The sequence below is a fragment of the Paramormyrops kingsleyae genome, chromosome 5, assembly GCF_048594095.1.
Source record: "Paramormyrops kingsleyae isolate MSU_618 chromosome 5, PKINGS_0.4, whole genome shotgun sequence".
In the NCBI taxonomy this organism is placed as follows: Eukaryota; Metazoa; Chordata; class Actinopteri; order Osteoglossiformes; family Mormyridae; genus Paramormyrops; species Paramormyrops kingsleyae.
The window spans coordinates 10,510,359-10,745,056 of NC_132801.1; the positions used below are offsets into that span (position 1 = coordinate 10,510,359).

Consider the following 234,698-nt stretch of genomic DNA (forward strand, 5'->3'; position numbering starts at 1 on the left):
GACGTAATAATTGATGCTACTGCAGCCGTGTAGAACTTAGCCACGAGCTTCTGCGACAGCTTAAATTTCTTTAGCTTATGTAAGAAGTATAGGCACTGCTGAGCCTTCTTAGTGATGGAGGTGATATTTGTGTACCATTTGAAGTTTGGGGTTTGGATGGTGTTGTGCAGAAATTTGACGGTTTCAGATCTGCTCACAGTAGTGTTCCGTATGACCAAAGGAGGTGGTGCTGGGGTTTTTTTTTTGGAAGTCAGTGATCATTTCCACCGTTTTTTTGTGTGTTCAAGTCTAAATTGTTTACATCACACCATGACACCAGTCGACTTACTTCCTGTCTGTAGTTGGACTCATCCCCATTTTTTATGAGTCCAATCTGGGTGGTATCGTCTGCAAACTTAAGGAGATTTACAGATTGATATTGTGAGATACAGTCGTTTGTGTACAGGGAGTAAAGCAGGGGAAAGAGAACACATCCTTGTGGGGCACCAGTGCTGAGGAAGATGGGATCTGAAATGTGGTCACCTGTCTTCACGACCTGTTTCCTGCCAGTTAAGAAGTCATGGATGAAGTAGAAGAGAGATGGCCGAACATTGAGAGACAATAACCAACTAATAAAGAGATTTTAGTGGTAATTAAAACGATCTTTTTCATTAAAAATGCATATAAGTACATCAAAACCTTATTATGATTCCATAAATCAGGAATCAATAACTTCGTTAATTAATGTTTCTATAGCCTTACATACAGAACGGCATCACCATCACGCTACATCATATGACCTGCTGGCAGGGACTTTCCAACTCGGGATGTTTCTATGGTACTACAGCGAAGCCCTGGTCCTCCAACATCCCGACATGCCTCAGCCAATGCAACGCTCCCGTCGTCCGCTAGCGACGCTAGACGCAGTAGGCGCAGTACTCCATGGTCCGTAGTTTTTCAAGATGTCGTCGCTGGAACAGAGACTCTCCCGGATCGAGGAGAAACTGAAACAGGAGAATAAGGAGGCCCGCCGACGTATCGACCTTAACATCGACATGAGTCCTCAGCGTTCGCGCCCAAGGCCAAGTAAGTGTCCGTTACAGAGGAATGAAGCGAGTCCCCGAAGAAGATCGCGGATAGCCGAGGAAAGGACTTGCCGAGAGGGAGGGGAGGGAAGGGGACGGAGGGGGAGTGTAATTGAGACATCGTTGGCCAGCCAGCTACATATAAACAAACCTGAGCTCGGCTTCTTTATCGGCAGCCTTGTCCTCCAGAGCATCGCGGATGTTACCGAGCGCCCACGAAGGGCCGCTTGGGGGGCGCTTTGCTGTGATTCACCCATTACAGTGTGCTGTTCTGCTTAGGAAGGGCTCTGCTGTCGGGTTAGTTAGCCAGCATTAGCAGGCCCCATCTGTCCGGCGGTCAGTCAGCGGGGCGGTTTGTAGCTCATCGGGTCTCCGTTTGCCATAAGGAACAATATGCAGCCCGGTTATATATAGACCCGGCTGTGATCCCAATGCCTTGTGTCTCTTCCCCGATCGTGTGTGTTGCCCTGTTGGTAAGGAAGCAGCGGGGTGTTTGACAGGGGACACGCTTAGGCAGGGACTGCTTGGCTGGCGGCTCCGGCCCGGGGGTGATTCCCTGTGTCTGTGATCATGGGCGCCCGTCTCCGAGGCTTGTTCACCTGGGGCCCTGTCCTGTCATCTACCAAGTGACCGGTTTTTGAGCTGCCCGCTGTTGGACTTTGCGGATTAAATGTCCAACTTTGTTGGTCTTCTGCGTAAAGGAAAGAGAGTATTTGTCAGGCCGTGCAAAATCTGACGTCTTACGGTTGCCTTCAGTGTGATGTGTGAAGAGAGCGAAGCAATTAGACATGATCATGACTGTAACCATGTCTCGGATAACCTGATGACCAGAGCATTTCTCCTATATGATGCCCTTTTTCCTAATGCATGATAATCTTATACAATATTTTATCATTATAGCAATGTATGGCTTTTCATAGTCTATATATCGTTCATGGAATTGAACAATGTCTCTCTGATTGAGTTGGTGTGTATAAGTTGTCCCTGTATGTATACCTGTGATGAAGTACTTTGCTTGGCTGTGTGCTGAATGGATGTTGAACTGTGCCTTCTCAATATTTAAATTCCACCTTGGTTCTGTATGGCTTGTTGCCAGATGCCACTTGCCATTTGACTGCTTTGTGACAAATTTGTCAGACTGTAGTGCATTATTTTCCCATTTTGTTGTTGAAGGTGATTGTCGTCTTGAGTATAATAGTGTTTGTATAATGGTTTTATGTATTGGTCTAATTCTACCATTCAGTCTGCTGGTATTTTTCTGAAATTCTCCCTGTATAAATGATTTGCAGTATAATTATGAATAAATGGCATTTTCTTTTTGGGGAATAGTGCATTTTATATTCTAAATGAGTGTATAAGAATTTGACATTCCCATTTCACGTAGCACAAATTTCGCTGTAGTGTACGTTTTATCAATATGTTGAAGGAAAATCATAAGATAACACTGAAAGTCAATCAGTACCTCCACAGTGAATCTCTTCTAGTCCATAGTTAATGTACATCACTGGCTGAATGTCAAATCCATCCATCTTCTAACCTCGAATCTTGCACTTATCTGGCCCATGACTGTCAAAATTCATGGCTTCTTTAAAAACATGCTGCAGTTTAAGACTGTAGAAATTCATCCAGTGGTCGAGGTTTTATCCTTTCTAAGTAATCTTCAGCTTCCTCTTTGCGTATTTTCTGTATGTTTTGAAACATTCTCTGTGAGGTACTTTGAAGGCAGTTTGTGGGAACCTGGTGGCTGAAATGAGCCATGATAAAACCTCCATCCACGTTCAATTGATACAGATTTCAAGTGTGTTTAATGTCACACGCTGACCTTTGAGCTGCTGAGCCAGTGTGACATCAGGTGTGAGGAAATCCTGCAAGATGGACAGTTCACATTTCAGCCAGGCGGTCGGGCTGCAGACGGGTTTTATACCACATGGTGCTGGAACACTGCGGCATGTCATGTTCATGACAACTGTCATTTCTCTATTGGCTGAGGAATAGTTTGTTGAATGTATGTGTGTTTTGTATAAGCTAGTTTATTAGGTTTATTCTAAGACAACGTTCAGTAATGAGCATTCAGCAAGGAGCATACAGAAGCTAGCAAGTTTGGCCGTGCACAGTGTAGTTCGTGTGCGCATGCGTGTGTGTGTCAGGTGTCACGCACAGTGATGTACGTGCATATAGCTGTGATATGCGTGTGGTCGCGCCAAGCACTCTCCGCCATGTACAGTATAGTAATGTGCGTGTGTGTTTTCTCTCCCCTGTGTCCAGTCATCGTGATCCAGCTCAGTCCTGCTCCAGCCCCTTCCCAACGTGCAGGTATCATTCCAACCATCCTACCCCCCCCCCCCCCCCCCTGCCATTGCGCCCTCTTTGCCTGTCACACTCTCTCTCTCCCACGCTGGCTCCCTCCTCCTCCCTCTCATCTAAAGTTTGAAAGGTACTGGTGAACTTGCAAAGGCCCCCGGGTCAAATTATCTGCTAACCCCCATTGCTTCTCCTACCCTGAGCAGCCTTTGTAGCTGAGGTTCTGTGTAGTGGTAGAACCCTGTCATTTGTTTGCTTTAATTCTGTCCATCTATTTATAAAAAAATTAACTTTACTTACAGAAGTAAATTTATGCCTAGTAGTGCAGTTAAGTCAATAAATATAAATCGCAAGTTCAATTGCACCATATATATTTATTACTTATTTCACTTAAAATTAATATATACTCTGAATAAAGTTTATACTGCATATAGATGCCTTCCCCACTCGCCCGCTCATCTCATTCTCAGCAGTCTTGGCTTATTCCCCTCGTTTTTCTCTCTTTCTCCATTCCTCCTCTGCTCCCCCTGTATGGGTGTCAGTGGCAGGGCAGCCTCCTGGCATGCTCACGTGTGTGCGTGTGTGTGGAGGTCACGTGAGGTTATTAACCCTGAGCTGCTGTACTGAGACTCTGCATGGAGCTTCCTGCACGGCCCCATCCACTCGGGCTGTCACCGGGCCGCCCCCCGGGACGCCGTTCGACTCGGTCGCTTCTCCCAGACGCTCTGGGCCCCTTCAGGTTCCCGTTTCCACACGTTCGGGTGCCTCCGCTGATCCTCAGTCCCAGTCCGCCTCACAGGCGTTGTGTTCCTGGAGGCTGGTTCCTCTGTCTCAGGCACGACTCTCTCATCTTCACTTTGGATCTTCTCACCAATCTATAGCCCCCTCCCCCCCCACCCTTGGGGGTCGGCGGGCCGTTGGCTGGGACTGTGTATGGCCTTCACACACAGATCCGCTCTGCCTGTCCACCTGCCGTGTGCTTTTGCCTTTCTGTCTGTCTTGTGCACCTAGGTGTAGAGATGTTGCTGTGACTAACTTACTAATGGACTCTACGGCCAGCGGGTCTGCTGGAGGAGGAAAGGCCAGGCCTTACTGACCTGGGACTCTTCCCTGTGTCTTCATCGCTGTTCACTGGTGTTTTTTGTTTCTAGGCAGGTGTCATTACAACAAAATGCTGGTTATCGGAGAAGCTGTCAGGCTCTGTATATAGGCGTCGCCTGGCAGCCTGTATCAAACCCTTTATTCTCTCTCTAGCTGCATTGCTGAGGGCATCATGCCTGTATCAAGCCCTTTATTCTCTTTCTAGCTGCATTGCTGAGGGCATCATGCCTGTATCAAGCCCTTTATTCTCTCTCTAGCTGCATTGCTGAGGGCATCATGCCTGTATCAAGCCCTTTATTCTCTTTCTAGCTGCATTGCTGAGGGCATCATGCCTGTATCAAGCCCTTTATTCTCTCTCTAGCTGCATTGCTGAGGGCATCATGCCTGTATCAAACCCTTTATTCTCTCTCTAGCTGCATTGCTGAGGGCATCATGCCTGTATCAAGCCCTTTATTCTCTCTCTAGCTGCATTGCTGAGGGCATCATGCCTGTATCAAGCCCTTTATTCTCTCTCTAGCTGCATTGCTGAGGGCATCATGCCTGTATCAAGCCCTTTATTCTCTCTCTAGCTGCATTGCTGAGGGCATCATGCCTGTATCAAACCCTTTATTCTCTCTCTAGCTGCATTGCTGAGGGCATCATGCCTGTATCAAGCCCTTTATTCTCTCTCTAGCTGCATTGGTGAGGGCATCATGCCTGTATCAAGCCCTTTATTCTCTCTCTAGCTGCATTGCTGAGGGCATCATGCCTGTATCAAGCCCTTTATTCTCTCTCTAGCTGCATTGCTGAGGGCATCATGCCTGTATCAAGCCCTTTATTCTCTCTCTAGCTGCATTGCTGAGGGCATCATGCCTGTATCAAGCCCTTTATTCTCTCTCTAGCTGCATTGCTGAGGTAGACGTCTCAGTTTGTCCTGCCTGTAGGCAAGGGGGGCACTGAAAATCACAGCCCCAGTGTCACATGCAGCAAGACAGGGAAAGTAGCCAAAGTTCGAATGTCAGTCACAGTAAATTTGCAGGACACTGGAGCTCAGGACTTGGTTTCTGTCCTGTGAGGGAAGTTTATACTGGAAGGCGCCATGTTATGAACTGAAGGAGGGCAGCTATTCTTGCTCTGTGTCTGAATGCGGTCTCCCTAGTGCATGCTGGGACAAGCTAACACTAACTCTGAAGCTGGTTTGGCACGTTCTGTTTTAGTTATTTATTTAAACTGACTAAAATGGTTGATCTGCCTGTGCTGTCATGGTGTGTGTGTGTGTTTGTGTGCGCAACGCCACTAAGTTGGTTTACTGTGAAAAGGTGGGGTCAGTCCACTTACTGTAGGGGGGAAACTCGATCAGCTCACCCCTCTGGGTGCCACTTGGCATGCTCCTTTTGGGGGCGGGGCTTCCTGTCTGATTTCTGCTCCACTCAGCTAAGCAGTGCCTCAGTGCTCAAAGCCTGATTTGTCATTGGGACTGCCAGTCAAGACTCCTATTTGCTACCTTAGTTATGGATGACATGGAGCTCAAAAAGAATTTCTATAGTATTAATATATTGTTGTAAGTAAAAAATGGCATAGAAGCTGTGTAACAATAACATAAAATTATTAAAAATGAATCCTGTAAAATACCCCCCAGCTCAAACACAAACTGTCCCTTTGACTTTCAGTTTTGTGATGCTAATAATGTTGCTCAGTCCATTGTGATAAAATATTTTTTAAATGCTGATTTGACACTTAAAAACCTACTTTAAATCATTTAAATAGATTGTGACAACCTTATTCTTCTCAACTAGTTGTGCTTGGGTATGTTAAACTAGGTTATGATGCAAGTCACCATTAATAGACCGTATATATTTAAAGTCTCATTAAGTTTTTGAATTGACAGTGATGCCACATGTGGTCTGAAAATCTGAGATGAGTGCAGCGCTGAATTAAAGACCTAAATTTAACAGATCTTTCATTTTATAATCTGCTACCTGGAAATACAGAAGTTTGAAAGCTTGTTCACACCAGTTAGGCTTGTCTAATCGAGGATGGCCATACTGTTAAGGGTTCATTCCTCTCTCCTGCTCTGATTTTTTTTTTTTTCCCCTGGCCCCCGTGTCTTTTTCCTCTCTTTTTCCTCTCTTTCCCATTCTTCATCTTGTTCCTCATTCCTTGCGCTCAGCTCTACAGCTCCCCCTTGCAAACGACGGAGGGAGCCGCTCGTCATCATCGGAGAACTCGCCCCAGCACCACGCCTACCCCAGCCGGCCTCGGCACATGCTGACCCTGCCGACCCCGCCGTACAGCCTACAGAAGAGCCTGGAGAAGTATGATGCTAACATGCTAAGTGCTAGCTACATTTCAGCACAAAATGACCACCTCTACCACGTAGTCTGCTGCCCCCGCTGGCATGGTGTCGCATCGCGGCAACTTCGCCCACACACAGTTGGACAGATTCGACCTGCTGGATGATTCATGTGCAATACGGTCCTCTGTTTTTTTTTTACCCTCTTTAAATTTGCATTTAAAATGAATCATAAATGAATAAATGGCCGGCTCACTCAGTAGTCCAGACTAAGGGGCTTTGTATCCTTTTAAAGTGACATGTGAGTTTTATCTACCCCCCACCAGTGCTGAGATCGACCAGAAGCTCCAGGAGATCATGAAGCAGACAGGGTACCTGAAGATAGATGGGCAGGTGAGGCAGCAGGGGGTCCGTTTACATGGTATATCCTTCCACTCACGCGATCGCTTTGCACTGAAGGCACACTGTGTCACGCCCCCCAGCGGTACCCGGCGGAGGTGAGCGACCTGATCAGCGAGGGCGAGATCGGCAGTGGCACCTGTGGTCAGGTCTTCAAGGTGCGCTTTAAGAAGACGGGCCATGTGATCGCCGTCAAGGTGAGGGGGTGCCCACAGGGGCTGGAGGAGGTGGAGGTGGGGGGACTCTATCTCACCACATCACTATTTCTGTTGGTTATCTATCCTTGGCTGTAAGTCTATCGCGTTTGTTTGTTTTCTGTTCGAGCCCTTAATTACATAGTCGTGATTAAGCATTCAGCTGAGCAAAGTCCTAAATTACAGACCTCGTAGCAGTTAAATTATCATGTTAGCTATTTAGTTATTTGCGCAAAGTTAAAGGGCCGCAGGCAGAGATCGGCAGTTTTCTTGTCCCAGTGATCCATCCAATCAGGGCAACACCAGCTGTGTCCCAGTGGGGTGCCCAGTGCACTGCAGAGACACAGCTGTCCAGTAACTGCGCCCGTTATTCTCCAGATGGTGACACACATTCTTTGGGGGGGAAAAAAAAACCCCAAACCGTGATCCTTAAGTAGTATCAGTCTGTTTGGAACAACATTAGCTATTTAGATTTAGTTTCTTTTCCTCTTACTGATTTCCTTTTATAGATAATTCCTTTTTCATTGTAGTTTAAAGATTTAGCTTTGTGATTTTTTTTTTGTGAGTCTTAGGAAGTATAAAAGGCCCAGGTGCTTCAGGCTGTCCGTGGGACTTCAGAGGCCACTCAGGTGGCAGTGACGTCCCTCCTAGTGGCTACAATGACAGCAGTCTGTTCGCTCTCGTCTGTGTCCCCACAGCAAATGCGAAGGACGGGCAACAAGGACGAGAACAAGAGGATCCTGATGGATTTGGACGTTGTCCTGAAGAGTCATGATTGTCCATACATCATCCAGTGCTACGGCGCCATAGTGACCAACGTGAGGAGCGGAGATTGTCTAACATCTCATTGTTTGGGGACAAGAGCGACCGGGCCCACAGCCCAAGTCCAGACACACACAAACACAAAGACGCACACAGACGCATACGTGCTGTTTTTTTGTTGTGGGTTGTGACATCGGCGCCTTCCTTAAAAACAAAAGAGTCATGGGGTGCCATACGTGTGCCGGTCACCCCGGCAACAGGTTCTGACTTTCCCTTCCGCAGACCGACGTGTTCATCGCCATGGAGCTGATGGGCACGTGTGCCGAGAAGCTGAAGAAAAGGATCCAGGGTCCGATTCCTGAGCGCATCCTGGGCAAGATGACTGTTGCAGTGAGTCCCTCTCCCTTTATCACCCCCAGGGACCTATAAGAAGCACACGCTGGTTCCTCGGTAGATATCTCATGGCACCTGCCATCTCCCCGCCCCTCAGATTGTGAAGGCGCTGCTGTACCTCAAGGAGAAGCATGGCGTGATCCACAGAGACGTCAAGCCATCCAACATCCTGCTAGACGCTAAGGGTCAGATCAAGCTGTGCGACTTCGGCATCAGTGGGCGCCTGGTGGACTCCAAGGCCAAGACCCGCAGCGCTGGCTGTGCTGCCTACATGGCTGTGAGTCCTCGCCCCGTGCGGGGGCGGCGCCCCCTAGTGGCCTTTCTGCTGTTGGCTGATGGGCTTCCCCAACACTAGGGTCTTGTTAACTCTGTTCTGTTCACAGCCTGAGAGAATAGACCCTCCTGACCCCAGTAAGCCCGACTACGACATCAGGGCAGATGTCTGGAGCCTGGGGATCTCTTTGGTAAATGCCCCTCCATCATCAATCTGTCTGATACCCACCTCCACCACCCCACCTCCGCACTGCACCCATTCTGGTCCTTGCTATTTGTTTACTTTCCCCCTGGGATCAGTAACGTTAGCATTAATAATTAATAATTATTTCACAGCCTATTTGTTCAGTACTGGATAGTGATGGGCAATTGGTGCTTAATGAACCAGTTGCTGTATTTTCAGACACCACTAGATGGTGCTCTATTCATATCCCAAAGTAAAACAAGAGCGCCATCTAGTGGGTTAAAAAACAACAACAACAGAAAGTGGTTTACGAGGCTTTATTCAGCCATCACCAGTATTGGATGTTCATTTCTCTGGTTTTCTAAGCTGACCCCTGACCCCTCTGTGCCCCCCTCCACCCCCCTGCAGGTGGAGCTGGCCACGGGGCAGTTCCCCTACAAGAACTGTAAGACGGACTTCGAGGTGCTGACCAAAGTGCTGCAGGAGGACCCGCCGCTGCTCCCACTCAGCATGGGGTTTTCCCTCGACTTCCAGTCCTTCGTCAAAGACTGGTAAGGCTGGCCAGGGCCGTTCCCGCTCCAGGTGCGAGAAGCACCCGCGTGTGACTCGACTTCTCAGGCGTGACATTGTGACAGTGGGGGATGTGCATTAGCAGCGTCGGCTCCAGAGCTTCAGTATTTCTGGGGGGAAGATGTAAATTTAACCATAAACTGTTCTTGGTAGCTTGGTAGAGGTCCAAACGGGCTGCAGCCATTGTGGTTGAGGCCTTATGTTCTGGCCATGTGACTCTTGTGAGTCAGTGGCGTTTAGAAGGATTTGCATCATTCTGATTTTGTTTCCCCTCCCTCTGTAGCCTCACGAAGGATCACAGAAAAAGGCCAAAATATCACAAGCTGCTTGTAAGTAATCTGCTTCTGCTCAATACCCCCCAACCCCAAAAATTCCCTCAAAAGGCCAGTACACATTGGTACACACGCGTTAATGGCCCGCCCCCCCCTCCCCCGGCAGGAGCACAGCTTCATCCGACGCTACGAGGTCCAGGAAGTGGACGTAGCAGGCTGGTTCCAGGGGGTGATGGAGCGCACCGAGTCTCCACGCAGCAGCCAGTGTTACAGCCCGCATCAGCTGCAGTCGCTCTTCAGCAGGTAGCTGGAGAAGCCAGGCGGGGAAGCAGGCGAGCAAGCAAGCTGGAGGACTGGAGGACCGAGGCCCAGAGGGGGAGGGGTGGGGAAGGAGGTGTGGGGGGGGTGGCCCTGGTGTCTCCCGAATGACAGACAGACAAACAGATGCTGGTCTCCAGTCGGTGCTGGAACAGATGGGCAGACAGGTGAAGCTCTAGAATGCTAGCGGCTTCCTGATTGGCTGGTGAAGCTCTCGACTGCTAGCGGCTTCCTGATTGGCTGGTGAAGCTCTCTAATGCTAGCGGCTTCCTGATTGGCTGACGAAGCTTTCGCTCCGTGGTGCTTACCTGCTAGTGTAGCCTAACCCTAACACACACGGGGGGGCCTGTAGATTTCCCATGTACATACCGTCACAGGTAGGTTTTAATGAGCTCACAGACACACAGACATAATCAGTAATGCCTGGTTTGACCCGGTTTTATTACAGCCCCGTCTCATTCTGTAAAAAGTCAGACTCACTGTAAGGCGCTCGAGCCGCACCGCAGTGACGCCGTGCCTCAGATGGGTCACTGCGGAGAAAAAGCCACCTATATACTGTCCAGAAGGCACATTCACTTGGCCGCTCTTGCAGGATCATGGCACACCGTAGCTATCGGTGGAGCTCAGCTACTGTAAACGCAGCATGCATGGCTGTAGGGGCCTGTTCAAATGAGGGTGATCGCCAATGTGCAATACTCGTGGTGGGGGGGGGGGGTGCTTGTAGGACGCACAATACGCAGGCAGTCTGCTGAAGATGTGCAGTGTTGGACTAAGTCGCTCTGTAGATCAGATTTCAGTGTATTTTTCTGGGGGGAAGAATTTTGTTCCACTAGTATGGCCCAAGTCAGTTTGTGGGTAAAGGTATCTCAGCACTGAAGGCTTTAACCTGACTCAGGCTAGTCTTTTAGCCTTCATCAAGCTATCAAAGGAAGAAAAGGGAGGTTTCGAAAGGTGTGGAGTCGTTTGGGGAGCTGCTCGGTGGACGGGAAGAGGGATGGGGGGGTGTACATGGAGAGAGAGGACAGTGTAGGACCCGCGGCCCCCCCCTCGCGAGAGACGAGGAAACGGGACGTTGTGAGAAGAGCGTAGCCTCCTGCTCACTGCGGGAGCAGGGGTTTCGGAGGGCGATGCGAAGTGGTGTGAATGCAGTGTCTAACCGTCCTGTGGCAAAGGACTGTGGGAAAGGTGAAGAAGGAGTGCCAACCAGGACCTTCTCCTGGTCTCCTCATCCTGGCCACGGCGTCAAAGAGCGGCAACACTACACACCACATCCGCCTATGTTCAGTCAGGCCATGACACGAGCTGAGGCGAAGCCGCCTCTGATAGCTGTGCGCCAAACCGCCAGTGCGGAGGTGGGGGGGGGGGGGGTCGTCTTAAAGAGGATCAAGCAAGTCGTTCAGATGGACACCTTCAGATGGTAGAAGGTGGGAGTGAGGACCTTACAGTGGGCAGAGACTTAGTGAGCTTGGTGGATGAAGCGGCAGAAGGTGTAGCACCAAGGAGGACAATAGCAAGTGAGATGACGATACCAGGAAGCGCAGGAGGAGGTGGGCTGAGATCTGGCAAGGGGCTGATGGGTTTGGGGATGAGCTGGGTGAGGGGATGTAGGGCCAGAGTGGAGGCGTGTCCTGAGACGTCAGACTGGGAGACCTCAGACTCAGCCTGAAGCGGGAGTGTTTTTATCGTGTTTTACTGAATTGGCTGGTAGAGTGGAGCAGAATAAACTGCTGCCGTTATTATTGTTGATGATGTTCTTATTATTTATCTTGTCAACGCTGCTGCTATTGCTTTAGACGCTGCTGTCTTGTGTTTGTCCCCAAAGGATGATTTTAATTTATTATTTTTTTTAAAAGCCAAATAAGTGACGTAATGCAAAGTGAACACAAAGACCAAATATGGACAAATACACTTCATACTGCAATGATGACTCAAAGGGTGGGATTAAAGGCGGGGCGAAGGGGGTGTGCGGCCTCGGTGATCTCTATACCCATGATTACTGTAAGATTATGCTCGACTTAATGTTTAAACACTCCACTTTTAGTGAGCCTACCTGCCTGTTGCCTGTGATGAAATTGAACAGGGTGTGTTCTGCACTTTGCTTTCATTCGCTCCGGTGCAGTAGGCCAGCGATCTGTTGGAAAGCTTAAAACCACAAGCCATGATCATAACTGCAGCCTTGGGGTGATCAAACATTTTACCTGCACTGCTAGTCCGTCAGGTTCACGACGTCTGCTCAGAGCTCGCTTTAATTCAAGCCCACATACATTTTGGCCGCGCAGCTGTTGACGTGAGCTGATCCACAGATGTCAGCCGCACATCTTTAACTGTCAAACAGCGCCCTCTTGTGTCAGACTGCTAAATGGCATTTAGCGCTGGTGCTGCAGGCTTTGCCCTGGGACGAGCGCTGCACAGAGGTTGTTCAGGCTCACAGAATGTCTGTTAACCATTTTATGCCTCGCATAAATTCAGCTATGAACCGGAAACTTGCTGCTCTCTTGTTATGTACTGCAGTCTTCACTACAGCGTTTGGGCGAAATGAAACGACAGTTGTAGCAGTAGCGTGACACTAGCCGGGCTCGCTGCGGTGCTCAAACTTACTGGCCAGCCGAGGCTTCTGCTCGCTGCCATGGCGCAACTCGCACCCGGGTCTCCTGTGGGCTTATTGCCCGTGAATGACCAGGATGCTGGACAGTCAGCCAGTCTTTTTGCCTGCCCGCCTGTCTGTCTGTCTGTTACCTTCTGTCTGAATGGGCCTCCTGAAATAGCACTCTAGATGCGGGAGAAGATGGTGACGTGCACACCAAAGGTGTCAACAAAAACAGATACAAAAAAAAATTGTTATAACTACAATGATTATATATACAGATATATATATATAGATATATAATCTATAGCTAGTGATGAGGGAGGGGCTGTGTAAGCGAGACCAGCTGTGTTGAGGACGCCGCGAGAGGCCGGAGTCCATCGCGCTGACACGGCTGAGCCCTGCCGTCTCGAAACATGCAGAACCCCAAATACAGATTCTGTCCATATTTTAAAGAGCATTAAAGTCAGGCGGAGACTTTCTGCGGTTTAGCCAATCGGATTGTGACGCTTGTCCCCGGCCACCGGCAGCAGCTCCGCGCGGTCGCGCTCACGTCCGGCCTCTCGCTGCGCGCCTTCTCTCACTGCTTGCACCCTGGGCGACTCGCACACGCGTGTGCACACGCTCCAGGTCGATCCTCATTTAAAACAAAGCTGCTTTCTCTTCTCCCGAAAAAAAAAAAGGTATTTTGTGGGTGTTTTCATTCATTCGCAGATGGAGTCATACCTGACAAATAGGAGTGTGTGTGTGTGCGTGTGTGTGTGTGTGCGTGTCTGCTGTCCTCAGCTGATCCCCGAGTGTCGCTGCACACGTGTGTCTTTTATGTGTGTCGGGGGGGTGTCGGGCACAATGATGGAAATGGCTTTGGTGTGAACACGGGGCAGAGAGCACGCCCCCCTAGCTGCAGCGGCCTCCCCATGCCCCGTTTGGAGTCGTGCAGCCCAGGGCTCGTGCTGTCCCCCATCCCCCCCCCCCGCCCCACACCTGACACCGAGCTGATTTTCATGACCCCATCTGTAAGTAAACCAAATATCATTTTCACTATGCAGTTACTCAAATTGGTCAGCTTGCTTTATGGAAGCCTCTTGTATATATTCATGCACAGTGAAACTGGAGTTAGACACAACAGTATTTAAATTTATTATTATTATTATTATTGTTTTATTTTCCCCTCTTATTGCCCCCCCCTCCCCCCCTTATGGTTGATATCTTGCCTTCAACTAGTCCACAGAGTGTGGCTGGGGGGGGGGGCATTGTGTTTTGGATGAGCTGACAAATATTTAAGGATTGTACTGGGGGGGGGGGGGTTAAGGGCAGTAGACTGGGTTAGTTTTGGGTAGCTAGTCCAATGCTGTAAGTATATCAATTGCATGTTATTGTCACTGATGAAACTGCCATTGATTTTTAGATTATGACTGGGGGGGGGGGGGGCACACAAAACTCTATTTATAATTTTTACGTATTATATATTCTTTTTTTTTTTGAAAACGAGTTGAAATGTGTAAACAGAAAAGGCACACTTTTATCTCTGTATGTTGCTGAGGTTTTAATCTATTTGCAATATAAAGTTTAATTTTTACTGTAAGTTGGTGGCATAGTCTTTTGTTATTATTATTATTTGTACCTTCTGCCCCCCCCCGTTTTTCTTTAGTTTTTCCCCCCCCTTCACCGCTTTTGGCGATGTGATGATTTATGTCCTCTACTGCTGCAGCAGTTAATCCTCCAACATCCCACTCAAACCTTTTATTTATAATCAGGGCGAAGTTTACGCCAAAACAATGTTAATAAAGGTTGTCCGTTTGGGGAGCATGCCCAGTGGAAGGCGTGTTTCTCTCTTTGGGGGATTTTCTCTCTCTCTCGGCTCCTGTTTGTTTTTCCTTGCGCCGCGTCTCCATTACTGTCGTTGTCATTTCTGCTTTTGCTCCCATCCCCCCCCCCCCCGCTGTTTTTTCTGGGCTCCCATGAGCCGTTCACCTAATTGCCCCCCTTGCGAGCAGCCCACCCCCTTCCCCCTCCCCCCGTACTGAAAAGATCTGTCTTATGATTGTTGTTGGCATTGTCACACAGTAAAAAAAAAAAAAAAGAATCTTTCCACTCCGCACACGACATGCCGATTCGTGGTGCCCTGGTTGGACACACACGGTTGCTGCCCTCCTCTACACTTTCCCCTGACCTGTTGGGTCTGGTTTCATCCCGTTCATTTTCCGAGCCAGTCATTTCTAGTCTAGTCAGCCTTCAAGTTTTTTTCTTACTTTAAAAAAAAACTCTTCTTCTTCCTGCCAGTCGCACATGCGGTGTCAGCTGAGAATGTGCGTGTGTCAGATATTTCTTGCTTTTACACGCATTTCTCTCAAAGTCTAATGGCATGTTTGCTCATCCATCTGTCTCCCTTAGTTCCTATTTAGGACCCAGCTGTGTCATTGTTTAGTGCGTCACATGATCTGCTATAGTAATTATACCTTGTGGGAGTCACATCGCTCCGTCACTGGAAAACATGCAGTGTGGGCTGTTGTCTATTTTCGGCCTCTTAATGCCTTGAAGGGGATGTTGCTCCCTGTCTACACAAACTAAACTCTGCACAATGCCAATAACAGCAAAAGTCATAGCATCTCGTCAAGCCATAATCATATACGAAGGTCCAGGTAAAACCTTTCCCATATTTTTGAGAGAGATGATTGGCTAGGCTGGTATTTGTAATCACCCAATAGCCAACAGGATGGAGTCATGTTTTGTTTTGGATATAAAAGTTTAAATGGTGATGTCGCTAATGTTGGGTGGGCGTGTGGAGGGGGGCTGCATTAAAAGCATTTGATCGCATGAATTATGTTTAACATGGGTAAAATTTTGTTTTTAACATCTACATGTGAGGATCTTGTTTGTCTTGATGGTTCTTATTCATCTTTTGTTCAATTGTTTTTTTTGTTTTTTTTTTGCTCTTATTTCCCCTGGTAAATTTCAGAGTAAATGCCATTATATTGTGAATACCTCAGGTTTTTTTGGAAATAAAAAAACAAAAACATTTAAAAACTAAAAAATAAAATTTAAAAACTTCCAAAACAGATTCCTGGTTGTGTTTTCATCTCTCTGTCTCCCGGCGGTGCTCTCTGGGTTGGGGTTCTGATCAGTCTTAGTCGGTCATTTTATTTTGATGGCAGAGGGGTGACCTTGTGTCTTTTTTTTCTTTTTCTTTTTTGCAGTTGCACTTTCCTCTTACTGGATTCTCTCCTGGGTGATTTTTGCATGTTCAGCCTTTCTGATGGCTGGCTGGTATTCAGCAGAGGTGGAAAGTTCAGGTCCAGAAAGGCAAGATTCAGACCCAGATTTTGTTTCAACCAGTTGAGTGCTCTGTGACTCTGTTGGTTGAAACAAAATCATGGTCTGTATTTTTACTTTCTGGACCTGAAATTTCCACCTCAGGTATTCAGTAGTGTTCATATAGCATTCCCCCCCCCCACACTGGCACCAGGATCTGGTCAGCCCTCAGCTCTTGCACTTCGCTGGCTTCTTGACACCTGCATGCTCGTGATGCATCAGCCACCTCTCTGGTACATGACTTCGGACCACATCTGCCACATGAATAAAAGTGTATCAGCAGTTCTAGATGCTCTCCTACGTCGCTTGTTCTGATTCGTCCAGGCAGCTGCGTTATAAAGTGTGAGGTGACTGAGACTGCAGTACTGACTGCTGTAAGGAAGACCGACATGCAACGTAACACGACGCAGTGCTATAGAGTATTACTGCCGTCCATGTTGCCTCTATCCAGAGGTGGACATTTCAGGTCCAGAAAGTAAAAATCCAAACCAGGATTTCATTTCAACCAACCTACTGAGTATAAAGATTCACAGCCATATAGTACTCAACTGGTTGGTTGAAACAAAATCCTGGTTTGGATTTTTACTTTCTGGACCTGAAATGTCCACCTCTGCCTCTATCTGTTACTTTGTTTTAAGGCTCACTGCTTGCAGAGATACTATTCTGCCTGCCTGACCACAGGGTCACGCAAAGTCCCGGAGCCAGTCCCAGGAGAGGATTAGCATCACTCAGTATGTGCTGGCAGTTTATAAGTTTGTGTGCATGTGTTGCTTGATTACACGTTTCCCTGCCTTGTGTCCCCTGCTGCCTGGGAATATCTACAGGACTTTCTGCGACCCTCTACTCGATAAGCAGCCCAGCACGATCCATGCTTCTCTCTCCTGTCGGAGATTCTGCACCACCCTGAAAAGTGTTCTGTGTTCTTGGAACGTGTATATTGCATGCAGCCATTATGTGTGAAGCCCTGATTGACATAGATCTCTCAATGTGCTGCTGTTGAAAGCTAGTTATCTGTAATAATCAGAGGCAGGTTGAATGTATACTGCGATGCATGTTTTTCCTTTAATGCAGCTTGTGTGTGTTCTCTCTCGTACTTCCTTTCGTAGGCTGAAACTTCCTTTTGTCTTGTTGCTATGGTGTTTGCAGTGTTCAGTTTCACTTTGCTCTTCATTCTGATTAGATTCGGCTGCTGAATGATCTCTGCAGTGGGTACATTTATCTGTCTTCGGGACCTGGGGGTGTCAGAATGGCGACACCGATACTCAGGCAGACAGCCAATCTGAGGCTTGGGCGAACCGCTTACGTTCTGGATAGGGCTTAATCTCCTCGATCTCCCTCTGCCCTTCATTCCCCAGTCCTGCATTTCATTTCTCTTATTCTATAAAATACTATTGAATTAAATTGAATCTGCTGGCCTTAGAAAGGAGAATGAAGTGATAGGATATTGTGGTGTCAGAGCAGAAAGAGTCTTGTCCAAACATAACTGCTTCCCTGGCACATTCGTTAAAATGCAGTTTGAGTCTAATAAACCGAATAGGCAAATAGGGGACTTTCCTGAAGCTGCTGTAGTTTTCTGAGGAACAGTTTTAATTTAACCAAGTAACTGCAGCTCGAATGCATTCTGCTGATCCATGATAATGTATATTTTTAAAGCACCTTTCCGCACCGAGTTAAGCTGTGGGAACAATGGGACTTTACTGGCCAATGCATACAGGTTAATCACAGGAAGCCAGCTTTACGATTCATTCTACGCCTGCAGAAATCTCACCACCAAAGTGGAAATCCTGCAGAGATACATACAGTAAGAACTAACCAGGGCTGTTCCTTTGAAATGCCGTTAGCGTTTTATTGATACCCAGAAGCTCAGAAAAAAGTAAAAGTAAGCACCACGTGAGAGATTCCAGAGATGACGGCCGCCTGGGGGGGGGGGGGGTGGGGGGGGCATTCTGGTGTACGGTCCTCGCTGAAACGGTGTCGTCATGTATAGAGGGCTTTCTGTTTCAGCCTGTGTGTGGGCCGCATCGTCATAACAGAATGGCAAAGGTCGTGGCCCTTTAATCACAGAGATTGCGTGACTGGCGATGGGAAATAAAATTTGTGAATGTACAGAGTCAGAGCCATGATGTGTGGGCTGAGCAATGGAGGTGAGTGGTTTGTTTAATGCCACAGGTTGTTGTGTGTGTGTGTGTGTGTGTGTGTGTGTGTGTTTCCCAGCCAGTCCTCAGCTCTCCGCGAACACGCCGTTGTATCCACAGTGCAATTCCTGGTGGCGCCGCATGTCCACCTTGCGCTGGAAGCCCCGGTGGCAGGCGGGGCAGGAGAAGGGACGGTATCCGTCGTGCTTGCGGCTGTGCGTGATGAGGTTCGAGCTCTGGCTGAAGGCCTTGCCGCACACCTGGCAGACGTGGGGCTTCTCGCCTGCAGGACAATCAGAGATGGACGACCGGTGTTAAGGTATCAGCAGTATTTCCTACTGAAAGCTGATTGGCCCTTGGAGTGCCCCTTCCCTGTCAATCACTGATTCAAAACATATGATTGGCTAATGATAACCCTTGCCCCTCTGTATGAATTATGGCCCTCTTATGCCCGCCACCTTAAAAATCCTAGATATGTCCCTGGATATACTGCTCTTAAGTTGACACCAATGAGCTAAGAACAAATGCTTTAGTATTAAGCTGTTCTGATGTAAGTACGACTCCAAGGTCAGCTCCCTGTGCTTGGATATCAGGGAATGTGAATATAGCCAGTTCACCCAATAGACGGCCCAAATCCTACAACACATATGGTGCGGAAACCATATCAAAAAGACAGAAATCCCCTAAGACCCATAAGCGCTCCTGTGTCGATCACATCGCCTGCCCGCACTGACCCGTGTGGATGAAGGTGTGTTTCTTCATGTCGGACTTCTGGTGGAAGCGCTTGCTGCAGTACTGGCAGGGGTAGGGCCGCGTGTTCGAGTGGATGAGCAGGTGCGTGGACAGGGTGGACGAGCGCTTGAACACCTTGCCGCACACCTTGCAGGTGAAATTCCTCTCCTGGAACAGAACCAATCTGTGTGCTAAAGAGGTTCTGTGCTGTTGACTGGTGCTGTCACCGAGAACAGTCACCTAAAGACTGTCCAGTATCAGGAATGGTTCAAGTTGCTTTGATTAGAAGAAAGACAAATGTAATGCTGAAAAATAATACAATTTTAAAAATCAACTAATAAAATGAATGTTGATATATCCCTTTAATAAAATCAATGTCTATCCCTTTAATTATCCATAAACCGATCAAGGGATCAGGGACCAAACTCACCTTTATTCTGCCATTTACTCCTGCGTCCGGCCTGATGTTATATGACTGGCCGCTCTCCTTGCTGTAAGCGGCCAATGGGACAGTCAGCCTCGTGCCATGTGACCAGAGCATATGAGTAGTATCCAAACTCGAGGCGGAGGGAAACATCTGCAGGGCAGTCAGATCATTCAGACGAGATAGGAATATATTGCGCTCCTCTGGCTGGTGAAGGAGGCCGCAGCTCCCCCTGCTGGTTGGCTGTGCCCTGGGAGGTCGTAACGGCATCCGAGTGCAGAATGAGCTTACCTTGCTACACGTGAGACACCTGCATACAGAGCAATGGAGGTTGCCAAGCTGTCCTTGTTCTGGCGCCCCCTGCTGGTGGTTCATTATGGTATTCAGCAGTTTCTCGAAATGTAACTCTTTCTGCAGAGCCTCAGAACACAGTGGGGTCCACGGCAATGATGGAGAGGGCAACATAGTCGGCACTGCTATGCGGTCTGAGTGCTCTGTGAGGGTGCAGAGTAGGAGTTTAGAATAAGTATTTTGAAGCAGAGAGGAGTATGGTGTGTGCTTGTGTGTCTGTACCTGGGGACCAAGCAGGGTGCGGGTCGCCGTCCGTCACAGAGCCTGGAGGCTGGACGGTGTGACGAGGGCACGGGGAGGGGGTGTCCCGACACTGAGGCTCCACAGCACGTGACGCGGCATGCGCGGGGGGAGGCCCCGGCGACGCCGGCTCCACCGAGAGTCCGCAGGGCTGCCCAGTTCGGAGAGTGGAGGTGGTCGACCCGGGACTGGCATCTAGAGGACGCAGGGAGTACGATCCTGCCCTCTTACTTTTGACCAGGAATGAGCGAGGCATGGCAGGAGAGAGGGGGCTGGGTTTGAGGTCAGCTACAAAGACAGAGAGACGGGGAACTCGTGAAAAAGGACACTGAGGCTTGGAGCCCCTGTATGCACTTATCATTGTATATAGTACTTTGTATGCACAATCAGTGTAAACTGTACACTGCATACACCGATCCCTGTATAAGTAGGCTATGTATACTTAGTAGAATATTCCATACACGGTGTACACCGATCCCTGTATAAGTAGGCTATGTATACTTAGTAGAATATTCCATACACGGTGTACACCGATCCCTGTATTCAGTACTCCTGCACGCTTATTTGCCTATACTGTACGCAGTATCACCTACTGGTGCATAGCACATTGACTTGTGTTGTTTTGGTGTAGCTTAGTTGAGGTGCTTATTGGTGTTATGTGATATTTTTAGTTAAATTATAAAATAACAGGCATTAAATTATCTTTATAATCTACTAGTTAAGCTGTTCAGGACTTTGATTAAACATATTGCATTTAACCGAAAATGTAGTGGAGAAATAAACCTGACTTATTTTGACTATTCACCAGTCCCTGTTTACAGTACGCCATATACACTTACTAGCACATAGCGTACGGTGCATACACCAATCGCTCTATATGATACACGGCATGCGCTAGTATACCACACACTCATCACTATATGTTGATTAGTGTATAGCGTCTCTAAGCTCCGTATGAGTCAGCTTTGATGTAGATGTCGATTGAATTTCGGTCATGGTTTGACACGTTAAAATTTGAAAACTGGGGTTCTCTTAATGCCTATTAATATTTGCATACTGAAATTAAAATACGTTTTAAAACGTGTCTAATTAATTTGTGTAATTATCACAAAATTATCTAACATTGAAATAATAAAACATGATTAATTCGATTTAGATTAATTAGATTTTATCAGGTGGTTTCAGGGGCATAACATCAATGGCATTCAGTTGATATTAGATCAGTATTGTGTGATCGTGTCAAACGAACTTCAGAGATGAAAGCAAAATGCCAGCACACACGTTTGCACACACTGGGGCAGGTCTCAGAAACCATGGCGTGTGAGAGACGTACTTTGAAATGAAAACGCTAAACCGAGTCAAAAAGGAAAACAGCAGTGATTCTCTAAAAAACCTCAAACACCTACTGACTCTACGGGGAAACATCGCATTTAAGCAGAGTTGAACAATCGGCCTCTATGTTTGTGTGTTTATATGTATGTATTTTTTATATATTTAAATACAGTAAAACTTTTTAGATGGCTGCATACCGTTCTCATCAGTAATGTAATTCGTCTGTCACACTCGTGCAAGCATCCTCAAGGCACAGTATTTCAAACTTAAAAACAACTTAGTCACCACCAGGACCATGAAATCACAATAAAAATTGTTCCTCATTTCTACAAGGGATAACCAACACCCGTGAATGATGACACAAATCACCCCCCACCCTGCACGTTCGAAGAGCTCAGAAATCCTGAGGCCATAGAAAAGCCACGAAGGGCTGTGAACATCAAGCAGCAGCAACGCCTCAGTATGACCGGATGACTGGGCGGGCGAGACCGTCAGGTCAATGTGTAACGGCACCGTTATTACCGTCAGGGTCAGAGCGTAACGGCACCGTTAAGACTCCGCAGCATCACGCGCTACGCTGGGTGACCAAGTAACTTTCCAGCTAAGAGGACAGAAAAAGGTGACAAGGAACAACACAGAAAAATCTCTGCTGTAAGTCTTCCTTGAGTTAGCGGTCGCGATAACCGCATCTGAAGCTGACCGTTAGGAATCGGTCTGACACCGGGGAAAGGTTTGATTCTATTTAAAGAGGAAAGTTAAACACAATTATAATAATAACAACAAAATGACAGATTCTTATGGTGAAATTACAGATTATAATTGAACACAAATAAACCGAATTCTGTCGCACCATTCTGTTAAACCTTAAACATATAGAACCTTTAAATTTAATTTTAAAACAAAATATTTAGATTCAGTCACTGTTTCCCTAGACTAGCTCGGTTCACTTTTAAGATCACGTATAATTTTAGTGTATTTATACAAGTTTTGATTAAATGTTAATGTATGAATTTCATGTCACCTAACTCTTCTCAACTCAATTTTTTAGCCGTTACATATTTTAGATAACTGATTTTTAAACAGCCGGAAGTGTGCAAGTCAAAAATAGTTTGGCAGATTGTACCAATTATCAAAATAACTAATTCACTGAAAAATAAATACCAGCCTACCAAGTCAAATGTTAAAAAGAAAAACATGAAACATGCAAATAAATTTCTATAATTAGTTTCAGGGACTGATAGTAAATAGACTCCAGTAGGATACAACAACGGCCCACAAATCCATAGTAGACCAGGTCAGTAAAACCTTTTTTACAACACGACCAGTTTTTAGGCCTATTGCAATGTTACACCTTCTCTTGATGGATTCGGTGCATTTTATTAATAGCCTACCAGAAACTGTAAGTCACGAAGACTCATTCCATAAAGATCATTTCATCTATTTCCATTTAGTTTTATTTAAAGATTTGTTGCTCGGGTGAGGATTGACAATAATTAAAATTGATAGGTGAATGCAGGGGCGTTGCTAGAGATTTTGGGCCCCATGAAAGCATATCATATTAGGCCCCCCAGTCCAAACCAATACAGTTATTTTCCTAATTTTTTAGGGCCCCTGTCACTCAGGGGCCCTTGGAATCGTCCTAGCTTTCCTCCCCCTTACGGCGCCCCTGGGTGAATGTTATAATTGAATAAAAATAATTAACGAGCAGGGGAGCTATTGTAAAGATCAGGGGCCAAGTTAAGTTTCCCTGGGGCTTGATTTATTTATTTCTTTATTTAAAAAAATAGAGATCAGACCTAACGACGCGCATGATAACCAGCAGACGAGGCTATGCAGTAAAGCGCATACTGCACTTAGGAAAAAGCTCCGTGCTGTAGTGGTCCCCCCCCCTCAACCATGCACAGCTGTCTCCATGGCAGTTTAACTCCACGGTGCACCTGCGTCTAACCCCCCCCAGCTGAGGTTTTAGTGCCCAACTGCAGAAACAGAAGCGGGTGGAATGGGACTCCAAATCCTTTGCCTCAGATTGTAGTGAAGCATATACCCGCTTTAATCCCGCCCAAGGCAAAACAAAAAAAAAAAACCTAATTTTTAACAAAAACATGCATAATTTTTTCCCCTCCCGTGTTTGGCGCAGACGAACAGCTGCGATCAACACGCCGGGCGTAAAAACACGCAGACCTGCCACCTGCAGACACCCCCGAAGCCCGTCGGCCGCAAGTTACTTGCTTCTCAACCGTTTATATGCAGCTTGCATTAACTGGGCTGCAGCCGCAAATCGCCGCAGCTCAGTTACAGTAAACGACTTTAAAATGCAACAGGAGCCGCTGCTCCGCGATGCCGCCTGCAGCATCTCTGCTAAGATGCACAAACATATTCACTAAAGGAATGAACAACCCGCACTGGCCAAAGACCGGCCGTGTTAAAATATTACTTTAATGCTAAGGAGAAACTTTATTTCTAAATGAAATAAAATAGTTTCCTGCATAACGCGTGTGTATATATTTTTTTAACTATGTAGGATTAAAACTCATTTGCATTATTCAATAAAAATTGCAAATGATAAAAAAAAATCCATATAGCTACAATGATAGTTTAATGTAAGCCTATATTTTAATGTATTATCACTGAAGCAACAATTAAATTATGCCTTCAATATGTTTCATATTGAAGGCTTACAGAAGGACACTTTGATTTCATTGTATTTCTGTAGGAGATGTAACAAGGACAAACGGTTCATGGAGCAATATCTACAACTGCAACATGTGTTTTAAAATTTGTGTAGTGAAGTTAGTCTGCTACCAACAGGTTTCCCACTTGAAAGAGTCCCTGTCCCACCAGGAGACATTCTAGGGTGACAAACGAAAGACCTTCTGATTTTATGACACTTATCGGCTTGATCGCTTGCTTAGGCTGCAAAATCTAAATAAATACAAATGCAACAAGACAAAACAACAGCTGGAAGATGAACACAGCAGTTTGAAAAGATATTCTGTAGGTCTTTTTGGAGGTGGGAGGAAACATTAACGATATTATCCGCTTACAGGGCCAAACCCATCAAGAGGAGCAAGGACATTTTTAAAGTGAGAAGAATCCTGAAACTTACCAGAATTATCAGATTATTACTGATATTAAAACCAAATTGTGTGAAGTTGCTGTGTTGAGAAGGGAGGATGAGTATGGAGCTGGAAAAAAATCCACTCTCAGCTGTTAATCACCACTATCCGCTTGATAGTTAATAAAAACATTTTCCTCTGCAGAGAGCAAGAGTCATTTTAAAAAGCCAGTATTTTCTTCCCCCCTCTTCCTCTTCACCTTTCTCCTACTCCTCCGTTCCACCAAGGGCAGTCTGGCTTGAGAGCAGCGTGGAAAAGTCCAACGGTGATAAATCAGAGGGATGGCGGGTCGGCCCAGGGTGCGGGACCGAGCGACACTGAGCCGGGGAGGTGCGCGGTGGGTACCTTTGAGTCACTCGGCAGAGGAGACCGCAGACAGCTTCCTCTCCCTGGCTGACAGGCAGCCTGGGGCTCGATCAGGGCGCCTCCTGTGCGCCGCGGCCGTTGGTGCGGCACACGAAGCAGGTCAGAACAAAAAAAAAAAAAGAAAAATGAAACTTTACACTGTGACGTGGGTGACGGCAGGAAGAAAAGGAGAAAGTCCCACCCCAAATTTGTAAAAGATTCAGACAGCAGCTGACTGATTGTTAAACAACTTTTCTGTCTGTCTTTTGTCCTGCACCACTGTCAGATAGTGCTCCCTCACAGCAGGGGACACAGAGGGTAACGGTGATGCATTCGCTTGCCGGACGGGTGACATCCTCTTATGAGATGGCATCTCACGTTGACTTATACACATCAACTTGTTGCTCTCCTGACAGGTCACATGGGTTCCTGTGTCCTCTCACTCAAAAGCCAGAGTGAGTCTGAGGCTTCACAGCTTCATATCTGTCAAACGGCATCAACCGCATAGAAAAAGGCCCCCGACCAGCGTGGAGGAGAGCAGGGGAGCAGAGGAGATGCATGGGCCGGAGGCTGGGCGGGGACTTCGCCACAACCACAGGCTTTAAGGAACCCAGTATCTGACCTGCAAGCTGCAGACATGGCGCTCAGGAGTCATGGTGACGCTATCCAGCATGGCCTGGAGACGCCTTTAAGGTGGCTGCTCGAGAAAATGCCAGTGGAATGAAAATGCAGAAAATGCAGTTCTGCAGGGCTTTGTGGGACAAAAAATAACCTTCACAGCTAGTAAAATAATGAAGGGAGGTCAGATCAGGGTCACCGTGTCTCAAAAAGATGGACAGATTTAAACTATGCTACTGAATAGGACAGAGGAAAAGAAAAACTGAACAAGAAAGGGAGACACTGCTGGTAATTGCGGTGTAACTGGGAAGGCTGGCCTGAGTCAGCAGTCAAGTGGCTGGCCTGTAGAGGAACACACACACACACACACACACACACACACACACATACACACCCCAAGTCACATCCAAGGTCTCATGATACATGTGCATTAAACACTCGTGCAAGTCAGAAAAATCCCAGGCCAAAATCTCCTTTCTGCGAATGTACAGTGTAAATATTTATTTTTACCATCCACTGAACACTGAATCCATTAATAATTTCAACATCATCTTCATCAATAGTATCATCATTATAGTAGTCATCCTTAGAGTGGGTTTGGAACATCACGTGGTTAAACTGCAGGACAGGGTGGTGGGGTACCGTTGTTAATGGAAGGGGAACAGGGGAACGGGTAGCTGGGAGCAGCTTCTCTGCAGGAGAAATCCGCTTCAGCTAGGAGCACCTTCATGTCTGACAAAACAATTTTCTGTTTAATGAAAGACAACAAATATACGAACGGAACACCACTGACCTTCAGGCGTACCCATGACGATGCCAACTAGAGGCTCAAATATTATGCCAAAATCTACAGTCATCGTTACTGTTTCTTCAGTCCTAATAATGACAGTGCCAACTGCCATAGCTTCACAGCAACATGAGGATTTTATGGTATACAGACTGTCCCACAAACGAAACCCACCGTGCTACGTTAATTCAAGGCTAAAAGACGTCCTTTCCAGGGCATCTCCGTTTAACCATGGGATGAAGAGTTTGAGAATTTCAGTCTAGAAGACCTGCGTGAGCCTTCTGTAGCGACCGACGGGCGTTTGGCTGTAATAACCAGGGTGCCTCCCAGCCAAACAGCAGGCGACCCGCCACCACTGTCCCTTTCAGGGTCAAATACTAACTTCAAACAGTGTGAATCAGTTAGTCACTTTCCCTACCTGGTGTAGGAGGAAAGTCAACCTACTTTCAAAAGTCATGGAAAGCAGATGCATTACAAAAAGAAAAGAACAAAAACAAATCTTAAGATTATTATATATTCTATATATTTTTTTTCCTGTGGCTGGCCTGGATACCATCACAAGTTCATTTGCATCAGTTCTTGTGAGTCACTGGCTGTTCATAGAAATATCTCACGGCAGGGGGGACAGGGTTCCACTTCAAGAACGTGAACTTCTCTGTCAACTACGAGATGATGGAATCAACATCATGAGCACGGAGGTAACCTTCTCAAAAATGATCCGAGGGCCCCACTGTAACGGAGAGCTAAACTGCGAACTAAAACACTTACCAGTCTACCATCTCTAATGTAGCACTTGGTCCAGGGTACTTCTGTAAACAGCAAAACAAACTCTTTGATGTTAATGTCACAAAACACTTCGAATTCCTTCCTAAAGGTCTACACTGGTTACCCCAGACCCCAGGACAGTCTAAACCAGTTACCAGACAGTTTTCACTCGTTGGAGCTCAGGAACACGCAGTAGTGAGCCGAAAGACCAGGCCAGGCTGGAGGCTAAAACAGGTTAGCTGATAAAAAGAACCAACAAGTTCTGCCAAATAATCAGAATTATAATAGTAATAATACTGTAACGTCTCATAACACTGCATCAAAACCTCCACAGCCCCGTAAAAAGTCCCCTTGATGGGTGTTTATACTTTAACACATGAAAAAAATATGTGCTTCATCATACAGTGCATATTTTAACATCATATCTGTATCCATGAATAGTACATGATCTATGTATATTAGAGGGCTATATTACCAATAAAGACTCTCCAGTAAGGCCAGTCTCCAAATCCAGGCGCCAGTGCTTCACTGGGCCACATGTGAACAACCATAGCAGCTCTCCTGACCCTCATTCTGCTCACAAACCTCACACTAACATTATTTAAATCACGTTTAACACTCTGGGCCATTAAAACCTCCTGCAACACAGCACCTCGACAGACACACACAGACACAAAGCTAACAGGACGTGGGTTTTCCTTGGGGGCAGCGCTGTAAGGCCTCGTGTCGGGACAGCAAACCGGTGAGGTATCGTCAGGTCGTTATACAGTACTGAAGTCAACACGGAGACGATACTCTGAGCGCCGCGCCGAACCACACAGAGGCTGACCCAGCAGGAGGCGTGAGCTGTGAGCGCCGTGTGAGCTAAAGGGTTTGAAACGAAAGCCGGCGTAACTGCGATTTTTTTCTGCCGTGGTTCCAGAGATGGAAGGGCGCCGCTGAACGCACTCACTGCTCCCACCCGTCCTGACAGCTGCTGGACAGTGCGGGGAGACTGGGGATTGCCAGCATGTTCACAGTATGGCTGGCCAACTGACAGGGAGAGCATTTATGTCTGGGGGGGGGGGGGGTACATTGTAATTTAAACGCAACACAATAAATAACAGAAGGACAGGTAGCAGCACGGTGTTTCCCATCCCGCGTCGCCTCTGCGGCCTGGCCAGCCCCGGGGTGGCAATTGGCACAGAAGAGCAAGAAAACAAACAAAAAAAATGGCCGCCGTCGCCATGAGCTATTTATGTATATTTTGTGTCGATTTATAAAAAAATATCAAAATAAATAAACACATAACTTATAACATTAAAAAAACAAGATTTGGCAACGTTGAGTTCCTTGAAGTTCTGACGCATTCTGACTTTACAGGTAAGAAATTATGATGAATCGGCCTCCCTTTGTCCGCAAGGCATAGACACACAGAAACACATAAACAGTCAGATATATTATTAATCTTTCATCTCTATCGCCTAAATGAACCCCTATTATAGTAAAAGTGACCATGCTTCACCTCCTGCTCTTCCTGACCCCGCCCCTTTCCCCTCTATTCTTCAGGGATGCCCCGCCTCCTCAGCCATGCTCATTTGTCATTGGCTGTAGTGTGTATACGTTAGGTGAGTTGAGCCAGTAGTGGGCAGAGCTTCGTGAGGGGGTGACGGAGCATACGATTGAGGACAGAGAGAGGAGCAGCCATCCAAAAGGCAAAGGGGGGAGGGCCGGGCACCACAGGAAGTGGGAGCACGCAGCCGCGACCCCCGCGGCAAGGTTAAAGTGGATCAGGCTGGGGATACACAGTGAGAACGTCACCGTTTAGAACGTCCACATGGTGGCAAATACTTAGCAGCCGACATAAAATCGGAGAGAAGTTTGCCGGCCTAGCTGACATATCTGAAGGTGTACCATCGGAGTGGAGGGTCCAGGAGACTCACTCGGATCTCCTGGACAGAATCCGGAGCTTCTCTTACTGGGGCGGCAGGTTTGCAAAACGGAGTTTTAGTTCTCAGTGACCATGTCCACAACACTCGCAGCTCCCAGAGGGTCAAAAGGTTTGGCACAGCTCGTGATGGGGGGTAGGTGTGTGTGTCTGTGTGTCTGTGTGTGTGTGTGGGGGGGGGGTAGGACGTGACCCTGTACCACCCCCTCAGTGATCCAGGGTCTCCGGACATGCCATGTCGACCTCGCCGGCCCTCTCCTCGCCCTCGCTGTCGGTGCCTCCTTCGCTGTCCAGCCGTGGCGAGGGATGGCAAGGCGTGGAGGAGAGGGTCGCGTACAGCGTCTTGGCTGGCAGGAGCTCCTCCTCCCAGCTCAAAAAGTCACCCTCCACTGAGGCGGGGCTTGCTAGAGACAGGTCCTGAAGGCATCCTCCTCCTGGGTTCTGGAATCGGTGTGGCTGGCCACGCAACTGCCTGACCTGGGGTTGAAAGAAAAATATAGGAATATAGTTTTAGTGGTGGTGGGGAGGGGCTCTGGAAAATGTGCAAATCAAATCAATCCATCCATCCACTTCTAACTGCTTTTCCTGCTCAAGGCTGCAGGGGGCCTACAGTCTATTGCGTCTTAAACATGTATAAAGTAAAACACTTCATGTGTTTAGAAAAGATTTGAGCCAATCACACATCTGCGGTCTACTGAAAGAGCTCCAAATCTGGTTTAAAAAAAAAATTTAAAAATGGCGCTCGCACACATTCGTCTCTGCAGTACTGCAGGCTATTTTTACAGCCTCAGCTCCATGACCTATTTCCACACAGACGGTGCAGTGGTCGGACCCCTCAGCAAAGCAGAACAGAGAAGGTGGGGGGCAGGCTGGGGGGGGGGATGTGTGTGTCACTGTGTGTTAGTGCGTGTGTGTGGGAAAGCGTGATGGAGGGCAGCCGGGGAAGCTGCCAGGCCGGATCAGTCTATGGGGAAGATGTGATGGGCAGATAAACTGCAGTAGAAAAATCAGAGACACTGTGGTTGTGGTTTCTGCTCGCCGACTGCAGTTCAGATTTTGTCTGTACGAGTCTGAGGGGCTTTTCCAGCACGATGCAGTGAAGAAGAAAAAACAAAAAACTAAAAACACGCCCCGTTCCAGTTAGTCTGGGTAAGCGGAGGGCAAGGGCTACCAACGGAAGCGGCTGTCTCTCCAGGCACATGTGGATCTGCTGCTTCCGTAGGTCGCCCCGCTGCCCCGTCCCAGCATGCACCTGGGCCCTGCCCCGTGCAGCCTCCTCCCTGCCTTCGCGTGACAGCGCCACTCCGCAGTTTCCCCCGGTACGTCAGCTGCGGATTCCACCATGACTCAGGCCGTAAATCTCAGACTGCCTGGGAGGTCAGGTCACCGATTTTTCCCTTCAGCACCATTCGGGGGGGGGGGGGGGGGGGGGGTTGGGGGGGGTGGAGAGGACTGGGTTGGGGGGGGTGAGGGGTGGGAGGGCACACCTGTGGTTAACCAGAGGAACACTCACTATGACTGAGATCCACTGCGCTCACGCCCACACTTTCCTGGTTCTGCTGCCCCGAGTGTCAACTGAATATTACCGCATGCAAGCGAAAAACAAACACCTTCAAATGCAAAATCAAAATACTATAAATCACTACAGCACCAGGCTTTGGGGGATTGGCTTTTGGGGAGTAAAAATTAACATTAAACTTAACATCCCTGTCAGCCAGGCTGTTCGTGAACATGGAGACTTTCTCCAAAGCTGAAATCGCTTATCCCCAGTTCAACCGGAGATAAAAATCATAGAAGACCCCAGGACATCATGGGATAGGGGTCAGGACCATACACGTCTTTTCTGCTGTGACTGATGCGCTTTTTGAGCGAAATGTCAGCGAATTTCTTGGCTTTAAGGACACCAATGACAACATCTTAATCTGTGCACTCGAGCAGAGGAGATGGTTTCCATAACAAGAAGTCTTTCGAATGACGAGATGAATCAAAACGAAAACACTCAAATCGTAACAATTTCAGATTTCAGTACTTTAAAATAAACTAAACAAGACGGAGAGAGCAAGAGAGAGAGAGAGAAAGACTGAATCAAGTGACAGAGTCACGCTCTGCTTTTCTTGGGATGAGTAATCAGTGACCTTAGCCATCACTACCTGCATCACAGTGGGCACAGATTTTCTCCGTGGTGTGCGTTTGCGTGCGAGACCTCGCAATATATTAAAACAGCCTCTCGCGCACACACACACACACACACACGACCACATCTTACATGTGCATAAAGGTTTTGGCTTTTCAGCATGATTGGGGGAAGGGTGCTCGATTACAAGAATGATCTTTCCACTGAAGCGATTCTGGGACGTCAAACCTTTGCATGACACCCTCATGGTGTTCTCCGTTTGCGTGAGAGCGATGGATGACAGAAACAGCTCACGCAGTGCAGGAGGCTCGTCATGCAGTGTGAAGGGGGGGTACACTGGGCTGCATGCAAAGGTCAAAGGGCTCCCGTGCCGCATCGCTCCACACGCAGTCAGAGGTGGCGGTGTCCTGGCGTGGTTCTGACCTCATTTTTCAGCTCGGCGACCTGCTCCCGTAGCTGCGTGATGTACTGGCTGGAGTCCGTGTGGTTCAGCTGGCCCTGAATCCGGCCCTCCTCCTTCTGCAGCAAGCAGACAGGGAAACACCCAGTCAGAAATGCTGGTAAGACCCTAATGGAGACTATACTGGCAAGCCTCAACCACACACACACACACACAGTCGTGTAATCATATCTTTTTGGGGACCGCTCATTCATTTCTATGGGAAAAATGCTAATGCTAACTATGACAACCTTAATCCCTACCCATCCCTAACCATAACCATAAGTAACCAAACAAAATACAACAGTTTTTGCATTTTTAGTTTAGGAAACTGGTCCCCATAAGGTAAAAAAAAAAAAAAAAAAACGGGTATTCATCACGTTGTGGGGACATTTGGTCCCCACAACGTAAGGTATACCTGGACCACACACACACACACTCTCTCTATGGGAGAAGTCCTCGATGCTTAGCCTTTAAGATAATTGTTCTCCACCACAGACACTAACCCTTCACAATAATACTCCACCATGAATGCTTATTTTCTATGATAATAATCCTCCACCATAGATACAGTGTCTCTATAATGGCTCATTCCATTTTAATCCAACAAATGGCTTATGTGTGACCATTTTTGCTTTTGATGTAATTTGGCATACAAATTATTCATATGAAACTTGGCATGAGAATTAAACAAAAAGCTTTTTTGTTTCTTTTTAATTGTTTCCTTTGAGATATACCCCCTTTTTTACACCATGGGTAGCAAATAATTCAGAGTGTTTTCTTATGAGCTGTGACTTATTTACTATTACAGTTCAGTATTTTATTACTACTTGGCTCAGACAGCCTGCTTCTTAATAATATGCACCAAATTTAAGTAAACTGCATTTTTTGGGTTATGAAAAATTATCTGAAAACTCCCCTGAAATACTCTGCACACTTTGGCAGAACATTGGGTACAGAACCACTTCAGGCTATTTCTACGAAAAAGTAAGATTAAGAGAGAGAGAACTTCACACGCTTTAGAAATATTTTTAGCGTGAAAGTAAGTAAACAGTACTCTCCTGAAAATTAAGTGAAAAAAAAAGTTACCCATGGCCCTACCTGCTTTTTTGAGACTCCAAAAGAGCATTTTTTTTTATTTGGGGTGCTTGACTCATGAAGGAGACCGAGTAACAGGTCAATGTTTTAAATACACGTACAGATGTCCTTTATCATGAAAAAGTACCCCTCCCTAAGAAGCTATACCTGAGGCATGCAGCTATAACAGTAAAGAAACTTGCAGTTCATAAGAAAACACCCCGAATTACCATTTTTTTTTCTACATGTGGTGTGGAAAATGCACTCTCTCTCTTGAAGGGACAATTTAAAAAACAAAACATTTCTGAGCTTTGGAAGGTAATTCACCTGTCAAATTTAATCGAAATCAAAAATGGAGATGTGAAAACTTTCAGAAACTTGTTGAATTAAATACCTCCCGCACACAAACAGCACAGACACGCGAGCCCCACGCTAACACACCTCCAGCACAGACACGCGAACCCCACGCTAACACACCTCCAGCACAGACACGCGATCCCCACGCTAACACACCTCCAGCACAGACACGCGAGCCCCACGCTAACACACCTCCAGCACAGAGCCCCATGCTCTGCCACGCTGTTGTCCTAGCATCCCTCGTTGACATACCTGGATCTCCAGTTCAGCGATCCTTAAGCGTAGCTCAGCCATGGCCGCCATACTGTCTACCTCACGCAAGCGCACGGCCATCACCTCCTCCTTGCTCTGTTGGATGCAGCCCAATGGAGCACAGAATAAGAAACCAAAACAGGCAAAATAGTAAGCACTTACCACACCCGTAGACACACAACTGGGCAGAGATTTCACCTTGCAGTCAGATACAGCCTGCTTTCTCTTCACCTCACTGAGCTGGCCCTGTAGGCCCTTATTCTGTGCAGTGAGGTATTGCACTTTCTCCTGCAGGGCGGCGCTCTCCTGCCCCTGCCGGCTCACCAGCTTGCTGTGAATCTGGTTCTGAAAGGCACACAGTGGCAACCACATTTGTTTTTCTAAAGCAAAGGTATGATATGGGAGAGATATGGGGAAATAGGCTTAACAGGTAACACTTTAGTCTCATAATTACAGGTTTGACTCCCCCCCCCCCCCCGTTTCCTCTGGATACTCAAGGTTGCTCTTACAGCTTAAATTAAATGACCTGTGGGTATCCTGTGATGGACTGGGACACTGTCCTGAGTCACCCCTGCTTTATGCCCATCAGAGGTAGAAAGTTCAAGTTCAGAAAGTATAAATCCAGACCAAGATTTTGTTTGCCCTTGAACCCAAGTTCTTTCCATCACTGGGCAAATGTTACCATGTTGACAGAATAAAGCACATTCCTGTACACCTCAGGGGTGTGGACTACGAGTTTCATTTTGATTTAGCATGCTGTACCGGAACTAGCTGCACTAACACCTCCACAGCTGCAGGTGGTGCCCTTTCCTCCCTCAGCACCCGGCACGGTAGCCGAGTCGCAGCTCACCTGACTCTCCAGCTCCAAGACCTTCAGTCTGGCTTCCCGCAGCTCTGCCAGGGCCTGGGCCTCACGCAGGCGTGCCGCCATCAGCTTGTCCTGCAGCTCGTTCATGGCGTTCTTCTTGGGGGACTCCTTCCAGTGGCCACCCCCGCCCCCGCCGCTCCGTAACACCTGAACGGTTTCAGCAGAAAATGGTCAGAACACACAAAAAACCTACTGAGAAAATTAAGATTCTGTTGACAACTTGAGCTAATAAACAGTCGGTTTGATGGAAGCGGTGCAGATCTCTCAGTGTCTAGATTGTATAAATCGGTTTATACCCTTTTCTACATTCCTACATTGAGTAATTATTTCTCATGCTCGCTACTCATCTTCTAATCATCCCTTTTGTGGCCTCAGCTGTGCTGTTGATAAAAAAATCAGTTAAATTACAGCAAAAGCCTTTGGCAGTCAAAAGAAATGCTTATAGCTGTTTATCTGGGTGGCAAGTGCACTTTTGCTCAGAGCAAAAAACACAGTTTAGTATTAGAGCATATGCAATTAAAAACTATTCACTGCTTCATTGATTTTTACAAGACCCCCTACCCCTGCAGCAGAGAGAGAGATGACAGCATGAAAACCACCCGGGCAAACGATAGAGGACCCAGCTCAAACTGCTTTCTTAATGTGATCAGCAATGTGATTTGTCAAATGGGAGACGCACAGGAGCTGAGGCGGGTGAGACAGAGGGGATCGTGTCCTCCCTGGCCCGGGGGTCCCCGCGGTGACCAGCACCCCCAGTAACCGCCCTCGCCTTCTCAGTTCCCGGCCGTCAAGCCCTTCGCTTCTGCACCTCATCAGCCCCCCACCAGCCGCCCTCACCGGCCAACGCTGGTTGAGCTCGGTCACCGTCTCCTGCATCTCCCTGAAGCAGCGTAGAGTCTCCAGTTCCCTCAGCTTCACCAGCTTCAGCTCCTCCTGCAGCTGCGCCACATTACTCTCGTCCGGCAGGGAGCTGTTCCTCTGGAATGCGATGCACAGCCACAGCAGTCAGCGATGCATGCTCGCATTGTTTTGGTTTCATACAGCACAAAAAAAAGCTGGTAAATGTGATGAAAACAAGCAGTACTAGTAACACATAAAAGCACAGCATGTGCAAGAGGGTTTAAGTTGTTATATATTTGGAAGAGAGTGGCTCAGCAGGCTTGGATACTGCGCCCATGACTGGAAGGTCGTCGGTTCGAATCCCATGGCCAGCAGAATGATTTTACCACTGGGCACTTGAGCAAGGACCTTAACGCCGAGGGACTTAACGCTGCCTGACCCTGCTCTCTAAACCTTATAGGGCTTTAGATAAATTGATCTCCTAGATAAATAAATTGGAAAGTATCTAAAAAGTCCTGAAATGCACCAACATCTTTGATAAGCACAGGACCAAACATGTAAGAATTAGGGATGGTAAAATTCACCAATTCGCATCAGTCCACCAGCATAAAACTTCTGTGTACTGGATTTAATTTGGGATAAACTCAGGATGCGTCGTTTCTTATAACTTCGCATCAGTAAAATCAGATTTATTAATGTTCACAGCCGTAGCCAAAAGTTTTGAGAATGACACAAATATTAATTTTCGCGAAGTCTGCTGCCTCAGTTTTTATGATGGCAATTTGCATACCAGAATGCTGACATCATTTCAGTGATTCTCTTGTTAACACAGATTAGTGTGTTGATGAGGACATGGCTGGAGATCACTCTGTCATGCTGATTGAGTTTGAATAGCAGACTGGGTGTTTTAAAAGGAGGATGGTGCTTGAAATCATTGTTCTTCCTCTGGTAACCATGGTTACCTGCAAGGAAACATGTGCAGCCATCATTGTTTTGCACAAAAAGAGCTTCACAGGCAAGGATATTGCTGCTAGTAAGATTGTACCTAAATCAACCATTTATTGGATCATCAAGAACTTCAAGGAGAAAGGTTCAGTAGTTTTGAAGGTGGCTTCAGGGTGCCCAAGAAAGTCCAGCGAGCGCCTGGACCTTCTCCAAAAGTTGATTCAGCTGCAGGATCGGGGCACCACCAGTGCAGAGCTGGAATGGCAGCAGGCAGGTGTGAGTGCATCTGCATGCACAGTGAGGTGAAGACTGTTGGAGGATGGCCTGGTGTCAAGAAGGGCAGCAAAGAAGCCACTTATCTCCAAGAAAAACATCAGAGGCAGACTGATATTCTGCAGAAGGTACAGGGATTGGACTGCTGAGGACTGGGGTAAAGTCATTTTCTCTAATGAATCTCCTTTCTGATTGCTTGGGCCATCCGGAAAAAAGATTGTATGGAGAAGAAAAGGTGAGCGCCACCATTAGTCCTGTGTCATGCCAACAGTAAAGCATCCTGAGACCATTCATGTGTGGGGCTGCTTCTCAGCCAAGGGAGTGGGCTCATGCACAATTTTTCCTAAGAACACAGCCATGAATAAAGAATGGTATCAAAACATCCTCCGAGAGCAACTGCTCCCAACCATCCAAGAACACTTTGGTGCCGAACAATGCCTTTTCCAGCATGATGGAGCTCCGTCCCATAAGACAAAAGTGATAACTAAGTGGCTCGGGGAACAAAACATTGACGTTTTGGGTCCATGGCCAGGAAACTCCCCAGAACTTAATCCCATTGAGAACTTTTGGTCAATCTTCATGAGGCGGGTGGAAACAAAACCCCACAAATTCTGACAATCTCCAAGCATTGCTTATCCAAGAATGGGCTACCATCAGTCAGGATTTGGCTCAGAAGATGAATGACATCATGCCAATTCCAGAGGTTTTGAAAAGCCAAATATTAACGCTTTGCATAAACTTAATGTAATTGTCAATAAAAGGCTTTGACACTTATGAAAGGCTTGTAATTATACTTCAATGCCATAGAAACAGCTGACAAAAAGATCCACAAACACTGAAACAGCAAACTTTGAAAACCAATACTTGTGTCTTTCTCAAAACGTTTGGACACGACTGAACTAAGTAGAGGGCCTCTGCATTTATCATATATTAACCATTTCTGTATGTGCACCATACTGAACTGCACAGCATCATATTCTTTTGCATCGCATGGTATCGCGTTGAATCGAATCATATTGAATTGCACAAAATCGCAATAGGAGTGAACCATATTGTCTCACATTAGGAGTTTCTTCATATGCATCTTTAACGTATCGCATCATTAGCAATGCATCAAGATATGCATCTCATTGGCTGCCTTGATGGAGATACACATCCCTAGCGCAGAGCACGCAAAAAGTGCATGCAAACATGCACACACGGAGCTGAATCCAAGAAAGAACACGGGTCAGCTACATGCCTGTGGTCCTGGGAAGCATGTGTTTAAGATAGAGGCACAACATGGCTGCATGCATGTGGCCCAAGATGTCTGTCAGCAGCTAACGACGCCGCTATCTGCATGTGACATCGGCAGTGTGGCAGCTCACTCCCCAGCGCCTCGTAGCCTGCGGTTTGTGTGGCGGGGGGTGGGGACAGGCATCTACCCTGGAGGTTTGGAAGCGGGGGCGGCTGTCTGGGCTGGGGGGCGGGGGGCTGAGGTGCAGTGGTGGGCTCAGTGGGGTCTCTTCCCCGCTGCTCCCTCGCTGCAGGTACGGGGAGGTGAAGCCTGTCTTTCTAGGAACCCTGAACCCCGGGGAGGGTCTGAGGGTTTGAGGATTCATGTGGGGGGAGGGCGAGACATAGAGGGTGGCATTTCATTGCGACGCACAGTCGTTTCCCACCTGCTTCTTCTCGTTCTGGCACCAGGTGTGCCCCCCCCCCCCCCACCCCCCACTCAAACAACAGCTTCATGTTTTTTGGCTGCTGCACCAGTGTGAAAACCGTTTAGGCAGGCCAGAACCCCCCCCCTTCCTCAGGGGGAGGAGGCGTGAGCCTCTCTGGCCAGATTTTAAATCAGAAGGATCCATCCATCCTCACGTCACCTTCGCTGTGTACGGCCCCCTGCTCTCCTGTCCAGTCCCCAGTGTTTCTGCGATTTCAAAATTGTGAAATCTCATCCCTTGTTACTTGAATGTGTATGTTGCACCGTGGTCCTGGGGAATGTTATTTCAGGCTACTGTATACCTGAATAGTCATGGTATTGCAATGAAGCCCACTTGAGTTGACTGCAACACTGCTGAGGGTTGATGAATGCAGAGGGACCGTGGGGACAGTGTTTCTGGTCCTGATGGGCCAAACTCTGTACGCTAACTTTGGTTCCAGTAGTTCAGTTTGTCTTTGCTTATTTGTTAGTTGATTCAAACACATTAATCAGAAACAATGTGAACACTTGCTGCATCTGTTACTGGGGCTTTGTGCCAGGTAAGGATGTTTTATTTCTCCTGTCTATTTCTTCATTATTTAGAAGTCAGGGATTTGGGGCCAGTGTTGGAAAGCATCAGTGACTCCTCATACAGATTAATTTCTGATAATGAATTCTCTCTGCTGATGTCGCTTAAAAGCAGTTTTAATGGGCATCAGGTTCACACAGCTGTGTCACACACTGGCATCACACACACATGGCCGGGCGGTGAGCTGACCTTCTCCAGCTCCAGCACCTTGTCCTGCATCTCCTTCATGGCGCCAAGCAGATCCGCCTCCTGCAGTTTCGACTGCTCCAGCTGCGTCTGCAGGCTGCTCACGAACTGCTCGGTGTACTGCGGAGGACAGGGGGAGGGACGGCGCTCATCGTGCGTCTACTGGCACAGGCTCGGCGTCTCAGAGGTCTGTTTAGTGCCGCGCCGGCTGAATTTCACGGCATGAGCCAACGCCACTGACAGCTTTGTTCCGATTTTCTTAAAGATACGTTATCTTTGCTCACATCTTAAACGGTGCCTGATTAGATGTTTCACTTGAGTGAGAAATGGCAACACGAGACTGAGCAGGGTAACCTTGCCGGCCCTCTTTAACATTCTGCATCAGGCTTTCACCTCCCCTGGGACTGAAGAGATTTGTCATATAACAACCAACTCTGATTCTATCCCTGCACAGTTTTCTGGACAACGTTCCATGAGCACTACCTCAGTGCTGTAATAAAACCATGTACTTAGGCCTCTTGGCTGGTCATGGTGGCCAGTTTCCCCAAAATCAGCATAGCACCCTGCCTCCACCCCCCCGCCCCCGGTCTGAGAGTCCACCATTCTCATAGGATGCTACTGGCTGTCTGGGAGGGAAGGTGAACCTCTACATAAACCTTCACATCGGCAGACCTTCTGTGCTAAAAAGACTTAATGAAGCAGCATCTGTCATCCCCAAACCAGCGCAGACAATTCCTTTCCTGGAAACAATGGGAGTATTGTAAAACACCTAAACACAAGCATATATTTCTTTAAATTACATCTCAAAAATCTCAAAATCACCCAGATGCACTGCTTTTATTTTATCGACAAGGGAAATCGAGAGAAGATGCTGCCAGAATGACAACATTTAACAACACTTTTCGCATCTCATTATTCGGTTATTAATTAATAGTGGTTAGAAAACTAAAGCCTACGATTAACAACCCATAAACAGCTATTGCCTAGAAAACTGTTTGCTTAATATTAGCTAAACCACTTTCCACGTCAGCTTCACACATCCCCAGAAGAGGAGGGAGGAATTTACACTCATCTTCACCGACAACGAAAAACCAATGAACCTCTTAACGACTTCTTCAGCAATATCCATTTCCCCTTTCTGCTTTTCTCATTCTCTGTTTTTGTTCAGCTCGACATACAGGAGGGTGTTCGCCTCATCACAGACATCGGGGATAAAACTGAAGCAGCCGCTTGCTGCACAGACATTTACCCACGTGTCTCTTTATTAAATAGTATGGTGGGTTTTACTCAATTATAAAACAACGCAATATACCCACAAGCATATATTTCTTTAAATTACATGGCACATAACACAAAAAACACAAAATCACCCAGATGCACTGCTTTTATTTTATCAACGAGGGAAATCTAGAGAAGATGCTGTCGGAATGGCAACAACATTTCTGCAGGCAGCCCGTCACTCTCTATCACCATCTTATCCATAACCCTCCTAACCCCCTCAACTACAGTACAATTTCTAGAATTACTGGATGGATCAACAGGAAATGTCAAAGCCAATAAATGTGTTTTTACCCGAATGCTCATGAGTCCCACTCATGACACGCAACTGTGAAACTACACCCATTCATTTATTGCACATTCCACTTATATGGCGATTTGCACAATAGTTCCCTGCAGTAAGGTGGTTAACCATATTTCTTTGAAAATGCCTTAATGACCATGACTCATAATGCAGGTTTATGTGTAACACTGACCTTTCACAGCGTCCAGTAGGGATGCTTCCGGTCAACATACCACATTGCCGGGACACAGCCTCCTGCTAATTTTCAGAGCGTCTGGATGTTGGTGTTTTCGCAGAGATGTACAGCAAAGACTGCTTTGGACGGCGTGACAGTACATTTCTTTATTGTACTTGTTTTTTAATCACTTAGCTGTGTGTGTGTAAGTCGGCAAATCAAATCTCAATACTGCCAAAGCATCAAGGTACAGTTTTTCATGTTAAAGCCCCCGCCCCCCCCCCCCGGATTTTCTCTCTTAGACTTCTGACTCCACAAAATGTTCTGTGACTTGTGAATGTGTTTCGATGGACAGGTCCATAAACAGTATCCATCTATAATATCTATGGAATTGTATTCAATTAACTGCGTTCAAACTGACTTTTCTAGCAAGTGTTACAATCAACCCCGCCCATGGGCTAAGTTGTAACATTTCACTTCCCCCCACTTTCAGTGCAATTGTACAAGAACGGTATGTCCCAGTAACAAATTTTGAGTGTTTATTGGAAGCAGAAATATGTATGGTGCTTGTATAAAAATATGATTAAATCTAATTTTTTAAATGTTTTAGCCAAAACCAAAATGGTAGGCTGGCCCCGTGCTCCTCAACATTCTTTATATGTATAAATATTCATATTCTGCTTATTTCTCATTTGCACCATAACCTTTTCTTTGACATAACAGTAAGAACTGAAACAGACACACCAGTGGTATAACTCAGTAACTGCCGTATAATATCATACAGACACACCAGTGGTATAACTCAGTAACTGCCGTAGAATATCATACAGACACACCAATGGTATAACTCAGTAACTGCCGTAGAATATCATACAGACACACCAATGGTATAACTCAGTAACTGCCGTAGAATATCATACAGACACACCAATGGTATAACTAAGTAACTACTGTATAATATCATACAGACACACCAATGGTATAACTAAGTAACTACTGTATAATATCATACAGACACACCAATGGTATAACTAAGTAACTACTGTATAATATCATACAGACACACCAATGGTATAACTAAGTAACTACTGTATAATATCATACAGACACACCAATGGTATAACTAAGTAACTGCCGTAGAATATCATACAGACACACCAATGGTATAACTAAGTAACTGCCGTAGAATATCATACAGACACACAAATGGTATAACTCAGTAACTGCCGTAGAATATCATACAGACACACCAATGGTATAACTCAGTAACTACTGTATAATATCATACAGACACACAAATGGTATAACTCAGTAACTACTGTATAATATCATACAGACACACCAATGGTATAACTCAGTAACTACTGTATAATATCATACAGACACACCAATGGTATAACTCAGTAACTGCCGTAGAATATCATACAGACACACCAATGGTATAACTCAGTAACTACTGTATAATATCATACAGACACACCAATGGTATAACTCAGTAACTACTGTATAATATCATACAGACACACCAATGGTATAACTCAGTAACTACTGTATAATATCATACAGACACACCAATGGTATAACTCAGTAACTGCCGTAGAATATCATACAGACACACCAATGGTATAACTCAGTAACTGCCGTAGAATATCATACAGACACACCAATGGTATAACTCAGTAACTACTGTATAATATCATACAGACACACCAATGGTATAACTCAGTAACTACTGTATAATATCATACAGACACACCAATGGTATAACCAAGTAACTACTGTATAATATCATACAGACACACCAATGGTATAACCAAGTAACTACTGTATAATATCATACAGACACACCAATGGTATAACTCAGTAACTAGCGTATAATATCATACAGACACACCAGTGGTATAACTCAGTAACTACTGTATAATATCATACAGACACACCAATGGTATAACTCAGTAACTACTGTATAATATCATACAGACACACCAATGGTATAACTCAGTAACTACTGTATAATATCATACAGACACACCAATGGTATAACTCAGTAACTACTGTATAATATCATACAGACACACCAATGGTATAACTCAGTAACTACTGTATAATATCATACAGACACACCAATGGTATAACCAAGTAACTACTGTATAATATCATACAGACACACCAATGGTATAACCAAGTAACTACTGTATAATATCATACAGACACACCAATGGTATAACCAAGTAACTACTGTATAATATCATACAGACACACCAATGGTATAACTATTAACTACCATATGTCATACAGACCAGTGCTTGAAGTGGGAAAAAATAAGTGCAGGAACTCTAATTTTCCGACATTTGACATTTGTGCGGTGGAAAAAAAAATCAAGTCTTTAGGATGTGTTGGTTCAAAAACTATTTTAATTTAATCATTCTTCCAAGCAATAACCTATAGGCATAGGCTACTTTTTTCTAATTCACAAATGGAATACTGAAAAACCATTAAAACAACATGTAGTCTTTTATCGGTCTTGTGATATTGTCTATTCTCGGGCCACTGCCGCTGCGTCGGATCAGTTTCAGTAAGTACCGGAACGCAGAAAAAAGTGGCGGAACCCAAAAGACGAAAATAACTGTGTTCCGCTGCGTTCCGGCCCACTTCAAGCACTGATACAGACACATACAGACAATGCTGTGATTTTCGTCCGAGATCAAATGTTACTGCTACCTAGATCATTTGTGACTGCACAGAAAGTATAGTGTACGTAAAATCTGTATATACCAGATCCCAAACTTGTGATAACTAAGTACTAGCAATCCACCAAACATTTGCTATATTAGCATTTTAATTTTGGAAATAAGCATATATTTATTAAAACCGCTGGACTAGTTAAGATGATCATGCATACAAATTGCAGACAATGACAAAAAATTACAATGATACGTTTCCTCCACCCCCTCTCCCCTATTTAATCATTTCTCTTCCCACACCCCCAAGCTCCATCTCAAGCCCCCCTACAGTAGGCTTGGGTGATATATAATTTTTCATACCATCATATTATTCATATGGGTGGGCACAATATTTTCACAGCATAAAAATTCTGTGGAAAATGGAAAAAATGACTTTAATACCACCCAAGCTTAACTTACACTAACCCCACCTCTCCAAAAAATGAAATTTAAAATGAAATGATCTTTTATTAACAATTTGTATACAAGTGTGTTCTACAGCTGGCCTTGACTTCCTTAGCTGCCACATAGAAGTGTTGCTTCATTTTATGGGCAATTTGAGAGCAAGGGTCTCATTTATCAAAGTGTTCATAGAATAATTCTTAAATATGTGTGTGCACAAACTACCGGGATTTATCATTAATGCATACAAACAGCCGTATGAAGTGAGCGTTAATAAATCTCACGCATTCTAAATATGACTGTGTGTGCATAGCAAGACTAATTTAAATAAACCCCCTCAATGAACCATGTACGGAGACATATAACGTCCAAATAACACACATCGAACCGCACATTGGAGAATGTGTTGCAGAAAAGAAAACCGTGAACAGATATAGAGTTGTATCCTTATTCACCTCTGCCATCATTCTCATTACATGTGACACTGCATTAACTGCATATGTCACCTGTCCCCATGTTAGGTCATTCTCTTTCTTTGACAGGCCACTGGTAAAGTTTCCAAACTGTACCTATTTGTTTTTTTCTATTATTTCCAGAAGAACTTAAACCTTATTTTCTGTGAAGTTCAGTTCCCTCCTTCACAGTTTGCTTTTAACTTTAATTTTTTTTACCTTAATTTCTTAATTAATAAAAGTTACAAAATAATACAAGCTTACAGTGCAAAATATATCATACCAATTCCAGTTCATTATTAGTAACAAGTGTCTGCAAAGTTTGAAAAAGACCCATTAAATACTTTATTAAGTAATAGTGTTAACAAGATCAAGTGTCTGAAACGGCCCTTTTCATTGCTAACACTATGCGAAACTGCTTCAAATCTGGTGTGATCTGTATAAAAATTTGATCAGTTCTAGGTCGTCACCTAGATAAAGTTTGAAAAAGATCTGTGAAAGATTTTTTAAGTTATCACATTAACGAAGTGTCTGTAGGGGTGGACCAGTCCAAAAGCCATAGGCCTATATATGTCTCATCCAGGGAATACAATTACATTACAAAACATAGGAAACTTGATATACGTGCATTCCTAGAATGAACCACAGTGAGAGACCTCTGTACCAGTTTTTGTGCTTGGAATTTCTTCATCTAATACCAGTATTCAGATTTGATTACATTCATTAGTGAACATGCAAAAACTGAAAATCAAAAATTAGGGGCACATACTCATTCACTACCCCTCAATTAAAAGTACCGCAACTGCAGTAAGGCTGTTGTCTGTTCCCATACAATAATCATACGGCCAGTAACTGTTACTATTATTATTATTCAGGAAATGACCTTAATCTAAAGTTCTTCAAACAGAACCCAGTCCTCTGGGGGGCAGCAGTGAGCGTGGCTTCCAAGAGACCACAGTTTTCCCAGAGAGGCTCGGGTGGCTCGCTGGGTGTCGGTGAGTCAGTCCATGGCGCATAAAGCGTAAATAAACAGAAGGAGAAGTGTGGTTCTGAGTACACAGCGGCGCTGTGGTCAGGGCAGGGTTGTGCTTTGTGTCATGGGCCACAGGAACGGCACAGCGGCTCGTTCTCACGGCCAACGTCTCTCTGTTTTGCTCTCACACACCCCCAAAGCAACCGGCTCTCTCTCTCTCTCTCTCTCTCTCTGCTGGGCACAGGGTGAAAAGGTCACCCAGCGGGCGGTGCACTTCCTGACAAGCAGCAGCATTTCTGTCTTTTTCACCTTTCGATAGAGAAATGAGAAGGGAAAGCAGGAGCCGCGGGAGGACCTGGGAGCCTGACCCAGTCCGGCCCAGCCCAAGGATGGGGGCCACGTCCACCTGCCGGCAAGGACCTGGCTGCGTTCAGCGTAAGGGTGGAGACGGGTGGGAGCGAGGTGTAAGTCACATGGTGTAAATGGTGTTGCACCACTATTTATTTACACTTTTCAGTTTAAGTGGAAATATTGTTTTCTGGGAGAAGCTCCTTTGACGAATAAGCCAAGATGGGCGGAGACAATGAGGATGTCCTGCCACCCCCCCCCCACCCCCACCAATGCACTGGTGGACTATGGCAGGTGGGAAAGCACAGTGGAACCCCCCCCCCCCCCCCCCAGCTGGTCTCACAGCAGCAGTGGAAGTGACTGGGCAAGGGTGTAGGAGGCAGGGTGTATGAGAACCCCGAGGTACTACTGTCCCCACGGCTACCGTGACTTCCCCTCCCTCGCTGACACACAGAGACACACACACAGAAAAGTTGGGGTTCCGTTCCCAAGGTGGATTCCGACACATTCAGATCGATTAGAATTATAACGACCATGTTCTGTCTAACGCTGCATCCGGATTCTGAGAAGCCAGAACTGGAGTTAGAGTCTCAATAAAAAAGCTAGAAGAAAAACAAAAGAAAAAAATAAGGGCAGAATCGGCAGATGAAAAGATGTGAAAGATGACTGGAAGCCTTCCACCGTTCCCAGACAGCAGGCCCCTTCTGATAACCCTGCTCTCACGAGCAAAAGAAACAGAAAACAAACGAATAGCAGCCAGCAAATCTGGCACAGAGCAGGAGAGCTGAGCCGACTCAACACTGAAGACACAAACACGTCGTCTCTCACTCTTTCAAAGAGTCTGTTTGTAAAATAACTGATCTGTTCAGATCTATTCAAGTTACACTTAACTGCTAGATATTTTTTTCTGGAAATATCTCACAATAATTGCCATCGCATCCATTTCCTCACTTTCCTTAAAGCAGTACTTCGAAATTCTTGGCTTCTCATGGGACACAAACATAAGGGCTACACCACAAGGTGTTTAGACAGATTCTGGGTCTGTAAGAGATTCTTTGGGACCTACACTGACACCACAGCAGAGGCAGTGAGATGCCAGAATTGACTCAAGGTCGCAGCAACTGTGCAGATAATGGGATCTAACTCGCCATCAGTCCCTCCCGGCCTCAGCGTGACGCAAACTCCAGCTAAACTGCCCTCGGCAGAACAGATTAATCAAAAATTCAGTCATAGATTTAATCCTACTAAACAATTTATGTAAAATTGCATAAAATATCCATAAAATGTACAGTACCATCACATGACCTGGTCACCTGACCTAAGCACAGTACATTTGGTTTTGGAGGAGTTTGACCAAAGTGAAGGAAAAGCATCCAATGAGAGCTCAGCATATGTGGGAGCTCCTTCAGGACAGCTGGGAGAGCATCCCAGGAGGTCACCTCAGGGAACTGGCATAGAGGAGACCGTAGGGTCAGCCAGTCCCTGGAGCAATTGGGGTTAAGTTAAAAATTTGAATACAACTTTAGGTTATTTGCTTACAGGAAAATCCATTTCAGAGAAATAGGTGGGGGGGGGTGCAGATTCCTGTGCTTCTAGGAAAAACACAGACACCTGATCACAGAGCCTCACTATATTCATTTTTTTGTTATAAAGGTGCAAGAGAATCATAAATAAAGAATGTTGGACAATTCACTCCACTTTTTACATCCATTACTGAGGGAGTGATTAGAAACATAGAAAAAGAAAAAATAGAATATGAAGTTTCTGTGTAGCACTGAGGGAAAATGAGAATTTAATTAATTAGGTGAAAAATTAGGTTTAGAATTTGATAACGTGTGACCAAATGGTGAAGCAGCTGGAAGCCTAAAGTCTCGTGTTAATTTTTATTAATGCGGATAGAGGCGGATAGAGGCTGATAGAGGCAGATAGAGGTGGATAGAGGCTGCCTGAAAGCACACACTGACTGAATCTGTAAGCAGCAGATACTTCAGGTGTCTCATAAAGAAAAGGAGCCTCGTCATTTCTGGCGTCTCAGAGAAACCAGCAGCGAAAAACAGGAGAGGAAACTCCATCAGTCAGCATGTGAAGCCAGAAGCTCAAGGCTGCCCAGGGCTACATTAGATGCTTTTATCTCCAGGAGAGCTTAGGACCTCTCAGGAGGACGCAGCTCTGTAACACGATCCGATACTTTGTGTCAAGTCTGCTCTGAACATCCCACCTTTGGGATCGAGACCAAGGAACGGCAGACAAGCTGTTTAACTCCTTCACCTTTGACCAGCAGATTTCTAAAAGATATCTACTCTCAGGGCCTACACTATATGGACAAAAGTATCGGGACACACCTCTTAATCAGTGAATTCAGGTGTTTCATTCAGACCCATTGCCACAGGTGTATAAAATCAAACACCCAACCATCCAGTCAGGTTTACAAGCGTTTGTGGAAGAATGGGTCCTTCTGAAGCGCTAAGTGAATTCAAGTGTGATACATCGAACACCTTTGGGATGAATTAGAACGACAGAGATTGCGAGCCAGTACTTCATGTACAACATCAGTGCCTGACTTCACAAATGATCTTCTGGATGAATGGGCATAAATTCCCACAGACACACTCCATAATCTTGTGGAAAGCCTCCCCAGAAGAGTGGCAGCTGTTGTAGCTGCAAAAGGGGGGAACCAACTCCATATTGCTGCCTATGGATTTAGAATGGGATCTTCCTGTAGATGTAATGGCCAGGTGTCCCAATACTTGTCTTATAGAGAATATTACTTTTCCCCCACATGACTGCTGTTTTTCTGGGGATCAGGGAATCTTTTTCAGTTTTCCACAGTAATAGTTTTGGGGAAGGAAAAAAAAAAACAAACAAAAAACCACAAGTCTAGACTTTGTGGACATTTGAAAGCCTGCAAGGTCTTTGCTGTACAATCAAAGGGCAAAGCGGGGTCAACGAGTCTGAGCAGACGGGGGGGGTAGAACATGGAAAACCCTTTTCGCACGTAGACGCCCCACCCTTTACACCATGAGTGACACTGTACATTTCAGAGCGAGTGTCAAACCACAGACTCTTTCTGACCGAAGTTACGCACGGCCTTACCCCTGGCGCTCTAACACCGTGCGTAACCCACAGCTGCGTACATCGTACATACGTACTAAATTTATACTTATTTTTTCATTTCTGCTTAACCTCCTTCGCGCAGCTGTAAGCAAATCAATTTCCCTCCCCGGGTCAATTGAGTATACAAATCTGTATGTCTTTCTCTAAATCAGTGTTTCTCAAACCAGTCCCCCCCCCCCACCACGACAGTCTCTCCCAAATCCCTGAAAGTTGGGAGGGAGCAAAAACAAGGACCGTCTTAGGATCCCTGAGGACTAGTCTGAGTAACACTGCTCTATATTTTAGCAAACACACACAAGCATACACGGGCAGGAACTGTGGATACGGCTGTACTTTTCCAGCATTAAGCTCTAGAAAGTAATAGGGAGGAAAATAATGACATAAATAAAGCTGGTTAAAGCTCATTAACTAAAACAAATGCCATTTAAGGATTATTAATTCATAATCACTAACCATCCGAGCTTCTGTCCCACTCCCTTGGTGGTTCATTGCTTTTAAAGCCTGGAGGATCAAAGTTCTGGTCTGAGCAAAACAGACCTAAAATCAGGCAATCAAGCGAACAGTAAAAAGAAAGAAAGAGCCGCAGGGACGCGTGACAGTGGCAGAGCGACAGCGGCGTGTGGAGCTGAAAGGGGGGCGGGGGGCGGGGGGCAAGGCCCGCCGGAGCACACAGATCTACATGCATGTTTCCTGCCACCCCGACAGCGAAGGCAGACCCAGATCCTGGGTGTCTCACAGCTGTGCTCCAGTCCAACTCCCCTATAGCACTCACTGCTGCTGCCGCCTCCGCTCCCACTCTCTGGCGCACTGGGAAAACATGACCGGGAATATCGGCCCAGGAGCGGAACGGCGAGGCTGGGGGGGGGGGGGGGTCCAGGCCGTAATCCACTGGTACTATGGGGAAGGCCCCAGTGACCCAAATAAGAGCAGAAACACACCTGCCAGTCTGCCCGTTATTACCACAGAGCCACAGGGCTCCGCTTCAGGCAGACACACACAGCGCACACACACACAGGGCACGCGGGCACACACACACACGGCACACACACAGGGCACGGGCACACACACACACGGCACACACACAGGGCACAGGCACACACACACAGGACACACACACACACATGGGCACACACACACACAGGACACACACACACATGGGCACACACACACACAGGACACACACACACAGGGCACGTGCACACACATGGGCACACACACACATGGGCACACACACACACAGGACACACACAGGGCACACACACACACACGGGCACACACACACACACACAGGGCACACACACGGGCACACACACACGGACACACACACACACACACACACACACAGGGCACACACACACACACACAGGGCACACACACACACAGGGCACACACACACAGGGCACACACACACACGGGCACACACACACACAGGGCACACACACACAGGGCACACACACACACAGGGCACACACACACACAGGGCACACACACACACGGGCACACAGGGCACACACACACGGGCACACACACACGGCCACAGGGCACACACACACGGGCACACACACACACACACGGGCACACACACACACATGGCACGCGCACAAAATTAAATTAAATTAAATTTAACTTGACCTTCAAGCGGGGGCAGGGTGCCCCCTTAATATAATGGTAGGGGAAACGCTGTACACACACACACACACACACACACACAAATATCCATCCTTCACCTCCAGAGGGTGCAAAATGCTGCCGCTCGTCTTTTAACTGGCACTCGGAAGTTTGAGCACATTTCCCCCATTTTAGCTTCACTCCACTGGCTGCCCATTTCTTTTAGGATTCATTTTTAAATTCTTATTTGCTTTTAAAGCCCCATCCTACCTCTCTGAGCTGCTACTGCCTTACACACCCACCCGCTCTCTCAGGTCAGCCGATCAGCTGCTCCTGAATGTACTCAGGATTAAGCGTAAGCTTACAGGAGACCGTGCCTTTGCTGAAGCGGCTCCCAGACTGTGGGACGATTCGCCTTTAGAGGTCAGACAGGCCTCTTCTCTGCCTGTTTTTGAATCACTTCTGAAAACCCATCTCCTTACCCTGGCCTTTGACACCTTGTGAGATGTTTGTTTTAGTTAATTATATGTTGTTTTATATTGTTTTAATATAGGGCTGTTATGTATTAAGCGTTTTATTTTGTTCTTATTTGTATGATGCTGTTTCGTTTTATCTATTTCTCTTAAGTTATTTCCTGTACAGCAGTTTGGCCCTGTACTGGCCGTTTAAAGTGCTTTATAAATAAAGTTGGATTGGATTGGATTGGAATATACATAAACACTGACAGGAAGTTGAAATATTTGCAGAAAACCTTACAAAAATATAACTGAAGTGTTTGCTAAAGGTAGAAACGTACCCACACACAACCTACACAGACCCAGTGATGCGCAGACGCCGATTCTGCTGTTCTGCGTTTCTCCAAAATGCATAACTGAAGATGTGGGCTAACTGGCACAGTTAGAGTGGGGTCCCGCTCTGCTGGATTTCAGTCCAGGGCTCAGCAGCGGATTTAATAAAAAGTCAGCTAATTCGGTCTCCGCTCGTACCTTTCTCACACTAAGTCTATCCCGGGCCATTCAGCCCCTGCCTCTTACATACTGTCCCAGCAAGTAAACACCCTTACAATCAACACCACCAGTTCTGTTTTGTTTTTTTTGCTCCACGATCACGGTTTCCCAGAACACGCATCACGGACGGCTCTCAGAAGGCTGCCGGCAGGGTATTAATACATTTCCCTGTATGAGTCCTCAACGCTTAGACCACATGCGAAAGACAACAAAAAAACACAGGATTTTCAAGAGTGCTAAGGGGGCTTTTTTGCTGTGGCCATCTTACATGTGTGTATATATATATATATATATACATACACACACACACACACACACACACACACACACACACACACACACACACACACACACAGAGGTGTAGTTAACATATATAAATATATATCTATTTTTAGATGTGCACTGGGTTAAGAGTTTGCTGAGTGACACGGGACCTGGCAACATGCCCAGCACACTGACTAGAGGAGCTGAAGGTGTGATGTCACGCCCCCCCCCAGTTCGGTCCGCATGACGGCATGACGGCTGCCCTTTACCTGCTGCTGCTGCAGCTGCCGGATGGTGCCCTGCGCCCGCTCCAGGCTCTCGCTGGCCGTGCTGCACTGCTGCCGCACCACAGCCAGCTCACGCTTGATCACGTAGTTCTCCTCAGCCTCCTGGGCACGTGTCACCTGACCCTGTGGGGGGGGGGGGGGGGGGGCGGGGAGGCAAGACAGAGGGAAGAGTCAGGAGCCAGACAGAGGAGGACGTGCCCGTGTGGGCCTTCGGGGCTGGGTTGGCTGCAGGCGCTTTTCGATCATCAGAGGTCCCCTCACTGCCCCAGTACAGGTTTACAGGACTGGGAAGTCTCCAGATTTAAAGCCCAGTGCGGTCTGAGGCCAGGCTTTGGGACCAGTCCGTCCCAGGGGACATGGGCCTATGCAGCGTGAGCACATCGGAGCAAACCGGCACTGAGCAGAGGAGGATTTCTAACACACAGCAGGACATGCAGAGTAACGTGATACGACGTGAGGTATTGCACCATGCGGAGCCACGAGGGCCGAGCAGGACAGTCACGGGAGGGAGCCCATCTTCCTGTCCTGATGTGGTTCAGCAATCTGGCACATGGGTAACCAACTGCGACTTGCATTTCTTATGTTGTTCATTTTACTACATCATTGAACTACATTACTGATTATATGTAATAATGTGCCAATGTTTACATTGTGCTGTGGCTACAAGCACCCTGTTGGCCTTAATCGTGCGTTAAAGTCTTCCGGTTTATAGGAAGCCTTCAAGCTGAAGCATAAACTGCCAGCTGGCACAGCGATGTTCCGCTGCCCAGCTGGATTGCAACACCCCAGTAGGAAGCTGCCCTCTATAGGAAGATGGGAGGGGGGTTGGGGTTGGGCTGCCCTCCGCAGAGCCAACTCCTGCAACAAGTTATCAGGATGAGCTGGACTGATGGACAGACAGGTGGTCTGGACAAGCAGACGGACATTCTCTCATGCAGGGTGTGACGAGGAAAGTGATTCTTTGGGGGGGGAGGGGTGCAGTAGGTGTTCACAGTACCTGAATCAGCCTGTCTGCCAGAGCAGCACTCTCCTACAGCAACACAAGGAGGAAAGGGGGGGGGGGGCGAGGGAAAGCGAGAGAGACAGAAGAGAGAAGGTATCGGAGAAAAAGACATGATTTACAGAACAAGGAGAGGAAAAGAGGAAAATAGATCCACAGCTAGACTTTCTAGAAAAGGCAGGGAAAAGACCCACTGCATCGCACGTCTTCATCACAGTCAATCACATTATTCACCTCATAAGATCACACACACACGGCGACGAGGGGGAAGCCGACTGCATTTCTGACTGCAATGCTGAGCGAGAAATAAAGCTGAGGCTGCGCGACAGGAGCAGCGGCGTAGAAGCCGCAATTCACAATGCGATGGTATCAGCCAGCGGGTGCCGTCCTGCAGCCAGTCACGGCAGGCTCACTGGTCGCATGAGACACGCACAGAGAACCACTCCAGCATCAGCGCATTTCATAAGCCGGATGGTTCCATCTTTAAAAAGTAAAATAAAATACCAGAACTCTGCAAGCCCTGTATGAAAACTTGGGTGAAAGTTCTTTACGGGCATCTGATCTAACTGGCCGGTTAAATGGCTATGCAGTGAATGCAGGCTGAGGGATCCAGTTTTTTTAAATAATACAATAAATAAATTAAATCAGGTGAATGGTGTATTAATGAGCAGCAGACTTACAGCTAAGGCATCAATTAACCCAAGACATAAGACTTAAGGGGGTCTGCATCAGATGGACCGACATGTAAACGATGCTTATTGTGTTTTACAGCAAAGGGGGTAGGAGAGAGTTTTATACTTGGTAGAGGGGGGGGGGCACAACTTAATAATTTAATTGCAAAGGTCTATTTATTGTTGGGGGCGAATGAACTGAAATTAAATATTGCAGGGTAGAGGTCTGCCCCCCCCCGCGAATACGACCCTGTATATAGCTGCATTTGATGCGGCGAGCCTTGTCAGACCCCACCCCGCTCCCCCTCACCTTCTCCAGGGTCTCGATCCTCTGCTTCAGCAGCCTGTTCTCCGTGCGCAGCCTCTACACACGAGACGAAGAGGGGGGGGGGACGCACAGTGAGAGAGGCCCCCCCAAGCCTGGTCCCATTTCTCCTATAAACGTCACCCTTTAACTTCACTTCAGTTAGTCTTCTAACGTAGCGTGTCACCCACAAACACAGCGGTTACTGGCCCCGTATTTATGCCTAAAAGCACCAGGTCAGATTCCCGGAGCCTGGACTCCTTCCAGTATCTCCCACCTTCTACTTCCATGTCCCTATTTGTCAAACACTTATTTGGTCTTATTCAGACTGGCCCAGCATTTCCCATTTAGCCCCTTAGCTGCGGACAGACACCGTCGCCCCACCTTGATCTCAATCTGCTCCTCCATCTCCTTGTTCTTGATAGTGGTGTACTCTTTTTCCAGCCTGTGGCGGGACAGAGACGCGGTAAGCGTTCGGCAGGGTGGGGGCCGAGGCCTCGTCCCTCTTAAAAACCCGGGTGGGAGAGTGCGCTCTTACTTCTTCATCCTCTTGGGGTTGTATTTGACCTGGTAGGCCCTGTGGATCAGCTTGTCGGGGCAGCTCTCAAACTGGTGCGGGATCACCCTCTGGAAGTGCTGCCGGGAGAAACGCGCGTGACACGGGATGATCACCCGGGAAGTCAGACACTCACACGCAGCCCACACACTGCTCATCACACAAGGTGGCTCTCATCCAAAACGCCATCCATGGCCATTGTGGGAAAAAGTCTGACAGCCAACACTGGCAATGCAACAGAAAAGCATTCATGCTGAATTACACTGTATTACAGCTAGAGCTGTTAAGCAAGCTGCCAGCTCTTAAAATCTGTTATTCATTTTCTATTTGCATAGATAAAAACACAGAATTTTTCATTCCTGATGTACTACAGTACGGAGAAAAAACGTAGCAAGAGCAGAATAATAATTTCTAAACTTTGATATAAAATTACTCTTTGGAATTGTAGTTTTTCCTATATCCCTCCCCTAAAAACTTAAACCAGTGTTTTCTGAAAATGCAGTGTAATGTTCGGCAGCAGGGCGCCATCTGGTGTTTGAGTGTAGCAGTGCACCCAAAAGGAAGTTTATTCCAGGTAATGGTGGCTGAGGATCCTGGGGTCTCATTTTCCTTGCATATGAACCATTTTGTGCATAAACTGTATGCATACACACATTTTCATGCATACGATGGTACACATCTTTTTTTTTTTCCTGTCCATAGAAATGTGCCTTTATTTAGAAACACTCCCGATCATGCCGATCATGTGCGCACACAGACCCCTAGTGGCAGAGAAGCGTAACTGAAGCAAACCGATTGGCTAAAAGGATACGCACAGACTCGCACTTAATTATCAAACTTGACAGACAGACAGAATGATCTAGTTATGTTCACACACAGTGCAGGCAGTTCATGCTAATGACAAGGAATCATTCCAGAGTCATACAAGGTCGCTACCCTAAGAAGCCACATATCACTGTCACTAAACATATGCTTTACATGACAAGTGATGTGTCTGCAACAATTAATTTTCGACAACAGTCACTTGTTGGCATATGACACACAGATTATTTGGTGCAGCCAGTTAAACGCCACCATAAAAGTATCGTGCCTATTTCTGATTGGCCGGCCTCATCCATGGGTGATAGAGCTGCACTGTCAATGTCACCATCCGGAATGATTCCTGTTAGGGATGTTGTGCCTATGATGGCAGCTATTTGACCATGCAGAGGTGACACTGACATGGTACTTGGGCAGCGCCCACTGTGGCACAGACATGGAAACTCTGGGCTGCGATCTCTTTTTTGGTGGCCATTTTCAGGTCGAATCACATCCTCACCTCAGCCCTCATTCTCATCACAGGTGACACTGCATTAACTGCATATGTCACCTGTCCCCATCTTAGGTCATTCTCTTTCTTTGACAAGCCACTGGTAAAAAGTTTCCAAACTGTACCCATTTGTTTTTTGATTGTTTATTACACCCGACAAAACTTCCACCTCATCCTCTGTGAATTTCTGTACCAACATGTTCTACAGTCTGCGGTTTGACGTGCATTATGCATAATTTATAAGCCGATATACGATTCCTCGAGGGCGTTCATTCATTTAAATTAGCCGTGAACATGCAGTCACATTTAGAATGCGTCAGATTTAGTTAACATTCTACAACAGTTCATGCGCGTGAGTGATAAATGCTTCCCTGTGCGTACTGGCGATTCGTGCACACGCATTTAGGAACGGTTCTTGATAACTGAGACCCCTGAATCCCGGTTGCTCCTGAACACAGCAGGGGCATCACTCAGCCCAAGGTTCACACTGATTCAGTAAAATCATTTTCCAAAAGCAGAAAAAAAAAAACACTGATTTGACTGCAGCAAATTTCATCATTGTTTTAATGTACTGTAATGTAATGTACTCCTCCAGTCCAGAGGGAGCTGTTTTTAGGTGACTCTGCAACTCTCCAATAATGTCATCTTTCCTCATTTTCTCGCCAAATGACCTGATTGCAAACGAATACCCAAGGAGATGGGAGAGGACCACCAGGGAATATCGAGGGCGGGTACCTGGGACATTCCCTCCATGTCCAGCTGGATGAGGTCCGTCTGATTGTACTGCAGGATGGCCACACCCACACGGAAGATGATTTCCAGGCCCTGTGGGAGATCCCGCACATGAGCATACAGCAGTCGAGGTACCACTACAGCACCCCCTACAGGCACCACAATGACACACCGCAGTACTGCTGCTTTCAGTACAACTATCTCACCAGAACAACTCTACTTTAGCTGCAGGTTTGATTCACAATTTAATATTTATCACACCAAATCTGACTGCAGCAAATTTCATCATTGTTTTCCTTTTAACAATATTAAGTATCTATTAAATATACACTCACCTAAAGGATTATTAGGAACACTATACTAATACGGTGTTTGACCCCCTTTCGCCTTCAGAACTGCCTTAATTCTACGTGGCATTGATTCAACAAGGTGCTGAAAGCATTCTTTAGAAATGTTGGCCCATATTGATAGGATAGCATCTTGCAGTTGATGGAGATTTGTGGGATGCACATCCAGGGCACGAAGCTCCCGTTCCACCACATCCCAAAGATGCTCTATTGGGTTGAGATCTGGTGACTGTGGGGGCCATTGTAGTACAGTGAACTCATTGTCATGTTCAAGAAACCAATTTGAAATGATTCGAGCTTTGTGACATGGTGCATTATCCTGCTGGAAGTAGCCATCAGAGGATGGGTACATGGTGGTCATAAAGGGATGGACATGGTCAGAAACAATGCTCAGGTAGGCCGTGGCATTTAAACGATGCCCAGTTGGCACTAAGGGGCCTAAAGTGTGCCAAGAAAACATCCCCCACACCATTACACCACCACCACCAGCCTGCACAGTAGTAACAAGGCATGATGGATCCATGTTCTCATTCTGTTTACGCCAAATTCTGACTCTACCATTTGAATGTCTCAACAGAAGTCGAGACTCATCAGACCAGGCAACATTTTTCCAGTCTTCAACTGTCCAATTTTGATGAGCTCATGCAAATTGTAGCCTCTTTTTCCTATTTGTAGTGGAGATGAGTGGTACCCGGTGGGGTCTTCTGCTGTTGTAGCCCATCCGCCTCAAGGTTGTGCGTGTTGTGGCTTCACAAATGCTTTGCTGCATACCTCGGTTGTAACGAGTGGTTATTTCAGTCAAAGTTGCTCTTCTATCAGCTTGAATCAGTCGGCCCATTCTCCTCTGACTTCTAGCATCAACAAGGCATTTTCGCCCACAGGACTGCCGCATAATGGATGTTTTTCCCTTTGCACACCATTCTTTGTAAACCCTAGAAATGGTCGTGCGTGAAAATCCCAGTAACTGAGCAGATTGTGAAATACTCAGACCGGCCCGTCTGGCACCAACAACCATGCCACGCTCAAAATTGCTTAAATCACCTTTCTTTCCCATTCTGACATTCAGTTTGGAGTTCAGGAGATTGTCTTGACCAGGACCACACCCCTAAATGCATTGAAGCAACTGCCATGTGATTGGTTGATTAGATAATTGCATTAATGAGAAATTGAACAGGTGTTCCTAATAATCCTTTAGGTGAGTGTATGTCTTGTGTAGAGATGCTGATCGTCATTGTCATTATTATAATCCTAGACAGACAGACAGGTGAGCTTGGGATCTCCGACCTCGTACATGAAGATGTCGAAGATGCGCGTGGCCACGGGCAGCGGCAGGAAGGTGAGGAAGAGCGTCAGGAACCAGGAGGAGGCGTACATGGAGGTGTGGAAGCTCTGAGAGCGGAAGTGCACGTTCAGCTCAGGCAGCTGCTCCTGGGGAGGAAAGGGGTCGAAGGTCAAAGGTCAAAGGTCAAACGCTACTTGAAGATGGATGGATGGATGGATTTCAATTCCAGGAGCAGCTGCTATGCAAGGACAGATTTGCTTGTCATCAAAGACAAATGAGCAAAAATGATCCTTGATGAGAGCAGTACTAACTCAGTTATATTTGGAAACCAGAAGGGAGGTCGGGAATATCAGACCACAGAAAACACTTATGCAAAAAAGTAGATGAGAGAGTTTGGAAAATGTTTTCCATACAGGGCATCTCTTAGCAACAGAGGGAGCCTGTAATTTAGTAGAGGCACAATCCGCAAATTCATTCAGCACTATATACTTGGCATACAATCTGCACTCTATACAATCATCTGATTATGCAAATGCACAAAGGGAATTTGAACAGCCTGCTCTCGTTTGCAAAATTAATTTGTTCATCACAGGGGCGGTCAATCTACTAGGACTAGGGGTTCAGGCAGCGGCAATGCACCCCCAGAGACCACGGAACAAGACATACGGGAAGCAGGGGTGGTGCCCCCCCTAGTGGCAGAAGGCTGCGACGGGCAGCTCCTACCTGCAGGAGGTACTCAAACTGGTAGATGCAGAGGCCCAGCTCAGCCATGCTGGGCTTGAAGAGCTCCCTCAGGCGATACTCCTGCATGAGACGCACGAAGACGCAGAACGCCTCCTCCTCCGGCATCTTGGAGGGCCGGGGGGGGCGGGGGGGGGGCAATAGTCAGTGTTATCTGTGCCACAGAGCTACACCACAGCATGTGTTTAAAATGCATTTAGAGGAACAGCGTCTGCACAGGTTTTCAGTGTATATATTACTGTGTAATTAAAAGTTTATGGCCATTTACAGGAGTGATCGAGTGAGGTATGGGGGGGGTGGGGGGTGAGAGGCTCACCTGCATGAGCAACAATCCCACGATGAAGGCGCTGCCCTGGCAGTAGCCCACCTCCCGGTCCACCAGCGAATACGCCTGAGGTACACAGACAAGGGGTCCTCGGTGCCGCGAGTCGTCCGAGCAGATGCCAGCGGTAAAGTGCGGCCCCCTTGGGGCGGACCTCACCTTCATGACGTTGAAGAGCACCTCCTGGCCCAGGCTGTCCTGGCCCTTGAAGAAGTCGTGCTCCGGGTAGGTGCGGGCGATGTCGCGGCGGATCAGCTTCTCGCACGGGGACGACATCTTCAGCAGTTCAGAGTACTGGTTCTTCACCGGCATGTCCGTGGCGTTCCCCAGCAGCTGCCAGACGATGGCCCGGAAGTGGTGCGGGATGCCCTTCCGGATCAGCTCCTGCGCGCAGGGGGGGGCGTGAAAAAGCATCCATGGGAAAGCATGACACACGAGGGGGGCGGGGGGGCGGGGACACTCAGGGTCAGATTAAGAGTATCAAGTGTCCCTGGGCAAAAGCACATATGATATCACAAAAGAAACAGCCGATTGGCGGCTCACGGAATTCACAGGGAAAACATCACACAGGCTTTTCAGTGAGTGCTATATTAAAATAACATGCCGTCATATATTAGATATAAAATCACATGAACTTATTAAAAGACCGTTATGAATTGGATGGGGGGAGGCTTATGGGGGAGGGGGGTGCTTTGCTTGGTGCCCTCCCCCCCGTCGAGGATGTGGTGCCCAATTGAACATATGGTTTATCTGGGCCAGCCCTCACTTTAACCCCCCCCCTTGATGAATGTAAATGATGAATTACACATCGTTTTCAACACCACAAATTTTCCAAATGGAAATACATTCGTCATAATCTTCACTGTCAAACAACTGGACAGTTACTCTTAAGATTTGACCTCAGGATCCCTTCCAGGGTTTAAAGAAGATCCTCTCTGCTTGAGCTTGATTCCAGGACTTGGAAGCCCCTCATGCTGAGCCGTGGATCACATATCAAAACACACACATCCGCCGGAGCCTCGCTCGCCGCTCCCGCCGCTCCCTCACCTTGAGGAGCTTGTCCTTCTTGCGTCTCCACACCTCCCACTCATTGACAATGCGGCCCCACAGGATCCAGGTGTCCTCCTCCAGGTGGCTCAGGTTGGAGGAGGCCGAGGAGCTGGACACCAGTGAGGAGCCAGAATTCCTGCGGGAGCCGCTCATCGACCGCATCGACTTGGAGTCAGCTTCCAGGAGCCTGTGTGTGTGTGTGTGTGTGTGTGAGTGTGTGTGTGAGAGAGAGAGAGAGAAAGAGTGAGTGCAAGAAGGGACAAAAAGCATTGGACAGATCAGATACATTTAGAACATTTGACTGCGATTTCCATAAACTGACAAATACCAATTGCTGTCCCTGTGCCAGGAAACACAGAAATGCTAATTTAATTACTAACAAAGACAAAATAAGCCTTATTTGATGCAGCCTTGCACTAACGTGAATGCAACTGACAACATATGGAGCCGCCGGTATCCAAAGCGATTCCCGGCAAAGGGACTAAATGTTCCGGAACTGGAATACGGGGCCCATTGTGCGGATGTGCCGCAGGAACAGAGTGGCGCGTCTGTGGCAGCCGGGCAGGTGCCCGAGCTGGAGAGCAGGCTGGGGGGGGGCGCGGCATGAACCGTGGAGGACGCTGGAGGGGCTCTCACAGCTCGGCCATTCCGATTTCAAAAACTGGGGGGCCCGTGTGAGATGGAAGAACACGCCACTGCTCATCCACTGGTGCGCGTTACCAGCAAAACCAGCACACCGGTGTGGCCAGGACATGATGTGACGACGAACCGAATCACCTGTTCTGCTCCTCCAGCTTGGCGAGCAGCTCCAGCTCGTCGGGACTCAGGCTCTCGGAGTCGGCAGGAGAGACGGCGGGAACGGACAGTGCGCCGCAATGGGAAGAGGAATCGGGACTGAGGACGGGGCTGCCCATAGACGGCGGCGTCAGGCCGGCAGGCGAGGCGGGGCACTCGGCCTGTTCGCCGGCGCCCTCCCGCTCGGGGCTGCTGCTCGGGCTGGACATGCCGACGGGGCCCCCTAGCTTCGCCGTCTGGTACTGCGGCTGCAGGGATCAGGGCGTCTCACAGCTGCTGCGCATGCTAGAGGGGGGCCGGAAGATGTGGTCAGCAAAACACGGGGCCTTGGCGCCCAGAACTAGCACCTCCTAACTCACACACACACACACACACACACACACAGACTGACACACAAGCACGACGGAGCCGAAGATAGCCAGTGTTGGAGAGAACAAACTATAGATGGCAGCATTGTGATTTTCCCTTAGCAGGATATAGAACCGTTCAATAGCAGATTCCCCACTCCTGCCAGCCAGTTGGCCAGTGTGAGTGCACTGTATCCAGCAAGCAGCATAGGGGTTAATGAACTGGATGCATTTGCTGAGAAAGGAATCCTCTCATTGATTATTTTAATGACATGAATTAGCTTAGCATGTTTAGTCTGCTTGTCCTCCCTGTATGTTGAGGATTTCATCTGACTACGATCGTTTCCTCGTAGTCCAGGGTGCACCCCCATGCTACCTAGGATAGGCTCCAGGTCCCCCATGTTAGCCAAATTAGCCAAGCTTATACCTCACGGCACTTCATGGCTATTACGCATCCATGAGTAGTGCTTACCTTGTCTTAGTTTCCACCGCCTGGCAGTCTGCTCACTCATGCAGCCCCAGACAAAAAAAAAACTGCCAGGCCCCACGGCCGTCTGTATGAATTTCCCTATGATTCCGCCTACTTGCGCACCCCCACCACCAGTCAACGCTCACCGTGTTTACTCAGCTACGTAACGGTTTGGATAAGGAATCGCGCCGACACAATCACGGCACGCGACGCGGCACGGCAGCCGGCTCACGGGCATACCCTGGTCACGAGCCCTCGGCTTTGTACGATGCGCCGGCAGCCACAATAATGAAGACGCCAGACATGCCGATTCAAAACTCCATTCTCACAACTACTGAAATCCCTGCCGAAAGCTAAAGGTCAGAGTAAAAGTGATTAATGGTCAATCCGCTGTATTGCCACCATTACCAACCACTGACTAAATCCCACCCCAACATGGCTGCTACACATATACAACACTGTTTACAATGGATGTTTGCAGTCCAGAAATACAAGGTGAAAATACTAGCGTGCAGGTAACTGAAAAGGACATTCCTCATGGGGCTGGTGAGGTCAGTGCTAATGCAAAGTCCCCATTAAGGCTGGACCACTCTTTCTGAGATGAAAAGGGTTCAAAAAGGATGGGGGGGGGGGGGTGCTGGGGGATTAAGTATCTCAAACAAGGGCTGTGTTTACAGGAAATTGTTTTGTCATGGTGTTTTATCTCATTATAGGTCCTGTTTTGCCAGATCAATGCGGTTCAAACCCCCCGCCCAAAGTGCATTTAAGCTGAAGTTGCTTAGGACATTGTTTTATTATTCGGTTGTTTTGATAAGATAAAACAGCCTTTGACAAACGGTTCAAAATTGTTTGCGGGGTGTTCCTAAGTATATAGATAGCTGGAAGCTGGAATCTAAAGGACATCGAATGTGTGGGTAAATCAGCCTTTCTGATGCTCTCCTCCTGCAACGAAACCGCCGTAGAAAACAAGCTGCGCGTCTGGCGAAAGAGGAAGTGCTGTACGACGAGCCAGAATGCAAGCGGACGCGCGGCCGAATGACACCACTGCAACCACAGTGTGTGTCAGCAGCGAGGAGATGGTGAGGCGGCGGTACCGTCACAGAACAAACACCCAGGAAAGCATGCAGCCCGCTCCAATGCCAGGAACGGTGCAGAAATGGACTGAATGCGCATGTCCTCCTGGAATGCCGTAGCCCCAGTTTTTAAAATCACTGTTGCTATGGCGACACATCTGACACAGGTACATGACTGGACGCATAATATATAAGGAGGTGATGAAGTCATTTTTTTCCCCCTGGTGTGCCTTTCAAAACAGGATGATCACATAACGGAGCACAACGCATCTCTGTTTTTGTTTTGCTTCTTAATGCACAAGGAGAAAGGCAGAAATGCGACTGGACTGTGTTAAATATACACCAAAGGCATATTTTTGCATCAACACAAAGCCACATACACGTTTCCCTAAAAAATGACCCCGCAACTTCTATATGCCTGAGCACAAGGGTAGTAGTTTGTATCTATGCTGTTACTAGCTGTTAGTTATGGAGTTTAGTGGGCAACATCACTTACAAGGAGTCACTCGGTGGAGACAGAACATGCAGACATTTGGTCCATTGTGCTCTCCTGGATGCTCAGAGGGAGACTGAGCGATACACAGAAACAAGGAGAGACAGAGAGAGACTGTGGTGTGGGTTTTACGTGAGGCCATCCCAAACGGCAGAGAATTGCTTCATGCAGGAGTACTATGATGTTTACACGACACATCCTATTAAAAAGTTCAAAGGAACAGAAAAGTGCAGCATCAGCAAGACTTAATCAATGTTAATGCCTTTGCCATCAGAAAGAGCAAAGCGCACTCAGAAAAGCGGAGACAGAGAAGCACAATGAATGGGCCACACAGCCCTGGGTCTGTACAGCTGAGGCTTCCTCAAACCGAGCCAGCAAAGAAGGTCGCGCAGACCATCAGAGCTACAAGCAGGGACCCTGGCCGGGTCTGCAGAGAGCAGCACCGAGGGCCGTGTCACACGGGACACCCCAGACATGCTCAAACGATCCCCATAACACGAGAAATGCCACAAGCGCCACAGCACACCTGAGGCGGAACAGGCACGTTTGGTGTGAACTTACATGCACTGCACAGACAAGGGAGGAATTCACACATTCAAGGTCTAATCAAAGAGCCCACTGTACTCACGACCACATGAGACGGATTCACAATCAGACCCGGAGCCTAAACGTCAGCCTGGCTTCTCTGGCTGCCCTGCGTTTTACACAGTACAATGCTAACCTACAGACTGGACTGAACTCGCCAGTTGTTCCGCATACACCGAGCTACTTCAGCCGCAAGCAAAGAGCGTTCTGATTTTATCAACTGGCTGTCACTGCAACAGGCTATTTTTTGCATTGCATTACGAGGAAGCTGTTTGTGATAAAGAGCACAAGAGGAATCATTAACGGCGAAAACTGTTTGAACAGTATATCTGGTTGAATACAAATGCAATTGGAAAGGCGGAGCTAGGGGAGGAAAGGCAGAGCTAGGTGAGGAAAGGCGGAGCTAGGGGGGGTCTCGCTCCGTGTGTCCTTGAGGGCCAAACTCCAGTGGCTGGTTTTACGTCTCCGACCGGACAGAGCGGCACCACCACACTTAAGCGAACTTGGGGGCGGGGGGCATGAGTAATGGCGGACCTCAGAGTCGTCAGATTAAGTCACCATTAGCAGCATTTTGCAAGGATGGGGGGGGGGGGGGGTGCAGGAAACGGACCTTGGACAGATGTGCTTAGTAGTGCTTGCCATGTGCAGGGGGAGGGAGGCCGCCATGGGCGAGTACAACCACTGAGAGCTGTAGGCTGCAACCTAACACACAGGGACTCTGCTGTCACAGCCCCCCTCCCCGCACGAGTCCCAGCCTGGGGACAATAATGCCATTGTCAAAGCGTTGGCCCTTACTGTCTCCCAGAACAGACAGCAGTACTGTTACCTCATTACCCCCCCCCCCACCCCACACAAACACACACACACACACACACACACTCCAACAATCACCAGCTAAAAGCCTACAGCATTGTACCTACACTAACCCTTTCCCGAGCAAAACCGCCCAGTTCGGGGGAGATTAAAGCATCCAAAATCTGAAAGGCAGGAACACCTGACCTCACAGCCTGTAACATACAAGAGAAGCGCTACACATTCCTCATAATTGATATGAAACCACATTCATTTGTGCCTCAAGCAAGGATATGATGCTTCTGGTGACAAAAATGATTATCAATCTGCACCCCTAGATTTTTAAAGTAATTTTTATGGTGACAGAGGACTCAGGTTATTTCTGTGTACCGCTGTAAAAATATAAACAACGCAAAGCATTCTGCAGCAGCATTGAATTAATTATCCTCCGAAAAAAAACCTTACTCTTGCCATCCACACCACTACAGGCTTAAAACTGTTTTAATAATCACAGTACAAATAAACAAGGCCAGCCTTTCCATAGAGTTATATTATCCAGATTCTCAAACCTGCCTATAGTTCTGACCTTGGTGTAATTTTTTTGGGCATTCATGTTAAATACATTTGCATCCATAAATATTTGCTTGTAGATATGCAACTTCCTGACTGAAGCTTCTAAGACAGTTGCTCTGAGGTACGCAACCCAACCGTCCTGGATGCGAACCAGGCAGTGACCCGCTGGAGCACTCGCAGTAACACCCATTTTGAGCACCTCTGAAATTCCACATCTGCTGGCCTCCAAGCCTAGAGAGTCTACCGCCCACTAAAACTACCCTCCAGTGAAAACCTGTAGGAAACGTCCTATTGACCCAAGCAATAATAAGGGCAATTTCATTTGTATTGTTCATTTTCTCTGGCAGACAACAGCAGTAGCAAATTGCATTTAAAAAGCAAAGTTTCTATTCCTATTGTAAGCAGAAAGTTTATGCTATTAAAGCACAAGGAATGGTATGTTCTTTATAATATAGTTAGGCGTATAACAGTTCATAATGGTCTGAGTTGGATATTAGTTGGTAGACTGGAACAGGAGGATCCTGATGAAGATGAGGGCTGTTTTTGTCAGGAAACTCTACCATTATAAAGGATAACATCACTTTCACCCTTAAACCTTTAAAATGTGACCAAATCCAAGACTTGGGTTATTGCCCTCATATTAAATAGCTTGACGCATCAGGCCTTTGGTTGTCTACTCCATAATTTAATATTAATATGCCATTTGTTCTCCACTGGATTTAAACAAGGCCACCAAGCATGGGTGCAAAACACTGAATAACTGGAGAAGAACAGCAAAACCCATCTAATTTTGATTGTATACTCATAAATCAATGAGCCTGACCACAACATGGCCCCAAAACTTATAGATATCCTCATACACAATATCTGTTCCTGTAAGCTGTATTCTTTAAGAGTGAGAAGTACAGTTTTTAATAAGTTAAAAAGGTAACTAAATTAACTGCAGGCTTAGTAAATACTGTACTTACCAGAGGAAGGCGTCTACAAAGAGGGTCTGTTGCATACCAAATTAAAAATTAACTAACGAAACTAGGATATAATGCTAAGTCGTGTTGGTTATGTTGCTGTGGCCCCCGGCAACACATTCAGAAGTTCTCACCTTGCCTTTGGCCACTGACACAACCGGGAGGAAGACTGACAGCCATTTATTTCTGCTACAGTCTTCCATGCTCATCGGTCTCACTGGCCAGCTGACTACCTTTTTAATACCGTAAACCGAATCCACTGAGTGAATACTAAAGACCGTTTAACGTGCGCCACCTTATGCTGTTAAAACATGATTTTCATCATTACCATGGATCACTAGCGATATGGATTGTTAAACACCCCAGACTGCTTCTCACGTTTGCTGGATACTGAGGCCGTTTAAAGATAAGCAATCCTGTTATCCCGTTTCGATGCGCTCTCCCATGTTCCTCCATAAAACATGATTAGACGGATTAAAAACGCGACGGCTGCGTTATTTACCCCCGTTTTCTGTAAATGGGAGAAATTTGCAGTGCACAGACGCAGAAAGAGAGAGAGATCATAGCTGTCGCGGAACGTGGAGATGATGATGATGATGATGATGATGATGTAGCTTAAAAATACACAGGCATTTCTCTGCTTTGTTCAGAATAGAGCCTTTCTTGTCCCCCTACCATCTCGGCTCAGAATTACAATTGTAAAGAAATCACACAAAGGACCAATCAATTATTTAGCACCAAGCAAGAAATAAAGTACAATCGATGATAAATAAATAAAAAGCACTGCTCACCTCAATTCAGAATCCATTCTTGTAGCGGTTCATTGAAACGTGCGAAGGACGATTTCTTTTGTGGATGCGGATGCGACAAAAAATCTTTTACAATAAGAGATTAAGGGATTTTTAATAGGCGAGCGGAATTGAAGCGCTGTGCTCCGGCACTGGGGGAGCGGCTGAGCCATTCAATTAAAAACCTCTTAGCTGTCAGTCGGCGCGAGCTTCCTCAAGGAGACCTCGAGGCGACGCCCACGCGCGGCCGCGAGGCCCGTCGGACCCGCCTCCCGCGCGCCCGCAGCACCGCTTCAAAGACGAAAAACCGGCAAACTCCGAACCGAGCTACCCGCAAGAGTGCCAGTGACACTACGCTGTCTGGCTGGCCTGTCCGACCGCGGCCCGGGGACTTCTTATCCGGCTCGTTTGTTTTCCATCCTTGCACTGGATCACACAGTATCATGCAAAACAGTTGTTCTCTGATTGACAGCTAGTTAACCAATAAGAAAAATCATTCAACGACTTCTGGAAAATGACAACAAATACCGCGTTCCCTTTTAAAATTTAAGACAAACCTATTTACGTGACAATCTTACCCGCTACATTTATATAATTTAATATAAAAGCAATCAAAAATAGCAGTATCATAAAATGCTGTTTAAATTCTTTTCGTCATACCAGCGTAGATAATGCCAGCTTGTGCCAATTGGTAAGGTGTGGACGACACATGTTGGCAGCCTACTATGCTATTCCGTACAAATCAAATTTTTGAAAACTCATTTTTTTGTATTACCAAGCAAGTATTTTGAATCTTATCATGATATTAGTCGCAGTATTGCCTGAATCGTAGTATTTGGAAAGAGAATCATTTGCATTCGTTTCTTACAAACAGAATGACATCCTTTCAAAGGATTTGCTTTAGGTGCGATAATGTTTTGCAACACACAAATGTCATGTCTGGTACAGTTTGCAATCAACTGTTGCGGTTTCTTTTGTTACCTGCAACTTATGTAAATGCCTATCCAGTAGGCTGTACTTACGCACATAGTTGCCAGAGGATGCTTGATAGGATGTTTATTGACCACTGTCTGGGCAAATGTGCATCACATGTTAGGAGTGTCTCAACTTTTTGAACAACTTTGTGAATTTACTTACTCTATGATAAGGTGCATGTATCAGTTTGTCAACAATGGGCAGGTATTTGTCTGATCTATTAGCAGGTAAAGGTCAGAGTGGTGGTCAGATCCATGTAGTACAGATTACCGCTGCTGGCAGTAAGGAAGATGTCAATATTTACATCTCTTGCTTTCTCATAATTTAATAAAAGTGGAATATGAAATGTATGCGTTTGCCAGGATCTCATCAACCTTGGAATGTCCCAGACATTGTGAACACTTACCTTTCTAATATCTTTATGTTATTTCAGGCAAATAATCCAACGAGCTCTGGAAGGGCAAATTGCGTTGAAATGAAGCCAGATTAAACAGATCCAGCCCAAAAGCTGGGCTGACACTAAGCGTCTGGTGAGCCCTCTGCCAACAGTCAGTAAGTATTAAAAAACTTAGAATAAAGTCATGCGCCACCCCCCATCCTTATTGCCACCGTGCTTGAATACTTTCCTGCTGTTTTAGCACGTGTAACAATATTGACACAAATTACAGTGATGAAGGAAATGAAGCTATAAAACAATGACAAACAGAATCAATACATTTTACAGTGCAATGTTTTTATATGAGTAAAGCATAACAGAATTAATAAATAACATATAATCTTCCAAATTCTCTAAGTCTCACATCCCTCATAGCAAACAATTTATACAGTGATTTTAAATGCATCTGTTTTTTTTAATGTAGCAATTATTGCTAAAAGCACATTTCCCCTCCTTGTAGCTAATAATGCTTGTTGTTTATTGCTTGCTGACTTTCCAGGATACATGTGGGGCAACTGGAGCCTGTTTTGGTATCTAGAGGCACGTGGCACAAGAGCCCTGGATGTGATCCCAGTCTATCACGGTGCACAAGCACAATGACAAATGATCACACATTGCAAGCGGTTTAGAGACACCAGTTTGCATAACCACATGTTTTTCGGTTGCAGGAGGACACCCATCCAGACAAGGGTGTAGGAGAGAGTGTAATATTCCTAACCATAGCCCCCTGAATTTTTTCTTACCAATCAGACATGTAGCCAATTAGAATGTGCTTCAGCCGCCGACTGGTGAGATCCATGGAGGGGGAGCGCCCCCCCCCCGACGAACTATTCACCACATAAATACCCTTTAGACACAGTATATACTCATTAAACCAGATGTGACAAATGTCCGTGATCCCCATCATTACTACTTATGCTACATTCCACAAATGTTCTGTCTCATTTTTTTGTTTGTGGCATAGGTCTCTTAGAAGCAGGACCAGCTGCAAATTGAGACCTGTCATGAAACACGGTGTGAATGCTTGAGTGCTTCGGGTCAAACAGGACCTCGAATTTGCCAGATGGTCACGAGGAACTGACTTGGAGGAGATGTCATCCTTGAAGGGAAGCAGCAGTGGACAAGGACACATGGGTCATTGCATGTGCATTCGTCAACATGGCAAGAAGAACCAGCAGAGGGAGCAAAGGGTCAAAATACACAGAACGCTTCACACTATATAGACTGAAGGGAATTTTTCAGTAGACCAGTGTTTCCCAATCCGGTCCTCAGAGACCCACAGCAGTCAAAATTTTTGCTCCCTCCCAGGTCCCAGTAAGAGGTAGGAGAGAGCAAAAACGTGGACGGTCTGGCAGGGAGCTCGGAGGGAGCAAAAACATGGACAGTCTGGCAGGGAGCTCGGAGGGAGCAAAAACGTGGACGGTCTGGCAGGGAGCTCGGAGGGAGCAAAAACGTGGACGGTCTGGCAGGGAGCTCGGAGGGAGCAAAAACATGGACAGTCTGGCAGGGAGCTCGGAGGGAGCAAAAACGTGGACTGACTGTGGATCTCTGAGGACCGTATCGGGAAATACTGCAATAAACTATGGTGGCCAGGTTTCTACAAATAAATTACTATTAACACCTATTGCTCAAGGTCAATGAACTGTGTGACAGTGAGGGTGGAGTGTTATGATTTAGTGGGTTGTCTGCACACCAGTTTACAACAAATACAAGTATGTGCAATAACCAGCTGCCGTGAGTCTTCCCAGTGGGTGTTACCTCAACTCCCTGGGATCCATTATGGTTTTATCTGGAACAAATCTATTTACTTTGCCCCAGGGTGCAGCAAGAGAGTTCCACCAAGCGCTTGAATTTACAGCATTCTGAGTACAAAAAAAAAAATCATTTTTGGTTTTCACCAGAAGTTTTCAGGTTCATAGCTAGGATAGTCCTCTGTTCTACTGTCTGTCCTCTGTTCTTTTTACAGAGCAAGAGGGCTTTAGAGGGATACTTGTCAAAGCTGTAGTGTGAGACTTGTATAGTGCTGTGAAAGCTAGTTTGCATAGAGGAAAACCCATGAATTTGATCCATGGGAGAAGATATGTGGATGTCTAGGAGATGGACACAGCTGCTGTCTTTGCTTGTAAGCGAGTTCACCTGCACACCAGGTGCTGAGTTTGGAATCTTGGAGAGTAACACAAACACACATATGGTTGCAGTCTGTGGCTCCATGCCAGGCGGCGGTGACCTGGATTTGTGGTTTAAAACTTGTGTCAATGACACAATGACGGAAGAGAGCCAGCTTGGTGGTTAAGGTTCTGTTTTTACTTTCTGTGTTTTGTGTCTCCCGTTCTGTATACGTTTTTCACGCCTCCTTGTCGCTTTTACCCAACACACGTGTCTTCTGTTATAAACATCCACCAGTGCAGCATGATGGAAAACAGACTATGTGAGTACTTGACCAGCACCCTTTCTCTCCCATGCATGTTACGTAAGCCCCCTCCCTTTTGGACGCCTTGAGCCCTATGGAGGTGGCCCTGTTGGGGCTTGTTGAGCCTGGGGATCCTTCGAGGTTCTGCCCGCCTCCTAGCTCCCTGCCAAATCAGCACAGGCACATGCAGAGCCACCTGAACCACAAAAATTCAGCCTGTATGATGTGGGCCAATCAGCCACATAGGTAGGATCTAACTTAGTTTAAACAATGGTAAATACCTACACCTGTGTCCTCACTCCAGGTATGCAATGACGAGCAATAACTTGAAGGTGTAAGCTCAGTGTTAAATTATGAACCATAATTTATTTGTTAATAATGCAATATAGTAACACGGTGAGTGTTGTAGGCCTTTGTTAGGGTGATGATTGTATAAAATTGTATGTTAATATTATTACATTTCCTGTCATGTCTCTTTACGGTAATTTACAGCATGTGGCTCAGTGGGCTAAGCCTGTGTGCCTGTAATCAGAAGGTTGCCGGTTCAAACCCAGCCTCAGCACATTTGCGGGTTCTTGAGTGAGGCCCTTAACCCCCAGATTCCTGGGCACCGCAACAGGTGGCTGCCCTTTGCTGACAACTTACTCTAAAAAGAGCAAGTTGAGGGAGGCGTAAAAGACTGTTTCCCCATGGGGATTAATAAAGTATTATTAATGTAGTTTCCCTACTCCTTGATATTACTTGTTGACAGGAATTGCTTTACAGCACGTCCCATGCAGTGCGTCCCTTTACAGCACGTCCCATGCAGTGCGTCCCTTTACAGCACATCCCATGCAGTGCGTCCCTTTACAGCACGTCCCATACAGTGCGTCTTCATGAAGCCAGACCATATGTGTAAAGGTTACATCAATAGCCAGATGTGGTACGTTCACCTTTCAGGCATCCTGATGTGGGGTTTTGATTAATGACTTTGACAACGGAACAATACACAAGAGCTGCAAACGAATAATTATTCCTCAGAAACTGAACGGTAGTTTGAAATATCGTGAATATGTCGTTACATGTTTGAAATGCCATAAGGGTCATGGGAAAGTTAAAGATGCGGGTGGGGTGTGCTTTAGCCTCGCATTGCATGCATGTGCGTGTGTTCTGCATCACGCATTTACAGTGGTGTGGAGTGAGCATTTAAAGGCTTTGCAGATGGGACCAGACAGGCATCAGGTGGATTACATCCTGACAGCACAAAGTCAGGTAAGATTACACTAGTGTATTTTTTTGCCTGGAGTTGTGTATCTTAGTATTAGTGACAACACAATTGATATTTGTTAATTAAACTGCCAGCATGTATTACACTACATGATTTTCAGTTAAACTGTTCACTGTGAGCCTTACATATGTTTGAATATAAAAAGCACTAAAAAGATTCTGGCACTAGTGGTTACATCTTTTTCCACCCTTTTGTCTTCGAACCTCAAATCCAGTGCAGGGTCGTGCTTGGGAGGGGGTGCTGGAGCCAGTGTGGGGCTCCAGCATGGGTACCTTGGACGGGCCAGTATCCACTTCTTCATCTATTAATTTGGGATGATGTGAGTGAGGGTTCAAAGGTCCAATACTGTTATTATAACGTGGCGTTTCTTTACTGATATTAAACATAACCCAGACTAATTCAGGTTTTGTTTTTGCTTTCTAAATACAGGATGATGGCCGGGTTGCGGGAGGCAGCCTCTGCTCAGCAGAACCGGCTGGAAAGCTTGTGCTCTGTAGTGATTTCCTGCAGCCCTCAGGCAACAAAAAGTGACATGCAGGAACTTCAGGTTGGACTCGTTATGCTTCTCATACCCTGGCCTTCGTTTCCCTCCTCGGTGAGAGTACACCTGTCACACACCCCATCTGTTTCCACTCCTTGCATGACCATCCCTCTAGATTTTACATTTAATTCATCATAGGTTCAGTACAATGGCAGCAGTGATCCTTGTGATTATAAATATTTATTGTTATGAATAATGGTTCAAGAAAGCCAACCTAAACTTGCAAATCACTAGGTTACAATTGATCTTAGGACATAAATACAAAGGGTGTAATAACAACAGACCTTTATGATCTCTTCTTTGTTCACGCACAATGACAGACTGAGCTATACTCCCTGTTCTTTAAACCTTGTTTCTTTTCCATTTTCTTATCGAATGTGGGTCCTCACACATTAGCCACCCTCCCTGGGGTCCAGCTGCACTCCTCTTTCAAAGCGGAGTCTGTCCCTCCTCCCTCAGCAACTCCCCAACCCCAGGATGTTCAGTGCTCCTAAAATGGCATGATTTTACTCTCAGAATATATCCATCTATGTACCTTCTGTACCATCAGCCTGTTTCAGGCTCCCCATCCGGTGGCTACCAGCCATTGTTCAGAAACAAGGCAGATGCTTCCAGTCTTGTGACCTCTTCCTTGTCTGAAGCACACGCTGCACTTAGGGCTGTCAGTCACCAAACTGGTTTCCTTGGGCGCCATCTTCAGGCTGGAGGACAGTTAGCTGGGTCAGAGGTAAATTCATGCAACATCTCCAGATATATTAAGGCTAGACTGTTGCTTCATGTGCAACCTATTGCAGTGAACCATTAAATTTGATTCTCAGCTGTGTAACTGCTATTCTCCGGTTCAATTATTTCAGATATTTTCAAAACTGGGTTTATCAGAAATTACTTATTGAATCTACTGAGGGTGCTGATTCTTGTTTATCTACTGAGCACTCTGACTCCATTATGTTCATCAAACTTTCAGTCACCTATGTTGAGTCCTGGCACAGGGGGCCAGAAGCCGATCCCATCAATACATCCATGGATAGAATTCCAGTCCAATACAGGGCATAAGCTACATGTCGCCGAACTATTCTTCAGATGTTCGATGAAATTCTGTGATACAGAGAATTTCCCTGTGAATAAATACTCACATAGACCTCATTCTAAATGTACAAGATTCATTACCTAAACAGAAATGACAAATATTAAAATCAAAGAAGAAACATGCCCTCACTGTTATATAACAATACAGAAATATGGCAAACTCAGCTTTGACAGAATTGTTGGCATTTTTTCATCTGCAATTAAACAGATTCAAATCACAGACCCCATAGTTTTACCAGTGAAATAATATTTTTACGTGCAACATCTTTACACAGCCAAACATAAAGTCCTGCTGAATCTGTGAAATATTTTGAGAATCATTTGGCTTCAAATTCAGAAGCTGATTAAATACAGGGTGATTGTCAAATCAGTACACCATACACTCCATTACTATAAACTGCTGAAAAATGTCTCAAGTGCTTCAAAACAGTTGCAACTGCATAATTATAATAATGGATATCAGTAAGAAAACTGTCCATCTCACAATACAACGTGGCTGGTTCACATTTTATCTCAAGCCGAACATGCCCGGAAGAAAAAAATGCTAGTTCAGTGGGGCACTGAGATCTTCATTTGTGGTTTTTATTATATTTTAAATGGTAACCTTACAAAGTATGTACCGCATATTAGTATCACATTAATAGTTTACCGTGGGAATACATAGCAGTGTGGCGGAGCGAACAACCAAAAAAAACAGCGTTAGATAATTAAGTTGACCTCCTTAATGACATTTATATCTAGCTTTCAACTTTATGAGAAAGAAATTAATTTTAACGTTTTAATTAATTCAAGGAACCTGTAATTTTACAACTGAAGCAAGCTTGCTAAAACAGTGCCAAATCGTTTACTGTAATGTGTAAATTAATGTTATGAATTTTGTGTGGGACAGCATCTAATGTGCCGTACGCATCTATGAAATATATTTCTTGTTTTCTCTCTGTTGATAGATGCATGACAGTAAGATAATCCTATACCGTACTATACTCCACCGTTTCATTTAATAAGTAAAGCTATGTCGTCAGTTCTACTTCCGAGCGGGTAAGGTAAGGCCCACCTACTTTTTCGACGTTGTTCTTTTGATTGGCATGTCAAAGGACCATTCACAATAAGGATAATGAAACTTCGTGAAGATTGGCTTCCAAATTAGCCAATGGAAGCAGTAGATATTTCGAGGCGGCAGCCCCGGAAACTAGTATAAACTTGAGGCCTGCCCATGTGGGTTGTAGCATTGTCGGAGCGGATTTGAATCGTCAGTGGAAGGTAAGGGCAATCAAATGAAAGATATGTGCTGGACTGAGGCAAAGTTACTATTTAGTTACAGACTTATTACAAATGATATACTTATTCGTTCTAAAGTGAAGATTTTTATTGTGTCGATTGCGTGCAATTTAGGAAATCGTGCGTTTTAAACGGAAAGCGGGGTTTGGCTAATATGCTAAGTGCTATGTTCATAGAATGGTTATCCGGGTCTTATTCGATCCAATCCTTAAACCTACAAATTATAGTTTAGCAGTATGTTCTTTCTACTGCCAAAAGGTTTGAATTGCTGCACTGAAAATGTAGATTCGTGTGATCGATTGTAATATTTAACATTATAATGCGGAGCCGAACTTTGAATTAACTGACGCAGGATCTTTTGTTTGTATGGGTAAGCTAACGCTTATGCCAGCCAGCATGGTCACAAGTGTCACAGCTTGAACCTTGGAGGGTAGTCTATTTTCCATTATCTGGTCAAATTGACTGTCATATTAACATGGAAGTTGTGGAAACGTTGTCGAAATTTTTCACAGAATAGCCCGGCTACTAATGTGTGAAGCTGCCTTTTCCGCCAAGACAGACTGTGGCCGGATTATGGCCTAGTTTCCTTGCCTACCGGTGCCTGGAGTCCTCTTCTCGTGACGATCTAACCCGGAATGGCACATCCTTACAAAGCCTTTCCTCGAGGCGATAGGGGTCTTTACAGTTCAATTCTAATTTTGGCGATTGAGTTATTTTAATCTACATTTAATATTTCTGCCCTAACAGCATCATTTAATTAATGTCATTAGCTATACTGCGTTCGTTTTGCCTGTGCTCAACTAGCACGTAATACTCTATCCTGCCGAGGCATTTTGCTATCAGTAGCCTATTAGACGCTTCATTAAAGCATTCGTAAATCATAATAATAAAGATGTGCCGGTTTGGGAGTGGAATTCCACGTAAGCCGTCCGACATGTTTACGCACACAATGAATATCTGCCTACGTATACCTGCAATTCGTGACTCAACCATTGTGTGTTTTTATAGTGCTGACATTTGAAATATTGGAACTAATTCTTCCGATAATTATATGCCATGTAAAGGGAAAGTTGATTAACGACAGCGTTGTCCTCAATAGCATGGCCGAGAACGATGTTGACAACGAGCTGTTGGACTATGAGGAGGACGAGGAGCCGCAGGCAGCCCCGGAGAGCGCAGCCCCCGCAGGGAAGAAGGAGGTGAAAGGCTCCTATGTCTCCATCCACAGCTCTGGCTTCCGAGACTTCCTGCTTAAGCCTGAACTGCTGCGTGCCATCGTGGACTGTGGCTTTGAGCATCCATCTGAAGGTATTGCTCCTGCAGCTCGACAAATACAACATTGTGCCAACAAAGAAAGGACGTGGGTTCCAATTCCAGACAGAACATAAAAAAGAACCTGTAACCCATCCCTCTACTATAAATTTGTTAGGAAAACAAATGTCAAACAAAATGTAAAGGTGGAAGGCATGAGGATGGAGCGGCACAGTGCTTGTTATACAGGTTTCAGTGTCTGCTGCCCTTTCCCTGGCTCTGACTGGGTGTAGGGGGTGTGGTCTCTTGCTGAATGTAGCAGCCTCCTAACCTTTTGCACTGATTAATTTTTCAGTCCAGCACGAGTGCATCCCTCAGGCCATCCTGGGCATGGACATCCTGTGCCAGGCCAAGTCTGGCATGGGCAAGACGGCCGTGTTTGTGCTCGCCACCCTGCAGCAGATCGAGCCCGTGGATGGCCAGGTGAGTGAGTGTCGCTCAGTGTCTGTGAAACGTCTGTGTTGCATGGTACCAGTGTGGAGAGTGTGCTGTGTAATGACTGATTATTGGTTTCTCGTGTTCCCTGCTGGCCGTGCAACCTTGTGATTCCGTCTCACTCTAGCCGTCCAGGCATGTTAAATAGCAGCTCTTTGTATGCGGTCGGAACCGCCCGATGGTAACAAGGGAGGCAGATGTAGTGAGGGAATCAGTCATGGCAAAATGAGTGTAGTTTTTGTGAGGCCTGATTGTTGAGATTTATGATGTGCTGACTTGATGTATGATGATGCGAGGGCCTTTGGATGGGTGGCGTGTCTTTAGGTCCCTCGATCTGGAGCGTGTGACTTAAGGCTGCTTTAAACTTGTGGGTGGATTGTACACTGAGGCCTGATACCTGTAGTGGTGTGTGTGGCTACAATGTAGGGTATATGGCTACCTGCGGAATAGAGTCTATGCAGAAGAATGAATCGGTCTTCATGTTCCACTTGTGATCTGTAAAGTACACATGTTGTGATATGAGGAGAGAAGTCACGGTTTGTCTTATGGGAGAGCAGGGCTTTGGAAAATGTATATATTAATCCTTGTCAGTGCACCTGCTGTTTCTCCTTCATACTGCATTTGACTACTCAATTAATGCACTAAAAATGACTGAGTCAAGTAAGTGTCTTGAGTTACATAATTATAATTGAATAGTTTGACCAAACAGGGTTGATCTTTCTTGTCTTTGGGAACATGCACCTTAGGGTGGTCCAGAAGAAATTAAACTCGCCAAACATAACCATGAAGTCTTTTGTTCTGTGTCTGGCCACTGTTAATCGTGTCAAATTATAAGCCTTTTGGAGAACCTTTAGAGGTCACTGAAAGATCAATCATTTAATACACAAAATGAAAGTACAGAATTAAAATGAATTTTCCACCAAACTTTGAACTGTGAACAAAGGCACTTGGAAAGAAGTTGCAATGCATACTTACTTGTTTACAGCTAAAAATAGGCCTGTTGGCTTTGCATATGCATCATAAAGCTTCATCAGTATGTATCTATTTGCTGATGTCGTATTCTTGCACAAGAATTGTCTAACTGGAAATTTGGCATGGCCAGTTGAGCTGCCTCTTTCAAAGCAGCCTTTTTGTCAATGTGCAAATTCATCAAAGAGCATCACCATTGGTTGTTTGGGTTCTTCTGTCTTCCTGAGATGTGGTCTCCCTCCCTAAACATCTCCAAGTGATCGTGATGCCATGGCTTCCCGCAGGTCTCTGTGCTGGTGATGTGCCATACGCGAGAGCTGGCCTTCCAGATCAGCAAGGAGTACGAGCGCTTCTCCAAGTACATGCCCACGGTGAAGGTGGCCGTGTTTTTTGGTGGGCTGTCTATCAAAAAGGACGAAGAGGTCCTAAAGAAGAACTGCCCCCATATCGTGGTGGGCACCCCAGGCCGCATCCTCGCCCTTATCCGAAACAAGACCCTCAACCTCAAGAACGTCAAGCACTTTGTCCTGGATGAGTGCGACAAGATGCTGGAGCAGCTGGGTGCGTTTGTCTTTCTTTGTGATGGAGTGAAGTTCTTTTTTTTCTTGGTAGCTCCGGTGATCCATTTCTGTGCCACCGGACCTCATTCTAATCCCTTTCCACCTGTCAGATATGAGGCGTGATGTTCAGGACATCTTCAGGCTGACGCCCCACGAGAAACAGTGCATGATGTTCAGCGCCACCCTCAGCAAGGAGATCCGACCGGTCTGCCGCAAGTTTATGCAGGATGTAAGTCTTCCGATTTGACTCGATGTGGTAACACGGCTTGTTCAAAAGAAAGAATTGCCAGTAACACTCTTGATGTCAAAAAGTGAACGAGTTTTGGTGTGGTGGCTGTGCACCTCTTGGTCTTGTGGATAATGCTCGACTCATCTTCCCTAAAGCCCATGGAGGTGTTTGTGGATGATGAGACCAAGCTGACCCTCCACGGTCTACAGCAGTACTATTGCAAGCTGAAGGACAGTGAGAAGAACCGCAAGCTCTTCGACCTGCTCGATGTGCTGGAGTTCAACCAGGTACCCGATTGATCTGCCCCGTGGTTGACTGGGAGGCGGTGAGACACAAATGTCACAGATGGGCTAAAATAGCGTGTAGCGTGTTTACGAGGTGACCGTTTGGGATTTAATATGGCATAATTTGTGGGAGTAAAACTCTGTCTATTTCTGTGGCTGCCATATTTAGTCATCGTTATAAATAGTGCAGTTAGTGTAATTGGTAGTTAAGGGTAGGGAATGAGCTGGCTTCTAGAAATGGCCTGAGATCCCTGTTCTGATGAAATGAGAAGTATCATGGGTGGGCGCGAGGCCTGGCGGCTCAGTCTTCGTCTGTAATTCGAGAGGCAGGATGCTGTGTTGGCACTCTGTGCTGCCCGTGCTTAGATCGTCCTTCACCGTGGTGTTAAATAAACATAGCAGGCATGTGGAGGTGCGCCTAGTTCCCACTGTGAGAACTTCTGCTCCTGACTGAGTTGGACGGGAGAGTTGACGTGCAGTCCAAGGTGTTAATTACACGGTCCTGGTATGGTGTCATTAAGGAAATGGTTTTGCTTGTCTGTAGAGGGGATGCCAATAGATGAGTATCCAGTGACTTCCAGTCAGTCATTATCATAAAACAGGCATCCCTGGGAACCATTTGTCGCTATTTTGATATATCTGCCGCATCCTTGAATTAATAGAGTAATATTCTAAAGGAATGTCTGTGATTTCCTGAAAGGAGGTTTTGGGAGCTTGTGTTAGCTTTGCCTGGATGTCTTTTTTTAATAGTATGGATTGAATAAATTGTTGGAGGAATCGAGAGGCCAGTGTTGGGCGTAGCTTTAACTACTCTGTAATGGCGGCCGCCCGTCCCCAGGTGGTGATCTTTGTGAAGTCGGTGCAGCGGTGTGTGGCGCTGTCCCAGCTGCTTGTGGAGCAGAACTTCCCCGCCATCGCGATCCACAGGGGCATGGCCCAGGAGGAGAGGTGAGTTGGCACTGTATTTAGGGCGGCTGTTCCCCTGCTGAGTGAGCGTCAGCCTCCAAGAATGTGTTGACCTTAAGCGTCCCGCAGATGTGGAACATAACGTTCTGCTTTGTTTTCTACCTTTCTGGAAAGGTTATCCCGATACCAGCAGTTCAAGGACTTTCAGAGGCGGATCCTGGTGGCGACCAATTTGTTTGGTAGAGGGATGGACATCGAACGAGTCAACATTGTCTTCAACTACGACATGCCCGAAGACTCCGACACCTACTTGCACAGGGTGAGGTGGTCACAGACACCCAGAGCTGCATTTTTCGTTGGCCGAACTTGAACAGCGGTTGACCAGGTATATCTCCTCTGCCAAATAGGTAGCCCGTGCCGGCAGGTTCGGGACAAAGGGTCTGGCCGTGACCTTCGTCTCTGACGAGAATGACGCCAAGACCCTTAATGAAGTGCAGGATCGGTTTGAGGTCAACGTGGCAGAATTGCCAGAAGAGATCGACATCTCCACCTACAGTAAGACCGGCTAAATATTCATTTTCAGTCTAAATTCCATAGTTTCTTTGGGGGCTATAGGTTAGGAACCAAACTGAAACACTGGGGTGGTTGTGCTTCATTCCAGTTTTAATCCTTTTGAACAAGTCAGGCTTATAGTTTTCTCCTGATGCTTTTGTATGATACAATTGCATGGATGGGTGTATTCATTGGGTGTGGTTCAGATTTGATGATGCAGCAACCCTAATACAGCTTTTCTTTCCGTTCTCCTTGCAGTCGAACAGTCCAGATAAATTCTCCGGACCAGCAGAGTCCCCCTCCCCCACCCTACTTTTTATTTTGTGTTTCGTTTTAATATGGAGGGTAGGTGGTGGTGTTGAAGGTGCTAAACCTTTATTTTAATGCCCCCCCAAACCCCTGATCATTACTCTGGCAAATGTAACTTGTTTATTGTATTGCTGGGGGTGTCCAGCTTTTAATTTTCTTTAATTGTGGTTTTTTTGTTTTTGTTTTGTTTTTTTGGTTAAAGAAATTAAAACTTTTTATACAATGTCAGTATTTTGTTGCAAGAGCTTCTTCACGCGGTGGGGTGGGGTGGGGCCGGGGGGGGGACCCTCGTGTATTAACATGTCACAGTTTTAATTTGCTCCCTAATTGATGTGTGGTGACTATGCTTTGGGTTCCCAAGGGAGTTTCCAATATTCTCAGTTTAAACCGTAAGAAACGTGCCTTTAAATCCACGGTGAATAGTGAAGCTCAGGTCGGACGTTTGGCGTCGGACCTGGACAGGAGATGACTTGAGTAAAATGAGGTGCTGGAAAAGCTTGTCAGAACTAGTGGGATCTTCACTTGAAATGGGAGTCGGTGCCGGCTGTCAGCAGAGGGCATTGAGGTACCGTCGGCTGGGTTTTCCCTTGGGACCAGAGCCCAGTTCTGTCAGTGTGAATTATGGCATGGTGGGGGGGCTGTTAGGGTGACATTTGAAACCCCCCTCTGTCATGCCCCTGCTTAAACTTGAGTATGATTTCCATACCTAAACTTATGCTGAGAGGAGGCACCATTTTGTATGTAATCCCTCTGCCGTACATTACAGTAGCAGATGTGATGCTGGGCTCATTTTGGACAATGGCCCTGATACCATTAATGCACAAGACAAGGGTTTAACCAGCTTGTATATAAATTGCTTTTCAGGAAGGTCATTTTAAACTCGATGCTATGTTGATAGACTTAAGAAAACATTGCACAGTCTTTGAGCAGTTTTTCATTTATGCAGTGTGACCTTTATAGTGAATGACTGGCTGTGATAAGCTACAAAATGGTTGAAGTACAGATGGGGAATTGCATGTAGCTGTTTTAAATAATACACACAAAGCGTAGCTGCCCAAAAAGTTGCAGGAACGCACCTAATTGCACATGGATTGTGTATTAGTGCAAAGGTCACATTGTGTAAATGGCTTCTGCCTGCAATGAAGACGACAATATAAACAAGGAAAAGCATTTGTTACAGAAGCCAGTTAAATGTGCTGGGAAGTGCCTCTGAACAAAGCAGTTTTATTTGCTGCATCAGGGCAGCAACTTTTCCTAAAACTTTTAAGGATCGATAAAATCATATCAAGACACTTTACGGAACCAAAAATCAATGGCCTTAGGGTGAAATTTTAAAGATGCAGCTACTTAAAAGAATGCATGTGGAACTGTAATAACATGTGTCCCCACACCCCAGAATAAACCAAACACTGATCAGGATCCCTCAGGGTCAATTCCATGTACAGAGGAACTTCTGCATCCAGAGAATCTGGGTCTGGACCCTACACCCCTCCCCTCATTACACAATACTAAGAATGGTCCGACCCACCCAGCAGGATCAGGCTATGCCCCTCCCCCCCAGTTTGGCTTGGCTTTTATAGCTCAGTGGAATCTTGGCTCTCCCAGAACAGAAACTATTGAGGCCTGACTGGCGAATTGGCCGAGGGGTAACGATCCAACCTTGGCTTCAAGCTTACTGCCCCGTAATTGGTAAACGTTTCTCAGCTTGTATCCAGCAGGCCAAAGGCTGGACCATATGGAGAGCACCAATGTGCCACTAGAGATTCACATACCATTAGGCCTGATTCCTGTCCTGGGTACCAGCAATGGTTCCTCTCCAAAACCATCTCTGACACTATGGGAATACAAACTAGTTCTTTTGTGGCCTGTCGTCCATCTTTTCTTGATTTCAAGTTGATGCCAAGCGTAAATAGTGCAAGAACAACCATTTCAGTCGGTGACTGGCAGGGTTTCCCTCCTCGATTTTTCTGATTTTTCAGCCTGTTCAGGCTTGTCAGTTTGTGCTTTCAATCAATGTTAACTTTTTTTCCTAGTCTATTAACGGTGGAAGGCCCTGATATCCAGGTCGGTCTTCGGTTCACCTCATTCATACAGATCAAGTTCAGCCATGTGAGCTGTTGTCAGCCTTACGAACTCCCAGGAAATGTTCCAGGAAGTCTGACCATCAACGTCTGGACCAAGATGGCCCAATCCGACAATCAATACATCTGCTAATCCAGTTGACTTTGGGATAATCGTGACGAGCCGATTTCTGTCAGACGTGGCTGACATATGGGTCTTGCCCGTCTTCTGTCAAACAACTTGCCATTTCCACCGACGATTCATGGTGGACCTACAGAAATGTTTTCTACAACAGAGTCAACCGTCTGTCATGAGACGGTTCTAATGGGTGAGGGACCTCCACGCCTTGGCCCCACTGTGCAGAAATGGTCCGACTATAGCTACTGTACCCTGTGGGTAGCGCTAGTCGGCGAAATTGTGCATGTCCCCGTGGAGCCAGCGCCGTGGCACCATGGCGGCCTCGTTCAGGGGCTCGCACGGCACGCCGCACTTGCAGGAGCGCACGAACATGACCGCCTTCCGGAAGCGCTCTCCGTCGGAGCACACGAAGAGCACGGTGACGGTGCGCGAGCGCCGTGGGGAGCAGCAGTGGCCCTCCACGCACGTGCCGCAATAGTTGGGTTGGTAGAGGTGGGCACTACGGCAGCCGGCGTACGACAGACGCAGCGGCTCCGGCGGCTTGTGCGTGCGGGAACACTTCCTCCCTTTCTGCAAATAGAGGAGGAGGAGGAAGAAAAGGGAGAAAGGTCATTCAGGCACTGAGGAAGGGCACTCAGGATGTAAACACAGTCACAATGCCCGTAGTAGGTTGGCCTTACTGTACCAAAAAGGGCAACAAGTTTACCCAGCAGACTAGTATCTCACCACTGTGCACATGTCACACAGCACACTCATTAAACTTACACTGAGAATGGACAATCCCATAATCCATTGGGGCCTGATACCCCCTATCCCACCCGTGCAGGTGTGCCTGAAGTGAGGGAAGGAAAGGGTCCGTGTCATACATACCTTTAGGGGTCCAGGCACGGAGCCGCAGGGCCGGATGTTGCACAGACGCGTCTCCTTCACCAGTTTGCACTTCCTGTTGTTGTTGGTGACGCGCGAGGACACGCCCATCCCACAGCTACGTGAACAAGGGGACCACTTTGTGGTCTGAATGATGCACTCCCTCGCTACCTGCAGCCACGACGCTGGGGGGGGGGGGGGGGTGTCAGTGAGAAAACAAGGTTTAGGGATGTTGTTTAGCGACCTGAGGCAACATTTCATAATTAAAACTGAACAGCCTGATTTATTAATGGAATTCAGCGACGGCACCTGTTACCGGCCAGATGCTTGTGCTCCCGTTTCTTGTCCCATTTCTTTCCAGTTGCCAACAGCTCGTTCTCGACACTGTTTTCTGGTTTGTATGGGTGCTGGTGCATCAAGGACTGGTCTGGCTTCCCCTTGTGGCAGTCCAGCCTGGGGCAACACTGGCCTGGCACTCTGATGAGGCGTGGGGTGGGGCAGGAGGGCGTGGCAAGGAGCAGGTGGGCGGGGCAGAGCGGGGCACAACCCACCGCCCCATCCACACAAGTGCACTGGTGCTGGCAGCCGGCGTGGAAACTCTCCCCGCTCTGGTATATCCTACCGCTGTACTCGCACGTGCGGCCCTCCTGCTTTGCTGCAGGGGGACAACAGGGGGCGCCGGTGAGAGGCAAAAACATTGCAACCATAAACCGAAAGCTGCCGCTAGCTCAATCTTCTGTTTAACAGACGAGCTCGCTATTCCACTAACACCAAGGCTTGTACAAGTAAAACTGAAGGCAAAGCAGGAGTGAGAGAAAAAAATAATAATAATAGCACATAGCAGTTTTAAGAAGGAGGCTCTCTGCCCAGAGCCTATAGAGTAGGTCTGAATTGTTGAAAATGAGGCTCCATTCCAGCTGCTTTGCGAGACTAAAATCCTTGTCCTAACACCTGCCTCTGTATTTAGTAACAACTTTCTGTATGCAAACACCTTCTGAACATAGAAACACTTTTCTAGCCATATTAAGTCACAAGGTGGCTGCCCTTCGTCTCAAAGTACAGGTTTGCTGTGATGGAGATTCATCTCGGGAACGGTATTACAGGCTCGGAGCGAGGCCACCTGAAGCAAACCAGCTAGACAATGCCCACTGGGCACAGACCCATTTTTATCTCTCCCTGAAATTAACCCCCCAGAGTAAACCCTCGGGGTGACCTCATCCCTCTCTCCAGAGCCCTACTCCACCCTCACACTCCCCTCGTACCCCTGCAGATGCCTCGGTCGTGAGCGATGTCGTTCCCATAGTTGCACTCCAGGCCCTTGTGGTGGTCGCACGGCTGCGTGGCATGGCAGTCCTCGTTCAGCTGCGCGGCGCACACCTTACAGCAGCCGCAGCCATCCGGCACCGTGCTCACGCCCGGCAGGCAAACGGGGGCCCCCGCAGGACAGTCACATACTGCGGGACATCCTGCGCACACCTACGTAGTCAGGGGGCACAAGCCACACATCCACACGTCAATGAACATAAAAGAAATCTTAATGCCCAGGTATGCTTAGGTTAAAGATGACGATAATGCGAGTGATTTTTAATGGGGCCCTTCAAAATGGCATCGCCGTTGAGCACACAGAACCGTCACGTAGTGTTTGTGTAATTTGGGAGTCCTACATCTGCTCATTACACCCCATCGAATGAAATCACACAAACTAGATTCAACTTCTTCCTCACGGTGTGGAGAAACATTATCCTGTTACTGAACTTCAGCTAATTTCACTTCCCTGTGTTGGAAACACCACCTCTCAGCATGCGGTCCACACATACACCTTATATGTTTAGGAAAAAAAAGTATACACACACACCCAGCGATTAAACTCTACCCTTTACAACTAAAATACCCATGGGGTTTATGATGGATCACTTATCACATATATTAAACACTCCTGATCATTTGCGGAGCATAAAAATAGGGGAAATGTGCAGCTGATGGCCTGAACGGTGCCTGTGGACCATATGGAGGGATGAGTCAAAGAAAACGACCTTTCATCAAACAACAATTCCGCCACAAATGCTTTATGCAGTCACCTGGCGTAAAGCTGAACTTGTTAAACACTAACATAAATGGGTAGCAGTCGGGCCACTGCAAAATGTCACATGGCACAATTACGGCCATCTGCGAGCCGTCGGTCGCGTCCCACCCTTCGCCATCTTGCGATCAAAGCAGCACCGCAGCTGGGCTTGTCGCTGTCTCACACGACCGCCACCACATCATACCCACGTCACTGCATGAGCGCACACTGGCGTCTCGGGCCACTAGCTATTATATCAACGAGGAGTGAATTCATACTCTCACATCCAGTTGTCGGATTCTCATTCCTTAACGCACCCTGATATTTTTTTAATCAAAATGGCATCAAAGGTATGAAATCACGGCTAAATATCGACGATCAGTAAATTGTGGGGCATTCAAATAAAATTACACACGACTATAGACACAAATTTGGCGGCGACATTTTAGAACGACTTACAAAAAAACTATACCGAGGGGTTTGAAACTACATCATCTCTTAACCAATCGCCATCGGCGTGCACTTAATAAAACCCACAGGCATATATAGGCAGTTAAATTACCTAATGAAACTCAATCATACACTTACCTCATTTTACCTGTTTTAAATTAGAAAGTATGCAGATAACTTCACATACAGTAAATGCTATGGATGATCCACATGGGGTGCGTATTTAGTTTGACGTCTGGACGACCAGTAGACAGTAGCACGTGAGCTCAAATGTCGCCAAATTGTTTACATAATCTGAGTCGCGACAGAAACAATTACATATGTACAACTTACCAAACTGACAGTCCCCACTGCAGAAACAACGAAGTAAAAAAAGTTCTTCATCCTGTGTGGTGATGTCTATAAAAATAGATTTGACGACTGTCTGCGTTCTAGTTAATTTCTAACTATTTTTATGACTGTTATAGATGGGCCGTCAGTTAAGCCGTCCGCTGTGAAATTTAAAGAATTACATAAGAAATAGATATATGGTGAAAACGTCACGACGATTTTTGAGTTCGTTTATAGATACTTTGCTGTCCTTTGCTCCGTGCACCAAAAAGTAACCAACCTGCGACCATTCAACAATTATTTTGCTACTTCTATTTATACTTCCCTCGTACTGTTCATTGCAGCCCCGCCTCCTGCAAAGCGTTCAGCCAATAAACATACGGGCAGCTAGCCAAGAAATTCCGAAGGGTTGGGGAGGGGCGGGGCTAAGATTGGTGCAAGTTAACCTGGACTGCGAATGGTGATTAACTATGAATGCAGTCATTCATAAAATCTAGAATTACTACATTCCGAAAATCCAATCTTTGGTGTTTATTTATTTATGTTTGAACATAAATATTGTCCCTTCTTTAAAGTCGGCCCGACACGCATTCCTTTTTTTAACTGCTACTCTATGAAGACCAATATAAATATACTCAGCCGGCTTGTGTGCCACATCAATACAGGCACTGCCGGGAAAAAACCTATCGAATATTCTCATTTCTTAATGAAAATGCTGGAGGGGTAGCAAATTAAATATTTGTAGAGAGAGCTGGTCGGCAGTACAGAATCCTTGTTGAAGAAATTTATAATCACCACTTTCGTATTTTAATCAATATCTTCATCTGTTCTGTCTCTTCGTATCTGTTTCCTCCTTGCTTTTATTTCCATAAGGGATGCTTTTCCTTCTTTGTTACACTTTTATTCATGTCATTCAGCTCCCATAATACCCACTTTTGTCTCCATCCTCTTCCTAATCCAGTTTGACTTCAACTTCGATCCTCTGACTCCCCCCCCCCCGTCTTTCTCTCTCTCTCTCCCCACCATTTCCTGTGTCCACCACACCTCTCCTGGACAGACCTCCATTGATGGAGGAATGCGTGGAATGAGCAGTGAGGGTGTAGGTGAGAACAGCTTCAGCTGCCAGTACACACACACTCACAAGATATACTGTCCAACTGAACACTTTCCCACACACTGATACTCATTGTCTGACATCCAGAACGAGCCTGATTGCCTGAAGCAGGCTTTCTTTGATACACTGATGCAATTCGAGTCTACCGCACACATTTTGACATACGCAGGTACGCACAAATTCACCTTCCTTATTTTCCATTTGAGGATAGCTTTTCTTTTATCTTGTTTTTGTAAAGCAAAACAAATGGCGCGTGTGTTTGAAGATGTGTTATACAAATAAACTTGCATTGCCTTGACTAATACAAATTCAAAGGTGCTTGATTTAAATGAATGCCGAATTATTGTATTATAATTGGGATGTTTTTCATTCAAATAAGGTGCATATTTGTAGTAAATACAATCTGTTTAAATTCTAACACGGTGTTAAATCGTGGACCGGTAAATGTGTTTGTTGTTAATTTTGCGATCAGAAAGTCTAACCCCCACCCACCTTCACCAACAGGGACTTTGACCTCAGTTGTTTTGGAAAGTCAAATTGGTAAAATATTCATGTAATGAAACCTTGCGAATTATTTTGAGATGGAGAAATCTCGGAGAACATTTATATACAGGCCTACAAATATAGAGGTACATATGCATATATCTATGCAACGAAATATGCAGCCGTTTGTCACACTACGGTTTTAGTAAGCTTGCGGTAATTCATTAAACAAAGTTGGTTCACAGCTGGATCCGATCCCCGTAAGTTAGAACCAGCAACTCAAACAGACATATGCAGACACCCGAAAACACCCGCAAATGATCACAAACACACCCCGGAGGAAACAGAACAGGCTTAAGTGCCCAGCCCCTCCCCAACCCCGGTTTCACGTACATTTCAACCAAACATCAACTCGCAATTATCCATGTCGCTGCAGTTTATTTTTGGCATTTTATCCACTTCAAAGATCACCATTTCCAGAGTTACCCGATGTAAACAGCAAACAGCGAGTGGGAAAAAAACTGATGGGAGAACGAGGGCAGAGGCAGCAGTTACTACAGATTACAAGAGAGGCTTTCTAGGGCAAACCTTTGGAGATGGTGAGAAATGTTGGGAGCCGGTAAGAGTTAACGCAAGTGAAGAGGAACACATATGTGTCATCTATCTCAGTGCTTTTACAGAGGGAGCGAAAGAAAGACCCGTGTATTTGTGTTAAGAGAAGTGTTGCCTACACCAGACTCAGCAAGAACCCCGCCCCCTCCCCATCTGACAGTCTCCCTGCCAGACTGACTACTGTCTTTATACATAACAGGTCACACGCTGCAGAATGGGAGTACTTTATCGCTGCTGGAGGTAAGCAGAAACGGTAACAACAGAAATGACTATAAGGCTGTCATGATTACTCGATTAAACTCGATTACTCGATTATTAAAGCATCGATTATTGACGATTACTAGGGAATATGTCGGAAGGAAGACGGTGCATATCGGATGAGGATCTAAGTAAATAGCGAAAGCATAATTTTCATGGAAGCACTTAACATTAAAAGTGAATGGATGTCAATATTGCAAAGCAAAACTTGCAAAGCATAACTTAAATATTATCACAGAACAACTGCAATGTAAATACATGTTAAAACAGGACACTCAGGTTTGACGGACTCACCGAATAATGCGAGGTTTGCCATAGATACACCATAAGGACAAAAATATTGGGACACCTGGTCAACACACCCACAAGAACTTTTATGACATCACATTCTAAATCAATCCATCCATCCATCCAATCCATCCATTATCTGCCGCTTATCCAGGGTCAGGTTGTGAGGGCAGCAGTCTAATTCATTCCCAGGCCAGCCGAGAGATATAATCTCTCTAGCATGTCCTGAGTCTGCCCCAGGTCCTCCTTCTGGTTGGACTTGTCCGAAACACCACCCTAGGGAGCCGTCCAGGAAGCATTCTAGATAGATGCCCGAACCACCTCAACTGACTCCTTTCGATGCGGAAGAGCAGCGGCTCTACTTTGAGTCCCTCCCGAATGTCCGAGCTCCTCACCCTATCTCTAAAGCTGAGCTCAGAAACCCTGCAGAGGAAACTCATTTTCGCTGCTTGTATCCGCGATCTTATTCTTTTGGCTGCTACCCAGACCTCATGACCATGGGTGAGGGTAGGAACGTAGATTGACTGGCAAATCGAAAGCTTCGCCTTTCAGCTCCGCTCCCCCTTTACCATGACAGAATGGTTTAGCCTTTAGCGTCTGCATTACTGTCGACACCAATCTGCCTGTCCATCTCCTGCTCCTTTCTTCCCTCACTTGTGAACAGATTCTAAATCCATAGCATCAATATGTAGATGGTTCCTAGACAGTTCCCCCTTTGTAGGTCTAATAGCTGCCACTCTTTTGGGAAGGCTTTCCACAAGATTGTGGAGTATCATTCATGCATAAGACCATTTGTCAGGTCAGGGACTGATGTTGTAAGTGAAGGCCTGGCTCGCAGTCTCTATTCTACTTCATCCCAAAGGTCTTCAATGAGGTTGAAGTCAGGGCAATGCGTGGGCCAGTCAAGTTCCTCCGAACCAAACTCACTTAACCATGTCTTTATGGACCTTGCTTTGTGCACTGGGGTACAGTTATGCTGGAACAGAAAAGGGCCTTCCCTAAACTGTTCCCACAAAGTTGGAAGCACAGAATTGTCCAAAACGTCTTGGTTGGCATAACAGCAGACATATAACTATGCCGACAAATCACTTGCTTCTGCTCAATATCTTATCTCCATAGAATACAAAATATTTCCATGCAGTGAAAGACAGATGTCTTTCCATGATCAGTTCTTGTTCACTTTTCCCCTCTTCATTTAATTCTGTTTAATTTTTCAGAAACGTGCCACAAGACCTATGGGTGAGTCCAAACTCAAGGATGTGAATGGTTATGTTTGCCTCGGAGAGCGCATGAAGAGTTCATGTAAAAGCAGTGGCGCTAAACTTTAGTGTGTGTGTTTTTTAACATATACTAGATAATGTTGAAAAGGAACCATCATTAAAATTGCAACACTTTAAGTGTGGTTTCATATGACTGAGTACAAATGTTATTGATGGTCTGAACGCAGCAGACTTTCACGATCTTTGCGATGTGCTAATTGCATGTGCTTGAAATGCCACGTCGATATTAACATTGCGCATCTTGCAAGTCTGTTAGGGTGGTTCAGTGGTGCAGCCGGTATTGCTGTCGCCGCACGCTGCCCCTTTGTGTTTGTGGAGTTTGCATGTTAATCCCGTGTGTGTGTGTGTGTGTGTGTGCGCGCTTTTTCAGCGCGTCCTCGGATTTCCCTCTACCGTCCAAAAAAAAGCAACTTAATTAAGTAAATTGGAGTGCCTGCATTTTCCGTATGTGTGACTGATTGCGCACCGATTGCAATGCATATGTATATTATGTATACAGGGACGGATTATGGGTTGTGTGGGCCCCTGGGCAAAACGTTTGCGAGGGCCCCCCCCCCCCCCACCACCACCACCACCACCACCACAATTCAAGGGCCCTTGGCAGCCAAACGCCCTCCCTCCATGTTTCCATCAGAGGCCCTATAGGGTCAGGGGCCCTTGTAGGCAGAGGATCAAAGAATGTAGGCCCTCTAAAATAGACAAACGAAAATACATTGTTGATAAGCGTTGCAAATTGTTTTGGGCTAGGGGCCCCACGGGCCCCCTGCACCCCAAGGGCCCCTGGGCAGCAGCCCCGCTGGCCCGGTCCGTAATCCGTCCCTGTATGTATATTATATTAAAAACGGTTATTGAATTAATTGTTAGATTGATCGCTAGGTTTCTTGATTATTGATATAATTGATAATGACAGCCCTACAAATGTCCTAAGGGATTTATGACGAAATGTTGAATTGTGAACTTTTTATTCCCAGAACTTTACAGTGGAATTTCTTTAAAACATTTCCCAGCCCCTTCTAAATAAAATTAAATTCCTCCACAGGTCTTGTATCTCCCTTAAGCTCTGACTGCACATATACTGAAACAGTGAGCAATGAAGGGAAGCCCCACTCCCATCTCATGTTATCGATGGCTTTTACTTACTACCCTTTAATCCACCTGTTAATAATTCCATGTTTTCCGCACAGATGATTATGCATGCTAACTCTTTTCGTAATTTAATGAAATGTTTTTGAACAAACCCAAATAACATAACAGGAGAATGTCGGGACATTGTTTTCTGAAGCAGGATCTAACCTGTTACTGTTGCTTAATGTATGATACTTGTTGCCAGGAATATTGTTTTGCCAGGAGCCGTGGCAATCTGTCCATAGTAATGGATTGTAAGAGATCTGCACATATATTTGGTTTTGAAGATCACTTTTGGCCCTTTCAGGTGGATTGCAATTATCATACTTTGATTGGCTTTTTGGGAAACACCCAAGATTTTCATGAAGCATTATTAATGATTTGGCATAGTACTTAAAAAACTGGAATGAAAAAAAAACACAAGAAGGAGAAGTAGAGACAGAAATGCTAAGTGGTTAAGCATTTCTTTGTTTAATGGTGTGGAAGGGTTTCCAGATCTTTGTGAGGGTGTCACTGACTCCCCACTCATCCATACTGCCTCAGTATCACACACATACAATGCAGTGCCAGTCTACACAAGGCAAATCTACAGATCTACAGACATAAACACTATGACACGTACACTGCCTTATACACAGATGTTCTCAGGTGGATTGCCATCATGCATGCACACGTACGCACGCATGCACACACACACACACACACACACACACACACACACACAGAGGTTTGTAATTATATATTTGTGGGGACTCTCCATGTATTTCTGTGGGCAAAATTTTGGCATCTTTACTTTTTTGATTGCATACACATTTTTGCTTTGTGCACTGGGGTACAGTTATGCTGGAACAGAAAAGGGCCTTCCCTAAACTGTTCCCACAAAGTTGGAAGCACAGAATTGTCCAAAACGTCTTGGTTGGAAAAACAGTCCCCGCAAATCAAAATGGGGGACATTTGGTCCCCACAGTGTAATATAAGCATAATCCACACACACACACACACACACACACACACACACACACAGATATTCTGGTACTATTAAATTGATGAAGGATCTCTCCCCAATCTGGCACACCTACAAAACTGGTACTTTTAGCCTTAGAGATGGAAGGGGCAGGAGTTAGTGGGGGGGGGGGGGCAGTGGGGTGTACACCCCCTTCTTGAATGGAGGGGGAAAAAGAGGAATTGGTCATGGAGTGAGGGAGACATTGGTAGGATGGTAGAGAGGAAATGGAATTTGAGTCCGGTGGTTATTTTTAAACCAGAACAGGAACTCTGGTATTGACTTCCCAAACACAGAGGTACATGCTGAGTGAGAGCTGGGGTGGGGGGGGGGGGGCTGAAGGGCTTGCACTATACTGGATGATTATAGCATTAAGGTGGGAAGGGGAGTACAGCAAGCCCATATCATGAAGACGCTGGCAGGCAGACCGCCACTCGCCTGGAATCATCTCCTGTTCTGAGAAGTTCCATTTCAATGGGATGATAAAGGCTGGGAGGGGAAATCAAAGGAAAACATGCAAGGAGATGCTGTGAAGTATACAAAGGAGGCCCAGGTATACGGGTAAAGAGAGAGAGCTGCTGATGGCTTGGGAAGGAGCTCACACTCTATATCACCTGTGTTCCTCCTTGGTGGGGGGGGTCATTATTTTGGGTTCAATTGACACCTCCATTCCCACCCTACTTGCTTCCTCTGCTCCTCTCCTGCTACTCTAGTGGCTTAGGACAGGGTGTACCTTGGGAAACAGAGCCCCGTTGTTCTCCACTACCACCCCCCCCCTCCTGACCACAGGGACCCCACAAAAATCCCAAATATTTAAGCAATTTGTGGTATCGTATTTTTTTTGGGGTGCGACTGAGGCGGGGAGGGAGGGGGTGTTGGTTGGGCAAAGCAGACACAAATTCAATGGGAGGGACAACCGAAATAGCACGCGGATCTGAACCAAGCAGTGGAACATGATGTAAGTGGGGCTCTGCCACACGCTGGCCTCCCCACACACTGGTATCTCTACACGCCGGCCTCCCCACATACCGATATCTCTACACGCCGGCCTCCCCACATACCGATATCTCTACACGCCGGCCTCCCCACACACTGGTATCTCTACACGCCGGCCTCCCCACACACTGGTATCTCTACACGCCGGCCTCCCCACACACTGGTATCTCTACACGCCGGCCTCCCCACACACTGGTATCTCTACATGCCGGCCTCCCCACACACTTGTATCTCTACACGCCGGCCTCCCCACACTCCAGCCTCCCCACATACCGGAATCTCTACACGCCGGCCTCCCCACACACCGGTATCTCTCCACGCCGGCCTCCCCACACACCGGTATCTCTCCACGCCGGCCTCCCCACACACCGGTATCTCTCCATGCCAGCCTCCCCACATACCGGTATCTCTCCACGCCGGCCTCCCCACATACCGGTATCTCTCCACGCCGGCCTCCCCACACGCTGGTATCTCTACACGCCGGCCTCCCCACACGCTGGTATCTCTACACGCCGGCCTCCCCACACGCTGGTATCTCTACACGCCGGCCTCCCCACACGCTGGTATCTCTACACGCCGGCCTCCCCACACTCCAGCCTCCCCATATATATATATATATATATATATATATATATATATACACACACACACACACAATCCCATCCCATAGGCAATCTATAACACTAGGTCAATTACCCGCAGGGTAAATCCTGCAAATATAGTGAAAATAGCGCCACCCAGGGAATCAGTATTCCTCAAAACAAATACTTTGGATGCAACAGAAAAGTGATATTTCTGGCATTTTTAGGTAGTTAGTTTAATAATTACTGATTCTGATTAGGCACAGAGGCGCGACACCTGGCTCACAGGAAAATAAGGCTGGAAAATCAGCAGGAAATAACCCTGTTGTGAAGACTGTTTCCTCAGCGCTCTGTGCATCCATATAGATTTACAGCACTTTTAGTCAAATCTGGAGCTGTCACATCATTTTCCGAAACCCGGGAAAGCCGCGTATGCTGTACTGAAAGTATGGATTTAACCTGATTGTATTACACGTCCCCACCCTGTCAGGCGTCGTTTTTGCATACTGGTCACCTTTGATATGACAGATTGACCACCCCGCTTTAAATTCAGAGGGGTCTTACATAAAACAATATCAGCATGCCTATATAATAATGCATTCAAAATACACTTCCCACTCTTTAATTTGACAAACGAAAGCTCAGCTATGAATTGCAGTGCAATTCCACGACGTGCCGCAGAGCGGCGCTGAAGACACGGTACCAGGAGAACAAGAAAAGTCACGGCGATTTCTACGGTGCGTCCTGTTGTATAATTCGCTGACGGAAGTGGGCCGCTGTTAGCGGCGCTGGCGATAGCGCGACCCGGCAGTCTGCGTGCGGCATGGTAAGGGACAGGCGTCCGTCAGCGTCTAACGAGGCGGGCCCGTAGGTAACACCTGCGACCGCGGCTCGTCCACGTCTGTTAACTGCACCTTACTTGCGCTGTTATTACGAGCGATCGTGGCGCTCCCTCCGGGACAGGGACTGACAAAGTCAAACGGAGGTTATGGCTACCTGTTATTAAAGTGCATAGAACGGTTAGTTAGTTATTTAACTGTCCCTGCGTGACAATTACTATGTTGGCAGCATATAAAAATATCTAAATCATCAATTACCATCATGAATTTACGATCATTTTAATAAGGTGTTTTGCGTGGTTATAAAATATGACGTATCATTTTAAAATGTAGTGTCACATTGTTTCATTAGGATTATAGTAACCTAATGCATTGTCGAAATAGTACGTATAGGAGCCTTAAGATACGAGTATTACATTTGTAATACTTAAGTATGTCTATTACATTTGTTTGTTTATGTATAAACCTGTCAAATAAGATAAAGATCTTACCTATTTATTATGATTTCATTCATGTAATAAATTAAGTGCTCGTCATGGCGCAATGGAAGCACAGCACTTATGATCATTTTATAAACATTTCAGAATCATTGTCTTATACACTGTGATATCTTATGTCTCCATGTGAAAGTGCTGGATGTGTCAGTATTGAAATGCCAAGCTCATCGCTGGGCTTACGCCGCCATCGTTAATCCCTGTTCTCCTCAGATGGCTTACAGGATAATAGCCCGCAGAATCTGCGCCACCAGCCTCGGGGATCTTAGGCGTCGTCCAGCGTCTGCCTTACGGCCGTGCTCTGGCTTCATGATTCCTACCGCCTGCCCTCCGTCGTACACACCGATCTCCCTGGGTCCCTCGCTCCTCCTCTCCCGGTCCCTGTCTCTCACGTGCCGCAGACAGGAGTCCTTCAGCGTGCAAGACGCCGACGACTTCACGGAAAGGGTCATCAACAGCAGCCTCCCTGTGCTGGTGGACTTCCATGCGCAGTGAGTGTGCAGTATATCGCAGTGCAGCATGCAGCTGTGCCGTTGAGAACCTTATGCACAGTGTTGCTAATGCTAAGGCAGGGGACACCCTTCACAGGATTTGAGGGCAGACACACTATGGGTGATTTAGAAACAGTTACAGAACCCTTCACCGTGAAGCTGTGAGGCTACAGTACTACCCACAGAACCACGGTACCATCCCTACAACATATTCTTCCAGTAACACTGATAAAAAAATGTGTGCTTTCAGTAACCATTGGGTTTGTTGTTCTGTATAACGCTATATTAGCTGTGTAGGAGTGACCTTGCTAAAGATTGAGTGTACTCGCATAACCACTCCATGTTCAAATGCTGAAGGTGGTGTGGTCCTTGTAAAATTTTGGGACCCAGACTGGAGAAGGCCATCGCGAAGCAGCAGGGCCGTGTCACCATGGCAAAGGTGGACATTGACGACCACACTGACTTGGCCATCGAATATGGGGTGAGAGATACTGCTGCCATTTTTGCGTTGGTTAAAAGTGAGACGCTTCAGCCATTGTGCTCGTGTTTCAAAGACACAGTAAAATGTTATTATGAGCAAATGGGATGATTCTATGTCTGAAAAAAAGACTCTTGTGCCCTTCAGGTTTCAGCAGTTCCAACAGTCATCGCCATTAGAGGAGGTAATGTTGTCGACCAGTTTGTTGGGATCAAAGATGAAGCTCAACTGGACTCCTTTGTTGGCAAGCTCATTGGACAGTAAAAGTTGGATTACCCTTGATTTTCCTGCAGTAAATCCCAACACCCCCCTAAACCCCAGTCTGTTTCCTTTGCTTCTAACTGATCCCTTTTGACACTCAGTGGAGATTGTGCTCTTACTTCCCTCTTTAGTATGGACATGCTGCAGTTCACCTGAGTCCTGTGTTTTATGTCCTGTTCAGTTTGCCTGCTCAGCACAAGTGTTTGTATGGTTAAGAAAAACAACTTTTTTTGGCTTTGGACAAAACCGATGATTTAAAAATGCACAGCCAGAAATCAGTCTGTACTGTACTCTTATTACAGGTGGGACCCCACTCAGCTGTTAATTGGCTGGTTAAAGGTACTACTGTTCAGTAATATTCAGTTGTGAAGTTTTTCTGCAAGTACTGATATTGGCCACTAGGGGGCACCCCTTTAGTAATGTTTGGTAACGAGCTCAGCTGGTGTGCTGTTTGGCAAAGCATTTCTTTCATACAACATTATCAGGTGACCAAAGCGATGTGTGTGGGAAGTCAGTTTTTTTCATCACAGTTTTCTGTCTGTTACCAGAATATGTCTTATTTAGGATTTATTTCAGGTTCGTTTAGAAATCCTTCAATAAATGGAAAATATTTCAAATTGATAAACCTTTAGTGGTCTTCTACGTGTGTTTTTAGTGTTCAGTGCATGTGTGTGTGTGTAAGTGGCAAGAGGACAGAAGAGAAAATATTTGTGTGTGGAGAGGTATTTTCATTTGTATATGAAGAGGAACAGTTTACATTCTTCTCCATGGCTTCTGCAAAGCATTCAACATGTCCTGACACCTGTGAAATCTGAGCTGGGGACACTGTCCACCCCATCTGCCTGGGATGCCTGTGCACTACTCAGATGCGCAATCTCACCGCCTCGTTGGATCTGTGTGCTGGACTTGCCAGAACAAGCCAGGCTTTGCCACAATAAAGGCTCCACAGCCCCCCTGTGTGGGCCTTAAAGAGCCATCATCCTACTTTCCCTGTAGTCATTCTGTCAGCTGGTTTAAATTTTTTTAACCCAAATTACTCTAAACATCGCTGACTTCTGGTATTTTTGGAAGTTATGTAATGGCTTTTCTTTTATAAGCATGAGACCCAAAACCTTCACAATTCTAATGTTGTCTTTTATTCATTAATATAACTTAAACTTAAATGTTACTCTAGTTCCTTCAGCTATCTGTGTAAAAGCATTTGGGGAAAGGGGCATTTATGACAGACCCTCTCTTTTGTTTGACACATTCATGTATTCATCCTTCATGTCACAACTTAAACCACACAACCAGTTTCATAGAGAGGCTGTCTGTAGAATTTTATACCTTTGGGCTACTGTCAAAGTACAATACTGCCCTCAAACACGCTGCTACCATATAAGGAATCATGCAGTTGATCACTGCCAAGCTTGAAAACTGTAGAAATCCTCACACCACGATACCCATTATACAAGTTAATTAAACCTGTTTCTGAAAGCATTCCTCAGTAGTCTGTCCACCTTAAATGGTACAGCAGTGGTAGAAGAATCTATTATGTATTGAAACATCCTTTATTTGTTATTAAATTAAATGCTTCCATCCATATTCAACCCCTGTTATATAATACAAGATTGGATTTGGAGAGCTACCTTGAAATCCCTGGATGGAAGTTTAGTTACCTTTGCTAATCCACCTCAAAAAAGTGAGAGCGATTCGGTGAAATCCTTTTATAAAAATTATGCTTTTCATGTTTATTGTTTTGGCTGTTTACAGTAGTTAATAATATGTAGACTTGGCATTTTGGACACCATCTTTTGGATTGGCCTACTAACTAGGGCAGTGGTAGGCAGCCCTAACCCTGGAGTGCTGGTACTCAGCAGGTTTTCTATCCTACCTGATGAGTTACTATCTGCCTGAGATCAGGTGTGGCTCATCAAAGACCAGGTAGGATGGAAAAGCTGCTGAGTACTGGCCCTCCAGGATCGGGATTGCCTAGCGTTGACCTAGCGCGTTCCCTTGTCTTGTGCCCAGTGGTGTCTGGGTTAAGCTTCAGGCCTTCTCCCACAGACTTCTACTAGATAAGCATTTAGAAGACGGATAGAAGTTCACTCAGTCTGGTTACTGAATGTAAAACAGGACGTTTCAGCAATCTATTGGTATATTTCACCATATTATAAATTAAACTCATTGAGCAATTGAAAAGGAAACACATGTCTATGTATATGTTGAAGTTCATCTTTTTATCTTGACCCAGCAACTGGTACCAGAGACTGGTGGGTTCTGTTTGACTCTTAACCCATTAATATTCCATAAGTACCTTGAAAATTAAGCAATGCTTTCCATTGAAAACTACAAAAAAAATCCAGCCTAGACAGAGGTCATTGACAGAGAGAAAGTTCTGTTCTTCCAGGTGTCTCCCTGGTTGGACTACCTTCCTTCTTCCACACCCAGCCAATGCCCCACAGCTCTCCTTAGCTCGTGTTTTTTTTCCTGCAGTCTTCCATCCATTGGCTTTTCTCAGTATCCCATGCATACCTGATTGCCTCTCTCTCCATGAACCCCACCTCTGCCCTCCCACCGTCTGCCTGCTTCTGTGGAAAATCACTAATCAGTAATTTTACAGGTACAGACACAGTCCTGAATTCCTTTGCACATCCTCCCTCATCACCAATAAGCATCCTTTTTTTCAGTCTGCAGCATGGGCGTGGTAGACCCCTTTTATTGGGCCACGTGCTGCAGTATTTATGTGCCGTGCCCCAGTAAAATCTCACGTTCAAATCATATGGGTAATGGGGGGTGGGGGGCCTGTGCCCCAGCAGAGCTTTATGTCTAGCAACGCCCATGATCCACACACTATTCAACCGCGATTTTTCCCTGTGCTATTCTACATTGTTCCCCGAACCCAGAAGCAAATTTACATGGATTGTACAGAGAGCAGTCTGATATCCGTTACGATTGTGACAACTTTGTTAGGCCAAAGAGAAGTATCGTTCCCAATGTAAACAGCGCTGTCCCTACCATATTATGGAAATTATGTACTCAGATTTTATTGGCCATAGCACTCACCTCTCCTAGCTCCTATTGGTCAACACATAAGACCGTAATTAATGTAGGCCACGCCCCATCGGCCGCACCCGGACAGAGCCGAAATTGGCGGAACGGTTCCGAGAGGAAGAGTAGAAAAGACGGGAGCGAGAGCCTGTCGGGGAGCTAGAGAGGGAGGTGCAGGCAGGAAGCAGACTAGTTTATTCAAGCCAGGAGGGGATTCGCTGTAGCGCAGGCAGCCGTCGATTATACCCCACAGCGTCTGCGATTTAACTGCAGGTGAGTTTGTACTTGCCGCATGTCCCTCTCGCACCTTCCACTGCTGCTTCGTGTATCTACCTGAACCTGGTCCCTCATGGAGAAATATTACCTTAAGGACAACCAATCTGAATGTCGAAGTCTGCGCCCTATGATTGTGTAATTTTATGTCCATTGATTTAAGTGTCTGTTTGCCGGCAGGTACACCTGATTAAGCCCGTTAAACCAGGGTTCGGAGTTATTAATGGTGTTAAATGCAACTCAAATAATACTTAAAAAAAAAAAAAACTGGAAGCAGTAGGTTGGTGCATGTCGGTGCGGGAACAGAAGAGCGGCCAGCTTGGGTGCATGTAATGGTACTTGTGCTTTAAGGGGATATTCTGATTATGTACTGTTAATATTAACGAAATAAATATCCATTCACGTCTGTTTTTCATTTAGTATATTGTAGGTGACTTCCTCAAACTCCTTTGGGGATTTCCCACAGGTAAAGCGGTGGCCGTCATTTATTGTGCCTCACTGTGTGTTTGTATGTAACACACTAAAATGGGTTAAGTTAAGGTTAGTTTATTAATTAATAACCTTGCGTTAACCAAGAAAACCCTCTGAGGATGTATTGCATATCCTGCTTGTGTGGGGTAGCCTACCCTTTGTGTGCCCGGCTGTTGTACAAACCTACTAAGTGTTGGTGTCTCTAAGGAATACACATTTTTAACTCCAAAGGTTTTGGGACACTTGAACCAGCAGTTTGCGCAATGCATATGGCCTCAATAGCTCATTCGATCTAGGATAGGGAAAAAAAGTGTAATAAAAGACCGAAGTTTTTACGTAACTATGGACGGGGATACTGAAAGGGGTTTTTAAACCGGTAATGCTATACATGTGTTATTCCAAAACCAGGGTTGCCATCTCACGCGTCAGGCTTTCTGACTCTCATGACAAACCTATATTATTCTATTATAAACCTACAGACAAGGTAATAAAACTTACATACATGCGTGTGCAGATTTGTCTCGAATTTTATATCTTACTCCAGATAGCTGACCCCTGCAAAACGTCCACCGACAATCAGCACTGTTTGTTGGAACAGAGCTAGTGCATAAAAACGTGTGTTATGGCATTAAAGAGAAGAGCCTCGGTTTCTAATGCAGTTGTGTGGCGCCTAACCACACAGTATAGGCCCGCTAAGCGGTTTACTGAGTCATCGCGTAATGAACCGTTGTTCATATAACCGAGGCGATGCCCGTTATCATCGTGTTTCTAAACGCGATCCTTTAGCGGCATCAATGCAAATGAGTTCAGTCCAGTTTTAAATGGGTCTGATTCTGCCTGCTCTGCAAGCACCTAGAAACACGCTCTCTGCACATCTGTGGAAGTATGGCCAACCATGTCTTTAAAAACTGTTTGCTCCTGCCGTATGGATTCATCTCGTTTGTAACTAAGTTTCGTAAGTTTAAGTTATGTTAGGCAGCGTTTTAAACCTGTTCGCTTAACCAAGTTGGGCAGTCGATCTCTTGGTAGTGAGACTGCCTTTGCACCGAGTTGCACCGATCATGCTGCCAGTAGTTTTTTTCTTACTTTCTCCACCACATCTTCCTTTTCTTTGAGACGGATGATCGCGGTCGCTAATCAGTAGTCGCAGAAAAAAACACACTTGACCTCTGTTGAAACAGGCAGGAAGTTGCCAAACTGGATAACCACATTCTCGCGTGCTCTTCATGGGAGATTATGCGCATATGTGTGACAGATGATTTGGATACAGTGTAAATGCGAGCGTTTTTAGGAAGAAGCATCTCGATTTTTAGTTCCCTTCATGCCGTTATCAAACTTCGTGATCACTTATTGTTCTTTAAGATGAAATTGGTGGAAGCTGTTGTCTGGATGTTCTCCTGCCATAGTAACCTATTGAACATTTTCTTCTCAAATTCAAATCCAATAGTGATGTGAAATGGCAATTTTAATTTTTTTTTTAATCCTTTTTTTTTTCTCCCCCCCCCCCCCCATCGTTTTCTCCCCCTCTGCTTTCCTTTGATCAGAGTAGAGGTGTCTAAGCCCATAATCAATTTACAGAGGAAGCAGATGACATCCCTTCGGGATGCTTTTGCCCCTAACCCTCTCCCTTCCTCTGAGTGTATCTGATGCCTCTAGACCAGGGGTGTCAAACTCATTTTAGGGTGAGGGCCGGATGAGAAGAAAATGTGACCATGTGCGGGCCGAATTTATTATTATTTTTTTTTAATCATAGTGCATCAAATTACAACAAATGCACTATATTCTGTAAAACTGCATTTAACAAGTCCTCAGGAACTGTTCATTAACACTCATTCCTTTTTAATACTACTACTACTAATAATAATGAGGATAATAAAAAAGATTTGATATTTAATACTATTGTTCAAATCATCCCGCGGGCCGTATTGGACACCATAGTGGGCCGTATTCGGCCCGCGGGCCGTATGTTTGACACCCCTGCTCTAGACCCAACGTCCTACACAAGGTTGAAGGCCGTGGGAGGGGCTGGCCTGTACCCTGAGACCCCCCCTGGTCGCAATCCTGATGGTGCACGCTGCTCTGTAAATAACCCCTCCCCACTGACAGACGTTTACAGCTGTGTGTACGGGCTCTTTGGCGTGCCCGCTTCCGCCCCGGGTGTCTGATAGGGGCCTCCTTCCGTGGGCTGTGATGAAAGCACCATAAAAGGAGAAGTGCAGGCTTATTTTGACGCTTCTGCTGTCAGCGACTGTTCTGTGTGCTTGGATGTGCATCTGGTCCGTTTGCCTGAATCAGGTAAAGTAGTAGAGGTTACAGGAGGGAGTTGGAGGGAAGGCAGTGGGCTTCACATCATGTCGGTCCCTGGGGGGGAGAGTGCAGGGGGTGTTATTATTATTTTCAAATAAGCTTTTTTTTTTTTGAAGTGCTGAGGGATGAGATCAGTCTTGCTGGTTAAATTCCGTTAAGACAGCGATTTCCTGCTGTGATGACATTTCTTGTGCGTGTTTGTATTTTTTTTTTTAACACTAGCTGTTTAAACAGATTCATATATTAATAGTCCAGCAGGTCGTTAAGCATGTTTGAATTCATTGATATTTATAGCTAGATTGAAAGCTGGGTTTTCTTGCTGTGGTAAATGTACTGTGCCATAAATTTGGAATCCTGTTGCGCAACAAGATTTTATTTTACCTGTTTTACTGAAATGGGAAAATAGTTGTACAGTTTGAAAATATTTGATTTTGCATGCCAGTTTCCTCAAACGGCAGAGTTTGGGGATTTTCTGAGAGGAGGAATGCTGGTCTTCAGGGTGTGGTGTGTAACGCATTCTGCCGGCACGCGTGTCTGTTTGGACATGTTCAAAGAGCAGCTTATTACTCCAGTCTGACCTTTTTCACACATTTCAGTGCGAAATGTGCACATACTTGATGCAGTAGTTTATCTTGCTATTCTCCCCTTGTACTAATATGCACATGCAGTGTGAGCCTTTAGGTGTGGCTCTTCCCCTGAGATTGAGGAAACCGTGATAGTTGAGAGCCATGCTAGAGGGTGCCTTTTCTATCGGGGCGGGCTGGAGGTGGGGAGGGAGATCCTGATTTGAATCCTGTACATCTGCATGCGCTGGTTTTCTCCCACAGTCCAAAGGCATGTCATTGGCTTAACTGGCATCTCATTATCTGTGTATGTGAGCGTTTCCTGATGATGGACTAATGCTGATGTACATCCTGTCCAGAGTGGACACCAGTCTTGTCCTGTCCTGCTTGGGATTGGCCCTACTCAAATCGTTACCAGGAAACTTTAGAAAATAATGGAAATGTGTAATAGCAATTTTGTTGAAACAACTTTTAAAATGTTTTTTTACTTTTTATTTTTGGTGTTTAAACATGTTTTGCTAGGGGAAAAAAACCCTCCTGATCTATTAATGTCCACTCTGATGTTGGATGCAGTGTAGAATCCAATTGCAAAATGGTGACTAATGAGAAGGAAGTAATGTCAGGCGGTGTAGAAAAGGCTTTTAAACATTCATGACTACGCCGTGCTGCTACCACATGGGCTTTAAAGGCGAATTCACTTGAGCAGCATCTGCGCTCTGATCTTTAAGAGGGTCAGACACGCGCATGACGCAGCATCATGGATGTGGCTGTGGTGCTGAGCAAACGGCCCCTAACGCCACCCAAATAACTTGGCATTGTTTAATTTAAGGGAGCTCATGCTTTGTAAGAGAAACTGCTTTGTTGCATTTTTGTCATCTTGAAACATGCCAAAGGACCTCTTTTGAAAAGATTATGTGATAGGAATTACGTGTGTGTTGAACAAAGCTGAAATTAAAATAAATAAATTTATTTTGGTAATACTCATTTGATTTCCTAAATTGTCTTTTTTTTTTGAGCGTTTATTGAATATTGTCAAACACTCTGCAGCAACCATGACAGACGCAGACAAGTTCCTCTACGTGGACCGCAACCTGATCAACAATCCCTTGGCGCAAGCTGATTGGGCCTCCAAGAAGCTGATATGGGTCCCCTCCGAGCGTTTGGGCTTCGAGGCGGGCTCCCTGAAGGAGGAGAGCGGCGACGAGTGCCTGGTCGAGCTGGTCGACTCCGGGAAGAAGATCAAGGTCAACAAGGACGACATCCAGAAGATGAACCCACCCAAGTTCAGCAAGGTGGAGGACATGGCGGAGCTGACCTGCCTGAACGAGGCCTCCGTGCTTCACAACCTGAAGGAGAGATACTACTCCGGCCTTATCTATGTGAGTCCCAGTACTGCCTGTTTAACAGGCATTTCAATTCACAGGATTGAGAGGGAAAATGACATGATAGTGTCTCTAAGCGGCTAGAACTGTGGCCATTATTTTGCATCTTTAAAACTCACTAGGGGACTGACTGTTGAACTTTAAATTACTTCACTAAATCCATAAGGAAAATCAGGTAGAATTGTATGGTGTGACTATATTGAAGTATCTTGAAAATGGTATAGATGGTAATTCAATACTGTACATATTTTATATAGTGTTTAAATTCTCTAATCATTTTGGAGAACTTGGAACAAATAGATCATGGGGAATAATGTATGAATGACTGGGTAATTACCTGAACTGCTTAGCCAGCTGAAGTTTGTCCAGATCATGTAAACGCAGCTGGCTGCCATTGTTGAGTTGGATGGTTGGTTTAGAAGGTTAAGTGTGGATATGGGAAAGTGACTGGTAGTAGATGGAGCGCAAGACAAAGTACAATGGGAGGAAATGGGGACTGATTGGGACGGAAAAGGAAGCATTTTGGAGATGGGAAGGAGATCGTGTTACTCCAGATCTTTCCATCAGGCTCGGGGGAGGGGGGGACACAGCTGTAGGTGGTAGGCGGTAAACATAGCTAATGGTTTGTGCCAGAAATGAATACCATTTTTTTTCCTGTTACGTCCAAGTTGGGCACGGCTCCTTGGCTTTTGGTCATCACCAGGCAGGAAGTTCCTGGGAGATTCTGCTGTTTGAGTCCATGTTACGTTATCTCTAGTAAACGTGGATGGCACGCGTCGGACTGAAGGGTCTTCAGCACAAACTTCTCACCAGGGCTCTGAGAAATTCTGGAGAAGTTGAATGGTTTCTAATCGATGGCTTTTGTTCTCTTTTGGTTGAGTACCCAGGCAGAAAAACTTCAGCCTAATTAATGATTACCTCCCCCCCAACCACTGGTCTGTGAGTAGCTCTTAATGTTGAATGTCTACGCAAGCGATCCATGCCAGTACCCTGCTCTTGCAGACCTACTCTGGACTCTTTTGTGTGGTGATCAACCCCTACAAGAACCTGCCCATCTACTCTGAGGAGATAGTCGAGATGTACAAGGGCAAGAAAAGGCATGAGATACCCCCCCACATCTACGCCATCACCGACTCGGCCTATCGCAGCATGATGCAGGGTAAGGCTCCTGTCATGACATGTTCAGACCTGTAGCAGACCTCCATAAGGGATTTCTCATTCTTTCTCCCTCTGCCAGACACTGGGAAGTGCAGCTTGTGAAATACCCCTATTGGGTCATGTCCAGATGCCATTGTTATCTTGATGTAGGTCCATATGTTCATAGAAGACATTCATTTAATCTAGATACAACTAACCTCCTCATTATTTACCTATTACACTAGATCTTGATAATGCATACATTGTAACCCGTAATTCCTGCTGGGACAGTAAAGCATTATAAAAATACTTTTCTGAAAGCCACACGATCTTGTGTGCTTAAGCTATTTACTGAAAAAATGTTTCACGGGTCATCTTTACTGTAGATACTGCCGTGCAGTTAAGGTTTCTCTGTGGGATTACTGTGTAAACAGTTTCCTGTACTGTGCATGGTTTCCTGTACCCACATTGATACGGTGACCTGTTTATTGGGTACCCCTGCTTGCTGAAGCACAGTCTTCTGCGTCATGTTGCTTCAACTGATCTTGTACCTCATGCTGATGGGGTCGAGAGGTTCGCTTACCGATAAACTAACCATTAGAGTAGCTAATATTTGCGATTTTACACTATTAACTTTACTGTTGGTGTCAGGTGGTGGTTCATGCATCTCAGAAATGGCTAACCACTTTTCATTCATAAGTGTCTAGAGTTTATAGAGAATTATGTGATGAACAAAACATTCAGGCCCTGGCATTTCTGAGACCAAAACGCCATATTAATCAGAGGAGAATGAGCAAACTAACAGCTCTGTAAAACTGATGGCTTCTCTGAACATGGCTTCTTACCTTTCTGAAGTGGTTTTGGAGGCAAAAAGTGACTTCAGCTCTATTAGCTAGGTGTAGCTAATAGTGACTCTCTGCTCAGTGCCCAGTATGAATCCTGTTACCTCCTTTTTCTTTCTACTAGACCGTGAGGACCAGTCCATTCTGTGCACGTGAGTAGTCGGCCCCCAGCAGGACTTGGCATGTTAGGCTGACTGAGCTTATAGAAATGAGACTGAGTTTCTGTTGGACGGCTTTCTTGCATCTAGTACTGTAGTGTGTGTGTGTTGGTAATTAAAAAAATAAATAAAAAAAAATATTTTGCATTTTCATCTAAGAGGGGAATCTGGAGCAGGGAAGACTGAAAACACGAAGAAGGTGATTCAGTATCTGGCTCATGTGGCCTCGTCCTTCAAGACCAAAAAGGACCCGGTGAGTCTCACCGTCTTAATCTGCAACCTCTTCCTACTTCACATTTACTTTCGCTTTCTCAGGTTTTACTTCTCTCCTGCACTCTTTTTTTTTTTTTTTTTAATCTTTTTTTTTTTTGTGAAACATTTTCTGTTGCATTTTCCTTCCGTTTTTGTGCTGTGAATATTCAGTTGCTGTCCCACCTCTGAGTTAGTCTCTTCCGCTTAAAAGCCGAATCCTCTTTTCTAATTCTTCCCTCAATGATGACACTCAGACCGAAGCTGTGTAGGGGGAGGTTGGAGCATATTTGTGGGGACAAAGATCTGAAAAGTTCTTGTTGAAAACCTTTTTTTTTTTTTTTTTTTTTTTTTTGCTTCAAAAACACCACAGATTTATCAGATTCCCTCTAGAATTGAGAGAATGCGTCTTAAGTCAAAAGGAAGTCCCCACTAAAATGCATATGCAAGGGTGCGTGTGTGTGCGTGCATGCATCTACATTTACATATAAGTCAGTTGATGCATCTTGGTTTTGGTCTGTCATACCGTGCTGTTGAGGTTGTAAGTGTTCCCATTTCCTCTCATTTTTAGAGCAGCACAGTCCTGTCACATGTGAGTTACCGACGATCCCCGGACTTCCTCTTGTGCAGCTGAGACTCGCTCCGTGCATCTGTCCTTCCTCCCCCTCTCTGCTGCCCTCTACTGCTGGTGTGGGCTTAGAGTGATGCATTGGGTTATGTGACAGGGTGGTGCTGTAGCAGAAGTGTTACTACATTTACATGGCAAACGACTGGTGTGGCAATTATGGACGAGAACAAGATCTTATCAGATGTACAGAATTCTCTGTAGTTTGTGTGATTTTAATGTAAATTCATTCAGTATTTGAAGTCTAGTGTGTGAATACCTGTTCTATTACTTCACCTGACCGGCTCTTGTGTGAAAAGTGCGTGGTCTTCAGCTTGCTTTTGTGTTGAGGCTCCTGGGGTATGTTTGCTGTGCATGTACGCGTGTGTAAGGTTGCCTTTAGTCCTTCCCCTGTATGGAGAAAAGTGGACACTTCTGCTTGCAATGCGTCCGTCTACTTGGTCTTAGGCCATTTAGTGTATATACTATAAAATAAGTTGCATCTCCTTTGCAACTTTTAATCTGTATATTGATTTCTGTTGACATGCTTGAACTGATTAAGAGCATGGTCAGGACCAAAACTACTGTAGTCTGCGTGCTCATTGGCTCCTTTTTAATTGTCTGTGTTGCGTGCTGATTTTAACAGGGCGAGCTGGAGAGGCAGCTGCTGCAGGCCAATCCAATCCTGGAGGCCTTTGGCAATGCCAAGACGGTCAAGAATGACAACTCGTCCCGATTCGTAAGAACGATTTAAGTCAAATGTGTGGAAGATGCATTCTCTCATGCTGGAAAATCCATCTCAATGTCTGTGTCCGTCACAGGGGAAGTTCATCAGAATCAACTTTGATGTCAACGGATATATTGTGGGTGCCAACATAGAGACCTGTATCCTTCGGTAAATCATTGTGAAAACAATGTACATTGCTGTCAGCTTTTATACAATAGCATCCTCTTTTCAGTTCAGCATTTGGCCCTATACACAATCGCTGGCTTGTAGGAACCTGATGGATTGTTTTGACTATCAGTATCTTTCCTTAACTTGCTGCTTGTCAGACCTTCTTGAAAAGTCTCGTGCCGTTCGTCAGGCCAAGAATGAGCGCGCGTTTCACATCTTCTACTACATGTTGACAGGGGCTGGAGACAAACTGCGCTGTAAGTCTCAAGTACAAATGTAAACAGTTTTTAGTGTTTGAAATTGTTGGATACTGAAGTCGGACCAAAGTGGCCTAGACTTTTTAAGGTGATGCCAATATCTTAAGTCCTTATCGACAAATCTGGATGCCACTTTGTATTTTCTGATACCTGGCTTAACTGACTGCGGTCGACAGGTAACTAATTGTCTTGACGAGGTATTTTACGAGTGCTGTTAAACCAGTTGTATGCTGACTTTCAGATATTAATGTTCCGTATATCATCTGAGTTGGTTGTGTAATAGACTTGTAAGGTCTTGCTCTGTGCTGTATGTCAAATATCTGTATCTGACTATCAAATGTTCGATCAGCGGAACTGTGTCTGGAGAACTATAGCAACTACCGCTTCCTGTCAAACGGCAATGTGACCATTCCTGGGCAGCAGGACAAGGACCTCTTCTTGGAAACCATGGAGGCCATGAAAATCATGAGCATTCCTGAAGACGAGCAGATTGGTAATGATGCTGTTCCCGTTGATCTGATTCTGGTGTAAAGGCATGCAGTGTGACCCCCAAGCCTCTATCCTTGTGTATATAAAGGTGAAATGTAATGCATGTCCTGTTACCGCCAATCCTAGGTCTGTTGAAGGTGGTGTCTGCAGTTCTCCAGCTGGGGAACATGACTTTCAAGAAGGAGCGCCAGTCGGACCAGGCCTCCCTGCCTGACAACACGGGTATGGCAAACCTGATGCTCTATGATCTCAGAATACCTATGAAGAGAGCGTTCACCTGCATGTGTCACCACAGCCTAAGGCGTACGGATTCCCCCCCAGGACACTGTTTTGCTCTGACTTGCCTTTCCTGTCTTCTCAGCTGCGCAGAAAGTGTGTCACCTGATGGGTATAAATGTGACTGACTTCACACGAGCCATCCTGTCCCCGCGAATCAAAGTGGGCCGGGACTATGTGCAGAAGGCGCAGACCCAGGAGCAGGCCGAGTTCGCCGTGGAGGCTCTGGCCAAAGCCACGTACGAGCGCATGTTTCGCTGGTTGGTTCTGCGCATTAACAAGGCTCTGGATAAGACCAAGCGCCAGGGAGCCTCCTTCATTGGCATTCTGGACATCGCCGGCTTTGAGATATTTGAGGTAAAGGGAGGATCAGTTAGTTTGCATGTGTATTGTGCTTAAATTCATGAATGGTGCAGCCCAAGTGTCCATCTCATCTGTCGGCATAATACAACTGATCTATGTTCTTCTCTGCAGCTGAACTCCTTCGAGCAGCTGTGCATCAACTACACCAACGAGAAGCTGCAGCAGCTGTTCAACCACACCATGTTCATCTTGGAGCAGGAGGAGTACCAGAGGGAAGGCATCGAGTGGAGCTTCATCGACTTCGGCCTGGACCTGCAGCCCTGCATCGACCTCATCGAGAAGCCGGTGTGCATTTGTTTTTTTTTGTTTTTTTGTTTAGTTGCTCTGACAAAATACTGACACTTTCCCCTGCTTATTTAATCTCCTCCAGGCAAATCCACCAGGTATCTTGGCCCTGCTAGATGAGGAGTGTTGGTTCCCCAAAGCGACAGACAAGAGCTTTGTAGATAAGCTGGTGCAGGAACAGGGCACCCATCCGAAATTTCAGAAGCCCAAGAAGCTGAAAGATGATGCCGATTTCTGCGTCATGCACTATGCTGGGAAGGTGAGCCTTTGCCTGGTGGTTTTACATACTAAGAACCTGACGTTGGTTCGATACAAACATGTTAGTTAGATTCTAAATGTGACTCTTCCCTTGTAGGTGGATTATAAGGCTGATGCTTGGCTGATGAAGAATATGGATCCTCTGAATGACAACGTGGCCACGCTTCTCAACCAGTCCTCTGACAAGTTTGTCTCTGAGCTGTGGAGAGACGGTGAGGATGGAGCAGATGCAGTTTGCTGTGACCTCCTCAGACGGGCTGCGCTTTATATCATGTCCTGCCTATGAAATGCGACTCCTGAGTGGGCTGGTAGAAAACGGTACTCTCATCCATCTTGGGGGGTGGTGGCGAGTCACTAGTGGTGGAGAATAGCTATTGGAGGAGAGCACATTTAGCTGTGAGGGGGAACTGGGTCAGGACATGAGAGTGCAGAAGGATATTGTGTACTTGGGGAAATGTTAGATATACTGAATTATTTATACTTTTTTTTTTTTTTTTTTTTTTTCCTGCTTTTTAATTTTATTTTTTTGGCCCCTATGCTCCTCCCCCTCCCCTCACTGGCCCCTCCCCCTTTGTCTCCATCTTTGTCTGTTCCTCGCACGCCCCTGGTTCTCTAAGGGACAGCCTATTCTCATCACTAGCTTCTAGGTAGACCCAGGCGACGTTTTCTGCACCTCACTCCTTTAGTGATTCATCAGTCTGACTGCTTACTGTGCATCCTCCGGGTCATTCGTTGACCTCTCCCCGTTCATTGCACACCTTGACTCATTGCCCTGTCTTTCTTTGGCACATTGTGATGTTTATCGCAACTGAACGCTGCACGACACGTTACACGCCGAAATGCGTTCATCCTGACACGCACCGTTGACATCCTCGTGGCAGAAGTGCAGACTGCCTTTTAAGGAAAAAAAATCAGGCTATACGATGCCACAGAGCACGCATAAACTTGAAACTGCAAACCGCGACGCTGGCAAAATGAAAATCCCTCCCAGTCATGACCTGCTAGTACAGATCACCTGCAAGAACGTGTGTAGCCTAGACAGACACCAGCTGCATTTGGAACGAATCTAGCTATTTTATATTGCTCCACAGGAGACTTTAATTTTTGTCCTTTTTTCAGCATACATGCATAATTAACCAGTACTAGCACTGCTAAGAATTGAAAGTAATTAAGACTTTCACTGCAAACAAAATGACTCCATGTTTAAGATGCTGGCTTGTGGTGCAGACACTTGCTCTTTCGTTCTCCATTTTGTCATCTTGTCAAGTTATGGAGAAATGCATGCTGGGAATCCACTCCCTAATTCTACTTGTTAGGATTGAGGCAGTAGCCGTGAGTCGCTGTAGTTCTTGTTGAAGATTAAGGGACTGGTCATGTGGTTTATACTCCACACCCCCCATGATGTCATAAATCCGGTGTCTCCTCAGTGGATCGTATCGTGGGTCTGGACAAAGTGGCCGGGATGTCCGACTCGACACCGGGGGCCATGAAGACGCGTAAAGGCATGTTCCGCACGGTGGGCCAGCTGTACAAGGAGTCCCTCACCAAGCTGATGACAACACTGAGGAACACCAACCCCAACTTCGTCCGCTGCATCATTCCTAACCATGAGAAGAAGGTACAGATCCTACAGTTACTATAGATCCTACACATTAGCTGCTGTGAAGGGTAGAAACATGAAATATTTTTCTAATTTCCAAGTAATGTGTAGTTTAGTCCTAAGTCGTCTTAGTCTTTCAGAGGTTTGGAATTACGACTACAGATGTGTATTTTTTGGCTTGTTTGAGTAGGTAGTTTTTGATTTAGAAGAGCTCTCTAGTTTAGGCTGGGAAGTACTATATCTGCTGTTATGTTCCCTGTTCAGGCAGGTAAACTGGAGCCCCACCTGGTTCTGGACCAGCTAAGATGCAATGGTGTTCTGGAGGGAATCCGTATCTGCCGACAGGGCTTCCCCAATAGGATAGTCTTCCAGGAGTTCAGGCAGAGGTGCGCCGACTTCTCTCTTCTCTGCTGTGTGCACTTGTTGTGGTGCATTCCCCCCCCCCCCATCTCACTTTAGTCCTCCTGACAGTGAAAATGATCCCCTCCTTCCACAGGTATGAGATCTTGACTCCCAATGCTATCCCTAAGGGTTTCATGGATGGCAAGCAAGCCTGTGTGCTCATGGTAAGACTTCGCGCCTTTTTAAACACGCGCTGCTTTATGAAATCGCTGCTACTCTAAACCACCAGTCATCTAAAACACGAAAGATGTTTTATTTCTTGTTGCATTTGAAATTTACCAGCTTGAATTTTTTTTAACATTGTACTAGGCATACTTATTTATAAAACCTATATTAGCTTAATATGTTGACTTCAATAGCTTTTTTTTTTTTTGGAATTACATTAAAATGACAGCCATTTTAAGCAAATTGTACAAAATTTTGGGAACCTTTTTTTGTATTCCGCTCGCCCATCCCCAGATCAAAGCCCTGGAGCTGGACTCCAACCTGTACCGGATTGGCCAGAGCAAAGTGTTCTTCAGGGCCGGAGTGCTGGCTCATCTGGAGGAGGAGAGGGATATGAAGATCACCGACGTCATCATCGGCTTCCAGGCCTGCTGCCGAGGTTTCATCGCTCGCAAGTACGCCGTGCGCTTCCGCTATCGTGCACCAGTAAGTGGGAAATCGCTTCTGTAAAACTCTGCTCACTTCTCTGTCCTTGGTTGAATCCCCCCCCCCCTGCAGAGCATTTGCCAAGAGACAGCAGCAGCTGACTGCCATGAAGGTGATCCAGAGAAACTGTGCTGCGTACCTGAAGCTCAGAAACTGGCAGTGGTGGAGGCTCTTCACAAAGGTAGAACCCAATGAGGATTGTCCTAAACCGTACAGTGGGTCTCGCGACCTGGGTCCTCCCGTGTACCTGCGCACTGGCAAGGTCGGGAGTACCTGTGTGCGCACTGCAGACTGTACTTCAGTGCGTGAGCTTCACTGGGTTCACGTTCCCTTGCCCAGGTGAAACCACTGCTGCAGGTGAGCCGGCAGGAGGAGGAGATGCAGGCCAAGGATGATGAGCTGGTCAAGGTGAAGGAGAGACAGCAGCAGGTGGAGGAGCAGCTGCAGGAGTCTGAAGTCAAAAATTCACAGGTATGACCAGAATGGAGCCCCATCGACATTTTATATTTTATTTACTTATACAATCACTTTGAATAAGTGTCTAAGTGCATATCGGAGATGGTTAGCGGGGTCCCTGAAGCAATTGGGGGTTAAGGGCCAATGCTGATACGAGTACCCTGCCGGCCGTGGGATTCAAACCCATGACCTTCTGGTGATTCTGACATTTTGAATAGGTTTACGTAGTCCCTAAATTTATTTTCTTTGGCCCTCCTTGCCTGCCCCCCCCACAGTTGAATGCGGAGAAGGTGGCCCTGCAGGAGCAGCTGCAGGCGGAGATTGAGCTTTTCGCCGAGGCTGAGGAGATGCGAGCGCGCTTGGCCACCAAGAAGCAGGAGCTGGAGGAGATCCTGCATGACCTGGAGGCCCGAGTGGAGGAGGAGGAGGAACGGGCCGCTCATCTGCAGAATGAGAAGAGGAAGATGCAGCAAAACATCACGGTAAAACATCTCTCAAGGATGATTGATTATTGGAGGAAGTGATCAGGCCCTTAAAGCATACAGGCTGTCTGTATTTTGTCCATTTGAATGTGTAGAAGCTGAATACAGCTCCGTGTGTTTTTCCCGTGAGGTGTAACGTTTCGGGGAGATGAACATGCGCACTTCTCTCCGCAGGACCTGGAACAGCAGCTGGATGAGGAGGAGGCAGCCAGACAGAAGCTGCAGGTGGAGAAGGTCACTGTGGAGGCCAAGGTCAAGAAGCTGGAGGAAGATGTCATGGTGCTGGATGATCATAACAATAAACTCGGCAAGGTCTGTACGCGGCGCGGGGATTTGCAGTTCTCTTCACATGAACCGTGAAGTGCTTCAAATTTTAGTTATTTGCTGATTATGGCTGTATAAGTAGTGGGAATAAATCTTAAATCCTTTTCCCTGGCGATTGCTGTCAGTTACATCAGACCCAGTTAGCAGATTTACCATTTACCAGTACTGTCCATTCCAGTGCTACACAGCATAATCCCACCCGTCGCGTGCAAGGAAAAGCAGCCAGTGTTGATCTGAATTGTTCCCTTTGCAGGAGAAAAAACTACTAGAGGATAGAATCTCTGAGTTCACCATAAATCTGGCTGAAGAAGAGGAGAAGTCCAAGAGCCTACAGAAACTCAAGAACAAGCACGAGGCCATGATCACAGACCTTGAAGGTACCTCCGTACCCCTGTGTTCTGTGCTCTAAACCTCCAGCTGTCTCCTCCATGTGCTACTCGTCACATCCTTGCTGCTCCCTCCAAACACTGTCTCGCCTGATGTCCACCCTCTCAGACCGCCTGCGCAGGGAGGAGAAGCTGCGGCAGGAGCTGGAGAAGAACAGACGCAAGCTGGAGGGTGATAGCACTGAGCTGCATGACCAGATCGCTGACCTGCAGGCTCAGATTGCTGAGCTTCGTGCTCAACTGGCGAAGAAGGAAGAGGAGTTGCAGGCAGCACTGAGCCGGTGAGGTGGCCATGCTTGTCCACACCAGAGATCCCATTTTGGCCAGAATGAGACCTTCCTGCAATAGTGACATACCTGTTTTCCGGTTGCACCAGGATGGAAGAGGAGGCGGCCCTAAAAAATCAGGCCCAGAAGAAGATCCGAGAGCTGGAAGCTCAGCTCTCTGAGCTCCAAGAGGACCTGGAATTGGAGAGGGTGGCCCGCAGCAAAGCTGAGAAGAACCGCAGGGACCTGAGCGAGGAGCTAGAAGCCCTCAAGACGGAGCTGGAGGACACTCTGGACTCCACAGCTGCCCAGCAGGAGCTCCGGTAACAGACTACCTAGTCACATACCAGGAAGGAGAAAAAAACAATGCTTGTTAGCCAGCTGTGACATCACACTGTAGACCCAGTGCTACAGATGCTGCACAATTTGCAATTGGGTTACATTCCAATTCAATCCAACATAAATTGAAAACATCGTTAATGGAATATGAATATGATAATACCATATGACAAATCACAGGAGGGGAAAAACACAGTACAATATGTGAAACGCTGTATGAGATGTTTAAGCTTGCGATCGCTACGGCGACTGGAAGCATGACTGCATGGATGCTAGGATCACCCAGCATTAGTAGAAACGATCATATGGCACATTACCTGCCCAGGAGCAGAGCAAAATTTCAAGGTTCGACTACTGCATTGCTATCGAAACATCGTAATGTTGAAATATCGCAAGTCAAACAATTGTAAAGTGAGGAGCATCTGTACTTTCTATTTAATCATGCTATAGTCTAACACTTCTGATATTAACTAAAGGGTACTAATCTGACTTAAAGACCATGCATGACAGCTCCTCATCTGACATTTGGTTATGATGTTTTCTGTGAATTCTCACTCGCCTGTGTTTATTTCTATTTCACAGAGCTAAGCGTGAGTCGGAGGTCACGCATCTGAAGAAGACCCTGGAGGACGAGGCCAAAGTGCACGAGCAACAGGTGGCTGAGATGCGGCAGAAGCACGGTCAGGCGTTCGACGAGCTGAATGAGCAATTGGAGCAAGCCAAGAGGGTAACTTCACCGGGGGCATGATCGGGGACAGATGGATTTTGATGGAGCCGTCGTGGTTAGATATACAGGACCACTGACACCAAACGTACGACCTTTGACGTTGTCTACTTGTACTACACGAGTTTAGACGTTGGCTTAAGTGACCAAAGAGCACCTCTGCATCAGCCAAGACCCTAGGTGAAGCCAGTCTTACGGGTGCATTGATGGACATGGGAATCATTGCACGTTTTCCACAGAACAAGGTGTCTGTGGAGAAGGCCAAGCAGGCTCTGGACAGCGAGCGCAACGAGCTGGCAATCGAGCTGAAGACCCTGATGCAGGGCAAGACCGACTCGGAGCACCGCAGGAAGAAGGTGGAGACCCAGCTGCAGGAGCTACAGGTGAAGCACGCGGAGAGTGAGAAACACCGGGTGGAGCTTTCAGAGAAGGTCACCAAGGTCCAGGTACGACTTCGTGGGGTGTAATGTGGGAAAGCCTCTGCGTGGCTTATGGCGGGGGGGGAGGTTACAATGTAACGTTTATAAACCCTATTGTTCCACAGGCAGAGCTGGACAACGTGAACAGCCTGCTCAGCAATGCTGAGAGCAAGTCGATCAAAGCATCCAAGGATTGCTCGGCTGTCGAGTCCCAGCTGCAGGACACGCAGGTAATGATCTGAGCAGGTCTGACCGCGCTAAGGCAGCGCTGCGTTCACTTCAGCCCCAGCACTAACAGCTGCATCGGGGTCGGTTATTTTGAGCGGCGTTCAGGCAGAAAGTCCTAACTATGCTTTATTGACCCCCCCCCCTTGTAGGAGCTGCTCCAGGAGGAAACGCGGCAGAAGCTTGCCGTGTCCACGCGTCTTCGGCAGATGGAGGATGAGCAGAATAGCTTGAAAGAGCAGATGGAGGAAGAAGAGGAGAGCAAGAAAAATCTGGAGAAACAGCTTCTCACCTTGCAGACACAGGTATCCCTCATTGCCTTCTTCCTAATTCCTCTTGGCTAGTTTCTGTCATTTTTATTTGAATATAGTGTGCCTCGTGTTTCTATCTGCTATTGTCCTGTTTCAGAAGCTTCGGATATGTTTAAATAACTTTAAGCATTTGTCCCCCGGTGTTTGGGTACAAGTCTACTGTTCATGTGAATACTAATGTTAAATACGACTTGTAGGTGCTCCATCACCACACCTGCAGATATCCATTGACATTGTTTCCCATCTCAACACGTCCTGCAGATGGCAGAGATGAAGAAAAAGGTGGAGCAGGAAGCATCGTCCCTGGAGAGTGCGGAGGAGGGTAAGCGGAGGTTCCAGAGGGACTTGGAGGCCGTGAACCAGCAGCTAGAGGAGAAGTGTGCCACCTTCGACAAGCTAGACAAGACGAAGACCCGGCTGCAGCAGGAGCTGGATGATCTGATGGTAGACCAGGATCACCTGAGGCAGACTGTGCAGAACCTGGAGAAAAAGCAGAAGAAATTTGACCAGGTAAACGAAACTGGGTGGGGATGCACTGCTGTAACCATGGAAACAAATTTAATGGCAATGTCATAATGATGGTCAAAGTTAAAATTGTCCCATAAACTTGGTTGCATTAGTCAAAGGTACTTTCAGGAAAATGCATGCAACAGTAAAACTGGATGTATGGCTGTAAATAAAGCAATAGAAACTCTACCGGATCTGTGCCTTGAGCTGCTTTATTTCTTTGTAGATGCTGGCCGAGGAGAAGTCTGTCTCCAGTCGGTACGCAGAGGAACGAGATCGGGCTGAAGCGGAGGCGAGGGAAAAAGAGACCAAGGCACTGGCACTGAACCGAGAGCTTGAGACTATGGTGGAATTCAAAAACGAGCTGGAACGGGCCAACAAACAGCTCAAAGTGGAGATGGAGGATCTGGTGTCATCTAAAGATGACGTCGGCAAGAGTGTAAGAACACGTTTTCAGTTTGTCCGTGGCCTCTGAATTACATCTAGGAGATTCACACTCCAGTATTCATGTTTGTAGTCCGTTCTTGTTGGATTTGGTCACATGACTCTGACCCCTTTTCGGTCCTGTTTGTAGGTCCACGAACTGGAGAAATCAAAGCGAGGCATGGAACAGCAGCTGGAGGAGATGAAAACCCAACTGGAAGAACTGGAGGATGAGCTGCAGGCCACTGAGGATGCCAAGCTGAGGCTGGAGGTCAACATGCAGGCCATGAAAGCCCAGTTTGAGAGAGACCTGCAGGGTAGGGATGAGATGGGCGAGGAGAAGAAGAGACAGCTGCTTAAACAGGTACGCTAAGATCGTGCTCCGTCTGACGTCACTTCCCGACGGATGGCGGAATTTCGTGACGTGCGTCGACGTTTCGCTTTGACTTCCAGGTGCGGGAGATGGAGGTGGAGCTAGAAGATGAGAAGAAGCAGCGCACTGTGGCAATGGCTGCCCGCAAGAAGCTGGAGGCTGACCTGAGAGACCTTGAGTCTCAGATTGACATGGCCAACAAAGGTCGGGAAGATGCCCTCAAACAGCTGAAGAAGCTGCAGGTACAAATTCTTGCCTTCATCCTATGAACGCCCTTTGTCTGTTGGCACAGCGTTCTGGTGAAAGCCGTTCACCTGAAACCTGTAGCAAAAAAATCGCAAATGCAAATGATTTAAAGGCAACCCCCCCCCCACCCCCCTTGACCTGTCATACCCCAGGCCCAGATGAAAGACGTGCTGAGGGAGCTGGATGAGTCCCGCCTGTCCCGCGAAGACATTTTGGCCCAGGCCAAGGAAAACGAGAGCAAAATCAAGTCTTTGGAAACCAATGCAATTCACCTCCAGGAGGTTTGTTGGCCCCCTCCTCTCAGTTGCCCCCCCCCCCCTTTTAGTAGCCCCTCCCTCATCAGCTTTTTTTTTTTTTTCCCTTGCTCCATATCCTTACTTGATTAGACTTGCCCTGATGACACGCTACCTTGTTCTCTCCCTTCCATCTCCAGGAGCTTGCTGCCGCAGAGAGGATGAAAAAGCAAGCCCAGCAGGAGAGGGACGAGCTGCAGGACGAGCTGGCCAACCTTTCCTCCAAGAGGTACAACGGTCCAGACAGCCGCCGCCGTGTGACTGCTGGTGTGAAAGTGTGCTGCGGACTGGTTGAGCTTTTCGAGGTTTGGTATTCTGACGCCGCCCCTCCCGCCTGCCCCACTCTCTCAGCTCCCTTACGTCGGATGAGCGACGCCGACTGGAAGCTCGCATCACCCAGTTAGAGGAGGAGCTGGAGGAGGAGCAGAGCAACATGGAGATGCTGAATGACCGCCTCAAACGTGCCATGCTGCAGGTGCTTGGGGGGGGGGGGGTGTGCAAGACACTTCTCAGGAAGTCTATAGTCAGATGGTTGACAGACCATCAGAAGGCAAAGTAACAAGGGGACTAAAGCGGAGAGGCATGGAGTCCCACCAGACGGCTCCACTGATTTTCCCAGACTGTATATGACTGTATATCCTTGATCATCATGTCCAATATGTGCCATCATACGCCCAACCAGTTACATTAACCACCCAAAAGACACGCACAATAGATGTTTGCAGATGCAAGTAACCTTAACTGGAACAGAGTACTTGCATGATACTCTAACACCATGCTCCAGTTAGTTCTAAATATTAGCCAATCAAGGTAGCAGAACCATAAACTAGGATCAGGAGTGAAATGGAACAGGAAGGCTTTGACCCCTCACACTCTTTGGTGATCTGGGCCCAAGAAGAGCTCCCTCTACAGACCAGTAACCTATAGCGCACTTGTAATGAATCAGTCAAACTAATAAATAATTAATCACAACCAATCAGTTTGCACAATAATACAGTAAATCCTCAAATCATAGTTAGTCGGAGATCATTGTTACAAAATGTATGATTCTACAAGGGAACACTGACAAGGTCAGAATCTGTTTCTCATTACTATGAGATGTGGTTTTTACATCATAATTTGGGTTGTCAAGCACATCTTACCATGTACAAAACTAGCATCATCCAGTGACATGAGACCTAGTGTTTAAGTCCCACCTCCCTGCTCTTTCAGGCTGACCAGCTCACCATAGAGCTGACGGCTGAACGCAGTGCTAGTCAGCAGCTGGAAGGGGCTCGCTCACAGCTGGATCGGCAGAACAAGGACCTGAAACAGAAGCTACAGGACCTGGAGGGGACCGTCAAGAGCAAATACAAGGCCAGCGTCACTGCCCTGGAGGCCAAGATCGCTCAGCTGGAGGAGCAGCTGGACGTCGAGACCCGGTGGGTGTCGGTCTCCTCCTCCTCCTCCGCCCTTTGACGCATTCTCATGTGAATCTCACGGTGAACTCTCATGGCTGCGGCTAACTCCCTGTTCTCCGCTCCTGCAGGGAGAGACAGCAGGCCTCCAAGATGGTGCGACGTGTCGAGAAGAAGATGAAGGAGGTGACCATGCAGGTCGAGGATGAGAGACGCAACACGGAGCAGTACAAAGACCAGGTTGGCTTCCACGTCCAGTGGTGCTGCAGATGGGTGACTTCATAACGCGCTTAGTACGGCAGGACTGGAGCTTAAAGGCCTGGTCAGAGTCCAACTAGAATTTAAACTTCAGTGAGCAGAACGACGCAATATTAGCTGGTCAGTTTTTAGGCATTAAAGTCTCACGAGTAGCAATTTTTTAAACTTGGTACAGATGGCTGTGTTTCTTCCCTTTTTGGTAGAAATCTTGACTTTTAAGAGCATTAAAACTGGGATGGTAGAATTTCCACCTGCATCGCATGCATTAGCTTGTAGCATGACCAGTTTCACGAGCGGTAACATAAGCTCCGCCTCCGCAGGCGGAGAAGCTCAACGTCCGGATGAAGCAGCTGAAGAGGCAGCTGGAGGAGGCGGAGGAGGAGACCTCCCGCGCCAACGTCTCCCGCCGGAAACTGCAGCGGGAGCTGGAGGACGCCACAGAGTCCGCCGACGCCATGAACCGCGAAGTCAGCTCGCTGAAGAGCAAACTGAGGTGAGCGTGCTGCTTCAGGGTGGCCAAGGAGTCGGCGCCATTTAATCTCTCTTCATGTAGCACTTTTCATACATGAAATGCAACTCAATGCTCAAAGCTGTAGAAAATACACAAATAAGGTACAGATCAAAAAAGCGTCGAAGGAATGAGTCTACAAATCTATTTTTAATCAAATGTCAAACAAAATAGGATAGGAATACAATATGTAGCAATAGGGTCAAAAGAAAGTTTGTTAAAAGAAAAATACTGTGTAATATGGACTGATCTGCGTAACAATGAAGCTAAGAGTTAACTTGCAAGTAGTTACAAACACAACAGATTTTAAAAGGGTTTTTTAATTTTTTACATATGTGCAGTTTTTTTTTTCCTTCCCTGGTTGCTGTTAGATCAGCTGTTGCTCCTTATAAAGAAGGAATGGCCGCAGCTGTACAACCTGAATGACAATGACCCACGTGACTTGTTAATCCGCAGATGTGGTAATGTCCCCTTCTCTACGCGTCGTAACGTCAACCGCCCAGGGATGGAGAGCGATGAAGACGGAGACGCTAAGGGTGACGCCTCCGAACACAAGCTGGAGTGACCCGACTGCAGCGTCCAATGGCGCACAAGTGCGCCCCCCCCCCATATGCATATCCATATGTGCACAGGAATGGAATGGGAGGTGGTCGTAGCAAGTATTAATCATGTCAAACTTTATTAATGTTATGGTAAACACCTGCACTTGAGTGCATTACATACTCACACAAATGCTTACATGGAGAAATTATGCCACATGGTCACGTGATAGATGTGTAAAGAGGGTCTTGTCTGCCTTGTTTAAATTAAGGACACATCACAAATGCAAAAATATGGGCCAAACTTCTTTCCCTTCTCAAACTTGAATATCTTCTTGAATGTGAATTATTTTTGTAACAACGCATAAACTGGAATATACTTGCCACTTATCTATTTTTCTACTGGATTTTTTGAAAAGGCAAATTGTCGACTGAAATAGCCAAAGCAGTACTGTAGTATGCAGTGGAGGTATTGGTTTGCTGTGCTTAACGGCATGAAAAGGGCAATGTCACTAATTTTACTAAGCAGTTAATCTATACTAGGTTGTAATGTTTATCAATGGTGTTGCATTTAAGATATCTGCCTTTTACAATGCACACAACTGCACTGAAGGTTGCAGTGTGGTGGTTTGAGGAATTTTGGTGACGTTTGTCTGGGTGCATCATTCTGTGCAGTCCGATTACCTTATGGTTAGGAATGCTCTTATGCCAACTTTCCACTTGTACACCAGTTTTGTTAACTAGGATAAGTTATTTTAGCCTATTGTGCTGAGAAGGCTAAATATTTCACTCTTCCCTTCACGTGCATCTAGGTATGTTCCGGGTGTTTGGGTTCTCCTGTGAAAGCTACAAATCGAGCTAACACTGTGACCTATACTTTGTAGAGGAGCATATGAAAGACCTCCAACTTGGCCTTTTTGAGATTTTTATACTCTAGTTTCTTAATGTTACAGCATCTCATCCTTGTACTTTTTTTCCCCCCCCCCCTTTATGCGAATGGAGGAATTGGAACTTATCTGCTTTGGGCTACTCATTTTATCTTGTGATGTTTTGTATTGGGATGAATTGCTTTATCAAAGTAAGATTTGTACCACTACAAGCACCACAACTCTCTTGTAACGCAAACTTTGTCTTCCCTGTCACCACAAAGTCACTTCAATTAAATAAAACTTTCTTTGTACATTGTCTCGCACTCTATGCTTATTCCAAGTTGTATCCATTATATTGTAACACCACTGGAATAACGATACCTACACTTCCCATTTTAAAATACCTTTCCAGACTGTACAGGGGTGGAGATGGCAAAGGTAGTCAACTGGGGGTTGACACTGGCAGTTTTAAGTTGGTGCACCCCCAGAAGATGCTGCCCTGGGCCGTGGCCCATCTTGTCTATGCTAGGATCCACAAGGTGATCTGAAAGGCAAAAACTTGCACTTCCCACTTGAGTGTTGATACAGGGCGACCAGGAACTATCCAATACTTCTTGCTGGAGATAATAGCACACCCCACTCCTTGGTTTGAGATGTTGCTCTTGAATGTATGCTTTTTGCACATTCTGGAGCTGACAGCTAATTCATGTTCATGGAAAAATGTTAAATTTGTGTTTTTTTTTTTTTTTTTTTTTTTTTTTTAAACACAGGCCAATTTGTTGTAATCTAGATATATTTAAAATATTTCCAAAATTTTTCCACACTTATCCAGGCTTGGGGAAAACGCAAATCAAATTCCATACTGCGTAAGAATCATGCATATTCATGGAATTTTTAATAAGCTATAGATTACGCAAAGTCATCCAGGTAACATTTTACTAGGCTCGAGGCTAAACCAGAGTTAATTTGGTGCGGCGTGCAGTAACCGTACTCCACCACTAGATGGAACCATGGGCACAAAAAGGTAGTTACTCCACCTTCTACGATAACTGCAGTGGGAACAGGCTAGAACCGGTTAACGACCGGCTGGTAGGATGGCTGGTGCACCCGGGGACGGAGGAGGAGTTTCTGCGCAGTGAGCCTGACAGCCAGGTTCCTCTCCGCCGCGGATTTTACGTAACACAGAGGTTACCGGAGGGCGGTGAAGGCGACGCTGAGGGACAGTGAACGTCCGACACGTTACCGAAACACGGCTGAAGACGTGGAATGATTTGCGGCCTTTTACTCTAATAAAAATAAGTTTCTTAGGCCTATGGTTAGATTGAGATCCGAAACGCTGAAGCAGCTTTATATCTGAGTCGGGAGGAGGCGCCGGTCTCTGGAAGCAGTGCGCTTTATACAGAATACGGCGTTTTTTGTGCATTGATGTGCCTAAATAAGTTGCAGTCTGAGGCGGTTTACTTTGTTGCTGGTAAGGTCTGAAGATAGCTACGGCTTCCCTCACGACACCATCGAACTAAGAAACAACCAGGAGCGCAGACAGCCTGTGAACGAAGACGCGTCGCTGGGCATTTACAGTAAATACACTGCAGCCTTCCCCGAAGTCGGCGGCGCGGTGGTCCCCAGTGCTGGCACGTGACACCATGCTCGCCCCCCGGCGCACTCACGCGGTCGGACCGTAGCCTGTGGCACTCCGGTAAGGGAAGGTACCTGACAGCACGCCTTATAACCGCTTTAGTTTTATCCGCCAGTCCAATTAAATCAAGTTGTCTAATGCGCTGAGGCCGGTTTCCCCAGTCGAACGATTTCGACCGGCATGTAAACCCGAACCGCAGCCGTTTTCGCAGAGGTGTGTTTTTTTTATGTTTGTACGTCATAGCTGATGGTCGAAATGTTTTTTCTGCACAAAGTTTAAATGTTTGGAGAAGCGGTCAAATGCCCAGATACAGAACAACGTGGCCTAATAAGTAACCGATTGGTTAACAGTAGCGTAAGATTGTAAGATTTCAGCCCTGCATCCGGTGGTGCTGGATGGGGTCGGTCAGTGACTCCCACTGGCATCTGTGCTTATAGAGATAGGATCTCCGAGGAGAGACTACATGATACACCGGAGTACGCCGGCTTTGAAGGACACCGAAACCTCTTTCCTGGGCAACATGGAGCTGATGTTGGTGAGTAAGCTTCAGGTCCCATTTCCTCGGTTTAACCCGCAGTCTCAAAGCAGAGCTGCGCACAGTGCAATGTAATTTGACCTTTAAAAGTGCTGTTTTTAGTCATTGTGTAGTTCTCGTGTAGTCATTGTGCAGTTTCATATACAGACCCTGCTAGTGTTCAAGTGTCCTGTACAGTGCATTTTATAGTGTTTTTATTGGAATAACAGAGCAGCTGGGTGCCTTGCCTGACTTCTGCCAGTGGTCGCTGCTCTGGTTTGTACTTTGACTCTCAAGGGCAAGTGTTGACCCACCAGAAACGAGCCCTCTGGATCATTCCAGTGGGTGATAAGTACTGCAGGTCGTCTTTGCCAGTGATGATAGATTTTGATGAGTGTGTGTGAGGAAGCTTTGTCTGATTCTCCCCGGCCCCGAGAAGTCAGAGGCCACATCAGCAGTTGTCTGCCAAGGGAACCACAGGATGCATCTGGACAGCACTGAGTAAAAGTTGGTTCTGTCTGAGTACCGTAGCTTTGCCGGTCATTGGCTTGTCTGAGGCCGGAAGCCGCCGGTCATTGGCTGCTGCTTTGGCATCAAGTGAAAGGTCAGGGTGGAGGTGGGTTGAAAAGATGGGCTGAGAGTGACAGAGGAGCTTGCGGACAGTACTGGAAAGGCAGCCACGTCTTGCACAACACTGCAGGAAAGAGATATGAAACCTATCAACATCGCACAGTTTGAGGAGTTGTTGCAATTACAGTATGTTATTGTTCTTATAGTGTATATTATATTGTAGTATCCTTTTCACTACAAATTACATATGTGTGGTTACTGAATTACCCAAACTAATTAGTTGTTTAATTCCTTATCTTTTGGTGGGCATAATTATGTGTGACCTTAGTGCGGAAAGGCTTGCTTCAAAGAGGGAGAAAAATATTTTTTTAACTGATTAATGTTGTCATATGAATTGTAGTACGTTTTCCGTGACGTTCCTTAAGGTTCGTGGCGAATTGCCTTGCACAGGGACACGCAGACACCGCATGACTCGCGGCATTTTAAAAAGGAGAGTTGTCATGGGCGGGGGGGATGCAAGGGGGAGAACTGGGGCAAGTCTGTGTGTGTGTGTGAGAGAGAGAGAGAGAGAACCAGAAGTACATGGATTAAGTAGCCATGGGTAGGGAGAGAGGGTTGAGAGAGAGAGCCATTGTGTGTGAATGGGAGAGAGGGGGGAAGAGAGATTTAGAAGGAGGGAGAATGAGCGAGAGAGAGCTGGGAAAAGATGGAGGCTTACTCTTTAGTAGGCTGTTGATTCAGCGTGTAGGGAAGAGAATAAAATGGGAGAACTGCGAGAGAAGCGGGACTCAAAAGGCAAATCGGCAAGCGTTGCAGGGAAGGTGGGGCAGAATGGGCGTAGGTCTGCGCATTTCATGATGGAGTCTGATGGCCTTAGACGTGGTCTCTTGCACTGTGATGTGTACGCTTGTTACCCAGTTCACAGCTTTTCACAAAGCGGGGCATCAGTCCCTTTCTGGGTCCCGTCCCAGTGCATCTGGCTGTGTCTGGCTCCTACCCATTTCGGCATGTTTGTGACGCGCGCCGCGATCGAGTTTTAGTGGAGGATGTAAGCAGCGGTGATAGGAACGTAAACCCGACGCTGCCCTCATGACGTCTCTGTAGACTGTCTGTATGCATCACCGTCGTGTTCAGGGTTGTCGTGGTCTTGTGAGAAAGTGAATGCCTGTAAATAGCTTGCATTTGTCTTTTTGTGTTACTGGAGTTTTATTGTTACATGTCTGTATATTCATTGGCAGGTGCTGTACATCCAGAGTGAGCAGTTGCTCTTTGCTTTCGTTCCATGCGAATTAACCATCTCATGTCCCCGTATGTTATCTTCCACGGTGTAGCCCGTTGAACACACACGACCGCCACCTGCTTGGAGATACCATGCACAAATAGTGTGAGGTCCTAACCCTGCCTCGGCCTCTCCTCCAGGCCCACCCAGCGCTCAAAGCCTTCATGTGCGGCTCTCTGAGCGGCACCTGCTCCACCCTGCTGTTCCAGCCTCTGGACCTAGTGAAGACCCGGCTGCAGACCCTGCAGAACAACATGCTCCCGGGGTGAGGTTCCTCCGGATCTCGTGTGACATGTGGACCTAGAACTTTGCGCTGGACTATGCATTGACTTCTCCGGGGTCAGCAAACAGGGGCACAGTGCAAGCCAAAATGGCTGATGCACTACTGTCCGTCACATACGCCGGTGTGATCTGAGCCTTGATGTCTGTGTGTGTAACGTGTCCCTTCTCTCTGGCCCTCAGCTCACCGAAGGTGGGGATGGTGACGGTGTTTCTGAATGTCGTTCGTACAGAGAAACTGCTGGGGCTCTGGAAGGGGGTCTCGCCGGTGAGAGCAGACAATGATCTATTATGAGAGTGCTGTTAATGTCCTCTTCACTTCCAAATACTATGTATTGTTGTTACGGAATGCACACACTAAGGCACACAACTGCTAAAATATATTTAAAAGTTGCTCAACCCTTTACCCACGTAAGTAAAAATGTTTGGAGCAGTTTCAGAGCTGATTAAGGTCAGAGCTGGACTAACTAAGCACACAGTTTCTCCAGATCGATCTTTGCTTCCAGCTTAATTGGTTTTGCAAACATTCCTGTTTAGTTTGCTGCCACTGTGACGTTAATCCCAAATCTTGATGAAAGGAGCTGTCTTGTTTGGGGTGGGGGGTCTGTCCCGGAAACCCCGTCGGTACCTTTTGGATCTCTCACGCTGTCTTTTTGTGTCTCCCCTCCCGCTCGCAGTCATTTGTGCGCTGCATACCCGGAGTGGGCATCTACTTTAGCACCTTCTACTCACTGAAGCAGCACTTCTTCCCGGAGCGCGCCCCTAACGCCGGCGAAGCAGTGCTGCTGGGCGCCAGCGCCAGGGCCGTGGCGGGAGTCTGCATGCTGCCCGTCACCGTCATAAAGGCGCGCTTCGAGGTGAGGACTGCCTGGCATACTGCCGTTGGCATCAGGGGAAGGTCGGTGGGAGAGTGGGGGAAGAGACTGCCGGGCGCAGGGCCATCAGCACATGTATGCAAAGTGACACTGCAAAAATGTCTTCTCAGTGGTCGACCAAAGTTATGGGGATCCTGATACAAATCAAATCACTTTATCATTTCAATATGTGGAACGAAATTTATTCTCATTTCATACAACTGGACAATAAACACTGAACAATAAGTACTGGATATTGCACAGTAATGACTCTGCAGGTAAACAGTGGATAAACGGTATAGTGCGATTATCTCTGAGTGATTGTGCTGGAATTTCCAAAGCTTCTGTTGGTCTGCCATGATGAAATCACCCTGTGCAGAGACTGTTTCCTTACCTGAGGAAATGGGCCCTCAGCTCAGCTTGTACCTCCTACCTGGGGGGGTCAGTGGATGTTGCATCGTGTCTGAGAACCATTATTTGACCTTGCAGAGTGGCCAGTACAACTACGCGAGTGTGTTTGGGGCCCTGCGCAGCGTGTGTGAGGTGGAGGGGCCCAGGGCCCTATTTTCCGGTCTGACTGCCACCCTGCTCAGAGACGCCCCCTTTTCTGGCATCTATGTCATGTTCTACAGCCAAGCCAAGAAGTCTCTGCCCCAGGGTGAGTGCGCTGGTCTGTCTCATGGGCTGTACAGGTCAACAAGGTGGTATTGATTAAAGAAAAGTGTGATTCCAATAATACTAGCTATATTTATCATGATGAGACATTTAGTTAATAAATGGTGTGGCTTGTGCTGTCATGGTGTGTTTTACAGCCTGTTCATTCCACTTTGACCGATCATATCTTGTCTCGGGTTTTGTCAGAGGTCAGCTCCTCACCCTACGTGCCCCTGGTCAACTTCGGCTGCGGGGTGCTAGCGGGCATCATGGCCTCCCTGGTGACGCAGCCCGCGGACGTGGTCAAGACGCACCTCCAAGTGAGTCCTCACCTGTACAAGAAGACCAGGGACGCTGTGCACTTCATTTACACAGTAAGTCTGCCCGCCACACGCTGTCACTGCTGTGAATGGCTCTGTGACTGCCCGCCACACGCTGTCACTGCTGTGAATGGCTCTGTGACTGCCCACCACACGCTGTCACTGCTGTGAATGGCTCTGTGACTGCCCGCCACACGCTGTCACTGCTGTGAATGGCTCTGTGACTGCCCGCCACACGCTGTCACTGCTGTGAATGGCTCTGTGACTGCCCGCCACACGCTGTCACTGCTGTGAATGGCTCTGTGACTGCCCGCCACACGCTGTCACTGCTGTGAATGGCTCTGTGACTGCCCGCCACACGCTGTCACTGCTGTGAATGGCTCTGTGACTGCCCGCCACACGCTGTCACTGCGGTGAATGGCTCTGTGACTGCCCGCCACACGCTGTCACTGCTGTGAATGGCTCTGTGACTGCCCGCCACACGCTGTCACTGCTGTGAATGGCTCTGTGACTGCCCGCCACACGCTGTCACTGCTGTGAATGGCTCTGTGACTGCCCGCCACACGCTGTCACTGCTGTGAATGGCTCTGTGACTGCCCGCCACACGCTGTCACTGCTGTGAATGGCTCTGTGACTGCCCGCCACACGCTGTCACTGCGGTGAATGGCTCTGTGACTGCCCGCCACACGCTGTCACTGCGGTGAATGGCTCTGTGACTGCCCGCCACACGCTGTCACTGCTGTGAATGGCTCTGTGACTGCCCGCCACACGCTGTCACTGCTGTGAATGGCTCTGTGACTGCCCGCCACACGCTGTCACTGCTGTGAATGGCTCTGTGCTAAAACCTGATTCTTCACGACTCTGTTACAGCCTCGCCGACATAGCTGTGTGTTCCTTCAAAGCTGCTAATCCATAATCCATTTTATTCCATTTCCTCCCTTGTGCCCCCACCTCTTAGGAGCAGGGGCTTGGTGGGTTTTTCCGGGGGGCCGTGCCCCGGTCCCTGAGAAGAACACTGATGGCTGCCATGGCCTGGACTGTGTATGAGCAGCTGATGGCCCGGATGGGTCTGAAATCCTGAAGGAGAGGGCTGCATGGGCGTCGGTGCGTGGCGGGAATTAAACGTGTAACTGTATGCAGTGCAGTGGCAGAAGTGAGCAGCAGTGTGCGCGTATCCAAGGAAATGTGGGGTGCATTGTAAAACATAGTAGTAATAATAATAATATTTTATAATTAAGAGAACACCGAGAGTTGTGTGATTGTGGAGAGTGGTAGGAGCAGAAGAGGTATGTTTGTGTGCTTCCTTGTGACCAACTTCTTGTAAAGCTATTTAACACGGCTCACATTCCCAAACTGATATAAAACCTCTGTTACGTGAGACTAGCAAAGCTGCTGACTGACACTCTGAAGTACTCATGCTAAGGACTCAACCGGCCCCTGTAAACGTAAATGACCTACTTGCCAAGTAATATGGTGTCTTTGCCATGAGCGAGGCTTGAAGCTGCAGGAACTACAACGTGATGAGCCCTTGGACTGCTGGGTTATAGCAGTTACACGGCGATGGACGGACTGACTCAAGCGCAGACAATCAAAGTCCACTGCTTTGTGCTGGACTGCAGTGAGGGGTGATGGTATGGTACTTCTTAAAGTGAAGAATTCCCTGCAAGATCAAAAATAGCAATTATTGTTCTTTAAATGGGAGTGACTGCAGTGTTATGTTGCACTATAGCTAAAGACTGATTTATGAGACTAGTTCTTCTCACTGACATGGTGACGTCACTCCTGTTTACACGCCCTGCCTGTAGCCCTACCGGCAGTCATTTCATACAATGTAGCACTGTGGTATATGGTCTAATGTGTACTGCAGGCTTTGCATAGTACATACCTGGAGTTCTGCTCTGTAAATCCATGCAGTCTGAAGTCACAAGAAAGACAACTAGCAGGAAACTGTCTGCAGATGCACTTTAAAAGCGAATTCACTGCATTACAACCAGAGACGGCTGAAGTTCCATTGCATGGGAAGCTGGGAAGTCGTGCCGTACTAGACTTTGCCCCAGATGCATTTCTGTGCGTTAGGACTGTCTGTTTGCCCGTTTACCTTATTGAGAGGGTATAGTAAGGATTCTTATTTTCTTAGTAGGTACTGTTTATAGTTTTCTGTATGTTTGTGCCTGCACATCTTCCCTCGGACAGGTGATGTGCCTGTTTTAACTGAATAAACGATCCTTTTATAAAATCGTGTACAGCATTGTTTTTTTTTAATATCGTGTACTATTAGCATTATATGTATATTCTAAATCCAGGGGGTGAGTTTCTCATTTATATCTGACAGAGGAAAACAATAATACACAGGGGTAGATGTAGCAGAAACATCAGCGGTCATTTTTGGGGGTAAACAAAACGTTTGCATTTTTGCATACCCGTCCATTGTGGTACGACTTAGTTACGTGTGTCAGTTTATGGTAATTTCACAAAATACCCAGAATTAGTATTCTCAGATGGTAATTTTCATTTTTATGAAAATCGTCTGGGAGGAATGAATTTGTAGGTCAATGCTCCGCTAACTTTAATCCTCGACGCGCTAGACTCGTGATCTTCGCGAGCCGCGTGACACGCAGGCTTTATCGTCTGTGAGCTGAAGCTGCGTGACAGAGATAAAGCAGCTGTTCAGAAACACGCAGAAATGTAAAATAGAACAAAACTCAGACACAGAGGCAATTCTAGGGATTCTAGAATAAAAAAAACCCCGCATGGTTAGAATCGGGCAACGAGCGAGTAACGAAGGTCACCACTTCCTTAGTTATTTTAAGTTAAGAGCAATAGAAAATAAAAGGGATTTTTAATCAGAATTCCAAGGCATCTCATTTTTCAGTTACAGCACAACGCAAAACTCATAGGCAGATTGAATTAAAAGTAATGTACATCTCATAAATTTAGACCTGTTTGCTCCTTTTGTCAAGCTGTGAAAAACCTATTAGAGCTGAATTAATTTAAAATAATTTCAAAGTAAGACTTTCAAGTTGTTTGTCACGAAATAGGAGTGTTGTTCAAGCACCCTTTTTTAATTCGCGTCAAAACGACAGGTTGTGGCGACATCTGGCGATTGTAAGTGGGTCAGCTAGTTGTGTAAATATGCTTCGCACCGTGACTCAACATGAAGGTGGAACTGTCCGATCGCCCAAGCCAATGTGGGGCTGCATGTATATGCTGAGCGGGCCTAAATTTTAACAATTTGTTTGCATTTGTATATTTCTTTATACAGTTTATTTAGCGTCTTGCACTCTGGTAGTGTAGTGTGAAGGAAAGCAAGGTATATGTTCATTGTAAATATAAAACATTATACTTTAAAGTTAATTAGTGAATAAATCGCTTTGAATAAAAAGCTTGTCATTTAATTCAAACATAATTTAAAAATGTCTGTTTCCCCTTTTCTGAGATCTGTAAAATTAGACCTGTATTCTGTATCACGTTTATAACAATCTGCAATCGGTAACGACTTTTGATTTAATTTAAGCCGGTAATAATTTAAAATAAAGTGTTGCCTGCTAACATCCAAGTAGCCCACACACCATTTTATGGTGCGTTCGTTTTTCTCTCGGAACTCGGAAATTCCGAGTTGAGTGACATCACGTCCGACAATCTCCCGTTCGAGCTACCCACATCTCGGAACAAACATGGCTGCCTCCATGAACACGTTGCTGTGTATTGTTGCTTTATATTTTAGCAGATTTGGAGTTTTACAAATGAAGAAAATGGAGAAATTTAGATTTTTCCGAGAGACAAACAAGAAACACGAACTAGTCAAACCACATTAAAAGCTTTATAAAATATTTTAGTACATTCATAGCGATATTCTTTTTTCGAACAGTAAATAAACTACAAACAAACCAAGTCGCCATGTTGAAATTACGTCACAAGGGCAACTCGGGCAACAAAATCTTATCCGACTTCAACGTCATAAAAGGGGCGTGTTTCCGACGGGAAGTGATGTTTTTCGTGACGTATCGTGACGTTTTCATCCGAGTTCCGACTTGGAGAGAAATAATCGAACGCACCATTACTCCAGTCAAGAGTATGGACGGACGTAGGAGGGAGCACTTCCTTCTTGCAGCCGAAACAAGGCGAATGGCGATTGGTGGAACCTGCAGTATAAAACAACGTCACTTCCTGTGCTCGGCCTCTTGTTCGTTCCCGTGTGGTACTGATCTCCATACGGCGTTGTCTCGTGGTGAGTTTAGTATTTTATATTTAAGTATTTTGGACTTAGAGCGTAACAGTTCGAACTAGGTCCAGTCTCCAGGGGCATATTATGTGTTAGTTTTGCGTTCTCCCACCAAAGTAACTTCTACCCACCCTAATTAACTGCTTTTAAACTAGCGGGAAATGAGGCCCTTAGCCATTTTGGCTAAAAGGAGACCGCGCATGTGGCGATCTAATGTGAAATATCCGTACACGTCTTCGGCTAACTGGACAGTGAATCATACACATGCCTAATTAGAAACGATGAACTTACAATTCATTTGGTATGTCCATTTTATTAGATTTTTTGTGTCTTTGTAGGTTAATAACGGATGCACCATTAGTCCTTATTTAAGTCACAGTACTCATGTGTAGTGATTGCCATGGCGAAATGCACACTTTTAAAGCCTGTCGCCAAGCTTGACGTGCAGGCGTCGGAGGTGTGCTAGAGCGAACAGGCCGGGTTTTCGCTAACACCGTGAGGGCCAAGTCCCTATGACTGGGGTTTGATAGTGACCTGAGCCACAAGTACTAAGCATATTTTATTTCTCTCGTGTTACGTATTGAGTAATATCAGATTGTAACGGACCACTGCGGCTCTCTCTCCCTCCAGCTCTCCCGTTTTACTCGTTGCGCAGGGAAAGTGGTCGCGATGTCCGGAGGTCTAGATGTACTGCAGATGAGGGAGGAGGATGTGCTGAAGTTCCTGGCAGCAGGAACCCATCTTGGAGGGACCAACTTGGACTTCCAGGTGGAGCAGTATGTCTACAAAAGGAAAAGTGATGGTATGGGCTGTGCAGTTTGAAATATTTCTCAATACACACTTTTGGCCAATTATCGATGAATGTCCTAAGTATATCGCAGGTATGCTTTAATTTGGGATTCATAGGTCACATGTTTTGCCAGCTTGTATGTATTGTATTGTCAAGGATTCACATTAAGTAATTTTGTAGTGTGAGGTTAGGCTGACCTCAGTCCATCAGAGCCTTGTACCCATGATTTCAGGTGTGTACATTATCAATCTGAAGAAGACCTGGGAGAAGCTGCTGCTGGCTGCGCGTGCCATCGTTGCCATCGAGAACCCGGCTGATGTGTGCGTCATCTCCTCCAGGAATACTGGACAGGTGACTCTCCTGGCTGCGGGTCGGCTTTGAAGTTTTGTGGCGATGCACACGGATAAGCAAAACAATAACCAAGTCACAGTTAAGGGTGAAGATGTCCTAGTAGTCATGGATTTCCGTGTGTGTGTGTGTGTGTGTGGGGGGGGGGGGGTTCTCAAACCTATATGTATCCTCATCTTTAGACATCTCATGCTTGACTGCTTTATTGGGTAAATACTAAGGTATTAAGTCAGATTTTCTTGCATTTCTCATGTAAGAAGTTATAAATTCAGAGTGTTTGTTAAACAGTATAGGTTTGTATAAAATTAAGTGGTCCGCCATATTGCACACTATTAAACCCTGGCGTTGTGGTTGGCGTTCAGGTGTCGGACGTGTGCTAGAGTGAGCAGGCTGGGTTTTCGCTAACACCATGAGGGCCCTGTCCCTATGACTGGGGTTTGATAGTCACCTGAGCCACATTGGGCTCCATCCATGCTCTTGTGCTGAATTCATTATATCATCGCTGGAGTTTTGTGTGTTTCCAGGCCTGTTATGTTTGTGTATATTCAGCTGTTTCTTGCACTACCTGTCTGTTACTTGTAACCTAACCCCTAGACCTCTTTCCCAGAGAGCCGTGCTGAAGTTCGCCTCTGCCACCGGCGCTACCACCTTTGCCGGCCGCTTCACCCCTGGCACCTTCACCAATCAGATCCAGGCTGCCTTCAGGGAGCCCCGCCTCCTGGTTGTCACCGACCCCCGGGCTGACCACCAGCCCTTGACGGAGGCGTCCTACGTCAACATCCCCACCATTGCCCTGTGCAACACGGACTCTCCTCTGAGATACGTGGACATTGCTATCCCTTGCAACAACAAGGTATGAGTTTCATGTGTCTGTGAAATGTCTGAAAAAGAATTTGGTTGACATGTTTTTCCTCATAGATGGTTCGGCTTGTTTCTATAATTCATTTAAGCTGAGCTGTCAATGAGTTTCATTCAAGTTTTACTGCACGGTATGTTAATTGCACACTGTTAGAGCCCGGCACTGATCTGTCCATGGCGTGCCGGGTGTAGGTCGTGTGCTAAAGTCATGCTGGGTATCTCTTCCCCCTCACCAATCTCTGTTGGCTTCAGGGGGAGCAGTATATGGACCCTGCTACATGTACTGCACAGCATTTTTGGTTGCACCCGTTGCTTGTGCCATGTTTGATGGATCCAGATTGGATATGTTGTATTAACCGTCAAAATGTCGTAGGGTCATCACTCTGTGGGTCTCATGTGGTGGATGCTGGCTCGGGAGGTGCTGAGGATGAGGGGCACCATCTCCAGGGAGCATCCGTGGGAGGTCATGCCGGATCTGTACTTCTACAGAGACCCTGAGGAGGTGTGCTGCCTGCATTATCACAGACTGCATGTTAAGCACTCGTGCATTTTTACCTGCATGTGCAAGCGAACCACTTGCCCGGTTTGTTGCAGATTGAGAAGGAAGAGCAGGCCGCAGCAGAGAAGGCGGTGGGTAAGGAGGAGTTCCAGGGAGAGTGGACCGCCCCCGTGGCAGATTTCGCTCAGCCCGAGGTTGCTGATTGGTCTGAGGGGGTGCCAGTCCCCTCTGTCCCCATCCAGCAGTTCCCTGCAGGTATGGATGACATGCTGTGTTAATGTCAGGGGTATGTGGTATGTTGCTTGAACTTAAAGTACTTTCATGGCTTAGAAAATATGAAGCATGAAAAATCAATTCCTAAGATTTGAGCTAATTCAGATGTACTGACTTATAGTGAATCTTTTCAAAATTTAGTGCTTTCATAGACTTGCTTGTCATGTATCGTTTCTTATTCCAGCTGCCCCTGCCAAGGCCAACCCAACGACCACTGAAGTTTTCCCAGGTATGTTCTAGATTCCTCTGACTGGAAACGATTGAACACAGTGCTATCACCCTGAGCGTACTGAAATGACACTAAATGATAAAACGTGTATTTCAAGGTTCTGCCAAATCGTGATCTCATGTGACCTGCTCTTTTTGTCTAGCGGAGGATTGGAGTGCCCAGCCTGCCACTGAGGATTGGTCAGCTGCTCCCACTGCCCAGGCTTCTGATTGGGGCGGCACTACTGCTGATTGGTCCTAAGTGATGCCTCTCAAATGCAGGATTAAACTTTGAAAAGTCAATAAATTTGACTCTTTGTTTAATTCTTGAATTGAATGCTTTTGTCATTGTACTGGTAGCAAGTACAATGAAGTTCAGAATCGGCATGTCCCATCTTGCTCTTCTCTGGTGTGTGATACTGCAGGTTATGATACTGTGCCTGTGACAGGAAGGTTGCAGGTTTGCATCCCAGAATCAGCAGAGTGGTTTCTCCTGAATGAGCCCACTTTCTGCTAAACACAAATGTTAATGTGGATGACAGTGCAGGCTCAACCATCTAGTCAGCTACCCTGGAGAGTTCTTTAGGGTTATGGACCTTGCTGAAGAGCCCAACATTGATGATTACTCTGCTGAACACAGGAGTCAAACTGGTGATTTCAATTGAATCACTTGGGTACATTTCATTACTTTTGGAAGCTTAATTCTTTATACCTGTGATATGTCAGTGTTTAGATGCCTCCTATTACTGAATGCGGAACCATCTTTAAAACTATCCCTGGATATGATTGATGACTACTTATGACAAGTTTTTTATAGACTTTACTGGGCTATTGAGTCATTGGTTGAAAAGCAAAAAGGTTATTCATGCATTTAGTGTGCAATTAGGAAAGTCTACAACCTTTTCCAGGAAATGCAGAGCAAAGAGTTTGTCTGGGACTGGATGTCAGCCCATCAAAAGATGCTCACGAATGGTGTTTTATTAAGGGGGTTCTGTTATTTAAGGGGTGGCGGTAAGGAATGGTTATATATATGGTTTACCACTGTTCAGAAATAGAGCAGTGTGTTGCTGGTATGACAAATGGCCAATTTCTCTGTATAACAAGATCCTGTTCAGGTGTTTGTGGAAATAGTGTTAAGAAAAGCTGTTGTCTTATGTGATGAATCTCAGTGAGGATCTAAATAATTTTAACATTCCCGTCACATAAACATTTATGTTGGAAGGAGAAATAGGTTAAAGCCAAATCGATAACTTATTTTAATGAGTTTTACTTTATCCAGGGGATGAGAAGTGAAATTTTGTTGTGGAGCTCAGTTGATGGTCTTGTCTTAAGTATGAATACACTAAAGAATTTTGAGAAGTTAGGGGCTGTACTGAGGAAGAAATCAGTCAGACCTTTCAGAGGTAGCATAATTTCTGACCAGTTCAAGGCCAGTCCTGGGTGGTCTCGCACCCCAGGTGAGATTCTGAGGATTGCCACCCCCAGAGCAGCAGAAAAAAAGAGATTGTTAGTTGACTCATTGAAAACATCTAAGTAGTGCAGGGTGTCTGGCTGCTAATGAACCAGGAAGTGTCTTTAACAGGAAAAGTAATGAAATATCAGCACTAGTGTAAATATAAAACTTTATTAAATGCAACCACAGGTATTCTGATTTTTTCTCGCTTGCTGTTCTGTGTGCCCTAATCAAATAATGCCCTAAACCAGTGGTGGGGAACCTGATCCATGGAGGGCCGGTATGGGTTTTTGGGATGGCCTCTCAATCAGCCAATAATAAAGCAGTGGTTCTCAACTCCAGTCCTGGGGGACCCGCTGTTATTGGCTGATTGAGAGGTCTTCCCAAAAACCCGTACCGGCTCTCCATGGATCAGGTTCCCCATCCCTGCCCTACAGTCGCCTACAGGGTGAGCTGGCCTCAGGTGTGGGTGCAGAAACCTGGAAGGTTTTATGGATACTAGCCCATGAATTCTTAGCTCCCTTTCTTGTTTTGACATGAAAATTTTTATTCTTGTCATGGAGGCAGGGACTTAAACAGGTACCTATAATGCAAAAGCAAATTAAATTATAGCTGGGTCAAGCAAGCCATCTCAGAATTTAGTGATTGTCATTGTTGACACACCACAACAAAATGCATTCAACCCATATGTGACACAGCAGGGGGCAGCTAATTCAGCACCCGGGGAGCAGTGCTTGGGGGCGGTACCTTGCTCAGGGTACCTCAGTGGTGTTTTGCTGGTCTGGGATTTGAACCTGCAATCTTTAAATTAAAAGTGCACTTCCCTAACCATTAAGCTACCATTGCCCACAGTGACCTAATGACAATTTTGGGATAGGTACTTCACAAAGCATACCTGTTAATTTCAAGCCATGTAATGTGTGTGTAAATTTACTTATCAATTTAAGTTGTTGGCTTAAATATTTCTTTTCTTTTTAGATTTTGGTTGCTCAGTTAGACTGACATACTGTACGTATAGACAGGGCATTCTGAAGAAAGCAAGCTGTATGTTAGCCAGGACTCCACTGCAACTGAAAAAGAGTGCATGTCATTCTCTGCATGTCCATCACTGTTTGGTTTGGCCACCAAGCAGGACAAGAAGAGATTACAACAGTCAGGACTGCAGAAAAAGCCATTGATGCTGACCTGCCCTCCATTCAGGACTTACACATGTCCAGAGTCAGGGAACGGGCAGGTAGAATCACTGCAGACCCATCAGACCCTGGTCACAACCTGTTTGAACTCCTCCCCTCCAAGCATCCGCTGTACCTCATGTAAATATAGCAGCCAGCATCTTGCACTATGCACCTTTGCACTATGTCCTTCTGACTTAAGTGTCTTCTGTACATACTAGATTTAATAGATTTTTTTGTATGTCCGTCGTGAAGAACACTGAGAGCGACGACAAACCGGAGACAAATTCCTTTTATGCGTAAAGGTACTTGGCCAATAAAACTGATTCTGATAATGAAGTTACTGAGATTGAAACAAGCCGAAAAACTGACCGATGCTGGGTGTCCTAGAGCTAGCGAATATCATCGCTTCCATCACTTGCGAATTGTCTGTTAAATATATTGTACTTTAAAATACGAACCACCCCAGATGGGACTCGAACCCACAATCCCTGGCTTAGGAGGCCAGTGCCTTATCCATTAGGCCACTGGGGCGTCCCTTAGTTCCTGTTTTCAGGACATCCTCACGTAACATCCTCAAAAGACTAGTTTTCACGTTATATTTAATGAATTTACATACATTACATATTTATAATACAGAACAACGAAATGCAGACGGTAAGTTTAATAAGAAAATCTTAAAATACGTGCAAATATTAGTCAAACGGATCACTACTTCTTCCTTGTTTGTCCCGCTGAGCTACCGTTTCCGGTGCAGTGAGTCGCTACGTTGCTTGGAGACGGGATCGATAGTTTAGATGCCAGACACTGAACTGGTTAGCTAGCTGTGGAGTGCAAGCCACCGTTCTAGGCTATTTAAGTTTTCTCAATATTACGTTTTTAATTACTAATTGCTTTGCATTCATACCCATGAATTTATTGCGATCGTAGCACATGTTTTTTTCAGGCTCCGCTTCTCCTGAGCAATCCGGGTGGTATCAAAATGGTGAGTGCAGTAAGCTGTCTAGCTAATGATCAAACTGGAAAGATATGTAGGCAGGGATTAGCTGGTTAGCGAATGTTTTCTTCATTTTTTTTCCCAGGGTAAAGAATGTGTTTTTCTTTCCGGTAGATTGTTTGATGGGCTTATCAAACCTAGTCAGTAAGGTGGATAGCGATACCAGTAGGGTAATTTTCGCTAGATGGCATTGCATTGCATAATGTTGTTCTATATCATTTTTCCTTTCACTAAGAAATACATTACTCTCACTAAGAAACAGAAAATGAGATGAGATCATATGTACTGCAGTTTGTTAATTTCCGTTTTTAAATTATTCGTGTTTTGTAATGTAAAAGTTTGTTCACTTTGGCAAAGTGTTTCCAGTACACATATTGCGATTCTTAGAGTTTCTGTCTAGACGAATTGGCGTTTTTCATTGGCCATTGTGTGTGTGTGTGTGTATGTGTGTGTGTGTGTGTGTGTATGGGTGGATTTGCATAGATCACTTTTGAGGACCAAATTGTCCCCAAAGTGTAGTAAAACATGAAATTTCCCTACTTTTTGGGACATCTTTTGAGGATAACATCAGTTTTATAAAAAATCTGTGAATGCAATCAAAAGTAAAAATGCCAAAAATCTTGTATTTGGGTTGGTTACTTATGGTTAAGGTTAGGGATGGGTAGAGGTTAAGGGTGTCGTGACTGGGATTAGGGTTTTTCCATAGAAATGAATGAATGGACGGTCCTCATTTAGATAGGTGGCATTGGCATCCTGTCCTCACCCCCATCCAAGATGCCCTCAGTTTTGTTTCCTACTGCCTGGGACAGGTTTCTGGACTCCACACAAACGTGTGATGTGTAAGCTATGAGACGTTACAATCCAACTGTAATAATAATAATAAAAATAATAACAATAATAATAATAATAATATGGTTATAAGCATAAGTAAATTATTGATTTAACTCAAAATAATTTGGATGCACACCTCAGGCAAAAACATTAGTCTGTTTCATCTCAGAATATGCCAAACACCCCCTTAAACAGCCCCCCCCCCCCCCCTTGGTAGTGCCAGCCCCAAGGTTCAGGGTCTTACAGTCCTCCAATAATCAAACATTCTTCCCCTGACAGCAGCAAAAACAACAGAGAGCTATTTACAGTAAAGCTGTATCCGCATGTAATATGTTTTGTCTTTTTGTGCATCTAGATCCTGTCCAGGGTAAAGCCAGCAGTTGGCGGAGAGGCTCCAGCCAGTGAGAAGAAGAAGAACAAGGGGAAGAAGACCCCCCGAGTGGAGGATTACCTAACCCAGAGGGACTACCTGGGAGCCGTCACGCAGCTGGAGGTACTGCTGGCCGGCGTGCTGCTGGAAACGCAGCCTGGATTGTAGGAGAGCTGCCATGTGTTTGTTGGGTCCTCTCCTCTGTTGTCATCTGGCGTTGGTTCTTTCATTTCTGTACCTTCCCTTTACCCTGTTTTTGAGTTACTCTGTATAAATGATGCAGGAATGTATTACAGCACACCCATGTAAAGAACCTCAGTGCAAGTGAAAGGCGCTATATAAAAATAAATCAAACTGAGCTGAATATCCCTTAAAGGCACCTGTGTATCGACTGCTAAATCTCAGGTTATAGGGACGGTATAGACCTTGGGAAAGGTTCATGGAAGCAGTTGACTGTGGAATTACTCAGGAATATTGACTGAAAGTTGAAGACTTTGGTGGTGGATGGTAGGTTGTCACCATGCCTGGATTGTAGCAGCAAAATTTTTGTAATTAATTTGTTTCAAAACATGGGGTCACCTGCAGCAGGTGATGTACCACTCACAGATCACCGGTTCCTCCTTCCCCACGTCACGCTGGGTACCTGTACCTTTCCTATCTCCGTTGCCTTAGTTAACCTATGTTACTTAGACATAAACTGAGCTCTCCAATTAGTTCCAGCGAAGTGTTGGAGAGCGAGAAGAGAGTACCAGCTTATGGCTTGGCTATTGCGCCTTTCACCTGGGGGACTACAGGAGAGCCATGGAGGTCAGGATTACCTCATTTTTATCTCGAAACTCTATTTATCTCTGATATTTTGATACAGAGTTTCTGAAATGCGTGTGAAATACTGCTGCTTGATACAGGAGTACAAAGCTCTGAGCCAGAGACCAGGCTGCTCCGCTGACGTCTGGGTCTACCTGGCCTGCACGCTCTTCTTCCTGGGCCTGTACAAGGAGGCAGAAGAGGCTGCCCTCAAGGGTGACTCCATCCTCTGCCTCCACCGATAACCCTCTGCTTCCTGGAGCCGCACCTCAGAGACGCTGTAACCTGTCTCCTCCTTTCCATTGTCCGGTTGTGTTTCAGCTCCAAAGAGTCAACTGCAGAATCGCTTACTCTTCCACCTGGCACACAAGGTCAGGGTAACATATTAATCATCATCACTTTATTCGTGAAGCCAAATCTCCTATCCATACTAGCACCTCCTATCCATACTAGCACCTCCTATCCATACTAGCACCTCTAATAATAGCATGTATGTCAATTTACTTATAGTGTAATATTTAATAATAATGTTTTCTGATTTACATTTTATAGATTCTTAGCCACTGCTTTAGAAGTTACATAATTTTAAATGTTCACACTTTATATATGGATATGCAGAGCATTTCATTTTCTATTCTATTTTATTCATTTTTCTATGGTACTACAGCATGACCCGGCACTATGTACCTGGTACTTGATCTGGCAGTCTTTTAGCCCTAAGTACCTTCCTCTATATGCAGTCCATTACTTCTAGCACTAGCGTAGATGCAGCAGGGTGTATAGAGTTGCAATTAATGAAGTAAACAATTCCATTTGTAAAAGATCATCAGATAAAAGACTGCTAGTAGGGGAAATGGGTAAATGTCTTTTTTGAGGTATAGAGTTACAGAGTGAAGTGGTACTTTTTTGTTTGTGATGTTCAGGACTAATTGTAATTGTATTTTAAGTGTATTTGTGTTACTTAATATGAAATGGCCAAAGCTTTACAGAGTTTTACTTCTGTTTCTTCCTCTTATTCTCTCTCTCACACACAAACACTCACAATTTGGTACCGTCCTGCTCAGTTTAATGATGAGAAGAAGCTGATGGGCTTCCACCAGAATCTGGAGGACGTGACCGAGGACCAGCTGAGCTTGGCTTCCATCCACTACATGCGCTCGCATTACCAGGAGGCCATCGACATCTACAAGCGCATCCTGCTGCAGAACAGGTGCTGAGCGCCGGGCCGCCTGCATGTTGCCATGCGGCGTTGCATATTTTGCTGTGATACATTCCTGCGCCTTGCAAAATTTAAGCTGACCGTTAATGGGTGCTCCTGCGCCTTATGTCAGACTTGAGAGGATTAGATATGGAGGTGTTGGTCTTGGTGGAGTTACTAAGCTAACATAACTAGCCACGAAATGTTGCTATCAGAGGCTACGTAAAGGTAGCTTGTCCCTGTCGTGGTGGACGTAGCTGTAGCTGTTATCAGGCTGCTGTGACCTCTGGAAGATACTTTGCAGAAGCTGTGAAAGTTACACATGGAGCAGTAGCTGTGTGTTAGCTTTCACGCTTGGGGAGCAGAATATACAATGTGCAGAAAAACAGCAGAACTCTCAGCATCTGATTTTGATGCCAAGTGATGCGTTTGGCTTGTGTGCCGACGGGAACTGAATTATTTTATGTGTCGGGGCAGAAAGAATGAACGAGAAATAGTCCGAGGATTGGGAGCATTTGCAAGTGAGAAACATTCCCTGTGTAAAGTAAAAAGATGGAGGAGTGGCAAAGAATTATGGATCGAGCCACAACAGTAGTAGATGCAGTGGGAAGGTGGTCAGATGATCAGGCTGAATCTCCCGTTTATGGCTGCATTTCTGAGAGGCCTGCCTTTGATGTACTGGCGGTTTGTCCTGCAGGGATTTCCTGGCCCTCAATGTGTACGTAGCCCTGTGCTACTACAAACTGGATTACTATGACGTGTCCCAGGAGGTCTTGGCGGTGTACTTACAGAGCATCCCCGACTCAACCATTGCCCTCAACCTCAAGGCCTGTAACCACTTCAGGCTGTACAATGGGAAGGCTGCTGAGGTAACCCCGCCACTGCAACAGAGTCTCCACACTCTTAACACACTGCAGAACTGTGCTAATTCATATTGCGTATGGCTTTTCTGCCCTCTCACTACAGAGTATCAGGCATGTAGCTTTCTGTCTTAGTCACTTTCTTCTCTATCGCTTTCAGGCGGAGCTGAAGAACCTGATAGATATCTCCTCCAGCTCCTTCGAGTTCGCTAAAGAGCTCATCCGACACAACCTGGTGAGGAGCCTCTCCCGCATCCCCCAGGTGGCCTCCACAGTGTTTCCTTGTGGCAGTGCAGCGTGTAAATGCTCGCTCCCGCTGTGAGATCAGGTCGTGTTTCGCGGTGGAGAGGGAGCCCTGCAGGTCCTGCCGCCGCTTGTCGACGTCATCCCTGAGGCCCGGCTCAACCTGGTCATCTACTACCTCAGGCAAGGTGTGTCGCGATATCCACTGCTTAATGTCGCGTCTTACCCCTAAATTCTTTTGCTGTAGGTAACCTTCCAGAACACGTGGAGTTGAACTGAAGTCTCAGTTTGAAAGCTCAGAGTTCAAAGACTGACCTCAATAGTGTTGTACTGTTCAGTGTCACTCATATCAAATAATTTCCAACGGTCATTATTCGCAACTCATTAGTCTGCTTTGTTGTGTCCACATTAAGCTGCTACTGTTGCTGTTGTTTTCCCTTGTTACCTCTATTTATTTTTCTCTGCTAAATAATGCTTCTGTTATACAAACAAACCCTGCTTACAGTCAGTGTTACAGTCAGTGTCAAAGACTGGTGTTTATTGTACTAATGCTGCTTATGTGCCTGGTCCTGGTCTGTAGACGATGTCCAAGAAGCTTACAATCTCATCAAAGACCTGGAACCCACCACACCACAGGTAGGTCACGCTTTCCATTGCCTCTGTAGTCTTCCTTTCATGTTTTTCTTCTCTTTTTTAATTTTCTTTACAGTTCTTTCAGCTTCTTTTTTTTCCTTTCTCAAGCCTTCCAATAGGCTGCCACTCTCTCTCGTTAAGATATGATAAGATCAGTGTTCAGTACAGCAGTATAAAAGCAGAAGTGTATATTAACGTCGCCCCCAACCTGTCAACCTCTACCCTCTTTTTCCCTCTCAAATTATTGTACAGCAATGTTTACTAAGCTTTTTAGGGTACTTGACTGTCTCTCTGCTTTTTTCCATAGGGCTGATACACAATTGTTGTTAAGAGTGATAATGGTCAATTCTTGAAAGCAGTGACCTTTTGCCTTTGTGTCCACCAGGAGTATATTTTAAAAGGCGTGGTGAATGCTGCCTTAGGGCAAGAAATCGGATCGGTGAGTTACACACTTGGGGGAGACGGAAGGAGGGTGGAAGAGTGGAGTGGGGAGTTTTGTTTATTTGAGATATTTAGCATCACAGACGGTGCAGTGGAAGCTCCTGGTGGTGTACTGTAAAACCACGATAGACATCCTGTGTGGGTGTAAATAGTAATAATAGGCGTGAAGAAACTGTAGTTTCCTGTTTCACACAGAAATGCGAAATGATCAGTTATTATAAGGGAATATTTTGTGACTTTAACATATGATTGATCCGTTACTTTTTGTACCTGCTGAAGAGAATAGGGAGCACTGATGTGGAAAAGAATATAGTTGTTCTCCATGTATGTCTAACTCTCCTATGGGGTAAACAATGATTTAAAATTAAAAATTAATGCCCGCTTTCAGATCTGTCTGCTCTGTTCTCCTCCTATAGAGGGATCACTTGAAGATCGCTCAGCAGTTTTTCCAGCTAGTTGGTGGCTCAGCTAGTGAATGTGGTAAGTATACACATATATAATGGAAAAATTAGCACCGGACCACTGACCAAATGAAGCTTGATGACTATGCGATTAATGTCAAAGTAGAGACTGATGAAAGCTCTCAGAAAGAGTCCACACCTTAAAGATGGCGCATAGCCTGATGGAATATCAACAACTGAGCACGAATTATGCTGAAGGACATACAGAGACACGCAGAACCAACACACGATGTTGATGTCGTTCAATCACAGTCTGCCATCTACATCCGCCCAGGGCTCCGCCCAGATATGACAGGTGTTTGGACCATCTGGTATGCTTCCAGCGTACTTTGTTTACACGTTGCAGTGCAGGTAACTTGAGGTAGAGTGCTGCAATACTGCTGAGTATGGGAAATATACAGATCTGCACTACAAGGTGATTCTAGGGGACTTTGGCCCACACTGTGTACCACCCATTGCGATGGCTGGCTGCAGACTGGCAGAGGTTAGACTGAAATGTATAAAGAAATATATTTAGGTATTGGGGGTGGTACGGTGGCACAGTGGTTCGTACTGTTACCTCACAAGTTCAAGTCTCCACCATGGCCCTGTGTGTGTAGAGTTTGTATGTTCTAGCTGTGTCGTCATTGGGTTTCCTCCAGGTACTCCAGTCCCCCCCCCCCCCCCAGTCCAAAGACATGCTACAGTGAATTGGACTTACCACATTGTCTATAGGTGTGAATGGTGATGTGATGTGATGGGTTGGTGCCCCATCCTAGGTTATCCGCTACCTTCCCAGGATGGGCTCCAGACCCACACAAACCCAAGTAGGACAAGCAGGCCCATAAAATGGATGGATATGCAGATGTTAGCACAATACAATTTGTTTTCCTTGGTAAAGATCTTTCTGCACCTGCCTTTCTTGTTTGTGGTGTTAAACCACAAGAGCTTGAAATGAAGTTTTCAACTAACGTTATCTTCCAGTACTGACTTATCTTTGTGTTCACGTCGTTGTTTCCCACGCGGAAGAAAAGAGGACTGCGACAGGTGCACGTCAGCAATAAAAACAGTCGACCAGTGACAAAGCGAAAGACATGGTTGTGTCTAAACAGAATGTATAAGTTAGAATGGGGTTTCCAGGTTTAATCACCAGACTTTATTGTGCAGTGCCATTCTTACTGTTGACCCAGAAATAATACACTGGAATTCAATACCCACTTGATCAGCAAATTAAGCTTCTGTTTAATGCATCTCCGCCTCTATCCAACTCGCTTAGACACCATCCCTGGCAGACAGTGCATGGCTTCTTGTTTCTTCCTGCTGAGGCAGTTTGAAGACGTTCTCATTTACCTGAACTCGGTGAAGGTCAGTGCAGCCCGGCCGTGCATGGACCCCCTCGCGGGCACGTGTTGCGTTGCATTGCGAGCTGCTTACGGCCAGTGCACGGATCTTAATTCGTGTTTTACAGAGCTACTTCTACAATGAGGATACTTTTTACTTCAACTATGCCCAAGCCAAGGCAGCTGTCGGCAACTACAGGGAGGCAGAGGAGGTAACGGGTCTTTTTTCCAAATTATTGGCCTTTAAACAAAATATAGTCATCATACCGTCAGGCTTTCACTCTGTGGAGCAACACTGACAGATCTTGTGATTCTTTAAGAAGATACCGTGGGGGTTGCATAGATTTCTTTTAAAGCTTATTTGATACAATATAGATGTCTGTTTCAGAGGAACTTGTTGAATGTTAGTGTACTCGCTTGGAAGGTTTCTCGGTCCAAAAATAGTTATGTTCCAAGTGTTAAGACTAAAGCCTTTGAAAGTAAGGTTTGTGATATTCTGTCGCGTACAGGTGTTCCTGTTGATTCAGAGTGAGAAGATCAAGAATGATTATGTATATCTCAGCTGGCTGGCGCGCTGCTGTATGTATTAACACCCTTTTTTCTTTATCATTACAGTGCTTGTTTTTTCCCTCTTATCATTATTCCGGCATCTGTTGTGTCACTCTTCACGCAGACATCATGAACAAGAAGGCCCACTTAGCCTGGCAGCTGTACTTAAAGTTGGAGACGTCGGCAGAGTCCTTCAGCCTCCTGCAACTCATCGCTAATGACTGCTATAAGGTATGTTCTCGTTCTGCAGGTTCTTAAATCTCGCTTTAACCGCTGCCGTTGCCTGTTGTCAGGTACCAGCTCTGCCTCCTTTCCAGATGGGACAGTTCTATTATGCTGCCAAGGCGTTTGATGTGCTGGAGAGGCTGGACCCAAACCCCGAATACTGGGAGGGCAAGAGGGGAGCCTGTGTGGGCATCTTTCAGCTCATACTTGCCGGCAGGGAGCCCAGGTATGTAGAACTGCAGCATAGTCACCTGCTCTCTCTCCAGCACTTTTCACACGTGGGTTTTGTTGCTTTGCTGTCTGCCTCTGTAAAGCACAGTGTCCAGCTAAAATAATTCATCTATTTTTTATCCTTTAATATGTCCTGTGTAGGTTTTACAAGCTTTTAATATTATCTACAGATTCACTGAACTCAAACCATGAAGTGTGTAACCCTGGAAGGGCAGACAAGGAGATATATGTGTGTGTGTTTGTGTGTATAAAATGCCTTACTAGTGCACTTCACTGTTCATGTGGCAGAGAGACGCTGAGGGAGGTCCTTCCTCTGCTGAGGAACACTGGCAACTCGCAGGTGGAATATATCATCAGAGCCCTGAGAAAGTGGGCCAAGGACAACCGGGTCTCCCTGTGATGATGGGCACACCATAAAGCACTTGGTACACAAAACAGGGAACCGGGACAGAAATGGAAAAAGGGACAAGAATGGGACGTGAACAGGCAGCCCCTGGGAAATTAGTAATTCTAGGAATGACTGCAAGTGTTAAAGACATGGTTACATTCTGCATCAGCACCCAATTCCCAGTTTAGAAACATTTTTATATGGAGAAGCAGACCTGTATGTTTGACTTGGCCTCATGCAACAACGTTATGTAATGAGATTCCCATCTATCGTGAATAACTGCATCTCAAAGGACCGTAATGTGATGTAAAGGTATTGATATAGAAATGAAGAGAAGCAGATCTGCACGCAGCTAATTCATATGCATTATTTACCGAACATTGTTAGTGTTTTCTGAATCACTGTATATCGTTGATAGCCTATAAATAAAACACTTGCCTAGATTATTTGCATTAATTGTACGTATCACAGTTTTTGTAGTATTTTTTTACTTAATGTTTTTTGTAGTGTTATGTTGTTGAAGTGTATTATTAAAATTGTATATTTTTATTCAAAACATATTGTGTATATTTTGTGCTTCTGTAGTTATTGTTTTCCAGTATTAGATAACATTTGCGACTAATTACATAAATGGTTGCTTATGGATGTGCAAATTAAAAATACAGATTTTTTTCATGACAGACATAGTGTTAACGTGCGTAAACAGCTTATTACTGCCCGACCGAACGGTACTGAGGATCTTCATTAATGGTTGGAGCGTTAATAGCATACACGTTAATGTTCGCACACAATCTACAATATGCAGGTCACATATAATAAAATCAGCCAGTCAGCATTTCAGCCCCAGAAAGGGGAAAGAGGCAGTTTTAAAGAAAAAAACCTTCATCCTTGAACCGAAACAGCTCCCCTTTGTTCACCATGTCGGTCCTTAAACTACGACCGGGGTTGCATTTCGCAGGCAGACCTGCGCCTCGAGCCAAGATGGCACGCGGCTGAGCGCGATCCCGCAGCGGGATGAGGGCAGGACTGGGACGCGGCGGCGGATGTGGCCGCCATTGGTCGCAGCTCCCCCCTCGTTCCCGCCTCCGCGGAGCGCGCAGGCCCAGCGACCTCCGTAATTTTATTTACTCCCGAAATCGAAGATGGCTACCCCGAACGTCTCAGTATCTTAGCAATTGAGGATGCAACTATTGAAAAAAACAACTTTCCCCCGACAATCTCGTCCCCCGAGACTCAGTTAGTACGGTGCGGAGGAGTGATCTGCCGATCGTCCGCCGCTGGACCTCTCTCTCGCCCAGGCTGAATCGCCCCCCGAGCGCACCGCCTGTAAAGTACTTTTCGCGGAGTAGCTAAAGCGGCTCGCCCTCGCATTCAGCCCGGAGGAAGCGAAGGTTCCGCTGCTCCGCGTCCAGATGGCCGAACCGAGGAAAGTACCGTTTGTCACCCTGTCGGCGTTCGCCCCCGGACAGCCGTCGGAACAGCGAAAACGTCGGAGGGAGGACGATACCGACATAAGCGTGGGGGATGCGGGGCTTGGCACGGCCGCCACGGGGGCAGCGGGTGGCGGTATGTTCGCTAAAGCCGGCGACGGAGACGCCGCGGAGCCCAGAGGCATCACGGTGCGGCTCGATCTGCGCCTGTCGGAGCCGAGCGACCAGGCTTCGGCCGAGTTTAACTACAGCGAGCTGCTCCAGTCCGTTCAGGTAGAGCCCGACCCCTGCGCTGCTCAGGCCTGCTCTGGGGGTCCGGAAGGGGGGGATGGCTCTGAAATGGCCAGTGCTGCGCTTTCCAAACCATCCCGAGGCGTTTAGCTAGCATTTCAGCCAGCTAGCTAGCCCGCACCATGCAGCGCCTTACTAACTTTTCTCGACAAAAAACTTTATCCCTACCGGCAGCCTGAGTACTTACTGCTATGTAGTTGGAAAATTTGGAAAGTTTTTTTTTTTTTATCAGATCGATCGGGCAAGTTAACACTCAGTTCATTCATAGGATGTGGCTGCTTTTAGCTCGATTGCGCTTCTGCCGCTGTTTCGATAGCTGTCCTGCCCAGTCGGTGGAGTTATTGGACTTATTATTATATATATATTTTTTGGAAATTGGGAAATTGTCTGCAAAAACAGCCGGACCGTATTCGTCCAGCTAATGCTAGGCGGCTGCCAAGAATGAATAAAAAACTTCACTGTCCAGATTCGGCAGATGCACCACGAAACGCGAAATGGTGGATCGTTTGCACTTTGACGGCTGTGGACGTGTTCAGGCGGCTGTGTGTCATGCATGGATGCAAAGTGTTAGCTGGTAGCTAGCGAAACCGTTGTTATCTTAGTATTAAAAGCCACAGTATGACATTTTAACACGCCTTTACGACTCTAATTACAATGCGTGTCTTTTTTTTTCTCTTTTTTTGTTGAAAGTATACATAATGTATGCATATTTGACCTATATTGATTTGACGATGAATTTACTGTATAAGGTTAAAAAGCCCGCAGCAGGACTACCTCCTGTCCTCGACCCCTCGGATCCCTTCGGTGACGATGAGCGCGAGCGGCAGGAAGTGGAAGCCCTGGCCAAGAAGTTCGAGAGCAAATACGTGAGTATATTCCATCACCATGGTTACAGACCGGGGGCTTCAAGGGGGTTCTGTCCTATTAGACCACCCGTGAAGGGAGGTCTGTGTCAGGCCGGGATGCCAGGTGGAAATGTGCCTGGATCTGGGTTTGTTATGCATTTGTATTCCGGCTTCATTTCCTTATAAACAGTTCTGTGCTTGTGATGCCGATGATCCTGGGTTTGCTGAATGGTCAGGTTCTAGACACGGCCAGATTAACACTTGTTCAGTTTAGTTTCTAGGTGCCCATATTGTCTCATGATGTTGTAGAAATTTTGTTCATATTCAAATATTCAAGGCTGCCAGAATTAGTCAGAGCATGTTTTTTTAGTATGACTTGATCTAATTTTATATTTGTCCCTGTCACAGGGGAATCAAGGAAAGAAGAAGAGGAAAGACCGGATGCAGGATCTGATCGATATTGGCTTTGGGTATGACGAGAGTGACCCATTCATAGACAACTCTGAGGCCGTGAGTATTGCTGGGTTTATCTGCCAATCTGGCCCCCATTTGGGTCATTTAGCTGTTAAATGTACGCCCTTCATCTGGCTCATGTTAAGCAAGACTACGGGTCATACATGCCCGTTGTCGTGGTTGTATTTCTCATCGTGTAGTTGTCTTGCTTTTTTGCTGTGTAGCACGCGTTTCAGGACATAGTACGTTTTCTCCTATCTTGTACCTGGTATTAAACATCGCATGGAGCGGCAGATAGTTTTACAGTGTCCAGTGTGTCGTACTGGAGAAGCAGATGGTATATTACAAGCATATAGCTGTCAAGGAGCCAACTAGGTAGATGTGCAGATTGGCTATAGATTGTGCTTCTAATGATTGACTATTAGCTCCTGCGCCGATGCAGTGCTTTACAGAAACATCGCATGAATACAGTGTGAGCCATTCGAATTCCAGTGCAAAAATACAAGAGCGTGCAGTATAGACAAGAGGCCAAGCAAGGAACAGCAGAGTGAAGACCGGACAGGAATAGCAAGTTAAGGCATTCAAAGAAAAGATGGTTCTTAAGGTATTTTTTGGATATTAAGTGCGACCCTTACCTCGTTTCCACCAACACGGAGCCTGTGCTGGTGCTGGGCTGGTTCTCTTTTTCAAAAAAAAGAACGGAACGGAAATGTTACGTAGGCAGAAGTGAGAGTAAGGTAAAGGTTCATTTGAATTCGTTTTATTTACTTATTTATTTTGATCTGTTTCCGAGTTTGTTTTTATAAGTTGCCGAGCCTTTAAGTCTCCTATTCGTGCTTCGTCTGTATTGTCTGTATCCACCTGTCTCCTGATAGGCTGTATTCCTCCCCAGTCTGTGTGTGAGTGTGAGTGAGTTTATTCTGGCTTGCTGCTTTGCCTGTGCCCTTTTAAGGAAGTCTGCTAAAAATGTAACTTTGTCATCCGCCCCATGATCTCTTCGCCACATAAGCATCACGATATTTAATATATTCGACCTGCGACATGTTTACAATTAAAATCTGGGGAACATTTTGTTTTCCACAAAAAAAAAAACCGATGTAGCGTTTTTCTGCTTGTAATGCTGGCAAGTATTTTCACTGGCAGCAGCGGTGATATTAGACTGAACTGTATCGGTTACGGATTGCGTTTTCTGGGAAGGTTTGGAAGGTGTGGAAGGTTTGGACGCTTTTGCTGAGGTTACGGTGCCAAATCCTGAGACTGGCTTTTCTGTGGTGCCGGGCCGGAGCCATCTTTGCTGGTGTAAACGAGGCTTCTGATGACCGGATACCTAGGGTTGATGCCCTTCACTTCACACGAACCCATCTACTTCTGACTCTTGCAGTACGACGAGCTTGTCCCTGCCTCTCTGACCACCAAACTCGGGGGCTTCTACATCAACACGGGCACTCTGCAGTTCCGGGCGGCGTCTGAGTCGGAAGGGGAAGAAATGTTCAAAGATGGCAAACCTCACAAGGTGAGCACGCATCTCGGCGAACGAGGCGATCGATGGGCAACGCAGGATGGCTTGTCCGCTCCGGCTCGGGACTGACTGTGCGTAACTTACCTGCAGAAGTTGAAGGATGGCGAGGATCAAGTGATTAAGAAACGCAAGAAAAAGGAGGGCAACAGCATGGAGGAGAAGAAACCAAGGAAGAACAGAGTGTCCAAGCAAGGGTGAGGTTTAGCGTGAATTCCCCTGTGTTAATAAAAGCAGAGTAAAGTACCTGTAAGTATGTCATGTCATAATCACTATTAGAACTGTTTGTTATATAAGTGTTATGTATTTAATTAATAACCAGTGTCTGGTGTGTTAGGAATGAAGTGTTGCATGATCAAACATGCATGTTCAGAATAAGAATATTTCTAAAGTAAGCAAATATTTAATGTTTAGCACCGCTGGTTTACGTCTCTCACAGCAAATTCTTAAAAATCAAATTATAACGTGATTGGAATGAAGAAATATATAAAAAAATGTTTTTGAATCTATTTTTATTCATGGGCATGTTTATAATGTTGGAATTGATATACACATGCTCACTTTAATGTATTTAATGCATTGCAGCTTATCCCTATTATATAAATATTTTTCTGGTTAGTTTTGTTAAAAAACATCAGTTAAGTTTAATCGAATACTAAGTTTAGAGTCATTTGCAGCAGTAATATAATTTTATATCTGTATTGTAATGACATTCTAATCATCCACCTTTTGTTGATGTTACTGTCAGCTTCCTGCATGATTGGCTGTGTGTAGCTCGGTCTTCCTGCGTGATTGGCTGTGTGTAGCTCGGTCTTCCTGCGTGATTGGCTGTGTGTAGCTCGGTCTTCCTGCGTGATTGGCTGTGTGTAGCTCGGTCTTCCTGCGTGATTGGCTGTGTGTAGCTTGGTCTTCCTGCGTGATTGGCTGTGTGTAGCTTGGTCTTCCTGCGTGATTGGCTGTGTGTAGCTCGGTCTTCCTGCGTGATTGGCTGTGTGTAGCTCGGTCTTCCTGCGTGATTGGCTGTGTGTAGCTCGGTCTTCCTGCGTGATTGGCTGTGTGTAGCTCGGTCTTCCTGCGTGATTGGCTGTGTGTAGCTCGGTCTTCCTGCGTGATTGGCTGTGTGTAGCTCGGTCTTCCTGCGTGATTGGCTGTGTGTAGATCGCTGTGTTGCTGTATTTATATGCATCTCACAGTGCCCCTCCACCTCCCCCCAGAGTGTCTAGTCTGAATCGGCCCGAGAAGAAGAAGAGAAAGAAGCTGATGAAGGACTCCCTCTGCCTGGCTGCCATGATCCGGCGCTTTAACCGCGAGAAGGAGGAGATGCGCAAGAAGAACTCCAGTGCCAACACTGTGCACCACGGCAGCAACGCCGGCCCCCCCCCCACCGCCAGTGCCGGACAGCACAGCACGCCGGCCGGCGCCGTCAGCAGCGACCTCTCCATCGCGGACCTGCCCGTGGACCCGGCCGTGATGTCACTGCTGGGCTCGGCCAATGAGAGCGAGTTGCAGGAGCTCCTCGGTGACCTCGACTTCAGCCTCCTGGACTCCTCCCCCCAGTCCTCCAGCCCGGCGCAGAGGGAGAACGGCCTGCACGGCTCCGGGGCCCCGGTGGGCCACAAGGTCGTAGTGGGGCCACTGGGCAGGGGCCAGGGGGTGGCCGGGGCCAGCGGGGACCTGCTGACACCCCCTCCGCTGCCAGACGGGCTCCCTGCCCCACTCGCGAAGCGCATCGAGGACCTGCGGGCGGTGAGTTTGTGCCCCTGCCTGATTCTGCACATCTCTGTTCTGGAGGGGAGCAGGAGGAGCAGGAGCAGGAGGAGCAGGAGGAGGATGAGGGCCAGCATGGTGCAGAGGGAGCGGCCCAGAGTCTGTAAAGGACTTTGATGCATTTTGTTCGGGGTCTGCTTATAGCCCTCCCACTAGTTTCCTGTCTGTGACCTTTCTTCCCCCCCCCATAGGATGCTTTTAAAAGTGAAAAGAGAGAAAGGAGGAGCAGAGGACAGGGAGGTGAGGTTGCAGAGGTCCGGCAGAAGGGAAGGCGCTGTGTTAGGGAGCCAGGAAAGGGGGCAGGGGAGCGGCCAGGGAGCGGCCAGCGCCTGCCTGCTCTCAGGAGGTCTCCAGCGTGTGACGTGTTATAGGTGTCATGTTTAGTAAAGTCAGAATGTTAGATAACATGGTAAAATCAAAGGTATTTTATACAATTAGGGACAGTTGACAGTTATATCTTGATTGGAGTGGATGTTTCTCTTCCGTTGCCGATGCAAGCTTAAGGATAACTGTCCTCTAGGTCTTTGTTGCTGGGTGTCTGGTTAGATTAACTCCTCCCTCCCCCCCCACCCCTACTCCCCAGGCATCTCGTCAGTTTGATCAAGAAGGCAGGAAGAAGTTCTTCACTCTGGATATGAACAACATCTTGCTTGAGTGAGTGCCCCCTACTGTCTGGCAAGGAGCTGGGGGGGGGGGGGCGGTCTGGGGGTCTCCGAGGACTGGATTGGGAAACGCTGCCCTAGATCATGCACAGCCTTCCGGGGAGATGAGCGTCTCCCAGCCGCTGCAGGTCCGTTACCGTTTCCCTGGTGAGCCGCCGCTAACCCTGCTGGTCCCCCTCCCCCCAGCATCGAGCTGCAGGTGCAGGAACAGCCGGCTTCCGTGCGCGCCGCCGTCTACTCCCACCTGGAGGCCTTCGTGCCGTGCAACAAGGAGGCGCTGCTCAAACGTCTCAAGAAGCTCAGTCTCAACATTCAGGTGGGGGTCGTGCCACTGGCTTCCCCCGTGGGTGGCTGACCTAAAGAATGTTCACTCAGCTGTTTTTCTGCCTATGTAGGCAATATTGCAACATTGCGTTAAATTTAAACGTCATTCTAACCAATGCGTCCATCTGGACTGGATTTATCACCAGGAGATTGGAAGTGTTAACAATATTGTCATGAGATTCGGGGATTTTCTTTAATACACTTTTGATTAAAATTTTGATTTGACACGAAGAGGAAATTGGCAAGGTCACAGCCGCACACAAGTGATTGCATCTTAAAGCCCTAACTGCCTTTTAAAGAACTGCAGGACTCTTAGAGTGACGTACAGAAAGAGAGAGTAGATTGCTGGATCTCAGGGTGGTTGGTCACACGTTTGTTCCATACATTTCTCGTAGCGTTGTGCCACACAGTACAATTACCTGGCAGCTTGCTTTAATTTCCCCTTAAATCTCTCAGGCACATATTGGCTTCCTGCTGGGCCCGTCGGCACATCAAGCCTTCCTACGGGTACTGGATGTATTTTCACAGAGCCAGCTAGTCTGCATTTAGCCCCCATTATTGGCCCCCCTGTGTCTGAATGTTGTGTACAATGCTTGTTAATGGACACATCTAGTCATTACAGGCCCTAAATGTGACCTTTTTCACATCGTTTTGTACCTGTGATGAGTTGTAGACTTGAGGATTTATATTTTATAAAACCCAATTTAATTTTGTTGTCTAGCCCTCAGCAGAGACCAGTGCAGAGTGTGTGATGTTCTGGCTGGTTTAGGTTTGGAAATCTGCTCTTAAAGTCATTAGTATGAATTGCTGTCTGGACTGATGTCTGTGGCCTTGCCCTGACCCCGCCCCCCTCACTGACGTTATCAGGACGACCGGCTGCGAGCCCCACTGCTGAAGCTGAAGCTGGCCGTGTGCAGCGTCATGCCGGAGCAGATCGCCCAGTACAACATGGACTGCATGGCCAAGGCCGCCAAGTATGTCGGCCCCCCCCCGATTGGCCTTGCCCGTGTGCCGTGGATCGTGACGTGACTGATGCCGTCTGGCGCCGCTTGGACCGTAACTCCGCTTCCCGTCCTCCCCTTTCTGCAGGCAGCAGTCCGAGGAGGGGGAGAAGAACGGCTCAGAGGAGGAAGACGAGGAAAAGCCGGGAAAGAGGGTGATGGGGCCGCGCAAGAAATTTGTGTGGAACGACAAACTCAGGTACGCGGGCCTGGGGCGAACTGCCAGGTCTGACTGCCCACTTTTCCTCGTCACGTGATTGGCTCACTGTTGTTGTTTTGCAATGATCTGGGCCCCTTTGAGAGAGTCTTACCCCGGTGGACGGCGTCTGTGCCCCGGTGGTGCCGCTGGCCCTGTTTGCGCATCCTCACCATCTCGCCGTGTCCCGGCACCCTTGGCCGCAGGTCCCTGCTGTGCAACCTGGTACGGGTGAAGCTGGGCTGCTATGAACTGGAGTCTCAGTGCTCGGTCTCCGTGGAGGACTACCTGAAGGCCTTCATGGAGAACGAGGTCAAGCCACTGTGGCCCAAAGGCTGGATGCAGACCAGGTAAGGAGGCCGGTGCCATGGAGACCAGTGCCATGGAGACCAGTGCCATGGAGACCAGTGCCATGGAGACCAGTGCCATGGAGACCAGTGCCATGGAGACCAGTGCCATGGAGATCATCTGTCTGCCCCCCGCCTCTCTCTGATGCCGTATAAACATGCCGCTTTGTCTCTCTCGTTTTCCCAGGATGCTCTTCAAGGAGAGTCGCTCCGTTCACAGCCATCTCACGGGAAACCTGTGAGTCACCTCGCCACTCGGGGCGGCCGTGCACGTCACCACACGGCACAGGGACTACGGTCCGGGTGTCTGCTGCACGAGGCTGCAGCCTTTTACTCTTAAACCTCTAGCTTAAGAAATCTGTGGATACCTGCTTAACTAACTCTTATGGCAAACAGATTTTGTTAAAGAACTATAGGGTAAATATCCATCTGTCACAATCCCAGCCATTCATCCTGGACAGGGTTACTTAGGGGCTCAGAAGCACAGGGTACGAGACCAGGGGTGACCAGTCCATCTCTGGGCATGCGGACACATAGATACCTAATGTAAAGTAATGTAAATTAAACCGTTTTCTGCCCTGTGCGTGAGACATTGAGCTTGTGTCCCATTTTCCCCTGTTCAGAGCCAAGAAGAAGATTGTTCCGACCCCAAAAGCCAAACCCAAGGTGAGTCCTGGCCTAACCGAAGGCTACGATCACCCCTCTGTCATTTTGCTGGTGTTTTCTGCATCCTTACTCTTTGTAACTGTGTGTGGTTGATGTTCACTGCCATAGAGGCCTATGCTTTGTCAATCTGGTCCTGCCTGTTTTGCCCCATTTCCGTGTAATCGTAGAGCTTTTACCGTAAGGGGGCGTGGTGTAGTTACAGCATTTAGGGTTCAAACTTGACATCAGTAAAGTAAGGGGTCAAAAATTCAGTATATTTAGATGGGGATTCATATTAAGGAAGTGTTTTTGAAACATTGCAGTGCCACTATGTGCGTGTGATAGCATTAGCAGAATGACACGGGACCTGTAGTCATCTGTGCTCTGAGATACCAGAAATATTTGCCCTGGTTGGTAATGCAGTGTGAGCTGATTGCACTCGGCTGCGGTCACACTCAGGCAGTCCTGCTCCAGTGTGTCCTGTCATAAAATTCAAAAATATGCCCCTTTGCATTTAGCTCGTTAGTTTATTTACGTATGACTGGTTTGTGCTGTCTTATGTTTTTATTTTTTGATAGTTTAAATCGTCAGTGTACCTAAATAGCTTTGGCAGCCATATGCGTTTGTGTCGGAGCGGGAGGGAGGTCCCTGTGAGGTCGGCGTCGCAGCGAACGCCATGCTTAGGGCTGACTCACCCGGCCGTCAGCTGGCAGTGCCCTCTGGCTGTGCCCGCTCACTCAGCATAGATGCTGACGAGCCGTTTGGATGAGCTGGGCCATGAGGCCTCTTGTGCTGATCCGGTGCGATCCGGTGTGATCCATGCCTGTTTACAGTCTGCTTCACAGGGCTTCTCTTGATTTTTCACGGTTCCTCATTATCTCTCACGCAGGAGGGGATGTGGCCCCAGCGCCCCCTCGCTTCAGCTGCCCCTGCCCCGTCTCCCGCCCCCATCCCTGCCATACGCAGACCCCCCTCATCCCCCTCAGAGACCATCTGTCTATCGGACTCGCTGGATGAGGACCTGACGGCCCCCTCCCTGGACTCCATCTCCCACGCGCTGGCCCTCCTCAGCAACGCCGCCAAAGGGCTGGCTCAGAGCGACAGCCCACCCTCCCCCCCAGCTCCTAAGATGCTGACCTCCACCCCGGGGCCCCCTGTCGCTCCGTACGCCTCCCTGGTTTCTCAGTCGACCCTCTTGGTGAAGAAGGAGGCTTCGGGCCTCCCCCTGGCAAACATGAACACTCCCTCCACCTCCCCCTCCTCCTCCTCCTCCTCCTCCTCCCCCTGTCTTCCTCGGCCGCCCTCCGTCTCCTCGTCTCCTTCCTCCTCCGTGGCGGCGTCTGTGGTGCACGCCGAAGCCTATGGGATCCTGAAGGGTGGGGGCTCTCTGCCGCAGAGCCAGAGGCACCCGATGCCCCCGATGCCCCCCACCCACCGGCCCGGGGTGACTGGCGTGAGTAAACTCAGCCAGACGGGATCCCCCTCCCCGCCGAAGCCCCGGCCACCCCCCACTGCCTCTCCGCTCCTACCTCCCCAGAAGGCTTTTTGCCCCACTGGGGTAAAAGCTGCAGGGGCTCTGGCCCACTCCGGCCTTGTGAAAAGCGGCACCAAGGCTAACGCTAATAGCAGCAGTGGTGGGGTGCCCATCTCCCCCCAGTCCCGCATGAACTCCCACACCCCCCAGCTGAACCCGAAGAGTCTGCAGGCCCCGCGCCTCCCCCATGGCCCCTCCCCGGTCCAGGCTCCCTCGCACCCCCAATCGAAGGCTCACCCGCATCACCAGTCCAACTTCATTACCCCCATGCAGGCCACCCTCACCAAGTCCCCCCACAGCAGCAGCTCTCCCATCATCAAGCTGACGCCCCGGCCCCCTGCCCCGACTCTGCCCCCCTCCTCCTCCCCTTCGCCATCCCCCTCCCTCACGGCGCACTCCCGCCCTCAGCCCATCCCTCAGGTGCATCAGTATTCTCCCAAAAACCCAGGATTCCGGCCGCCGTTCTCCGTGCCGTCAGCGGGGGGGGCGGCGAAACCCGGGCAGGGCACCTACAGCCTGGTGGGGGGACACAAAGCCGCCCCCCACACCGGCGGCGCCACAACCAATGCCACCCCCGCAAGCTCGCCCTCCAATTCCAGTCGGCCTACGTCAAGCCCCTCCCCCACCGTCTCGGCCAATCACGGGCAGAGACAGAGGAGCGTGAGTGGGGCCAGCCAGGGGCCTAAGCCAGTGGCGAGTCGGGCTCCTGTCACCCCCCTACCAGCATCACCGGCTACCTCTCAGCTGTCCCAGGTGAGCCGGCGAAAGGCGGCGCTTCTGATTTTTATAACCTTGGTGTTACATTGCTAGCTGGGTCCTGCAGCTCAGATCTGAGCGGGTGCTGAGATGGAGAAGAGAATCTGGACTGTATGACAGTGTGACTTCCCAGCACTGTCCTTGGCTTTATTCTGGGGATACTGGTGATTGTGGGAGGGCAGTGTGCCTGGGTACGGTCCTTGTTGTTGGGTGTTCATGTGAAATCTGAAATGCATTCCTTTTTGTTTTTTTTGCACCGTGTGTAGCAGGGTGGAGGACTGAGTCAGCGGCTTGTGCTGCTGGGGCTGTGGCTTTGGGTTCAGGCCCGTGTGTGTGCGTGCGTGTGTGTGCGTGCGTGTGTGTGTGTGCGCGTGTGTGTGTGTGTGTGTGTGTGGTCGGTCTTTCTGCTTGCGTAGGCTACTTTGGAATCTATAATCCAAGACGAGGTGTCCGAATCCCTTGCTGACTCAGAGTTAGTCAGGGTGTGTGTCTCCGTGCTCTGAGCCCCCCCCCCCCAGGGCTGTCTCCAAGCACTTGCAGACTTCACTGTCCGAATGCTTCTTTGGAGATAAACGAGTGGTGATGCAGTGTGTGATGATGGTGGTCATGTGGCTCCATGGGGGTCACGCCACTCCCCATCTGTCACTTCCTGTGTGTACCATCTCTCGTCTTCCACACAGTCGTTCTCCATTGGTGGGGTCTGACGCCTCCCTCCCCCCCTCCCTCCCTCCCCAGGTCTCCTCAGCCAGCGGCAACCTCCTGGGCACCCCGCCCCCCTCCCTCCCGCTGGGGTTCGGCATGCTGGGTGGGCTGGTCCCAGTCTCTCTGCCCTTCCAGTTCCCTCCGCTGCTGAATTTCACGCCACCCGGGGCTGCCAGCGGAGTTGGTGCCCCTGGGGCCAACAGCTCAGGATACAGCCTGGCGCAAAGTGAGTGCTGGGCCTGACTGTGTGGGGGGGGGAGTGTCACACAAATTATTCAATCAGTGTTTTCCTGGCATTTCTGCACTGCATAGTCCTCCTACACAGCCCAGTACTTCACAAGCTGAGTTACTGCATGTACAGCAGTCCACATACAGTGTGCAAGCCAGTGAAAATCCACGTGTCACTGTCTGCCAGAGGGGTCCCTCCCAACCTGCCTGCCTGCAACGCTCAGTGACTTTGAAGCACAGATCTAGTCATGAGGCCCTGCTGATGGTCACTATAATGCCACCGTATGATTCCTAATGGGAGAATTAATATAATAATAATGCACTTCCGCAGAGCCTGTTCACCAGCATAACCATGAAGCAAAACGCAGCGTGTTTCTGTTCAGTATACATCTCAGAACACATGCGAGTCTTTATCCGAGTGGAGCAGCGGAAACATGGCTGTCTTACCAGCCCGGAACGGAATGAAGCTGCCTTTACGAGTCGCAATAAACCTGCAGAATGTTACTACCCCTGTTCGTACGTCCCTGGTTCCCAGTCTTTGGAAAGAATTGCTCAAATCGGCCCTTTCTAGCCCAAAAGGGACACCGTCCCTCCAAATTTAATTGCTCCCCACTAACGGATTTATAAAAACTAATGGTTCTGCCTCTCGGATGTTTAAATTTAATTTTGATTGTCTGAAAAAAATATGTGGATAATTTTGGCTTCTGATCATTTTCCCTGGTAAGAAAACCAGGGAACTTCTCCTGCTACGCCGAGTCCCTGTCGTAGCCTTGTAAGTTTTAACGTGGTGCCGCTTCGTATGGCTGGCTATAGCTTCTGCTCGGGGGGGCACAGGGTGACCACCTGTCAGGAGAGACGCTACGAGCTACGGCAGGGATAGTAAGCTACCATTCAACCGTTCCAATTAAAAGGACCCGGATTTCACTTCAGCGCCAAGTTCGTGCTCGTGCTGATTGGTCAGTCTCCTGTAATCAGGCATGTGTCACTAATCTTAACGTGGAACAGTTGGATGAGTCTGAATAAACAAATCAAAGTGCAAGAGGACCTGAGCTATTTCGCCAAGCACGAGAGCCTTTTAGTTTTAAAGTACTGTACTTTGTAAAACCTGAAGTGTCCGATAGTGTCCCCCCCCCGACGCGTGGTTACCCTAGGCGAGCATCACACTCATGCTGTCTGCCCCCTTTGGGTCTGCTGCCCTTCAGCTCATAGGGCTTCTTTAACTGGCATAGAAAACGTGACACTTTTTCATAACCTGTCACACCAAGTATCGATACTGAGCAGTTTCCCTGAGATCACATGACACCAACATGACATTGACCCATCCCGTAGGGACAGTGTTTCTGCTGGATTTAGCTTATGCAGACGTCATACCGCTTACCATACTATCATCTAACAATGGGCTGAATGCTGTAGATTCTTCCAGAGTGTGTGCAGTGCGGCGCCCCCTAGCGTTGGAGGCAGTAATGGCGTTCACTCCCCTGCCCTGTGGAGTGGTTTCTGCCCCCTGGCAGGCTGGCGCCCGGACTGGGCGCCCTGTCTAAGCCGTTAGCGGCTCAGACGCTAGCTTTCCCACGCTAGCAGCCGGCTAATAGGGGAATCCCGTGTCCTGCTTGTCCCGTCCAGGGCCACACTGGATGCCGAGACGCATTGGAACGCCAGGTTTATGCTAGATGTAGTGCTCGTCTGTGTCTCCCGCCCTTCCTCCATTGGTCCTGTGCCGTCTGTCCTTGTGGCCTGAATACCGTGTCCCATCGCCATCCGTCCCCATCGCACTGTTTTTGCCTGTGGGGTTTTTCTATGTGATGTTCTTACTCTCACGTTTTGTTCATCAAATTCATTTCTTCTCCCACCTGCCCCCTTTTTACCATCCGCCTCTTCTCCTCCTCCTCCCTGTCGTCTCCTCTGTGGGCGTCTCTCCCTCTGTCTGTCTCTCCTCAGATCTGTTAAAGAGTCTCCAATCAGGTTCTCAGGCTGCGCTACCTCCTCACTTGCAGCTTGCCTTCTCAGGTAAACCCTGCCCCCCGCGTCGCTGTGACTTCTGTTGTTTGCTTTGCTTGTCCTTCTCCACATTGGTCTGCACACTCTGGCTCCGCCCTCCCCCCCCCCCCCACCTGTCCGCCAGTGCCGGTCCGCATGCGTGTCTTGCTTCCCGTAGCGTAGAAGCATGGTTTTGTCTTTCGTTGGGCCATGACTTCCTCAGTGTGTTTGTCCGCCCACGTGAGTCTGACATTCATCGTCGTCCCTCCCTCCCTTCTCCCCAGACGCGAACCAAAGCCAGGGCGCGGACATGACGAGGAAGTCTCACTGACCTGTAGGATCTGGGACGCGTCGGCATGGTGCCGACCATGTGGCCACTGAGATCCACGAATACAACCATGACAGGAGGGGCGCACTCACCGGAACTCTCCTCTTGAATTCTTCTTACCATAATATTGTTATGTTTGGATGGATGATTGATTGGATGATTTTTTTTTTCCATTTTTATTTTTGTCAACATGTTTACATGACAGACCTTAATCACTGTGGAGAGAGGGAAGGGAGAGCAGGAAAGAATACTACATAATTTAATTTGTATTTAATAACTCATCCCGCCTGTTGTTCCCAGTGATTTGTGTGAAACTATTTAATAATGAACATGAATTGTGACTTAAATGTATATTTTTACTGAGCTCCCTGTTAGTGGTACAGTCCCCCCCCCCTGCATGGACAGTGGGCTCCTGTCCCCACCACAGACTGTTAAAGAAGTAGCTATGATTAATACTGATAAATTATTTGTAAGTGGTTTACACACCGAGAGAAGTGTGTGCGTGCGTGTGTACTGTTCTTTTTCCAGGTCACTGTGTACAGTGTGTGTGTGTGTGTGAACGCGTTCCCCTCTCGGTCTAGCGCAGTGTATCCCCTTGGTGCTGCATTTCACACTGGACCTTTTGAAGAAGAGAAAACTCAGACTTGAAAAGCAGAGGAGCTCCTCGTGCTTAAACGGAGACTCAAGGCTGCCGGGGAAGCGTAAGATTGTAGCCTACTTGAACTTTGGTTCTGATTTTATTTTTTATTTTCTTTTTAAGAACTCAGACTCTATAACAAGCCTTAGTTTGTAAGTGAAACTATGCAGGTCGATAAATGCTTCAAGCAAATTTCATGTTGGATTTCTTACCGCCGTTGTTTTCGTCTCTTGTCTTTCGTTTAAAATAGCTTGGTGCAGTATCCACCCACGTGCTCCTCACCTTCCTTAAAATGTTCCCCCTCCATTACCTTAACCCCCCTCCCCCCACTCCCCCTGCCTGGCCGACTGACAGAATTGCAGCCAAAGATGAGCCTGTAAGGTAGACTGGACCCTAGGCAGTCAGTCAGGGCATATGTGTGTGTGTGTGTGTGGAGGGGGGCGTTTAAGCATCTGCTTATTCTGTATGTCTGCGTGTGGTCTGGTTGTGCGTTTGTAGCCTGAATTTAGGGGGAGGGGGAGGGGGGTGTTATTGGGTTTGTTTGGGGAAATTGTCTCGTCTTGGTTACTTTCTCTATTGTAGATTATTTTTGTGTGTCAAATAAATGCTGTTGGTTTTCAGTACCACTTGTCCTTGTGTGCCAATTGGCTCTGGATTTTTTTGGTCAAGACACAAACTCAGGTGCATATGGTGTATACAGTGTGCCTCCATGTGTGCAAAATATTTAGCATTACATTACCCTTTGAACATTTGTGTACAAGCAGATGGGAATCAGTAACGCAGCCCTCGTTGTTCTGTTTAATGGGCAATAAACATCAGTTTCAATCTAAATTTGCTTCAATCTAAGCATGCATGTAGAAGCGTCGAAACAGTAGGATGGGCATTTATGATCTGTAGTTCTTAAAACACGGTTTCTATAATGAATATGTTTATTTTCTTTTACAAAAATCATTGTCTAGAAATACAGGTATCCAAGAAATGAGATATTTGCAGTTTATCTGGTTGTCAACAGCCAGTCCAATAGTAACTACGTCATGGATGTTAAAGCTTTTAACCAAATGACACCATAACACTTCCCGCCCAGAGGCAGAAGGCCCAACATTTCATACAGTTAATAACACTGATTCATATTCACATACTATCTATCCGATCAATAGAGGGAGGTACATACTGTATATAATATGAAGCACAGCAAAAAAAAACACAAAAGGGGGGTTATGTAGATCCTGCCAGTTTTGCTTAATGTTAGTTGACATACACGTAGTGTTTAAATTTGCATGTGAGAGCATATAAATATATGCGCGCACACACACACGCATGCTTCTCCCCATAGATGCTTTCTTATATAGTGTCTAAGGCACTAAATAGGAGTTTCAATTTCATACATTATCCTTTTTTTTTAATACTGGAAAAAAGTATAATAGTACGGATGGATATTAACTCTGGCGTAACACTGTGGCGGCTGCAGTGTGTTCATACTGCACTTCGAGGTGTAACTCAAAAGCCTCGTGAGCTAAACAGGAAAACCCCGTTTCTCCGAGACCGGTTTGCGTGTGACGGACCAGGACGCTGTGGACCCTTGGTCCCCAGTGGCAGGATGCTTCACTAGGCACAAACGCAAACGGCTGAGTAGACTCTATTCTGCGCCCGCACCTACCCCCGACTTTCCACTTATCAGCCAGGAGCCGATAATTCTACTTGGAGATTTTGCGTCATGATTTTGAGATGACTCGTAACGTGAAGGGGACCCATTCCATCCACAGGACACATTTCCAGTTTCTAACCAGATTCATGTCAGCCTATAGAACGTGCAGTTCAGAGCTAATGACCATGACATTTTCACTGTTCCTCCCTACCGATTCCAGTAAACTAGACCTCCTCCCAGAACCCTGCAAAAAATAGCTTCTCGTCAAAACCAAAGTGGACTTAAGCCGTTTAGAAATATACCGTCGCTTGAGCAATTTCACTTTAATTGAATTTATGGAAAAAAAATCCAATGGGTTCACAGTTTGAATTTTCCAGTCCATTTCAGAAACACAACTCAGATTTTTTTGTTGTATCTTAAAAGTTAAATTCTGTACACGAGAAGAAATGTTTGAGATGAAAACAGCTGAGAATGCAGCTGTAAGTTGGTCTTTGAGTAGGACTATCGTTCAGCTTAAGGACAGCATCCATCAGGCTTTGATAGCCAGGAAATGGCTTTATATTATCTGAGGGGAACAAAATCATTCCTCATATTGGGTGTCTGAGTGAATGTGCACAGGATTTAAGCTCCCATATATAAACACACGCTCATATGTAAAAATGCACTTGTACCTATCATTTTCTTAAGCAGAATACATTACGTCAAGGCTACAGCTATATTAAGACGCAAGAGATGAATGATGTGCTCAGCCTTGCAGCTTGCCAGGGTAGAGTAAGGCAGAGTTATGGCCCCCCCGCCCACTTTGGGGTTTGAGGGCTCCCTGCGGTGCTGGCGTCTTGGACGAAGGGGGAGGGGTAGGGGCACGACTGAGGCGCTGTTGCATGCTGGCTGACTGGGACGACACCACTACTCGGGCTGGCCGGCTTGTGTTTCGTTGAGGTCACCGGCCTTGCCGTCCACGTCGTCGTCCGAGAGTTCCATTGAGGCGCCCTCTAGCTGGAGCTGCCGACGTCCAGAACGACCGGTGGAGAAGGTGATGGGGCCTCGTCTAGGAAGGAGCACAGGGACGAGCAGTCAAAGAACTAGCTTCAAGCATGAACTTCACAAGAGGATCATCGAATCTACAAAAGTTGAGTGGTTCTGCCAAGATCTAGAGCAGGACTACTTGGAAGAACTGAAAACAAGGCCTAGATTTTGAATCAAGGGTCCAATTTGAAGAGCCATGCACTGGAGTGTGGGTCTGGGGGGAAAATGCAGAAGTTATGGAAAATCATACAGGATGAGTAAAAACGGAGAACGCACTGCTAGCCGTGTATCCACGGTTCCCGTGTGACTGCACATTACCTCAAGCGGTTCTTCAGGGTGTTGACTTCACGGGTCAGGGCCTCAATGGCCTCCACGGCGTCCTCCAGCTCCCGCTGCAGTTTCCGGCGGGAGGCGTTGGCGCGGGTGGCCTCCTCCTCCGCCTCCTCCAGCTGCCTCTTCAGCTGCTTTATCCGGACGTTGGCTTTTTCCATCTGGCGAATACGGCGGGAGTTCAGCCAACTTTGAAGGTTATGTTTAGCGCATGGCTGCAGCTGGGGTTGACGTCTCTGTCCTCAGCGCATTCCTCACCTGCTCCTTGTACTGGTCAGCGTGGCGACGCTCGTCCTCCACCTGCATGAACACCTCCTTCAGTTTCTTCTCTGTGCGACGCACGATCTTGTTGGCTGCAGCTCTCTCCCTGGGGAAATTGAAGCAAGAGGGGCCTCTTATTAAAGTCTGTGTGTGTGTGTGTGTGTGTGTGTGTGTGTGTGTGTGTGTGTGTCTACTGAATTGACTACTGCAAATTTCCACACGTTTCCAAACAGGGATTCCTGCAGGGATTATACATATCTATTGCCAATGTACATTTCCCTTAATGAAAAAGTCAAGTCCTAGAAAAGTCATTACATGAAGGGAAGATCCTTACTTAGCCTCTTGTTCTAACTGCTCTTCCAGCTGTGCGATCTTGGCTTCCAGGGCAGTGATGGTGGCCTTAAACTTGGACTTCACGGAGCCCTCCAGCTCCTGCAGTTTGGCCTTGAGCTCCTTGTTCTGGCGCTCCAGCTGCTGTCGGGCATTCTCGCTTTTCTGGGCAGCACTACGTTCTCCTGCTAGCTCTGTGTTCAGGGTATCCACCTGGGAGGATGAGTAAGCACCTTTCGGTTATTGAGCCAAATGTTCATTTTAACTGAGGTCCGGCCTGTTGCCAGAGCTCACATGAGCAATCGCATGAGCAGACCTGCATGGTGGTCTTGCGGAAGCGGTCATTGAGTAGCTCCATGTTGCTCTGCTCCTCCTCCAGCTCCTCCTCCAGCTGCGCGATTCGTGCCTCGAGTCGTCGCTTCTCATCCAGCAAGGCTGACCTGGGATAGAAGTAACAGGGAATCAGTTGGGGCTGGGAAGGCAGGGAAATACCAGACTTTAGCTTTAACTTGATATGTAGCAAACCCAGCATCATCTGGAAGTCACGTACTTTCCAGAAGCGCTGTTGGAGATCTCATCAGCCAGCTCGTCCCGTTCCTGCTCTGCATGGCGCCGACCCCTCTCTGATGCCGCTAGGTCCTGGAGACAATCAGCAAAAGGTTAGTTAGCGAGCCTGTTAGCTAACGCCAGTATTGACAGCACTACGGCACATGTGGATATACCTCTTGAAGCTGCAGTATCTCAGCTTCCAAACTCTTGAGCTTCTTCTCATTCTCCTTAGACTGGGCAAAGATCTCATCGCGTGAGGTTCGGGCCTCCTCCAGCTCTCGCTGGTAGTCCTTCATCTGGGCCTAAGGTGAACATAAAATAACCAGAATGATATTCATCCAATGTCGTTCATGGGATCTAGGAACCATTTCTTCAGTTCTCCACGACTGAGGTGAACACCCAGCCGACGTTAAGTCCTATCAAAGAGAATGGGTTACCTGGAGTTTGCGTAGCTGCTTAATGGCTTCGTCACGAGACTTGTTAGCTGCCTCGATTTGGGCTTCCAGGTCCTTCAGGTCCATCTCCATCTTCTTCTTGGCAGCCACAGCCAGGGCTCTCTGCTTACGCTCATCCTCCAGTTCGGCCTCCATCTCCCGTACCTGAAGATGATCATATGGTCAACCCAGGGAGCTTTACTGGGCAAGGGATACATTTATAGTTGGTAGATAGCTTGGCTGGCACCATATGCTGCTGCATTGGAGTTCAGACCCCTGGATTCAATCATCCTAAGATACCTGTTTGACCAGCATCCTCTTCTTTTCTTCATTTTGCTCATCTCTGGCTTGCAGGTCTCTCTCAAACTGGGCTTTCATGGCCTGCATGTTGACCTCCAGCCTCAGCTTGGCATCCTCAGTGGCCTGCAGCTCATCCTCCAGCTCCTCTAGCTGGGTGCGCATCTCTTCCACCTGCTGCTCTAGGGTTCGCTTGGACTTCTCCAGTTCGTGGACCTGTGAACATGACAACCGAAAGCAGGCGGTCAATCGCCAACATCTCACCCATTAACAAGGTCGAACAGAAATATGTTTTTGTCCCGATATGCAAGGACACACTGTCTAGAAAGTGGTCCTCATGGTCTTTGCCATACCAACACAGGCCCCAGTTTCAACACAAAAGTCAAGTACCACCGCTTACATTCTTCCCCACATCATCTTTGGAGCTCATGAGGTCTTCCATCTCTGTGCGCAGCTGCTTGTTCAGTCTCTCAAACTCCTCCTTGGACTCCAGGGCCTCGTCCAGCGCACGGGCCAGTGACAGAGCCTTGGTCTCCTTCTCCCGGGCTTCTGCCTCGGCCCGGTCCCGCTCCTCTGCATAGCGTGCAGAGATGTTCTTTTCTTCGGCCAGCATCTAAACCACAGCAGTGAAGGAAGGCACTTGGCATGTCACCAAGCTCTGATTCTCACCAGAAACCACCCAGCAATAAAAGCTCCACCTTCACACCATACTCAATAACTTACAATCAAAGACATAGGAAGCTCATAGATATCAATACCTGGTCAAACTTTTTCTGCTTCTTCTCTAGGTTCTGGACTATCTGCCTCTGGTGGTCCAGGTCCACCAGAAGGTCATCCAGCTCCTGCTGCAGCCTATTTTTGGTCTTCTCCATCTTGTCAAAGGCAATGGCCTTCTCCTCCAGCCGCTGGTTAGTAAACTCCATATCTTTTTGAAGCTTCTTTTTCAATTCTTCCAGTCCCTCCATGGTCCCAACATCATCCTCCAGTTTCTTCTTGGACTCAGTCAGCTGGAGACGGAATGATGACAACTCTGACTTAAATTAAATGCTATGACGATGCAAGGTAAATTTTTCCAGAATTAGCAATGAATTTGCAGTCCTTTGTCATTGTCACAGAACAACGTTCCACTGCTTTTTGTTCAAATTGATGATTAATTTCTGCTCCCTTTTTCTGTTCTACAGAAAAGTAAAACATGGTTCCTCGTTTTGAGATGACTGCTTCAATCCAAGAGCACTTTTAACCCCTTATCCCAGCCACTACCCATCCACCCCCAGAGCTGAGGAGCACTGCCTCGCCAGTTTGCCTAACCTGAGCCTGCAGAGTGGCCAGCTGCTTCTCCAGGTTCCTGCGTGCCTCCTCCTCCTCTTCCTGCTGCTCCTGCAGGTTGCTCTTCTCCTCCTCCAACTGTCTGATGCGGCTGCTGAGGTTCAGCTTCTGACGAGTCTCCTCCTGAAGCAACTCCTGCAAGCACATCCCCGAGAGGCCTGAGTGTTCGAGGCCATCAGATCAGGCGGTTTGTCCCTCTGCCAGCAGCAGTATGACGCTTAATGTGCAGCATGTTCAAATAAGGTCTCACGCCCAATCAAACTATTGGGTCGAGTGCCTTCTTTGTAAAACAATGAGCTCTCATCTAGTGTCATTTTACAGACATAAAGGGCGCCTTTATTCCTATATATACAATTTTACCTCAATTCTTAAAGCCTTAATTTATTATTTACATCAACTCAGCATCAGAGGTGTAAATTATAATAGATCCATATAAAATCTGAGAACCAAGGTTGTTCATTCCTGATGCACAAAGCACAGACACCTGGGACAATGCAGACACTCCTGGCGTCACCCACCTGGTTGTCCTGCAGCTGGCTTTCCAGACTGGCCACATCCTTGGCCATTTTGATCCCCTTCTTTTCTGCATCCTCAAGCAGTGCTGACACGTTGTCCAACTCCATCTGCATGGAGCCAGATGAACAGAGACATTACGGCCATGACCTTATCTGCCCATCAGACATTTAAAGGTCTTAAATGAATGATGCAAGTCAAATTATATCACATGGGTGACTCCCGGGCAATCAGCACATTGGTCTCAAAGTTAATCAACCTCCCTGAATAATTTGCGGTACCATTATGTCGGCAGACTTTCAAATAAACAAATCATCATGCAGGACTAATCTGCTGATCTACACTGATGACATCTGCCCGCTATATCAGTGCAGCTATTGCCTCTGAAGTGTGCCTTGTTATTGTGATGGAAGAGAGGCAGTTGGAGGCAGACCTGCAGCTTGAGAGAGCGCTCTCCCAGCTCGCTCTTGGCCCGCTCGCCTTCGGTGACCCGGGCCACAAACTCCTGCAGCTGGGCCTCCAGTTTCTTCCTCTTGTGCTCCGACTCGGCCTTGGCCTGCTGCAGCCCCTTCACCTCATTCCCCAGCTCCTTGTTGTCGCTCTCCAAGGTCTGCTTGGTCTTCTCCAGGTTACCTTTGAACTGCACACAGAGTCGATGGGTTTACACATCCTATCATTTTGCCTGCTGTGTTAATGTTACAAATGGCAGAGCAGATGTTCAGCTGAACAGGGCCCGGCTCTTGGACGCACCCTCTTGGCCTGCTCCAGCTGCTCTGACAGCTCCTCCAGAGCAGTTGAGTGCCTCTGCCTCATGTCCTGGATCTGGGACTCGTGGTTCTTGGTTTCCTCATCGATGGCTTTCTTCAGCTCTGCTACCTCCTGCTCTCGCTTGGTCCTAAAGTGGCAATAGGGATGGAAAGTTTGACCCAGCCCCATCACACAGTCAAATTAACAAAAGGATACAGAACACCAGATTGTGCTAAATTACAATATTCCATTGCATAGATCCCCTGCTGTTCATTGTGTAATTGCTACAACAGAGGAAACCTGACCTACAGTTTTCGAATGCATCTGATGACATTTTTTTCTGGTTGTTTTGAATAAATGCTCTCCTGACGGCTCTTACTTGACTCATCTACTCAAAACCAGGCCAGCTGTGACATTAGGTCAGGAGGACACTACATACGCAGCGAGCCTTCCAGAATGGACACATTCACAATGCAGGACAGCATATGGGCCTTCAGGTTAGCGCCCGCAAACTGACCTCGCCAGCCTACCTGAGTTCCTGCTGGGCAGCGGTGGTGTCCAGCGTGTCCTCCAGCTCCGTCTTCAAGGCCTCCAACTCCTCGCTGAGGTCCCTCTTAAGCTTCTCGGCCTTGTTCCTGGCCATCTTCTCGGTCTCCAGGTCCTCCTGCAGCTCAGCGAGCTGGGCCTGCAGCTCACGCACCTGCTTCAGGGCATTGTTCTTCTGGGCGACCTCCTCGTCACCTCTAATGCGCACACACACACACACACACACACACACACACACACACACACACACACACACACACACACACACACACACACACACACACACACACACACACACACACACACACACACACACACACACAGAGTCAATTATCCTTATAAAAACTGCTGCATTAACTAAGCATTAAGCACATTATCACACAACCCCCTAAATGGCTTTAACAACACACTTTGTACTTTATAATTTGTTGCAATTATCTCTATGGTAAAAGTATATAATAATGTTTTGCATCTGCCTAAATAACTGGTGAACCTCCCATTAATAATCACTACTGACCACAAGGTGGCAGTGCAGTGAACATAAGGTGACACCACACAGAGGACACAGGGGTGAAACAAGATGGAAATCACCATGATGATATGGCATGTTTGTTGTGGAGAGCAATTGCATTATAGAGACCTTCTAGGACAGGAGTAAAATAAAATAAAAATCAGTAAAAAATCTGTAAAAAATCTCCAAGGCCTCACAGTACAGATAATACTAGCTTCTAACAGTAAAACCAATCAGTTCAGCTCCTGTCAAACGGTAGGTAAAATAGAAAAGAGAGGAGCCTAAAGAAAAGATGCCCATAGAAAATGAGGAAGTGGGAACATGAGACAAGCTCTAATTCACTCATTTTCTCAGCCTGATAACTAATTAGTTGACCTTCATTAAGTAGATCTGCAGAACCTAAATCTGTAGGCAGGCTGCTTCCTCCTAATGATCTTGATAAAAATGTTGCTCATGAGCATTAAAGATGATGATCAGACCAGGAGAAGCTCATATTGCCAACATGAACTCAGTCCTTAATAAATCACTTTAAATTCAACCACTAACACGAATAAAATAGTGGTCACTTTGTGTTCCCAAACAAATTCGGTACCTTTGAAAACAAAGAATATGAATACATAAATGTGTGTCATCCTAGTTGCTTGGCGCTATTCTAGCAGAGAGGAGTAGCATCACTAGACAGTCACGTGGCTCTCAGGACAATTGAGGGAGCAGATGTTTCATAAGAACATAAGAAATTTATAAACGAGAGGAGGCAGTTCGGCCCATGAAGCTTGTTTGGGGAGAACTTAACTAATAGCTCAGAGTTGTTATAATCTTATCTAGCTCTGATTTAAAGGAACCCAGGGTTTTAGCTTGTGTTACACTAGCAGAAAGACTATTCCATACTCTAACTACATGCTGTGTAAGAAAGTGCTTTCTCAGTTCAGTTCTAATAAGTATATAAAATTACAGAAAGAGCATAATTTGTAGGCTTGAATGTGACCCACCTGGCCAGTGCGGCCTGTAGCTCCTCCTCCTTCTTGGCCAGCTGGATCTTCAGCTCCTCTATTTGGGCCTGCAGCTCAGCAATCTGGTCCTGGAGATCAGTGGTCTCTGCATCCAGTTTCCTCTTAGCCTTCTCCAGCTCCTGGCGCGTCTTCTCCTCCTTCTTGAGGCGCTCTGAGTTGCACAGACATTGTGTTCATAACACAAGGTGATAACAAGCTTCTGTTTCATTTGCAGCAGCTTCAAGTATGAAAGCAATTTGAAGGGTTAACATTTGTACAGGCCCACCTTCCAAATCTACCATCATCATCTCCTGCTTGTTCTTTAACTTGCTGAGGTTCTTGGCTTTCTCTTCCTCCTCAGTCAGCTGGGAAGTCATCTCATTGACGCGATCGTCTAGAAGTTTCTTCTCCTGCAGAGACAGAAGTAGTGTGGCTGAGCCCCATGTTGCAGTGAACCAGAAATGTTGCCTCGCCACTAGTGCTGCCCGCCTGTACACATACCTTTGTGTACTTGGAGTTCTGGTCCTCCAAAAGCAGGATGTCCTCCTCCATCTTCTTGATCTTGGCTTCAGCAGTCACTTTCTCCAGCTGCAGCTTCTGCCTGGCAGCTTCCTCCTCATCCAGCTGTTCTTCCAGATCCTGTAGGCAGTCATACAAAAACAGACACCTCACTTTTAGCTGTTTAAAACAGTACTGTCTGCAAAACGGTCACTAAACATAATTCTTCAAGTTGTCTTCAGATGACTGAATTTAATTTGGACTGGGACACAACACACCATCACGACCGTGCAGCACAACCATGCATGCGAGGAAGTACGCTCTGGGACCCACCTGGATGTGCGCCTGCATCTTCTTCTTCTCATTCTGCATGCTCTGGTTGCGTTCCTCCTCCTCCTCCACACGGGCCTCCAGGTCATGCAGGATCTCCTCCAGCTCCTGCTTCTTGGCAGCTAGCCGCGCTCGCATCTCCTCAGCCTCTGCAAACAGCTCAGTCTCTGCCTGCAGCTGCTCTGCCAGGATGTTCTTCTCCTCCACAACCTGTGGTTATATGTGCAGAGCATTGACACACTGACCATTTTTGTCAATTTCAGCGAGAGTTAGCATTTCTTGGACCACATTGGAATGATAAATCCATCTTGCTCACAGATTTGAACGACTGATTTACTAATAATTTTCATGGTTAAATAAACTTACTTTGCCAAGACAACTAACCTGTTGATGTTTTCTCTCCATATCTAGCAGCTCGTTCTCCACCTTCATCTGCTTCTCCTTCACCTTGACCAATTCCTCATCCTTGGCCTGCATCTCCTCCTCCTGCCTGGTCACTTGGAGCAGAGGTTTCACCTACAGAGCAAGAGCACCATGTCAGTGAGGGCATTCCAGTATTCCAGTAGGCAGCTACCACGGGCCAGCCAACTATGAGAAGCAGAAGAGCGCCCACCTTGGTGAAGAGGCGCCACCACTGCCAGTGTCTCAGCTTCAGGTAGGCTGCGCAGTTCCTCTGCAGGACCTTCAGGGCACTGAGCTGCTGCTGCTTTTTAGCGAAGGCTCTGGGAAAGTAAACATGGTGGAACACTTAGGTCTGTGGGAGCTACGCAGCGGAATTTAGCAGCATGGTAATTAAATAGCTGATGCCCTTAACCAGAATGACTACTGCGGCCATTGCATCGAGATTCAATATTTTAAGGCAGTGTTGCTCAACCCAACCCTCGGGGACCCTCCAAAATGCCCACGTTTTTGCTCCCTCCCAGCTCCCAGCCAATCAAGAATATCAAATACTTAGCACAGGGATGTTGGGAGATGAGGGGGAGCAAAACTGTGCACTGCCTGGGGGTCCCAAAGAAAAAACAACTGTGCTGAGGGAAATAACCACTGTACAGTCCGCAGTAGAGTGGTGGTGAACAGCCTGGGGAAGAGACCCCAGATGCCACTGCATCTCTGATGTATTTGCGAGTCTTTGTGCAGTGGCAAACTGGATATCACTCACTTTCGGGCCAGGAAGCCACGACAGACAGACTGGAAGTAGATGATAATGTCTGTAATCTTTAGGTCCCGCTCCTCCTCCAGGTGGGCCAGAACTCCAGCCCGGAAGAAGATCTTGCTCTGTCCGATCCTGAAGAGGTTTGGGTCCAGCTCCAGAGCTCGGATCTTGGGTAGCGAGGGAATGCCGGCAAGAGGTTAGAGAACGTAGCTCCAAGGCAGATGCAGAACGTAGCTCATTAAACATGCTTCAAAACAAGAGGTCAAGGAATTTTGAGTCATATTAAACTGTGCAGGGCAAAATAGACCATTACCATCCTCTCACAAGCTTGTTTACCATCCATGAATCCTTTTGGGATGGCATTAGGGGTGAGTATCTCATATCTGTGGAAAAAGTAATACATAGTCAGGTAACAGGCTTTGTCTAGAACATTAATGTTACAACAGCTGAGAGGCAAACTTAGGAAGTGTGAAGATCCTCCCATGACATCAGCTGACCACACTGTGCTGAGTGTTAACAGCAGATGACGACACAAACCGAACATAGTGCTTTCCATAGACATAAGGTGAAGGAGGCCGGGGGTACCTCTGTCTGAACTCCTGGAAGACTATCCGATTGGGGAAGCCCTGTCGGCAGATACGGATTCCCTCCAGAACACCATTGCATCTTAGCTGGTCCAGAACCAGGTGGGGGTCCAGTTTACCTGCCTGGGGGCAGGAAGAGATTGTGTTCAGTAGTTGTTAGGGTTGATTAAAGACCTGCAATATTTTTTAAAGAAAATTTAGCGTGTTCATAGAGGTAAGTAAATGGTGGTTTCTAATTGGTGTAGTAAGATACAGAATGGCCAATTAGGGTTGAGGAGTCTGATTATAAGTGATAGGAAATGAGAGAGAAGTTGTACCCTCTTCTCATGGTTAGGAATGATGCAGCGGACGAAGTTGGGGTTGGTGTTCCTCAGTGTGGCCATCAGCTTGGTGAGGGACTCCTTGTACAGCTGGCCCACCGTGCGGAACATGCCCTTCTTGGTCTTGTAGGTGGCGCCAAAGGTGGTCTCATTCATCCCAGCTACCTGATCCAGGCCGACTATACGGTCCACTGCCGGTGACAAGGGTTGGGGGGCGGAGGGGGGGACAGGGAGAGGAGGCAGTTTAGGGGAGGCCTAGACAAGCTTGTGGGGAGCACAGATGAATGTGGGGAGAAGGATGGATGACTGACAGCACAGCAGAGGAGCGATTGTGAAGGTGCAGGAGCTTCAGGACGTAACGCACAGATGGCACATGAATTTGGCAATGTAGTTGAAAGATACAAGCATAAGCGTCAGTGTAGATCAGGACTGTCCCTCTGACCGAACCAGGTTCAAAGTTAAAAAGCTAGAAGTTTGCCATAAAGGCATCTTGCTATGTAAAAATGATTAAGGTTCTAACTGAGGGGAAATATGACTCATCCAGGTCAAACCTGTTTACCTGAGAACTAATTTATAATGTCCTTTAAAGACTTAGAGCATTTATAATTCTGAGTGGACAGCAGGAATCAAATCTGATGTGAAGCAGAAAAATACCAATATGGACATTTGGAATAGCCAAGTTAAGTATCACCTTTTGCCAGATAGCAAACAAAATTAGTGGGGCACAGTGCAACACAACTGCCCTTTTAACCAATGACACGCCTCTGGTTTAACAGGTAGGCTTATAGAAAATTCCCTCTACTAACTTGGTTTGCAAAACTGTTTAATCATGGTCAGGCACATAGATTTCATTCCTTGAACAAAACTAGAAAAACCGGCAGAATTATCCCCGTATTTAGAGTAGATGTTTTATTATCCACCGACTGCTCCGAGACTGAATGTGCCGTTTTTGGGAAATCGGAAGGCTGCCGCAATGCTGGAATGCGGGTGGGAGCAGACGGACTTACCCTCCGGACTGTGTGGGAGGGGCCTGCACTGTACAAAGAATTCTGCCCCCTACAAAGTAAACAATACTGCTATGTTTCCGTTTCAAGTTTTATGTCAAATTTAACATGCTTCTTTAGGAAATTGGCAAACAGACACAAAATTAAGCCTTTCCCAATGTCCCCCTGCCATCTATAGGAGCTTTAAAGGGACATTATAGGGATGCGATAAACCATCTTAACCCTGCACTTGGAGGCCTGAGAGACCAAGGTTGGCAAATGTGGGCCAGGACCTGATGGTAGCAGCTTCCATAGCAGGCCTGGGGGCAGGACCTGATGGTAGCAGCTTCCTAAGCAGGCCTGGGGGCAGGACCTGATGGCAGCAGCTTCCTAAGCAGGCCTGGGGGCAGGACCTGATGGTAGCAGCTTCCATAGCAGGCCTGGGGGCAGGACCTGATGGCAGCAGCTTCCTAAGCAGGCCTGGGGGCAGGACCTGAAGGTAGCAGCTTCCATAGCAGGCCTGGGGGCAGGACCTGATGGCAGCAGCTTCCTAAGCAGGCCTGGGGGCAGGACCTGAAGGTAGCAGCTTCCTAAGCAGGCCTGGGGGCAGGACCTGATGGCAGCAGCTTCCTAAGCAGGCCTGGGGGCAGGACCTGATGGCAGCAGCTTCCTAAGCAGGCCAGGGGGCAGGACCTGATGGCAGCAGCTTCCTAAGCAGGCCTGGGGGCAGGACCTGATGGCAGCAGCTTCCTAAGCAGGCCTGGGGGCAGGACCTGATGGCAGCAGCTTCCTAAGCAGGCCTGGGGGCAGGACCTGATGGTAGCAGCGTCCTAAGCAGGCCTGGGGGCAGGACCTGATGGTAGCAGCTTCCTAAGCAGGCCTGGGGGCAGGACCTGATGGTAGCAGCTTCCTAAGCAGGCCTGGGGGCAGGACCTGATGGCAGCAGCTTCCTAAGCAGGCCTGGGGGCAGGACCTGATGGTAGCAGCTTCCTAAGCAGGCCTGGGGGCAGGACCTGATGGTAGCAGCTTCCTAAGCAGGCCTGGGGGCAGGACCTGATGGCAGCAGCTTCCTAAGCAGGCCTGGGGGCAGGACCTGAAGGTAGCAGCTTCCTAAGCAGGCCTGGGGGCAGGACCTGATGGTAGCAGCTTCCTAAGCAGGCCTGGGGGCAGGACCTGAAGGTAGCAGCTTCCTAAGCAGGCCTGGGGGCAGGACCTGAAGGTAGCAGCTTCCTAAGCAGGCCTGGGGGCAGGACCTGATGGCAGCAGCTTCCTAAGCATGAATATCCTTTCAGCAATTCTTCCTCTTAGCTGGCTCTCCCACTGGAAAGTTCAACTACGTTTTTTTTTCTATTGCCTCATTAAGCAAATGCTGCCCTATGATTTCATCTTTAATTCTGGTTTTCATTCCACATAAAAAGAATCCGTAATTTACAGCAAAAAACGATTACATGAGAACGTGCTTTCCTTTTATTTTATAGATATTGGCAAATTGAAAGCAAGGCTAGTGAACAGAGCTTCGGACTGGCCCTGTATGAAGGAGAGAGCAGCTGGGAAGGGTCCTCATGCTCTTTTTAGACCCTACACTTTGAATCAGGGGGAATTACTGGTATATAAAATACTTCAAAGCTCTATCTGCAATGCTATTTTAATTCAAATCAGTCCAGTGTGCCAGGTTAATTTCACTGCAGTTTCAGCAGTTTGGAGACATACAAGACGACCTCTTTGACACACATCACTCCTCAAGACCAAAGTGTCAGATATGAACAGTGTCTAAGTCTTAAGCCTCGTGCTTGAAGACTTAAAACTAACGCTAAAGTCTGAGATCTTACCCAATTTATTGACTAAACCAGATTAACCAAAGAATATCTAGCAAGCATAGCATAGTTTCTGGATAAAATGGAGACTAAAACATACACTTAGAGAAAGAACAGCCCGTTATGTCAACCCAAGCACCTATGACTAAAATATTAACGTTGGCCTGCAACCCAGAAAAGTATTAAAAGGAAGCGGCTGGAATGTCTATCAGGGCCAATTCCATAAGAAAAAAAAGTGACAATCTTTCACACTCTGCTGGAGCTCCTCCACACCAACCTCATCTGCTCTGATCAGCGCCACATGTGGTTCTGATTCTAAACCTGCAGCACTGGAGGAGCCCAACACAAATTCCATTATTATTTTCCCTGTCAGTCACGCTGCTCAGCGGCGAAGCTGGAGAATTACGCAGTTCTTGTTCCATCCAAATGACAGCAGTAAAGGATACATCACACTGTCAAAATTCTTGTGCCCCGTTGAAAAAATTCTAGCATAACTTTAGACTCAGAAGTTCTGCATAAAAGTTCTTTTTCGCTATCATTTTCTTGTCCTTTTTTTTTTAATCCTTTGTTTTTAAAAAACCTTGTGTGATGCATAGCTAGAAAAGTGACACATAAACAATGCTACTATTACTACCAGGACATGGAATAAAATGTGAGGGACATGCAGGTAGTGTATTTGAACTACAAAATTAGGACAGATTTTTTTAGTTTAAAAGATGCATCTTAATAAATGCAGTATTAATATTAGCAAAAAATACAGGGCCAAAGTTTTGAACCATAAGAACACCAATAAAGTAAATGTTCAGCTATAAAAATACTAGCAGCTATGTGTAGCCAAGTCACCTTTTTGACCAATATTTTTGTCTGTGGCACACCTTGGCAGACAGCTGACCAAGTCACCTTTCTGAGCAGCACAAAAAGATTCTTGGGCACAAGGTCAAATATATTTACCAATGCTGCTCAAAAAAACTGGAATCTAAAGAGCTGCTTAGAGTGGACGTGAAGTGACAGCAGGATCAATTATGAATTACAGGAAATTGCCAGATGTAAATTTTAAATGTTTCAAGATGTGATTTTTCTACTGTAGCATCATCAGAAGACATTGATCAAAATTCTCAATCGAGGTAAGCCAATCTGGAATGCAGGTGAAGACATTTGTTGAAAGGTACCACTGTGGCCCATTGACAATAGATAATATCAATGCTGCACCATGCAAGCCCAGCTGCGGGGGCGTCAGAGCGCGACGTGTCCTTCAAGCAGATCCACAGCATTACATTCATTCACCTGGAGGGTCATGGAGATTAGATATATTGTCATAGAATGAGGCTCTTAGAATATTCTGAATCTCTAAATCAGAGAAACAGAGAGGGGGGAGGGGACAAAACTAGGAAATAACAGAGGAACAATGTGGCAAAGACAGGTGTCCATACTCAACGTTTACTAATGGAAATCATATGTATACATTTTTACTTTTTTTGTTCCCCAGGACAGATTCAGGCACACTAAACAAACCCAGATTCCGTTAACCTGTAATCACAGAAAACCTTGATCTCAATTACAAGAGTAAAAAGATTTGATTAAATTAACATTTCCCTTCTACAAGCAAGACCAGCACAACAGATGAGTAGAAGTTTGCCAAAACCAGTAGGCCTTCATTTTTAATTGCAATTTATGTAGCTGGTGTAACGATTACATATGGTGTAACGATTACTTGACTTGACATATTTCTACGCTCTCATACGAATGTCGACATTGGCTACTACTAGAGTTTGGAAATTAAACAAATACTAGTTTGACATTTAACCTCAGTAGCCATGTGGAGAGTGGTGCAGCGCTGACTAACCATGTTAATTAAAGCTGATCAAACCAAGGCCATAAAGCAGACTGGGCCCAAGAATTTTCTCATGGTCCATAATACCACAGGAACTATTTGAATGTTTCAATTACTCAGTTTAGAAACATGATCGATCACCTCCATCCCCAAATCCGTCTCTCTCTCACCAAGCACACCCTTGTCGATTGTAATTATGATCCACCAATTATTCATGGAAGGTAATGAATAATTTATGGTTTGTTACCTGCAATTATCACTGACTCGCTTTGCTGAGTATAATGTAGAACCGCCACAGCTATTAATAACTTCAGGGAATTTTAATGAATACCTGTCAGTTTCTGCAGCCTATTTTATTTAAAAGGTCCACTTGAACACACAGTTTTGATTGAGCGTTAAAGCTAAAGCTTCCGGCTATCTCCAAGAGAGAAGGCACACAGAGGCACTTGGGCTACATTCACACTGCAGGGCTTAATGCTCAATTCTGATTTCCTGCTCAGATCGGATTTTTTATTTGCCTGTTCACATTACTCTTTTTAATGTGGGAAATATCAGATTTCAATGTGAACGGTTAACTATACTGAACTGGCCCGCGTGCGCACAAAACAAAGACGCCACTTTATTGATTCGGAGACTCCCCAGTTACGATCTTCCAGATTTATCTCCCCAAATACTTATTAAATCCAGGACCTCGCTGTCCCTCCACTGGGCAGCTTCTGTGCTCTCCTCCATGTTTGGCACTCTGACGGAGACATATGGTGACTTCCGCCTGCGCAGAATTGTGACGAACGTTGATCGAGAGTGACATAAAAGTCGCATGAATTCCAATTTTGCTGTTCAGACTAAGGTCCCATTGCAAAAAATCAGACCTGCATCCGATTTATGACCACATACTGAAATGGCCCGAATCGGAATTGGAAAAATAAAACCGGATTCCATGTGGCTTGTGCTGTTCACATTGTTATGAAAAAATGCGATGAGTCACATATGAGCAAAAAATTGGATTTGGGCCACATTTGTCCCGCAATATGAACGTAACCTTGGAAACATCCTGATGTCCCCAGCTAAACTCGACGACACTCCTATGCAGACCAACATCTTCACATCACCTTCCACTAACAGCATGAAGGGGGCTCTCAACCGGACTGCGAAACCAGGAACAGAAACTCACCGTCCTTCCAGAGCTCTGCCACAAACTTGTCCGTCGACTGGTGCAGGAGTGTGGCCACGTTGTCATTGAGGGGGTCCATGTTCTTCATCAGCCACTCATCTGCCTTGTAGTCCACCTGGGCATAGTTTGCCAAAGGGTCACCTCATATCTCAGCCAGCTTTTGCAGCCCCTCTTAGTCTGCAGTGACTGTCCTATAGCATTCCTCGTCACACTTTGGATTTGATTTTGGACCGTAAAAGCAAATGCGAGTCCCTGACATAAATGACCAGGGCTGCAGTGTGTACATAATCTTCACAAATGTGCGTCAATAAGGGGGAAAAAGTTTGATTTACGCAACAGTACAAGTCGTGCACATCCCAAATGGGAAACAGATGTGGATAAAGCGCCTTTCTGCACACAGGGATAGTGTCAAAGCTCCGGCCAATATCTCTTTCCCAACAACATTTATCTAATCAATAAAAACAAAGTCAAACACTAGACAGACATAATGTATACTGTTCAAGAAATCCGAACAGATAAAGAGCATTTTTCCAGTGCACACAAAAAATGAGCTGTACTGGAACTGGTTCAGTGCTCCTCTGGGATGTGAGGGATGTCACAAGGAATCGGAGCTCAAACTCCTCCAAGACACACCATGTAAGCTGTTCATTAGGTTTCCATCAATATCTACTTGCAATGTATGGCAGGAAAATACCCTTAAACTTCATCTTTTCTGAATCTATTACTCCTTTCATTCAAAACCTATTCAACCCGGCAGTTGTGACCTCTGCCCTTAGAACGCATTTAGTTCACAAGTGCTTGTCATCCCACAGCATAATTGGAATTATGTGTGAAGCCTCTACACTTAACTGCAATTGATTGGTAAAATATAGTGTCTCTCTGGATAAAGGACTGAATGAATACAGTACCTTTCCAGCGTAGTGTATAATGCAGAAATCTGCCTTGTCCTTCAGCTGCCTGGGCTTCTGGAACTTTGGGTGGGTGCCCTGTTCCTGGACCAACTTATCCACAAACGTCTTGTCCGTGGCCTTGGGGAACCAACACTCCTCATCTAGCAGGGCCAGAACACCGGGTGGGTTTGCCTGTGTTAGGAGAACAATGGTAATTTTAGTTCAAATCCACACGACTCCTATTCAATCCTGCAAGGCCTCAATCCACCCTGTCTATAAATCAGCACAGCTCAAAAGAGCTGTCACTCAAAACTGTAGCCCTCTAATGGAACTGATGAATGCTGTTCCAAGACAGTGCAAAGTTCCTAATAAAAACGTATGACGATATGAGTTACTCGTGAGTTTTAAATCTTCCAGGACAAATGATACGGACCGGCCGCTCGATGAGGTCGATGCAGGGCTGCAGGTCCAGGCCGAAGTCGATGAAGCTCCACTCGATGCCTTCCCTCTGGTACTCCTCCTGCTCCAAGATGAACATGGTGTGGTTGAACAGCTGCTGCAGCTTCTCGTTGGTGTAGTTGATGCACAGCTGCTCGAAGGAGTTCAGCTGCAGAGAAGAACAAAGATCAGTTGCAGGCTATACATGGAAACGTGGACGTCGCCTTGCTTTTCTAATAATCATACTGGCTTAACTCAATTTAAAACTGACTCCTCTTCATTTTATTAGCTTAGCTCTCACTGATCCGTCAGCATCCAGAGAAATAAAGCAAGATAACCAAGTTAGGTCAGATGGTTGGGTACCTAAATACAATTACATTAATTCTGAAAAGGGCTTTGATTCAAATGTAGTTGCAGAAATAGTTTTCATACAATAAGTGCTGGCTACTGACTTCAGTGACCATTCTATAAGTAAGATGCATGCTCCCCAGATAACAGACGAGGGTCCTTAAAGCTGCTTAATTTCAACATCGGTATTGTTTATGCCAATTTCGGCATTTTAGTCATAAGATCCTGCCTCTGGGTAGAAAATCAGCTGAAGCAAATTTTCTACTTATTAAACAAAACTACTGAAAATAAAATAAAAACAGACCTAATTTAGAGAGAAAAAAACAGGTAATTCATTACCAATGGAAAGTTAGACTTCTTCAAGACACAAACGCCTAAGACCGTTAGGCAGCACAGCAACCTTTAACTACTGGAACCCAGGGTTGATTCTTATTAAGTGTTTTATTTAAATGTAGGTGTACAACAAAAATGTCAGGCGCTTCTTCAAATGCCAAGTATTTAATGTACATTCTCTTCCTACAGTAAAGGGTTCCAAAAAGGCCGAGATCAGACCGCCAGCGCACTTTTCCTGTGGCCAGCCGATACGCAGAAGATGTCGTGGTACCTGGAAGATCTCAAAGCCGGCGATGTCCAGGATGCCGATGAAGGAGGCTCCCTGGCGCTTGGTCCTGTCCAGAGCCTTGTTGATGCGGTGGACCAGCCAGCGAAACAGCCTCTCGTAAGTAGCCTTGGCTAGGGCCTCCACAGCGAAGTCCGCCTGCAGAGAGATGGGGCAGAGCAGCAGTCTGCATCATCAGCCCCGCAGAGAGATGGGGCAGAGCAGCAGTCTGCCTCATCAGCCCCGCAGAGAGATGGGGCAGAGCAGCAGTCTGCATCATCAGCCCCGCAGAGAGATGGGGCAGAGCAGCAGTCTGCATGCAGAGAGATGGGGCAGAGCAGCAGTCTGCATGCAGAGAGATGGGGCAGAGCAGCAGTCTGCATCTTCAGCCCTGCAGTGCCACTTCGGGCTCATTTCTAACGGGGTTAAACCATCATTCATTAAAGGCTCCTTTGATCAGATCTGGGCTTTTGACAGTGAAAGAATCTCAAAATAAATGTATTCTTAAATAATTTATCTTGAATGGACCTTCTGAAATAAAAACAGGAAGCGTTCCCCACTGTTGAATCCAATATTACGCTCAGTTTAAGCTGATATATGCTCCATAACATTCCTTTGCTGTTTATTTTCCAAAAAGCCAAGAAGCATTTACAGCCCAAAGTCAACTAGCTAGTGATATCTGCTGTCAAAGGTACACAGTAAAAAGACATTTTTATACAAAAAAAAAACATCTGTCATATTGTGCCTTGGTGAGACTGGCTATCAACATGTTAACCAATATTAATTAATTAACCACAAGTCCATTATCAACACACAGCACTTTCTGCTGACCCATTACCCAAAATAATTTATATTAAATATTAAATATAATGGGTTAAGATGACCTATATTCTAAATTTAACCTAAAAGATGCATTCCAGCCCCGCATTCCAGATAAGGCACCATCGCGATCTTCTCCTGTGGTTCACAGCACACTCTGCTCATAGAGGCAAGCAGAAACACCACTGGCCCCCCCAGCCTGGATGTGTTTTTGAGAACAAATCTTCTCTAATCGCTAGGCCACCACTGCGATTTCCTCACCGTTGTTTCAGTCTAACCCCAAGGTAAAAGAAAATGAGTGCTTTTCTCATGACCCAGCGATGTAGAAAATATCAGTAGCCTTGAATACCCCAGCATACACGCACAGAAAATACTGGGACGATGAGCCAGATGTGTGCCTGCACAGGCAGGACACGCAGAACCCCCATAGGGCACGGCTGAGGTGCCGAGGAGGTTCCAAAGTACCTGCTCTTTGGTCTGCGCTTTCTGGACGTAGTCTCGGCCGACCTTGATGCGAGGGGACAGGATGGCGCGGGTGAACTCCATCACATTCATCCCCAGCAGGTGACACAGCTTCTGTGCGGCTGTGCGCGTAAAGGGAGGATGAGGGCAGCGATGACATCAGTGTGAGGTCACAGAACCCAGGACCACCCCCACCTGCCTAGGAGAGCCGTCACTATGAGGTATTACCAATGAAAGCATTACATATTTCCAACTGAGACCACCCTGCAAAAACGTATCAACTACTATTCCAGGCCATTTACAGATTTTATATGAAAATGCCAACAACACTGTTAGGGGTATAAAACATTATCCAAAAATGAGCACCAATTCTCCATTCTGTAACCCCACAGGTATGAAAAGCTTTTTTGAAAAAGGGGAGGGGGGTTGTTATATTCTAGGGCAAGTCAGACTGATTTATGACATTTTCTGCTATCGCAAATTCTTGAAAGATTTAGAGGGCGTTCATTTCTTCATGGAGGAAGTTCTGGAAAGTGAAGCCGTCATGACGTGATGCATAGCAAAAGCAACTGGCTCCGTTTGAGGATTAAACCTCGCTAGAACACCACTCTCTCATATCTCTTGGCTTAAATGAGACCTTTTCCACACCAAAGCAGGTGCCGGCCGATCACCACCACGAGAGCCTGACGGCTAGGGCCGGTATACCTCCCTCTAACACCAAGGGGCCCCATCCCTACTTCAAACTTGACCAACAGCTGATTCTATCTACGCAATCAGTTTGCTTCCCGTTTCGTTACCTGTGTTTTCAGGCATGGAGGCCTGATCGGTGTTCCTCTCTTTCTTGAAGACGATGTTGCCAAACTGCAGCACTGATGAGACCACCTTCAGCATGGCTGCAACAAGGAAGGATGTTCATAAAATCATGCAGCACACAGACAAAAACAGCACGGCGGCCAACTCCTTGTAGGGAAAAATTGAGAAAATGTCCTTGGAACATTTTCAAAAAAACCAGAAGTCCTAAAACCATCAATTTTCATGTCATTCTGGGGTAGAATTCGCTGAATACCTTCCTGTGAGCCAGAGTCAATGGAAAGAGGTGTGTACTTACACAAGATCTCATCGTGAGAGAAGCTCATGATGTGCATGGCCTCCATGGTTTCCTGGAAATTGTCCTTGTCCTGCTGCCCAGGAATGGGGATGTTGCCATTGGACAGGAAGCGGTAGTTGTTAAATCCTTCAAGGAGCAGATCAGCTGAGCAGAGGAAAAGAAAAAAAAAAAAATCACTTAACCATCACTGATATATAAAAACCATGCAACACCTCAGATATTCTGGAAAGCATTTTGTATTTGCTGAGAATCAAAGCTACTACCAAGTATTTTCAAAGAGCTAAGTTCATTTTGAAATATTGGAATGTTAGATGGAAAAAACCCATTGCATTGACAGACTAAGGACATAAAATGGTTTTAATCAGACAGTCAATGATTGTAAAGGCCCAGGTGAAAACACAGGGCATACACAGGGTATACACAGGGTATACACAGGACATACACAGGACATACACAGGGCACAAGGTTCCCTTGGGCCTAGTACACGGACAGGTGGACAGGGCTCATACTTACACCTCAAGTGCTCCCCAGCACCAGCCAGGAGCTGGTAGAAGATGTGGAAGGTGCGCTCATCTTTGGCCTGCCGGATGGCTCGGGACTTCTCCAGCAGGTCTGGACTTGGGTCAAGGACTGCACCAAGACTTACTGCAGTGCATCTCTCTCTCACAGACAGGTACAGAAACCCCTGTTTGATATGACTCCCAACAAACAGGAATCTGGTAAAACAAGTTTGGGATACAGATTCCGGTCCATCTCCTCATCCCAAGTATATACTTCTCAATTTAAGGACAATTCCAGCATTAGGGATGTGACATTTAGACTAACAAACAACTGCATGGAACCGCCCTTAAATCACTATTATTAATATTTAAATACAAAAATGACTCCTTAAATGCGGTCACTGGACAAAGACTGAACCACCATCAAAAATGCACTATTTGCAGTGTCTTAAAACAGCCCCAGGGTATATGCTCCTTAGGATTCCAGTCCTGGGGGGCTGCACTGCTTCACACTGACATAGAACATCCAGATTCAGAAAATCTACATTAGCACTTTTAACGCTACCTATTCCTAGTTATGTAATCAATGAAACCGGCCGCAGGTCTCTGCAGAACAGAATGGTCCAGAACTATATGGCAGCTGGTGCTGGTGTGTGTGTCTATATATATATTTAATTTAAAAAAAAACTTGTGTGAAAACAAGAGTGTCAGCCCATGGTCTAACACAACATTTCAGTTAAATTGCTAAGAGCACAAGACTTATAAAGCAGGAGATGCATCAAACACATGGAATCCATGTGTGGAAAATCCCAACTTGCGGCAAGTGGCTACTCAACAGGACACAGTGGTGAGCCGCACGCCCAGCAGCACGGAAGGCAGGATACAGGTCTCGATGTTGGCCCCCACGATGTAACCAGTGACGTCAAAGTTGATCCTGATGAACTTGCCCTGAATGAGGTCAACGGAGGAGGGGAGCACAGATCAGATGAGCAGGACCTGTCTGAATCCTGCTCATAGACTTATCCCCTACTTAACCGGGGAGGGATTTGCGGGGGGGGGGGGGGCGACTAGCAGACACACAAAACAGCAGGGCTGTTCCAAAAATACAGGCCAAATTCCAGACCTGGAGCACATTACAGCTACTCAAAGGATCAGTGCATCCCAGAGGGGTTACACCACCTTACACCCCCAAACAGGATGGTATTACCATGGTCAAATAATCAGAAGTATTTCAGGCATGTGAGTTGTCCATGTGCGTAAGGCATTATATTAAATACTGACAGCCACTGTGAAGGTGGGTAGTCCATAATTCCTTTAAGGGATCCCCCACCATTATAAACAGCTGGGTAATTAAAAACAGGCAGTTCAGGGTAAGTGCCTAGATCCACATTCAGGTCCTACCCAACTGCAGCCTTCCTACCCCAAGCTCTGGTCCCAAAGCCACCATACCACTTCAAAGCTCGATTGAGGCAGCTTGCATTTTTAAATCCCACGGCCTTTAATGCAACAGACTCGGTCTTCAGGGTCCAGCAGCCAGCTGAACTGGCCGAGTCCTCACACGGCCACAGGATTTATAAAGCAAGCGACGACAAGGTGAGATCTGCTTCACTGGCATCAGTGAGATGGGCCTCACAGGTACGATACGGCCAGGCCCAGATTCACAACAGACACGCAGGTCCATAAATGATTCCCAGACGCTGTCAGAGCATTCCGGAATGACAATGAATTACCTACAGGAAAACTGAAATAATCTAATTCTACTTAAACTGCTCAGTGTTTCGTAATGCTCTGAGCAATCGGGGGAGTGTGACGCCACTGCACATCCGTGTCTTCTAGGCTTTCATTAACCCGCAGATGGCTGGTAGTGCGATGTCCGTCGAGCAGAGAGCGGTCGGCATAGGTACAGCCAGGCATCCGCTCGAACGCGTGACGTACAGGCGGTGTTTCAGAACAGCCCAGAATCTGGGGTTAACTTACAAATCGGGATGAGTTGTCATTCTTCACCGTTTTGGCATTGCCAAAGGACTCAAGGATGGGGTTGGCTTGCAAAAGCTGTCGTTCCAGCTCACCCTGGAAGGTAAGGAGATGTTACCGGAAAAAAAAAAAAAAGATAAGACCCCAGACAGAGGCCCAGCCACAGAAATGAGCAGAAAGGCTGACCTTAAAGAAAGAAAAACAACCAAAACCACCTCCACAGAACCACCACCGCTCCCGCATTTGTCCACAGAAGCGAAAGGGTCACAGGAAGAACAACTAAGCCGAACTTTCTCCTTTTTGGGGAAGAGTGTTTAAGATTTGGGACACTGCCACAGCTTGACCAGTTAGAACAGGAAGAAAACTAGTGTTAGGACATTAAAGAGGATGAGCTCATCCAAGACGCATGCCAAGGAAACCAGCAGAGACTCTCAGCGTGTTAGTTAGCCACGGCTCCTCCAAACTGCTCAGGCGCTCTCCTTTGGCGGTCAAGGGGGATAACAGCTTCAATACTTAAGCACAACAGGCTGATTTCTATTAGGAGCCATTCCTTCAGTACACCATGCACTTGTAGCTCGGATAACGACAAGTTCTCCTTCAAAGCGAAGCGGGATTAGGTTGATGGTCAAGCGACAGCTCGCGTGTGGGGGGTGGGGGTGGGTGACTTCAGCGTGGAATCTGCTTTTTCCAAATAATTCAACAATTACCCTCAGAGAATCCTGAGGCAGGAGGCGTGACAAATTGGCCTTTGCACCAAACCCTGCTTTTCTGCCTGGTCAGCTATTAATTACGGTTATAGGCAACATATGTCCCACACCCCACCCCAATCCGGAACCCCCCCCCCCAGGGGGATAGAGATCAGCTTTGTCATCCAGAGGTAAGGTTGTTAACCTACACCAAGGCATCCACAGGGACTGCAGCTCACACTCCATGCTGTCTGCTGTGATTCGAACCCTTGGACCACCCCGATAGAAGCTCAGGGAGGTACACAGCAGATCACCAAGGTGGGGGGGGGGGTGGAGCATATGGTTCAGCTCACCAACCCGTGCTGGAACTGAACGTTTCCTGCCAGCCTCCTATCCAGATGTGCTTAGAATGTGGGGAAACGGCTCAGTTGTGTTCAGTAGATCCCAGGTCCAAGGTGGAATGGCCCAGGGTTTGCTGTGTGTCCACATCGCTCTGCTCTGTGCAGTTACTCTGGCTCCAGGTCATCTTGAAAACCATGTTTTCTCAAAAACTTCACTTTAGACAAATTTGCATTTTGGCTGAAGAATCAGGGATGCAGAGCAAGCTATGAGCACCAGTAAGACAAATTAATCATTATATATATATATATATATATATAATGTGTGTGTGTGTGTGTATGCGATTTATATACATGTATAAATATAAACTAGTCTAAGTTTTGTCACTTAACTGGTCATTTGATTACAGCATCACTATGAAAAACTAACTTTAACCTACTAAAATAAAAATTATAGTAGAATCCAATGACATAATTAAGATTTTCTAGGAGAAGTACCAGCTGCAGAAAAATGAAAGTGCAGCGTCTCTCACCGACTCGCCCCTGACAGCCCCCACACTACAGGGGGGTTATGCACAGGGGGGTTCACGTTCCGGGCCAGGAAGGCAGCCCCCTGTGGATCTTATCGGGAGTAATCAGGCCTCGTCACCCATCCGCTGGGAGGGGGGGGTTCAGCACACTCACACCTGCTGAAGAGCGGCCGGCTGGGGCTGAACAAACAGCGACCCGCGAGTGTTTGGACAGGTGGAGCCCCGTGGCCCAGGTCCAGCGCTCAGCGTTTTATCTCCTTTTATGGAAATCTCTCTATTCATACAGAACTTAGCGGTTTTTTGGCTCTGCGTACGCATTCCGGCAATGGCGTTCAACACCGTCTTTTAAAAGAGAATTCAGCGGCGCGCGCAGGGAGACTGGAACGCATGCGTCGCAGATCTGCAGCCAGGGCCTTTGTGAAAATACCCAGCGTAGCTGTAAGAGATACCAGACAGAGGGGGCAGACCTTAATCAAGCAGGTCTCCAGGATCCAACAGATCCCATAGTCATGTAGCAAGCTTAGGAACAAAGCGAGGGGGTGTGTGCGTCTGTGTGAGAGACTGCGAGACGCAGCAGGAGTGCAATTCGGAAGCACATGAGGTGCACTGCAATTCTCTTCAGGAGACTAATTACGACAAGACAAATATAGGATGAGCTGCTCAACGCAGCACAAGCCAGGTTTTACCCTTACAATCATGGCCTCCCAGCTGTGACACACCGTCATATCTGTGAGCATGATAATCATTACCTAGCTACTTCACACAGAAAGCTGCACCTATTTCCCATTCATAAAACACTCAAGGTGGGGGTAAGGGTTTAATGATTTCCAAACATAGCATTTCAAGCCTGGCTTCTTGAATGCAATGGCAACAGCTGCCCGCTGCCATAGAAACCTGCAGTTCTTGTTGTCCCTTTGGCTATTCCTATCCTGTACATTACTACCTTGCAGCCCTCTGGCGACCACTTCCCAGCATATCTGGCAACCTAGAATGCTGCACACATTCCTCTCTGGTGCACTTGTGACGGAAGAGACACAATGGACCTTGCGCACGCACAGAACAGCACGTTACGTCTGTGAGACGGATTTTTATTTTCCAGAACTGAATTGATTCAATTAGCTGAGGCAATAAAATTACTGAAGCGACTAGAAAAGTAAATCTGTCGCCAAAAAAACAAAATTTAAAGGAGAAATCTGTGCATAGTGTTACTTACACGCTTAATACTGGATTATTATTATTTTTATTTGGAAAAAGCAGACTTCTAATCAGTTGTGCGGACAATTAAACCGTGCAAGGAGTGAGATCATCTGGGCGGTGAACAGAGATGGCATCCCCAACAGCCCCCTGCAGGCTGGCCAAGGTGGGAGGAGCACAGGGAGGAAGGGACTACATGCTACTCACATAGAACAGGAGTCCACTCTGTAGCCAATGAGCAGTGTCAAAATGTTTCCATGGAAACAGACAAGTGTTAACAGTCATGAAAACTTCAAATATATACACAGTCAGGCAATGCATACTGCATGCAAAAAATAAACTTAAAACGTTCAAGAAAATGAGGAGGACTGACAAATCAGAACGCATAAAGGCCGATGCATTTAGTTTGCTTTGAAAGTCATTATATAAACTAAATCAGCCTATTGAGTCAAACTAGGGCAGGTCACTAATTCTGTCCGTGTGTTTGAAGACCCTCCATAAGCTGTGGGTGGTTCTTTCAGTATGGAATGGATCCCACGTTGAGAGAGGCAATTAGCCACATGTAGACCACATTCACTGATTTGGACCTTAGTTGCCCTACAGATTCACACACTCACTTAAGATGCTGAATTTCATTAAGCGAGTGGAGGGTTCCACTTCTTTTTGCCTGTGCCAAGCAGACCGGGGACAGCTAATTACCTTCTTCCTGCTACAGTGTCTCTCCCAGTGAGCTGAATCACTTTCTCACATCTTAGAATTTCATCAGGGCAGCACTTTTCCTCGACACAGATCAGAGGCAGCTCTGCCTCTAAGAGCATCAAGGCCTCTATTTATCCATAAGGGTTGAGCAATGTATTAGAGGTGCCTTGCCCTGGACGAATGCAAGCCTATGCTTAAAGATTGAGTCATTAAAAATTTACAGTTGAAGAGAGAAAATACTTCTCTCCATTTCCCAACCTAACTAACCTGAGTCATGTACAGTAAATGAGCAAAGACTCATTGTTAGACTGACACTGAACTGAATACATTGTCTTTGAACCCGTATACAACACTTCTTACACATGCTGTAAACCAAACGTGGGGAAAAGGGTATTTAAAGGACACTGTAGGCTAATTTATAACAAACCAGTGTGACTTAATTGCAGTGTTCAACCAAAAACAGACAAAATGCCAGGAATGAGGACATGATTTATTGAACATGTGACTGCAGCGATTAACGGCTGCCAAGACATAAAAATAAACAAACATACAGAACAGTGGACAGGGAAACATACAAACTTATGGAAAACAGAAATCCTACCATCAGGTATCTTAAAGCTGAACAATAACTGATAAATCAGATGTGAGTCAACTACTAATATTTGTTTGCTTCTTCCTCCCTGCCAGGGTCCCAATTGTATAACAACACAGAAAAGATTCCTCAAACATAGAACATACATATTTTGTTAACCGATGCAGGGTCACAGCCAAAAATAGATTTGACAGCAGATTTGGACGATGCAAACAAATATCCTCGCACTGACCCCCTAAATGTGGCTAACGATAGGAAGTTAGAGGTGCATGCACATGAGCCAGATGGAGAGAACGAGAGAGAGAGAGAGAGAGAGAGAGAGAGAGAGAGAGAGAGAGAGAGAGAGAGAGAGAGAGAGAGAGAGAGAGAGAGAGAGAGAGAGAGAGAGAGAGAGAGAGAGAAGGAAGACTTGCCTGCAGCTTCACTTGCTTGGGCGATTCAGGCTGTTTGTTGCAAAACAGACAAATGCAGATGTTAGATGCTGAGGCCATAAGCACATGGGGCACAAGCCTCAGCACCCAGTCAGGGTTGCTTGATTTGTCTCATGCGATCACCGTGGCAACACACTTTGGGGAATTATGGCCAAAAGTGTGAGTGTTTGACATCTGGAGCACCACGCCTGCAATCACCTCGTCGAGCAGCACGAGAGGGTTTATTAACTGTCCATCAGCGCGTTGTCACTGATCAGCTGGTGTTCTGAAAACCCCCCTCTGCCACGTGCATTTCATCTCCATCGTCATGCAAGCCAACATACAGGAATTCCTAAATATCGCCTAGCTGGACACCTTACAGCCCTTGGGCAGAAGCACATTCTGTACTTGTATCATTTAGCACAGAGAGAAGCATCAGTAATCAGAATGAACAGCACACTGGTGAAAAATAAAGTGACTAATGTCTAACAGATATGTGCAACTTTAAAATGGTTCTCTCTCTCTATCCAAGGGAATCAGTTAAGTGCCCATTTCCCAGGATGGTGACAAGAGGAACTGATCAGCGTCCTCTGATCAGCGTCCTCTGATCAGCGTCCTCTGATCAGCGTCCTCTGATCAGCGTCCTCTGATCAGCGTCCTCTGATCAGCGTCCTCTGATCAGCGTCCTCTGATCAGCGTCCTCTGATCAGCGACACTGGGGCAAACTACAGAAGTACTATTTCCACATAATCCTGTAATCCATTAGCAATTAATAAAAAGCATGGATAATATGTGATGGAGATTTCAAATGCTGGGGTTCTGCACTGGCACTCAGCAGGTTAAAGGGAACCCAGCTCTGTGCATCTGCCATCTCAGACGCGTCAGCGGGAGCTGAAGCAGTTAAGGCTGGCATGGCGAGGCGTGGGTCACTACTCACAGGAATGTTGTGGTCCTTGCGTCCCTTGTGCGAGGAGGCGACGTGAGCCAGGTACTGGATGACCTTCTTCGTGTTCTCAGTCTTCCCTGCACCCGACTCACCTCTGCATAGGAGGGAAGACGAAGGATGGGGGACAGGCATTGAGGGGGACATTCATGCAGCCAGGAGCTGACATATAGGAGCTCAAAGAACAGTGAAAAATACATCGGGTCCAAAATACTGGAGAATACACAACAAACAGGCTAAACACACCACAACAAAAAGAGGCATGAAAAACCGCAGGACCGAGGGATCAAAAAGAGCAGTTTATCAAGGCCTCCCAGCATCCGCTGTGCTTGTTTTCACTGCAGTGCTTTTTATCCTAAGGCTGCGGTGCGGGGCAGCGGCCCAGGGTGCCGCGCCAACACATCACGGACCTCCACAGGGATATTTTGAGGAAATTCTTAAGTCGAACGCGGAGAACATTCCGGCGGCTTTACGCCGGGTGGCAATTAGCAAGCCGTGCCGAGGGCTGCCGTGATGGCCGTACCCGAAACCCTGCCTCGACCCATTCGCGCCCTGGTGCCACTGGCAGACCCCTAGACGAGAGAGGGCCAGCTGCCAACGGAGAGGCACAGAAGCGGGGATGGGGATCTGCCACACTGGTGCCTACCAGCACTGTGCTACACAGACGTCACAAGCCCGCGAGGACGGCAGACGTGCCCACAGTATGAACTCTGATAAGTGGGGAGTGTGACAGCTATTAAAAAGGGGGTCACATTTCCTATTGTCAGATAGTGTCAGTCTCATGCTTCATCCAGCACAGGGTACCGACAAGTGATGCGACATGCGAGGTTGCATGCTTTTGTTGGCTGGTTTCCTACAGAAGCTGATTTACTGTGCTGTACAACATCAAAAATTAAGATGCGATTTCTGTAGTCAGAGATTAGAACCCCAATGTAAGGCTATTTCTCTCATCTATAAACACACGCACCTAACAGGACTGCTTCTTCCTGCCAAGGACCTAGGGGCCACTTCAGGATTCTGTTGCATTTATAGACGCATGACGTGATGTCTCAGAAATGCAGAAGTGAGGTGTGACATTCACAGGTCCTCTGCAGCTTATTCACCCCGGCCATTCGAGCCAGATGCGCCAGGCTGACATTTACGTTACGCAGGAGGGGAAACTGCGCAGCATGACAGCAGCAGAGAGACATTTCTCACCCTAGCACCATTCACAAAGCTGCTTTCTCGCAATCCAAAAGGTTGACTAAACAACACCCCCATGCAAAGTCAAATCCATGGACGTAATCAGCTGCCGAGCTGAAAATAGGACTGAACTTCTGTGCAAGTAGGATCTTTTCCCACATTTCTAGAGCACAAAAATCTAAATTCACAGCAAACAGCATTCAGAAGTACATGTTATATAATTTAGCGCAACAGAATTGCCTGATTTGGAGAAAGCAAAGCATAGCTACATGAATCATGCTAACCTACAGCACAAAGACATGGTTTCCATAAAGCACCCAATCAGAATTCACTATTGGTCAGGTACACCAATGGGCACTATCAGTTTGTTCTGGCAGTATTGGTGCACACATTCAAAGATAACACATAACATGAAATGACATGGAATTATTAAAATAAAAGCAACAGTCCAAATCAGTAGAAATCACCCTCAGTAAATCAGTATTCCTTACTTTAAGCAAGGTCCATCTCTGGGCCACTTCCGACACGAGGTCAGTAAACTACATAAGGTTACGGGGCTACGGAGTTACATAGCCATCATGCTAAAACAATACTATGATATTAAATCTGGGCATGAAACTAATTAAAATAGTGTTTTATGGCTTGGGGTGTGGGGGCGCGGGCTTGTTTTTCTTGTTCTGAGCTTATTTTCCTGTTTAGCCGCGTTGTATCTGCAGATTGTCACTGCTGTAAGTCGAGGACCCCACACTGCAGCTTACTGCAACATACGGTGCACTGGAGATAAGGCCGTCTGACATTAAACACATTTGAAGGAAAAATGCAACAATATCTGAAAGGGTTGATAAACGAAAGCATGGTCATATGGAAATGTTATCGCTGGGAAATGCTGGGGTAACAGTATTATGAGCACAGTCACTCTGTAGGAACGTCTCCCAGGCCAAGCAATATCCAAGGAATTTCGGAAAGATCTCTCTTGAAGAAATATGCCAATCATGTCTTTTCTTCATGCCAGCAAATCCATAAGCAGAGATAATCAGGGTTTACTTACGTGCAAAGAATGGATTGGTCCTCTCGATCTGAAATGGGAAAAACACAACACAAAATGCCATCAATTAGTCCTCCAGCGTTTCCACAAATCCTCGTGGCTCTTATGAATCTTTATGAAGTCAATGAAATTTCTTGGAGAGAGGGAGACAGAGAGGAAAGAAAGGAGAGGGAAAAAAAATGTAGTTAACGCATTTTCTTGCCAACCATGACAGCCAGAAAGAGGAGCTGTACTAAACTGTGCTTGGTAAAGGCTTTAACAATTCAGTAAAGTGCATCAAGCCAACTCTGATAACGCTGTGGGCCATTTAGAACAATGATCCATGGTGGGTGTTAAGTAAGCAACAACATGTCCAAGGAAAGTCTTCCTTCCTTAGGAAGAAAGATGAAAAAAATGATTCTTTAAAGATAAAACAGATGGAAGTGTAAGATGACACAAACTGGTCTATTTAGAGATGGTGTTTGTGGGAAACTTTAAAAGGACACGAAAAAATCCAAGGAAACCAGAAGAGGACCAACACTTTGGCTCTCAGCTACATTCCTTCTGAGCAAGCGGGAATCATGTAGAGAAGTGGACAGAGTCCAAGTTGCACTGCTCTGAAATGACCCCCACAGCACCCCACCAAAGTTTATTACTCCTTCCAAAGCCCTCTATAGACAAACTTCTTCAGATAAACAATCCACATAATCAATTATGGTTTATAGACAACAGACCGGCCTACTTCACAGTACCAGCAGACCACCACAGACAAAGTGCAGCTACCAAAGGTATCTTCTGCCAAAGGTAGGGAGACATGAAAGCCTAACCTAACTATAGAGTTTGAGGCTTATCAGGAGGTGGAAGATCCCTGAAGTGACCGATCCTGTCATGCATGAAGACAACTGGCAGCATCATCCTAAAGGATTTATGACCAAAAGGTTGCAGATCTGAGTTATGATGGAAGTTCATACTATTTCTCAAAGCACATTAAATTCCTTCAGCGAATACACAGGGATCCTTTAAGCCAGCTGCTTTAGGGACCACAAGCGTTAGCATAGCAAACTGGTAAGTAAGCCACTAACTAGCCTTTATATAGGAACCCTGGGAGAATGAATCAATATCTCCCATCTGCTTACTGGAACTGGCTGGAGAATTTCACAGCATTCAAATTCATCTTACTGCAGTGGTTTGTGCACCATTTTAACAGGCTTCAACACGATCCACACGATTCCAAACGCTGCTTATCCTTTTATTGTTAGTGATAAAAATTAACTTTTGAAACGCTACCAATAAACTCAGCACATATTCAGGCTAATGGCAAATATGACACACTGGAGATAATCATTGGCTGTAATGCTCCCCCACACCAAAACCAGGGGGACCAGGGGGTACCAGCATCTCCTTTGCATAAGCACTACTGTATTCTGGAGCTCACTGTGTCAAAGCCAAGACACCGGAAGCCCAAACTCTTCTCTGGGGACATTACTGCACGTTGACTTCCATTCATATGGCTTGTGTTATTCACTCGCCTTTTGATTCAGTCCTGCGCTTAAAAACTCAGAGGTACAGTGGTACCTCGGTTCTCGAACTCACTAGAACTCGAATTTCTTGAAAGTCGAACAAACCAGTTTGACCAAGAACTCGATTTGAATATCAGAACTCGAACCATGAAAGCTGACCTAATATAAATTGTACGCGCCAGGAACTGAGTCATACTACAATGCAATTCTTATTTGAATGCCTTCTTCACAGACTGGACGATTAACCAAATAAAGCAGCGCAACATTACAGTAACTAACAATAAATAAACCACTAACTTACGTGTACTATTAGAGCATTTATATCATTCATTTAAACTTTATTTTACCAGGTAAATTAACTGAAAACCAGTTCTCACTGCTTTACGTGATATTCGGGAGAAATAGCAGATTACGCATCGGAACTGCCTGGGATACAAACGTCATGCGTGTAACTAAACTCTTCAGCCAATAAGGGCAAAGGTGTGTCGTCACGGAGGTGGTTCCAGTTTGTGCAGCCGGGTGAGAGGTCTCAATGCATCTAACCGTAAAGCACTGCGTCAGGATCAGAATGCGTTGCTTTAAGCAAGCGCTGTAAGCAAGTCGAAGGCACCCAATGACTGGACTGGGGAAACAAACTGAACCGTGGACTTAATACAGAGGACTAATGACAACAACTAGAAACAGCTGATCACATGGGGATCCCATACGAGGTTAACGAGAGGGCGTGGCACACGGAAGGAGAAGACGATCGGGGCAGGACAGGGGTAATGTTGGGATAAGATCTTTATCGTTTTGGAAGCCATTAAGAAAAAAAAGCTCTTCTTGTTTTATCCAGTTCATTTCGTGTTTAAATGCTTAAAAAAATATATTTAGGTGTAATTTTGGGAGGCCGGGAACCAATTCATTGGTTTTTCATTATTTCTTATGGGAAAAATTCAATCAGAACTCAAGCTTTTTAGGATTCGATCTGGAGTCCGGAAAGGATTAAGTTAGAGAACCGAGGTACCACTGTATTATGCAACCATTTATTTTCAAATGAGTAACTTTAGGCAATGTTTTGACCTCATATGAAACCAATGAAATCAATTCTGTTGTTAATTACAGCAGACATGCATCTCATCTTACAAGCATTTGGGTGAAGCGGAAAAGCACGACAAACCAAAATGTCCCTAGATAGTGGCAGATATGATTGTCCGTCGGTGAAATGGAATCCAGCTGATAAGCGAAGGGCATTTGAAGCTTCTGGCAGAGACAACTGAAGAGCGGTGACATTAGCATGGTCTGCAGCAGAGGGTTTCAGAGACTTTTCGGTCTATCTCAGCACTTAATCACTTATGGCATTTCAAGTGCTTAAGTTAGGCTCTCCCAGGTTCACACACACACACACTTTTATATATATATATTTTTTATTTATTTATATATTTATTAAACACACACACACACACACACACACACACACACACACACACACACACACACACACACACACACACACACACACACACACACACACACACATACATACATACATACATACAATCATTCCACCTGCGGCAAGGCTGACATTTGGCAAAATGACTTATTGCAAAGATGCCGTCCTTTGCTGGTGCCAAATGTTAAGTCACTGTCCTCTTTTGTACAACTACACATTCTACTGCTGTTTGCTTGCGTGACTTTGTGCTGCATTACACGCACGTAAGCAATGGGTGCAATTTAATTACACAATTCCTCTCGTTAATAGGGAAATCCACATACTTTTGTCATTCTGTGTACTTTAGTCATCCATATGGTATGTTTTGGGTAGCAGAGATACACATGTATATGCAGGGGAGAGCAACTTATTCCAAAGATTAGACAGCCTTCTGTCTTTCACAGAACAGACAAACAGCACGGCACTAAGGCAGAAGAATCAGCTCTCATCCCGCCGCCACCTCTCTGAGTAACAGCTTGGCCTGTCGGAGCAAAGAACACTTTTGGTTAAAGTTATGGAAGGGTTCTTTTGAGCACACCGGGTTAAAAGTGTCGAAATGGTTTGCAAAGATTCACCAAAAAGAGCAGCTGCAAGCATTCCCATTAGCAGAAACCCGACAAGGAAAGAAAACTAATGACTGTTCTCATCACTATGGCTACAGGTCACCAGAAAAATACCATATGTTCATCACAAAGCTTGTACCACCAGCAAGAGTAGATGTGTAGATTAAGAAAAGAATTGCAGGTTATTTAAATATAGAAGCCTTTCTCCAGACAGAATTCACATTACTGCTCTTGGGAACATTCTACTAAACTGGCAGCAAGATAAATTAGTGGAAAGGTCTGCATTAAGTCTCATCCCTCAGAATTAGTTCAATTTAGTATTTCAACATATGCATTAAAAAAAAAATCTTTCTGAGAGACTGTTGGTCTCTGTGCTTTAATCCCACACAGCCCAGACAAGCCCATCACAGTCCATATCTGTCCAGCCCTCCTCGTGCTACCATGCCACAGACTATAGGAAGACCACTCAATCTCTGTGGGGGAGAGACGGCGCTGAAGGTCATATGAGAAGCTCTAATATTGGGGCAGCTGACTTCCATTTGTTGCATTGCCCAACCCCTTCCCTACGCTGGAGTCAGGCATCACGAAGTCCTCATGCCTCGTGAGATCAAAGAATGAGACGACTGCTGCGATTTATCGCTGAGAGGATCAAGACGTGACCTCAGCCCTGTGTGTGACTAAGGGGGCCATCCCTCGACATCGTGGAGACAATGCTGTTGGCTGTCCTGCGATCCCAACTGAGCAGGCAAACTAATAAACCTGAACCACTTTCCTTTCTTCCAAAAGGCTGTACCAAAGCAGTGTTTATGCTCAAGCATTGCGGAAAATCCGCGGCCAACGTCCTGCAGGCATGACATAAAAGTCCAACGTCTCACACGTATTTCGAGTTGCCACCATCACCCTACTCCTTGCAAACATAATGTGTAACAAGTCATTCTCCTTAGGGTATGGCAGATGACAACTACAAGCACAATTCACCATGTCCTTCAAGCATTCTTCTGTAAATATTTTCTCCCCCATTACGATAAATGGGCCATTCATGTGGCTCTGCTCCAGCGATCCAAGACCACGTGGGGAAGCCCTAGACCAAGCCCGGGGGGGGAGGGTGTCCCTCAATGGCTCCCTGAACTCAAACACGGTTTTTGTGTGTGTGTGTGTATGACACAAAGAAAGCTTTGGCTTTCCTCCAGAAGACCTCATTTGTGATTCCACCAGCACAGCTAGCTCAGTGTCAATGAACTAGGCGAGGCTGGCATGGCTGCTCATTCATCCATAAAGCGTTGTCGTCACAAAAGCCGTCGACTCCTGACATGGGTTGTGTCACGGGGACACGGCTGGCCGGGGGGGACAAAGCCCTTTGTCTCATTTTGTGGTGAAAGGAAGTTAAGGAACAGAATTATGCTGACGAGGCTCCTGTGAGCCAGGGCGGGAACAGGGCAGCGAGGAACATCTGTGCGAATCCTCAGGCCTGGCAGAGACCCCGGGCTCAGTCACGGGCCCCATGCAGCCAGACAAGAAAACGCTCCGACTTGCCAGAGCATCAGCGGACTGACTTCACTTCCTCTTTGCAGAATGACAACCTGGGCATCCAAACCCCTGCTGTGTAGCTGGCGAGGGGAAGGCAGATGGAGAAATACATGCTCATCTCACTGCTCCATGCCCATCAGCTACACCTGGAGCTACCTGTGGATGGTGGCACCTCAGCCCAGAGTGGACCCACTGCCTTTACCATTCTAGGGTTAGAACACAGACAACAATGAATCACTGCTCCTATCACAAAGGAGTCTAGGAAAGTCACATTAGCAAACAACCATATGCACCTCGGACCCACGAAGGCATCTGCAGATTATAAATGCAGTTCGAGTACAGAGTGAATAATAATTGTATTTGTTCCCCACATCCCCTTTTCTTCAGATGACCTCACCATGTTCACAATGTTGACAGATTTATAGTTTTTCGTCAGACATGACGACATTCTCATATGCAGGGCGCCAAGTACCAGCTAGATGATCTGCAGAAGTTTTAATGTTTTACACAAGACAGACCTCAGATACACACATATGGATTCTCTGAAATCTCTTCGCAGATGTTAAGCATGACGTTTAGGTGGAGTATTTCTACTTTCCCAGCAGAGCCATTGATCTGCCAAGCATAAGAAGCAGCAGAAACAATGCAGGGAATGTGACAATGTGAGGACTGCCTGACCACTTGGGCACACAACTGACAGGCCTGTCAGACGCCTGGGAGAGGACATCTACAAAAATAAACACCGACCCCTTTTCAGAACCTTAAAAGTAATGAAAATGGACTGACAGTACATTGCAAGGGGGGGGGGACACATCAGGCCTATTTTGGGATCGAAACAACAGCACTAAACAGGGTTTCAGTCTTTGAGGGGCTGCGGGAGACACACTCCGTGCCTGAACAGTGAGATCATTGTGGGCCGCCAGGCCGCTGGGCCCACGCCAGATTCTGGCACGGACAGCTCACAGCGGCCTCAGGGGCAGGCCGCGAAGGCCAGACGCTTCCTTTTACCTTTAAGGAGAAAGATCTGTTAACAAAGCCCTCTGAAGAAGGATGAACATGGCCACTTGGCCTGCTTTCACTTACCTCACTGACTAATAAAACCTACAGACCTTCAAACAAAAAGGCCGTCTACATTAGATCAGCAATCCTGTTAATCAGGTGTAGGCTTGTATTCAATCTTTTTGAAGCCAAAACCTTACAAGGACTCTTAACAGTCTGATGGTCTTGACTAACCCCCAATTGTTTCTCATCTTCACCATGAGAACACGACATCCAACAGCATTCGACATTTAGATGTTGTTCAGGAGGATTTTCTGGGATATTCAATACATTGCAATGTCCTAATCCGATGAAAGTTCAACCCACTCAAATGATGGAGACCCAAATTTAACTAGGCAAGGATATACCAGTGTTTCCACTACCATTATATCACCGTGCGACAGCAGCACCCCACCAGAGCTGTTCTTGCTGTACTCCAGGTATTTCCTGGCCAGAAGCCTTAAACACCTGATCCAAACCAATACACACACTGGGAAAGTAGTGATAACACAGATTAACCATCCCACTCCCAATCCCAGAGTAAATTTTTAACTGGGGGCAGGATAGGAAGCCAAGAGAAGTTTGCTCTTAGAATTTGCTGCATTGCTGCAAGTTAAACCATATTAGCCATTCCAAAAAAGACGACACTTAAGAGTTTTGACTGTGATAAACACCAAAACTTCTGGCTGAAAAAACAGTACAATTTTCCCCATTTTTTCAGAATTTTTTTGAAAAGCCATCGTGTTAGCTAGTAATGCACCGATGTGGAAATTCTAATATCAATAACCAATATATTTTTCTCTTTTACTCCCAAAACCAATAACTAACTAACATCTGAGCTTCACAGATCAGCAGTGAAACTGCGGTCGGTGACGTTACTTCTTAAGATTTCATGAACATGTGTAGCAACCACATGATAAAACGCAGGCAGTGAGAGCCTACATTAGCGCTGACTTGGGAGACCATAGCGAGGTTTTAAGTGGTGGATGAGCCAACAAAATCCCCCGTCCTCCACTACGGAAAATGGCTGATTGTCCAATGCAATCATCATCTCCATTATTTTAGCAATTATGACTAACTCTGGTGCTGCTAACTTTGAATACTGACTAAAGTCTAAACATCTACCAGCCATATCTATCGAGACTGATGGATCGCACCAGTGTCTTGATTTTTAAGCATTGGTCATTACCGATGTTGGCCAATAAATCACGCGTCTCCAGTGTCAACGCAGTAAAAATACGCAGAACAGTAAATGAGCCTTACATGCAACATACAGACACACTAACGGGTTAAAGAGTGGTGCTGGGTTTTGCTACATGTAGGAGTCTTGAGCTGTGATTGCGTAATGGTCTGGAATTCTGGAGTAGAACAGCAACCACCACGATTCCAAAACTGCCACACGTCTTTCTATCGTGCCCTATTAGCTCTTCTAGCACTCACATTAATCTTGCCTCAAGGGGGGTGCGGGTATAATGATGCTGAATGGCAACTCCTCCGGCAAGCAAGAAATATTCAAATCGAGCTGAAGCTTTAAAAACAGACCAATCTTTTTGTTGCTCAGCATAGCAGAAATCCAGTTGCACAAAATAGCCTTTAGTCATGCCAAATCCCATGGGCCTCCCTTGCGGGGGGGTCACTCAGCAGGAACACTGGGGTCCATATCACACTGCTTTGGCATTAATCATTTAGCCCCCCCCCTCCCCCTAGCCACCGCACTCATTCCACACATTCCAAACTACCGCTTTTGCCAACATCCCCCCCCTCCTATTCCTGGGCCTTTTGTATGTGTGGTGAGCAAGTAAGACACCAAGGCTTCCTCACTCTACGGCGTGTCCAGCCTCCCCTACACTCACCTGGCAACTACCATAAAGAACCAACAGCCAAGGTGAAGGTAGAACATTCACAGCTTAAGAGGGCTAAGAGCCAGACCAACAACCGAATAAAAACAAAATGATAGACAAATTAAGCTTGATAATGTGTTTTAAAATGCTTTGGAGGGCCAGTGAATACAGACCCCCCCCCCCGCACACGCACACGCACACGCACACGCACACGCACACACACACACACACACACACACACACACAAGCAATCCTCTTGGCCAAATAAAGAATCTAATTGTAGGCTTTTTTGCTCCATGGGAAATGACTTCAACACACCCAAAAAGCAGACTGGAGGGAGCTGGCGGAAAGGCCACAAATGCCATACTATGCCTAGATGGACGGCCTCCCTTCCATGCCGGAGGAGGCGCACGGAGGACCCATGAGGGGCTCAGAGTATTAAAAAGCTGCAGGTGTTTATAAACACATCACAGTACAGCGGCTATGAGCTGGACAAGTCAAGTAGCGCTTAGGCTACTGTCAAATAAAGAGGCAGAAGCAGGACTTGCTTGTGTCTGCTACCACACACTGCTGTCACGACGCCATCATGACAGGAAACGGCAAACCTTCCATGGGACTGGGATCCTATACAGCACCTGGTGTCTGTAAATCATTGGGGCTCTTCGTCGTTACAATAAGAAAACGTTAAGATGAGCACTGGAGGGCGTGTGTGTGCATGAGACCAGCTGCCGGTCCTCCACAGCTACAAACACTCATGGATCGAGGCTTCCATGCGGAATAAACAGACACCCAAACTGATAATGAGCCCATAAGGTGGAGAGACACAGAGGATCGTTCCGTTTAAGGTGACATACGGAGCCACGGTTGCCCCTACCTGCACATAACAGTACAGCGGGACAAGCCAACATTTATTACAGAAGAAAGCAAAGAGCTGCAGCATGAAACCATCTCGGCTGTGTGAAGCATGGAGAGAAAGGCGGCATGCAGCAGATGTACACAAAGCAAAGAAAACCCCGGTTGACCTGAAGGGGAAATCCGACAAACCAATGGGGGTTTGCCTTAAACCACCACACACACCACTGGTGCCTCCGGTTTCCCATCAAAATAACTGTCGCAGATGGAAAACAGTGAGCGAAGTAGTCTTGTTTTCACAAAAAAGTGTCATGACTGTTGCTTGTTTGCGTCACCATGACCACTGGAGATTAAATATCTCTCAGATGAGTAAATGCTTTATGCCCACTTTCTGAAAATCAAAACCAGCTGCCCAACTGCATTGGGAGAAGGAAGGAAGAAAGAGACATGGCTGATCAGATCAGGAAGGTTGGGCTGGTGTCTGTGGTTTCTAATGTTGAACACATAACACAAGGCTACAGTCCAGTAAGGGGTAAAGAAGCCACTGGTTCAAGCAGCAGGTCACAATCAGCCTGCTGACACCATGAGAGCTTCTCATCAACAAAGTCACTTAAGATCAAGTACCACGATGGAAGCCAGGCTGAGTGCAGCGACTGGGGGGACCAAAAGGTATCTAGCTCACAATGTTACCTTCCCAGCAGCTCCCCGCAGAAGCACGGCGCTCACTTCCTGCCCTAAAACAGCGGCGCTATCTGCTCCTCACCCACAGGTGGCTCTTACGGACAGCCCCTGTCCTGCAGGTCGGAGACGAGGCATGACTCAACATCCTTTATCACGGCTTCTCGTTCCCATATCAGGAAACAGAAGCTGAGTCCAAGTGAAGTGGAGCCAAGGGGAGGGCTGAGGACAGTCGCAGGAAAACGAGCTTCTCATCACGTATGTACGGCCAAGCTTCTCGCACCCCTCGCCTCCACACCAGCCGCTGGCCTCCGGCGGGGGCTGCACCTGCACCTCCACACACCAGACCAGAGTTCTCTTCCCACTCGCTGCCCTGTGCCAGCAAAGTGTTTTTTACCCTCATGTTTAAGCCATACGCCTCCCTCAGGGATCGATCCTGAAGCAGTAAGAATGCAGTTTCTCCAATGCCGCAGTCATAGCTGCACAAACTTCCACCCACCGCCAAAATTTATGACCAACCGCCAAAACCCAGATGATTCTGCAGCATGTAACCAGGGGTGTAACACTTGAACATGAAGAGGTCCAAAAATCTAGCTTGGGTCAACAGAGCCACAATGGACTTTGCAGGATAAGAGGAGAGCAGCGCCGGTTGGTCTGGAGGAAGCCCAGCCTGTTTCCTCAGGTCGTCTGGTACTTTCTGGTACTTCTCCAATCGTCGCTCCATTACGACACCTTGAATCCTTCCTGGGATGAAGCCACCCAAGTCAGGACCATTCAATAAAAGCCTCCAAGTGTTTGAGGGAGCTAGAAAGCTGTGGTAAATTCTGGAGTCCGCAATGCAGAGTAAAAGTTCACTGATGTTTAGATCTGGCGACTGGAGAGCTCATGGAAGGTGATGGCTTCATAATACCAATTTATACACAGGTATGTGCATAACTGGTACGCAATTACACATTCGCCATTTATGGAAAAGCGTGTTTATTTTATGTGCAAATGACAAATTACTGCATTTTAGTTTAACTTGAAAGAAATACAAATTAGCCACACAAAGGTTAAAATGCATGGTAATTACTTCCCATAACAGCACAAATACATATAAAATACGTACGCATTTATGCTGCTACAAGAAATTGCCAAGCGTAACGCTTTACGGCGAATGCATACTTGCGTACCAGTTATGTGCACCTGTTTAAATCAATGCGATCAGAAATAAACGGACAAAACGCATTTCTCTAGTTTTTTTGTCCTATAAATGAACCTGAAGTAGTGGGAAAAAAATTCTAATGGGATCAGGCTGGGTTATGAAAGTGTCGTGAAACAAAGTGGTGCAAATTTGGCACCACCGTAAAATTTGCCATGAAGTGTAATGCTGCGTGTGTGCAGACGTGTGAGGTACAAATAGGGCCGGTGGTATGCATCGGATCAGAAGCGCAACGCGATGATGTCATTGAACAAACGTCACTCAAACATTAAACGGCAGAAAACGATGTGGAAATTGATTTGACGGTTCCGTCTCATCCAGCTATTTTTATACAGATGAATATAGACGATTCTAACGATTATGCAGAAAAAAAATTATTGCTGTCAGTTACAATAATCACAATCAGGCGATTATGTAATAATTGTGACAGGCCTACTGCTGCCTCATGTTACACTGAAAAATCATATTAAACTGCTGATTATCTCTTTTATAAATCATTCAGACTAATAATTGGCATTCAATTTTACATGACCCACCTTCGTACATGCATTTCTACTTATGATTTATCTTCAATATTATGCATGTTTTAGATTTCATTTCCAATATTTTGTCCACCCCCGGTGGGTGCTACATCAGAAAAGGTTCGCGTGTCGTCTTCTGTGTCACTCTTGATAATCATGGGCTCATCAACAGGATTTAAACGACAGATGCAAGAAAAACAAGTAAAGCCTTAGATTTGCTTCCAAGTTCTGGCATATGAAGCTCATTACTCTTCATTATGGTTTCTACGAGAAGCAAGTGTGGCAAATCCAGAGGCACGATCTTCAAGGTGCACATGCACACACAACCCAGCTAGTGAACTGCCAAGCAACTAGCTAGCCCATGGTGGTCATCCAGAGCCCCGGATACTGCAGGGCCCCACAACAAGAAGCCAGAGGTGGGGCAAAAATTAGGGTCGTTGGTAACCAAAGCAGAGAGCTTTCAGCATGTAGCAATAATTATAGATTCAAGAAATCTACAGAATCAGTTCATAAAAACAAGGTCAATAAAAAGCTTATGTATTCCTGTGTTATTGCCTCAGTATCAAGTAATTGTCACAACAAATGGTTTTGAACACATGGCTCAGCTTAAAAGAACATTAGCATAAGCTGACCAAGTGTCCCAGAAACCGTAAAATTAGCATCTGATACGTCACTAGATGTAGTTAACAGCCAACAACAGTACTTACACAAGGTATCAGGTGACATAACCAATAACAGATGTTCAGCTGGTCCACAGGCTTCGTGGAGCTAATTTTACCAATAATAGGTCATGTGTGGCATCCCAAAAAGTCACGAGGTGTGGGGAAAAAAACGCTCATTAAAAAAACCAAAAAAAAAAAAGCTATGATCGCATGAACAAATTTCAAAAAATGAAAATTTACTCTCAGGGTGAAATTGGACAATTTCATTGTACGAGTTCCTTAATACACAGCAAGTGTAAGCTGCACAGCAGTCACACATGCAGAGACACTTTGTATTGTTCAGAGAAAACAGCAACCTTTCACCAGACTTAATGAGTCTCATCTTTGCCCACCAAACAGATTTCAACAGGGTGTTTAGACCACACACACTTTAGTGCAACTGTGAACTTCACAACAGGGAAGTATCAACTGGCACATTTTAGAATATATAAGAGTAAAGAGAATCTGAGGAGCAAGACACACACACACACACACACACTAATATAATCTATTTGCTTGATAAGGACTGCTGAAAAGCCCCACTACCACATCTGCGGCAAGACAGCTGAAGGATTTGAAGTTTAAAAAGAGCAATCATGATGATTTAATGAATGGCGACAGGATGGAGCCACGAATAGCTTCTTCACAGCAGAAGTTGTTCAGCCATGCAGAACACTGAGGGCACGGTTTAACTGAAACAAGCTGAAGACGCCCCTGGGACAGGCTGAAACACTGCCGCATAACTGGATACATCCCCGTTACTCTGGAATAAGACTTAATGCCAGTTAAGCTTCTCTTCTGCTGCTGGCGGCCTGCTTGCCAGGTGGATCCAATATCGGGGAGATGAGAGAAACCGGGACATTCAGGACATTCAGCTCAACTGCTGTTTGTCAACAACTATTTCTGTTCAGCAATTTATTAGTGAAGGTATATATCAGTGGGAACACCAGGAATAAGCTGCGTTTTGCTTTTTCAAAGTATATATATATATAAATATAAAAAATACAGACACACCAACAATGATTTGCATTCATGCAGGGATCTAGCGTATCATCGCGAGGTCATAGCATCCCGCAGATGAGCATCTGGCTGCTGGCCTAGGGGAGTCGTCGTCTTGGCGATGCCCCTCTGCCCCGCTAAGGACTATCGGGGCTGCCTCACAGCACCACGCAGCTTGTCCTGACCGGCACACCGGCGTCCCATTTAAAGCCCCGGGCCAGAGAATGGCCAGGAAGCAAAGCATCCGCGCTACAAAAAGCCTAATGGAATCATCAGCAGATGGAGTAAAGGGAAAGGCCAGGCTGCGTACACTCCCACACGGCCGCAGCTAAAGGGATTACACGTCCCGTCTCGCCTAGTGACCGGGCCTGACGAGGGCTCAGTGCACAGCGGCGGGACGGCGACTCCATGAAAAAAGCAGAGCCTACAGAATGCGTCTCCCGAAGTATGTGCTGACCTCCTTACAAACTCCCTCTCGCAGCCCTTCGTCCATTATGCAGACTTAGAGACACCATACTACTGGTTTGGGATCATCAAGAATGCATTAACTAAGCCCTGTACACCACCCTCCCCCTTTGTTAATCCACGGAGGGATGCAATTTGAGGCGTTGTGGCTTTTTTGGATTCGGAGGAGGGATGGGAGGGGCACGGGGTAACTGCCCCGGGGCTCGGCCCGGCTTGGGAGACGGAGATCACACGTGTCGCTGCTAGCGAGCCGGAAACCTCACCGGCTGGCGCCGACTGGCGACAGGTCCCGAGTCGGGGACGGGCTGTTTATCTTCTCCCCGGGACGCCGCTGCTCTGCCGATTCCCGGCGCCTCAGCCGCCATCTGGCACGACCCGAATGAGGGGAGTCGGCTGTGGAACGTTGGCTGGAATAGCGAGGGAGGTGAGAGGACAGGGGGGCCTCGAAGACCTTAGAGTCAGTGATCAGGGCGGAAAAAAAGGCCATTTCCCCAGTCAGCCATTTGCCAATTAGGGGACAAATTAGAATTTAATTTATCACTGCAGAAAAGGGACCATTTCTATTTGCCCTGCTGAAGCATCAGACAGATGCCCAAGACCAGCGATTCCTTTGAGTCTCAGTAGAGGGCATTAAGGACACGCAGCCAGCTGAGACCAGACACGTGCTGGGATATTATTCAGACTTAGTGCCTAGCAGAGACATTCCAAGAACTGAATCGCTTGAGTTCAGTACCATCAGATAACAATATGAAGGCATGAGCTTTATTTCTGAACTCCTAAAAATCAGCACCACTTCAGTACCAATGCAAAATGACAGGATGTAGCTTCAGCTTTACCTCAAATGACATGAGATAATCTTCCAAATGCAGCCCGAAGACACAGACCACGCTGGGCTCCGGGCCCCTGCGTCCTGCCCTCTGCGTCCCGCCAGCAGACACGGACCATGCTGGGCTCCAGGCCCCAGCCTCTGCGTCCTTCTTAACCGTGCTCCTGATCATGGTAACTGTGCTGCTAACACTTGACCCACTGGGCTTGTACATATTTTCCTTATGTTCTTAGCATAACGTCATGGGTTTTTTTGACTGCTTTGCTGCTCGGTGATTATTACGCTCTGCAGCCTAAATGTCTAGGCCAGGCTTAAGTTAGACAGTGTGGTTTCCCCAGCATTTTACAGATGGTTGGATGGGGGGAGGCCTGCCAGTGATCACAATTTACTAGGACACCAGAGAAGCTCACTCGTAAAATACCTCGCTTTCCAACCTCTGTATTGACATGGCGCACAAGACAGGGCCGCTGTCATAATCCCAGGATGGGGTGCATGAGCATATCCGAGGATTTTCCTGCTTATTGTTTAAGGTCCAAAATGGAATGCTGAATTTTTTATAGTTATTTCTTTTTTAATGGTCATTCAAGGCTAAAATTTGTACCAACAATTACATAAATGCAATACATTATATTTCATTTATTTAGTAGATGTAGGGTCAGACCATCTCTGAAGCTATTGTGGGTCAAGGGCCTCAAGATGAAGACACTGTACTGACCCTGGGATTCAAACCAGCAACCTTCCTTTCACAGGCACAGCGTCGAAACCCACTGAGAAACTTGCATAGATTAAACTACATGCTATAGCTGAACCTAGTAAACCGTATCCAGACAGGACCATAATAAGACTCACAGATAGAGGAACATTCAAATCCCTGAGCATACCAACCTTTATTTTCACCCAGCAGAAAGTTAAATCATTAAATAATACAAATTAAGATGAATAACAAATGATCAGAACTGGTGTTAAACATCTGCCTGAATGACAAACCACTTTCATTTTGTGAGGAGTTCCTTGTAAGCCACGTGGCATCATGGCGAGGATAAAAGCTGGCTGGCTTCGTGATGGACTCTCACCGTTTATCAGTCAGCGCACATCACCAGCCGAACGGAGCACATCAGCCGCACCATGCAAAGACACCCTTCCCCTCCCTGCCGGCACAGAAGCGACTGATCTTACTGGGAAGCACATTTAGAGCTGATCTATTCAACGGCTTTCGGGGGAGGGGCTTCTAAAGGACTGCTATGCTTTACAAACCTCCCTCCCTTCTGTGGGGACCTGGCGGGTCAGAGATCAGTCTGGCTCCGGGGGTTAAAACGCCAACAGGAAACACCTAAGGCCAGAAAGTAACTTCTGCTAAACATCCAAAGGAACTTCAGATGCAGTGAAGTAGCAGTTCACTTTGTAAAAGATCCCCTAGAATTACATGCATTACATACTAACGCATGGGTGACAAGCACGACCCCCCCCACCCAACAACAGCAACTTCCCCAGACAGTAAAATGGTGAAAACAAAGGGATTAATTTTTAACAGCTGTACTGTTCTCAGCACCAAGGTCGTCTGTGTGTGTGTGTGTGTGTGTGTGTGTGTGTGTGTGTGTGTGTGTGTGTGTAACAGCACCGAGCTGTTATAACAAAGAACCTTAAAGCATTCTCAGAGCATTGTGGAAACAGCAGGAGACTCTCTCATAAAGCTCCTGAATGTGCCCCGGAGCCAACCCCTGGGGGGGCAAGATTTAAATTTCGGCAATGTTTAAGAAGCCATGAAACAGATTTTAGCACAGAATTACAGGTCATTCCCACATTTCCACAGACAGACAAACACACAGCTCAAAAACTCATTTACAACTGGTATCAGCCTCGATATTTTTCTTTTAAAACAAAGTCTGGAGTTGAATGAAAGGGAAAATTACTGGTTGGCGCTGCATGCTTGGTGGACAGAGATTTATAGTCACGGCAAAAAGGGCCACAGGCACACACTGTACCCCAGGGGGGGGGGGGGGCCTCCGGCCGGCCGGCACGCCATTGTCCACTAATGACCATGGAGGCTGCCCACACGAGGACTGGTGCTCGGGGGCCCATCTCTGGGCAAAAATGACCTCATTCCTCGACTACGTGTCGAGACAGGGGGGTGGGTTGGTGGCAGCGCTGGGGGAAGGCTGACCTACCCTGTACGATCTCAATGTGGAAATGGTTGCCACACATCTCCTCGCCGACCACTCAGTCACATGACACCGTCTAGCCAATGAGGAGGAAGAGACCAGGGCCATCATTACATTTAGCACGCTGTTATAGAGGCCAGCAAAAGGGAGGAAAAGCCCCCAGAAACAGGGGAGGAACTCCCGCCCTACACTGAATCACTTCAGATCCCCACATTTCACAGCCAGCCCGGCAGTAAATCTCTCAAGGCTGGAACTGGGGGGCTCCTTTTGGGGAGGGCTGGCGGGGGTACTGTCAGTTTCCGGAGAGACAAAGCGCTTACATATTCTCCCCCCCCCGCTTCCGGCAGCCGTACAGGCAGCAGCGCACCCTGCTGAGGTGGCTGGCAAGGCCTCTCGAGAAGCCAGCATCACGACCGTCTCAAGTTATAATGGATCAGCTCTATGAGGATCCCCGAGAAGAAACAGAGCGAGAGGGAGAGGAGATACAGGAAGGAGAGCTAGACACCCATCAGCAACAGGGCTGGCCGACAAACACTGATCTTTCTTTTAGCTTTAGCATCGCAGCAGATACGCCAGCATGACTGACAGCGTGTCGAATATACTGCCTCTCTGCTAAAAACACAACCTCAGCTTCTGTATTTGCTTCAGGATGCCCTTAAAAGGTTCATTTGGAAAAGCAAAGCACTCTGCAGGCATTTAAGAGATCAGGGGCAGTGAAACAGCCATGTTTAATCTGAACCACAGTTTTAAGAGTTAGTAAAATGTCAGGCTAATATTATCTTAAAGCACATAAATGACCCATCTGTCGGAAATGACCCACTTATTCACGCACCTCATTTAAGGCTAAGTATTATTAATCTTGTTAAATAAAGTAAAGCCGTCATTACAGAGGTGCAGAAGATCAAGCGCTAAATGCACCCATAAACAAGTTAGCCACTGCCGCAGCGGTTTGTGGTTATGGTTCTTGGTAAACTGGCCAAATCAGACCAGTCACAAGGAAACACAATATCACAGGGATGGGCAAAAAAATCCCAGATCCTCAAAGGAATCTCATGGGCCCCGACTGGCAACCCAGACTGGATCGGCCTCAGTCTCTGGAGTGGGCAGCTTCAGATTCAATGCAAACGAATGTCTTCACCTAAACAAGCTGAACCAGGAAGGCTTGACCTTAGGGTTCCTTAAGTAGCTCCTAGAACAAAGGCTGATCTCCACCCCAATAAATATAGGGTATCCACATAAAGAGTCCTAAACGACTAGATCCTAAGGGTCTTCGAGGGCTGAGTTTCAGTTTCATAGCTCATTCATCATAATTCTCCCTGGGGGGTCAGAGTACAGACTTCAGATCTCTTGGGGGGGGACACAAGACACAAAGCACCCTTTGCTCATTCTCTCACCTTCCACAGATAACTCCCCTTCCACAACACTGCCGATGGATTAATCTCTCTCTCAAAAGCAAGAATACTCGCCATACCTTGGCAGCAGCGGCAGCATCGATCAGGCCCCTCCCTCCTCCCATGACGCGAGACGGTCCGCGTTTCTCAGAGCCAGTTAACGAAGGATCTCCCCTCCCCCCTCTGACAGGAGCGGACGCCTTAATAAGGCGCTGAAGGTGAAATTGGACATGACAGACTAGAGGGAGGTTTGGGTTTGCGAATCGTACTCGGCCTGGCCTTCCGTCAGCATCTCTTGCATTCATCTGTCGAACACCCGGGCATTAAAGAGCTCGACTTTGCGTGGCGCCCCCTCATCCTGCTACCTGTGAATAATGACGCAGACAGTTTGTTTTTCCCACGCCACGTGTGTGCCGTATGCCGGGGCCCAGCTTCGCAAACAGCCCTCTCCCCCTCTTACCAACAGAAGCCCATTATCAAAGCTCCCCCTGTTTCTGCAAGGCCCACGATGCCAACAGCTCACTTTATCGTTGCACGTATTGGAAACACAAGATTCCACGGGATCTCCTTAAGATGCCATTTCATACACAGCAAATTCCACCTTCGTTTTTGGCCTGCATTGTATCAGAGGCAATTGCAATGTATCCCTTCATTCATTCAGTGAATCTTTTATATAACAAGCTAGACACAGATACCCCACACTGGTGGCTGTGTTACTTCACCTCAGCTATTGAGCATTTAAGCATCACAGCAGAACTATCCAGCAGTAAAACATCCTGAAATCTCTGCTCCACAGAAACACCATAAACATTAAAAATTCTCATATGCTACAAAGTCAGGTGACGGGCAAGATAACACATGCTGCTGATAAGCGGGAGCTCGGTACTGCTGTCAGATGCCAATTTATACCCTCGTGTTTATTCATCTGTCAATATGATGGAAATGTTTTTGATTCCATTTTCAAAACATGGCTTTATTTTGGTCTCCCATCACCAGTACTCAAAGTGACATACTGTCAACAGAGCTTTATTGAAAAGCATTTAACGGTGTCTATGAATTCATGAACTTTATAACTGCAAGCCGCAGATATCCAATTCCCAACATTAAGAATTATAACAAAAAAAGCAGCTGTAGTTAATGTTTATACACTGAAGCACATTCACTTCTAAGGTTTTATACGGATTTTCTGAATGTGGCCTGCTGCCGAAACTAACTACCATCTAAAAATGCAATTCTAGTTTCCAAAAAAGAAAAAAAAAAATGTTTTCCCCCATCAGAATTCAACTCTTAGCTCAGGAAAGAAAGGCAGATGTCACATTTATGCCAGAGAATAATTTTAAATCTGCAATACTAGTGCCAGCGACCCCAGCCTGATTTTGAGATGTTACAGAACAACAACAGCGGAAAAAGAGATGCATTAATAGGCAATAAATCAAGCGGCTCCGCCAAGCCTGGCTTCATATCACAGGTATCATTTGCGTAACAACATTGGGGCAGCTCTAAATCATGCTATTATCTCAACAGCCTAATATTTTAACAAGCGCGGGATATTCCTGCAGCTGCTTCAATACGACACTTCACCCATAATGCGACTATTCACATGAGCAAAAGGAACAACGACAATGGGCCGTCAGTATTAACCTGACACCTCAGGGGAACAAGTGACTACGATGATCTTTTGGATGTTCAGAACCAGGAACTGCAAGTAAAGGGGGGATAATTCAATGCTTTAAGACAACATCTTTTTACTCTATTTCAAAAGGTGGAAGTCACTTTTGTCAATGTGTGACCTGAGATGAAGACTAAGTTTTAACACTCCCCATAGTCTTACCGGTGTCTCCCATGAATATTCAAAGCCAATATGAATATTCCAACCTGATTTAATGACCAACATCACTAACAAAGCTGACAATACCGAATTAAGCCTGAACCGCCACACGCAGGGTCCACATGAATCCCACTGACGCTCCTGAGGTTGGCTTGACAATGGAGAGAAAGAAAGGAACAGGGGTTCAGGTAAACACACGCGGGAGAGGAAAAGCAGACGCAGGCCTACCTTGGAGCATGCATCTGTAGGCCGACTCCGAGATGGCGTAGATGTGGGGGGGCATCTCATGGCGCTTCTTGCCCCTGTACATCTCAATAATGTTCTCGGAGTAGATGGGCAGGTTTTTGTAAGGGTTTATGACCACGCAGAAGAGGCCAGAGTAGGTCTGAAAGAGGAAGACCCACCCAGCCCCAGTTACCAATGATTCCAAACAAATAAAATACATGAACTAAGTTACTCTTCTTTTCATGATTTATTATTCAATAGAATCCCCCCCAATCATAGTATTACCTTCACATAAAGGCAGAGAGACACACACACAGGTTACATATAATCACACTGTCATCCTTATGATGAGGTTATGCAAATACTGCAACAGATGGTATACAAAGCTTTATACACTGATTATTAAAAGTTCACTTTCCCGGGAGACCACTCGCAAGGAACAAAACAATTGAGCAACTCTTAGGACAGTGTTGTCTTCCCAGAAGGGGAAATACTAATTTGTAAAATTAAAATTCAAGAGACTTAACTATTTAATGGATCTAAACAAACTGATTTAGTTGATGAGGTTTAACCAATTGAAGCACGGAGTTCAGGCATGTACCAATAAAGCACCCTGCTTCATTCCCCAGATCTGGGCGTGTAAAGCACAGACCGAAAGCATCTGCTGGCAGTAACCACAGAGCCTCATAAACCGCCAAGCTCATGGGGAGGGTGAAGATAGCAGAGCAGACAGAGCTGGGGGGGGGGGGGGGCTCTGCTACGAGCTGGAGAGACAGGAGACGGGGCCAGGCGGGAGTTATCAAAACCCACCTAACGAAGGCTTTGACCTTGGAGGAGTCTCCCATTTTGCAGGAGGACTTTGCGAAGCGCTCGCTATCGCAGCCAGGCAGGCCGGCGGGGGAACGCCAACACACCCTCTCCAGCATACACACTGGAACGGCTGCAGTCCACTGGGAGCCACAAGAGCGGCCCGCTCAAGCACCGCCCCCATGTTTCATCTCCCGCAGAACGGCACCGTGTGGAGCAACACCGTTCCTTATCCCTGATCACTGTAGCTCTGCTCCGGCGGAACAAAGTCAGGAAAACACCAACAGTCCACAGCACAAGATTTCCCCCTGGGGTTCATGACCTTAGGCAGCACCACCCATCGTCACATCTGACCAGATATGCAATTCAAGACAAGCTGGGAGGTGGCAGGACAAAAATGATAAACCCCGTTCACGAGACACGTGGATAGCCTAATTCTAATTAACTTTGTACATGCATGTTGATCAGTGATAGGTTAATATGGTACTGTGAAGCCACTCTATTGGTTGAAACACGGCAATAGGGAGGAGCCGAGTCAAAGGTCCAATCATTGCCCCTCGAGTGAGCTATGCTGGAGACCACTAGTTATGGTTCCAAGCTCAGGCTGGCGGGAAGGTGGGGGTGGTGTCAAAGGAGCAACCTAACCCAGTAACTTAAGTGAAGCAATAACGGTTGAATGGATGAGTTTTTTTTGCGGGGGGGGGGTGACTGTAAAGACTCCACAAAGACAGCCAAGACACCGGTCTTCAATCACAGCCTGAAGAAGCAACAAGCTACAATTCTGGCTTGTGCTCCAGGACTTGCAATGCGAGAACTACCCCCTGCTGTATAAGTGAGCACAGGAGAATGGAATTTAAGATGGAGAGACATGGTAGAGACACGCCGGCTTTTCACTCTCAGGAGTGACTTACTGCGGTCATAGTTACTTTTTAGTCCTTCCCCCAGCAAACTCTTTTATCCAAAGTGATGTACATTTTTCAACATGTGGGGTCAGACATTAGGCAGCCGACTGGGATTTGAACTGGTGACCTTCTGATCATGGGCACAGCCTCCTAACCCGATGTGCAACACACCCTTGGGGCAGACAATAAAACAAAAAAAATGCAGCCACAGTTACACATCCACTAAGCTCCCGCTTCCCAAAAGACCCCGAACGTGATGAAATGGGACAGATCAGCAGACGTCTGGCTCGCCACACAGACCCCCAACGGCATGGAATGCACTCTGAGCTGGCCGGCAGCCAATGGCGACTCCCATCTGCAAAGGCCGCCACAGGGGGGCTGTTGTCCCGTACCCTGTCTGGACGCCCCGGGGAGCGATCCCCAGTGTCAGCTCTGCGGGCGCGACACGGATGTCGCGGGTCACACCGGCTTTCCGGCGAGTCTCCGCCTCGCCTGCTGCGTCCGGCCCTAGGGAACTCGGACCGTTAGGTTACAGACTCAAAGAGGCCCCAGGAGAAGCTGCCAGGTAGGAGAGCGCCACTCCAGTGAGGCCGTCTCTAAGAGGGCAGGCCTGCAGAACACAGGCCACTGCTAATGAGGCTCCGTGGCATCCCAGCTCAACATCAACACCAGTTAGTCCCACCCACCACTCCACTGTGCAGAGCAGACATCCAGCTCCCTTCCTATCCCGGAAAAACTACATTGACGTCCTGGAGAAAGCCACGGCCCCTGCAATTCAAACTCCATTCAGCAGCTAATTACGAACTGACCCCACCCTTGTATAAAAACGACCTGCCGCAGTGCGGCCTGGATACGGAGAGCGGGACGCCAATGTCACGAGAGTGGCTCCAGTGTCAAGCTGTTCCGGCTGCGGCCTACAGCGGGCCCCCATCCCACAAGTCCTTTAGAACCTTACACCTCTCCGCCATGCTTCACCCTGTGAGGGAATCCCTCTGACATCCACCGATGACGGGATTCCACATTCAGCCAAAGCCCGAAGACTGCAGGTCGGAAAGACCACAGCATGTGTCGGGTGCTGGTGCAGCCACGCTCCGGCGAAACGAGACCCGCGGGTCGGCGTGGGATATGCGCGCCTGCCCCCGGAGGGCGGGGGCAGTCAGGAATGCAGCAGCTGAAACACACACCCTCCCGCCTGTCCCGTGTCGTCACTGGGATTTGGGATCATGCTCAGAGCACTACACTGGAAAAACAAAGTTCCCTGCCATTCAGAAAGCAGCCCCCTTTCAGATCACTGCTAAAGGTCAACTGCACCAATCAGCTCAGGCCCTTGACCCTGATCTCCCATTAACACTTATTGCCAGTCTTGTCTCCGTAGACAAATATTCTGAAGCGGAACCCAGGAACTTTTGAAGCTCTTTGAGGAAAGAATGAAGAAAAAAAAATAAGGAAGATTCAACCAGCACAATCAAAGAATCTGCAACCTTCTTCTATTAATAATGCAGTGGAATTTATATTAATGATCCGATTTCCCCGCCCAAAATTTTAAATGTTTAAGCTAGCTTCGTCTCATCTGGTTCCACCAATCATCAGTGATTTCCAGTAACAGACTGCAAGGTCATGGTTACAGAGTTATGCAGCCAGCTGCCTGAGCTGCACAGCAGATGTCAGCCACCAAGGTTTGCTGCGGGGCTTCACAACCAGGTGAGGGAGGATTGTGGCATGGAATCCTAACAGAGAGCAGAAGGCAGGTCAAGCGGGTCAACGGGGAGGCGACACAAAATAGGAAATGGCAGCTAGCTGGGAGGGGCGATAAAACCGGAGCAGGTACTACTCAGCCTCAGTTTAAGTGTGTCTAGCGACATCCATTTTTGCCCAAAATCACGAACTCACACCTGAATTATTCTGACGTGCCTTACGTGGTCTTTCATGAATAATAATACTCCGCAATTAAACCGCAGTCCATTCTCTCATAAATTACCTTAACCACTATCATCTGTTAAAAAAATACGGGTTAGAAACAGAAGCCAGTTCGATCCCTCTGCCAAGTTCATATTAACAGCCATTCCAGCTTGTATTTAGAGGAGTCTGCACTGGAGCCACGGCGGAACCATGACAACGCCGTACTTACAGAGAAAAGCAGAGACCAAAATCATACAGAGCAGAGCAATAAAGCCTAGCAGAGCGGAAAAATTCAATGGTTTCCAACGGTCACCCCGTCACATCACGAGAAGACGCCAAAGAGATGAAGACTTTTGGGGAGCGGGTCTAAATAAAAGCACATAAAAGTTCTCATAATAATATAAGCGGTGAGTTATATTAGGCATGTCCAGAAGAATATTACGGGAGATAAAACTCTCCAAAGGCACCAAAAACCCAGAGTTTGCCTACTCCTAACTGCCCAAAAAGAGCTTTAACTTCCCGTGAAAGTAGCCCACAGTCATGATTTTTTTATGAATTAGGAAACCATTAATGAGCTTGAGCGTCCGATTTACTGCAAAAAGCCAAAGTAGCTAAGCCAGCACCTGACAAATATTCCTCAACAAAACAAGCCAACAGCAGCATCCATCCATCCATCTAATTCGGTCTGTAATACCATCAGCCTTTCAGCATCTAAACATACCTACAGAAACCCTTCCACTGCCCTATAAAAGGTATGAATTCCAAGGGAGATATCTGCTTTGACATTGCCCCTCCCTGGGTTAGGGTGGGGGCAGGTACTGGCCTGGTACAGATCCAAAGCTAATCACATCTCCCCTGCTTCCATGCAAGCCCACATCAGCCAGACTTGCTGTCTTCACTGTGAAAAACAGGTTCCCACAACCGTCATAAGCATAGACACAATTTTCTAAGGCCTTTAACTCCCATTAAGCATAAATAGGTGTTTAAATAGATCACAAGGGGAAGGGGACATACTAGGGTGACCAAGTCATTCTGCCTAAAATGGCATCAAGCCCGAAGCCTAAAAGCATGACCCAGTCAGGGACAGCTTTGTCACAATGTGGCAGCCAGCCCATGACTCAGCGCAGTCCTCAACAGCCAGGTGTGATGCTGCGGGGGCGGGGGGGGGGCGTCCCACACCACACTGGGTGCAGGACGTTACGAGCCACAGCATCACACCCTGCTGCTCCAACAGACCCCCCCACCCCCAAACCCCCTCACTCATTTCATTTAAATTAATTAAGAAATGTGCAGAGCATGGGAGATCTCACGGCTCCAACCAAAAGTACTTTTATAGGGGGTGAGAAAGAGTAAAATCTGGAAAACCATTTACAGCCACATTAAGAGTCAGGATTACATCAGGACCTCTCTTTTTTAAATGTCTAACAGCTTCACCAACTAAAACAGTAAATGCCTCATGATTCAAGGCTCAAGCTTGACAGTTCCATATCCTGCCAAATGGGGGGGGGGGGGGGGGGGGGGGGAAGAAGAGAACCACAGAAATAGCTCAAGTTGCAGCAATCTCCTAGCACACCAAGAACAGTCTCAGCTGACAACCAACCCAAATACTATTCTGGTAATACACGTCACAAACTAGGTCAAGGTCACAGCACAGACATATTCAACATGACATCTTTTTGGTTGAAGTATTAATTCCCTGACCACAGTTTGACCACACTGAGGGCATCCTACTAATAAACGTTACATAACGATAAACGATAAACGTGGCGTAGCACAACGAGTCCACCCACCCCATCCTAAAAAAAAAAAAAAACGACCTCAAGTTAATTAGCAGGTCATGAGAATGTTGAAGTACGGCAATTCCGATGCAAAACGGGAGAAGAGAAAAGATCCTTTGGAGGATTGTGCAGAAACACTATCGAAAAGGATGGTGAGGACTGTTCACTGGAATTCCTGCCGTGACCCTCCGCGTTTTAACGGGGTGCGCTACACGGGAGCCAAGCGCGGCTCCAATAGCAAGGTCACTGGCTGAAACTCAGCCCATTATGGTGAAAGTCCAGATGAATGACGACAAACAAAACAGACAAAGCAGCAGGGGAGGTGTGGGAGAGGAACAGCTACTCAACTCTAATTCCAGACCCTTGAAGCATCTTTTGCTCAGCCATAAACAAGGAAGAAGGGGAGAAATAGCTTCACAATAATTCAAGGCACATTGACACTAAGGATTGAGCATAAGCCTTTGGTAAATGCTGTCACACTTTGGAAGATCCTGACAAACACACAAGGGTGGAGAACTCACATAGATCAGTCCGGAATAGTAGCGGTCCTTCAGGTTGTGCAGTACGGAGGCCTCGTTCAGGCAGGTCAGCTCCGCCATGTCCTCCACCTTGCTGAACTTGGGAGGGTTCATCTTCTGGATGTCGTCCTTGTTGACCAGAGCCTTCTTGCCGTTCTCTGCTAGCTCCACCAGCACTTCATCTCCCCGCTCCTCCTGCAAGCTGGCCGCCTCAAAACCATGCCGCTCCGACGGAACCCATACCAGCTTCTTGGCTGTCCAGTCGGCCTGCGTGGCCGGGTTATAGACCACAGCGCGGTCCACAAACAGGTACCGCTCTGGGTCCTCCTGTCCACTCCGCTGAGCCATCTCTGAACCCCAGAACAAAGCAAGACGCCTGGAGTTTGGGGGAGGAAAAATGGAAAGTGTTAATTCCCTGATATTTGATGAACAATTCACATATCAAAATGCTGTTAAAATGCCCATGGGGTGCAGCAATCATCAAAATTTACAGGATCTGAGAAGCATTTTTCCCATGGCAATAGAATCACTTCCTGGGCTACTGCAGGGGTCAAGCAGACAAAATGGTGCTTTTGATGGCCCAATTAGATACACCTAGCTTCTTCAATCTCATCAATTAGACGAAGAATCTAGGAGTTGATGTACCGGAAGAATGTACGGTGTCACCGAACTGACATACTGCAGTCATTTCCCAGACAATGTCACTGCCTTTAAGATATATTCCTTAAAAAATAAAGACTTTAGGAGAAAATAATGCATCCCACACATTAGGAGAGAAGGTGTCCACTGCACTATTTCAGTGGATGTTTATCGTGGCAATCACCCAGCTCTGGAGGATGGGGGGGGGGGGCTGCAGATTCCAACAGTATTACAACATTCTAATAGGTTAATTATTTGCTTGGTGGGCACTTTCATTCTGAGCAAACTTCAGAAGATACCACTGCAGTTTTTTTAAAAATTCCTGGCCAGTTGCGTGGATGGTGGTTTACACTGGAACAGCCTGGTTATGGGCAGTCTGAACCATACAAGCCAACTGCTCACCATCCTACACAGTGGGTGGGTGGTTTGTTGTGACAGAGCATAGTTTCATTATTATGATTCCTGGACAGATGTCGGATTTTCAGCATTCCTCTCAAGATTAGATTGGGGGGGGGGGGGGGATAATCCAAGTCCCCGCCCCATTTCCCCATATGGCCGTTGACAGTGCCCGGGGGAATTCTGCAATCACTTCAGGAAGTCCATCACACTCGTCAATGAATCAACTGAAGGTTCATTAAGCTGGCATATTAGTTAATGACCCCATTTAAAAGGGAAAATAAAAATCAGGCCGTCTTAAGAAGGTCATGCTCACAAAGGCTGTGATCTTCATCAGCACAAACCTCATTAGAACAATTCATAATCAAACACAAACTACCATGTAATTTCTAGTGGTTCAGGGAGGCATATTACACATAAGCAACCTGGTAAACTCAGCATGAAACGTTTTGACAAGCGTTCACCATCCTGATGCTGAGCGCTCTATTAAGTTTCAGTTAACCTTAAAAAAAAAGTTTTATTCCTCAAACTAACAGTGAATAAATCTAAAACCACACTACAGCTTGACACAGTACAACATGTCGTGGTCGGGGTTTTACATATTTCTGGTCCATGCGGCGCCTAACACCTGTTCACACTTTGGAGAAGAATCCCAACCAGTAATGTCCACCCACAGCCGACATAACGGCTGCAAATGAAGTTAAATTCTCTCTAGTCAGTTACAGATTGCAACCTAAAACTGCAATTCTGATTACGAGCGACGGCCTGAAGGGTTTCAGCGCGGTTATAATGTAACATCAATCATGATCAATATCAAACTCAGCAGCACTCAGCATGGCGCCAGCGGATGCCCCCGATCTGACCACCGCTGGCCCGCCAGGGACCCCCATAATCGCATCCCCAGTACCAAACGGTGGCCTTTTTCCACCAACGAGGATATAGCCTTTTGGACCACCTCTCAATGCCGCGTACATGTGGTGCGGAGAGCTGGAGGGGAAAATGGGAATTAACGTCTTAACTCAAAGGTCATCCGTACACACATTTTCAGCGCTGAAATAAATGTTACCGTTACAGGAAAGGCGTCCTGCCAAATAATCCATGCGGCTCAACGTCCATTTGAGCAGCTAAAGCCTGAGCTGCGGCATCATTTAAAGCTATTCCCACTTTTTACATTTTTAATTGTACACCATGTGGTCATTCCTCATCGTCTTATTACCACTGGTGTGACACATTTGCCCTCCTTAAACCACGAGGCATCTGATCTGGAGGGATGTGGGGATTAATCCGTCGTTACTGGGTTTTTGGACCATCTGAACCGGCACAGCATTGCTTCCTAAAGAAGTGGGTCGGCGACCTAGACGCGGAGCCGGCAGTGCGGCTTTAAGCGGCGGGCTTGATGCTGGACGGACTCGGGGCGCCCGAGCGACGGGCGCTTATATCATGCCGGCCTCATGAAATCATACCCGCCCAGCCGATGCGGCTATTAGAAAGCCTAAAAGAGCCGCCGATCGCCATCTGCATTTCAGATGATTAGGAATAAAAGGACCGCACAGTCTTGTTCACTCTTCTACCCTAGAAAAAAATTACATACAAGTTATTTATCTAATATTTAACGGCCTTCATCCTTAAGTCCACCCAGCCACGAATAGACCGTCGCGTTAGTTACAGACAAAGAGCAGGTCGGGTTTATAAGAGCGCATAAATAAGGTTAAATGTATCGTGAGCTTGTTGTTCCCTGGAGGTAAGGATACGGCGGTAAGACTGAGCTAAGTTACGTAGTCACGAGTGCGATGGGGTATGCAGGAGGCTGGAGGTTAAGAGCAAATTCACAGGATGGGGAGAATTATCCCGAAACACGCCAGCCAGTCTGGGGCTCAGGAAATAAATCCCACAAACTAGAGCTTACTTTGATTTAATACATTTCAGTTCCTGACGCTGAAAAGTTCTAAGACGCTAAGTGAGCTAGCGGCTGGCTGACGGGCGGTTAGTCCTCCATCGCTGGACGGTCAGTTCAAATAATCCGTCTCCAAGGCGAGGATTCCGCTAAAAAAATCCATTAAACTCTGGCAGCTTACCTGGCGCAGTTGCTGAGGAAACCCAATAAACTTCCGAAATTAACAAACCGATATGTCGGGAATGGCTTTTATTCCGCACAGTTCTTGGTATAAAAAAAATCTTGCTCCCGTTCCCCTCTCCAGCCTTTTTCCCCTTTGCACCACAGATAACACCCCCACCGCCAGACTCCACAACCGAACCGAGTGTGCGCCGCTTGTTCCCGCCTCTCTATCGGCCCCCAAAGTACACGCCCACATACTAAATCTAAAACTCGATTGGCAGTCAGACTTATCAGTCACGACCACAGCCCGCATCTATTGGCGGAAAGAACAATCCCCTCGGAAAACCAGACTGCGATTATCAGCGGCTCGTTCTTCAGTTGTGTTCCACCTGCCGTTCGCCTGCGGAAAAGAGGACAGCAGCCACTGGTCAGCGACGTGTCCGTCACATTTACGGCACACGTTACCTTGTCCCAACGCAGTTCGTTACGCCAGACTGATGATTGTATGAGAACACGTGCAAAGGCCGCGTAGTGCGGGAGGAGTGTGCAAACAGAAATTCCTGAAATCCGTTAGGTATATCTATTCACCGGCAAGGTTAAATTTGTGCACTCATAAAGGTCAGAGTATTGTATTCAGTTAAAAAGCAATTATCGTATTACAAAGCTTAAGACTTTTAAGTACCTGTTTATCGTATTGCTGTCTTCCCTTTTGTCCGTTTTCACCAGATGACATAATTAATTTAGGTCCTCATTGCTGTATGTACAGCGCCCTCTGCTGGGAAGGTGCGGGAAGGCACCGTCCTCACTCAGTGCGGCGCTGCACCGTTATTTTCCTGGAATTCAACTTCCGTTAGTCGTTATGGTCTCTATCACGCTAAGATTAGATAAGCATAATGCTCTGTATCGTAAGTAGATGTTATGCTTATCTAAAGTTATGTTCAACAATTGACTGCAATGTTTGAATGGACTTTAACAACTTTCGATTCATTTAAATAGCGGAAGACTATCAAACCATTAGCAGGGAGAAGATAAACATTTTTTCGTCCACAGAGGGCAGTATAGCATCATATAAAGTAGCCATGTTAATTCCTAAGTAAAGGAAGATTTTTTTAGATCTGCTTTTCATGAATATGAGTGTAAATACATTGTTCTAACGATTGGAATCTGAAAATTTACCTCTAAATTTGTGAGAGCTCTTGATTCTTGTAATAGATTGCTTTTATGCCGTAAAGACAACATAGTTAAAAAAAAATCATTTTTTCCAACATTAATAAATTATTCTTTTGTTGCTCATTTGTAAATCTTATTTTGAGTTATGATTTGACTAATGATGTATTACCACATTCATTTAATTGATTCATTTTGATTTGACCAAATAACCATACGACTTAAGTATTTCAAGTTTGCAAAAATATGCTCAAGGATTACTTAGCAGTAGTGCTATTTAAGAACATCTACCACACTTTTGGTGTATGGTGGGCTAATGGATTTTACAGAAATTTTATCTTGTGATCGGATATATAAAAATCATGATTTTACAATTTAAGCATTTTTCTTTCTCATTGTAAGGATCAAAGAAAAATGGTATCATAGCAACCATAAGGAGCCAAGAAGGTGAACTTAATATATCTAGTTAAATATAGTAAAATAAACAGAAATGTCTTATTCGTTTCAATAAATGCAACATTCTATCTCTCTAACAAAAATCTTGTCCAGCTTAGTTGCAAGATACATTTTATAAATGCTAATTTATCCACTTTCAAGCCACTCGTTCAGTATCTTACAAGGCAGGGGTGCAGCACCTGTCCAACTGCATGTCTTTGGACTGTAAGAGAAATCTAGCACAGGATTCCCAACCCTGGTCCTAGGGGACCTACAGATGGTCCACATTTTTGCTACCCTCCAGCTCTACTGGGAGCCAGGATGGAGCAAAAACATGGACTGTCTGTGGGTCCCAAAGGACCGGATTGGGAAACACTGACGCAGAGGAGACCCATCCAACACGAGATGACTACGCAGACTCCAGACACAGATGAGTTTTGAACCCCCAGCCCTGGATATTTGAGCCAGCAGTGCTGCCTGTGAGACCACCTACCTTCATAATTCATTAACACAGATACAGTGGACAACAGCATACGAGGTATTAATTATGCAGTCATTACCACCAAACCCCTGTTTCACTCACACACACATACACAAAATTGTGGTACACTGTGAGTTCCCATTTCCTGTTCCATGGAAATTTACCACAATTTCTACTGCAGAATTGCTTCATTTGCCTGAAGTGAAAAGCCACAGCTATTTCTGTTATTGTGTGTGTGACATGGCATGAACACGTTCAGTCATAGTAATTCCTCACATGGCATGACAAGAAAACATATCCGATATAGTGACACTTGAACCTTGATGAAGATGAAGATTTGGCAGTTGCTGCTCAGTGCCAATAGCTCCAATTGTAGCAAGACTATTGGTTGCTGTATTATTTTTCCAGCACAATGCCCCCCCCCCCCAAAAAAAAGTGGACCTACATACACTGTACAGCTATTTCTTTACACCAGTGTTTCCTAATTCTGTCCTTGGGGACCCACAGCTGGTCCATGTTTTTGCTCCCTCCGAGCTCCCTGTCAGACAGTCCACATTTTTGCTCCCTCCCAGCTCCAAACATGGACTGTCTGTGGGTCCCCACAGACCAGAATGGGAAACACTGCTCCACACCAAATACAGGGAAAGGGCCACAGCTTGTTGTTCCAGTATACATGACAGAAGGGGTTAAAGGTAGCTTATTTCTGTGGAATGTTCTCTGAACCCACCCCCCTTCCTCTCTCTCTCTCTCTCTCGCTCTATAAGCTGAGGAATGACGCAGATGAGCAGATGACTCATCAGGTATCGGAGGACAAGACATTTTCACTGCATCGGGCATTGTGAATGCTCTTACGTCACTGACTCTAATGGAGTGTGCTGTTATTACGCCCATACTGTGGGGCTTTGTGAAAATTCAAGGCCACTCATTCTCACCCACCCTCTTTCCCATGTTAATCTGTTACTTAAGTCCCATCAGCCACATATTAAGGCAGGAGGGACCACTGTTCCTTAAATCAGTATTATAACATCTGTGACTGGGACATAGCATGAGATTTATGACCAACAGGAGATTGATTTGTGTTCCAATAGTGGTCTCAAAAGTGGTAGTGGATGAATGGATTTTTTTTTTCTCAATGCGAACAACCAAAATGATCGCCTGCAACAGAATAAATGTTACAATGTATCTTATGATGCAGGACAGAGTCCATTACAAAGTCAGGTCATGCTGCATTCCAAAGATTTCCATTGAAGTGGTATAGCCAAGCAGAAAACAGTCAGATTTTGAAGTGAATTTCCATTGTAGAGAAACTGGAACTTATTTTTGGTATGGTACAGCTGTCTTACAAGCATGTGAAATTACAGCAAGTGTGTTAAATTAGTGCAATCCTTCATGGCCTGATCAGCGTGAGTCACTGGTATATTGGGGAATGATAATCCTGGTTTTGCCATGTACTTCCTTACCTAATGCTTTAACACCATCCAAAGGGGTGATTTTCACTGAGCAGCTTCAGTTGAAAAGATGAGGCAAAGGCTTTTATACGCCATCACATCACATCTAGTTACATCTCATTTGAGATCAAAGTAGCAGGTTGGTAATTTATTGCTTTCCATTTTCTCTTGTCAGGAAAATTATACTCACTATATTATTTACTTCATATTTCCATGGTATTCACATTTACATGGTATTTTTTTTCTCCTTGAGTTAAAAGAACGCTAGCAAAAGAGATATCAAATCCAAAATGTTTTCATATAGCCAATCAAAAACAAAGGTCATTCTGGTTAATCTGACCTTATTAGTAAATTAGACACAGGTTCTGTTCTTATGTGAAAGTCATTGTTCAGTCGGTTGATGAAATAGTAAGACTTGTGATTTGACTTTCAGCAATGTGTCCTCCCCCCCCATAACAGTCTGAACTGAATGTTGTGTGAAAACAGTGCCCCCTGGCTGCTGGGAGGCCACCAGAGTAAGAGCCAGTAAACATTTCAATCAGGCAGGATGTCTGGGATCTGCAAGAGTTGCATTTCGGTCATTTGTCCTCATCCTGTTAGACCTGGCTATAGCTTTCGAAACAGTGAACCACCACACCCAGCCATCCACTCTGCAGAGAATAATATCAGATGGCTTGACTCATATCTAATCAGGTAGATCTTTCCAAGTGCTTGGTTGTCAAAATCATCTCAGGTAACTCCTGGTGTATCCGAGGTTCAGTCACTGGCCCCTTCCTCTTTTCCCAGTCCCCTTCCTATCTAGCCTGTACCATCTGGTCACACAGCTACTCCTACCACTATTACACAGATGACAGTTAAATTCACCTGACCATCTCTCCACAGGACACCACAGTCTCGCCTTAGATTTCTGTCTGTCTTGCTGGCATCACAGCCTGGATAAGCTGAACCTCTCACAGTCAAAGCTACTTGCTTCTTGATTCTCTCAATCCTACCATTCGTCACAAAATCACTGCACAGTGCGGAGCCTCGATGTCTCCTCAAGGTCATATGAGCAGCTGCTCGTTGCTGACCATATTGCAACTCTCTCCCCATCTCGTCGATTTACTTTGTATAACATCAAGAAGATCGGATCATATTTATCAGAATTTACATTTCAGTTTCTAGTCCAGACACATGTCATATCATAACCATATTACAATTTATAGTGAGGCTTTACTGAGAGGGAACAAAACCACTGAAGATGATTAAAAATGTAGCAGCACATCTGAAGTTTAATGGACTGAAATGTTTCATGTCATTCCGATCTTGTTTTTTTCTTCATTGCTCCCTGTCGCTGCTCACGTTGAGTTCACGTCCTTGGTCCTTGCTTTCAGAGGAACAGTACCTACGAACATGCAGTCACTCATCAGGTCTTACGCTCTTCGCTCAGCAAACCAATACTGCCTGAATTCTAGACATTTCTCATGTGTTCCTCAATGGTGGAGTGAACCATCCATCTATATTTGATCGGCAGAGTATTTTTCAACATTTTAGAAAAGTCTTAACATCTGTCTTTTCCGGGAACATGTCAACTGACTCATCTGACTACACTCTCAGGAAAAAGAGGGCAAAAAATGTGTCTCTTTGTCACAGGGGCTGTACCCTCAAGAGTCTGCCAAATGTACCCTTAGCTGTAGGTACCTTTAAAGCAGGGGTGGCCAATCTTACCCGCAAAGGGCCGGTGTGTATGCGGGTTTTCGCTGCAACTCCCTAATTAGATTACTAATTAGAGGACTGATTGGCTGAAGAGTCCTCACACCTGGGTTTGAACAGCTGACCTACAGGTTATCCCAAAAACCTGCATACACACCGGCCCTTTGCGGGTAAGATTGCCCACCCCTGCTTTTAAGGTACAGAAGTGGACAATGTACAATGGTACAGCCCCAGTGACAAGGTACACATTTGTACCCTTTTTCTGAGTGTGCGCTGACCTAATCTTTGCCTTCATTGACTCTCCCTTAGGTATAATATTTTTGCTACATTGGACGCTCCCATATCTGACACTTGTCTAGTAGGAAGCCAGTCATCATGAAATTCTGATAGCTTAGCCTGATGCTAGGTTCTACCATGTTCTGTATAGTCCTTGTTCCAATGCCAACATTCTCTTGTTGCTGGTCACTCGTTGCAAGCTCGGCCTGGAAGCACTTTATACCTCCTTGACAGCTGCTTTGAGAGCTGCATGCTTGTAATATATTATCTGCCTCGCTTTGCACATCACTTTGGAGAATAGCGTCGACTAAATAAATCAATGTAAACGTCTCTCTGGTATCAACTGTCTGACAGGGACCTCGGAGGGAGCAATAATGTGGACCGGCTCTGGGTCTCCAAGGACCGTATTAGGAAACACTGGTGTACCCCTTCCTATGCAGATCCTCAAAGACACCATCTGAGTACAGTCCACATTTCAGTGCAGCGTGACAATAGGGGGGACATGGCGTTCATTTTAATATTCTCTCCACTTTCAACGCTGGCTATGAAGTGCAATACGAAAGAATCTGCTAATGGTTTTGTAGTTAAGAAGCTAAAAGTCATGAACAGAAGAATCAGCCTTTATCCTTAAAGACAGATCAGCTCCACAAAACTCCTATGGTTTGAAATAGATGTATTTTTACTGCTAGAGTTCTCCACTGGGACATATACTATCAACTCTGGTATTTCATTATCACAGAGGTACTTATTCCCCCTTGATTACAGCTCTATTCCTCTCCTTCTTTCTCTGTTGTTCTCAGACAGGTGACTCACCATAGAGGTTTGTCCCAGCTGACTCTCCGTACGCAGACCGGCAGATGTGCCTTTGACTTTCTCCTCGTCACTGCTGGCACGTTCCAGTCCTATCGCCCCTAACGAGGGGCAGGAGCACGTCACGCTCGCCTGCTCTCACCGCTGGAGAAGCAGGAGCAAAGAACTTCATTTCAGAGAATGTAGCTTAATTTGGAGAACCGGTCCCCACCAGGCCAGCCTGAGCTCATGCCGGCTTGTAGATGACTCAGACCATTTATGTGACTGACAGATCCCTGTGGTCTTATTATAATCTGAGGTACAGATGCAGCAAAGTTTTTCAAATTGCAGTGAACTTTATTCAAGCTTGTATGTCACCCTCCACGACTGCAGAATCCAGGCATTCATCTGAGCTTCTGGACCAGATGCCCACAGAAGCAGATTCACGTCTCCGGGGCTCCCGATAGCCACAGTGAACCCTCATGCTGAAAACTGTTGTATTTTTCTTAACAGCAAATGGCAGATTTAACATCTCAACAATGATAAGGACATTGGCAGACACTGCAGAGACCATTTCCAGCTGATTATTTTTGACAAAAATTGGCATCTCGTCAGTACTTTCTTCTTTGTCTCTTTAAGAGCCTTTTTATATGAGGTATTCACGAGACAGAACACACAGATCAACACTACAAGTAAATAACTATCCTAGTTAAAAAGATGGTGTCGAGTTACGTGTTTTGAAGGCTAATAAAGGCCAGAAGAGTCACAGAAAAAGTCACAAGTCTGTTATAGTCTTCGGTAACAAGGTAGAAAATCGAAGTGCTGAGAACAGCCACTCCAATTACCCCGCATGTGTCCCTGATGTGTGATAATTACGGCGTGGCACCTCCAGGATTGTCTAATTGCTACCACATCACTGGCACTGCAAAGTTCAAATTAAGCTCAAATGCCTGGCGTGGCTCACCAGCCTCCTGTTTCATTTCCCCCACAAACGCACATCTTATGAGATTAATTTGGAGGACTTTTTTCCCCAAGAATCCCTCATTAAAATGATTTCATTAAATAGCAAATACGTCTTAACCAGCAACATAGTGCTACTACAATGGATCAATGCAACAGTTAGTAATTTGGCAAAAACCTTACAAATGACATGACGAGGTGACATGAGCACAGGTTTTACTGCCGTTTCTCTATGTTCGCTCTTACCCATATCGTTGTCGACCAGCTAAAGCTTCATCTGGAAGGTATGTGGTTCCCTCAGTGTGCAGGCAGAGGGCGATATAGAGGCTGATGAGATGGACTTGTAACCATAATGGCGCCAGTTCCTGGTCCAAGGCGTAGATCCTTTTGTACGTTACCTTGCAAAAGTATTAAAATATTCCCCTCTAAATTTTACTTATGCCATTTCAGTAATAAGCATTTATTATTGCTCAGGAGTATCTCCAATACGAGATGCTACCACTGCCATGCAGGAAGCTGGGCCGACTCTGCGAAGAACTTGCATTGGCCCTGCAGTAAAGATAAAACTTTAAAATGACATGCAATTTTTCATTTATAGATTCTGCAATCCACAACAGCTTTTATTCGATTGTATTTTTGCAGGTTAAGCCAGACGTTTTAGGTTAATCTTTAGGAGGCTAATCACTGGCAGATTTAGATACAGGCAACGTGGGTCGCCATCGCCATCTTGCCCGGGTTTGGCACCGGTCGCCCGCACGTGCGATTGGTGGTCTGTCACTCATTTGCATGTCACGTCAATAATATCATATTACCAAGTGGGTCAATTAACCTTGCTGAAGGCACCTTGATTCTAATGAGCTAGATAGGCTAGCGCCGCATGACTGATTATCACAAGAAGACAGTGCTTTTTATATTGAAGGAATTATATGTATATATAAACTGCAAAATATAAATATCAAAGGTAAAATTTAATTGTAATCTTGAGAAAATAATTTGTGTGTTCATTGGCATACGGTTAAAATAGAAATAAATCAATTATGTGAAGCACCTATTGAAGGAACACCGTTCATATGAAAACTGATTTCTAATTTAATGGTTTAACTCCTTACTATTATGACTGTTTTTAAAAGTTCTAATGCGAACGTTGCTGTAGCGTGTCCTGGTAAAAATATAAAAATTAAAAATTAAATATAGGTGTTTGTGACCTTGGGTGGGCTGTTATTGTTATAAGTTGTTGCTAGATACCGTTTGCGTTCCAGTTTGTTTGAAGTGGTTCAGAAACGATCTTGGATACTTGACAAAATTCTCTGGGCAACTGTTTTTCTTTAACTTATAACTGAATGAAGTATTGACTAATCTCTTGGAACATCTTTTAAATAAAATTCTGACTGTGTGAGACGGGATTCCCATATGCAGAGAAATATTGGGAGAAAACAAATTAAGCGAATGCCGTATATTTGGTAGATAGGAGGAAAGGTCCCAGAAGAAAGTCATACAAACTGAAACATACCCTAGTGCAGTGTTTCCCAACCCAGTCCTCGGGGAACGCCGGCAGTCCACGTTTTTGCTCTCTCCCAGCTCCCAGCCAATCGGGAACACCGAATACCTGGTACAGGTGCGCTGTCCGGGGTTCCCCGAGGACTGGGCTGGGAAACACTACCTTAGTGGACAAAATTGTGGGAACACTTGCAATTTTTAGAGATTGCAGAACTCTGATCAGCTATTGCTACAGTTACTTATTTCATCGTTCGATGCATGATATTTGTAACATTCTTTCATTGTTTATAAACATTACAGCCAATATCCCTGTAGTAATTTTTAAAGCGTAATGCCAAAAATGCTAGGCGTTTCCTCTATTTTGGTAGTGTAGGTTGCACATGAAAACAAAGCAACAAAGGAAGCACTATACACAAAGGAAAAACTATTTTAGTGAGACAAAGGGGGCAATGTAAGAGTCCTGGGACCAGCTCTTCCATCGTTTAAAAACACATTTAAAGCCTGAGCGATTCGGTGATTCGTTTAGTCTGTTCGGCACAGAAGCACCCATAGTAGCACTATATGTTGCTGGCTAAGACGTATTTGCTTAAACTACATATTTGAAGTATAATGCGATTAATGTTAAATATAATACAAAATGACACATGAAATGTGCATACGAAATATATATATAGTATTATCCGTTATCCTATAAAAATTGATAAAACTTTAATATATTACATAATAAAATTGATAATAAAAAATATTAAGGATCGCAGTACCGTTTTATTAAGCACAGACGAAATATAAACGATCTCAAAAGAATCGATTCACTGAAAAGAATCATAATTTCCATCTCTATCCCGGAGCAACACTCGCTACTCATGCAGTACAGGCGGAGCCTTAATTAAGTACCAGACTGCAAAATAATAATGTGAACACTACTAATGCGTTGTTAACCACTTTTTAATAATTACATCAAGCAGGCTTTTGATTAAAAAAATCCAAAATAAAACA

General features: G+C 46.5%; 12 protein-coding genes, 4 long non-coding RNA genes and 3 other non-coding genes across 37 annotated transcripts; 12 read left to right on the forward strand and 7 right to left on the reverse strand.

Moving 5' to 3' along the window:
- Positions 1 to 878: 878 nt before the first annotated feature.
- map2k7 (mitogen-activated protein kinase kinase 7) lies at positions 879 to 15,746 on the forward strand. Of its 2 annotated transcripts, XM_023791924.2 has the most exons (12): positions 880 to 1,065; positions 3,330 to 3,377; positions 6,616 to 6,760; positions 7,065 to 7,131; positions 7,221 to 7,334; positions 8,030 to 8,149; positions 8,376 to 8,483; positions 8,584 to 8,763; positions 8,870 to 8,950; positions 9,352 to 9,494; positions 9,797 to 9,842; positions 9,952 to 15,746. In XM_023791924.2, the coding sequence occupies exons 1-12, from the start codon at positions 942 to 944 to the stop codon at positions 10,090 to 10,092; spliced, it is 1,317 nt and encodes a 438-aa protein (XP_023647692.1). In that variant the 5' UTR covers positions 880 to 941; the 3' UTR covers positions 10,093 to 15,746. The 2 variants fall into 2 exon arrangements, with proteins under 2 accessions (XP_023647693.1, XP_023647692.1); XM_023791925.2 differs by lacking the exon at positions 3,330 to 3,377 and having other exon boundaries at positions 879 to 1,065.
- A 2,060-nt stretch (positions 15,747 to 17,806) lies between these two features.
- Positions 17,807 to 24,588, reverse strand: LOC111833547 (uncharacterized). 4 transcript variants are annotated; one of them, XM_023791919.2, is made up of 6 exons: positions 24,320 to 24,588; positions 19,864 to 20,169; positions 19,582 to 19,784; positions 19,297 to 19,443; positions 18,869 to 19,034; positions 17,807 to 18,417 (listed from the first exon to the last, which is right to left on the reverse strand). In XM_023791919.2, exons 2-6 carry the CDS (start codon positions 20,135 to 20,137, stop codon positions 18,221 to 18,223), a joined length of 987 nt encoding a protein of 328 aa, XP_023647687.1. In that variant the 5' UTR covers positions 20,138 to 20,169; positions 24,320 to 24,588; the 3' UTR covers positions 17,807 to 18,220. The 4 variants fall into 4 exon arrangements, with proteins under 4 accessions (XP_023647687.1, XP_023647691.1, XP_023647688.1 ...); XM_023791923.2 differs by lacking the exon at positions 24,320 to 24,588 and adding an exon at positions 21,736 to 22,788; XM_023791920.2 differs by lacking the exon at positions 24,320 to 24,588 and adding an exon at positions 21,411 to 21,518.
- On the forward strand, positions 21,728 to 25,695 carry LOC111833548 (uncharacterized). The gene is made up of 4 exons (XR_002835784.2): positions 21,728 to 21,864; positions 24,260 to 24,296; positions 24,562 to 24,794; positions 25,091 to 25,695. It is a non-coding gene; the product is annotated as an uncharacterized lncRNA (long non-coding RNA).
- Positions 25,696 to 25,763: 68 nt separating this feature from the next.
- LOC111833546 (EVI5-like protein) lies at positions 25,764 to 66,951 on the reverse strand. Of its 3 annotated transcripts, none has more exons than XM_023791914.2 (20): positions 66,524 to 66,951; positions 60,418 to 60,720; positions 59,638 to 59,827; positions 58,750 to 58,974; positions 58,585 to 58,659; positions 58,251 to 58,376; positions 57,530 to 57,673; positions 55,902 to 55,991; positions 53,840 to 53,937; positions 53,686 to 53,746; positions 53,308 to 53,361; positions 52,324 to 52,356; positions 51,309 to 51,449; positions 38,416 to 38,532; positions 34,736 to 34,876; positions 33,881 to 34,045; positions 33,229 to 33,375; positions 33,031 to 33,126; positions 31,329 to 31,424; positions 25,764 to 29,248 (listed from the first exon to the last, which is right to left on the reverse strand). In XM_023791914.2, the coding sequence occupies exons 2-20, from the start codon at positions 60,642 to 60,644 to the stop codon at positions 28,979 to 28,981; spliced, it is 2,496 nt and encodes an 831-aa protein (XP_023647682.1). In that variant the 5' UTR covers positions 60,645 to 60,720; positions 66,524 to 66,951; the 3' UTR covers positions 25,764 to 28,978. The 3 variants fall into 3 exon arrangements, with proteins under 3 accessions (XP_023647682.1, XP_023647683.1, XP_023647685.1); XM_023791915.2 differs by lacking the exon at positions 66,524 to 66,951 and adding an exon at positions 61,255 to 61,336; XM_023791917.2 differs by lacking the exon at positions 52,324 to 52,356.
- Positions 66,952 to 72,310: 5,359 nt separating this feature from the next.
- On the reverse strand, positions 72,311 to 75,614 carry LOC111833543 (uncharacterized). Its single transcript, XR_002835782.2, has 2 exons — positions 73,118 to 75,614; positions 72,311 to 72,850 (listed from the first exon to the last, which is right to left on the reverse strand). It is a non-coding gene; the product is annotated as an uncharacterized lncRNA (long non-coding RNA).
- Positions 74,392 to 80,296, forward strand: LOC111833541 (ATP-dependent RNA helicase DDX39A). The gene is made up of 10 exons (XM_023791903.2): positions 74,392 to 74,495; positions 75,613 to 75,821; positions 76,120 to 76,247; positions 77,513 to 77,789; positions 77,899 to 78,017; positions 78,173 to 78,304; positions 79,140 to 79,249; positions 79,382 to 79,526; positions 79,615 to 79,762; positions 80,018 to 80,296. The coding sequence occupies exons 2-10, from the start codon at positions 75,614 to 75,616 to the stop codon at positions 80,032 to 80,034; spliced, it is 1,284 nt and encodes a 427-aa protein (XP_023647671.1). The 5' UTR covers positions 74,392 to 74,495; position 75,613; the 3' UTR covers positions 80,035 to 80,296.
- Positions 80,297 to 81,222: 926 nt separating this feature from the next.
- Positions 81,223 to 86,377, reverse strand: LOC111833542 (CCN family member 1-like). Its single transcript, XM_023791905.2, has 5 exons — positions 85,980 to 86,377; positions 84,397 to 84,610; positions 83,451 to 83,789; positions 83,138 to 83,319; positions 81,223 to 82,837 (listed from the first exon to the last, which is right to left on the reverse strand). The coding sequence occupies exons 1-5, from the start codon at positions 86,028 to 86,030 to the stop codon at positions 82,532 to 82,534; spliced, it is 1,092 nt and encodes a 363-aa protein (XP_023647673.1). The 5' UTR covers positions 86,031 to 86,377; the 3' UTR covers positions 81,223 to 82,531.
- Positions 86,378 to 87,172: 795 nt separating this feature from the next.
- LOC140590977 (uncharacterized) lies at positions 87,173 to 93,209 on the forward strand. The gene is made up of 3 exons (XR_011991862.1): positions 87,173 to 87,259; positions 88,385 to 88,425; positions 89,949 to 93,209. It is a non-coding gene; the product is annotated as an uncharacterized lncRNA (long non-coding RNA).
- A 1,185-nt stretch (positions 93,210 to 94,394) lies between these two features.
- Positions 94,395 to 96,910, forward strand: LOC111833460 (thioredoxin, mitochondrial-like). Its single transcript, XM_023791751.2, has 4 exons — positions 94,395 to 94,542; positions 95,263 to 95,540; positions 95,898 to 96,021; positions 96,166 to 96,910. The coding sequence occupies exons 1-4, from the start codon at positions 94,540 to 94,542 to the stop codon at positions 96,280 to 96,282; spliced, it is 522 nt and encodes a 173-aa protein (XP_023647519.1). The 5' UTR covers positions 94,395 to 94,539; the 3' UTR covers positions 96,283 to 96,910.
- A 2,513-nt stretch (positions 96,911 to 99,423) lies between these two features.
- On the forward strand, positions 99,424 to 122,427 carry LOC111833568 (myosin-9-like). Of its 3 annotated transcripts, none has more exons than XM_023791976.2 (41): positions 99,424 to 99,582; positions 103,971 to 104,302; positions 105,308 to 105,464; positions 106,409 to 106,436; positions 106,602 to 106,695; positions 107,263 to 107,283; positions 107,942 to 108,034; positions 108,117 to 108,180; positions 108,349 to 108,447; positions 108,797 to 108,940; positions 109,063 to 109,158; positions 109,298 to 109,569; positions 109,687 to 109,860; positions 109,946 to 110,119; positions 110,216 to 110,330; positions 111,546 to 111,736; positions 111,983 to 112,104; positions 112,215 to 112,284; positions 112,580 to 112,740; positions 112,844 to 112,952; positions 113,111 to 113,242; positions 113,503 to 113,709; positions 113,884 to 114,021; positions 114,287 to 114,410; positions 114,529 to 114,700; positions 114,796 to 115,008; positions 115,607 to 115,751; positions 115,988 to 116,194; positions 116,293 to 116,397; positions 116,545 to 116,697; positions 116,965 to 117,213; positions 117,437 to 117,649; positions 117,785 to 117,997; positions 118,087 to 118,248; positions 118,405 to 118,533; positions 118,686 to 118,774; positions 118,897 to 119,020; positions 119,758 to 119,966; positions 120,074 to 120,182; positions 120,521 to 120,693; positions 121,165 to 122,427. In XM_023791976.2, exons 2-41 carry the CDS (start codon positions 103,976 to 103,978, stop codon positions 121,271 to 121,273), a joined length of 5,886 nt encoding a protein of 1,961 aa, XP_023647744.1. In that variant the 5' UTR covers positions 99,424 to 99,582; positions 103,971 to 103,975; the 3' UTR covers positions 121,274 to 122,427. The 3 variants fall into 3 exon arrangements, with proteins under 3 accessions (XP_023647744.1, XP_023647743.1, XP_072568219.1); XM_023791975.2 differs by lacking the exon at positions 99,424 to 99,582 and adding an exon at positions 102,195 to 102,348; XM_072712118.1 differs by lacking the exon at positions 99,424 to 99,582 and adding an exon at positions 102,528 to 102,550.
- Positions 122,428 to 123,170: 743 nt separating this feature from the next.
- On the forward strand, positions 123,171 to 130,458 carry slc25a38b (solute carrier family 25 member 38b). Of its 5 annotated transcripts, none has more exons than XM_023791977.2 (8): positions 123,171 to 123,812; positions 124,190 to 124,287; positions 126,256 to 126,380; positions 126,578 to 126,662; positions 127,072 to 127,251; positions 127,738 to 127,906; positions 128,110 to 128,276; positions 129,181 to 130,458. In XM_023791977.2, the coding sequence occupies exons 2-8, from the start codon at positions 124,216 to 124,218 to the stop codon at positions 129,301 to 129,303; spliced, it is 921 nt and encodes a 306-aa protein (XP_023647745.1). In that variant the 5' UTR covers positions 123,171 to 123,812; positions 124,190 to 124,215; the 3' UTR covers positions 129,304 to 130,458. The 5 variants fall into 5 exon arrangements, with proteins under 5 accessions (XP_023647745.1, XP_023647746.1, XP_023647749.1 ...); XM_023791978.2 differs by lacking the exon at positions 123,171 to 123,812 and adding an exon at positions 123,819 to 123,965; XM_023791981.2 differs by lacking the exons at positions 123,171 to 123,812; positions 124,190 to 124,287 and adding an exon at positions 124,322 to 125,022.
- A 1,834-nt stretch (positions 130,459 to 132,292) lies between these two features.
- rpsa (ribosomal protein SA) lies at positions 132,293 to 135,743 on the forward strand. The gene is made up of 8 exons (XM_023791745.1): positions 132,293 to 132,450; positions 133,075 to 133,246; positions 133,467 to 133,585; positions 134,190 to 134,435; positions 134,814 to 134,942; positions 135,035 to 135,194; positions 135,397 to 135,441; positions 135,584 to 135,743. Exons 2-8 carry the CDS (start codon positions 133,114 to 133,116, stop codon positions 135,679 to 135,681), a joined length of 930 nt encoding a protein of 309 aa, XP_023647513.1. The 5' UTR covers positions 132,293 to 132,450; positions 133,075 to 133,113; the 3' UTR covers positions 135,682 to 135,743.
- LOC111833608 (small nucleolar RNA SNORA62/SNORA6 family) lies at positions 132,852 to 132,991 on the forward strand. Its single transcript, XR_002835802.1, has one exon. It is a non-coding gene; the product is annotated as a small nucleolar RNA SNORA62/SNORA6 family (small nucleolar RNA).
- LOC111833607 (small nucleolar RNA SNORA62/SNORA6 family) lies at positions 133,904 to 134,043 on the forward strand. The gene has a single exon (XR_002835801.1). It is a non-coding gene; the product is annotated as a small nucleolar RNA SNORA62/SNORA6 family (small nucleolar RNA).
- Positions 135,744 to 138,442: 2,699 nt separating the features above from the next.
- On the forward strand, positions 138,443 to 148,150 carry ift56 (intraflagellar transport 56). 2 transcript variants are annotated; one of them, XM_023791723.2, is made up of 18 exons: positions 138,443 to 138,701; positions 140,228 to 140,365; positions 140,957 to 141,049; positions 141,148 to 141,262; positions 141,368 to 141,417; positions 142,111 to 142,256; positions 142,942 to 143,113; positions 143,265 to 143,339; positions 143,433 to 143,535; positions 143,928 to 143,983; positions 144,366 to 144,419; positions 144,838 to 144,901; positions 146,138 to 146,226; positions 146,330 to 146,413; positions 146,711 to 146,780; positions 146,875 to 146,981; positions 147,068 to 147,201; positions 147,495 to 148,150. In XM_023791723.2, exons 1-18 carry the CDS (start codon positions 138,693 to 138,695, stop codon positions 147,604 to 147,606), a joined length of 1,671 nt encoding a protein of 556 aa, XP_023647491.1. In that variant the 5' UTR covers positions 138,443 to 138,692; the 3' UTR covers positions 147,607 to 148,150. The 2 variants fall into 2 exon arrangements, with proteins under 2 accessions (XP_023647491.1, XP_023647492.1); XM_023791724.2 differs by lacking the exon at positions 138,443 to 138,701 and adding an exon at positions 138,782 to 139,029.
- On the reverse strand, positions 138,506 to 138,578 carry trnar-ccu (transfer RNA arginine (anticodon CCU)). Its single transcript has one exon. It is a non-coding gene; the product is annotated as a tRNA-Arg (tRNA).
- A 464-nt stretch (positions 148,151 to 148,614) lies between the features above and the next one.
- On the forward strand, positions 148,615 to 163,856 carry ubn2a (ubinuclein 2a). 4 transcript variants are annotated; one of them, XM_023791881.2, is made up of 17 exons: positions 148,615 to 149,297; positions 150,065 to 150,181; positions 150,569 to 150,670; positions 151,995 to 152,126; positions 152,226 to 152,326; positions 153,344 to 153,875; positions 154,480 to 154,550; positions 154,745 to 154,874; positions 155,750 to 155,856; positions 155,972 to 156,082; positions 156,286 to 156,429; positions 156,614 to 156,664; positions 157,050 to 157,092; positions 157,961 to 159,358; positions 160,097 to 160,289; positions 162,230 to 162,298; positions 162,553 to 163,856. In XM_023791881.2, exons 1-17 carry the CDS (start codon positions 149,007 to 149,009, stop codon positions 162,597 to 162,599), a joined length of 3,639 nt encoding a protein of 1,212 aa, XP_023647649.2. In that variant the 5' UTR covers positions 148,615 to 149,006; the 3' UTR covers positions 162,600 to 163,856. The 4 variants fall into 4 exon arrangements, with proteins under 4 accessions (XP_023647649.2, XP_023647651.2, XP_023647650.2 ...); XM_023791880.2 differs by having other exon boundaries at positions 148,618 to 149,297; positions 152,223 to 152,326; XM_023791883.2 differs by lacking the exon at positions 162,230 to 162,298.
- Positions 163,857 to 164,144: 288 nt separating this feature from the next.
- On the reverse strand, positions 164,145 to 225,164 carry myh10 (myosin, heavy chain 10, non-muscle). Of its 3 annotated transcripts, XM_072712119.1 has the most exons (43): positions 224,977 to 225,164; positions 221,870 to 222,242; positions 215,966 to 216,122; positions 196,181 to 196,208; positions 193,945 to 194,047; positions 193,011 to 193,040; positions 191,514 to 191,531; positions 188,562 to 188,654; positions 187,469 to 187,532; positions 186,598 to 186,696; positions 186,085 to 186,228; positions 185,774 to 185,869; positions 184,980 to 185,098; positions 183,702 to 183,854; positions 182,745 to 182,918; positions 182,330 to 182,503; positions 181,422 to 181,536; positions 175,620 to 175,813; positions 175,304 to 175,425; positions 175,032 to 175,101; positions 174,725 to 174,885; positions 174,179 to 174,287; positions 173,950 to 174,081; positions 173,569 to 173,775; positions 173,239 to 173,376; positions 173,024 to 173,147; positions 172,738 to 172,909; positions 171,222 to 171,434; positions 170,695 to 170,839; positions 170,378 to 170,584; positions 169,950 to 170,054; positions 169,414 to 169,566; positions 168,864 to 169,112; positions 168,506 to 168,718; positions 168,109 to 168,321; positions 167,812 to 167,973; positions 167,548 to 167,676; positions 167,376 to 167,464; positions 167,142 to 167,265; positions 166,830 to 167,038; positions 166,493 to 166,601; positions 166,223 to 166,395; positions 164,145 to 165,926 (listed from the first exon to the last, which is right to left on the reverse strand). In XM_072712119.1, exons 2-43 carry the CDS (start codon positions 222,212 to 222,214, stop codon positions 165,785 to 165,787), a joined length of 5,976 nt encoding a protein of 1,991 aa, XP_072568220.1. In that variant the 5' UTR covers positions 222,215 to 222,242; positions 224,977 to 225,164; the 3' UTR covers positions 164,145 to 165,784. The 3 variants fall into 3 exon arrangements, with proteins under 3 accessions (XP_072568220.1, XP_072568221.1, XP_072568222.1); XM_072712120.1 differs by lacking the exon at positions 191,514 to 191,531; XM_072712121.1 differs by lacking the exons at positions 191,514 to 191,531; positions 193,011 to 193,040.
- A 4,577-nt stretch (positions 225,165 to 229,741) lies between these two features.
- LOC111833585 (uncharacterized) lies at positions 229,742 to 232,963 on the reverse strand. The gene is made up of 3 exons (XR_002835793.2): positions 232,452 to 232,963; positions 231,270 to 231,410; positions 229,742 to 229,872 (listed from the first exon to the last, which is right to left on the reverse strand). It is a non-coding gene; the product is annotated as an uncharacterized lncRNA (long non-coding RNA).
- Between the last annotated feature and the right edge of the window lie 1,735 nt (positions 232,964 to 234,698).

What these genes read in the sequence shown, in the direction of transcription:
- map2k7 (XM_023791924.2), top strand. Translation starts at nt 942, where the DNA reads ATGTCGTCGCTGGAACAGAGACTCTCCCGGATCGAGGAGAAACTGAAA. An exon ending in GCGTTCGCGCCCAAGGCCAA is followed by an intron (nt 1,066 to 3,329) that starts GTAAGTGTCCGT and finishes CCCTGTGTCCAG; the next exon opens with TCATCGTGATCCAGCTCAGT. An exon ending in GGAGCCTGGGGATCTCTTTG is followed by an intron (nt 8,951 to 9,351) that starts GTAAATGCCCCT and finishes ACCCCCCTGCAG; the next exon opens with GTGGAGCTGGCCACGGGGCA.
- LOC111833547 (XM_023791918.2), bottom strand. Translation starts at nt 20,290, where the DNA reads ATGCAGTGTACAGTTTACACTGATTGTGCATACAAAGTACTATATACA. An exon ending in GCACCCTGCTTGGTCCCCAG is followed by an intron (nt 19,785 to 19,863) that starts GTACAGACACAC and finishes GCACCCTCACAG; the next exon opens with AGCACTCAGACCGCATAGCA. An exon ending in ACACACCTTCATCCACACGG is followed by an intron (nt 18,418 to 18,868) that starts GTCAGTGCGGGC and finishes ATTGTCCTGCAG; the next exon opens with GCGAGAAGCCCCACGTCTGC.
- LOC111833546 (XM_023791914.2), bottom strand. Translation starts at nt 60,644, where the DNA reads ATGTCCAGCCCGAGCAGCAGCCCCGAGCGGGAGGGCGCCGGCGAACAG. An exon ending in TGGGATTGTTGCTCATGCAG is followed by an intron (nt 58,377 to 58,584) that starts GTGAGCCTCTCA and finishes CGGCCCTCCAAG; the next exon opens with ATGCCGGAGGAGGAGGCGTT. An exon ending in AGGAGCAGATTGAGATCAAG is followed by an intron (nt 53,362 to 53,685) that starts GTGGGGCGACGG and finishes TCTCGTGTGTAG; the next exon opens with AGGCTGCGCACGGAGAACAG.
- LOC111833541 (XM_023791903.2), top strand. Translation starts at nt 75,614, where the DNA reads ATGGCCGAGAACGATGTTGACAACGAGCTGTTGGACTATGAGGAGGAC. An exon ending in TCGAGCCCGTGGATGGCCAG is followed by an intron (nt 76,248 to 77,512) that starts GTGAGTGAGTGT and finishes GGCTTCCCGCAG; the next exon opens with GTCTCTGTGCTGGTGATGTG. An exon ending in GGCATGGCCCAGGAGGAGAG is followed by an intron (nt 79,250 to 79,381) that starts GTGAGTTGGCAC and finishes CTTTCTGGAAAG; the next exon opens with GTTATCCCGATACCAGCAGT.
- LOC111833542 (XM_023791905.2), bottom strand. Translation starts at nt 86,030, where the DNA reads ATGAAGAACTTTTTTTACTTCGTTGTTTCTGCAGTGGGGACTGTCAGT. An exon ending in CAGTGGGGACTGTCAGTTTG is followed by an intron (nt 84,611 to 85,979) that starts GTAAGTTGTACA and finishes CTGACTACGTAG; the next exon opens with GTGTGCGCAGGATGTCCCGC. An exon ending in CCGTGCCTGGACCCCTAAAG is followed by an intron (nt 82,838 to 83,137) that starts GTATGTATGACA and finishes CTCTATTTGCAG; the next exon opens with AAAGGGAGGAAGTGTTCCCG.
- LOC111833460 (XM_023791751.2), top strand. An exon ending in CTGGTGGACTTCCATGCGCA is followed by an intron (nt 95,541 to 95,897) that starts GTGAGTGTGCAG and finishes CAAATGCTGAAG; the next exon opens with GTGGTGTGGTCCTTGTAAAA. An exon ending in ACTTGGCCATCGAATATGGG is followed by an intron (nt 96,022 to 96,165) that starts GTGAGAGATACT and finishes TGTGCCCTTCAG; the next exon opens with GTTTCAGCAGTTCCAACAGT.
- LOC111833568 (XM_023791976.2), top strand. Translation starts at nt 103,976, where the DNA reads ATGACAGACGCAGACAAGTTCCTCTACGTGGACCGCAACCTGATCAAC. An exon ending in CTCTGAGCTGTGGAGAGACG is followed by an intron (nt 110,331 to 111,545) that starts GTGAGGATGGAG and finishes GTGTCTCCTCAG; the next exon opens with TGGATCGTATCGTGGGTCTG. An exon ending in CCCAGCTGCAGGACACGCAG is followed by an intron (nt 116,398 to 116,544) that starts GTAATGATCTGA and finishes CCCCCCTTGTAG; the next exon opens with GAGCTGCTCCAGGAGGAAAC.
- slc25a38b (XM_023791977.2), top strand. Translation starts at nt 124,216, where the DNA reads ATGATACACCGGAGTACGCCGGCTTTGAAGGACACCGAAACCTCTTTC. An exon ending in GCAACATGGAGCTGATGTTG is followed by an intron (nt 124,288 to 126,255) that starts GTGAGTAAGCTT and finishes CCTCTCCTCCAG; the next exon opens with GCCCACCCAGCGCTCAAAGC. An exon ending in CAAGAAGTCTCTGCCCCAGG is followed by an intron (nt 127,907 to 128,109) that starts GTGAGTGCGCTG and finishes GGGTTTTGTCAG; the next exon opens with AGGTCAGCTCCTCACCCTAC.
- rpsa (XM_023791745.1), top strand. Translation starts at nt 133,114, where the DNA reads ATGTCCGGAGGTCTAGATGTACTGCAGATGAGGGAGGAGGATGTGCTG. An exon ending in CTACAAAAGGAAAAGTGATG is followed by an intron (nt 133,247 to 133,466) that starts GTATGGGCTGTG and finishes CCATGATTTCAG; the next exon opens with GTGTGTACATTATCAATCTG. An exon ending in TCTACAGAGACCCTGAGGAG is followed by an intron (nt 134,943 to 135,034) that starts GTGTGCTGCCTG and finishes GGTTTGTTGCAG; the next exon opens with ATTGAGAAGGAAGAGCAGGC.
- ift56 (XM_023791723.2), top strand. An exon ending in CGCATCCTGCTGCAGAACAG is followed by an intron (nt 142,257 to 142,941) that starts GTGCTGAGCGCC and finishes TTTGTCCTGCAG; the next exon opens with GGATTTCCTGGCCCTCAATG. An exon ending in TGGCTCAGCTAGTGAATGTG is followed by an intron (nt 144,902 to 146,137) that starts GTAAGTATACAC and finishes CAACTCGCTTAG; the next exon opens with ACACCATCCCTGGCAGACAG.
- ubn2a (XM_023791880.2), top strand. Translation starts at nt 149,007, where the DNA reads ATGGCCGAACCGAGGAAAGTACCGTTTGTCACCCTGTCGGCGTTCGCC. An exon ending in CTACCTCTCAGCTGTCCCAG is followed by an intron (nt 159,359 to 160,096) that starts GTGAGCCGGCGA and finishes CTCCCTCCCCAG; the next exon opens with GTCTCCTCAGCCAGCGGCAA. An exon ending in CTTGCAGCTTGCCTTCTCAG is followed by an intron (nt 162,299 to 162,552) that starts GTAAACCCTGCC and finishes CCTTCTCCCCAG; the next exon opens with ACGCGAACCAAAGCCAGGGC.
- myh10 (XM_072712119.1), bottom strand. Translation starts at nt 222,214, where the DNA reads ATGGCTCAGCGGAGTGGACAGGAGGACCCAGAGCGGTACCTGTTTGTG. An exon ending in AACAAGCTTGTGAGAGGATG is followed by an intron (nt 174,886 to 175,031) that starts GTAATGGTCTAT and finishes TCGCTACCCAAG; the next exon opens with ATCCGAGCTCTGGAGCTGGA. An exon ending in TGGCCACTCTGCAGGCTCAG is followed by an intron (nt 169,113 to 169,413) that starts GTTAGGCAAACT and finishes TTCCGTCTCCAG; the next exon opens with CTGACTGAGTCCAAGAAGAA.